Source organism: Danio rerio, chromosome 19, assembly GCF_052040795.2.
Source record: "Danio rerio strain M-AB ecotype USA chromosome 19, GRCz13ab, whole genome shotgun sequence".
Taxonomy (NCBI): domain Eukaryota; kingdom Metazoa; phylum Chordata; class Actinopteri; order Cypriniformes; family Danionidae; genus Danio; species Danio rerio.
Window position 1 is genome coordinate 11,605,001 of NC_141039.2, and position 257,500 is coordinate 11,862,500.

Consider the following 257,500-nt stretch of genomic DNA (forward strand, 5'->3'; position numbering starts at 1 on the left):
GTAAAACGCACTGCTGCTGTTCAGGTAAGCAATCACGGTTTCTATTATGGCTTGTAAGTAAACCCTATCAGTTTAATAACTTAGACCCTCTTGGTTGCCTGACAATCATGTTTATCTTATTGTGACGAAGACTGGTAACCACATGCTTATGATGCACAAAATGTATGGGCAGATTATAGATAATTGCTTAAATTTCCACCTGAAATCAAAATAAAAGGTTTTTAGGTGTTAATATTAAAATGTTATTGTATCTAAGAATGGCCAACTTTACAGCAGAAAAAAGGGTGTTTACATGCTGGTACAAGAAAAGATTTTGGTCCATACAGCTAATATTAACCTTCATGACAACTCGGGGGTGAATTTTTCTCATCAGTTTCCTTTATATTTAGGTAATGTTAAGTTTGCATAATTAAGGGCGTGGCCACTTGATTGACAGCTAGGTCTCGCTGGTCGCCATCACTTTACCTCAGCTGACTCCAGCAGATTAGCCACTGATTTCGGCATATTCATCCCATTTTTGTTTTGTTTTATGTGGCTTTACACAGTCAGTTGCCTTTTGGGATTATTTCCTACAATTATCAGATGATTTGGGATGCTGTGTGCACTTAATTGTGCTCACAAACCATTCCCATGGCCTCTGTTTCCCATGTGAGTAAAGTTATATACTTGTAAAACATCTCTATAAATGTATTTGTTTTATTTAAGATCATTTATCATTTTTAATGTTCTTTAGAACTGTAATGCACTCTAGAATCTGACAGATTGATTAGTTGTAGGCTCTAGATCAGTCATCTGAAGTGTTGTCATACAGTGTTATGCTGGATTTCATCAATAGTCCTGCATTTACTAACACAGACTATATCTGAAGTGTTTGAAAGTAATTTGTGTTTTCCTCCTGTTGGAAAACGTCATAAGAACAATACTTAGTGGCTCAATGTATTACTACAGTATTTTTAAAAGTCTAAACACTTTATTGATATAGTGTACAGCCAAGCACATGTGGTCAGAAAACAAACAAGTCGCAGGTGATAAAGTATTAAGCGTTTTCCCAAAGTAAATTGTGTCTAAGCCAGGTCCAAGCAAAATGCCAGCAGGTGTCTGTAGCTCCGCTCACTCTCCGCCTCTTTGCCCTTGTTTTGTATCCCACCGTGGGTGCGATGACGCACAAACAAAATGGCGACAGTTTGCCGCGCCTACTCATGGCTTCTTTTGCGCTCTTCAGGAATCTATGGGTGACGTCACGGACACTACGTCCAAATATTTTACAGTCTATGTATCTAAGTTGCTATAAACTAGTGTTCTCCAAAACAGTGACAAAATTTGTCTTGAGAAAATATAAGCATTTAAAACATGACATCACCGCACATTTCAGCTTCTCTCTGACTAATCAAATGACCAATACTGTCTTAAGGGTCTGCGGACTATAAGACATGACTGTAATTGGTTATAAATGCACATGAGCATTCATAGAGAAGTCACCTAAACACATGTACAATTAACATGGAAAAAAGGCAAGCGCCTCTTCATGTTTAATAACCATTAATGAGGTTCACATTTTTAATGTTTTATAATAATATTTTTAATGTTTAATAATGTGGGACCAAAAAACGGGGGAACCCATGGGTAAAGTCAGTATTTATATTTAATAGAGATATTCTTATCTGAATATAAACAAAATGTTTTAAATAACACAATTGAAAACAAAACAGGAGTTTGCTATCGTTTATTTTAAGAGTCCATGTGTCAGAATACTAACTTTATTAAAACCCCAAAATTTTAGCATTTACAATATTACTGCAGACCATTTGGGAAAGTGATTTTGATTTTGTGTTAATCTATGAAATAAAAAGTAATGATTTCTATTTAAACGTGTTTGCACATTACTAAACCCAGACACATCCTGAAGATGCTATATACATTTCTGGAGAATGGCAAATACGTCCCAGGAGCTATGTTTTTGTTTTCGTGAATCCACCAGCCGCTGTACACGCTTTTTTAGATCTCAAATTTCTCTCGCGATAGCCAATTACACCTGCTGTTCTCATGTAAATCCACAAGAGGCTGTTGTCGACTGACTGACAGCCCGATTGACTGACCCACCCTCCTCCTTCCTCACAGCAATGGGTGTTCGCATGGGTTTTCCCCAGGTACTCTTGTTTCCCCCACAGTCTAAAGACATGCGCTATAGGTGAATTCAATAAACTAAATTGGCCGTAGTGTATGAGTGTGAATGAGTGTGTATTATGTTTCCCAGTACTGGGTTGCAGCTGGAAAGGCATCCGCTGTGTAAAACATGTGCCGGATAAGTTGGCAGTTCATTCTGCTGTGGCGACCCCTGATGAATAAAGGGACTAAGCTGAAAGAAAACGGATGTACTCATTCTTGAGGTGCAGCTGATCACAGAGAGTTGGAACAGATCTTTTTAATCCCAGTTTCTTTGCAAGTCTTGCCTTGTGGACATGATTATACAGGTTACTATGGAGACATGTTAATATGCACTTGTCAATTAATTCAGTGGGCCGGGGAAAACACACTCCTAAGTCAAATTGAGGTGGGCCTCAAAGTTGCAGGGATTTGGACCCTATTTTAAGATCAGGAAATTATAAAAAAGAGACATGTTGTGTTTATTTCACTTCAATATGACTGTGGGCACACTACACCTACACACAGTTCTGTCCAAACAGCTTCAAAAGTTGATTTTGCATCAAAGATGCCCTTTAAAGTAGAGAAACAGTTAGACAGACTCAGCATTGCTAATATGGACTGGGAATGTCATCAGGTCAAATGTGATTTAGCTCACCAGCTCTGCTCTATTGGCCATTCATTTAAAGCACATATTAAAGATGAGCTTCATGATATATTCCACCCAGTCTTTATATTGTATATTTTATATATCTTAATATTATATATTTTAAGGCACTTCAGGGGACGTTTGAATGTATGAAAGTTGCTGTAAACATGTAGCAGAATAACTGAGAAAGCACCTTTTAAAGATTACCTGTCTTGCTTGTAGGATGACAAACAATACAACTTTTTCCTTCCTATCCAACTCTAAAATCTCAATCCACTATGAGAAAACCACAGTGGATATGGTCTTCTACACCATCGTCATTCTCCTCGGCACCACCGGGAACTCTGTGGTCATCTGGGTGGCTGGTTTCCACATGAAATCCAACGTCACTAAAGTATGGTTGGTCAACCTCGCAGTAGCAGATTTGATTTTCTGCTTGACACGAATTTCTTCACTCATCTCTAAAGTCTTCTTTGATTACTGGCCTTTTGGAGTCTTTCTCTGCAAGTTCAATGGTTTCATTAAATATGCCAACATGTTCTGCAGTGTTTTTCTTCTGGCTGTCATCAGTGTGGATCGAGCGCTTTGCATATGGCATCCATTTTTCACCAGGGAACGACGGACAGTATGTGCTGCTCGTGTGGTCAGTGTGGGAGTTTGGATCGTGGCTGTGATCTTTAGTTCTCCATACTTTGTTTACCGGCAGGTCTTTCCTGGCAAGAACAACTTAAGCCACTGCTCACTGAAGGTCAGAATGGCATTAAGAATCACTGTATGTTCACCTTGTATGAAAATGATATATGTATTTATAATTTATTTGATTTTACTTGCAGGTGAATGGGTCATCCGAGACTGGCATTTCAACAAAGTATGTCTACTACTTCATTCGTTTCATCTGTGGATTCCTGTTGCCCTTTCTGATCATCTTTATCTGCTACACACTGGCTGCTATTGGGATCCGCAGATCAAGGCTCTCCAGAAAAGCAAAGCCTCTTCGCATTCTTGCTGTTTTGGTCTGTGCCTTTTTCCTATGCTGGGCTCCATATCACTTTCTAGGGCTGGTCAAATTGGTGAATAAAGACAATGAGGTGGTAAAAATAGGATGGAATATGGCTTCAAACTTAGCCTATTTCAACAGCTGCATTAACCCAATATTGTACTTCTTCATGGGACTGGATGTTAGTCGACGATGCAACCAAAGTTTGTCTGGGATTTTTCGCAGAGCACTTATGGAGGAAGGCCAAAGTCTATCCCAGCAAGGTATTGGGGAAGATATCAGCAATTCATTTCTAAAGACCATAGGTGTTGAGTGTGAAACTAAAGTTTAGGAGTTTTTACTCTCTTTTTCTTGTTAATTTATCAGATCATGCAAACTGTAAACGTGTCTTACTATGTATTTCTTACAAAACAGGTCTTGGATATTACCTGAAAAAACAGTATATGTTAAGTCTCAACTCAAAAATACCTCATATATATATAAAATAATGCTTTTTTGGTGTTCTTTTTTAAAATGTAAATAAGCTACTGCTCACAGCCTTTCTAGAACTGGAATGTGCCTTAAGGCTGATTTATACTTCTGCGTCAAACACCGGCGTATGCTACGGCGCTGACGCATAGCCCTTCGCCGTGGCCGTCGCCGTCACTGACGTGCACCTCTCAAAAAATGTAACTACACGTCGCAACAACGCGTAGCGCAAGCTCTGTGATTGGTCGGCTTGGTAGCGCTGACGAGTCGGGGCGGGACCGAGACCCGGGCGAATGGTGCACACCCAATGTAGCGATTGTTTACAAGTGTGGAGTCCCGTGAAGGAGCTCCGGATGGAAAGTTTTGTTTTGTGTTTACCTCATAGTTAAGTTGCTGCACATCCGCCGGTTCCTGCCTCAAAATGAGCGAGTTTGAGCCACTTGTACATCCCGGAAGTGTTCAGGAAAAGCAAAAAAGCAGCGAAGAAACTCGACACAGAGGAACATTTACACCTCACTGCCAACTAGCGTTTCGTAAGTGTTAATGCAAACCAACAGAGACAGCGCGCAGAAGTATAAATGCACAGCCACACAGCCGTGGGTTACGCCGGTCACTTGACGCAGAAGTATAAATCAGGCTTTATACCTCAATGGTTCTGTTGAAAGATGGCTTTAAATACTTTTCTCTTATAAATTCAAAATGACCCCCTCCCCTCAACTTCATATGTAGCACCACACTAATGATTCACTGAGTGTCTTAAATAGGTCAAAGAGTGTTTGTGCTGGTGCAAGTTCACAAGTTCCCCTTCAGATTGGGAACTTCGACGTGTCTAGGAGAGACACTAATGGGAGTGCATAGAACGGCCAATCACTCTGAAGAGTAAGAAATCGGGTCAATTAATGCCTTTGAGATGGCAGAGCACAGTTTCGAAGTATATAACAAACCTTTGCAAAAGTGTGCTTAGACTTTCGCATCCGACAGCCTCAATGCGACTGAAGAGAGATTCAATGAAAACAAACTTGACTGCTGCATGTGTGTAGGATAGGGTTGGGCATCTAAGCTATAATGCCGATCCGATACGCATCTCGATACTAAGAATACGATCCGATATATTAGCGATACATTTGTGACATATTGCGATGCAACACGATACGATTCACACCCATATCACGATACGATGCGATATTTCAGCACTAACTAATTAGATCAAGTTTATGAGATGATGTGAAAGAGGATGCTGTGCCATTGAATGAGTTTGATTATTTATTAACCAAGCAAAACCAAGACTTTTTTTTACAAACTGGCTTTTCTCTCAGAGCCAGTGTCAGTTTACAGTAGAGGGCCATTTTAGAACATATAGCACATATTATTTAAGTATTTTCAAGATAAACAGAATGTATAAGTGCAATATATATTAAAAAAATATGTATATATTTGCACTCTTTCAACATAAATAAAATTAGCATTGCACAACAAGAATTGTGATTTAAATTTTCAACTATGAAAACAAGTTTTACAAAGATATATTTTGCCACTGATTATTCAAAACTTAAGGTGGTGAACTAGCAGTGTTATGCTGCGTTGAAACATCACTGTCACTGTAAACAACAGGCTAATAAAAATATAACAAACCAGCAATCTTCTTGCTGTGAGGTGGTCAAACTACCCACTGTGCCACTGTGACACCCAATTATTTTTATCATTATTATTATTAATATTATTATTATAATTAAATAAAAATTAACAGGAGGAGGTGTTTAAAACCTTCGTTCTCCGTGACACTAGGCTGAATATCTTTGCAGATGAACAATGCAATAGCATTCGTTATTGGCGTAGAGCGAGCAGAACTGTTGCGCATGGAAAAAAAAACTTTCAATGCTTTTCTCACCACTTTTGGAGCTGGTTGAAGCAGTGCGAAAGCCGGGGATGCAGAAACACTGGAAGATGCTTTCACAACAACACCGTGGCGCCGCTTCAAGTGAGATATCAGATTAGTCATACTGCCCGCGTATTTTACAGATGCGCGGCACATTTTGCAAATTGCATCTGTCCTGTCATGTCGTCCATCCTTAAATCCATATTGTTGCTTGCCATACTTTAGATTTAAAACTCAGTGGGGAATAAAATGTTTGTTTTGCTTCTCGCGCTTTCTGAGGGCGCTCCACTAGCTTCATCCGCACACCTGATACACTGAGTTGTAGTGTGTGCACATCCGCAAATCCGTTGCTAAGGCTTACTTTATGTAGGTCGATTAAATTATGCGCCAAAAACAGGTTGACAACACTTGTTAATAAATAAAAAATACATTCTATATTAAAAATATAAGCTGTATCTCGGAAAAATCAATGCATCTCGCAAAAACCGATGCATCTCGATTTGCTTCCAAAATTTCATTCATCCTCTGCTGCTCAACCGATGCACTCGCATCGTGAACGCGCATAACCGCGTATCGATACATATCGGTTAATCTTCCCATCCCTAGTGTAGGAACAGCTGACGGTGGCCATAGCAAGGACAAACGACAGTGGATCGCGAGCTCACAAACGCATTTACATCTGTAAACAAAGCGGCACACGTCATGTTTTTACCATGGTTTTAGATGCAATATGAGAATATAAAAAGTTAACCTGATACAGTAGTCGTTACAAAACACAATTAAATACACATTTTGCGAGCTAGAGAAAACATGGAGGCAATCAATTTAATCACATCGAACTGTGTACTGAAAACGTTCCTGTCAAGCTCTGACAAAGTCTCATACATCAATAGTCTTTTCTGATCCTTCCTTTAACAAACAGCTGACAAATCCCCCACTGTAAGCGTGTAGATTGCTGAAGCACTCTTTAGAAAAATGATGTCACGCCGACACGGCTCAAGATTTGTTACTTTGTTTGAACCACTCTGAGTCGACTCCTTAATAGATGAATCAATAGTTTTAAACACGGCACACTTTCAGATTTAAGCCTTAGCTGGATATTTAATTTCACTTAGAGCTGTGTAACAGATTGCATGGAAGGTCATTTTCAAAAACCCATAATAGGGGCTCTTTAATTCTCTGCACAGTTGTGCAATCAATTGTTAATTGATGAAGGGGAGTGGATAGTTCCTTCTTAAGTCATCAACACCTCTTCTACACAATGAAAGACACAACGTTTGTTTGCACACAACACCACTCAGTTGTGCCACTTCCTTTCTGTCAGATGTTTCTTTATGGCCGCTGATAAGGCCTGCAACAGTTGTATCACCTGAAAACTTGGAGATGTGGTTGGAGCTGAAGATTGCAGTGCATGAGCCAGCAAAATAAAGAGCTGCATGTTGACCACACAGCCTTGCAGGGTGTAAAGTTGTTGGGGACTTCTAGCTAAAGAGTCCAGGGAGGTTTTTTTAGAGCTTTCGTGAGACTGTTGGTTTGAAAGCTAGACGCTGAAATCTATAAACAGTCTTTGTGCTACAGAATGAGGTGAGAATGGAGGACATGTGCTTTTCCATGTAGCAGTTTGGATGGTGTGCAAACTAGAATGGGTCAAGTGTTTAAAGACCTACTCCACACGTGTTATCACACAACAGCCATACCCATGCCACATTTAAATTACACTTAGCCCCATATAATATTAAAAAAGGATAAGTGTAACACAAGCACAATATTACTGAGTGGACTCCTGTCTGAATTGTCCATGTAGACAGTTTGTTAAGATTTCCGTGGTCACTCTTGATGATGAAAACTGCATCAAAAGAGACAGTTTGCAGACTGTAGATGAACATTGATGCCAGTAAACATCCCAATTTGGGAAAAGTCATTTGCGAGTGGGATATCGGTGATTTGCAGGAACACAAATTTTGTTACGGGATTTGGACGGGGGCCTCAACGAATCTCAAAGGGGGGAAAGGCGGGAGTTTGCGTGACATATTTGAAGATGGAGAGGGGATAGGGGGTGGATGGAAGGGGTTGTGTGACATATTTGAAGAGCGGAGGTACAAAAGTGTTTCTCTAAAAAATTGTAGGTACTAATATATACTTTTATGGTAAAAATATGTACCCTTTAAGGACAAATGTGTAACTTTTTAAAAGGTACCAACCCAGTGACAGCTTGCATACCTTTATTTTTGAGAGTGCAGGGAGGGATGCATTGGAGAGGGGTGCCCGATGTATTTGAAGACAGGGGAGGAGACGCAAAATTTTCATGAGATTATAATTCGTTTGCGGCCATTCGGGAGTCCCTATGCATATGCGGGAGAATCCCAGAATTTCCAGGAGACCTGGAATGTCTGAGTATACTCTTAATGTCACCATGAAATGGAAGTTGGGATTGTTCTTTTTTCGTGACGTACATCCACTTAAAACAGTTCTTAAATGTGAACAAAACTAGGGCAGTGAAATGGATTGTTAGCAAGTTATTGTGTAACAATGGTTTCCTCTGTAGACAATATATATATATATATATATATATATATATATATATATATATATATATATATATATATATATATATAAATAAGATTTTTTTTATTTTTTAAAAACCATTTTAAGGTGAATATTAGCTTATTAAAGCATATATTAGCTTGTTTAATATATATATATATATATATATATATATATATATATATATATATATATATATATATATAATTTATATAATATAATATATCTTTTTCTTTTTTAAATATTTCCAAAATGATGTTTAACTACTTTTATTCAAGCTAAAATAAAGCAAATAAGACTTCATTCAGAAGAAAAAATATTATCAGACATACTGTGAAAGTTTCCTTGCTCTGTTAAATATAATTTGGGAAATATTTAAAAGAAAGAAAAAACTCAAAGGCGGTTTAATAATTCTGACTTCTGTATCTATGAAAATGTCTTCTAATGCTGTATTTTGCAGGTCTGGCGAAGGGTGGAGAATGTCAATGTTAAAAAGTCCACATAAAACTTACTTTGTCATCATGTAAACATGAACTGAAATCTTACAACAAAGAAAAGACAAAAATAAAGGTCATATTTCTCAACTTGCTCACTCACTTCCACAAACACTGCCTATTTCTGTCCTTTATATCTTGGAACAAGTGAACCCTACAAAGTATCATTTGCAAATATTAGTCATTGTTCTATCTTGAACTAGGAAACAAATATGTTCACATAGAGACACATATACAGCACTTACTACATGGTGTATCACACTTGTACAAGCTTGCGCTTATAAACTCCTAATTTAAATAAAAGCACAAAGCAGCATTGTGAAGTAAACACTGTTCTGAAACAGAATGGCCACAAGAGGGCCAACTTTAAAAACATTCATGTCACTCAATTGTTTTTCATTGTGAATTCTTGCATGTATTCTCATTTTAAGTGGTCACATTACATTCGGTTCAGCTTGACACTCAAGTTTTTCTAAACAAATGAGATAGTTGAATACCTTTAGAACCTAAATTAAGATAAGTGATTTGGTTACCTCCATTTGTTTGAATGATTGTTTTAGTTTTGGTTTCCATTAAGTCTGGATTAACTTTTGCTGTATGTTTAACATATTATGTTGCGTTTGAATACAACTGTCTATCACCTCTAATGTATGCCTTTTATTAAATATAGAATTTAGTTGTGAGGTTGGAACTGCTATGCTCAAACTTGGCAGATGTGTCTAGTTCTGCTCCCTTAGTAAGACCATGTTCTTACTAATGGAGGGTCTGTTGAGGCAAGCTAGAAGTAAATTATGCAGAACAGTGGACCTCCAGGACCAAATATGGAAACTCCTGTTTCATGAGATCTTAGGTTGACTTCAAATTATCATGTTAACTAGAAGCTAATGCTCATAACCACTACATCAGAATAATTAATATTTTGAGTACCACACTAAAGTCCTTCTTCAGATGGCTGTCCCTCCTGTGATGGAAATTGGCATCGTATTAATCTCAAAACTCATCTTGCTAAAATCACCACTTCTAGTTCTACATTAGGAAGCATAGTCCACTCTAAAATCTTTGCCCACAATCATAATCACAGGGGTCATGCCTGAAATATATCCGCTCTGACATAACAGAGGTCTCTCCTGAATGTGCCTGTACTAAAAAGGCTACAGAGGCAATCTTTGATCCCTCTGTTGTTTCTGATAAAACTACAGTATCTATGTTAACCTTCTGCCTATGATAGCCATGATGGTCATCCTCTGTTTCAGCTCCATTAGCTCTGCCTTGGTGACCTTCAACTCCATCAGCACTCCCCTGGTTGTCTCCAGTTCTGTCATAGTATCCTGTGCTCTTCCTGTGTTCTCTATCACAGCCCTGGTCCCTTGCTCTGCTCTGGCCTCCAGTTCCTCCGGCCCTGCCATAGATTCATGTGATTTACAACTCAATCATGGTTCAGCTCCAGTGGCCCCACATTGGTGGTCTTCTGAATCTTCCTGAACTGGTAGCTTGAATTTGCTTTCACAATCCCTGGCCCACAATTCTCCTCCTTCTCCTCATGAAGGCCAATTTATACTTTTGAGCTGAGTGTGTTCCAGAGGTCAGGCGTAACATTTGCATAGTTGCATACTCTTCACAATACCCTGACACACACCTCTCAAAAAATTTAACTACTCGTCATGGCAATGCAAAGAGCAAGAGTTGTGATTGGTCAGCATGGTAGCGGTGACGAGTGTGGGCGAAGTTAGGCTGAAGACACAAGTGTTGAACAATTGTCGAGTCCTGCAGAGGAGCTCCAGATTATTTAGTGTTTACTTTATGAATAAATTTGTTTGCAAGTTTGCCAGTTACCACCTCCTTTTTTCCTTAAATGAGTGTGATTTTAAGCTAGTGCTACTGTAGCATCATGCCATAGATATATACATTAGATGTCGCCTGGCCTATTGTTGTCTATTGGACGGAATGCGTCAATAGCGCTGCCATCTTGCTACAGGGTAGCGCTCCTTTGAAATGAATGACCAAGGTACAGTGGAGGACTGTGGCCATCCATAGCCAGAGATATACACATATACACATACATCTATGATCGGGAGTTTTTCTGGATGTTAGTATGTAATTTTTTTTTTATAATTACAAAATTTATAATTTTACATCACTTTTCTACATTGAAGGATCAGTGACCGCACGTGCATTCCTGACAAAAAGCGTGTGTTTGTGTGTACAGAAATGTACTATCCACCCTCCCTGTTAAATTTGATCTAATCATGTCCTGAAACACACCTCCTCTCCTGCTTTCACTTCTCATACTGACGGAGGGAGCGATTTGTTTGTGAATGAATCCCCCGAACGACTCTTTCACTAACGTTAGCTGACAATAATACAAGTTTCTGGCAGCGCAGCATCTCGTTGTCATATTTCTTTTGCATTGTTTGCTGATTTTATTCAACAAAACTAGCATAAGCCGAGTGTTTAGTGCGAGTTGGAGCTGCTTTGCCTTATGGTGAATGCAGACTGTTATCATCAATAACGTTACCTGATTAGCACAAAAGTTCAGAACATACAAAAACTGAAAAAAACGTAATATTACCTATGAAATGTTCTGCCTGTGTGCTTTGTTTTCTTTGTTTGCTCGTTACTACACCCGTAGACAGCGCTAAAGTCCCGTATCTTCACGTAATAACACTGTCTTGACTAGTGCGGTTGAATGACATTTGTCCTGGGAGCACTGTACCAATGTGGCGGCGCTATTGACGCATGCTCAGGGTCCCTATGCGATATCTAGTGTATATATCTACGGCATCATGCAACACCAGTGAAAAAACACAGTGGAACATAGAAACCCCACTGCCCACTAGTGTTTCAGAAGTGTTATTGCAGAACAATACAGACAGTATCCAAAAGTATAAATGCTCACAACAACATTGGCAAGGTGCAAGGGATGTGCCCTTAGGTAAGGTAATTAAATGACACAGTTTTTAATGTCATCTTTGCTGATTTCCATGTAGTTGTTTTTGACAATGGAACACTACAACAACATATTTAAATGTATTTAAAATTTGGAACAAAACCATCATAAGTAAATGATGGCAGAATTTTCAATTTGAGGTAAACCAACCTCTGCATACTTTGTACTGAATTCTGCTATTAAAAATATAAGCTAACCAAATCCATGGGTTTGCTAAATGCCCACATTTTTCCACAGCTCAAAGTTTTAAGTGTAGTACTGAATATATTATCTGTAGTCGGCAATCAAGCTCTGAGTAAAATTTGATGTGCTTGTAGAAAAAGATCTGCACACCCCTCCCTCTTCCTGTTGTCTTCCCATGTTGCCAAAGAGTAAACTTTAGAATGACAGGGCAAAAGATGCAGTGAAAAAAAGACCTGTTCAAAGTGACATCAAAGCAGCTGCAAGTGACTCCAGAAAAGAAGCTTGAATATTTTTCTAAACACTAGCGATACAAGGAATATTTAATACTCAAAGATAGTTTACGCTAACAATGTTTAGAAGGATTATGTAATGCTGTTAATCCTGAGACCAGTTTGGGCTGATTAGAGAAAAAAAAAAAAAAAACTGACAGATGCTGTCCAGGTAAGATCATGCTATTAATTCCCAGATTTATTTCACCTTTTTATTTTACCTCACAATTGAGTTTTACAATATACGATTATGGACAATCTTAAACCTATTTTAATATATATAACATCAATAATATATTCAAAAAATGTGTAAAATTCTAAATGTATAGCTGAAATCAATGTCCCTATTATGATATCCAAGTATAGGCTATCAGTTCAATCACCTAGAACCTCTTGGTTGCCAGACAACTGCAATAATGTTTATCGTACTGTGTGATGAAGCTCGTGAGACTAGCATGGTAACCACACGCTTATGATGTACAGAACATGTGGGCAGATCAAAGTTAAGTGCTTAAGTGTACGAAAGTTGCTGTTAACCAACAGAGAAAAATCTGAGAAAGCACATTTTAAGGATTCATCTTTCTTGCTTGCAGAATGACCGACAATACGACTCTTTCTCCTCCCTCCAACTCTAAAATCTCAACCGACTTTGAGAAAACGACAGTGGATATGGTCTTTTACGCTATCATCGTTCTCCTCGGCACCACCGGGAACTCTGTGGTCATCTGGGTGGCTGGTTTCTGCATGAAACCCAACGTCACCAATGTTTGGTTGGTCAACCTTGCAGTAGCAGATCTGATCTTCAGCATGACAAGAATCATTTCACTCATCAAAAATCTTTTCTTTGATTACTGGCCTTTTGGAATTTTTCTCTGCAAGTTCAATGGTTTCTTCAAGTACGCCAACATGTTCTGCAGTGTTTTTCTTCTGGCTGTCATTAGTGTGGATCGAGTGCTCTGCGTCTGGCGTCCGGTGTTCACCAGGAAACGACGGACAGTATGTGCTGCTCGTGTGGTCAGTGTGGGAGTTTGGATCGTGGCTGTGATCTTTAGTTCTCCATACTTTGTTTACCGGGAGGTCTTTGTGCGTTCGAACAACTTGAGTCATTGCTCACTGGGGGTCAGAATGGCTTTAAAACTTACTGCATATATTACAGTATATTGAGGTTAGTAAAAATGTATTTCTAATTTTATTTATAACTTCACTTGCAGGGTAAAGATGGTGCTGAGGGTGGCAATTTGCCAAAGTACGTCTACTACTTTGTTCGTTTCATCTGTGGATTCCTGTTGCCCTTTCTGGTCATCTTTATCTGCTACACACTGGCTGCTATTGGGATCCGCAGAACGAGATTCTCCGGCAAATCAAGACCTCTTCGCATTCTTGCTGTTTTGGTCTGTGCCTTTTTCCTATGCTGGGCTCCATATCACTTTCTAGGGCTGGTCAAATTGGTGAATAAAGACAATGAGGTGGTAAAAATAGGATGGAATATGGCTTCAAACTTAGCCTATTTCAACAGCTGCATTAACCCAATCTTGTACTTCTTCATGGGACTGGATGTTAGTCGACGATGCAACCAAAGTTTGTCTGGGATTTTTCATAGAGCACTTATGGAGGAAGGCCAAAGTCTATCCCAGCAAGGAACTGAAGAAAGCTGTAATTCTTTTCCAAAGACTGCAGGTGATGAGTGTGTCGCTAAAATTTAGGCGTTTTCACTCATTTTCCTTTATTTTCAGGGTGCGAATTACAGGGGGGTTTGGGGAGGATTGACGCCCTTAATTATTGCTTGATCCCCCCTGAAGGACATCAAAACAAGATGTATGGGGGGTCAGCCCTGAAATAGTAAGAAATAACTTTCTCCAATCTCTGATTTTTATCTGAAATATTAATAATTATAAATAGAAATATACATTTGACCCCCTAGAACTGAAACAGTTCTAGAGCACTGATAGACATCTTAAGTGTTCACAAAACATGTTTATTGTAAAATAGGTGTTTTTCAGTAACCTCTTAAATAGTCACTAATACCCTCAAAACACTGAAAATGTATACATTTTATTAATAAACGACATGTAATTTAAATACATTCAAACATTTATTTCACTGAAGCATGTAGCCTTTTAATTGCCTACTACCGAAAAAGTCGAGCCCCCTGATTGTCCATGTATAATTCGCACCCTGCTTATTTTGTCAGAAAAATGTAGGATTAATTTGTCGGGACAATGCAAAATACTATTAAATATTAATATCTTGAAAATAAAAGCATTTTTTGAAAGTAGGAAAGTGTAAATTAATTGTGGGTTTATCTGAATTCTGTTTTTATTTCTTCTTTTTTTCTTGGAATGTTTTTTAACACTGGAATAAATGTGAAAAAAAAACTCCTCATGCATTTTCTTTTTATAATTATCAGTAAAAAAGATGACACCATGTTTTTTTCAACTGATATTTTTTTGTTAAGATGAATCAGGAAACCATAAGACATTGCAGATCAAACTGAAATAAATCAACTTCACCGGTTGTTGAATAAACACTGTGAATAATCATGTAAACAAAAGATCCTCTGAGAAATGTAATTTAGCAATTCTAGCGTTGTGGATGTGACATTTGCAGTAAAAACTGAAATTATAATAAAAACAATTATATTGAAACATCTGTTTATATTGTCCGAAACAACTAACCACAGAAATATCAATCTCTAAACATGTTTTATACTTTATAAACACTATACTACTACTACTATAAAAAAAAAAACTTTCAACTTCTATATTTTGGTGAAAACTTTTTTTTCATGACAAGGTTCACATTTTGCATGGAATTGCTCAAATAACATTACGTTGGTAAGAAGAACGCTTTGTGCAATTTTGTCTGATCTGAAAATATTACTCGATGTAATAGTATCTCACCACTAGATGTCAGCACAATGAAGCATTTTAAAAACATATTTAAAGTCTCTAAGTCTTTCATTAACAGGTGCTTAAAACATGTTTTAAAAGCCAAAAGTTAAAACCTAAAAGTTAGTTAACTGGGCCAATACTCGTTGTGGAAACACAAATTACAAGTTAGTGCCCATACACTGTGCTTAATCTTGAGTTATTATATGATACAGCTAGCTAGTCAAATCTAGCAAGCCACGAACAGTGGCAAATGATGAAATGTTACATTACACATCGTTAAAGAGTTTAAATGTAAATACCAAATTGTGATGAAAACCTGCAACAATTGAAGAGAAGTATCATTCTTACCTTTGAAGACAAAAAGTCCATTAAAGAAAACGTCATTGCAGTCAACAGGTATAAGCAACGCGCTTTATGTAAATAGATCGTTTGTTGCCTTCGAATGCACTGAAACCAATGACTGGACGTGTTAAGACCTTAAGAATTTTTATTTGTGTGCAAATGTACTACATGGTTTCAGTGCCTTCGAAGGCAACAAACGATCTATTTACATAAATAGATCAATTCCAAATTTAGCAATTCCATGCAAAATGTCAACTTTGTCATGAAAAAAAGAAAAATATATATATATCATTATTATTATTATATATATATAAGAGCTCCTAAAAATTTTGGTTAAGTTATGTTTCATTATTTATTATTAAGGCATCTTCCTATGCTATTATTTGGTTTGATTTTTGAAAAACACTGCTTTGTACACTTGAGAAACCCACAATAAGTATCCTAATTACCAATTACCAGCTTTAGTATTTATATTTCTTTCATAGTGGTAACTTAGTCAGGATAACAAAACTAAATTGAAATTATTTGTATTAATATCTAGAAGTAATAATAATAACTATAAAAAGTGTACCAAGCTCTTCTGATATGGGAAAGAGTAAATTTAATCATTATTATTATTATTATTATTATTATTATTATTATTATTTTTTATTATTATTATTATTATTATTATTATTATTATTATTATTATTATTATTTCTGAAATATTTACCATTTGCAATAAATAGTAATTTACAAGTTTGTGTTGTACATTGTGCTTAATCCTGGGTTAACGAATGAATGAGTTAAATATGAATGAATTATCCATCATGATAATAACGAAATCTTACAAGTATATTTTTACTCCCCTTACTTCTCTACAGCAGGGACGATTATTAGAAATACAATTTAAAATTTAATAGAAATACAATTAAAAGTGTTTGTTTAATATGGGCTGTATTGCACTGTATTACATAGACAGGCATAACCATTTGAGTTCTGAATAAGCCAAATAAGCTCAACCCACCTGCTTACTGTAGTAAAAAACACTTTCTATATTCGAGTGCATTTTTTTTGTTTCCATGTATTAAATAAATAAACTGCCACTTTAATTTAATTAATTATATATATATATATATATATATATATATATATATATATATATATATATATATATATATATATATATATATATATATATATATATATATATATATATATGACGTCAGCTGCAGATGTGAATGAATGGCGGAAGTAAGTAGTTCCTAATAGAAAAAGACGTTTTAGACTCTCCATGTTTGATTTTCTTATTTTTATACAGGATTGTGATGTTGAACTGTTGTATAAACACAATATCACAGTAGTTTGATAGAAAAAGGCCTAGCAAAGCCCATGCCAACAGTCTAATACTATTCAATACATTTGTAAAATGGAGAGGGTTTTATTATCATCAGTCGGCCATATTGGATGCACACAATGCCTCTGAACTAGACAAAACTTGCATATTTTTCTGATTTTTGCTACTAAAAAGGATCTGTTATAATCATGTTTTAAACTACAATCAGACCATTTTATAGTAATAAACTGCCAAAAAAAAAAATGTTTGAGGAAAAAAGTTTGTGGATGGCCAATCTGAACCAAGATTTCAAGTACGTTAAATCAAGTAGGTGAAATATTAGGATAATTAAATAATTACAATATAATATAACTTAATTTATACATATCTTTTACATTTCAGCTTGTCAAATTATTGCATATTCCCACTTACTACAGTAAATCCTTCTATGTTTTAGCCACATCTACATGTGCCATACCAACCTTTATGTGTAAATAAAACATTTTACAACAACATTTTACTTATATATAGAATATATAGAAACTTGTTTGCATTCACACACTTTGTGCTTTCGGTTTGTAACAGGTTTTACTATATAACTCTCTGAGTTATAGGCTTGTTTTTTTAGCAGTTACAACCTGCCGTGTGTTTCAGAGGCTAGAGTAAATTCATTTTTGCTGAACGTCGCATAATCAGCACACACCATGCACTTATTCGGAAAAGTGTTAACAGTTAACCCTCAGGCAAGCCAGTGTTTGTTTTCAGTTTCTTTGCACTTGAATATTTCCCAGAGAGGGGTTGCGGCTGGAAGGGCATCCGCTGCATAAAAACGAGCTGGATAAGTTAGTGGTTCATTCCACTGTGGCGACCTCAGATTAATAAAGGAACTAAGCCGAAAAGAAAATGGATGAATGAATGCACTTGAATATATTCTTTTATTGATAAATTTATTATCCACATTTATATTGTAAAAAATTGTTACTCTGTAGCCGTAATAACATCAATGTACAGTCTGTTCTACACTTTGCCTGTAATAATGATGTTGATGTCAATTCTCTAACTTGATGTCAAAATGACATCAAATTGACGTCTAACACTGATTCACAAGATTCTTTCTGAGTTCATGTTGTTGTTTCATCTTGTGTCTTTGTGTAAGCTAAGTACCACATTAGAGTGTAGTTTAAATACATGAATAATGAATGTGTCAAAAACCACACACCTCACTTACTACTTTGTTTGTGTTAACGTTAACAAGTGTTTATATATTTATGCGTGCGTCTCCTCCCACTTCCCTGCTTTCTTCTATTTATCTGTTGAAGACATATTCTGTTTGAATGGACAGATCAATTACACTGAAAGGGAGAAGAGAGTAACTGCAAGTGATGTCAGTGAAACTAATTACTAATTTATTCTCCAGCAAATCGCAAAAAATGATATTTTAATAGTCATACACAGTTCATCTTGACTTATTTACAGAGGATTTTTCTATATTGTTTCCCTCAAGATTGATGATTTGGGCTGATTTGTGAAAGGTAAGGACATCAGCATTTAATAGCTTGATATATATGTTTTTACCTTTACTGTGAATAACTCTTAAAATAATATTAAGTGTAATAGTACTCAATAGAGTAAATTTGGTCAAATTTCCTATTTTAATAGAGCTAGTGTGTCTGTTTTGGTTTTTAAAAACAACTTTGAGATAATGTGATTCATGAAAATCTATGTTTGTATATGTACTATTTTTATGTCTAAAAATGACTTTATTTGTACAGTACACTGTAAAAGATGACAATTTAATGGTAGAAACTAAAAATGCTACAATAAAAATCCATAACCAGGTGAACAGTAAATTTCCTTAATCCAGTGGTTCTCAAACTTTTTTCACCAAGTACCAAATGTTCACTGGACCTTATAAATATAGGCTATATGTCATCATATTCATATATAACATCTTTTTGATAAATTTTGAAATATATGTTGCATGTATTTGTGTATCTTTGAAATCTAAACATTAACTTATATTTTAAATATATGATTTGGATTTACATATTTAAATTAGAAATAAGATCTGCTTACTGTGGATTAGAGTAAGCTTTGTGTGTCAGAAAAGCAAATAATTTAACCATACCTGTAAATATTGGGATATAAAAATACAGGATACGTCCCGTTATCGTTAGAAATGTGGGGAGAAGATGGCTCAAATGATAGAATACATAACAAACATAAGAAAATGAAAAATAAAATAAAAGGTTTAGCCTATTAAAATCAATTACTGATTACATCTGTGTTACTGTATGCATCAAAGGCTTAAAAATGTGTGATTTTTTTTTACTTTATTCAGCGATTGCTCTGCGAATCAATCAAAAGAAGCCTGCGTACCACTAGTGGTAAGCGTACTACATGAGAACCCCTGCCTTAATCTATACAGTAAATAACTGTTTATTGACTTTCCCAGAATTCACTGCAATACAGGTGTATAATTTTTGTGGACACTATTTGATTCTTTTTAGTTTTCGCCATCAGTGAGCTACATTAGAGTTTTACATTACATCTAATGTTGATAAATAATGCGTATTCCATTGATTTACCATGAATGTTTAGTAAGTTGTGTAAATGACACTGCTTGTAAGAAAAGTTCTTTGTGATTAACATTTGTTTATTATATGATTTTCTCTTCACCATATATTTATGGTTGTCACCACGTGGTGTAAAGTAACAAATTACAAAAAATCTAACTACTGTAAATTGAGTAGTTTTTGAGTAGGAATTTTAATTTACTAGTTTTAAAAATGTGTATGTTTACTTTACCTTGAGTTCATTTTAGTGCAGGATTGGTACTTTTACTCTTCTACTTTCCTTCAACCTTCAGTCACTACTTTAGTTTTTCTTGTCTAGTACAAAAATCAGTCCTGTGATTCCTGACCAATCATATCGCACATAGAAGGTAACTCTCCTCATAATGAACTACCTGAAGACATGGGCGCCATATAAATGCAGCAAACTGTTTTAAAAAGTGTTAAAAGTGTCCAAGAAGATGTCCAAAATCTTTACACATTGACCCAGAGCAGCAGGCACAAGACGTCAACATGACACCAGATTGACATTGCATTTTGTTTGGAAATGAAAATTGGATTTACATCAAAACCCAACATCAGGCAGACGTCAATGTTCAACGTCCATCCTGAAATCAACCTAATATCAATGTTTAATGAATGATAGCTTGATGTTGTGTTAATGTAACCACTAACGTCATGTTGGATTTTTGTTGCCATACCTGACAAATAAATGTCAGTATTGGACATCAATATGACGTTGGATTTTGGTCACTTTCTAACACAACCTAAAATCAACCAAATATCAACATCATTTGATGTCATTATTGGACATCAAAATAACATTGGCTAGACACTGAATTTTGGTAACCTGACATCACAAACTAAATTTAAACTAATATTAACATCGTATGATATTGTGTGCCTTTCTGGGCACTACAGAATGTTACGTTTACACACATCCACAAATTACATATAAATGCATCAGCTTTTTACAGCGTAATACTTTTGAGCACTTTTAAAAGGTCTAATTTTTACTTATACTTTGAGTATTATTTACAACAGGTTTTTTACTCTACTTGCACTACATTTTTTGGCAAGTAATGGTACTTATACTTAAGTATGATTTTTCAGTACTCTTTCTTCCACTAGTTGTCACATGTCTGTGTTACCATACATGTCTGTGTAACAAAAGATATTTTGTGTAAATTTTAAACAGTGGTCTATTATCTCTATAAATTACGGAAATATGGTAGTTTACCATAAAAGTTATAAATTACTTTTAAGTAACTTAAAGTACCGTATTTTTAACTGTGAAAAACTGGCAACCACAGGTGCCTTTTTTCTGTAAACTTTATAGATTTATTTTTATACTGTAGGGAAGCAATAGCCAACATGATTTAAATGTTATCATATTTACTATGACTGATAATGATATGAATAGATTTGATAGCCTTGTCTAAGACTGAATTTTATTCATGTCATGTATCACACTATTTTTAGGGATAAACTTATTCTTGTTAAGATAAAGCAGCATTTGCCTTTGCTTTCAGCTCCTGAATAGCTTATAGACCATTTTGAGGATAATAACAATGGTTCTAATGCATTTCCTATTTCACATTTTAATTTTCAAAGCTTTCAAGAAAAAAATTATGTTATGGTAGCTGTTTTAATGTGACAATATGATTGAATTGCCTCTTGTTGCAGTTATGATACAGTATGATAACAAGCAGGAAATGTTCAAGGGCCAGTGACATTACCACATTGAAGTGGTCTATAAAGCTTATAATTAGTAGTTCTGCTGTCATTAATGCAAAATAATTCAACAAAAGTCACAATATATTTTCTTCAAAAACATCATTTTAACATGATTTTCCACCCACATATGATGAACAGGTTACCACTGGTCTTGATCATTTACTATTTTTAAGCATCGGCTGATAACCAATTGTGGAAAATGACTTTTAGTGACTGAAACTCATGACTGGCTCATACATTAGGTCATCCCTTCTTTTTAGTGCTTTTAGTTAACCACAGATTCATTGTCTATACCAGATCAATGTGCACAGAATCACTAATTATTAATGAATTTCATTGTCTTTAGTCACGTTTTGCCAGGTGTGTCTGTTAAGGATGTGCTGTAGGAATGGAAGCAAATTAAATAAAGTGATTTGCTTTCTCCTGAAATACATTATTTTGGCATCTTTCAAAATTGTAGCCATTTTAGAAACTTGAGTCAAATTGACTTACAAATTAACTTGAACAGAAGTAGCATTTACTGATTTATCTGTCTTAATTGTAGAACGATGTCCAATACAACTCCTCTCTTCCACTTTGTGGACACAATCCAGCATGTGAACATGACGGTGGACATTGAAGCCATTATGAATAAGGTCAGCACTGTCTTCCTCACCATCATCATTCTCCTCGGCACCACCGGGAACTCTGTGGTCATCTGGGTGGCTGGTTTTCGTATGAAGCCCAACGTCACTAATGTATGGTTGGTCAACCTTGCAGCAGCAGATCTGATCTTCTGCCTGGCACGAATTTCTTCACTCATCTCCAAAATCTTCTTTGATTACTGGCCTTTTGGACTCTTTCTTTGCAAGTTCAATGGGTTCTTTAAGTATGCCAACATGTTCTGCAGTGTTTTTCTTCTGGCTGTCATCAGTGTGGATCGAGCGCTCTGCGTCTGGCGTCCGGTGTTCACCAGGAAACGACGGACAGTATGTGCTGCTCGTGTGGTCAGTGTGGGAGTTTGGATCATGGCTGTGATCTTAAGTTCTCCATACTTTGTTTACCGGCAAGTCTTTCCTGATAAGAACAATTTGAGCCAATGCTCATTAAAGGTTTGTTTTATGTACTTGTCTGCATAAATCTTTGATTTTAATATATTAAATATATATATATAGTAAGTATGTGAACTTGAATTTACATTTTTATTTGCAGGCGAAGGGTGCTGGCCATTTAGATAAGTATGTCTACCACTTTGTTCGTTTCATCTGTGGATTCCTGTTGCCCTTTCTGGTCATCTTTATCTGCTACACAATGGCTGCTATTGGGATCCGCAGAACGAGACTCTCTGGCAAATCAAGGCCTCTTCGCATTCTTGCTGTTTTGGTCTGTGCCTTTTTCCTATGCTGGGCTCCATATCACTTTCTAGGGCTGGTCAAGTTGGTGAATGAGGAAAGCTTGGCAGTGAAAATAGGATGGAGTATGACTTCAAACTTGGCATATTTTAACAGCTGCATTAACCCACTGCTGTACTTCTGCATGGGACTGGATGTTGGGCAGCTCTGTAAGCAAAGTTTGTCTGGGATTTTTCATAGAGCACTTACGGAGGAAGGCCAAAATTTGTACCAACAATCCATTAGGAAAGAAAGCTGCAGTTCCTTTCCAAAGACCGCAAGTGTTGAGTGTGTAAATAGAGTTTAAGAGTTTCTGCCGTCTCTATGGTCTGTCAAATGGCGCAATTAGGGTTTTAAAGCAAAAAATGTATATTTTTCAAGCTTATTTGCCTATTTTAAATGCAATTTAAAAAATCCAATTAAAATAAGTTTTCAAAATCAGTAACAATTCAATATTTAAATAGTAATTTATAATATTTGTTGTATTTTAAATCTAATTTGCCTTTGTAAAAGGTATAAAGTTGATAATGCTGATTTTCCAATTAGGGTTTCATTAGGTTAAAGTTAAATTAAACACTACCAAAACATCTTGATGGATAATTCAGCCAAAATAAACGGCTGAATTAGACTGTCAACATTTTATGCTAACATAATTACCTCTAAAATACAACAATACAACAATTACCAGACACAGATTTAACGCATACCTGCCAATATTTGTCTCTGAAAATCCAGGAGACCGGGACGAGGGAGTGGTGGGGATGTCTAGGTGTCGAGATGAGGTGTCTGAATAAAACAGTTAAGTAACTGTACTATGCTGGGCTTCGGGCAGTCGATGTGATCGGATACTAATCCAAATTCGGCGATCTGGGGGTGATATACACTGTACCAAAAAGCTGAGGTCCGGGAGGTGGGTGGGGTGGTTGGGGTGAAATTAAGAGAGTTTTCCGGTAGAGATTACAAAACGGGAGGGTGTAGGGAGATGGGTCTGAAATACAGGAGATTCCCAAGAAAAACGGGAGTGTTGGCAGGTATCTAACGGTTAATATCTTATAAGAACATCCACACCTATTCTATACTGTCTTTAAGTCAAAAAAGGTATGTATAAAGTGAGATGACATATTCCAGCGTTTCTCATCCATGCTTCCGGAGGACCACCAGCACTGCATGTGTTGATGTCTCCTTTCTCTATCACACTCATTACAGGTCTTTCAGTCTCTGCTAATGAGCTGATGATCTGAATCAGGTGTGTTTGGCTAAGGAGACATGGAAAATGTGCAGAGCTGGTGGTCCTCCTGGAACATGGTTGAAAAACAGTGCTTTAAAGTCCTTTCAAGAAATGTGGGAAGCCTGAAATATTTTCTTCATTGTGGTCACACTGCATTTAGGTTCCATTTGTTAATGTTATTTGTATGTATTTATTTACAAAAAAAACAAAAAAACAATGTACTGGATTTTATTAATCAGTACCTCATTTACTAATGCATTAATGAAGTCTAATGTTGTGCTTGTAGGCATTAGTTAACTTAAATAGGTGTTGTTTTATTCATTTTTTCGTTCTGTTTTTGACAATTGAGTACAATTGTTGAAAGAAAACCATAAACAAATTTTATTTCAAGCGCTTTTAAGGACCTGTGTTTGTTTTGACGTACTTTCCAGGCCTTGAATCCATATGTCTGAAACTCAAGTACTTTAAAGCAGTGTTTCTCAACCACGTTCCTGGAAGACCACCAGCACTGCATGTTTTAAATGTCTTCTTTGTCAGTCACGCCCATTACAGGCCTTCAGTCTCTGCTAATAAGCTGATGAGCTGAATCAGGTGTGTTTGGTTAAGAAGATATGAAATATGTGCAGAGCTGGTGGTCCTCCAGGAAAGTGGTTGAGAAACACTGACATACTAAATTAAAAATGAGTGACGTTCATTAATATGACTTTGCATTTGATTAAATAACTATTATGATAATATCACACACAACATATGTTGCACAACACTCCATAGTCTCCCTAAAAAGATGATGTGTACACTATTTTGTCGATTATATCACTACCAAAACTTTGCCAAAACTTTCGGTAGTCAGTTTTGGTGATGACATTTTTGTGTTCAACGGAAAAACAGTAAAGTAAACACTTAAAAATGTTTAGCATCTATAAATGCTAAAATGTGTTTTTTATGTGTCATTTGAATGTGGGACAGCGATTTGCAGCAATTCTGTAGAATGGCCCATTTATGCAACATTATTAATGTGTTCCTGCATTTATTCATTCATTCATTTTATTTTCGGCCTAGTCCCTTTATTAATCTAGGGTCGCCACAGCAGAATGAACCGACAACTTATCGTTGTATGCAGCGGATGCCCTTCTAGCTGCAACCCATCACTGGGAAACACTCAAACACACTCATTCACACATATACACTATGGACAATTTAGCTTACCCACTTCACTTATAGCGCATGTGTTTAGATTGTGGGGGAAATCAGACCACCCAAAGGAAACCCACGCGAAGACGGGGAGAGCTTGCAAACTCCACACAGAAATGCCAACTGACCCAGCTGAGGCTGGAACCAGCGACCTTCTTGCTGTGAGGCGTCAGTGCAAACCACTGCGCAACTGCGCCGCCCGTAACTGCATCCAACTATACTACATTTTGATGAATGTATGTCTGTCTCTGTTTGCTAGTTAGCATGATGATAGATGCTGTAAGTCCTGATCCAGAAAGAGAAAGTATTGGGTTAACATCTTGCATGATACACATGATTTAAAAAATTTTTCTGTAACTGCAATATTTACCAGAACAATAAATTCCTGCCTACGGGTGGAAAAAAAACTGAATCATGCAAACTACCTTAACAAAAAAAGCCACTACTTGTAACTATAGCAACAGTGGCCAGCTTTATCAAAATTAAATCTTTGGTATTTTACATCTTCCATAATTGATGTGAATGTTTGTCAGTAATTAAAAGTGCAGTAGGTGATTGTCTTCAGAAACATTTTTTTGATCACACATTATTTTCATGGTCCATTTGTTGAATTTAAGTTACATTGCATCTACATGCCAACTAATTCTCATTAGATTATACTGTAAGTAGACTGTTAGGTTTGAGGTTATGGTTAGGCTTAGTGTAAGTTGATATGTACTTGCAAAGTTTCTTATAGTCAGTTAAATGTCTGTTGAAGGAGCAGTATCAACAGATATTAAGTAGACTAATCTTCAAATAGACCATCAAAATACAGTGTTCCCATTTTTGTTGTTGTGCTAGTTGAAAGTCTCTTCACATTCCAATAGTAACAATTAAAGTAAATGATCTAAATGTATTTTTTTTTATATATATTTTTATTCCCATAATTCTCATAAGTAGCCCAAGCTGTCTGTCAACAAATGTGGATTTGTATATCTGCGCATCCCTGTTCACACATACTGATCCACCCCGTTTGCATTCACTTGCACATGAGAGAGTGACATCAGTTTCAAGCTTTCTTCAAAATATCTTATTTTGTGTACAATAGGAAAAAAGAAAATAATAAAGGTTTGGAACAAGTGAAAGGTGAGTAAATGATGAAAAAAAATCCTTTTGGGGGGTAACTATCACTTTAAGAAGGAGTAGACAGATCTGATAAGCAGGAAGCCGTGCATGACCACAGAATGTTCAAAGCTCATCAGAATGTGAAATGTGGGATATGTGGATTACAAAGACATCCAGTGCCACCCTGAAGAAGCATAAGGTTTGTTTAAATATATCCTTTATTAGTTTAACTTGTATATTGTGAAATTTGTCTCATATGTTAGAGGCAGCAGAAACGTATATGTTTATATTGAGGCAATAAGCACAATTGCTTAATATAAGTGTTTAATGCACTTTTGCATCATGTCATATCACTCAGCTCTTACTATGATTTTTTTGGATTCATACAATGCCAGTAAACTTCATAAGACTCACATGTTTATGTGGAGGTTGATAATAATTCCTGCTTGTCTTTCATATACATTAAAACCACAAAATTCTGCTCTAAATACATCTCTGTACACTGAAAAAAGTGTTGCATTTGTAAAAAGGAGGCATGGCATCCAAACCCACCCCCTAAACCCAATTGTCATTGGGGAATAATCAAATCGTACTAAATTTTCTGAATGAGATCGTACAAACTAAAACGAATCAGCTACTAAATAAAAAAAAATGACAAATTGCCATGAGATTGTGTTGGTCATTCGCATCTGTACTTAGTGTTGTCTACTTGTGATTGGATCGACAAAAACCTGAGAGAGCTATATTTATGTGGCAGCTGTATCCTAGTTTTTTCCTATAGGCTAAACTATAAATATACTCAAGATGATTCCTTGGATTTACTAAATTCTTTTTACATTAAGTGCTTGTAAACAATTTAATTGTGTTGAATTTAAACAAACAAACTAAGCTGAACATTAATCATTTTAATTTCTTTCTTTAAATTCAACACAAATAAATTTTTATTTAGTAACTGATTCGTTTTAGTTTGTACGATCTCATTCAGAAAATTTAGTACGATTTGCTTATTCCCCAATGACAACTGGGTTTAGGGGGTGGGGTTGGATGCCATGCCTCCTTTTTACAAATTCGTACAATTTAGCCACAAAACTGACCAAATCTAAAATACTTCTGTTTTCTTGTGAGATCAGGCTAGAATGTCAGTTTCTTTTAAAGTTTTTCTCCCCAGCCCTCCGCTTCATTTTCCCTCTCTTGTCAGATGGGATAGGCTGCCAAATCAAAGGGTCAACTTTGGCCCTTGTTTTAGGCATCTCTGGTTTTGAGCTTGTCCACTGTTGACCAGATCCAGAGGTGGTCGAAAATGCATTCGAAGCTAGTTGTGGCTGCTAAACATTGCATGTTCTTTCTCTATTGAGCTCATTTATAAACCCAGTAGCTGGAAATACTGGTTTAAACTGTCGTTGCTAATCTTAGGTTTTGTATTAGAGGCGAAGAAAAAATGTATAATGTAAAAAATCTCAACAGTACCAATATGTTTAATTTATTATCTTTCACAAAAATAAATATGGTTTCTGAAATAAAGCTTTTTCATTCTCTTCAAACAGCGGATAACATTCAATGCCAATGATCTAGTGTTTTTCATTAGATACATGTTTGTGAAAGTTTTTTATGTGTAAAGTTTTTAGTGTCCTTTGCGTTACACCACCGGAAGTGGTGTTAATGAGACCAGCAGGGGGATCTCAACCTGCAGTCTACGTGGGTACTGACACCCCAGTATATTGATTAATTGGTAACACTTTACAATAAGGTTCATTAGATAATGCATTTACTAACATGAACTAATCAAGAACAACACATGTACAGCATTTATTAATCATAATTGAAAATTTACTCATGCATTATTAACATCCAAGTCCATGCTTGTTAACATTAGTTGATGCACCATGAGTTAACATGAACTAACAATGAACTACTGTATTTACATTAACTAATGTTAACTAACATGAACAAATGTGGTAAATGTATGGTTTATTGTTTGTTTATGTTAGTAAATGCATTAATTAACATTAACTAATGAACCTTATTGTAAAGTGTGACCGATTAGTTGAGCAATTTTAACAATTATTGAACAACTTAACATACTTTTAATACTTATTTAATATTATATTTTCATCAGTCAAGAGTGATAATCGTGAACACTACAACTCTTTTAAAGCTTCAGTTAAAGCTGAACATCACTTTTATTTATACCGTAGGGTGGGAACAAATCGCAAAACAATGTTTGATTGTCAGATACGGTAAGTGCCACATGCAAATAGACCATGAATACATTTCCATAAATGTGTTTCTGTTTTACCTTCCGCTCGTGCTTAGAGAAGATATTTATTGATGATCATGTATCTAAAATACACCCATAAGCAGAAATGAGCTCACAGGCTCAGGCGTGATGTCAGTAAAATAGCCACTATTTCTGGCATTACATTATCCTTTTACTCATGCAAAGCTCCTGTTTAATTGTTCAAGAAGGATTACTGCAGCAGTGTATTGACACTAAAGATAATATTTGATGCAGTTTACAGGTAAGAAAAGCGTCCATCTCAAACTTAATCAAATCATTACATTCATTAGAATTCTCTGATGTTGTTCTTGTTGTTTTCAGTTGATGCATTGTTTTTCCTCCGATATTGTTGTATTCTGTAATTATCGATCACACTTTACAAAAAATGTTCATTAGTTAATGTTAATTAATGCATTTACTAACATTAACAAACAATAAATGATACATTTATTACTGTGTTTGTTCGCGTTAGTTAACGTTAGTTAATGAAAATACAGTAGTTCATTGTTAGTTCATGTTAACTCATGGTGCATTAACCAATATTACAAGCATGGACTTGAATGTTAATATTGCATTATTAAATGTTTAATTATGGTTAATAAATGCTGTACATGTGTTGTTCATGATTAGTTCATGTTAGTAAATGCATTAACTAATGAACCTTATTGTAAAGTGTTACCTAATTATCTACATCACTTTTAAAAGTGCTTTACAAAAACGTGCCTAATTTTCCCAAATTTAAAATGCTTTTATCTCTGATTTAAAAAAAAAAAAAAAAAAAGCTCAAAATCTAGAGGTGAATCCTTCCAATTTAAAAAAATAACTGTTGCAGGGGTGCCCAAACTCGGTTCTGTAGGGCTGATGTCCTGAAAAATTTAATTCCAACTCCAATCAGACGCACCTGGGCTAGCTAAATCAAGCCCTTACTAGTGCTGCATCTTAATTCGCATACTTATACTACGCCCCTAAAAGTATGTACATTTTTGTGGTCACACTTAACAATAAGATTCACTAGTTAATGTTAAGTAATGCATTTACTAACATGAACAAACAATGAACAATACATTTACTACAGTATTTATACATGTTAATAAACGAAAATACAGTTGTTCAATGTTAGTTCATGTTAACTCATAGTGCATTAACTAATAATAACAAGCATGGATTTGGATGTTAATAATACATTAGTAAATGTTCAATTTTGAAAAAAAAATGCTGTACAAGTGTTTTTCATGATTAGTTCATGTTAGTAAATGCATTATCTAATGAACCTTATTGTAAAGTGTTACCTTTTTTGTCAAGGAAAAGATATACTTTTGAGTGTGTTACAGAAGAGTATGCAAGCTTTGGAACATACTACTTCCTCCTTAACAGATCGTTGTGTAGCCTTGTCAATCATCCACATTTCTTTCATATTTAATTTCATACCTTATTGGAGAAGCAGCAGCAGGTTAATCTGCCATTCACTAATCTTTCCTGCAGAGAAATCTCCTGAGGTCTATGGATAAGTATGCATTGAGACGTTAATGTCCAAACACGTCTTTATATAAGTTCAGTGTTGTTGTTCCAGATGAAATATAACTCAGAAAACACTACTTAAATATTTTCTAGTCGGCTAGATATTGATTAACAGTACTACAAACATCTTAACTGAAGCGACTCTACTTGATGGTTGGTCTTGCGCGTCCATTATGTTTGTAGTTTATTCGCACTTTTCACCTGCGTTTGTAGTTCTAATTGAATTTACGTGTAACGCGCAATGTACTTTGGACAATATCAGCGGTTAGAGTATGGATGCTTCTACACTTAAAATTCTAACTTTTGGCATACTCTTTTCAACATACTATGATTTGGGACATACTAATTCTATTTTCAAATACTATTTAGGACTAATAGTATGCGAATTGAGACGCAGCATAGGCTTCCTAAAAACTGTAGGTGTGTTAAGGCAAGTTGGAGCTAAAATCTGCAAGACACCGGCCCTCCAGGACTGAGCTTGGGCAACCCTTTCGGATTTATTTTGTAGCAACAACACAAAATCTATAACAATTTACATAGGGATTTCGTTTGTCTGATAAAAAATGAATGCAGAAATTGAAAATGTTATTTGCTTGAGCATTTATGAAATTCCTGTGAGAGCCCTTGGCATATTAATATTCATAATTGGATTATACATTAACAGAATTAAGAAAGATCTATTGTTAAATAGAAAACCTGTCTTGATTGTAGAACGATGTCCAACGCAACTCCTCTCCTCCCCTTTGTGGACCCAAACCAGCATGTGAACATGACGGTGGACATTGAAGCCATTATGAATAAGGTCAGCACTGTTTTCCTCACCATCATCATTCTTTTCGGCACCACTGGGAACTCTGTGGTCATCTGGGTGGCTGGTTTTCGTATGAAGCCCAACGTCACCAATGTATTTTTGGTCAACCTCGCAGCAGCAGATCTGATCTTCTGTTTGACACAAATCTCTTGGCTAATCAAAGATATTTTCTTTGACCACTGGCCTTTTGGACTCTTTGTCTGCAAGTTTAATGGGTTCGTCAAGTATGCCAACATGTTCTGCAGTGTTTTTCTTCTGGCTGTCATCAGTGTGGATAGAGCGCTCTGCGTCTGGTGTCCGGTGTTCACCAGGAAACGACGGACAGTATGTGCTGCTCGTATGGTCAGTGTGGGAGTTTGGATCATGGCTGGGATCTTTAGTTTACCATACTTTGTGTACCGACAAGTCTTTCCTGATAAGAAGAACTTCAGCCAATGCTTTTTCAAGGTTTGTTTTACTTTCAGTCTTAAATACTAACATATTATCATTAAATACATTGGTGTGAAAAAGTGTTTGATTAGAAACACTAGAAATTTCAAGAATCTAAATTTCCCGCCACTTCTAAATAGCTGAAAGAAAACAAAATGAAGACTTTGGAGTGGCCTAGTCAAAGTCCTGAACTGAATCTAATTAAGATGCTGTGGTGCCGCATGACCTTAAAAAGGTTCTTGCTCAAAGACTCTCCAGTGTGGCTGAATTATAACAATTCTCCAAGGATGAGAAGGTTGAAATTCCTCCACAACACTGTAATAGACTCAATGGCAATTGTATAAAGCAATGGTATAAAGTAACAAATTACAAATACACAAATCACTGTAATTGAGTAGTTTTTCTCAGGAATTGTAATTTACTAAGTAGTTTCAAAAATGTGTACTTTTACTTTCCCTAAAAGTATCGGTACTTTTACTCCACTACTTTCCTTCAACCTGCAGTCACGACTTTATTTTTTCTTGTCTATGGGGATTAGAAAAATCAGTCTTGTGATTCCTGTCCAATGAAATCGCACACAGAAGGTAAATGACATCATAATGAACTACCTCAAGACATGGGCGCTTTGTAATTGCAACAAACTGTCTGCCGACATCCAACATCCAATCAACCAAATATCAACATCTAATAATGTTACAGCTTGATGTTGTGTGGACGTTACCACTCGGACGTCTATCAGATGTTGGATTTGAGTTGCCATACTTGATCAATAAATGTCAGTATTTGACATCAGTATGACATTGGATTAAGATGTTGGCTCAAATCAAATCAAATATGTGAATGTGTATTTACAGTACTTTTCATTTGCAGGTGAATGAAACAGCTGAGGGTAACAATTCAGCAAAGTATGTGTACTACTTCATTCGTTTCATCTGTGGATTCCTGTTGCCCTTTCTGGTCATCTTTATCTGCTACACACTGGCTGCTATTGGGATCCGCAGGACGAGACTCTCTGGCAAATCAAGGCCTCTTCGCATTCTTGCTGTTTTGGTCTGTGCCTTTTTCCTATGCTGGGCTCCATATCACTTTCTAAGGCTGGTCAGGTTTGTAAATGAAGACAATGAGGTGGTAAAATTAGGATGGAGAATGGTTTCAGACTTAACCTATTTTAACAGCTGCATTAACCCAGTGTTGTACCTCTTCATGGGACTGGATGTTAGGCAGCTCTGTAAGCAAAGTTTGTTTGGGATTTTTCATAGAGCACTTACGGAGGAAGGTCAAAATCGGTCCCAGCTGTCCACTAAAGAAGAAAGTTGTAATTCCTTTCCAAAGGCTGCAGTTGTTGAGTGTGTAAATAGATTTTAAGAGTTTTTACTTTGTTTTTCTCTCTTGTTTGTTTGTCTGGTCCATTAAATAGCACAAAGTGTTTAATGGGGAAAGGGGAAAAATCTATCACTGTGCCTGGTCTTCTGGTTAATTTCAGAGGACGTTCATATATTGCACCTTTTGTGCATGCAAGTTCATAAATTTTAATGCAAATGTGCAGCGCAATGCTTGTTTTTTCCTGGCATATCTAGAACATTATGAGTTAAAAACATCTCAACTTTTCAGAATGCCTTAAGCGAACCACAAGTCAAGTGACAAGAACCAATCAGCTTCACACATTGTATGGAATATACACATTTCAGTAATAACAGTAGACTATTTACCTCAGAAAAATACACTGCAAGGCTTTATACTTTTCACCTTAAGTAAGACTTGTATCAGAGCTACAGTAAGGGATTGTCAGTGGCGGAACCTCATAGAGCACTTATGATGGCAGCATAATAATCAATGCCACTGGTGCTCAAGCTCAAAAGTGCATTGAAATCGGTGGAGGAATTGGCATGGTTCGTGATTTATACACCAAACCCATCAATTTGAAATTAAATGAATAGAGGGGCTTTAACTGCAGTCTGTCAGCTTTAATGTGAGGCTATTTACTTCCAAATCAGGTGAACATTGTAGAAATTATATCAGTTTGGATAAGTGCCTCCCACTTGTTAACGGTCTAAAAATAATAGGACAGAATAATAATCTTAAATCAAACTTTCACTTTTTAATACTTAGTTGCCAATCCTGAAGTCTGGTACACATAGATAAGTACTAGACTCTGGGTTTCATCTCTGGTGATGCTCTGCCAGGCCCCTACAGCAATTGTTATCAGTTCCTGCTTATTCTTGGTGCATTTTCCCTTCAGTTTTGTCTTCAGCAAGTGAAATGCATGCTTAATCGCATTCAGTTCAGGTGATGGACTTGGCCATTGCATAACATTCCACTTCTTTCTCTTCAAAAACTCTTTGGTTGCTTAATATAAACAGAAAATATTGACTGAAACACTTCAAAATTCACCCTGCTGCTTTCATCAGCATTCATATCATCAATAAATACAAGAGATATATATAAGGTACTGTATATATAAGGGAGATAAATACAAGGTCCATTTACAGCCATACATGCCCATGCCATGTCACTACTACCACCATTCTTCACTGCTTAGGATCATGAGCAGTTTCTTTCCTTCTCCATACTCTTCTCTTCCCATCACTCTGTACCAATGTTGATCTTGATCTCATCTGTCCATAGGTTTACCAATGGTTTACATCTTGTGGTGATTCTCAAAAACAGGAAGGCCAGAATAGAGTTCTAAAAAGCCTTCACTCTGGTGTAGTCTTCTCTTGATAGTTGACTCTGACACACATACACATACCTCCCAGAGAGTGTTCTTGATCTGGTCAACTGTTATGAAGGGTGTTTTCTTTACCAGGGAAAGAATTCTTTCCACTGCAGTTGTTTTCGTGGTCTTCCGGTTCTTTTGGTGTAGCTGAGCTCACTGGTGCGCTCTTTCTTTTTTAAGAATGTTCAAAGCAGTTGTTTTGGCCACATCTAATGCTTTTGCTAGCTTTCTGATGGGTTTTTTTTTTTTTTTTAGCCTAATGATGGCTTGCTTGCAACCCAGACTCATTCTGAAAACATAGTCCCTTGGACATTTTTGGAGATCGCGAAATACGTCCTGAGGTAAACATATTCCTGTGTGCGCTTTTTCATATCTCAAATTTCTCTTGTGAGTGCCATTCGCGCACTATGTTCTAGCATAAACTCACCAGAGGCCGCTGTCGACTGATTTTCTGTCTGACTGACTGCCTGTCTGATTGACGGAATGACTTAATGGCTGGCAGACCAATCCAGTCAACTGGCCCACCCTCCTTCTTCCCTAAACCCAACCAATTTTATCGATTGACCCAGCTACCCAATTACTTCCCTAAACCCAACCGACGGTTTACAAAAGGCGTCCAGAAAAAGAAAAGCCCTCATTTGATTATCCCCACATTTTTAGATTTTACCACATTCTCACCAGTTATTCACTTGTTCTTTTTTATTTTTTGGATTCTGTTTTTGTCTTACCTGATTTGTGGAACCGCTCTTCCCTGGACTCGAACCCCATCGTCGTCGTCATTGTAGTCAACTTCTCTTTGCGTCTCAAGTCTGCCAATGTACACAACGAGCTAACTAGACAAAACTGGTTGCAACGGGAAAGCCCTACACACGGAGGTAAGCAGTCAGCTGGTTAGCGCGAAAAGGAACGCCGTCATACCGCCCTGTAGCATTCCCTTAAAAAAATTAATTGCAGCCAGCCATACACACCTGTGGCAGCATAGTCTCCAGAAACGTTCACAGGACTACGTTTTCAGAATGAGCCTGTGTTGCTTGCTTGAATGATAGCGACAGCTCTTTTCATCTCATCTTGAGAGTTGACAGTAACAGATTCCATATGCAAATAGAACACTTGAAATAAACTCTGGACCTTTTATCTGCTCATTGTAATTGGGATAATGAGGGGAATAACACACACCTGACCATAGAACGGCTGAGAAGCCAATTATCCGATTACTTTTGGACCCTTTACAAGAGGGATGCACATATGTAAACTGTTGTAATTCCTACAGCGCTCGCCAGGATGTAAACACACTCAAACTAAAGCTGACAGTCTTCAGCTAAAGCACATCTTGTTTGTTTTGTTTTAACTCGATAGTGTTGGTGTATAGAGCCAAAAATCTTAGACTTGTGTCAATATCCAAATAAATATGGACGTAACTGTATGTAATATGATTAATGTGTTTTACTACATTTCAATGACTGTGTATGACTGCCTGTCTCTGTTTGCTTGTTAACATGAAGATGTAGATATAAGCTCTGAAGCAAAAAAAGAAAGTAATGGCTTACTGTCTTGCATGAAAAAGTTTCACAGCAAATAATAACAAGTATACCACAGCTTTTATACTCTAGGATGGGTACACTGAATCACAAAACATTTTTGAGTGTGAGATAAGTTAAGTGTGAATGAATATTAAAATATGCTACATATGTGCGAACGAGCATTGAAATATGCTCATATGCAAATAAGCATTGAAACAGACCCATGAATGCATTCTCTGTAAATATGTTTCCGTTTTCCCTTCCCCTTTGTGCTTAGAGAAGATATTTAAAGAAAAGAAGACCATCTAAAATCCACTCCTATAAACAGAAATCAGCTCACCCTGGTGTGATGTCAGTGAAACAGTACTATATATTTACTGGCATAACAAGAATTACTGCAGCAGGGTATCGACACACAAACATACATGATGTAGTTTATAGGGTTAGAAAAAGAGAGACTAGTGATGTTTGTCTGTAAGAGACTAGCCATGACAAAAAAAAATTGCCCGTTGGACAAAAAATAATTCGTAAATCTACATTTTTAAGATTTAAAAGCACTGTGATGATGAAAATGAGCCACAATAAAGTAAATATCCGGCAAACAAATGAACAAAAAATAAAATACCAATGTTAATACACATTTACTGGTCTAAAAGTGCACCCTGTTTGAATCTGTAACTTTTTTCTTCTTGGTTATTTTTTCATCTTTCGTGTTTAACACAGGATGTGCAACGCTCGCTGATTATGTAATTAGCGTGACACTGCAAGTCTCATACTTGCGGGCGCATGGTGAAATAGATGCTTACAAGTTGTAAAGCATCTGCCAGACTGACATTTATAAACCACAACAGTTACATAACATTGCACTCTGCAGTCAATTTATCGCAGTGCCCCAAGACAGATTTTCACAGAAATCGGTTTGATTTGATGAAGAGTTTTATTGAAAAAAATTATGAAAAGTGAAATAGACATCTGTGAAGACTGGTATATTTATCTGTGCAGGATTATACAAATATATTTGCTTGTGTAAAAAAAAAAAATGTTAATGCTATTTTTGAAATGCTAGTGTGTTTTTGCAGTGCTTTAAAGGCATAATGTTATAAGGCATTCATCGTGTATCTGCTAAATTATGCTGCTCGCAGTTTTTCTTTCTTCAGATTAGCGACTTCCCACCACTCTCCTGGATTCATACATTCTGTGGGCACACATGTAGAATATGCCTGCAAAAGACACATTTCAAACTGTAAACATTCAATATTCAGTCATTTTCCTTTGACTTTTATTCATCAAGGGTCGCCACAGCGGAATGAACCGCCAAGCATTCAATATATGTAGTTGTTTTTTGTTTTTTAAAGTACAACCTAAAAATGAAACAAATGCATTGAATAATAAACTACCATATTTACTACAATTAATAAAGAGAGCTCCTCATCATTGGGATTTATTATTCCAAATATTCCAACAAGGATTATATGATGTTCACTTATGGTACATATTTAAATGGTAAAACCCAAAAAGTTAAGGTAACTCAATCCCTTTGAGGAGACCAATTGCAACAAACCATTCAAGTTCAAAAACTAATCCAAATGAGTACTGTTAACTTAACCTATTTGAGTAAAAGAAGCAATTTGAGCACAGTAAAACCTGATAAAGGGAACTCAAACCAACTGAGTACTGTAAAACCCAATAAGTTAAAGCAACTCAAACCATTTGAGGAAACCGATTGCAACAAACCATTTGAGTTATAAAAAATGAATCTATTACTTCAACTTACTCCATTTAAGTTGAAGTAATGAGGTATTTAATAAACTCATCTTCAACACTGAGTTCAAAACTCTTTTCAAATGAGTAGAATTAACTTTCAGTAAATTTTGAGTTAACTACACTCATTAAATTTGATAAAGTTGACTGTTGGGTTTTACAGTATATAGTAATGACAACAACTCAAATTATAATGACTGATGAATGTCTAACATCATACACTCTCAGAAATAAAAGTATGAGAGCTGTCACTGGGGTGGTACCTTTTTTAAATGGTACACAATTGTATTTCAAGGGTCCATATTGGTACCTCAAAACTATATATTAGTTCCTACAAATTTTAAGAGGAACACTTTTGTACTTTTTAGGTACTAATGTGTACTCTTGAGGTATTAATATAAACCTTTTAGGTGCTCCAATGACATATATTTCTGAGAGTGTTTTAACAAAACAAACCCCCTATTTTACTGATGTAAACGTCTCTGATTGGCTATTGTGTTCATAAGATTAGAAATGAGTGAGATTGGCTCTAAAAAAAGAAGAAATAGCAAGAAATAGCATGCATCATGCACCACATTTGACAATTGCATCAACAGCAGCATGACAAGTGTGAATACCACCAAATTTAGATAGAAAAATGTGCACATATTCACACATGTTGCAGTATACTAAAACAAGAAATATGATGCAACATGCTTGTCTAAAATTAATGCACATAATTCACACTTTTCATTCACTGTAACATTTCACTTTATTCATGATAGCCATAATAGATTTGGCTTAATCATGCAGCGGGATTTTTTTTCTTTGCACACCTATATTTGTATTGTTAGTAAGTGTAAAAGTGAACATGTGAGAGTGTAATTTAAGATAGGTCTTGCACACACTTCCCTGTTTCACTTTTGTGACAAAATAATATCATGAAGTCCATCGAAGTCATTTCAACCACATCCTAAGACACTCTATAGTCAGCACTAAAAGTCAAAGCTCTTAACACCCCGTATAAACTTTCCTTTGTTCTGAAATTTGAAGAACATCTTCAATGGGTCAATATTTTCGGTCACACTATTTTGATGGTCCAATTGTTGAATTTAAGTTACATTGCAGCTACATGCCAAGTCATTCTCATTAGATTAACAGTAGACTGTTAGGTTAGTGTTAGTGTGTACTTGCAAAGTTTCTTATAGTAAATTAAATGTCTGTTGAAGGAGAGGTATCAACAGAAATTAAGCAGACAGCCCACTAATACTCAAATGGACCATCAAAATTAAGTGTTCCCATATATTCCCGTAAAATAACTGTCTAAGTGTGTCACCTGCAAAGAAGGTCATGAGCATAGCCACCCATCCCAGTATGTAGGACCAGGAGAAGCGCCAGTCTCCGAATCGCTTGCCCAGGAAGCTTAAGGTTACTCCGGTGTAGATCGCCATGGCCAGAAGCACGAAGAAAGCTGTGTGTGAGCAAAACCATTGATTAAATATATAAACTGAAGAGAGTAGGAGCATCAATATCTGATTTTTGGCTATTATTGCATCAGATTCTCTTTCTATGACTCATTGTGCTTGTGTTTGTGACTTACTGGAGATGAAGAACATGATTCCCGCAGCGAAGGAACGACTGAATCTCTCAAAGGCAGAGAAGTGAGCAAACGAGAGGATGCCTGCCATGATGCCCGCAAAACACGCCATTCCTGATAAGATCATGAACGCACGTGTGGCATTCCAGTATGCTGGGGACAGAAACAAAAAATGATCACAAAACAGCAGTGAAGACTCTTGACACTGTTTGTCTGTTTTTTTTTCTTTCTTTTTTTTTTACATTTAAGGCCAGATTTACTTACAGCTTTTATCAGTACAAACCTCTAAAAAATAAAAAATATATATAGGCCTACTGTATTTTGTTGTTGTTGTTTGTGTTGTTTTGACTGACCAGAAGGATTTTTGTATTTTTTGGGAGGAGAGATTTTAATAATAAATCATGCAATATACGTTTTGCAATCTACTGGTCAACAAATATCTGAAATGTTTTTTACTGTGGTACACAAGTCTTAACCTATTTTATGGCAGACATTTATGGAAAAAAACAAGGTGATATTTTGAAATACTGTACTTAGTTTTGGTTTGTCTGTCAAGACATTCCATGGTATATTATTCCCAGATAACATCCGCTGAAACTAATAACACAAGCTCATTGGGGTAATACGAATTATCTTGAGCATTAATCAGTATATTCACATGCGTAATTATTTATCTGCTAGTCAGCTGTTCGTGTTTGGCGCCATCTTGTGACTGAATAACATGCAGGTTAGAGTAGATTGCATTTAGACGATTTTCGTTTTGCAAGTTTAACTTTTTAATGAACAAGTTAGTGAAGTACTGTAGCTCAGCGATGTTTTGTGTCTAATTGATTACTTTTGTGGTAAGTAACTGTGGAATAATCCAGCCTGCTCTCACGACAAAACGTAAGTATTTTACGCTAATTTATAAAAATTTGTACAAATCGTACGAAAATGAACGATTTTAAACCCCTAAACCTAAACATCTTTATGGAATAAGCAAATCGTACTAAATTGAATGAATGAGATATTACAGATTTATATGAATTAGCTACTAAATCAAAAAGTTCAGAATTGCCATGAGTTCAAGAGTTCACACTTAGCTGATAATTGATTATAAAGCTTGTTTGGCATGCTGTTCCAGGAGAGAGCCCTGAGCTCAAGATCCTCGAGCCTGGGGCTCCCTACCATTTGCAAGGCAAGAGGGGAGTTTGAGCTTAGGTAGATCTCGAGAACTCCCCCGCTGTAGTAGCTATTGAACAGATAGTGATTGCTCTTAAGAGATAACTACTTACTAGGTGCATGTATAGTGCCTATATGGATTAGTCAATTAACTTAAGTTATTATTATTATTATATTATAGAAACCCATGTGAGCACGGGGAGAATGTGTAAACTTCACACAGAAACATCGGCTGGCTTAGTAAGGACTAGAACCAGTGTTGTTCTTGCTGTGAGGCAACAGTGCTAAACACTGGGCAACCATGCCACCCATCTAGGAAAGGAGGAGGAGTAGGGGTGGAAGGGGGGATTCTTCAAAACGAAGAGGGCTGTTGTATGGAACCTAGGGTATTTATAATGGCTTAGTAATCGTTTGATCTGCGAACCATAAATTGAATAATGCGGGACCGGCTGCAAACAATCTTAAGCACGTCATCCTCTTGAAATTAGTTTATAAATAAACTTCACATTGTGTTGAGTAAGCGGGATTATGTACATTTAGGCGTTTTAGGCCGTACAAAAAAAAACAAAAACGCTTTTTGCCGAACTACTGATAAACCTTTTGAGCTTTAGTCAGTGAGACAAACCGCCTAGATGTTAAATATCCTTTGCAGATCGATATCTAAGCCACATTTTTTGTAATCTTGGTTTATTGGTCGTAGATGTGCCACATCATCCGCCATCTTGAAACAGTCAACTATCACAATAAAATAGATTTTTTTAAAGATGCCACAACGCTGCTCAGCACAACTTCTGGTTATAAAAACTAATGAGATACAGTATAAATTTTGAGAATTTATAAACTTTACAATAATTCATTGAAATAAAAATGAACAAATCATCACCTCTCTCGTATGGTTTCTGAGATTGTTTCTAAAGAGCAGCTGAAAACTAGGGATGGCCTAGATACCTTTTTTTCTCATTCAAAACAATATGGATACATTTTGCTACAATTTTACTTCACAATAATGTACATGACCCTTATTGGCATATATTGTAATAATGTACAGGTATGTGTTTGTATGAATTAGCCACTGATTCACCAAGCCAGTGTACTGTAGCTAATAAAGTTTTAATGGATGATCACATTAAAAAAATACTAAAGTAATTTCAGAGTAATTACTATATTGTTTTTGTACAATACTATATTAAAGTGTATTATACTGTATGTAATAGTAATGTCAATATGCTGGAAAAGGAAGTGTATGTTGGAGAACATTGTGAAGACGAGTGGTTTTTAAGTGGGCATTAGACGCTCTAAACATAGACTGATAATGGCTTTTTCACAGGAAGTATTTATTCATGATGTCAACCCAAACATAATTTTCACACATTTAGATTTAATATTTTGTTTGCTAGTTTTTTTTTTTCATATTTTTTTGTGTGTTTTGTAATTCCTAAGGATTTATAGCAATATGCAATGCCTTTCCATTCTTGTAGAACTCATATTTCATAGTTATTGTATAACTAAGCAAAGGAGATGGCTTTTTTTAAATTTATGTAGTTTTTAAAAATAACAAAGCAGAGGTGAAAAGTTAATTAATCTAGAACAAAAATGTTTTTGTAAATGAAAAAGGTTTTGAAGGGGGTGGATGGGGGCTTTGTTTTAATTTTTTTTTTTTTTTTATATCTGTTTAGAACAGGCCAATTTGCAGCACATTGAGCATTTATGTCCCAAAAATCCACAAGAATTTTAGTATGACCAAAACAACATTACAGATGTAGCACGCTGGTTTGCCTATAATGCCATTCAATCATGTCCAATTTAGTTATCACATGATCTGTTAAAACTAAATCACATGACTAAAGTTGTTTTTACTGGGGTATTGTTTTTGGAGGGGTGCACAAAAGTGTTCTTTGAGCATCACAGAGAATGTTTTTACATTGTCTTTTGCTTGTTCTGGACTTTGAACATCTCAGGAACGTTGCTGTCTATGGAGGATGAGGGAGCTCTCTGATTTCATCTAGAAAATCTTAACTTGTGTATTTGAGATGAATGAAGATCTCCGAGGATTGGAACGACATGGGGGTGAGAATTTAATAGCTTAAACTCGTTTTAAGGTGAACTAATTCTTTAAAACAACTTGAAATTTGGTAATGAATTAAATAAATATCTAAGTGTGCTCTGGCTGAATGCGAGTTGCAGAACTGCAAGCTTCTCTGAATTTTGCACCATTTCTTTGATTTTGATTTTGATAATCAACAGTAAAAACTACAATGTGTACTTCTTCCCAACAGGGAAAACCACAAATAATCAAAAATGCATGATTATATGGTGTAATGGTTTTGCAATAAAAACATGCGGTTATAATGGAATACAATGGGGCAAAAATAGCTATGAACAGTAAATTAGAGAGAAAAAAATGAAAATCATTGCACCATTTGCATGAATTATTATTATTATTATTTTTTTACTTTATGCATGTTTTGCTAGTTCCATTTAATAGTTGATAATTGTGCAAAAAAAATAGGTGAATGGTAACATAGCTATTGTCAAACAACGTTGTTTTTACTGGGTATTTATTGGGTGCAAAAAGTGTTCTTGAAGCTTCACATGGAATGCTTTGTCAATGTCTTTTTGCCTGTTCTGGACTAGGAGGATGAGGGAGCTCTCTGATTTAATCTGAAATATCTTAACTTGTGTTCTGGAGATGAATGAAAGTCTCAGGGGATTGGAACGAAATAAGGGTGAATAATTGATAACAGAATTTTCATTTTCAGATTAACTAATTCTTTAAAACACCTTGAAATTCTGTGATCATACCTACTTTGTCAGGGTTCTGCCACTCTGGTCTTGTAAATTCTTGCTTGGTGGCAGAGCTCGGACACTACCCATGTCTGGTCCTGTTTCTGTCTCTGTGTGCGCACGCGCCGTCGTGGGTGTACGCAGAGTGTGCGCGCTCCTGCTTGATGCGGCCGCGCGCACGCTCTGCGTTCCTCAGACGCGTGCGCTCTTGTACTCGTGTTTGTGTTTTCGTCTGTCAGCAGCGTGGTGTTTCATTCCCAGCGTCTCAGTCTTGTTGGTTTCGGTTTTGGTCGGTGCTGGGATGAAGCATGCACGCTGCGTGTGTGAGCGCACAGTGAGTGTTTTCATTCATCATGTGCTTGTGTCTTGCGTCTCTTGTCAAAGCACGTGGCTTGGTGTTAACATTGTGGTCACGTGCTTTTGTTGTGTGCTTCAGTGTTGTGTTTGTCTTGTCATGAACATGCGGTTAATGAGTTCTCTCATTGGCCGCATGTTCTTGTCCTGTGTTATGTGAGCGCATGGCTTGTGTTAGGTGCGTTCGACTTCATGCAGCGCTGCGCAGATCGATCGAAATCTGTCTTAAAGCGGTGCATGCTCGTTAGAAATATTGTCCGGATTGATGCTGAGCCGACGCCACGTGACTGTCACATGTGGCATCAAAGTACCGCGACAGCGCTCCGAGATCAGATGGCAAACTCAGACCGTGCAGCTTCTGAAGAGCGACTGCAGGAGCTCTGATGACGACACCAATATTACACGATTGGCCGAGTTCACCACATGACAACAAACACGTGTATTTCTGGTTTATAATTGGACAAATTCCGATTCAAAAGTTTCAAAACAAACAATTCACTTTTCACACCCTCTCTATCCTGTACACATCTTGCTTATTAAAAGGCTACAAATATTTTACTGCAGTAATCATCTTTTGTTAAATAATCTGGTTAAAAAGGTTAGCTTGTTTGCACAGGTTTATTTTTAACTTTTTTCTACAGACTATTTACTGCATTCATCTCCATGAACGATTTAAATGATATATTTTAGTGTATATTTTAGTGAATAACCTAAATATGAACTCAAATAAGTCTTACAGACTTGAAATAAAATAATCATCATCATTTATCCTGCCACCTTAAAGCTCTCTTAACAAATTAAGTTAAAGAACTATTTTATTAAATAATTATAAAATGGTTTTATTATTATAATATAAATATATATTTTATGTCCTGTCTAGCAGTTTAAAGGCTACCTGCTCTTTCTGGGAAACTTCTACATAGCTCACTTATTTTACCTTTTGTTCTTTTCAATACAATCTTTTTGGATTAAAATGCTTTTTTTTAAATGCTTTCAATATCCAAAATAATCTCATTTATTAAGACCTAATCAAAACACCTTGTTTTGCTTTTTACATTGGAAATTTTTATAGCCTGTCTATAAATGTACATATATGTAAACCCTTTTTTAGCATATTCAAATAAGAAGTATTAGCCTAGAGATTGATGTTTAACTCCAAGAATTTGTGCTTATTGCTTTATTTTATAGACCTGTTCATTTTTATGTTTATATTAACCTCTCATTTCCTCTTATTTCTCTTATGCATTTGTTCTATATTTTATTCATAATTCTCCCTTGTTGTTTAAAAAGGAACTATAGAGACTGTATTCTGTTTTATTTGTAAATGTTTTGTTGTTATAAATAAAATTAACTAAAAAATTATGATGACGCCATGTGATCGGTCATCATGACTGCAGCAACTTTGAGTCCCGAAGTGTCCAGCTGTCCGTCTTGACGCCTCCGTTTTCAACTCCGCCCCCGCCTGCGCTCTCGTTGATCACCGGCTGCAGCTGAGCTTCTTGTCGAACGCACCTATTGTCTCTCTGTGTCATGCGCTCTCCCGTCTTTTGTCTAGTCCCACCCTCCTTGTTAACTCCTTATCAGTTTGTCATGTTCACCTGTTTGTGTCAATTTACTTTTTGCTTTAAAATCCCCTCATGTTTTGAGTCCTGTGCCAGTTCGTTGTCTACACTCCCTCTGTGTTCCTGCTCCAGTCTTGTCTTGTCAGCCCAGCCAAGTTTGTGTGTTTTGTTAATGTTTTCCCCCTCGGGGTAGTTTTGTTTTGCCTTTTATTTTTATTTTATTATTAATAAATACCCATTATTTCTTTGCACTTGAGTCTTCGCTCCTTTTTCCCCTCACCGACCGTGACATACTTAAGGTGGGCTCTGGCTGAATGCGAGTTGCGAAACTGCAAGTTTACATAGCTATTTTCAAACAAAGTTGTTTTTACTGAGGTATTTTGGTGCACAAAAATGTTCTTGGAGCATCACAAAGAACGTTTTGACAATGTCTTTTGCCTGTTCTGGACTTTGAACATCTCAGGAACGTTGCTGTCTATGGAGGATGAGGGAGCTCTTTAAATTTCATCTAAAATATCGTAATTTGTGTTTTGAAGATGAATAAAGGTCTCAGGGGTTGGAACAACTTGAGGGTGAGCACTAATAACAAAACTTTAATTTTCAGATGAACTAATTCTTTAAAACACTTTGAAATTCTGTGATCAATTAAATACATATCTACTTTAAGTGGGCTCTTGCTGAATGTGAGAAGCGAAACTGCAAGCTTCACTAAATTTTGCACCATTTGCTTGATTTATATATATATATATATATATATATATATATATATATATATATATATATATATATATCAAGCAAATGGTGCAAAATTTAGTGAAGCTTGCAGTTATGTATATATATATATATATATATATATATATATATATATATATATATATATATATATATATATATATATATATATATATATATATATATATATATTTACATACATAATTACCATCTTACTCTACTTGCATATTTTACACATCATTTAGTAAATCTGGCCATTAATTTAAAAAAAAAAAAAAAAACAGTCCCTGCAGATTCACCTTGAACGAACCACAGTACAGCTCCTGTAATCTCAGATGCCATCTTATGAGACAAGGGGTACTTTGAAGCACCTGTTCAGAATACGACTGTGCAAGGCTCAGACAGCACAAACCAATGCATAGAGCTCTTTAAAAACAACAAACCACTGCCATCTATAGGCAACAAATGGTCTAAACGCTCAAATGCAGGTGCCGGTTATTTTAATAATGTTGTCAGTGGCACTAAATCTGACTTTAAATTGAACACTGATTTAAAATAAATTTACTTACCTATGCTTGCTGTCTGCATGTAACACTTGTTGGCCATGCAGTACCTCCACAGGCCCTGGTGGGCATAGCTGCCTGACAGGCGATATTGCATCCAGTAGTCTGTCGCCGTGGAGACCACTATGAGGATGTTGCCCACAATGGCACAGAACAGACCGCCGCCCATAAAGCTGTACATCCTGACACACGCTGAGACTTTGCAGCAAGGAAATATACACTAAACACATAAGAGAAATTAGATGTATTGTATGGCACGCTGTACATGTTTTCATACATGGCAAAATAATTATATTTCAAGTTTACGATCAATATTATTAGGTAATTGTTCTTTTATTTTTATGTTATATATATATTTTTTCTTTTTTAGAAATTCTAAATACATTTTGTATTTTCAATTTTTTGATTTTAATAATTTATTTTCGTTTCTTTTTATCTCTATTGTGGCAATTGTCGTTATTGTTACTGTTTAATGTTGAAAATGACTTTACAATGCATTAAAATGCATTAAAAAAGAATAGATTTCACAAAGAAATGATAAGCAACACATTGAATTGAAACTAGAATTTTGAAGTAGAAAAGTTGGTTATAATTTTTAATCTACATCTTGTACTTTTTTGTACTTTTTGTGTTTTACTTACAACCTCTAAATAAAAAAATGCATAAAGAAATGCACTGCTAAATAAAAAAGGCTAAATATTAGTATACACTTTACATTATTTTTTTCCAAATTCAGTTTGTTTACCATTATTGAACATTACTATTAATACATCAAAGATATTCAATTTAACCCTTATGTGCTGCTGGGGATGTTTTTCATCCACTCTAGGGTAATTTTGAATCTTAAAAACCTTCAACAATAGACTCTGGGCAAATATACTACCATTTGTTATGTTAGGGATGAAAACATCCACTAAACTAAACTGCTGTAAAAATGCATCAGATAAATAAATATATTTTTTGCATAAATCTGTTAATCAGTCTCAGCCCTGATCAAAACTTCTAAATTGCTTAGAAAATTACAAGATTTTAACTATTTAATTGCCAACTTCATAAATGATGTCACTGATTTGGTAAAAAAAAACACACACACAAAATTACATATTTTCAAAATAAAAAACAATTGTGGACTTGATTTTTTTTCTTACCTTTTTTCCCGGTCTTGGACATGTGAAACAACGCTGCCTTTGATGCAATGTTTTTTATTGATTTTCATTTTTCCTCTCTAATTGACTATCGGTTTCTGTTTTTACCCAATTGACTTCCGTTATGGCCACATTTTTTTGATTACAAAACCATCACACCATATAACCGAGCATTTTTGATTGTTGGTGGTTTACCCTATTGGTAAGAGGTACAATTTGTAGTTTTTAATGTTGATCATCAGTTGGCACCATTAAGCCTTTAAATAGGCCTGTGCAAAAAAAAAAAAAAAAAGAAAAAAAAGTGTAACAGAACTTTGGAGTGTAACAGAAAATAAAGTATGTGTCTGTGAGGAGAAAATCTAAATATGCATCTCAGCTCTCTGAACTACATGAAGTAACTAAAAACAAAAACTGAGCATTTATGCTCCACCAAATGTGGTTATAATGGAAGTCAATAGGGCAAAAACAGCCACCAACAGTAAATCAGGGAGAAAAAATGAGAATATAACAATGCATCAAAGTTGTTACTAATCCCTCACGTGTCCAAGACTGTGATAAAAGATTTTAAAAAAAAGAGTCCAGCCTACAATTACTTTTTATATTGAAAGTATGTCATTTTGTGTGTTTTTTCACCAAAACAATGATATCATTTGTGAATATGGCTATAAACGAGTTAAAATCCTGTAATTAAAAAAAAAAAAAAAAAGATAGTAGTTTTGATCAGGACTGAGGTTGATTAACAGATTTATGCAAAAACATTCGAAAAAAAATTATTTATCTGATGCTTTTTTACAGCAGCTTAATTCAGTGGATGTTTTCATCCCTAACATAACAAAAGCGTAATTAATTTGACCGTGCACAGGGATTAAAATTGTATATATATATATATATATATATATATATATATATATATATATATATATATATATATATATATATATATATATATAATTTTGTATTATTTATTGAAGATATTTCCTTGTCTGGGCCAATGGCATAGTGGTTAGTGCTTTGACACATGGCGACACGAGTTTGATTTCCTCCTCGAGGTGCTGATCCTTCCCCTCTCTATCTGCCACCATGCTTATGCTCTCTGCTGTTCTATCAATTAAAGGTAAAAACCCTAAAATAATACCAATTACAAAAGATATAAATTTCCTTGTATCCGATACATATTATCTGTTTTGTTATTATTTTTCTTTGTACAAGAAGCCTAAAAACACACTGTAAAAAGTAAAAAAATACAAAATTATTATCTTACATGACCTTATTTCCTGTATAATTACAATAGTCAGGATCTATATACATGAATAGCAAAGTTACATTCAAATGTTTTCTAATAAGTTATTAAATTTCAGTGAACTTGTGCTTAACACAAGACAGAATATGTATCAAAAGTGTAAGAAAACACATTTGTTTGTTTTTTCACAACAGTAAGAAAAGAAATATGTATGAATTCATATTGTGGAGTTACATTTTCTTTTTAACGAAACAAGATTCAAAAGCTAACAATAATCCTTATGATTTTCAAGTAAAATGTGTTTTAATTTAAAATAGTTTCGAGATTTGTACAGGAAAACACTACAAATACTCAAAGTTGCAAAATTTCCAGTGGATTTTTACTTGTCAAAACTGAGAAATCTCCTAAAAACTGAGACATCTAAACTATAAAATATAGAGTAAACATTTCTGTAATACGCATGCTTATCATCAAATAACTGCCAACTTTATTCTGCATTGGTGGATTAAATCGAATATATTAATAAATAAAGGAAACATACATAAAGTCATACAAGTTTTTAGGCTCACCTTGTTGCTTCTGAGGCAAATCCCTCTTTGCTTATCCTCTGGGGAAAGAGGGAGTGAGAGGGCAGAGAGAGAGGTTAAGAGGCAAAAGAGAAATGGACTGTTGGCCTTTTTTGTTGATGGTGGCAAAATCCTTTAAATGCCAGCTCCTCTGTCCCCGAAACAAATACACTTGAACTGGTTGGAGCAGGGGCCCTGGTGTGTGTCTGACTTTTCGCTGTGTGTATGCATGATGTCAATGGTCCTCCTTTTGTTTAAAGAGTAGACTGTTCTGTAGCCGCACTTATTCAAAGGATTGCTGTGGTGCATCGGTCAATGCAAAACGCTGAGTTGCGTACTTGCTTTGACAGGGGCCATAGTGTGGCTACTCATGCATACCTATAGTTTAACATCCAATAAACTCAATGTTTCCCTTTACTCAATTACAGAATTTCTTTTTAAAATACCCTACATGTCTTTAAAAAATGCGGTAACACTTTACAATAAGGTTCATTAGTTAATGCATTTACTAACATGAACTAATCATGAACAACACTTGTACAGCATTTATTAATCATAATTGAACATTTACTAATGCATTATTAACATCCAAGTCCATGCTTGTTAACATTAGTTAATGCACCATGAGTTAACATGAACTAACAATGAACTACTGTATTTTCATTAACTAACATTTACTCACATGAATAAATACAGTAGTAAATGTGTTGTTCATTGTTTGTTCATGTTAGTCAATGCATTTATTAACATTAACTAATGAACCTTATTTTAAAGTGTGACCAAAATGCTAAGGATCATTTAATGTTTCATAAGCTCACCAAGGCTAATTATCAAATCAAAAATAGAGTAAAAACTGTGAAATATTATGTTATGAATATAAATGTTGTCTTATTCAATGTTCACTGTAAAACCAAACAGTCAACTGTACCAAATGAAATGAGTGTAGTTAATTTAAACTTTTCTGAAAGTTAATTCTACTTAATTGAAAAGAGTTTTAAACTCTTTTAATTACATACCTCATTACTTTAACTTAAATGAAGTTTACAGAACCCAAACAGATTTGTTTTTTTAACTCAAATGGTTTGTAGCAATCGGTTTCCTCAAATGGTTTGAGTTGCCTTAACATACTGGATTTTACAGTACTCAGTTGGTTTGAGTTCTCTTCATTTATTGGGTTTTAAATTTGATTCCTGTGATGTAAAAATGAATTGTCAGCATTGTTCATCACAGGTCTTCAGTGTTATGTGATACTTATATATCAAAAAACATTTATTATTATTATTATTATTATTATTATTATTATTATTATTATTATTATTATTATTGTTGTTATTATTATCAGAGTGTTGAGCTGCTTCATATGCTTGTGAAAACTGTAGCATTCAAAATGTGTTATTCGTTAATATTTTGTTCTAGAGTTTAAAAAATTTTTAAAAATTTTTAAAAAGTAATTTGTCACAGCTTTCTCAAAACTATTAAGCAGGAAAAAAATATTTATTCTAAAAAATTTATTCTAAAAAAGAATTATATATATTAAATTATATATATTAAAATATATATATATTAATATTTCCCAGAAATGGGTTGCTGCGGCTGGAAGGGCATCCGCTGCATAAAAATATGCTGGATAAGTTGGCGGTTTATTCCGCTGTGGCGACCCCAGATTAATAAAGGGACTAAGCCCAAAAAAAAATGAATGAATGAAAATATTAATACTGAGTATCAATAATAAGTGACCAAGACTGAACAGAAAATAAGCATATTAGAATCACTTCTGAATGATAATGTGACCCTGAAGACTAGAGTAAATTGGTTTTATTAGTTAATACAGTGTTTACAGTATTTTTTATTAAATAAGTACTATTAATTGGCATAAAAAGCTTTTAAAACAATGTTTTAAAACATCTTATCACAAACATTTAAAGCATTGAGAATTAAAGAGACAGTTCCAAATTATTCATTTTCTTTTCGGCTTTGTCCCTTTATTAATTTGGGGTCACCACAGCGGAATGAACCACCAACTTATCCTGCATGTTTTAGGCAGCAGATGCCCTTCCAGCCACAACCCGTTACTGGGAAACATTCACACTCTTTCACACACACGATGGTCAATTTTAGCTAACCAAATTCACCTGTACCACATGTCTTTGGGCTGTGAGGAAAACCAGAGCACCCGAACTAGGGCTCGAACTAGCGACCTTCTTGCTGTGAGGTGAACGTGCTACCATTGTTTTGATGTTTGTTATGTGCAATCAAGGCAACCTTAAAAATGAATTCCTCGTACAGATATAATGAAAGTTAAAAAAATTCAACCTCAACATCCAATATCCATTTACTATATCCAATAATGCACATTTTGACTTTTAGGGTCACTAAGAGTGATGAAGTCCTTAAACACAAACACACACACACACACACACACACACAAACATATATATATATATATATTATATACATATATACATATTATATACATATATACATATATATATATATATATACATATATATATATATATATATATATATATATATATATATATATATATATATATATATATATATATACATATATATATATACATATACATATATATATATATATATATACACATATATATATATATATATATATATATATATACATATATACATATATATATATATATATATATATATATATATATATATATATATATATATATATATATATATATATATATATATATATATATATATTTGTGACCAATTTTGGTGCACACGTCAAAATAAATAAATCAAAGTGAGTCTATATAAAAAGGTCTAACATGTCGAAATATGCAAGAAAGAATGTTCCGTCATCATTTGTGGAGCTGCATGTATAACAGATATACTGTATTATAATGTGGTCAAACTAAATGTTATACTTAAAAATGTATTATATTATTTATTATGTAAAAATGTGTGATATTTAGAAATTAGTTTTATTTTATTAACAAAAAATGGTTCAAAGGAAAATTATATAAAAGATTTTGCTCACATACGCAAATTGATCTCAATGAGGAAAAATACTATTTGTGATGCTTTTCCTGCTTAAAAATTGAAACAATTTTAATACAAATGTTTATTTTCTTTTTTTTTCTCTCTTTTGTTTGCTGCCTCAAACACTGCCACAATGAAACAAACTAATGCAGAACATTAATATTGATTGAAGGCATAATTGTCTTTACAGTTGAACAAAAAGCCTCATTTTGACTTTTCATATTGAATAAAAAGTAACATTTTATATCTTGCGGTTGCTGCAGGGAACATTGTGGCAGAGTGGAACACGCGTAAAACCAAACCATTGCAGTTATCATATCTTAACATAAGAAGTGTCAGTATAATGTACTGAATGCTGAGACCAGCAAAACATGCTTAGGGGTCCCTAGTAGAGATGTGCTGAGCTAAACCAGTTCAGTTTTGCGTGAGAACAGCATAACTGGTCCACCAGCTCTAACCAGCATATTAACCAGGATTTCACATTGGTTAATGCTGTATGTTCACTCTCGGCTGTATCTTTAGAGCAACCAAGCCGTAACAATTGTCAGATCAAACATGTGAAAGACCACTTAATATATGCTGATAGTATCTGAATTACTATTCTTTGAAAATGGAGTATTAAAGCCTACAAAAATCAAACTAAATTTACATAATTCTAACACTTTTTCCTTATAAATACAATACACTTACAAACGAAAATTGTTTCATTAAAGAAAATATGGAGTTATGTGACATGATGTACTCTCAATACAATTATTGTTTGACCACAATCATCATGATAAAAGATGTGTATTAGGCGGACAAAAAGACTAATGGGTTTTATAATAGTGGCATAAAAGATTTTGCTTAACACACTTTTTTTGTTGTATTGTTTTGTCAATAGCTGTAAAAGTATTAAAAGACAATTAATCATCAGTTTAAAGTGTTGGGTGTGTAAAATATGAGAATGGATAACATTAACAACTTTCTCACAAGTCCTCTTAATTCTCAGAAGTGAAGATGGAGTTAATAGTGAGAGGACATGCTGGAACAACAGTTGATTGTTGGTGGTAAATTGATGAAGTTCTGGAATTTGAGTTGTTATTGCTGCACTTCGACTCTCAATAGCAGTTAGCCTAATTTATGGAATGTTTACTTACGTTACCTTAAATAATAACTGATCAAACTATAGCTACATAAAACACTGCAAAACTGAAAAAACCCTCAAACGAGACATTTAGTGTTGATGTCAAACAGCTCAAATTTGCCATGCAGCACAGCCTCGTGGCAACAGCACTGCAAGTTCAGGAAAACAAAGAACAGCGCTTTTACTACCGACAACAATCTTATATTTATTTGTGGACCCATCACACAAATGTATATCGACTCAATAAATATTTCAGATCTTTAATGGTGGTCCGTTTATTGATGTCAAATAAGAATAAACGTCTATTTCCTATCCGTTGCTCTTGCATTCGTGTCATGTGGTTTGACCGAAAACCAGGATTGGATCGCGGGGGTCACCTGAGAAAAATCACCACTCGTCATATTCACGATTCCTTGGCTTGTGCTGATGTGACAGAGGGGAAAATTAAATGTACATCTTTAATGTTATGTACATGACATGAAGTTTGACGTGGACAGGTTCTTAACCAAGGTGCAAATACAAGGTAAGTTCACGGACTTATTAAATGCGATTTAAAATTATCACGTCATTCGTCATGAAACTCACGAGGTTGCAATAGCAATAGGCTAGTAGTTAGATATAGTACTTGTAGCTTCCATAAACTTAAGTTTGAAGTTTCACCCGTTTAAAGTGCATGTCAATTTATATTAACGTTACTCGTTATTTGTTTCTACACACTGCCAACGAAATACAAACGGTTTTAGGATACATAAACAATCATTCACGTGTTGTCTCGTGTCTAAAATGTTTTACCGTTCTTTTAATTCAACATAACCCACACTTTGTTTGTAATAACGTATTCCACTCCATATCTTATTAACGGCAGCGCTAAAATGTGGCCGCATTGAGAACGTTTGCGGATGGATACGCGAGGACTTACAGCCATACAGCGCAGTTACGAAATAACCAGAAAATTAGATTTCAGAGTACCACAAGTCAAACAAAGCAATTTTAAACGGTAGTAGGGTTAAGCCGGGATTGTAAAAGTCAGAAAAGAATCTGCTAGCGACTCAACAGGTCGAGAGCTCGTCGGGAGAGAAGGGCGGGAGGGAGTAGTATACGCAACAAAGCCGCGCAGTGAACGCAGCAGTAACCGGTACACCTTCCGTCTTCCTCCACAGCGGTCTCCATTTTAACTCCTCGCCCAGCCTGCACCTCACGTGTCCTGGACTGTCTTTCTCACATGACCCGTGTGTTTGTCCCCGTGATCAGCGCTTCCATCTCCCGTATTTCAAGTGTCGCTGAATATCGCATTTTAAAATCCGTTCGCCTTCATGGATATGCTCGATCAGAGCTTGGACACCTCGACGAGGTGAGAGCGCGTCCTTTATGTACGGCCACCCTCAAGGCCCAAGTCAACCATTTTCTGCTCTGTATTTTATCGCGGGACAGTTAGCATCATCTTTTAAGTTTATTTTCGGACTTTTGTTAACTTTTGTGCATGCAGACAACACAGTAAGTCAAACGTAAGGTACGCATAACACTAAGGAAAACAACAAATCGCAGGCGGTTTTACAATGATAGTCGACATATTTATATGACTATTAGCCCGATTGCTAATTTGGTGTTTTTTGCCGATCTTTGGCCACTATAGATACAAAATGTCATGCCGGTGTGTGTTTATTTATCCGAAATGCATGAAAATGTACAGTTTCTTAATTGTAAAAGATGTTAACTGATATTTTATGGATAAATGTAGTTAGTGTTCGGTGCTCTCGGCACTAAAGCCTGTCTGCAGTTTAACGTTAATGCATCAAATTCCCTTCAGCCTACAATCCAACGCCAGTGTTTTCATCCAGAGGCTTTATATGAATTCAGAAGTTTTTTAAAATATATAATCATGTGGTGTTTATTTGGCAACAGTGCTTATTCGATAAAACGTTATTTATTAGTGTTGGTTTTTGTAAAGCACTTCAAAAATTAACAGTTGGTTGGTGATGTGAAGGGGGCGTTCACCTTTTAACGTATTCACCAAGTAGACCAATCTTGCTAATTTATATTAAATATTTGGAACATTTTACTTAATCCATTTATATTTTTAAATGATTTAAACTACACCTTACTTGCTAGTATTAAGACTGAAAACTGTACGAGTGTGATGTCTGAAGCATTATGAATCTTTATGTGAGTCGGATCTTTTCAGTGACTCACTTGAACCGGTTTTTGCGATGCTGCCTCAAGATTAGTCCTTTTTAATTGTTATTCCTCCGTCTATTGAGACAGAATGCTATGAATTTGAACATTCTTTCGAGTTTAAAATAAAATTCAATCGCAGTTTGGCAGAAAACCTTCTTCATATAAATTATAACCTTTAGATTTTGATGCAAAACAAAACCTTTTAGAGATAAATTGAAATAAATTTAGCTTTTGTTTTCTATAAATACATATTATATATTCAGATATCCGAGAACTAAAATTAATAGTATTACAATAAATACAAAACATTATTAAATCTTTTAAATCAGTGTTTCAAGCAAACTATATAACTATACTATATAAATTAATATATCACAAAACTGCCTCAATTCTATTTACTTGGATGTGGCAAAAGCCCATATGATTTTTTTTCTGTGTTTTCATTAAGATGAGAGAAGTTTCTTAATGTGACCTAAAACATTTGCTCTCTTCTTGCAGTCACGAGAAACAGGAAACTGAGGAGGTTGTTCAGCTACAGGACGGTTAGTAAAAACACGCAGCTCTAAATAGTGTACATATTCAGTAAATGTTTTACAAAAAAGATTCACATTTTTCATGAAGTAATTTCTGGTGTATTTCTCAGGAGAGGGGGTCGGGGCTGAGGAGCAGACAGCGGTTACTATAGCGAGTGTCCAGCAAGCAGCAGCAGCGTTTACAGACCACAATGTTCAGTACCAGTTCCGGACAGAGAACAGTGGAGGACAGGTCAGTGCGACCTTTGACCTTTTCAGGGTTCACATTCAGGTCACTCTGTAATAAAACATGTCTCGTAGTATAATGTCCCAGTAATTGGTCATATGGAAATGCTTTTATGTCCTTTTACCCATGTTTTAGCCTTTTGTAAATACTATTCGAGGTATTTATTAATATTTCTGTAAATAGCTTTTTGTTTTATGTCTTTTCAGTTTTAGGTTTTATTAGTAATTTTTAAATTGTATTCAGTCTTCTTTTCCAATAAAATTTTTGTTGTAGCAATAATATTTCATCTAAAGCCCAGCTCACACTGTGAGATTTCAGCCATGATTTTGTCATCTGAGACAAATTTGGGAAATCCTAAAAGATTCCTGAAATCCAGGGCTAAAATCGTGATCTTTGATTGTTGGTTTGACATGTTCACTGACAGCCGCTTAGTGCCTGTTGCGGTCAGATTTTTCCTCCGATGAAGTTCTGGCAGTGTCACAACAGTGTTACAACTGCTAGGATGAGCGTCAATCCCAGAACCAATAGGAGCTCCGAATTTGATGATGCGATTCATGCGACAATTTAAATGTTTATTTTTCTTCCTGAGTTTATTATTGAGACATGCCGTCTGCAAAATTGCTGCTACAGATTGTTTATATTTGCTGTGCTGAATCATTTTAAAACGCAGGATAGTGAAAGTGTCGCGGGTGGATGACGTTAAACTCCGGTAGTGTTTTTTTTTTTTGTGTCTTCATTGTCGTTCAGTCTGACCTTATAACAGCTGAGATCTTACAGTGTGACATGGGAGCCATATTTGTGCAGTCTGACATGCTACAATCTTTAAGGATTATAAAAAAAAATGCACAGTGTGAGCCGGCCTTTAGCTAAATAGTAGTCAACATTTGGAGTGGATCAAAAAAGTGGTTCAAAATTGTGCCAAGAATGGGTGTTGTTCAATTGTTTATTTTGAAAAGTATTACTCCACTTTAAACGTGAACTTTATTTACTCATTAGCACATAATCATTCACACCAGCATCGTAATTGAATGTGTACATGTATAAAATGCATTATTAAACAGCCTGTATTTATTTCATATCGTTCATTCCTAGTTTTATTGTAAATGAAGGATTAATCTGCACACGTTTACACATTTTGGCAGTAGGGAAAGTTATTACACTGTTATTACACTGAGATGTTACTGAGACTTTACTAGGACCTAGACTTTACTTAGACACTACTTAGATGTTCTAAAAGTGCATTATAGGGATTCTTATCAAAAAATGTTTTAGTATTTCACACCCCCTGTTCATTATGTAAACAGTATCTAATTTATAAAAATTTTACACGGTAATTTATACTAAAATCATGCTAATTCATACTAATTCATGCAAAATATATGTTGATAACATGCTAATTTACACTAATATCTATCTATTTATTTTCCAAAGTTTACCTCTCCCTACTTTTCAAGCTTTTTCAATCTATCCATACTTTTTCAAATTGTTTCAAAGTAAAAATGTTCTCTAGTCACCATAAAATTTGCCTTCAATATTTAATGTCTGGTTAATTATGCTCTTCAATAACAGTGGAACAAATTGTAGAAGTAAAATGCGTTACAAATGCCAATTAATGTTGACTGATTTCTTTGCAAATTTTGCTTGAAACATTGTTAACGTCATTAAACCTTTCTGTTATAGGTGACATATCGTGTGGTCCAGGTAACAGAGGACCACTTGGAGGCAGCAGGAGATGGAGGAGCAGTCAGTGTTGTGTCCACAGCCGCCTTTGCAGGCGCACAGCAAGCAGTAGCACAGGTGTGTATGGGACAAATTGGAAGGATCTATGGGGATAAATGCAATAAATGAAAGCGATCTGCGTGTCTCTAACACCACTATATGTCACTCTGTAGGCTGTCATTCAGAACCCTTTCAGTAATGGAGGCAGTCCAGCAGGGGAGACAGTGGGTGGAGAAACACGCTTCGCCTACTTCCCGGCAGCAACTGTCAGTGACGGTACAGCTACAGCCGTCTCAGTGCAGGCCACGTCTGATCCCACCCTCACTCAGGCTGGAGGTCAGTTTTACACGCTAAAGTCCAAAAACTGTCTGCCTTTGACACTGTTAATAAGTAATAATGATTCTAGAATGTCAATAGCCCAGCTTATCATGCAGATGCACTGTTTCTAGCATCTGGCATTGAGTACGCAGTGCATGATGTTATCAGGGGTTATAGCTGTTTAATTAACAGATGCAAGATGCAGATAACAGATGCAATACCTGCAAGTCCACCACTAATGTGTTGACATGACATATTGCATCTCATATCCACTGAGTGGTATGGTTCAGCATTGGCTCAGGGTTGCATTTTTATTGCCAGTACCCTTACTTGGTAGGCATGCTGTATCAACATCTTTTACTCGAGGTAGAAATACGCAAAGGTTGTTCATCGCATCTTTTGCAAAGTCTAAAGTCATTGCTTCAAATGTAGGTGCATGGCAAGCATCTGCAAATAGAAGGAGGAAGCAAAGTCCTTCATGCTTCATTTACATTTAGACATGACTCTGAAACGGCCTCATGAATAACAATGGATTACATACAGGAGAATCTTTTCTTGACTCTTGGAATGTGTCTGTTTGCCACAAGAAGACGACAAGCTTTGTTTGAGCATGGTTCATTGCTGCACACCATCATTGTATTATAACAGTGTTGTGTTCAAAAATGGCACTTCTAATGTTGTCATCCCTTGTTTGTTTAATGTGCTGGGGATGATTCTCTTGCTGCATCCCAATTCGCATACTTATACTATGCCCTAATAGTATGTACTTCTTTGTGAAGGAAAAATATATATTTTTGAGTGTGTAACAGAAGAGTATACAAGCTTTTGGGACATACTACTTCCTCGTTAACAGATAGTTATGTTGTTTATTTTACGAGCCCTGTCAATCAACCACACATCTTCCACACTTCTTTCATATTTAATTTCCTACCTTATTGGACAAGCAGCAGCAGGTTAATCTCTCATTCATGAGTCTTTCCTGCAGAGAAATGTGCTCGGGTGTGTGGATAAGTTTGCATTCAGACGTTAATGCCCAAACATGTCTTTATATAAGTTCAGTATTGTTGTCACAGATGAAATATAACACAGAAAACACAATTTAAATATTTTCCAGTTGGCTAGATATTCATTAACAGTCATACAAACATCTTTACCGAAGCCTCTCTACTTGACGGTTGGTCTCGTGTGTCCATCATGTTTGTAGTTTTTTTTTTTTTTACTTTTCACCAATGTTTGTAGTTCTAATCAAATTCACGCCTAATGCACACTGTATTGTGGGCAATATCAGCAGTTAGAGTATGGACGCTTCCAGGAAACATCCGGCAACCTTTGGTGTGCTCTTTCAACATACTACGATTTGGGACATACTAATTCTATTTTGAAATACTATTTAGGATTGATAGTATGCAAATTGCATCTGTAATTACTAGCATTTAGCAGAGAGTCTAGCTCCACCCTTTTGGTAAAGCACTGTTGTGCTAGTTATCCTTGTCAAAGAGGGTAAACCGCTATTTTGGTACCTTTGACAGTGGAAATGGAAGAAAATTAGTACTGCACTGTACTGAATCATACTACTTCGTAAAAACAGGCCATTTATTAAGTGTTTTTCCTGTGAACATTAATAATTATTTCAAATAAAGCTTGACTATGAAGTTATATTAATTACAATGTGTGAATTCATGAAAATGCTAATAAGGCATTTCATTTTTTTCTATTGTACCAACTAGTTGCTGCTCTAGTCAGCTAACTAATGTAACAAAGTACCTAATTAAAGTGGCAAGATGTTTAAATGAGAACCTCAGAAGAAGAGGAAGAACGAATTACAAACAGTTGTCTGCAAGTGTGGCTAAAGCCGGACAATATGGCCAAAATTCATCTTAACATATAGTTCCAATATTATTCGTTTATTTTCCTTCAGCTTAGTCTCTTTATTCATCAGGGGTCACCACAGCAGAATGAACCACCGCTCCAATATTAATCTAAGCCATTTAAAAAGTCTTTTAAAAACTGAAAAGATCATCTGAAAGGGATGTCTGTACCAAGTTTGTGAAACGTCCTATTAAACTATATGATATTTTAGAAAAACTTGGTACAAATAATTTACAATTCACCATTTGTTTGTATTGAGCATGATTATTCTTACAGATTGAAATAATAAATAGACCGCTTCAGTCAGGATGAAGAAGTGAGCAGTAAATAATGTAAAAAAAATGTTGTTTACCCTAGGTCAGTTTTACGTGATGATGAGTCCCCCAGATGTTTTACAAACTGGAACACCGCGGACCATTGCTCCTCGTACACACACCTATTCAACGTAAGTACTGATCATGGGTCAGCATGGCCCTCTTTTCCCAGTCTTCACAGTCCAGTCCACCTTTTGAACCCACTACCCCATGTACATAATGATTTGATTTCCTTAACGTCCCCCAAAATTAACTTTTAAATCAGATGCTGTTGAACTGTCTTTCAAAGCTTCTCAAATTGAGTGTGAAATACATTTTTGAAATTCATTCATTCATGACTTCAAATACAAATATGCCAAATATTGTCCAATTCGTTTGAGTGCGGTCAAAACCAAATCAAAAATTTGTCCCACTTGCCTGCCATCCCCAGAGACCTTGGTGAACGTGAGACTCTTCAGCACAGCAGATCAGACTGGTGAGGAAGACCTTTTACATCCCCACCCCTTTCATCTGCCAGCCTGTACTTCTGCTCTAGATACCACTGCACTAGTCCATTAATCAATACTGAGCAGCTGGCTTTTTAATTCAGTACTGTGTAAATACTGTAGGTGTGTGTGATTGTGTTTTGAATTTTCTTCACGTTCAGAAGATATCAGTTTAATCTACTCTAACCACTCCTAAATAACAAAATGAGGAAAATTCAAACGTGTTAATGTGTTTCTTTCTGGGTTGGTTAATAATTTTTCATCACACTTAATGGATTAGTTCATTTACTTAGCCTCATGTCATTACACGCTAATAAGATATTTGCTCAGAGCACTCTTTAAAAAAATATATTTATGTGATTCAATTCATCTGAGGATATATGATCACTTCATGTAACAAATGGATTTAATTTAGGGTATTAATAATAAATAACATGCATATTATGTTCGATAAATATAAACATATACTTAAAGGGGTCCTGTTATGCTCTTTTACAAAGTCTTGATTCTGCGCAAATCTGGATATCATGCTGGATAGTTCGAAAAGTACAACATTTTTCAGATAATTTACATTATTGCGATATCTTTCTTTCCAGCCCGCCTTCCAATAAGCAAAATCTGTAATTGGTTGGCTGTCCTGCTGTGATGTTTTTGGCAAACTGTTTAATCAGTGTTGCAGTACTGCTACGCACCTTATCAAATTTCCGTCAGTTCTGTGGAGGCTGGCGCTGAGTCAGAGAAAGTCAAGCGCATTACTTGTCAAAGATCAAAACGGTGTTTTTAATGATATAACATTGTTTTTGTTTTGGGTTGCAAGCATTTAAATGCATAACAAACCATTTATGTTTTTTTTTTTTTTAAATACACACTGATATATACCACGGCGACTGAAGCTCTGCACAAGACTTTTGGCCAGCGGAGAAATTAAAATGGTCTTGCCCAACTGAGTCTGGTTCTCTCAAGGTTTTTTTTCTTCACTCCCGTCAGGTGAAGTTTTTTTTTCCCTCTCCGCTGTCACCACTGCCTTGCATGGTTCAGGATTGGTAGAGCTACGCATCGATGAATTTGCTCTTCAGTGTTTGAACTCTCAGTAATGATTAAATCACACTGAACTGAGCTAAACTGAACTTAAACACTAAAAACTGAACTACACTGTTCCAGTTACTATGACCATTTATGTGAAGCTGCTTTGACACATTCTACATTGTAAAAGCGCTATACAAATAAAGCTGAATTGAATGTAATTGAATATCTAAAAAGACAGCAATGAACATCATTAGGAAACCAGAATGTTTAAGTTAAACAACCACTTTCATGTATTTTGGGAGATGCTGATGAGTTTACGTGTTGTATATCCAACAGCTCTCCACTGCAGTACAGACTAAAGGGTTATTCACACAAAATGCATTTTTCCTCTTCAATGCACGTCTTTTGATGCGCTGCACACAAGCAGTGGTTTTTTTTTTTTTTTTTTGGGGATTTTTTAAATTTATTTTTTGGTGAAATATTTAAAATGCAGTGACTTCAAGTTTCACATGCAGCTTAGCTCATCACAGTCAGATCTAAAAACAGTGCACCAATAAGAAGAGCTTAAGGGGGGCTGCTGTCGTGAGCTTCTGTTAATAGTAGAAAGTTGGCAGGACAGCCCGAGACCGGCTACTCACTGAAGCTAAGCAGGGCTGAGTCTGGTCAGTACATGGATAGGAGACCACATGGGAGAACTAGGTTGCTGTTTTAGGTGTTGTTAGTGAGGCCAGCAGGGGGCGCTCAACCTGCTTTCTGTGCGAGTCCTAATTCCCCAGTAAATTAAGGGAACACTATACTGTCAGTGGACACCATCTTTTGAATCAAAGGTTCAACTGAGGTCCTGACTCTCTGTGGTCAATAAAAAAAATCTCATGCTACTTCTCGTAAAGAGTAGGGGTGTAACCCTGGTGTCCTGGCCAAATTCCTTTCATTGGCCCTTACCCATCATGGCCTACTAATCATCCCCATCCACCAAATTGGCTGCATCACTATTTCTCCACTCCCCCCTATAGCTGATGTGTGGTGAGCGGACTGTCACATTACTTACTTATGTTGTGTACCAAAGATAAAAACGACACTCTTACTGCAATTTTTAAAAAGTAAAACCATAATAAGACCCCTTTAACAATGGGAAAAAAAATCTACAAAAAAAGTCACAAATTAATATATTTATCAAATCAACTGATCATATCTCATTCGAAGACTTTGATTAAACCTGATTCATGTGGATTTACTTTTTGTGATGCGCCAGTTTTGCATGAGCAACACAAATTTGATTAAAAATCCTGTGTGTTCAGAAGATGAATGGCCTTCTAATGGGTTTGGAACAACATGAGGGCGAGTAAATGGTCATAGAATTACGTTTTTAAAATGAGAACTCAGCAAATCTTTGGGTGAAATTAAATTGATCTGGATGGAGTTTGTGGTACTGAATGGTTGTGCTACTGGTGATAAATGGGTTTAAGAAATGTTTATTTCCGAATAGCTTGAGGTGTGTGATGTCTTGCAGATTCCTTTGGTGGTTTTTGGTACTTTGAGCAAGCTAACATGCATCTACTTTTTTCGGCTCTTTACTTGTGCAGGAAGATTGATGGCCCAAGGGCACCTCGTGACGAGAGAAGAAGAGCACAGCACAATGAAGGTGAACAAATGCATTCTATTTACAGCTCAAAACATGTTTCATTTCAACGGAAGCAAGAACAGCTGACCATCAGTAAATGGGAGCTACGTGACCAATGGCATAAATTGAATTAGTGGCATAAAAATATAAAAACATTTTTTTAATCTAACATAAAATATCATTCGCAACCAATTTTACGGATAGTCATCTTAAACATGTAGGATTAGATTTCCATCTAATAAGAATTAATTGATTGCATTATTTTTGTATTTATATATTTTTGTACATGCATTGATTTAATTATTTATATTTAAAGTCTGGAAACCTGCATTGGGAAGAAAGTAGACCATTCAAAGTTCCATGTAACACTTTGAGTTCTTGTATAAGAGTAGATCTGTTGCTAAATGTTTTTATAATTGTTTTCTGAAGTGGAACGGAGAAGAAGAGACAAAATCAACAACTGGATTGTCACGCTTTCTAAAATTATCCCAGACTGCAACATGGACAATACCAAAACAGGAGCAGTAAGTCACTCTTATAGCACTAAAGTTTTTCTCAATGCACCTGTTGAAAAAGTGCTAATGTTTCCGAGCATTTTTTTTCTCTCTAGAGTAAAGGAGGCATCCTGTCTAAAGCATGCGACTACATTAGAGAACTTCGACAGACCAACCAGAGGCTGCAGGAGAACTACAAGGAGGTGGAGAGAATACAAGTGGACAATGAGTTACTAAGACAACAGGTATGTATGTTGGCGATGCTAAATATGCAATGGGGTCTTATAGTTAAAAGGTCTTGTATTAAAGGGATCGTTCACCCAAAAGTGAAAAGGAGCTTTTATGTTACTCAACTAAAGGCCATTTAAGGTGTAGGGGATGAGTCAATGGCTACTGGCACTACAAAACTTATTAGATCAAATGCGTTTATTAATGTAGAATTAAGTTTTAAGAATAGTGGCTTGTTTTCACTGAGTGGTGTGGTTCGGTACAGTATAGGGTTGGGCGATGTCGACCAATTTGAGCTAATATAAAACATTGCGATGGATCAGGAGTTTTCAAAGTGTGAGGCGCGCCTCCCCTGGGGGGCGCCAGAGCATGTCAGGGGAGGCGCGGGAAAAAATCTAATTATTAAGTTTAATTATTATATGTATTTTTTTATTATTTTTAAATGTTTTAATTAAACAAAGCTAAAAAAAATAATAATACGTCAAAAATAAGAAAAACTTTTTTACCCAGAAGGCCATAGCTATGAATTCGCCAATACAGGTATATGCCTGCTAATTTACAGTCTATGCTGCTAATACAATGGATCGGTTTCTGAGACCCCCCGATTCAAAGCGCTCAAGTTCAGGGCTTTAACCCAAAAGACGACGATATGATGATCAGTATTTGAGTTTAGGATTTACGTAGACAGGACCAGCTGATGAACCACGACCTTTATGTGTGGTTTGTCAAGATATTTTGGCTAATGACAGCATGAGACCTGCTAAACTTCGGCGACACCCAACCAAGCATGATGAGGTAGCAGGAAAACCTCCAGAATTTTGTGTGTGTGTGCGTGCGCGTGTGTGCGTGCGTGCGTGTTTGGGAGGAGGGGGGCGCCAATGGATAAGTTGTGTCAAAAGGGAGGCCCACTGTCTTAGACTATGAAAAACCCTGCAATGGATGATGTCATCGTTGTCGTAGGTGAATTAAATATTTATGAATAGTTAATTAATTCAAAACAAATTATTTGTAGCTTACCATTTCAACTAACTGACCCGCATGGTGTTTGTTTTACCTATAAACAGATCATAAATAAATAAATTTAAGTTGCACACAAATTACCACCTGGTCACGTGATGTGCGTTTTCAGCGAATGGAGGGCTATTCAGAAATGCTAGCTAAAACACGGTGTGGATGTATATCATTTTCGTTCTAAAATGCCATTTTTATACTAAGATGGATGAGTGTAAACGGGGCCCGAGTGTGTTTGCAACAGGGGAAGGCAGAGAATCGGCGATGCCGGCTCAACATTGTGTTGTCTATTGGCTATCGGCGATTGGCGATGGTATCGTCTGACGGACCAACCCTAGTACAGTACACATTTGTGTTAGAAATACTTCTTAAAACACACGAACATTGTGAGGAGCACCGCTTCAACATATGAAATGATGAACTTGTGTTTGCAAAATGTGTAATATGTGAACTGCCCATACAACTGTATTTCTCAAGCGAAAATAATGTCGATCACATGATTTTTGCTACCAAGTAAGGGTTCAGTTTACATTTTAATGGCAAGTGACCTGTACTGACCCGAACTGTACCACGTTGTTTAGTAGAAACGAGGCCAATGAATTAAAATCATGAAAACATAACATAAATTCCAAAATCGAAACTAAAAGTTTAGTTTAGCAAGTCATGCAAGCTTTAATCCTGCATTGATAGTTATGGTCTCGTACAAATCAAATGGTAATCAAATGAAGGCATAAATCTCTGAATAATGGTAATCTTTTAAAAAAGTGATCAAATAAATTCAAACAGCTTAAACAGTCATTTATTGGCAAACAAGTCATTAAAATCCAGAGGTTTATCGGTTAAATAATCGATATCACATTGTGATCATTCGCAATAGTCACATCGCAGGATATATGCACTGTTAAGTTTGTATTATTATTTATCATTTGCTTGTGTTTTTGATGCTTGTGATTGTAGAAGGATTTCAAAAGCATTTAGGTATAAGAAATTCCACCATTTTTGACCTTAACTACGATTAATTTGATTAAACTATTTTTATCATTCAGTTACTGTACTTGAATACTGTTAAACTATAAAACACTGTTTAATTTGTATATTTTTCCCAATTGTATTTATAAATATGTTATGTATAAAAGTACTCACAACACATGCAAATACCGAAATGTACTGCAAATAGCACAGACCACAATGAAAATGTGTTGGGGAAGCCCAAAAGGTTTATAAAATGCTTATTAAATTTTATGGAGATGCTAATAGTAAACATTAAACCATCAATCTCTGACTGAGCACATGCATGAAAATAATCACAACACCATGCAAATGCAGAAATGCACAGCAAATTGCACACACAACAACAAAAATGTGTCAGGGGACCCCAAAAAATTGTATAGATTGTGTATTTGATTTTATGGAGATATATTCCCACTGCAGAATCATCCCAATTGATCTAACATTATAGATTATTTCCAAATATTAAGTCATCAGTGTATTCGTATGGCAATATACATCGCAAAATAAAAAAAATATTGCAATGTTACATTTTTCCAATATCGTGCAGCCATTGTTTAAATGAAAACATGGATGAAAAATTGGGGTTTCCTAAAAATAACACTACAGTAAAATGACTATTACTATAATTTTGATTTTATTTATTACATATAATTTTTAATCTGGTGCCAGATTTAAAAAATAGAGTTGTCCATATTGCAGTTGTACTTTTATTCAGTTAATTCCTTAACGTTTCATGCTGTGCAGTAAATAAAAGTTTTATGACTTGATTGTGCCTACATTTTCAACATTCCCAGGTCATATCCTGGAGCATGTTTCATTTTGTGCATTAACAGAAACAGTTGTGTCAGTGTAATTCTGTATTTAAAATGTTACATTATTCTTTTTTTCCACTGTACTGCCCCCATTGTGAGCCTAATAATGTGACTTTAGGCCTGTTCGGACAGCAATTGTTTCTCATAACATGCTGTAACTGGGGATGTCTGTGAATCTCCATAGCTCCTCTGGGATTTTAATGCATGCTTTGCTTTTAGTTAAAGATAATTTCATGGTGGACGTCTGAGTTTGTAATCCTATGAACCCGGAACTATGTGTCTCACATGATCGTTCATGTGCCTCAGTCAGATGCTAGTATTTATATGTGGGATCCTCAAATACAGCTCGTGATCCACTTTCCTGCAGATTTTAGCTCTATCCCTGATCAGTGCAGGTGCGATCGTCATGGAAACAGCACATTACATTGTATTGGACTGCAAGACAAGTCAAAAAAGGCAGCTTTTGACAGCTAGTCAATAATAAACTAAATGCATAAACATTTTGATAATGCAAGTATCACTTTTTTTAATGAATGAGCATATCTGGTGACTGAAAGAATTAAAAAACAACTTTGGATTGATCTCTATTTAAAAACCCAGAGATTGTTATTGGCCAAGGCTATTAAATCATCTCGTGACCTCTTGTGAAAGAAAAAAACTAACATTATAGATTCAGACAGCTTTAAAATCACCAACTCAACTAACTCTTGTAAATAGTAAAAATCCCTTGCATCATCTGGAAAAACAATTGCCAACCGAATGTGAAATTGCTGGTGTTGACTATTAGTGAGATTTGTGTTGTTTTGCTATGAAGCCAGATCCATGTCAAAAAGAGTACATTTACAAAATAAAATTAATACACAATTCACATTTACAAAATTGTATTTGTTAATTCAACCCGCAATTTGTAAATACACAAATCCAATTAGTATATTCAAAATGCCATACATAAATATGCAAATCTAATTCGTAACTTCAAAATACAATTCATAAATGCACAAAACTCTACTTGTAAAATTAAAACAATTTGTAAATACACAACAAAATTCGTAAATTGAAAACAGTTTATGAATACAAATCCAATTTATAAATACACCAAACACAATTAGTAAATTCAGATACCAATTTGTAATTCCACAAATCCAATCCATAAATTCAAAACGCGGTTCATGAAAACACAAATCCATTTCATAAATACACAAGACATAATTCATAAATGCACAAATTCAAGTCATAAAAACCCAAAACACAATTTGTATGTTTAGCACAATTTGAAAATGCACAAATCCAATTCGTAAATTCAACGCACAGTTCATAAATACACAAAACACAATTTGTAAGTTCAGAACACAATTCAAAAATACACATCCAATTCATTAATTCAGGACCCAATTCATAAATGCACAAAACACAAGTTGTAAATTCAGAACACATTTGGAAAATACGCAAAACACAATTTGCAGATACACAAATCCAAATCATAAATACACAACACAATTTGTAAGTTAAGAACGCCATTCATAAGTACACAAATCCAATTCATTAATTCAGAACAAAATTCGAAAATGCACAAAAACATAATTTGTGAATTCAGAACACAGTTTGTGAATTCAAAACACAATTTGTAAGCTAAGAACACAATTCACAAATGCACAAATCCAATTAGTAATTTAAAACACCATTCATAAACAAAACACAATTAATTCAAAACACAATTCATAAACACAAATTCAATTCATTAATTCAGAACACAATTCATAAATACACAACACAATTTGTAAATTTCAAACACAATTCGTGAATACACAAATCCAATTCGTAAATACACAACACCCAATTCGTAATTCAAAACACAATTCATAAATACACAAAACACAGTTTGTAAACTCAAAACACAATTTAAAAATACACAAATCCAATTATAAAAACACAAGGCAATTCATATGTTTAAGGGTGCTTTCACACCTGTGAATCGATTCAGTTGTTCCGAAACAGAGATTACAATTGTTACATTGTTGCTCTTTGCTCTTGGAGCGGTTCGCTTTCACATTGCAAAGTTTCTAATCGGACCAAAAGAGCTAAAACAAGTCACGTGCAAGTAAACTCACCTCACATTGGTCAGAGTGTCAGGGTTTATTTTGCAAAGTCCCGCTAAGCTGTCAGGAGAGGTGGTGGTTTGATGGGGATTGACAGGGTGCGCACGCGCGACGTGTCTGAGGAGAGACGCGGTGGGGAGGGGTGAGAAGGGTGCGCAACGATGCCTAGGACCGGGAGGGAGACGCGAGATTACCGGGAGATCATCACTCGTTTGCGGGCATCCGGAGACTCGCGAAACTTCCCGCTCTACTCATAATTCTCTCTTCTTATAGCCGTAAGCCTATTACATATCCATAAAACACTGTGATATAACCGCGCTCGGATCGGATCGCGTTCTCACTGCAGTCGAACCGCTCCAGGGTTTGTTTCAATCGAGCCGAGACCACCTCATTCAAGCGATCTCGGAGCGATTACTTTGGCGCGGAACAGAGCGCGATTGCCCTGTTCACATATGCCAATCGAACCGCGCTAACTGGGTTAACGAGACACGATCCGAAACAAAAGTGTAGGTGTGAAAGCACCCTTAAACACAAATCCAATTCACAAAATCAAAACACAATTCATTTGGGTTAGGGTTGGATTTTTGCTTGTGAAACACAAATTGTGTTGTGACTTTACCATTTGGATTTTGTAAATGTAAATTATCCTCTGCATATGAGTTTTATTTTTGCAAATGTATGAGTTTTAAAACTGATCTGACTCCATATTATGCTGACCAAGTCTGATTGGTATATATTTGTTCTGTGCTGCAGATTGAAGACCTGAAGAATGACAATGCACTGCTCAGAGCTCAACTACAACAGCACGGCCTGGAAATCAGTGAAACTGCATCACAGTGACACACACAAACCTTCTCACAAATAAACAGTCTCAAGCGGAGAACAATAACCCCTCAATGACTCACTCGCTCACGCCTCATCACAGACTCGTTCTGCAGCTCAAGTAGGGTATGAATGCTTGTTTGAAACCGACACACACACAAACACACTTCTGACGAGAGACTCTATGACCGTAGTGAAAATAATATCTGCTGTACAAGCACACTTGGTTTTTGTTTTTTCTTCACTCCCCACAAGAACTCTTCAACTCAGACTTGGCCGAAATGGAAAAAAGCTTCCTCTTCCAGACGTTTCCCGCTTGCCACAGGTCTTTGTCTTTAGTTCAAGTCTTGGAATTGTGAACCAGTTTTAATGCCTCCTCATACCTTATGGTCATCTTTTGTTCTGTTTATTTTATGCTACATCATGCAAATGTTACTACTGTCTCTGACATGACAGAAGGTCTTTTTCCCGAAGGGTTCGTCTGTTGTATTTATTAGCTCGAAAGAAATTGTGCAGCAGGTATTCAAATCTTTAAATTAGATTTCAAGTTTTTTTTTTGGTCCCGCAGTCTTTCCTTTATATTCATCAGGCTGCTCAGAGACTTGTCATCCTGGCACATCAAGGCTGATTTACAAAATGGATTTTCGTAGAATGTGAATGAAATCGCATTTAGGATGTTTTTCATTTGCGCACGATAAGCCCTAAAATAACATTACAGATCAATTTCAGTTTTTCAGAGTCCACCATATTTAATGCACTGTGATATTTAGTGAAGGATGAACGAGTAGCTCAGGGTTTTTGAGGTGCAGGAAAATAGCCGAGGCTCTGGAACTCCCCGCTAACCTTGTAACCCTGCACTTTTGTTTTTGCCTTTTGGCGTAACATACTAAATTCTAAACATTTACTGTATATCTCATGTGTTTCAAAACGTTGTTCGCGCATCATGGATACATTCAAAGAGGCGTACTTTTTAAGTCCTAATTCCCAGGCTCATTTATATACCGCAAATAAATTGGAAGATGCACAATAGAAATGGATAGAATTGCTACTACTTGTTGATTTTGTTGTAGCTAATGTGATTTTACTCCATCTATGTTTTGAACAGTTGAGGTAGAAAAGAAAACCACTATATTATGGGAATAGGAGTATTGGCAGTGGGAGTTATTGCGAATGAGCTATGCATAAGAAAACCAAACAAAGTTTAAAAGCGAACCGATTTATTTTCTTATACCTTCTTGATTAGTTTTAGTCTTTACCTCCTAGGTTGTTTTAAAGGGTTAGTTAACGCCAAAATGAAAACTTTCATCACCATATGTTGCTCCAAACTATTAGGAATTCTGCTCAGATCAGTAGTGAATCCAATTTATATCAACTCCCTAAAACTGATGCTTCAAGATGTTCATGAAGACATAAAAATCAATTGATAGGTTTAATCCAGATCTTTTAAAGCAGGGGTGTCCAAATTCGGTCCTGGAGGGCCGGTGTCCTGCATATTTTAGTTCCAAGCTAATCAAGCTTTTTGTAGATATACTAGAAACTTCTTAGAGGTGTGTTGAAAGACGTTGGAGCTAAACTATGCAGGACACCGGCCCTCCAGAGCTTGGACACCCCTGTTTTAAAGAGACATGCTTCATAAAATGATCATTTTTCACATATAAACACTGATTGGCAATGTTTGCAGTGTTCAGACTTCTCTTCGGAAGTTCTAGCATGCTTGCTTGATGTGTGAGAACTAATCATTTGGCTCTTTATAAGACTTTGTTAAACCACTTGACTCATTTGAATTGATTTATTTATCAAACTTGTTGCATATGTTTTTAAGTTTCAGCATTTTGGGTGAATAAATTGAATATGGAGCAACAGAAATGTATCATGTTTGATTAATAATCTAATCTTCAGAACATGAAGTGACATTATTTTTTTTATTATTTATTAATTTTGGAGTGAACTAACCCTTTATTGAAGGCCAATTCGGGCTTGTTTTCCCCCTATCTTGACAAATGCAAGGCTTGAATGGTTGAATATATGCTGGATTGTGTAAAATATTACTTTTGACTGTTTACTAGATCCCGTTAGTGTACTTCGTTTTAGTCTTTGGAAAAACAGAACGGCAAACAAAGGCATCAGGTTAATGCAGTCTAATCATAGCAAACCATGTGTTGAACCAGTGAAACATCAATATATGTCTATAATATTCCACGTAGCAATACAGAGAGTGCACGGATAACCCTCAATCACTCTTCTTTACAGTATTAATGCTGAACTTGAATGACTGTTGATGTAGAGTCCAGAATCCTAGTCTAATGCACTGCTGCTTTTAAATCAGAGGATATTTTTATTCATGTATGTCTGGTTGAACTGAGAAACCCTTAGCATGGCATTCTCACCACTGGTTTGATATCTATAAGCTATACAACACAGTTGCTTTGTTTATACCTAATGACTGTTGATGTTTATGTATGTACTTATATGAAAAAGAGTTACAATATGTAGGGGTTTGTTTTCTTTGAAAGGAGAAAATGTGTTGAAATAAATTTGAAAAACCTCTTGTGGATTTAATAATTTCTTCCGCATCACCACAATACCATGACAAGACACCTACTGTTTGTGTTTTCATTGTAACAAGCTTATTGGGTTTCACTGGTTCTCACAGTTTCATACATGGGGGTGTTTTCAAAAAGGGAGGTTAAGTTACCATCACATATACCATGAACTCTGGGTTTATTAACCTAAAACTCTGAGGTAAGCAGATTCTCAAAACACATCTTGCAGTAAGTTCAGTCAATTCATGAGCTAAAATGTAGTGTATAACAATTCTGCATTACCTTTATTTATTTTACACATTACTTTTATAGAAATATATAATATATAAATATATATAATTATTGTAATTAACTAGTTTAAACATTTATTAGTTATTTATATATATATATATGTGTGTGTGTATATGTGTGTATATATATATATATATATGTGTGTGTGTCTATATATATATGTGTGTGTGTGTACATATATAACAAGTTTAAACATTTATTAGTTATATATATATATATATATATATATATATATATATATATATATATATATATATATATATATATATATATGTGTGTATGTGTGATGCTGGTGGAAGAAAACGATTCCTGACCTCTCCTCTGAAACACCCTAAAGTGACTTTATATTATTTAAGTGTGGTGACTGTGCAGGCCATGGAAGATGTTCAACTTCAAACACTAAATTGGCCTGTGTTTTAGTTTTATTATCTAACTTATACACACACACATATTTTAAGACAATTTTATAAAGCTTAATAGGACATTTATAGGCTTAGCTAGGTTAATTAGGTTAGGCAGGTTAGGGTAATTAGGCAAGTTATTGTATAGCGATGGTTTGTTCTGTAGACTATCAAAATAAATATATAGCTTATAGCAATAATATTGACCTTAAAATCGTTTTTAAAAAAAAAATCAAAACTACTTTTATTCTAACCGAAATTAAACAAATAAGACTTTCTCCAGAAGAAAAATATTATCAGACATACTGTGAAAATTTCCTTGCTCTGTTAAAGATAATTTGTAAAATATTACAAAAAGACAATAAATTTAATGGGAGGCTAATAATTCTGACATTAACTGTTATATATATATATATATATATATACATACATATACACACACACACACACATTTAGTGGGGTCCTAGCACTAGTCTGGTCATATTTTAGGGCTCTTGCTGTCTGGCCTCCAAGTTCTCGAATACCCTGGTGTAGAGGAAGTTGAGGAACTCTAAATATGGTGTATTCGAGTAGGCAGATCATCACATCAAAGAGAAGAAATGCAAAGCATCACAAACAGGAAACGCAAGGCTTGTCTTGTGTTTTTGTGCCGAGTACTCAGGTCGGGTAAAAACACTTGGTAAGTGTTTGTGAGAATTGTAAAGAAACAGATTTTTTTCATGATAAGATGCTTATTTCATTTCGAATCAGAGGAAGTTGCACTGTTTATAATTTATTTTTACTGATGACTTCTAGTGAGTTGGCTGTTGATCATTGATGAATACCGGTGACGTGTTGGGCTAGCCTACTGTGCAAAATCATTTTCATGATAAAAATTAAGCATTAATGAAGGACGCACGATACTACATTGAGCATATATCATATACTATTTTTTTATGTATTTTGTTATTATTTGTTTGCTAGTAAAGTTTTAAGTTTACAATTGTCGTACAGGGTATATCTGTGATTATCATGTAGGTTAAAGCGTTTGGTCATCAAATCAGATAAGACTCGAGATTTTTTTACATTAATAATAAAACGAAGTAACTTTTTTTTACTTTCTTTTTTTACTTTCGTTTTGTTAATTATAAGTACATCTCCCCCTGGCGGACATCAGGAGCTGCTGCACGCGTTCTGTCTGCTCTGATTTATGTCGTTTTCAAGTTCATCCCAGCTAACGTTCGAGGTTACAGAAGTAACCCTTCGTTCCCCGAGGAGGGGAACGGAAGTGCCATGAATGGGAGGATTCGGATCAGAAGCCGCTTATCTGGAGAGTATTGAACGGGCCAATGAATGAAATTAATTGGCAGCGTAAGCTTGCGCAGGTGTGCGACATCTGCAATTATCTCAGCATATAAGCACACCTGAAGCCAGCAGACGCCATCCTTTTAAGCTGAAGAGACTTTCAAACAGCTAAGGGACAGTCATTATGGCGACGGAATATGGCACTTCCGTTCCCCTCCTCGGGGAACGAAGGGTTACTTCTGTAACCTCGAACGTTCCCCTTCGGTTGGGGAACTTCAGTGCCATGAATGGGAGAATATGGAAAGCGCCATAATGACTGCACCTTACCAACACCCCCGATGAGGAGATAGTCAAGCAAGCGTGACGCACCCACATCATGGGGGGCGCGGTCCTCCAACGTGTCCCTGGCCCTAATTTATCCTACTTCAACAGAAGTTTTACGGATTTAGATATATTTTTTGGGAAGTCGTGAGCATCTAGATAATTCTAGGAAATACGACAGTACGTTGGGAAGCGTGCAATCCCGATAGGGAGGACGCTGCGGAGGCCATCCGTTACCCAAGGGGGGGGATAGATGGCAGAATTTACCTATGGACTAGCCCTAAAAAGGGGGAGTACGCATAGCAAAAGAGTGGTTAGCGGAGAGGGAAGACACGGGTCCACCCAGGGGGGGGACTTAACCGTGGCGGAATAAGCATATGGGATCGCCTAGTGGGGATCACGCATAGCAGGCACCTATACCCAAAACGCGGGCTGACCAGCGGGCAGACCTACAACGTAGTGGGCCAGCAAGTGACTCCTCCGCTGAGTCAGTGCTGGGGGCCACGGAGGAATCTGCAGGGCTCACCTGACGGGGAACTTTACTGACAGATAAAAAAGGCGCACGTACCTCCGTGTTAGGGAGAATGGCGCCGCAAGCGTGTTTCAACACCCTACCGAGTTGTCTCCTCAATCACCAAAGGGTTACCTAATACCCTTGAGGAAACCGGCTCCACTCGCAGATTGTAAAACCTTGCAAATGTGTTGGGTGTCGCCCAGCCCGCAGCTCTACAGATGTCTGTTAGAGAGGCGCCGCGTGCACGCGCCCAAGAGGATGCAACGCTCCGAGTGGAGTGTGCACGAACTCCCGGGGGACACGGCTGACCTCGACTCGAATAAGCGAGTGAAATGGCATCCACAATCCAGTGGGATAATCTTTGTTTTGATACGGCACTTCCCTGCTGCCGACCGCCATAACAGACAAAGAGCTGCTCAGATGATCTAAAATTCTGAGTACGGTCCACATAAATGCGCAGAGCACGAACTGGACAAATTAAAGAAAGGGCTGGGTCTGCCTCCTCCGGGGGCAGCGCTTGCAGGTTCACTACCTGATCTCTAAAGGGGGTGGTAGGAACCTTGGGCACATAACCGGGGCGGGGTCTCAGGATGACGTGAGAGTAATCCGGCCCGAATTCCAGGCACGAGTCACTGACCGAAAATGCCTCCAGGTCCCCGACCCTCTTGATGGAGGCCAACGCAACCAGCAGAGCTGTCTTCAGGGACAGAAATCTTAGAGATACTGATTCGAGTGGCTCAAAGGGATCGGATCGCAGACTCGTGAGAACGAGGGCGAGATCCCAAGAGGGCATGAGAGGGGGGCGAGATGGATTAATTCGCCTAGCACCCCTAAGGAACTGGATGACCAGGTTATGCTTTCCCACGGTGCCGCCAGCTACCGCGCTATGATAAGCAGAGATGGCGGCCACGTAAACCTTGAGAGTGGAGGGCGACAGCCTGCTGTCCAACTTCTCTTGAAGGAAAGAGAGCACAACACTAATCTGGCAATTTCGGGGGTCTTCTCTGCGAGAGACGCACCATTCAGTGAATAGACTCCACTTCAGGGCGTAGGCGCGCCTCGTGGAGGGGGCTCTAGCCTGAGTGATGGTATTAACCACCGCAGTCGGTAGGTTACCTAAGTCTTCCTCGCGTCTAGGGACCACACGTGGAGGTTCCAAAGATCGGGGCGAGGGTGCCAGATGGTGCCCTGTCCCTGAGAGAGTAGGTCCTCTCTCAAAGGGATCCGCCAGGGGAGGGCCGTCGCGAGGAGTGAGAGCTCTGATATCCAGGTCCGGTTGGGCCAAAGGGGCGCAACTAGCAGAACCTGTTCCTCGTCCTCCCTGACCTTGCACAGAAACTGCGCGAGCAGGCTCACTGGGGGAAACGCATACTTGCGCATGCCCCGAGGCCAGCTGTGGGCCAGTGCATCCGTGCCGAGAGAGCCCTCGGTCAGGGAAAAAAACAACTGGCAGTGAGCGTTCTCGGGGGAAGCAAACAGATCGATCTGGGCCTCCCCGAATCGCGCCCATATCAGCTGAACAGACTCGGGGTGGAGTCTCCATTCTCCAGGGCGTAACAGCTGTCGTGAGAGCGCATCGGCTGCACGATTGAGCGTGCCTGGGACGTGAATGGCGCGCAGCGATTTCAGCCGCGGGTGACTCCAGAGGAGCAGACGGCGGGCGAGCTGAGACATGCGGCGAGAGCGCATACCCCCCATGCGGTTGATATACGCCGCCGCCGCCATACTGTCCGTCCTGACCAGCACGTGTTGCTGCTCCAGCACCGGTAAAAAGCGGTGGAGAGCGAGGAACACTGCCAACAGCTCTAGGCGATTGATATGCCAATGCAGCTGGGCACCCTTCCAGAGGCCCGCAGCCGCATGCCCGCGACACACGGCCCCCCAACCCGTGTTGGAAGCGTCTGTTGAAACAACAACATGGCTGGACGCCTGTCCTAGAGGCACACCGGCCTGTAGGAACGAGGGGTCGTTCCAAGGGCTGAGGGCGCGGCGACACAGCGCAGTAACCGAGACCCGGTGTGTGCCCGCGTGCCATGCGCGTCTGGGGACCCGATCGTGAAGCCAGTGCTGAAGTGGTCTCATATGGAGCAACCCGAGCGGCGTGACGGCGGCTGCGGATGCCATATGCCCCAGGAGCCTCTGAAAGAACTTCAGTGGGACCACTAGTTTGCTGTCGAGCTCCCTCAGACAGTTCAGCAACAGGCGAGCGCGTTCCTCGGAGAGGTGCGCTACCATGGTGATCGAGTCCAGCTCCATCCCGAGAAAAGAAATCCTCTGCACGGGGGCGAGTTTGCTCTTTTCTCGGTTGACCTGAAGCCCCAGTAGGCGGAGATGCCGAAGCACCTTGTCCCTGTGCATAATCAATTGCTCCCGCGAGTGGGCTAAAATCAGCCAGTCGTCGAGATAATTGAGTATGCGAATGCCCGCGAGCCGAAGGGGCGCTAGGGCACCCTCCGCGAGTTTGGTGAAGACCCGCGGAGACAGAGAGAGCCCGAAGGGGAGGACCTTGTACTGCCACGCTCGACCCTCGAACGCAAACCGCAGAAATTGGCGGTGGCGTGGAAGAATGGAGACATGGAAATACGCGTCCTTCAGGTCTATGGCTGCAAACCAATCCCGAGGACGAACGCATTGGAGAATGCGCCTCTGCGTGAGCATTCTGAACGGCAGCTTGTGCAGACAGCGGTTCAAAACGCGCAGATCTAGGATTGGCCGTGACCCACCGCTCTTTTTGGGTACGATGAAGTATGGGCTGTAAAACCCACTCTCCATCTCGGCTGGAGGAACCGGCTCGATTGCACCCTTCGCCAGGAGGGCAGCAATCTCCTCTCGCAAGACAGGGGCGGACAGGGGGTTGACCCTGGAGAAATACACGCCCGTAAACTTGGGGGGCCGTTTCGCGAACTGAATCGCGTAACCGAGTCTGATTGTGCGTATGAGCCACCGCGAGGGGCTGGCCCGCGCTAACCAGGCAGGCAGAGCCCTCGCTAATGGAGTCATCGCTACAATCGCTGACGTACCAGCGGTGGGGCAGCGCGGAGTGGGTGTGCTGATCCGGGAAGCACGAGGGTCCCGCGGAAGAGCTGGAGGAGAGCGATTCGCTCTGGCTCCGCACCCTGACTCCGGAGAGGGGGCTGGAGGGCTGAGGAAAGGGAGACCGTCCCCCCAGCGCTCGTGAGCCACTGGCGAAGCACGTAGAGTCTGCGAGCCGGAAGGCAGCGCGTCCCGGACTGGCAGAACTCGTGCAGTCACATCCGGGGAAGGGAAAAAGTGCTCTTTTACTGATGTTTTGGTGGCACTGAAAAGTACCGTTGTTATCGGGGCCCCGCCCTCCAGCGGGGAAAGAGCAAGTTTCCTCTTCTCCGGATGGCCTGTCTCAGGGACGCTTCGCGGTCCGTTTACCGGACTTAACGGCGCCCTGGGCAGGAGGGGCTGCCTGCTTTCGAGGTGAACGCCGCGCCCGCTTGGCCGGAGGCGCAGGCGGGGGCGGGGCAGCACTCGTTGGCGGGCGCCCTCGGCGAGGAACAGCGGAAGTGGATGGCTCGGCGGGCGGAGCGGGCTTACGGCCACGCCGATAGATGACATTGCCCATCGCATCCGACTGCTCTTTCACCGCCTTGAATTCCTGGGTGAATTCACCGACGGTGTCGCCGAACAGGCCAGCCTGGGATATGGGCGAGTCAAGAAAGCGAACTTTGTCAACGTCGCGCATATCGGCCAGGTTTAGCCAGAGGTGGCGTTCCTGAACCACAAGTGTGGACATCGTCCTCCCCAGCGCACACGCGGCGGACTTAGTAGTCCGAAGAGCATAGTCGGTCGCGGTGCGCAGCTCATGTAATAAGCTTGGGTTGGACCCGCCCTCGTGCAGCTCGGCCAGCGCCTGCGCTTGGTAGCGCTGGTAGGTGGCCATCGCGTGCAAAGCAGAAGCAGCCTGGCCCGCAGCCTTATAAGCTCTGGCTCCGAGGGAGGCAGACAACCTACAGGCTTTGGACGGGAGGCGGGGCAAACCCCGCCACGTAGAGGCGCCGCGCGGACAAAGATTGACCGCGATAGCGCGCTCCACTGACGGGATCGCCTCATACCCCCTGGCAGCTCCGCCGTCAAGGGCGGTGAGGGCGGAGGCACTCGCTGCACGGGCAGAGAAAGGTGCCCTCCAGGACTGCGTGAGCCTACTGTGCACTTCCGGGAAGAAGGGGACGAGAGGCTTCGAAGGCTTCGCCTTCTGGTCCTCTACGTAGCACCCATCTAGTCGGTCCGGCCGCGGAGCTGGGTGATAAACCATCTCCAACCCCACGGCCGAAGCAGCCCGGGAAAGCACGGCTAACATGTCCGCTTCAGGATCCGATTTGACAGCGCTCACCTGCCCGGAGGGGGCGAGCGGGTCCGGATCTTCGTCGGACAGTGAAAGCCCACCCTCCGATGCCGCGGAGGACATCTGATCTCCGGTGTCAGCGAGTGTGAGAGCTACCATCTGGTTAGACGGATCACTCTCACCACCCGAAGCTTGGATGGAGCGCCGTGAGGAGCGAGAGGTCCGCGAGCCCGTGGGCGGCGGATTAGCTCCCGCTGAAACCCTCAGATCTGCCCGAGCGCCCGCTGCTTTTTTAGAGCAGGAGGCAACTGGGGTGGCTCGCTCTCTTGCGAAAGTTAGCCGCGATCTTAGCTGTGCAACGGTCATGGCATCGCAATGACGACATGAACCGCCCGCGAGCACCGCATTAACATGCTGGACCCCCAAACATGCAATGCAGTGATCGTGTCCATCATCCGGAGACAGGAAACCCCCGCATCCAGAAACGCACAGTCGGAGCGCCATCCTGAAAAGGACGTGCTGCACGACTGTGTTGCTCTTTTAGGAAAGTTGCAACTATACGCACCGCTCTGGAGGACCGGACCCAAAGAACCGCAGGCAAGGGAGTAACCCAGCTCGACCGTCTGCCACCGCGAAGACCCACTCTGGACCGGGAGACACACTCGTTCGCTCTGAAGTGCTGATCAGCAAGAGGAACCCTCATCGACTCACTCAGAAAGGATCTGAAGCGAAAAGGATGGCGTCTGCTGGCTTCAGGTGTGCTTATATGCTGAGATAATTGCAGATGTCGCACACCTGCGCAAGCTTACGCTGCCAATTAATTTCATTCATTGGCCCGTTCAATACTCTCCAGATAAGCGGCTTCTGATCCGAATCCTCCCATTCATGGCACTGAAGTTCCCCAACCGAAGGGGAACAATTCTAGGTCCTGTTATCTTAAAGTTCTTATTAGGCTGCATAAATTTATTTTTATGTTCTTAGAACGTCCAAAACATATTTTAGATGTTGTAATGTTATTGTTTGGTTATAATAACGTTATTCAAAATGTTCTCATGTTATAAATTCTCAGAACACTATTAAAAATGTTATTAGAACATTCCTGCCACATTACAATAATTCTGGTTATTTATTAAATGCATTGATAAGCCTATACTAATTTTAATCTTATTCTAGCGTTAATTTAGTCTGACTACTTCCAGTTTATTTTATTTATTAATTAGACACCTGTACCTAAAAAGGCACTAGTACTTATTTATTAGGTTAGTACACTGTAAAACCTGATAAGTTAACTCGAACAGTTTGAGGAAACAGATTGCGGCAAACCATTTAAGTTTTGAAACAAAATGGTTTGAGTAATGTAAACATATTATTTGTGTTGATATCATTAAACATTTAGAATATAGTAACGTAAACATCAAATTGAGTTCAGTAAATAGAACAAATTAAGTCCAAAGAACTATACTCAATTGGCTTTGCATTGCTTCTATAGTTAAGTTAGCACAAAAATATAATTCATTCATTCATAACTCATTCGGTTCTGCTCAATATAATCAGTTTATGAATTACCATAACTCTTTTTCATTAAGTTAAAGTAACTTTGTTTTAAATTATAATTTAAGCTAACGTATTTAATTTAGTGATTTTCACTGTTAGGTTTTACCGTGTACTTATTGAACATATGCTAGTACATTTTTTATTCATTAGATCTCAGTATTTACTCTTATTGTTACATTTTTAATTGAACTCCCCTGTGGCCATTCTGACTACACATAATGTAAGACTAGTAAACATTTATTGTGACTTGCAAAAAAAGAATTGTTATTAATACACTGTAAAACCCAACAGTCAGCTATATCAAAAGAAATGAGTGTACTCTGATAAAATAGTTGGGTTAAAAATACCCCAACATATGACCCAACTATAGGTAATTATAGCCCCTTCCCAACTATGTTTTTTTTAACCCAATGCATTGGGTTATATAATTTAACCCAATGCATTGGGTTATTTTGATTAGATGTTACTTTTTCCATTCTGGTATTACTATTGAAGTACTACTATTATTTCAGAATTATGGCAGTGTAAGTAAATGATTGTCTTCGCTGGGTCCTAAAGGCGAGAATGACAGCCGAATATCCTAAATGTGTATTATCCCCCCCCCCTACAAAAAAAACTGTAGAGATGAACACGGGAGGTAGAGAAAGTGTTTTATCAGCCATGAAGCATACGTTTGTATCATCAATAATTAAGAGTGCTGGTGAAACGAATAGAAAAAAAAACGACACGAGAGGTAATTTGATAAAAAAAAATAACAACAATAATATTACGCTAGAGCTTAAATAAACATTACAACGCAAAAACAACATTTGTACGCATAATAATACAGCTGTTCAGTGTCAGTTAAATCAGTTGACTGTTGAAATTCCAAATTTTAACCCAACTGGTTGAGTTATAAATTAAATAACCAAATAAAGGTTAAAAATAACCCAACAAGCCACCTAATATGTTTATCTCAGCCATTGGGTTAAAGAAAAAAATCAACGTTTTTTAGAGTGTAGTTAACTTAAAATTGACTAAAAGTTAATTCTACTTATTTGAAAAGAGTTTTAAACTCTTTTAAATACCTCATTACTGAGTTAAATACCTGATTACTTCAACTTAAATGGAGTTCAGTATAGATTCGTTTTTTTTTAACTCAAATGGTTTGTAGTAATCAGTTTCCTCAAATGGTCTGAGTTGTCTTAACTTATTGGGTTTTTTCTGCCTAGACTGAGTTTCCATCAAATGTTGCTGTCGATCCACAATGACGACGTCCCAGAAACACAGACGATTCTGCTGTGAGCCGATGGGGGACAAACTCGTGTATGATCTTCCTGGAATAGGACCTGTGCTGGGTGGACGACTGCAGAACAAGGGTCTAATAAGAGCGCGGGATGTCCTGGGACGATTTCTAATTTTGAACAAGGATGAGTGGAAGTTTAAGAGCTGGCTAAGAGACTCGTGTGGAGCAAACGCAAAGCAGCAGAGAGACTGTTACAACTGTCTGAGAGAATGGACTAGCAATAATCTGTGAAGAGGTTTATCTAATAATTAATACTGCATGTTTCATCTTCCTGTTCACGTTCATTATACTGTTAACTAACATACCCTCATTATTTTATCTAGTATTTTACTCATTTTTTTATTGTTGTTGATTGCTTGATTCTGATTTTCTGATGAAAACTAGTTTTTTTATCAGGGTAAACCCAGTGATAAAGTAGTTCCGGAAAGGTCTTGTATGGAGCTAGATTAGTCTCAAAAATAACGCATTTACAAAATAAAATTCATACATTCACAGCACATTTCACATAATCCAGTTAATAAATTCAAATCACAAATTGTGTATTTATGAATTGTGTATTGACTTTCAAAATTGGATGTGTGTATTTATCATACCTGTCAACATTGGGATGTAAAAATGCGGGATTCCCCAAATTGACTAAATAAATGTAAAATGTAATGTAATGTGTATTTATATAGCGCATTTATTGTGTATGGCCATACACCCAAAGCGCTTCACAATCATGAGGGGGGGTCTCTCCACACCACCACCAGTGTGCAGCATCCACTTGGATGATGCGACGGCTGCCACAGGACAACGGCGCCAGTGCGCTCACCACACACCAGCTATTGGTGGAGTGGAGAGACAGTGATAGAGCCAATTCGGTGGAAGGGGATGATTGGGAGGCCATGATCGTAAGGGCCGATAGAGGGACTTTGGCCAGGACACCGGGGTTACACCCCTGCTCTTTCACGAGAAGTGCCATGGGATTTTTAATGACCACAGAGAGTCAGGACCTCGGTTTAACGTCTCACTTGAAAGACGGCGCCCACTGACAGTATAGTGTCCCCTTCACTATACTGGGGCATTAGGACTCACAAAGACCACAGGTTGAGCCCCCCCCTGCTGGCCTCACTAACACCACTTCCAACAGCAACCTAGTGTTCCCTAGTGGTCTCCCATCCAGGTACTGACCAGGCTCAGCCCTGTTTAGCTTCAGTGAGTACCCGATCTTGGGCTGCAGGGTGACATGGCTGTGGCCATAGTGTTTATCTGAAGCTGTTTCATGTAAATAAACAGTTGAAATCTTCAGTAATATGTTTTTATTATCATTAATATTATTTACTAAGGATAGAATAAATAGTATACAGTACATGAGAATATGCTGCAAATAAATTAGCAAACAGTTTAGCCTATTTAAATTAATAGCTATTATAAAACAATTGAATCAAGTTCTCAAATCTCACTGTATATTTTAAACATTCTGATTAAAGAGCAGCGAATGAATCCTTCATTTATATTTTTTGTTTAATTGCATTAAACAACAGAGGTGTCATTTTAAAAATGCACAGATCTATAATAAAAGCTTTCGATTGCTTTTCTAACTTTTTATGCTCATTTAAGACAAAATTTGTTTTGAGGCCACAAAATATATCCCAGGAGGTATGTATTTTTGCAGCTTGTTTTGCCGCTGTGTACGCTTTTTGAGATCTCAAATTTCTCTTGCGAGTGCCATTCACTCCTGCTGTTCTCGCATAAACCCACCAGAGGCTGCTGTTGAATTACTGTTTGACTGACTGACTGACCCACCCGCCCACTTCCCTAAACCCAAAAAGAAAAGCACTGTTTTTGTCTTACTTTCTGGAACCGGTCTTCATCGGACTCGAACCCCATCATCGTAGTCAACTCCTCTCTGCGTCTCATGTCTGCTGACTTACATGACGAGCTGACGGGACAAACTGGTTTCAGCGGGAAAGCCATCCACACGGAGGTAAGTGGTCAGCTGGTAACCGTGAAAAGGAAGGGCGTCATACCACCCCGTAGTGTTCTTTTAAAAAATAAATTCAGCCATACATACCTCTGACTACATAATTCGCGGTCTCCAGAAACTGCTTTAGGACTACGTTTTCAGAATGAGCCTATGTTGGTATATGTCTATTCAAACACGCACCCAAAACCCAGTGTCCACTTTCACTCCACTTCAAATCACATGTACAGAATCCATTTGGGAAACACGTCTATTTATCACTATGGAGCACGTCTGACAGTCACTCACTGCTACATGAACTGACTGTTTGAGGGTTGCATAAGAGGGGCGACTGTAATGGAAAGGAAGGAAATTCTGCCATCTTTATATTTTTATTTTAAAGTGTTTTCATGCCTAATTAAAATGAAAGCACAGAACAGATTCACATTTAAGAGCAAGTGGTGTCCCCTGGTGGTTCGGCGGTATGGGTTGTGTATAGGGAAGATTGACTCTTTAATGTTTATGGCCACCCTTCATAGAAAGATTAAAAATACTGGAGAAATACGAGAAAATATCTTTAAGGTATTATAGCAGGATAGAACTGTAAAATACAGGAGAGTCTCTGGAAAAACGGGAGGGTTGACAGGTATGGCATTTATTAATTGTTTTAAATTTAAGACTTGGATTTGTGTATTTATAAATTGTGTTTTGAATTTACAAATTTTATTTTCTAAACATTATTTTTGAGACTGATCTGGCTCCATAGGTCTTAAACCACATTATATATCACTACTAAATCACATGTCACAATAATTTCAGAACATTTCTAATTCAAATCATAAATTAAATAATTTGGTAAAAAAAAAATATATGAATATTGTATGTATAACTCCCAAAGTGATGGTTTATAAATGTGACAGTAAGCTAATAATCTGAAAATGTTATACCAAAATAAAAAGGAAGCAGAGTGACTTGTACTTTATTATAATTACATAATGAGTAGTGGGCAACATGGTGGCTCAGTGGCTAGTACTGTTGCCTTACAGCAAGAAGGTCGCTGGTTCGAGCCTTGGCTGGCTCAGTTGGCGTATCTGTGTGGAGTTTGCATATTCTCCTGGTGTTCACATAGGTTTCCTCCAGGTGCTCTGGTTTCCCACCACAGTCCAAAGACATGTGGTACAGGTGAATTGGGTATGCTAAAATTGACCATAGTGTATGAATGTGAATGAGAGTGAGTGGGTGCTTCTCAATAATGGGTTGCAGCTGGAAGGGCATCCACTGCATAAAACATATGCTAGATAAGTTGGCAGTTCATGGCTGTGGTGACCCCAGATTAATAAAGGGACTATGCCCCGCCCCCCCCCCCCCCCCCCCCCCCCCCATAAAGAATGAATATGTTATGTATAACTCCCTAAGTGATGGTTTATAAATATGACAGTAAGCTAAAAATCTGAAAATGTTCCAACGAAATAAAAAAGGCAGGGTGACTTGTGCTTGATTATCATTATATAATTAGCAATTAATATTTCAGAAATACAAAATTACAGTACAGCAGCTTGTAAATGGCACAATAATACTGACGCAATGCTGTCAAAGTTGTATCTTTATAGATACCTTTATAGATATTGGTATAGGCTAGACTTTAAAATTTGAAATCACCACTGAAAAGTGCAAAAGAGATGGATGGCAGCATTGATCATTGACTGGAATTATGACACTTTCACTTGTAAAAAAAATAAAAAGATAAAATGATCAATAACCATTATAATAAATCATATAATGTGATAAAGAAAAACCTTATAATCATAATAAATGATTATAAGGTTTTTCTTTATCACTGCTTTCCAAGAAATTATGAAATTATTCCACTGCACAGTGAACATTTCAATGTATTTTGTCATCATATGGTGTTTGTATAGTCTATTGTTTTATAATATGTGGTCCACATTTGCTGTTTTGGGTCAGCTGCTTTCTCCTTATTAATGCAATAGGCCTGCAGTCAGCATAAATCTCTAATAGGCATATTTAATACTTTATTAGGAACACCTGTCAAACTCAGCCAATCACATGCCAGCAGGTATGCAGAAAAACATCTCTGAATGCGCAACACGTTTAAGCTTGAGGCGAATGGGCTATAGCAGCAGAAGACCACACCGGGTGCCACTCCTGTCAGCTAAGAACAGGAAACTGAGGCTACAGTTCGCACAGGCTCACCAAAATTGGACATAAGAAGATTGGGAAAAACGTAGCCTGGTCTGATGAGTCTTGATTTCTGCTGCAACATTTGGATGGTAGGGTGAGAATTTGGTATCAACAACATGAAAGCATGAATCCATCCTACCTTGTATCAACGGTTCAGGCTGCTGGTGGTGGTGTAATGGTGTGGAGGATATTTTCTTGGCACACTTTGCGCTCATTAGTACCAATTAAGCATCGTGGCAATGGCACAGCCTACCTGCTGACCATGTCCATCCCTTTATTACCACAGTGTACCCATCTTTTGATCTTCATGGATGTGCATCTGACAAATCTCCAGCAACTGCTTGATATTATCATGTCAATATGAACCAAAATCTCTGAGGAATATTTCGAGTACCTTGTTGAATCTATGCCACAAAGGATTAAGGCAGTTTTGAAGGAAAAACAGGGTCCAACCCTGTACTAGTAAGGTGTACCTAATAAAGTGGCCAGTGAGTGTATATTATATATTTATACACTGTAAAAAATTCAGGGTTCCACAATTATTTCACGTTGTCCTGACACAAACTGATTAAGTTAATTTCATAAGTTTTGCAAATTTAAGTGGATTGGACATAAAACAATTAAGTTGTCCCCCAAAAAATCTTAAGAATTGTGCAGTTTTAGCTAATAAGTTGTTTGAACAAGCAGCAAAAGTTAGTTCTTGACTATATTCCTGATCAATACAACGGCCTGTTCTTCATTTGGTTTTAATAAAGGGTATTTAGACCATATTATAAACATCATCTTCTACACACATACACCAAATGAATAAATAAATCCAAATGAATAAATTAATTACTTCAAAATATTAGCCTAGAAATTTGAGTTATGGAAGTGTTTGAATATGAGTACTTCATTAAAGAGAAAGTCAAATGTGACAGCTAAAGACAAGCTGATTTGACAATAAAGCCTTTCATATACACCTATATAGCCTAAACAACAAAGGAAAGTAACTTTAATTTGAGATCCGGACGCATTGCCCATATATAGAAAGCCAGAATTTCCGTCATTTCCACACTTCCACTCTCATTCCTCTGGGCAAAGTTTCTTTTATCGAGAAATAAAACTTATGCATTGTATGTAATTCTGAAGGCTTACTTTCGTTTCAGCATCGCTATCAAGAAGTGACGAAAGCATTCATTTTGTCAGGATGTGACGTGGAGAGCGTATTGATAGGTCCAAACAGTATGTAAATCACTTACGACAGACAGTAAAGATTTCTTAAAGGCGGGGTTTCAGCGCTCATAATACAGAACAAGCGATGAACAGGTAAGTCGTCGGCTGCTATTGGCATTATCTAAATATTATGCTGATTTACAATATATGTACAAAATTGTTAACTAGCATATCTTTGGTAATTGGTAAACATAGTAAAACATTTTTAAAAATTCTCAAGGGGAAATACCATATTCGAGTCAAGAAATGGCCAAATGGGCCAAAGCTAAGTCAAATTGTGAACATTTCATAAAGGAGATTAACTACACTATGTAACAGAAACAACATGAAGCATGTGTAAATTTCATTTAAATAAATAAATGTTTTTATTATTATTTATTTATTTATTTTACCCCTGGCATCTGTTTAAACTTTGACTGTATGAATAAAATAATTTCTCTCATTTTTTACTTTGTTCATAATTGTTGTGAGATGTATTCTCTTGTACTAAGTTTGTACATATTTACAATTAAAAATAAAATAACAGTATAAATACAAAAAATAAAAATAAAAATCCCAAGGAATGTAGTAGCTTGATTTTCTTTGCAGGAAGTAGCGGAGACAAAGAGTTTTTTTTTTTTTTTGTCGTTGACATCTTCAGATTTTTGACCTAGCTGTTATACATTAATTTACAGAAGACTTATTTATAAGTCTTATATATATATATATATATATATATATATATATATATATATATATATATATATATATATATATATATATATATATATGGAACTGGTAGGTTTTGAAGGAGTGGACTAGAGACAGAAGTAATTTAAGCCTAGAATATGAGAATTTTTCTGTCACATATATTAGAAATCAGTCATTTTTTAAAAGAATTTTACAGTTTCTTTTACGAGTGCTAAGGTTAAACACAGCCATCAGGTGTGCATACACACTGCTGTAAAATTGTAGACACACCAATTAGCTGTAACCACAATAAAAAAGCAATAGGTAAAAACTATTAGTCTTCAATAAATGTTGTACAGGAGCTATAAATATTAATCTTCAATAAATATGGAAGGCAATGTCGCAGTATGGAAGATGAAGTACGAAAAGGAGGAAGATTGGTAAACTGGAAAAAGGGAATGGGAATAAACACGCTTTACATTTGTTGTATGGTTTAGTTTGGTTTAGGATAGGGCAATATTTAGCTATCAGTCTATCACTGTTTGGTGAATACAGTATGTTCATGTACTTCATAGCAATGCCTATCAAACTCTGATTAAATCAGTTCTGGTCAGTTAGAAATGATACGAGTGTTTAAGATTGAGATCAGCATTGTGTAAATGAAGCAAACAGATTTATATTGAATGAAGCGAGTGTGTGTTCCGTACGGTGTTAAAAATGTGGTTTGTTATATGGTTGTAAGGTTTTGAATGAAGTGTTTCATTTGAGAAAAGATCTGATGTGTTCTGCTGTTTGTGTGTCGATGTGTAAATTGTGTGTAGTGTTTTGACAAAATGGGCCTTAATTTCAAAATTGTGCTTAGGCAATCGTAAAAAACTGTAAATATTATTGGCATCTTTTATATATTTTTTGATTGGTTTTGAAAAAGCCATTGTTTACAACTTGCCTATTTACTCTAACTTGCCTGGTTATAATAATAGCCTAGTAAAGCATTAAAATAGCTCTTTAAACTGACCAGCTTGACCTCTTTTTACAGACACAGTAAACGACGATATTTTCCAAAGGCTGAAAAGATGGTAGGCTTTTAAACTTTTTGTAACACACACACACACACACATGCATGCACGCACGCACGCACACACACACACACACACACACACACACACACACACACACACATATAAATTAAATAAAGTATTTTGTAGAAGTATATGTGTTTTATGAAAAAGAATAATTGCATTCTTACCTGAATTACAACATTTCCTTTCTAAATTAAGTTGATTTCTCTCTTGAAAAAAAGAATTAATGCTTGTAATAAATGCTGTGTACATATTCTTATATCTTATCCTAAACACATGATGAGGAATTAGAACAAAGTAGTTTTATTAAACAGGGAACACACTATCAAAAATTAACACAAGACAACAAACTGAAATAGACATATAGAGGCTGTTTACACCCATTTTTTTCCTGACTGGATCGCTACAGCTAAAAGGACAGTTGTAAATGCCCCCCGAAACACATTCAAGATGGATCTCACTTGGATTGTTGAAGGTGGTCTGGGACGCGTTCCTGATGAAACAAAAAATGTCAAAATGCTGCTGGTTGTTACAATCACATGTGTAGAATTTCCTCTTCCCAAAACAATAAAAATAAATAAATGTCAGAGCGTGTTTGGTATGTTTGATTGATTTTAGTTAATCCTTATTTTATTTTAAATTGTTGTATTTTGATGTCGTTGAGAGTGTGGAACAGGAGTCCTGCAGAAATCATTTTCACTGATGAGCTAAAATTGTTAAAGAGCCCATATTATACATGAAATAGGGTCATATCTTGGTTGTAAGGGTCTCCAACAACAGTCTAATATGCATGCAAAGTCAAAAAACACTTTCATGGTCTTATAATCTGCATTTATTTTTACCTAATTATCCCAGCGACTCCTGTATGAATCGTCCAGTGATTCATTTGTTCCCAAACCCCTCCTTAGCGCGAAGCTAATCTGCGCTGATTGGACCGATGACAGTCTGTCACGATTGGTTGACTGCCTTCAGTCAGAGAATGAAATGCCCAATAGCTAATCAGCAATATAAAAGTAATCACAGTTCATACGCGCTCCATAGTGTAGGCGTGGATTTTAGCTGCCACACACACACACACACAAACACACACACACCTCTGGACGACAACGCTCCCGCTTCCGCCCGCACCCTCCAGGTTTTAGCCTGAACCCGACCGCTCCCGCTTATATTTAGAATTTCTTGTCCCGGTGCCCGAACCGCCCCGTTTTCTGCCCGCCGCGCCCGATCCCGCTAAAGAGCGGGGGAGAACATAACCGAAAATCACCCAGCTAAACAGTCCAGAGACAGCCAGACAGAGCTCTCTCTCTCTCTCATACGCGCGCACTAACACATACACACAAGCGCCAAGCAGACACACAGGCAGGCAAAGCTCTGTCTCATTCGCATAGCAATATCCACGATATTGCTAGAAAGCCCGCTCCCGTCCCAAATTAAACCTGTTACCGACCGCTCCCGCGATTGATTCGGAAATTTATTCCCGCGCAGAAATCTGGTGCGGGGACAGCCGCGGGAATGCAGACCTCTGCCACGGAACTCCGTAAACAAACAGCACGCGTCGCGTTTTTAACGTGACTTTGCACGCGATAAGAGAATATAGCCAGTTAACCTGATACAGTACACGCGGTTACAAGTAACAAATCACAACTAAATACATTTGCAAGCTAGAGTCAACGAGGCAACTTTAATCGCACATACTTACACTTGAGAAATGGAGGAAGAAACTCATCCTGACGTCTTTAGTAAGTTACTCTTTACTGATCCTTCCTTTAACAAACTCAGATGAAGTATTCTTTGTAGCCTGTAGTTTCCAGAAGTTTCCAACTGCTTGGTTATAATGCTGAGGTTTCATCTCTGGGTAGAGAATCGATAATGTCCATCTGCAGTGTGACTTCAATCGACCGGCATGTTTGTGTGCGTGTGTGTGTGTGTGTGTGTCTGGGTTTCTGCGTCAGAGGGCGGGGCCTCAGGTTTGAAATATTCCGGGTTTGCGCGTGCACGTGAATAACTTGGTTTCGTTCATACGTCATGGCGAAACACCTAATGAATCGGTATCAAGGCGACTCGTTTGAAGCACTATGAGTCGACTCTTTTATAGATGAATCAACCGTTTTAAACACTGTATTCTTACAGATTTAAGCCTTAGCTGGATACTTCACTTCACTTAGAGCTGTGTTACACACTACATGGAGGGGAATTTTCAAAAACCCATAATATGGGCTCTTTAATGCTTATTATTATGGTAGTATGAGTCAGAGTAAAGCTGAAAGCCATCAAAGCAAACAGCAAAAGCACCCAATGAGTTTTTGAAGGTAAGGTAAAGAAGTGGAATTTTTTACAATGGCTAAGTTAGTCACCTGACCTGAATCCATTTGAGCATGTATTTCACTTGCTGAAAACAAAACTGAAGGGAAAATGCCCCAAGAACAAGCAGGAGCTGAAGACAGTTGCAGTAGAGGCCTGGCACAGCATCATCAGGAATGAAACCCAGCGTCTGGTGACGTCTATGCGTTTCAGACTTTAGGCTGTAATTGACTGCAAAGGATTTGCAACCAAGAATTAAGAAGTGAAATTTTGATATAAGATTATTTTTCTGCCTAATTACATTTGGACCCTTAACAAGTGGGAGGTACATATGCAAACTGTTGTAATTCCAATAGCGTTCACCTGATTAGGATGTAAAAACCCTCAAATTAAAGTTGACAGTCTGCAGTTAAAGCACATCTTTGTTTCATTTTAAATCCATTGTGTTACTGTATAGAGCCAAAAATGTTACAATTATGTTGATGTCCAAATATTTATGGATCTAACTGTTTAACTGTTCTAGTTGTTTTTTTATATTTTAATGAAAAAATCTACATAATGTAAATCTCTTCAAATTCAAACTTAACTTTTAAAAATTGTAACAGAACTTGAATGTATAAATTTAGTTATTAAATTAAATAAAAACCGAAATCGAATTAATTCCAGAAACAGCTCAAATGTATTTTTGTGCTAATTTAGGTGTTTAGATAAAAAATAAAATAAAATTCCTGCTATCTTGACTCAATCCTGTGTGTGCAGCAACCTCGAAGAGGCAAGAAATCTTTCATCAGGGATGAAAGAAAGAGCAAGGCATGCCGGACCACTGAATCAGTCACACCATCAGGACTGCCAGGTAAAAATGTTCCCTTACAGGCTGCTCAATAAAAGCTACAATAGCTAAGAAGACATCTTAATAAAGCAGAAAAACATACACTGCTTATATTAAGCGTTTTTTTAACAGAAGAACATTTGGATATGAACACTACTTATGAAATCCAGTGTTCGTCTAAGGATGGGCACAAGAGACGTAGAAGTGCAGAGAGCAAAGCAATGGGTTTGTTTTTCATTAGATTCTCATCTGTTTGAATGCTATATTTGCACTTTATGTGTTGTACTGTGTAAGAGTGGTTTCAAGGGTGGTTCCACATTGGCTCTCTAGAAATGGTGGTCTTAAATATCCAGATTAATTGAGATCAAAATTTGGGTTACTTCAATACAACAGTTTATTGTTTTTGTTGCAATACAATTAAAGAATAACTATATATATATAGTTGTCCACATTTAAGTGGATCGAACCATTTTATCAGCATTGTCCTTAACTATTCAACAACACCCATTCTTCATTATGAGTCAATCATTATATATGTGGAAATATAAATTTCTATCATCTAATTTCAAATTAACAATAATCTACATATAACTAAAAAGTTATATTCTTTGGTTTTTAATTATATAATTTCATTAACATCCCAGCTAGGAGGGACATTTAACCTTTATCTTTCTGATTACAGGCTAAGCCAAAGTAATGCAAATTGTCAGTTTCACAGCATGGGGTGTCTATTGTTTTCTCTTTTCGATCAAATGGTCAGGCGGTTTCTGTCTCCAGAACATGATGAGATTAGACCTGAGAAGCAGTTTACCCTGCCGACCACAACCCTTAATTTGCATGCTTTGTTTAGCCATATCCCCTCCTCCTAAGAACACAATATAGCCATGAAATCTTTGTCTTAATTCAGACTAATTCAGACTTGTGTGAGACTTGTGAGAGACTTGTGAAAGAACTTGCAGACTGCGGACCTCTAGTAGGCTCTTGCAGACACATTTGGACATCTTGAAGACGCTGTATGACTGCAGATTAACCAACACGTCTCAATAAAGGAATTCTGCTTGTTTCGAGTCTCCTGGACTGGGTTCTTCTCTTCTTTTCACTCATTTATTTTTTTTTACAACATATACATATTAATGTCAAGAGAAAAATAGCCATTTTCTGTAGCCTGAAATAACCCACAGGCTAGTATTCCCAATGAGTTAAAAAAAAAAGACCAAGCCATTTCTAGTGAATTTTTTTCATGTAGGTGATGTCTTTTTGGCTGCTGAATGTGAAACAGTGTGTGTGTGTGTGTGTGTATGTATGTATACATGTTTTAAAAAAAAGTTTTACAATTTTGGCAGTCAAATGCATTATGATAAAATGACAAGTGCCCCCAAAGAGTCATCATTCTTTAAAACATACATTTAATTTTCTATTTACCTGTTGTAACATGCATGTATTGCAATGCTAATTACTAATTAATAATTTCATTAATATAAAATAAAAAGAAATGTAAAATAAAATACAAAAAAAGAGTTTTGAAATACAAATTGAAATGGTTTGATTGGTATTCATAGCCAGGTAAACTTGGCACCTGACATTTCAAAGCCACATTTCACCAGTCAGAAGACTGGAACACAGTCAAGGCTACCACTTATGTCAAAACCTTCTTCACGTCACTACTGTCCCAGAGGTTCCTAAGGGATTTAAAGATGCGCAAAAACACCCTCAAAGATCCGGATGTGAGAATGTGAGAATCAAAGCAAAAGCATTCAATGCAGTTCGTGGAGGTGTCATCGCTATAACTCAGACCTTCAAACAGTTTGTCAGAATTGTCAGGCTAAATGGTTAAAGAATACTTATCGAACCATGTTAAGATTTGCAGTGCTTGAAGTGGGATGGTACTTACCTGTATGCTGTATTGGAAATTACTGTTTTCAATTATGTAGGAATATTAGGATCTGTCCTGTCAAAAGGAAGTCTGTCAATAAACCAGTAGGTTCACACGTAAACATGTCTCTACTTTGAGCACTTAATGTATTTAAAGTGAACTTTCTGGTGGCACTTTGTTCAAACCTTAACTTGTATTCTTTAGGCCAGCGATTGTAATGGAACCACCTTTTAAACTAAAAAGCAATAAAAAAACTCCAACAAAATGACCTGAGTATTTTTTTTAACAAAAAAGCTTTTTTTCCTTTCACCATATGAACTGTAGCGGACGCATCGGTTTTACTGCGCAATCAAAAAAAGCAGTCCGAAGATGCGTCTACACATCGGAAAAAGTCTGCAGCAAAGTAAGTGTGACCACCATTTCAGAGATTGATGAAAGCTGAATTTGGAGGACAATGCTTTCATATGGTGTTTTAGTAGCCCATGCTGCAATGGAACTTCAAAAATTGAGCCACATCATCAAAAACACCACTGAAATAAGCCATTTTTATTCTCTAATAACAAGAGCTTAGGGAATCATGAACATTGGAGGATTTTTAGTAATTTGCAAACAGCATTAGGTCAGCGGATACCCCCAGTATGCTTTATACTATGGGTATAAAGCATAGTCTTCATTCCTTAACCTTAAAAACAGGTTCACCAATTAGTCAGATGCTTGGTTCAGGAAGCACTGGCAGTTCAGCTAATGACAATGGGTCAAGGAGCACTGGCAGTTCAGCTAACCCCAATGGATCAGGAGCCATGGGTTCAGGAGACACTGGCAGTTCCTTTAACCCCAGCGGGTCAGGAGGCTTTGGTTCAGGAGGCACTGGCAGTTCATTTAACCCCAGTGGGTCAGGAGGCTTTCGCTCAGGAGGCACTGGCAGTTCATAAAACCCCAGTGGGTCAGGAAACTTTTTCTGGCTGCCATACGTAGGACTTAGGTGGAGGCTCTGGCCTTTCATGAAATTTGGTAGGATCTGGCTCCCCTGGAGAATCTGGTAGCTCTGGAGAACCTGGCAGCTCTAAAGGATCTGGCAGCTCTGACAGCTTTGGAAGATCTGGCAGGTTTGGAGGATCTGGCAGCTCTGACAGTGATGGAGGACCTGGCAGCTCTAGAGGATCTGGCAGTTTCAAATGATTTGGCAGCTCTGACAGTGATGGAGGATCTGGCAGCTCTGGAGGTTCTGGCAGCTCTAAAGGATCTGACAGATCTGACAGTGACAGAAGATCTGGCAGTTCTTAAGGATCTGGCAGCTCTGACAGTGACTGAAGATCTTGCAGCTCTGGAGGATCTGGCAGTTCTAAAGGATCTGGCAGCTCTGACAGTAACGGAGGATCTGGCAGCTCATTTAACCCAAGTGGTTCAGGAGGCTTTGGCTCAGTAGGCACTAGCAGTTCATTTAACCCCATTAGGTCAGGAGGCTTTGGCTCACAATGCATCAGCAGTTCATATAACCCCAGTGGGTCTGGAGGCCCTGCTTCAGAAGGTACTTGCAGTTCTGGGAAGTCAAACAGCTCTAGCTGCCATTCGTGGGACTTAGGTGGAGGCTCTGGCCTTTCGTGGAACTCAGGTGGCAGCTCTGGCCTTTCATGAAATTCGGTAGGATCTGGCTCCCCTGGAGAATCTGTCAGCTCTGGCAACTCTGGAGAACCTGGCAGCTCTAAAGGATCTGGCAGCTCTGACAGCTCTAGAGGATCTGGTAGATCTGGAGGATCTGGCAGCTCTAGATGATCTGGCAGTTTCAAAGGATCTGGCAGCTCTGACAGTGATGGAGGATCTGGCAGCTCTAAAGGATCTGACAGCTCTGGAGGATCTGGCAGCTCTTAAGGATCTGGCAGCTCTGACAGTGACGGAAGATCTGGCAGCTCTGGAGGATCCGGCAGTTCTAAAGGATCTGGTAGCTCTGACAGTGATGGAGGATCTGGCAGCTCTTTTATCCCAAGTGGTTCAGGAGGCTTTGGCTCAGTAGGCACTGGCAGTTCATTTAACCCCATTAGGTCAGGAGGCTTTGGTTCACAACGCACCAGCAGTTCATATAACCCCAGTGGGTCTGGAGGCCCTGGTTCAGAAGGTACTTGCAGTTCTGGGAAGTCAGAACAGCTCTAGCTGCCATTCGTGGGACTTAGATAAAAGCTTTGGCCTTTCGTGGAACTCAGGTCGCGGCTCTGGCCTTTCATGAAATTCGGTAGGATGTGGCTCCCCTGGAGAATCTGTCAGCTCTGGCAACTCTGGAGGACCTGGCAGCTCTAAAGGATCTGGCAGCTCTGACATCTCTGGAGGATCTGGCAGGTCTGGAGGATCTGGCAGCTCTGACAGTGATGGAGGATCTGGCAGCTCTAGAGGATCTGGCAGCTTTAAAGGATCTGGCAGCTCTGGAGGTTCTGGCAGCTCTAAAGGATCTGACAGCTCTGACATTCGTGGGACTTAGATAAAAGCTTTGGCCTTTCGTGGAACTCAGGTCGCGGCTCTGGCCTTTCATGAAATTCGGTAGGATGTGGCTCCCCTGGAGAATCTGTCAGCTCTGGCAACTCTGGAGGACCTGGCAGCTCTAAAGGATCTGGCAGCTCTGACATCTCTGGAGGATCTGGCAGGTCTGGAGGATCTGGCAGCTCTGACAGTGATGGAGGATCTGGCAGCTCTAGAGGATCTGGCAGCTTTAAAGGATCTGGCAGCTCTGGAGGTTCTGGCAGCTCTAAAGGATCTGACAGCTCTGACATTCGTGGGACTTAGATAAAAGCTTTGGCCTTTCGTGGAACTCAGGTCGCGGCTCTGGCCTTTCATGAAATTCGGTAGGATGTGGCTCCCCTGGAGAATCTGTCAGCTCTGGCAACTCTGGAGGACCTGGCAGCTCTAAAGGATCTGGCAGCTCTGACATCTCTGGAGGATCTGGCAGGTCTGGAGGATCTGGCAGCTCTGACAGTGATGGAGGATCTGACAGCTCTAGAGGATCTGGCAGCTTTAAAGGATCTGGCAGCTCTGGAGGTTCTGGCAGCTCTAAAGGATCTGACAGCTCTGACAGCTCTGGAGGATCTGGCAGCTCTTAAGGATCTGGCAGCTCTGACAGTGATGGAAGATCTGGCAGCTCTGACAGTGATGGAAGATCTGGCAGCTCTGAAGGATCTGGCAGTTCTAAAATATCTAGCAGCTCTGACAGCGACAGAGGATCTGGCAGCTCTTAAGAATTCGACAGTGACAGAGGATCTGGCAGCTCTGGTGGTAATGGTAATGGCAGCTCTGGCAGTAACAGCTCTGGTGGTGGCAGCAGCTCTGGCAACTTAGGTGGTGGAGGCCATTCTTGTGGGTCAGGTAATGGTGATTCAGGAACAGGAAACTGGGCAGAAACTGTGACACGGCAAGACTCAGAACAAGAAACCATTTACTGAACCAATGGTAGATTGTTGCTTACCATCTTGTGAGCAGGTAAACTAAGCCGTTTTGTGAGCGGATGGACTGGTGGCCACCATCTCGTGAGCTGAAGAACTGTAGGCAGCTATTCTATGCCGTAACTGTGTTGTAGTGCACTGATGAACTGAAGACAGGAGTATTGGTGATGCCAGCATAACAGTGGAGTGAGAAGGAAGCCCTGTTGCCAGGTCTTGCTGTCCTTTAAAGGCAGGCAGCAAACATGAGTAGGATTTTGATCACGTTCCGACACAACCTATAATCAACCAAATATCAACATCATTTGACATTATGACGTTATTGGACCCTGGCTAGTTAGTGAATTTTGGACATTGAATTTTAAATTCTGGACATGTGAATTTCGACATCACGACCTAAATCTAACCTAATATTGACTTCAAATGACGTGCCTGCTGGGTGCATTGTTGTCACAACATGGCATATTTTCTTTTTCAAGATCTGTCAAGATCTGTCTTCTTTGGCAAAAGTATGGTTACATGTAACCCAAAGCTTCCATTCAAAAAAATTTAGGAAATTTCTCCTGATTTAAAAAGAAGGAAGTAAAGCCTTATGAAATAAGCATCGTCATTCAGATTCTTTACTTGATAGATTCCTTCAGCATCTTAAGTTAAACTGGAGATCGTGTCAGCATGGGCTCTGAACAGTTTTCTCCTTGTTCTTAAGAACATGCAGTGAAGTGACCTCGACGCAAAGCACACCTGCCAAAGCCTCCACATCATCCTCAGCGTTTTGCATGCCAAACCAAAAAGACCAAACAAAAGCCTCCATTTCTGAGTAAGTACAGCGTGCAATTGTGACTTCGAGCATTTAAAAAAAAAAGACAATTTTCAGATATTCGTTACCATGAATTATTTACCAGCATCATCAGGGAAGTGAAGACTCCTCCTGAAAATGGGGTGCCAGTTGATAGCTCCTCTGCTGAAAGCCTACAAGTAAGTTTGTTTTTAATTGAATTGGAATATTAACTTTTCTCTAGAATTTACGTTTGTCTCATCTCTACTCCAAATCTCAGGTGTGTCAAAAACACAAGTGCTGTAATTCAGAAGAAGTGTTTGCTTCTGAGAACAACCTGAATGAGCATTACACCACAGGACAGAACAAAAGAGGTATATTGTTATTTTTTAAAAATATCAGTTTCACTACTCTAAATGTCAATTCCATCTGGACATTAATTACTTGTTCACTTGTTCAACAGATGTTGGTGATATCAGGTTGCTTTCTGGCAAAGAAGAGTCAGATTTGTCATCTTTCAAGTCACCAAAGTAGGTTTATTTTACATCACTCTGTTTGTTTAAACAGCAATCAGTTAGACTACAAAAGTTACAAAACAGTTCAATATTGCCTTCCCACGAGATTAATATAACAATATCAGCTGCATTTCTCTCTTATTTTGAAATTAAGGCAGTGATTTTGAAAACCTTTGAAAACAAGGGAGGAGTGATGGTATTCACATGGGGGCGGGGGTGGGGGAAAGGGGGTAGGTGGTATTCTGCATATTTTTTGCTAAATACATGTCTACAGGTCCAGTGCACAAGTTCTATCTCTGTATTGAGGCATTTGACTAACCGACTGTATGTAAACCTGCATTTTCAGAACTTGATGCATCCGAGACAAGATTTGAAAAGTAAGGTTGTAGCAAGCCTACCTACAAGTTAAGAGTTTGTCGGTTGCTTAAAACCCACATAAAAGATTGCTATAGTTCGCAGCACTCCAGCAAAATATATAGATATTTAAAAAATATTTATAAACACAAATAAATTGGTATTTATCTAACTCACAGAACCAACAAGGGTACATTTTATGGCCCTTTCACTTGAGAAGCAAGAGATGAACAACTACATTTGGGCTAATCCCCGAATGTCTGGACCCTGGTTGGAACTGATGTTTCCTATCCCCATCATATTATAGTATTTTGTGCTGGTAAACTTTCTGTTGGCTAAAAGCTGATTTATACTTCTGTGTCAAGTGATCGGCATGACCCACATCGCTTGCCTTGCGCGTAGCCATGCATACACTTATGTGTGCGGTTCTGACGCTGAATCCCTGTGTGAATGGGGCATAACAAGTTTGTGCAACTCTCGGTCCCGCGAACACTTGTCAGGGATACCAAGCCGACCAATCACAGAGCTTGCACTTTGTGTTGTTGTGACGTGCAGTTGCATCAGCGTCGGCAACAGCCACGAAGAGGGCTATGTGACCACGCAAAGGCTGCACCAGAGCATATGTGTGAACTTGATGCAGAAGTATAAATCAGCCTTAAATTAGCCTTTAGTCCTCATGCATCAATGAGCCTTTGGTGCATTAAGAGATACTATTTTCGCAGAGGGAGACCCCCAGAACTAAATATGGAATCTTAACCAAGAAGGCCCAGAGCAGTAACCTGTGCACAGGGCCTTTTCAAAGAAACTCTGAACCAGTCCCCTTGACATAACATCTTTTCCCTTATCACTGAATATCTTTCTTCAATTCATTCATTCATTCATGGTTCTTTAGCTTAGGGAGCACTTACACTAGGCTATCCAAACAATGGACGGGCTTGTTTCCCGGTTCGTTTGACAAGTGTGAGTGCTCTGAATCAGGCCCAGGCACGATCCAGTTGGCTGGCTCTGGCCCGGTTGGAAGAGGTGTGGCAAAACGCTTGTAGTTCGAAAGCAGAATGATAGGGAACAGGGGAGGGAAGACCAGCTTGCTCGAGCACGGTTCAAGCCAACTGTACCTAGTGTGAGTCTTTTATTTATCAGGGGTTTCCACAGCAGATTGAACCAACACTCAAGATCTTTATTCCTGTCTATTGCTTCTGCATCAAACATGCTAGTTGTTTGTTTACTGTCTATCGTCCTGAATGATTTTTTAGATGATCAGTGTTATACACTTTACCTGTGACTGGTCATAATGTTTTGGCTCATATTGTATGTTCTAAATGACTTATTTACGTAGTTATTATTTCAAGCACAATAAGTTTATACCTAAACTTTTGAATATATTTGTAAATATATAAAATTATTTGGTTAATTCCACATTTGTTTGTAATTATGCATATTTTGAACTGCATGGTGTAGATTTTTGCCTGTTTTGTAAAACTGAACCAATTTGGTTTGGCTTTTTTTCAATCAGGAGGCAGTTATGTACCTGCTCACCTAAAGATGAAACATTGACTCTGAGAACTGGGAAAAGACTGAGAAAAAGGTTGGCTATATCAAAACATTTCTGAATTCAGAAGTAGTGCATGTCAAAATAAAAGTCATTCTACAGTACCCAAATACAAATCTCACTTTCATATGCATGAAAACTAAGTAGAGTTTGCTTACATTTTAGTGACTTCAGATTGCCCGATGACCACAAAGAGCCTGATATCAGCTCAAGTGAGAAGGAAAGATGGAACAGTGTAAGTTAGATCTGCATTTAGCCCTACTATTTACATTAAATCAACATGATTGTCAAAAATGACTGTGCAACTCTTTTTGAATTTCTAGCAATGCGATTGTGGGGCGAATGCAAGGAATCCACAGGTCCTTCTGTCATTTGAGCCAGAGCACATGAAGGAGAAGAGGTTTTTGTATGATGGAAGATCCAATAATAAGAACGTCACCACAAACATGCCTGATCAACCTTTTGAAGTGCATGCTTCTTGGGAAGGGTGTGCTGTTGAGATAATTATAAACATTGCTAAGCATAGCACAGATGTCTTGGACTTCAGCAACAGTGCAGCAACCAGACCAAGCTGTTTTGACCATTATGTCCAAATAATTTCTTTTCTTATTGGATTTTGGCTAAAACATTCAAAGCAGGATATCATCTTGTCAGTTGGTAGATTCTCCGTACGGCTGCAAGCAAGTGATCTGTACTGTTGCCCAATCAAAGAAGACGACAAAGAGTTACGTCTTCAAGACAAAAAGCTTTCTTATGCAACATTGAGTCCATCAGAAAAATTTGCTAAAAAATATTCAGAAACAATTTGGAACTACATGGTGGGGAACCATGACAAAGTTAATTCTCTTGTACAAACCCCTCAGGATGCCATTGCAGTATGTGCCATTTTGTTCTCGGAGGTCATCAGGTATCCTAACATGCTTTTCCACAACATCCTCATGATGCTGTATTACAAATCATGGGATGACTTTTGTGACCATCATCCCATGGTAAGAGGAGGATCATGGAAACATCAGAACAATGATGTCCCTGCAAAGGTTAAAAGGATCGAAAAAAACAACCTTTTATTTTTTGCCAAGGAAATGATGAGAGGTGGAGGAGTTTTATTCCACGTTTCTGTTTCAATGCAATTAAAAATGCAAAATTATGAAACAGAAATTTAAGGAGGCTCTTTTAAGGAGAGGCTTCTGGGGTATGGGAGCTGAACACGCAGCAACCCTTGAAGTTTCACCCAAAGAGAGACTTTATAATAATAATAATAATAATAATAATGTTATTTTTATATTGCATTGTTTTTACTATGGGCGACGCGGTGGCGCAGTAGGTAGTGCTGTCGCCTCACAGCAAGAAGGTCGCTGTTTCAAGCCTTGGCTGGGTCAGTTGGCATTTCTGTGTGGAGTTTGCATGTTCTCCCCGCGTTCGCGTGGGTTTCCTCCGGGTGCTCCGGTTTCCCCCACAAATCCAAAGACATGCATTGTATTTGTATATATTTATTGATTTATTTTTATAATATTTATATATAATATTTATATAATATATATAATATAATATGTATATAATTTTGTATTAAATAAGTTTTTATATTTAAATAAATTTTATTTATTGACTATACTGAGTCTGTCATTTTGTGAGTTGTCACTGGAAGGCATGAGAGGACTAATAATATTTTGATATGACAAATAAAATGTATTGTCATGACTGTTAATTAAACAGTTGGGTAACACATTAGGTCACAATTCACAGTATTAACAAACCCTTAAATATCACTACTAGCTTTAAAAAAAGCTAATAATTTGCTGTTTATTAGTTAGTAAGGTAAAAACTGGGTAGGGCTAGGGATGCAGAATAAGATAATACGTTATAGCTACTAATGAGCGGTTAATTTATTAATAATAGGCAGGTAATAGTAGTTACTACCATGAGTTGTGACTAAAACTGAAGTGTTACCGACATTTGTTATCATGTGTATGGGTGTTTCCCAGTGATGGATTGCAGCTGGAAGGGCATTCGCTGCATAAAACATATGCTGGATAAGTTGGCGGTTCATTCTGCTGTGGCTACCCCAGATTATTAAAAGGACTAAGCCGAAAAGAAAATGAATGAAGGAATGAATAATGATATATCACGAAATCTGTATGAACCATGAAGGAAAAAAGTATCAGTACACTGTTTTTCAACTTTATTTGGTAATTCTTTCTTACTTAATATTAGGATACTGCTAAGCATACATATACAGTTTTTGCATCTTTCATTAGGATGGAAATAAACTTGCAAAGAGTTCAAGACCAATGAAATAGTGTTGTGATCACACATTGCAATGTTATTTCTGTTATATAAATGCATACCACATTTGCATTACAGAATAAAAGACTTCTCCCTGCAGTAGAGGAGGATGGAAACGGATAAATGGATCAAACATGAAATCAATAAACAAATGTTCTTCAAGCCATTTCATTGAAAATAAAGTATTTCAATAAGCTTATTTATAATGTAAAAATCATTTTTACAACACTGTTTACTTGTTAGTCAGGTCAACCAGGTACTGGTGCTGAAGTATTTGTATTTAAGAAAACCCGATGCATTAATAATTAAAGTCAATGCACTAAAGTCTGTGGCTGCGTCCGAAACCGCCTACTACTCAGTAGGTACTGCATTTGAATTTAAACATACTACTTGGCCGTTAGAAAAGTACGTTCTATGCAGTGTGAATGTGAAAAGTATGAATGGAATTCGGACGTACTACATCCGCCATTTTGTCATGGTCACATGACCTATCTGCGTCAGTTGCGTCGCTTCACTCCCATTCATGAGTTCTATCGCAGGGCATTATGGGATAGCGCAGCGTGCATGGAATGCGCACTCCAGAATCTCGCCGGAAATAGTAAGTCATCTGGGAACTTCTCGCATACTGATTGTCGAATTCTGTGAATTCGGACATTCTACTCGGCTCGCATACTGATTTTAGTGTACTATATAGTATGAAAATATGCGGTTTCGGACGCAGCCTGTGTAAACTTTTTGTCAGTGATCCTGTGTTTTTTAGCAACCTTATTTTTTTTCAAATATTTCCCAATTTAGAGAAATTTTAGATCTGAAAAAGCATACACAGCGGCCTCTGGTGGATTCATGAAAACAAAAACTGCAAAAAAAAAACATGGCTCCTGCGAAGTATTTGCAGCTCCACAAAAATGTATATAGGGCTACGTTTTTGAAAATATCTAGTAAAATATTATTTACTGTCATCATGGATCAAGGATAAAATAAAGTATTTAGAAAATATTGTTAGAAAATTGTTGTTAAAACTATTGTATTAATAAATGTGTTGAAAAAAAATCGTATTTCCATTAGACATGAATTGGGGAATAAAGATAAATGGGGGGGGGGGGGGGACTTCAACTGTATATATGTATATATATATATATATATATATGTATATATATATATATATATATATATATATATATATATATATATATATATATATATATACATACATACATACACACACACATATTGGTCAACATTTAAGGTGGATCAAAAAAGTTTGATAGTTTTAGAGATTTAGTTTTAGGACAATGTTTCTGAAAAGTTTTAATATTGAAACACCTCATCAAATTGTATCAAAGCCTTTCATCAATGTTGTCCTAAAACTGTTCAGCAACCCCCATTTTTGTCCATTTTTGATTTGAAAAACTTTTTTGGTCCACTTACACCCATGGTTTTACTCTAAAAAGCATTGTACAGTGTGTACAGTTGAAGTTAGAATTATTAGCCACCCTTTGAATTTTTTTCTTTTTTAAATATTTCCTAAATTATGTTTAACAGAGCAAGGAAATTTCCACAGTATGTCTGATAAAATTTTTTCTTCTGGAGAAAGTCTTATTTGTTTTGTTTCCGCTAGAATTAAAGCAGTTTTAAATTTTTTAAATATCATTTCAAGGTTAAAATTATTATCCAGTTTAAGCAATTTTTGTCAACAGTCTACAGAACAAACCATCGTTATTTAATGACTTGCCTAATTACCCTATCCTGCCTAATAAACCTCATTAAACCTACCTACTTAAGCCTTTAAATGTCATTTTAAGCTGTATAGAAGTGTCTTGAAAAACATCTAGTCAAATATTATTTACTGTCATCATGGCAAAGATAAAATAAATCAGTTATTAGAAGTGAGTCATTAAAACTATTATGTTTAGAAATGTGTTGAAGAAAATCTTCTCTTCGTTAAACAGAAATTGGGGGAAAAATAAACGGGGGCTAATAATTCTGACTTCAACTGTATAGTGTGCCCACAGTCATATTGAAGTGAAAGAAACACAATAAGTGTTGACGTTAAAAATAGGTCCCAAATCCCAGTGATTTGGTGATGTAGGAGTGCAGTTTCCCCGCCCACCAAATTGATTGAATGTCTCTATAACATGTATACGCAGAGCATGTTCATTTTTTTTTGCAAAGAAACTGGGATTAAAACATGTTACAAGTCTCTGTGATCAGCTGCACACTATAATTAGTTTTATAAGTTTTAAACATTTTTAAAACAGAGCATGTTTGTAATAAAGACAGTAATATCACCATGTAATTCTTAACCGCTCTTATTACCATTGCCACATGGTGTCAGTAAATGTTAGTACTGCACTAAGCACTTTGTGCAGCCTTGTTGCAGTTGGAAACATGCTATATAAATAAATTGAACTTGAACTTGAACTATCACTGACTGCTGTTTAACTGACCAAACGCATGAGATGCAGACAACTTATCCAGCTTGCACGTTGGAGCAGTGGGTGGGGAGAAGCAGCTCGTTTGGATTTAAAGCCACAGGCTACAAAAACAGCTTCTCTGAAGCCGGACACCAAAAATGGGCAGATTCGATATAATATAATAAATTATCTGATGGATATTTTGAGCTGAAACTTTACAGGCAAATTCTGGAGACACCAAAGGCTTACAACTTCACTGTAAGAGCCAACAGTCAACTTTGTCAACTGAAATGAGTGTAGTTAACTCAAAGTTGACTGAAAGTTAATTCTACTCATTTGAACTTAGTGTTAAAGGTAATGAGTTAATTAAAAACCTCATTACTTCAACTTAAATAAAGTTCACAATACTTATATAAATTAGTTTTTTAACTCAAATTGTTTGTAGCACTGGGTTTCCTCAAATGATTTGAGTTGCCTTATTGGGTTTTACAGTACTCAGTTGGTTTGAGTTCTCTTCATTTATTAGGTTTTACTGTGCTCAAATTGCTTCATTTACTTAAATGGATTAAGTTCACAGTACTCATTAGGATTGTTTTTTTAACTTAAATGGTTTGTCGCAATTGATTTCCTCAAACGGTTTGAGTTACCCTAACTTTTGGGGTATTACAGTGTTGTAAAATGGGTAAAATAGGTGCCCTTTAAACAAGGCAGTGTGAAGACTAAATAAACCAGTACATCATGAAAACTCTTCAGAAATGTTAAATTATTGAATTAATTTGTTTAATGTTTGCATCAGCATCAGAGTTTTGGATGAACAGCCATTAAATAAAGAGACAGAAACCGCTCACATTCGGTTGTAAACTATTTAAAAATATATTTATTTGTGTTTCAGAGATGAACAAACTTCTCATGGGTTTGAAATTCCATTACAATGAAAATTTTCATTTACAATCTGGGGTTTAAATAAAACACTGTTTCTTGATGCTCACCCCAGGTCAACCGGTGGATTAGTCTCCTTGTAAGCCTCAGTTTTGGAAGTTTGAGCAGGACAGCATGTTCTGCATCTAACAATGTGCATCTTCTCTTTGAGACCATCAACACATGCTTTGATGGCACTGCGAACCGCTGCCGAGGAAAAGTAAAAAATGATGGGGTCCAAACAGGCATTCAGAGTGCTGAATAGCAGAGCAAAGTGTCGCCAACCTTCGCTATTCCGATGGATGAAACCAACCACGTGTGAGATGTTATAAGGGCTGAAGCAGATGGTGAAAACCAAGAGTGTCCCAACCGCCAACCCAATGGCTCTGAGTCTGCGACGCCGTCCCAGATGGGGCAGGTTGGAGAGGATTCGGATGAAGTTGATGTAGCAGAAGCAGCAGATGAGGAGGGGTATACAGAAAAGCAGGAGGAAAAGCTCCAGGCGAACAGGAAGCAGAATGGTCATCTGCTCTAAGGTGAAGTTATCGTAGCAGTTTCTCACATGGGGATTGAGCTGTAGCTTGCTGTAGGTGGAGTTATCGCTCGAGTCTATGTATGGGACGATGTAAACAATGCTGAGGTTTAGAGATCCCAGAAGCCAGAGGAAGCAGCAGGCGATCACAGCATTTCGTGGTCGGCGGCCCAAAGCATATCGGATTGGAAATGCGACGCCTAGATAGCGCTCTATGCTAATCGCGGTCAGAAATAAGGTGCTGGTGTAGATGGTGGAGAAGAACAGAAAACTGCTGATGGAGCACAGGTAAAAGGGAAGTCTCCAGATCATTTGGTCAACGGCCTCCTTCATCTTGAAGGGCAGGACTGCGAGGAAGATGAGGTCGGATATTGTCAGGTTTAGCAGGAGGATGTCGATGGGGGTGGGCTTGCGGTGAACTTTCCGACAGAAGGTGATGAAGGCTAGGATGTTGGCAGGGAGGCCGATCAAGAAGGTAAGGATGTAGAATGACAAGAGGAGCTGGTAGTCCAAACTGGCCATTGGTCTGAAGCTCACAGATGATCAACAGGTGGTTGAAACACTGTGTAGAGAGTTCAAAAAGGTAGTGTTATATAAAGTTAACAGGTCATGTCAATGAAGTATGAGGGCGTGTGATGATAATGGTCACCTTAAAGAGATAGTTCACCCAAAAATGAATTCATGAATGAATTATTTACTCATCCTGCATTTATTCAGAATCTATTTGTTTTTTTTGCTCTGTTAAACACAACTGAAGATATTTTAAGGAATGCTGTGTGATGGCACCCATTGACCTACATAGTTATTTTTACCTTGCTATCGACGCCAATGGATGCCATCAGTCAGAATTCCCCAAAATATCTTCTTTTGTGTTCAACTCAAGAAAGAAACTCATAAAGGTTTAAATAATAATTGCTTAATAATTCCTTAAATTTATATAGCGCTTTACTAGACACTCAAAGCGCTTTACACATTGGGGGGAATATCTCCTCATCCACCACCAGGATGATGCGATGGCAGCCATTACGCCAGATCGCACTGACCAGCTGATTGGTGGAATGATGAAGCCAATTATGATATGGGGATGGTTAGGAGGCCATAATGGACAGAGGCCAGTGGGCAAATTTGGCCAGGATCCCGGGATTAAACCCCTTCTCTTTTTTTCGAAGGACATCCTGGGATTTTTAATGACTAGAGAGTCAGAACCTTGGTTTAGCGTCTCATCCAAAATACGGCGCTCACTGTGCAGTATAGAGTTCTCAATACTGGGGCGTTAGGACCCACATGGACCGCAGGTTGACCGCCCCCTGTTGGCCTCATTAACATCACTTCCAGCAGCAAGCTAGCTTTCCCATGTGGTCTCTCATCCAGGTACTGACCAGGTGCAGCCCTGCTTTGCTTCAGTGGGCAACCATGTGAGAGTTGCAGAGAGCGAGCTACCGGTAAAACCACATGAGGGGGGCTAAATAATGAGGTATTTTTGTAGTTTTGGGAGGGCTATCCTTTTAAAAATAAAAACAGATTTTGTAACAATGTTTTTGTCCACTATTTTTCCACATTTTTAAAACTTCGGAATATAAATGGGTCAAACATGATTTTTTTCATAGTAAATAAAGTGAATTACAAAAGTGACCATTGATCTGAACCTCATAGATGGTCAACAGGTGGTAGAAACCCTGTGTAGAGAATCAAAGTTGGTGTTATAAAGGTAACGAGTCACGTCCATGAAGCCGTGTGGTTATAATGGTCAACTTAAAGGGAGAGTTCACCCAAAAATTTATTTATGAATGAATTATTTACTCATCTGCACTGTAATCCCGAATAAGTTGACAAAACTCAAAAAATTTGAGGTAATCAGTTACGTCAAATTTTTTAAGTTATGAAATTATCTATTTTAAGTAAACAGAAACATTAAGTTTTGAGTTTGTTGTACTCATGCAAGACACTTCACCTAACTTAAAATACCCAAGTTACTCAGCTTATACGTTTTAATTGCAATTAACTTAATTGTTTTAATTTTTCCAAACTTTAAATACTTAAGTTACCCAGCTCATACATTTTAATACCAATTAACTTAATTGTTTTAATTTTTCCAAACTTTAAATACTTAAGTCACCCAGCTCATACATTTTAATACCAATTAACTTAATTGTTTTAATTTTTCCAAACTTTAAATACTTAGTCACCCAGCTCATACATTTTAATACCAATTAACTTAATTGTTTTAATTTTTCCAAACTTTAAATACTTAGTCACCCAGCTCATACATTTTAATACCAATTAACTTAATTGCTTTAATTTCTTTCAACTTTAAATACTTAAATCACCCAGCTCATACATTTTGATAGCATTTTTTAAAATTAACTTCTCCATCGTCAGTTTCACAAATAAAATAAGGCATTCGTTAAAAAAATAATAAGTGCACATTCTGTGAAGTGACTCGTTTAGTGTAAACTACACAGAAACTGTATATATATATATATATATATATATATATATATATATATATATATATATATATATATATATATCGTTGAAGTCAGAATTATTCGCCCCCATTTATTTTTCCCCCCAATTTCTGTTTGACGGAGAGCATATATATATATATATATATATATATATATATATATATATATATATATATATATATATATATATATATTCAGTCTTGGTTGAACTATGATTCTGTCATTTACTTATTCCAAACCTGTTTAAGTTTCTTTCTTCTGTTGAACACTTAAAAGGTTATTTTTGACCAAAAAAAAAAAAAGCTGAGACCTGTAACCACCGATTTCCACAGTATTTGTTTTCCTATTAGAAAGTCAGTGGTTACAGGTTGTCAGCTTTACTTAACTTTTGTGTTCAACAGAAACAAGAAATTCAAGCAGGTTTGGGACAAGTGAAGAGTTAGTAAATGACAGAATTTTACATTTGGACAAACTATCCCTATATATAATAAAATGCACCCTTACGAATTAAAGGTAAATAAATGTTTTAAAGTTACTACCCCAGAGACAGTCTTTATTAAGTAAAAAAAAAAAAAAACAATCAACTCATTCTTTAAGGTTTCCATGCTACGAGACTTTTTATTTTCCATCATCCATGCCAAGCAAAACTTTTTGCACAAGTTCAAAGTCCTTTACTATATATTATGTGAAGAACATACATTAATCCATACAAGACAAGAAAGGTCTGGAAGTGTGCTGTGGGTGGTGTCCAATTCATTCTTCAGGACAACAGAGACCCTCAGTGAATGCAGGGCCAATAAAGCATCTTCAGTCAGCAGGATTATCAATCTAAAAATATAATTCAAGGATATTAATGTAAGGACAGTATCAAAATGACTGAGCCAATATTATATGATTCATCAACTATCTGTGATTACAAATATGTTAAGTAAAAGTTTTCAAAACTTTCATCTTTTTATTAAACATGCCTAATTGTGAAAAGAATGAATGAAGTCTTACCAGGGTGTTCCTAAAGAATCTTAAGTCACGCTCACGCAGCAAGACCAAAAGACCTCTGATAAGAGTAGTCCGTCATGAACTGACATCATGCAGTTCCTGGAAATCAAGTATAATAAATGATGAATAAATGATTTTAAATCAATTAAAAAAAAAAAAAAAAATTCAAATTATATTTTAATGTATACTTTAACACGTGACCCCAAACATACCTGCTCATCATAAGCCTTTAAAAGATTAGCCAGGGTATCTGCTGTCTTGCCAGTTTTGGATGCTGTTTGCCTTGAAATTGTCATCAAATGAAATAGGTGGTGGTCCAGTTGTGCAAAGAATTTGTGGGGAAAATTCTCATTTGTAACATGTTGGTACTCTGCAAACAGCAAAAAGAAACAAGAGAGAATTTCATAAAACAAACCCACACCACAAAATATACAATTCTAGAAAAAAATTTATTAATATTATTATTATGTTTCATTTACTTATCTATTTTTTACCTCAGATAAAAAATCAGGTGTTGATCAGATGTTGAAAGCAGGATCTTCATGTTGTAAACTGAACTCAAGGTCTAGCTGAAGTTTCACTTTCCTTGTAGTTCCTATCTGTAGTCAGCAACACCCGACCTTCAATTCTGTAAGTACACAAAGTCACAGTGTCATTTAGCTGAGAGTGGAAGTAGTACAATTGCATGATGTCTAACGTTAACCTCCAAAACGGTTAGCAATAGAGCTGATTATCATGTTAGTTGCTTTGATTTGATGAACACAGATTTAATTTAAACAGTATTGAAATTTCTAAAACTGAATAGGACGACAAAGAAATTTAAGGCCTGATTTTAAAAGCTAGAAATAACAAAACTTACCTTATTGTCTAATGATGTAAAAATATATAGACTAAAATATTTATATTTTTAAGATATAAATATATTTTAAGCTACAAAATTTGCACATCAGAAAACTATGTCTTGTTTACCACGTCTTGAATATTTTGTTTTGTTATTATTTTATTTAATAACATAATTTTGTATTAATGTGTTATAGATATGCATACTTTGTTTTTTAGGCTGTTTATATTCTCTCCAGAGTAAACATTTTAAAAAATAGATTGAAAAAAAAAAAAAAAAAACTTTTATCATACCTTTAAAATACATTTGACCTAAATGACATTTAAACTCATTTAACTGATCGCATTAATCAGGTAATCATTGATATGCAGAGATGTCGTCTTAAGCGCGAGGAAATATTAAGTGTTGATCAGTGCTGGTGATTGAGGTAAAGTTAGTTTTATATTTACACATTCAGACTTTCTCCTTAATAATATAATTTCAGAAAGGTAATTTTTGCATATTCTTAATGGTGAAATCATATTAGCAGCCAATGACTTTCAAAGTACAACATTGTTCAGTCAAAAAAAATAGTGCATTTAGTGTAATGTTGTTTTCATGTCATACTTGCATGTGATTTCAGAACGAATAGACAAAGTACCATGGTAAACAATTTATGGAGCGAGTCACAAGTTGTTACTAAATGAATGTATGAATATAAAACCAACTTTATCTCAATGTGGTAGTGTAAATTGAAGCTCTGCTCTGTACCTGCTTAGGTGAGGAGCGCAGCTTAAATGTTCTCCGTCAGGCTATCCTCATACATGGATCAGCAAGCAACAAGCTGCGTGTGACAGAGTTAAGTTTTGAGACTACGTTTTTGCGCGTCATCAGAAAATACCGTTAAGTGTTTAGGCGGAGATCATTTGAGTTATGATTAACGTTACGTTTCTTGCGCCTTTCGTTTCCGAAGTGCCTACAGATTGCAAAGATAATACCACATTCACACACTGGATGGAGTTCAGCGCAGCGCCATGACATGCGGTTGTGAGAGCGCGCGTCTCCATGACAACTTCAGCACAGGCTGAGAAATGGCATACTCGCGCCAAGATTTAAATTTTTTTGAAAAATGTAATCTGCCGATTTTAAATATTTTTGTCTTTATCACACTCTGTTAAAATTCAGAGTTAACACGTAACAACTAACGCTAACGTTGCACTGATTCTAACTTTTTAAACAGCAATATTAACGTTAGTTAGCAACAAGTGAGGCTAAACATGTTTTCTGTAATGTACGACATGTAAACGCACCCTGATTAACTCTACATTACATTGAACTGTTACTGTGATTATATTAATTAAAACATACATTTAATATTTCTTGGATTTGTAAATATTTTACTTACTGTAGTGTGAAGCGAGGCCGATCCGCCATCTTGAAAAAAACGAATGAAGCATGAGCACGTACGTGAACCTGGATGACGTCAGACGCAAAATCACTGGGCTGACAGATTTTGAGTTAATGAAACTTTAAAGAGACATTTTGTATAAATTAAACCCAGCAGAATTGTTCACCTTACTTGAAAGATTAAATTTTTTCAAACTCAAAAATAAGAAAAAGTTCTAAATACTCATCAAGGTTAATTAAGATAAACGAATTTTAATGATTTAAGTTAATAGTACTCAATTCAAATAATTAGTTACAGCATTAGGGTTTACAGTGTGGCATTAGTTTAGAACCTGGTTTATTTCTTCTGTTGAACACAATAGAAGATATTTTGAGGGATGCTGTTTGATGGAAATAATTGACCTCCATAATTATTTTTTTTCCTGCTCTCGACATCAATGGATGCCATCAACCAGAATTCTTCAAAATATTTACTTTTGTGTTCAACTGAAGAGAGAAACTCATAAAGGTTTAAAACCACACGAGGGAGGGTTAATAATGACATATTTTTAAAAATTTCTGCTTAGGCTATCCCTTTAAATATGAACCCTCAGCTTTGCTCATGCATTGTCAGAAATCTAACATTGATGGGTTTAAAAAAAAGTAACAAACTATTGTTTAAGCAAATGCAGTGAGAAATGTATTGTGAATATTTGAAAACAGATAATTATTTTATAACAGAATGTTTTTTCCTTTATATTTACACATTTAGTTTTCTGGGTTACAAAAATATAAATGGGTCACATTTATTTTTATAGAGAATAAAGTTTACAGAAGTGAATTTATATACGTGGAAAGCAAATTAAATGTTAAAAAATAGTAAAGTGTCTGCTTTAATGTTTTAAAAAACTCAAAATATGGCTTCAGCATAACAAATATAGGCTATTCAATTGAAAAAAATTAAACAACTTAATCACGACCTGTTGCTCATGTTCTTCACATTTCCTTCTTTTAAACTCTTAAAAATCTTTACAGTGGTAAAATATGTTTAATACAACAACTATTATAGTCATATTATTTAAATATTATAAAAAACATTGAATAATACTGAAATATATAAATGAAAATTGAAAATAAAACTCTGTTTAATAAAAAAATGTTTAGATTATTTTTTATATTTTACTTCATATTTTATATTGATTTCTATCTTATATCTTATGTTATCATGCAGTAATTTTGTTTCATACTTAAAAAGCACTAAAAGTGTCTTATTGTATTGTTCAAATGTCTTATTTTTCAGCAACTATTAACACATTTGTTTAACCAGCAAAAGACAAAACAACATTCCAGAAAGCTGTGAAATGCAATGTACAAAAATATGTATTGAACATTGTTATTGTTAATTTATTTTTTATGTATTGCTATTATTTGAATTTATTTATATATTTATTTATTTTGATTCCTGATATTTCAAAATTTCATAATAAGTTTTTATATAAAAAATAATAAATTTAATTTAATTTATGTATTTATTTTTAGTTTTTTGTTCTATAGTTTAAACAAAACCCAATAAATATATTTTGAAACAAATAAAAATAAAATGCACTAAAAGTTCATAAGAAAATCATAAAAAGTTCATAAAAAAGTCAAAAAAGTGCAACAAGCTGAACAAATAATTTCATTTTAAAAAGCATTACTGACCTTTACAATGCAGGAAAATTATGATCCGCAGCATTTTGCGTCTCCGGTTTCAGAAAAAGTATCTGCAAAGTCCCTTCACCTCCTCTCTAGATATTCTGAATGCATAATTAAAGTATGTGAAGGGTGCAGTGCCTCGAAACAGCGGAAATTTAATCAATTCAGAGCATAATCTGCAGCGCTGAGGCTCATCAAACAATGTCTCTTGGCAACAGCGGCTGAGAAGAGCACAGGATGTTGTCATACAGGAGTATATGATGCCCCCTAAGAACACTATCTTGTCGTATGGAAAACATAGTGCAAGATAAAAAGCAAGTGTTTGTTTTGTGTGTCTGTCTGTGGACACTTAGATGATCAGACAACTTAGATGCTGTGTTTATCTTTGTGTCTTATTAAATTAAGTTTTCAATAATAAAGTGAGCATTGACATCCATTCGGGCTAATCATTTGATAAATTTATGTGGGAGCTTTTCATTTTGTCAGGTGAAAAATTATATTGATTATATTAAATTATTATCGAAATGAAACTGTATTAATTGTAAAACAGTATAAGTATGTTATTTAAAAAGTTCATCAGTATGAGACTATTAAAACTCCGTTTTACAGCCATTTTCCTCTAGCTCATGGCTACTCATTTCTATTCCTGGAAAGTCAACTTCCTGCAAAATTTATTTTTACACCTGGCAGTAATTTTCAGGTAAACCTTGTTACCTTGGTAATTTGATTTACGTACATTTAATTACAGTCAGAAATAAACTGCAGGAAAATGAGCTCCCCGTGTACAGGAAAAAGTTGATTGCTTTATCACTATGGTTCATCAAAAATCAAAAATAAAGAAAAAAGCTCTTAACTTACTAACCTTAATGTTGTTCCACTGTTATTTTAGACAATATTGTAAGGGAAAATCTTGTTTTCTAGCATTAGCATTTTTCTATAGTCATGCAGGTTTGCAATAGTGTAAGGTATTATTTTTTTTTTTTTGCAAGTTTATTTATATAGCACATTTCATACACAGTGGCAATTCAAAGTGCTTTACATAAACAGGAATAAAAAAGACAAGTTTAGGAAAATAAAATGCAGACAATAAAAATTATTAAAAACAGATAAAAACAAATTAAAATGAGTTAAAATAGGTTATAAAAGAATGAAAAAGAAAACGAAAAACATAATAGTGCGATCTGTCGGACGCAGCACAGTGCTCATTCAGTAAAGGCACAGCTAAACAGATGTGTTTTCAGTCTTGATTTGAATGTGCCTAATGTTAGAGCACATCTGATCATTTCTGGAAGCTGATTCCAGCAGCAAGGGGCATAGTGGCTGAAGGCAGATTCACCCTGCTTAGACTGAACTCTTGGAACTTCTAGTTTATATGATCCTAAAGATCTGAGTGATCTGTTAGGTTTGTATTCAGTGAGCATATCTGTAATGTATTGAGGTCCTAGACCATTTAGTGATTTATAGACCAGTAATAATACTTTAAAATCTATTCTGAATGTAACTGGCAGCCAGTGTAGAGACCTGAGGACAGGTGTGATGTGCTCTGATTTCCTGCTTCTGGTCAGAATTCTGGCTGCAGCATTCTGGATGAGCTGCAAGTGTCTGACTGTCTTTTTGGGAAGGCCAGTGAGGAGTCCATTACAGTAATCCACCCTGCTACTGATAAAAGCATGAACAAGTTTCTCTAAATATTCACTAGAAACAAAGCATCTGATTCTTGCTATGTTTTTTGAGATGATAGTATGCTGATTTACTGACTGCTTTGACATGACTGTTGAAACTCAGATCTGACTCCAGCGTCACACCAAGATTCTTGACCTTAATTTTTGTCGTTTGACCTTTAGAGCCTAGGTACGCATTCACCTTGAGAACCTCATCTCTGTTCCCAAATGCAATGACTTCAGTTTTCTCTTTGTTTAACTGAAGAAAGTTTTGGCACATCCAATTTTTAATTTCATCAATACATTGGCAGAGGGTGTCAATGGGGCTGTAGTCATTAGGCAGTAAGGCTAGGTAGATCTGAGTGTCATCAGCATAGCTGTGGTAGGAGATTTGATTCTTTCTCATTATTTGGCTCAGAGGGAGCATGTAAAGGTTGAACAGGAGAGGTGCCAGAATCTAGCCTTGTGGGACTCCACATGTCATGGGTGTCCACCTCGACCTATGATCACCTATACTGACATAGTAACCTCTCCCTTCAAGGTAAGATCTGAACCATTTGAGGACTGTCCCAGACAGCCCAACCCAGTTTTCCAGCCTATCCAGAAGTATGCTGTGATCGACAGTGTCAAATGCAGCACTGAGATCGAGCAATACCAACACTGTTATTTTACCTGAATCTGTGTTTAGACGTATATCATTGATTATCTTTATAAGAGCGCTCTCTGTACTGTGATGTGCTCTGAAACCAGATTGAAAATTGTCTAAACACCCCTTGAAGTTTAAGAACTTGTTAACCTGGTTGAAAACAACTTTTTCAATGATTTTGCTAATGAAAGGGAGATTTGAGATTGGCCTGTAATTGCTCAATAGGGTGTTATCCAGGTTGCTCTTCTTCAAGAGGGGTTTAACAACTGCAGTTTTAAGTGAGTTTGGAAAAATCCCTGAGAGAAGTGAATCATTTACCACTTTTAGAAGATCCATTTCTAAACAGGTAAACACCGTTTTGAAGAATGATGTGGGGAGCGTGTCAAGACTGCAGGTTGATGTTTTTATCATTTGCACCATCTCTTCTAAGATTTTACCGTTAATTGCCATGAAATCAGACATAATGTCTGACTTCTCAAGTTGTGGTTGAGCTTGTTTGATATCGACACAACTTGGCTGATTGGATGAGCTGATTGCCTTTTTGATATTATTGATCTTATCAGTAAAGAAATGAGCAAATTCATTACATTTGCTTACAGAGAGTAGCTCACTGGGAATCCGACTGGGGGGGGTTTGTGAGCCTCTCTACTGTTGCAAAGAGTGTGCGAGCATTATTTACATTGTTGTTTATAAGGTTTGAAAAGAAAGTCTGTCTAGCAGTTTTTAGTTCCACATTAAAAGCCTGAAGACTGTCTTTATAGATATTATAATGGACTACTAGTTTCGTCTTTCTCCACATACGCTCAGCTTTCCTGCATTGTCTTTTCATCATTTGGACTGCTCTTGAGTTTCTCCAAGGGACTCTCTCTTTGCCAGTTCTCTTCCTAACTTTAACAGGAGCGATGTCATTTATTACATTTTCAATTTTAGAATTAAACAAATCAAGGAGAGAATCAACAGAGTCTGCAGATATACTTGGTGCCAGCGATATGGCCTTCATAAACTGCTCACTAGTGTTCTCATTTATGCATCTCTTTCTGACAGAGACAGATCTGTCTGATTTTTAAAAACTTTGCGCGGCTATAGGCTCATTCTGATTACGTACCCCTATATACACTTCTGGAGAGCACCAAAACACCCCAGGAGCTACGTTTTTTTGCAGTTTTTGTTTTCACAAATTAGCCAGAGGGTGCTGTGTATGCTTTTGGGGATCTCAAATTTCTCTCGCGAGTGCCATTCGCATTTGCTATTCTCACGTAAATCCACCAGAGGCTGCTGTTGACTGACTGACTTAATCATTGACGGGTTGACTCCTTCTTCCCTAAACCCAACCGATAGTGTTTTAAAATGCACCGATCAACCAGCGTCCAACCACTACCTGACTAAGAAAAGTCCTCGCCCCGATTTTGAACACATTTTCAGATTTTACCGCATTCTCAGATTGGCAAAACAAATTGGCTTCTTTTTTAACCTGCTTTCTGGAACTGTTCTTTGTGGGACCCAAATCCCATTGTCGTGGTCAACTCCTCTCTACATCTCAAGTCTGCTGATGTACATGGCAAGCTACTGGACAAACTGGTAACAGCGCGAAAGCTGGTAAGCGAGAAAAGGAACGGCGTCATACTGCCCCGTAGTGTTTGTTTTAAAGACAAAATGCAGCCATACATACTTCTGGCTTCATAATTTGTGATCTCCAGAAATGTATATAGGGCTGCGTTTTCAGAATGAGCCTGTTGCAAATTTCTCAGGCGAGTGCCATTCATGCCTGCTTTTCAATCTAGAATCCACCAGAGGCCGCTGTTGACTGACTTACTGACTGATTGCCCTGCCAACCAATCCCCACCCACTCCCTTTCCTAAACCCAACCAATAGTGTTTTAAAAAGCACTGATTAACCAGCGCCCACCCCCTTCCCTGAACCCAACCGACAGAGTTTTAATAAGCAATCAAGAAAAAAAAACAGCCTGATTTCCACCACGTATTTTAGATTTTACCACATTCATACCCTGTTATTTACTTGTTTGTTTTATTTTTTGGCTTTAGTTTTTATCCTGCTTGCTGAAACCATTCTTTGCCGGTCTCAAACCCCGTCATCATGGTCAACTCCGCACTGCGTCTCAAATCATGCGCGGCAAGCCACTGGACAATGAGCAGAAAAGACATTCAAACAGAGGTAAGTGGTCAGCTTGTAAATGCAAAAAGGAAAGGCATTATACCACCATGTAGCATTCGTTTAAAAGACAAAATGCAGCCATACGTTCCTCTGGCTACATAATTCGCGATCTCCAGAAATGTATATAGGGCTACGTTTTTAGCATAAGCCTATGTTGCAAATTTGTAAACACTTTAGGATTGCTTTAAAGGTGGGCCATAGAAAAAAATATCAGAGTCCAAATAATAATTAATATTACAAATATAAATCAAATATGTATTCATAAGGAGTTTGCATATTCTCCCTGCATTCGCATGGATTTCCTCCAGGTGCTCCAGTTTCCCCCACAGTCCAAAGACATGCAGTAAAGGTGAATTGGGTAGGCTAAATTGTCCGTAGTGTATGAGTGTGTGTGTGTGTGAATGTGTGTGTGGATGTTTCCCAAAGATGGGTTGCGGCTGGAAGGGCATCCGCTGCGTAAAAATGTGCTGGATAAATTGGCGGTTCATTCCGCTGTGGCAACCCCGGATTAATAACGAGACTAAGCAGACAAGAAAATAAGTGTCATAAAAGTGTCATAATTTATTATATATGTTTTTTACAATTGACCTGGCATAGATTTTGTCACCAGCATCGCTCCTGACAATAACAACCACACAAAAATTATTAATTTGAATCATGATATAACCCTGTAAAAAATAACTTATTTACATAATGACACAGTAAAACTACAATCAAATGTATTGATTTCTTAAACATAAGGTGAATTTAGCTGATATTAGCTGAAATAAATATTTCTAAAAACAGTATATTACAGTCAGTTTCTACACAGTTCAGCTTTTGTACAATATATACAAGAATAAAAACAACTCAGAACAAATGAGAATGGATAATATATAAACTATGCAGGGGGTAAAAATTTCTTTGATTTAATCAAACAAATCAAAGAGACGACTACAACTTTCAGCATTTTAATATTATGTAGTGAGTTGTTTTATATCTTTAATAAATTGTTTACAACTTGCCTTCCTGGAACTTGCTTTTTACATAACATAATTGGTGTATAGTCCCCCTTCCTATATTGTTTTATCCTGTTCTCAGGTCACTAATGTACAGTAGGTTGAATTTTAATTAAATTAGTATATAGGAAGAAACAAAACATTAGAATAAACGATTAATAAACTTAATTAGAAGTCATTTTGGTCAAGCCATTTTTCAAGTTTACAGCAGTAACAACACACTGCTTCAAATAGACACAAAACTGAAAAACGCTCTTTGCACAAACCTTGATCGCCTTTCTCATTTCCCTAGAGATACAGAAAAATATAATCTGGTCATAACATACGTTTAAAGTGCTCAGCATTAAAGTTTTCATTCGCCAAGCAGGACTTTCTTTTTTGATAAAGCCCACTAAATGGGAAACATTGTAGGGTGCGAAACAAGTGGTGAAAACAAGAAGCGTCCCCACAACCAGTCCAATAGCTCTGAGTTTACGTTGCCGTTTGATTAGATGCAAATTTGTCAGAATACGAATGAAACTGACATAAAAGAAGCAGCAAATAAGCAGGGGAAGAAAGAAAAACAACACTGCTATACTCAGCCGAATTGGGAGCAATTCCTTGAGCTGCTCTTTTGTAAATTTACTGTAACATCTCTGAGGTTCCGCCACCAGAGTGCGCTGATTAGTAGTGTTGTCCGCTACAAGAGAATCTGTAAATGACACCTTAGTAGTGTTGTCCGCTACATGAGAATCTGTAAATGTCACCTTGTACGGAAGTATTGAATATCCCACAACAGTCACCCAAATGGCAACACATGTGATTATTGTATAAATTATTCTTTTTGGATTTTTATACTTGGTTGGAAATGCTACACACACATAGCGCTCAATGCTAATCGCTGTCAGGAATAGGACGCTAGAATAGAAAGGAAGAAAGAACATGAAGAGACTGAGTTGGCAGAGGATTTGAGGCATGTTCCAGATCATCTGATCTGCAGCCTCTTTCATTTTGAAGGGCAGGAAGGAGAGGAAGATGAGGTCAGAAATGGCGAGATTCAACATGAATAAGTCAATGGGGATTGGTTTGCTGGCAATTTTGCGAATGCATGAGCACAATGCAAGCACAGTACCAGGAAAACCAATTAAGAACGTGATGATGTATATTGTGAGAAACGCCTCACAAACACAGTCTTCTGACATTCCGTCCTGCAGGTTCTTCCCAAGACACCAACTGCAATACACACATTTTTTATTGTCATTATCAGAAGTGTTTCAGTATTTGCCAGCAGAATTTGAATTTGGAACTCACCAAATACTATTTCTTTGTTATCAGTCTTGATAAAATCAATGGCTTTGCAGTTCTGTAAGACAGTCCGGCCTCCGCTTGGGTGCAGCAAACTAGTATGATTTGCATTCTGTCATGTTATGAAAATATGTTTTGGAGTGAGCCACTGTTTGTTTCTATTTTTTTCATGATGTTTCAACACTCAAGTCTACTAATTTGCTTATAGCTAATGTTACAAAAACATAGACATGCACAGAGAGAGCATAATACCATTGTTAGCTCATCTAAGACTAGTGTAAATCACTTAAATCAAGAGGAGCGACAGTACATTAGAAACAAAAGGTTTATAAAGTTACTTAATATTAGTTCACTTACTGTTAATATTAGTTAGTTGCTGTTACTTTTTTAACTGAAACCATACAGGTTTTAAAGCAGCAGCATTTGTTTGATCATCTGGGGTTAAACTACTGAGAGCAATTAAAGAACATACTGTTTAAAATACACAAAACTATTGAATTGGCCTATATCTAAAATATAAAAGAAACTGGATGAATTTTAATGATAACGTGCATGGATATTTATAATCAGGTTTATGTATCTTATTTAGGATGAGATAAAGGAAAAAAAAAAAGCATCCTTAAATATATATTTCGATGAATATTTAAATATATATATATATATATATATATATATATATATATATATATATATATATATATATATATATATATATATATATATACATATTTAAATATATATATATATAAGGTGTATGCCAACAACTTTAACAATACAACTTTAGGGTGTATTCCAACACATTTTCAAACAAGAAAACAAGACAGCAAGACAGGCTGCTAGTACTTACCAAAACTCTTCAGGCTATGTCTGAGCCTTCCATCTTATTTTAAACATGATTGTATTACATGTGTGTGTATATAATATTATATATATATATATATATATATATATATATATATATATATATATATATATATATATATATATATATTCAGTGAAATAATGGTAAATGTTGTCAATCAGGCTGAACTCACTGAAAAATAATGATTCATTACATTTACAAAAAAAAAAGGATGGTAACTGGTTGCAAACAATTTAAAACAGAGTTTAATCAAACACATTTAGTAATTTTTTAGCAAGTTGTTTGTTTAAATTTAGCCCATATATATTGTATGCAACCACTTACCTTAAAAAAATGTAGTAATTCCAATGAGCATTTCTTCCAGTGCATGTACATTACGAGCGAGGTAGCCTACATAACGAGCTTTAAACAGGTGTATTCCAACACATTTTCAAACAAGACAGCAAGACAGGCTGCTACTACTTACCAAAACTCTTCAGGCTACGTCTGAGCCTTCCATCTTATTTTAAACATGATTGTATTACATGTGTGTTTATCAGCTCTCGCATCGTTCATTCAAAGTGCCTTTACCAACCAGAAACTTCCCGATCGCACGAGGAAACCTATTTTTATCTATTTTCAGAAAAGTGGCCTATTCGTACGAATGCATACGACTTTATTTGTTTGAAATAGTACGATTTTAAATTAAGTGTGCCCTCAAACCCCACCCCAAAGCCGCCTACCCCTCATTTGCGGGATGTGTGTAGCCTAATGAAATTGTATATGAATGAAATCGTACTAAATTCTCTTACCCACTAAATATAAAACAGTGACGAATTGCCGTCAGCGCTATGTTGGTTTTTGTTGGGGTAATTTGTAATGTGAAAACAGAGCACCATTTATTTATTTGTTTATTTAATTTGCTGGTCTAGGAATAAAGCCTGGAAATTTATGAAAGTAGATAAATGACATTAAGGATATCGAGAAATTCTGGACATGGTCTTCGAATTGATCTTGTGTGAATCTGCAAACAAAATCCCTTGATATATTTTACATAAATATATTTAATAATATTACATTTTCATGTTGCAACAATTAGCAATTAATTAACCATTTAAATAATTCCATACACAAAAAGAAAGCAAAATAATCCCAGAGAATGTGAGAGCAATTTAATAATATTTACAACACAATGCCCCTGTTAAATGGGCATGCACATTCACAACACATTATAGCAGAATCAACAGTATTACAGTATAAGAACAGTTACAAATTAAGTACATGGTTAAAAAGTATTAGTCTTCATACAACCTCGTCACATGAAAATCTTCCTTTGTTTAAAAGAACCACTAGATGTTGCTATTTTACATTTTTACTATAGCTTATTCATTCATTCACTGCTTTATTTTTTTCTTGGCTTAGACCCTTTATTAATCAGGGGTCACCACAGCAGTATGAACCGACAACTAATCCAGCATATGTTTTACATAGTGGATGCTCTTCCATCTGCAATCCAATCCTGGGAAACACCCATAAACTCTTATTCACACACAAACACTAACAAACAATTTAGCCTAACCAATTCACCTACACCACATGTCTTTGGACTGTGGGGGGAACCGGAGCACCAGGAGGAAATTCACACAAACACAGGGAGAACATACAAACTCCACCCAGAAAATGCCAACTGACCCAGCTGGGGCTCGAACCAGTGACCTTCTTGCTGTGAGGCGATTGTGCTACCCACTGCGCCACCGTGACGCCCACTATAGCTTATATTTTGGTTAAAATCAAACAGACGCACACACACAAAGCAAGCATATAATACAGAAGCAAAGAAGCAGTTAGAGAAAAGTTTAATGTGCAACCCAAATTTATTAAACGAGTAGTTCACCAATGGTGCATTAGAGTGCATGTGCAAGTCTGCAACCAGACACTATTGAACCTGTTTATTTCCTCTGTTGAAGACAAATGAGGCTATTTTGGAAAATTTGGAAAACCCGTAACTTCCATGGTATTTGTTTTTCCTATCATGGATGTCATTAGTTTCAGGTTTTGAACATTCTTTAAAATATCTTCTTTTGTGTTCTTGAAAATTGTTTTTTAAAAGGTAGAACCTCTTAAAGAAGAGTAAATAGTGAGTACATGTTAATCTTTGACGTCACTAACTTCGTTTGAGTGCATTGTGTCTGACATTGCATCACTGAGTGATGCAATCTCAGCTTGCATTATAAAGGCTGCATCCAGATACTATTGAAAAACCTGGGGTAGAGAGCGGACTGGGATCACAAAGTACTGCAAGTCGAACTCGTTTCGCCATGAGCGCAGTTGCGCTATATGTATGTTTAACCTATATGTATGTTTATATGTATGTTTGACTAGATTTAAATTAAAAGCTGAATAAATATATTTATAATAAAGTCGTCACCTTGAAATTCTAAGATTCTGTCTGCGTTCTGAATATTTTTGAGATAATGAGCTTTGAGATAATGATAAAGTTTTTGCAATCCATATAGTAAACAGTATGTGTAACATTTGTTTTTTAAATAAAAAGTCTTAAAATGTAAACAACTTATAAAAAAAAACATCCCATAATGTAAATAAGTTGTCATTTAATAAGAATATGTCAATAAAGTAAAGTAAAGTAAAGTTTTGACAAAAATGTCAGATAGGACCTTATAATTCTAAGGGGACGAAGTGTTTAGGTGTAAAAAGTTAGTTACAAGTAAATCAGCTACCATTTTTTCAGTAACTTGACTGTAGCTCAGCTACGATACAATGTAGCTTTTCCATAGCTACTTTTTCCAGCAAGTAGCAGAATAACTCAACAATAGCTTCATTTTATTTAGTGAATCTGCTATGGTCTGAAGCAGCATGTTGCCGTCTTACAAGATCACATTCTACAATAACATATTATAGCGATTGTGAGGCAACCATGCTAACCCCTTTAGCCACCAGGTCGTAGAGTAGCATCAGTGTAGCTTCACCAATACTGGTAATTAGTTTAAGTTTTTACTTTTTACAGTGTCAACAGTAACATCTGTTACCCTAAAATGTCCAAGTTCTTAAAGGAACATAAAGTTATAAGAGCTTTTTCATCCAATATCTTTAATGATGACCACAAATTCTCAACACTCAAAAGGTTTCTTCGAAGAAAGGGAAACAAATCTCTGTTCTCTCAGTTAGAAAATACAATAAAAATCCATGTTCAAAGTCTTTGTTCCATTAGTGTCTTGCTGTACCCTAATCAGGTCACAATTATTGACTAGTCTGTTGTGTTTGCTCTCGCTTTTTCAGATTCTCTATGGCTTATTATTGACGCCACCTGTGTGGTTGTTGTTTGCGGGTTCCTGGAAACCCTGTAATTCTGATCCCACCACTTGCGTGAAGCGTCTCTTCGCCTGTGACACAATCTGTCCAGCAGATCCCTTGGCGTCCACGGAGAAAGCATCAGCATGACCACAGGTTCAAGAAAGATATTGCAGGAGCTGGTAAGCATGGCTTCACTTCTCCACTCAACATTAGTGTACAACACAAAACCCACTATGTGGGAGACATTGTAGGGTCCATAGCAAACCACAAACACTATTAAAGTGGAGAGGGCAATGGCTAACACTCTTTTTTTCCCACAAGAGGGCAAAGACGAGTGTCTAACAAGGACAAGGCAACGCAGCGTGCAAAATGCTGACAAAACAAGCGGCAGCAGGAAAAGCAGCAGCGCCATCTCCAGGCGCAATGGCACCAACACATCCAACTGCTCCTTGGTGAAGTTTTCATAGCAAGCAGACACATTCTGCTCTGATAAAGACACAAAATGTCCTCCTCCTTCAGCAAGAACAGCAAAACCCAAGTGCAAAAACACTAGAGCCCACAAGACGGCGCTGACCAGGCAAGAAGTCCGTGCCCTGCGGTAGATCTTGTAAGTGATGGGAAATGCAATGCTCAGGTAGCGGCCCACAACGACTGCAGTGAGGATCAAACTGCTCCCGTAGACTGACGAAAACAGAAAGAAACTGTAAACGGGACAAACCAAAGCTGGAAGCTCCCAACCTTGGAGCACCGTCTCAGCCACTTTGACCGGCATCCACAACACTAGAGCGAGATTTGCCACGCACAGGTTAAGAGCGTAGACTACATTTGGAGTTGCGCCATGTTTTCGAGCCTTCCGGATGTACACGAAGAGAACCAGGAGGTTGCCGGGAAGTCCAAGCAAGAAGGTGAAGATGTAGACCAACATTGATACATAGCTGGATGCAGACAGCTCCATTTTGTAGATTTGTAGTCAACTAATAAACATCAGATATTCCCTTTTTTACAGGATCCCAATGTTATTTCGCCTGGAAGAGTAGCAGAATCAAAGTCAAGTGTTGAACACTCACCAATCTGCATGAGGAAAGATACACCAAGATGATGAAGAAGTTTGTGTTTGGATGGTAGTTATATTTTATTTGGTAGGCGGGGAAAAAAGGGGGCGTGTGAGGGGTGTTACATGGGTGTTTAGTGTATCTAAGAGCTTGAATTGGTCTGATATGAGGTAAGGGGATGGGTACTTAATGCACCAAGATGTCATTTATATGGTCTCATGTTGCCTTATTTGCCCTTAGCGCAAACGGCAAGATCAGGACCCTTTAGTGAAATGATTCAGAATAATTGGGCTTTGCAGGAAGCGGAGCCCATCCAGCCATGATTGTGTCACTTCAAATGAACTATACACAGGTAAACCATTAAGCTGTAAACTCACATGGAGACTGTTTGGGGATGTCGTTTGGTAATGGCATACATTACAGTGAATTAACTCAATGTTTGTTTATTAACCACGATCTGGTTAACTACATATCTATTAAACAGCTAGTTCACCCAAAAATTCTACCATATTTTACACATCCTCCACTTGTTCCAAACTTGTTGACTTTCTGTTGATGAACACAAAGGAAGATATTCTGTAGCATGTTGGAAAGCAGCTGCTATTGATTTGCATTAGTGTTTTGGTTCCGATGGATGCTTTTTTCTAACATTCTTCAGAGTATATTATTTTGTTTTCAACGGAAAAAAGAAATGTATACAAATGTAGAACCATATGAGTGTTAGTAAATTGGGAAATTAAATTTTTGGCTCTTTTATAGGCTTATTTTTAGGCTTTATTTTTAGCTCTTATATATATATATATATATATATATATATATATATATATATATATATATATATATATATATATATATATATATATGTATATATATATATATATATATATTCTCTAGATTTAACCCTAATAAATGTAAAATCTTTCTGTTATTTAAGTGAAATCTAAATTATAGAGTACATCAGATTTAAAAGAAAAGAAAATCCCAAGGAATGTATTAAAAAGAAATGTATGAAACAAACAACACCTGACAAAAGTCTTGCCGTCAATCCCAGTTGTAAGAGCAGCAAATAATAATTTGACTTTTAGTTGATTATTTGGAAAAGTAGCAGAAGGTCGATTTTTCAGATGAATCATCTGTCGAACTGCATTCCAATCATCACAAATACTGCAGAAGACCTGTTGGAACCTGCATGGACCCAAGATTCTCAGAGAAATCAGTCAAGTTTGGTGAAGGAAAAATGATGGTTTGGGGTTACATTCAGTATAGGAGGGTATGCAAGAGATCTGCAGAGTGGATGGCAGAGTGGATTACTAGATGACCATCGAGCGTTTTCTCAGAGGATGACAAGGTGACAAAACATGCTGTAATTCTGATACAAGTTTTATTTATCGAGAAAATGACAAAGCACTGGGTGTTTGGGTGTTCTGTGTTTGTCTGAGATAATTAGTCTACCGAAATGTGTATATTCCATACAAAGTATGAAGCTGATCGGTCAGTTCTTATTATGTGACTTGTGATGCGCTCATTGGATTCTTTCAACTGTGCTTCTGGTGCTTCACGCCGCTCATGCGCACACCTTCATTGGAAGCAACAAACTTATGCAAACTCTAGAAAAGAAAAGAAAAGAAAAGAAAAGAAAAGAAAAGAAAAGAAAAGAAAAGAAAAGATAAAATATGCTAACGGCCCCTAAAAGCCCGTCGTCATTTGTGATCTCCATCAGTTTATCTTCTTGCACAGACATGGTGGATTCACCTGATTTGTTGACAAATGGGTTTTAGATCTATTCCTTTGCAGTTCACGGATCCTTGGCTGGGCCTTTTATCCTTAGCAAAGAACTTTCCGAAGATGTCTGTTCGTTACTCATTTTGCTGCTTGTTAGTTAAACTTGGGTGCTCAAGTGACCGAGATGTAAGTGAGAGAAAACTGTCCCTTTTCAAAATAAAAGACTTTTCAAAATAATAGATTGTTCAGACTTGATAATAAATAAAACGGAAATAATTAATGATTTCTTGTGCAGCCCGGTACCAATTAATTGATTGAGGACCACTGATCTAGAGGCCTTTGCTTTTGTTATGTGCCACTTCTGGTACCACATGACCAACTAGAAGTCAAGTTATTGCTTATTGTTCCATAAACTTGGATAGGCGACAAGACTTTTGTCAGGTAGTTTATTAAAACAGTGAATTCAGTAGGTTGTAAATACCTTTATTAAATATCTGCCAAACATATCAGCTCAAATCAAGAACTTTAAACCACACAAGATTCATTTTAAATACACAGATTACTAAAACAAGAACAGAAACTTCAGCAACCAATTTCAGGATAACAAAATAACAAAAAGCCTAGCAAAACATCAAAAAATTACTAAATCAAGTCTTTATACAATGGCATTAAATGGAATCTGACTGTACTGTTTAACAAAATTTGACTAACCATATTGTGAATTGACTCCTGTAACATTTGCCATGCATTTAACCTCATCGGGAAGCACCTTTCTTGTTATTTCCCATAGACGCAAATAGTTCCATTTAGAAGCATTAGTGTAGCTGTATAAACCCTCTCCAATGAATGGATGTGCGTATTTTTGTGTTCCCTATTCTTTTATCTTGTGCATCAGAGAGTCAAAGTCCAGCCTAAATAGAGCGGTTCATATGACATTAGCTTCCTCTCCTACACATAACTGAAGAATATGTTGACCGATGGATTAACATTGTTGTTGGAAAAGACTGAGAAAACAAACAAAACAAAAAAGTAACAATAGAACACTCGCAAGCGAAATACGCCATAAACAAAGACAACACTCATTATAGAACTATTTAAACCTGCAAATGTGTCTTTATATTTGAGATGTTTGCTTAAATACAGTTTGGAAAATCAAATCAATGTTTAACTTATTTTTTAAAATATACGATTTTGAAAATTGCATATTTATGTCGATACCAGCCTCAAGATAAAACTGAAATTAGCAAAATACTGGAATCAGGAAAATACTTATGTAATTTAAAGAAGAACTAGATTTATTTATATTAAATTAATGATCAAGGAACAAATTTATTTGCTTTCTTTTAGTAATAAATCTTACCGATTAAACTGCCCATTTTTGTAGCTCAAATTGAAAATTCTGGTGCTGGCAACTCCAATTCCCAGGGAACTCAAATACTGTAAACGTGCTGTAAGCTGCATTGGATAAGTGTCTGGCAAATGTAATCTTATTTTACCTACTTCCTCATTAACTCACCTGACCAAGCTGATAAATACCAAGTTGCCGTCATTAACTGTCCTGTGTAAATATGATCATCTGTCTGACGTCAAAATGTTGTGAAAATTTGTAACAAGCCATTGGACCAGGGTTGCCAAGTCTTTCATTTCCACAGAATCTAGATGTTTTTAAACTATTAGGGAGGGTTGTTTTCACCCCTCATACATTAAAGATTTTGTCCATTCTGTATCATATTTACCCAGCAGGCACACAACATCATAAGGCGTTAATATTAGGTTAGATTTAGTTCATGACGTCAGGTGACCAGCCAGTGTCTAAGGACAATGTTATTTTGACGTCCAATAAGGCATTTGAGCATCATATTTTATTTGCACATTTATTGAATGGAAATGTTTCTGATTCACGTATGCAAATTTGTCTTCAGATGGTGCCTTTATAGCAACGTGCGTGCAGTCGATCGCTCTGATTAAATGGGAAAACCGGCGATCGCAGCAAATTGCGCTTTAATGTTTGGCTGGTCAACTGCATGGTGTGGAAACCTTATATACCTGCTAGACATGCGGATGATCCTGTCCCATACATCTGCCATTGCAAGGCTCAAAGATACTTTGTAGTGTGCAATTTAACACAATTGCTTCAAGGAGTCGCCAATGGAAATAAAACAAACACACACAAGAAATGCACGTACACCATACATGAAGTTGGCGTGCACCAACGCACATTCACACGTTCATTTCATCGTTAGTAAATCCAAACGTGAGCGTGAAATCTGGCGTGCGCAAAGTTTTTGTGCGTATGCAGCATTGATACATGAGACCCCAGAAATGTATTTAGCTGTAGGTATTGTGCCTGGGTTGGATTCCTTTGAATGATTGGATCTCACGCGCTAAACTGTATCGAACCATAGTAAATATTAGGGGTGTGATGAGATTTTGGGCTATGATACTAAATTACATCAAGATTGCTCGTTGAGGTGAAAAGAGTTGTGAGTTGTGATGTTATGATGAAGCATGAGGGTAGGGTGAAATTAGCACTGACTATTGGAGGCAGGATTGGATTGGATTTGAACCCCATTGGGTGTGACGTAACCAATTTTTTCACTGGAGTTCAAAAATTGCCATGTCCAAAAATCAAGGCTGCTACAACAAGTATAAGGGTATATGCCGAAGCATGCTAATAGGACTTTTAATTTGCCAGTAACCTGAGTTAAGCACTTCCGGCGAATTGAACGCCAATGCAAAAACCGGCGCGTTTAAAGTCTGTTTTCTTAAAAAATTAGAGTGATATCCGATATAAAGTGGGTCTCAGACTGTACAAGAAGCACTGCATTAAATTACATTTCCCCCTGTCATGTCTTTTAATTTGAGCATTTATTTTACCCCAGTATATTCAATGGAGCTTCTGCGCTAGCCTGCCGATTCTGACGGGCGCGTTAACCACTTTTTGTCTCGTTTTACGCTTGAGCAACTAAATAAATGGCAACGTTTTTTTAACTGAATGTATTTTAATTACATTACAACATCGATGCTGTAAAAGGAACCGTATAAAATGGAAAAAAGTTCACAATAACAGGTCACCGGAAGTTTATCAGTATGGGAAAAACACTAGCTTGGCATAAACCCTATTTTGTTACATATAAATACTATTTTCCATTCATATGTAAGCAAAATAGTTTGCAGTGTTTGCATGCCCTTTACAGCATAGAATTTAATAAAATTGAAGTAAAATCATTACAAGTTGATTTTAAAAAACACCTAAATAGTTTAGCATTTTGTGATTTTTTTTTTCAGTTAAATAAAATATATTTCATGGAGGATTGCAAAAAAATTGTATAAAAAATCTCGTCTAGTTCTCGTGAACCCAATCTCGTGTCTCGTCTCGTCTTGTGGAGTAAGCGTCTCGTCACACCCCTTGTAAATATAACCTCAGAAGTAAGAATCAGGGAATCAACTCAAGCAAGGACCAGCTTGTGTCTGCCACTAGAGTTGGCAAGGGGCACAACAGCTGAAGGCAGACCCTCAGTCGTGCCCCCCAGAGTCAAGCGCTGCCGGGTCTGGTTGCTGCGCTGCTCCAGCGACAAGGCATCCTGTTTACGAGACAGTTCTTCCATCATCTGAGCTTCATGCTGCTTCAGAGACTGCAGAGAGTGCCTGGTCATGGTAGCAAATTGTGTTCCCATGTCAGATTGCCTTTGCAATATATATAGAGGAGGAATTGAGATAAAACAGTTGACTCACTGGGCCTGTGCTAGCTTCTGTTTCAGTGCCAGAATAGTGGCTTCCAGGTGCTTGGCTTCATCCACCAATCCAAACTGTACCTGGGTGAAATATGTTGAGATAGCCAGTCAAAACACAGCAGATTAAGATGGATTATGTTTGCTTTTCAGTGAGTGATATGAGTAAACTAGAACAAAGGTCATGCCATTATTGCTAATATGTGTATCGTAGGCCATGTCCACAATAATTCAAAACAATTTTTTGAGATGGCATTTTTAGGCAACAAATATATATATATATTTTTAAAATGCTATCAAAGGAAAGTCACATCTCAAAGTGTCTTACATCTTAACACATACACAGTACAGGGACAATAGCATATCATTGTGAATGAACTTGGGAGATGAGTGTATGTAGAATATTTTATATATATATTACTTACTTGCTTACTCCCAGGGCCATTTTATATCAAAAGTTATATATACTGTATGTATATATATATATATATATATATATATATATATATATATATATATATATATATATATATATATATATATATATATATATATATATATATTTAACACCATATTGGTGTTTCGTACATCTAGCTTTTATGAGGTGGTTTGTTAGCCCAACGCTAAACCCCCAACCTGGAGGACCAGGAGATACACACATATACTATGGACAGTTTAGCTTAACCCAATCTACTTATAGCCATGTCTTAAGACTGTGTGGGAAACCGGAGCACCCGGAGAAAACCCATGAGAACACAGGGAGAACATGCAAACTCCACACAGACGGTCGAACCAGCTACCTTCTTACTGTGAGGCGATAGCGCTACCCACTGCGTCACGTGTTGTCCATTATATATATATATATTTATTTATTCAGAATTCAAATGTGGAATGGATTAAATTTTTCAGGCCATCTAAACTGTTACATCAGATATTTATCAGAGCCTCAGATACTGAATACTGTACAATAATTCTGAGTTATGGCAACATCTGTACTGCAACCCCTGTTACCGCTGTTTTTATGCATACCAAATCAACATTATTGTGAATAAGAACTTTTGTAGATATTTTATATAATGAAAGACAAACTGCATATTGACAGTCAATCATTTACATGATTAACATGAAGCATTACAAACCTAAATACATGTACAGTCCAATCACACAATTAACTGGATTTAACAAGTTGAGCACAGTTAAAAGATGGTTCAGAAGCCATTCAATCAGGAATCTCATGTGAGGCTGAAAGATTATCTGTTTGGTTTGAAAGTAGTTTGTGTGTATTTAGTTTATATCATACATCGCAACACTGTTGTCAATAGACATTGCCTTTTTTTGCATGCCAAATTTCCAGAATTTGACCAAACCACTGTGTAAGGTACTGTAACCAACCAACTGGTTGTGATGTTACCTCATCTCGGCACAAGTCCATGCCAGGTCTCTTTATCCTGTTCTCCAGACGGGTGTGGACCAGCTTTAGAGGCGCTGTCTTAGCCTGCAGGTCCTCCTCCAGGCCAATGATATCCTTCTCCAGCTCAGCAATCTCATCTTGAGTCTGAAACATATGAGCCCACATATCGAAATATCAACAAATAAATAAACATTCTATTAATCCATTATCTCACAACGCACTGGAATTCTTGATTCTGATTGGCAGATATTTTGAACAATGACCTACACTGCATTATAATGAACACCACTCTTATTAAAAACAACTTTCATTGCTTATTAATGGAAATATCTAATCAGCCAATCACATTGGCGCTAGATATTGGGTGACAAATCCTACTTTGCAGGTCCACTGTTCTCTAAATTCATCTTACAATTAGTTGAAGCATAGGCCCTCCAAGCACATGTTTCTACACCCATGCTCAAGACTATAAAACTGACCATTGCAATGTGGTAGAAAAGTGATGTAAATGACTTAGAAAGTTACCATGGTTGTTGGTACCAGATTGGCTGGTCTTGTTTACGTCAGAAACTACTGATCTACTGGGATTTTCACACACAATGATCTCTAGATTTACCATAGAATGGACAGAACAAGGGAAAATATCCAATGAGCAGTAGTTCCAGCCTCATCTCATGAGGAAACTAATGTATTTTGCGTTTCATCAGTTTAGTTTAGTGGCTAATTCGTACAAATTCTTACAAGTTCAGTCATACGAAAATGTACGATTTTAAAAAAGTAGGCGTGGCAGCCAACCCCACCTCTAAATCCAACCATCATTGGAGGGTAAGCAAATTGTACTAAACTGTACAAATGAGATTGTACGAATTCATTCGAATTAGCCACTGAATCAAAAAGTTATGACTTGCTGTGAGATAACATTGGTAGTTCTCTGGGTTGATAGTTCTCTTGTTGATGCCAAAGGAGAGAGGAGAATTGCTAAAGTGTTAGGATTGGTAAAAAAAAAAAGGTTAAGAGTAACACAAATAACTATTTGTTGCACCAATATAAGCAGAAGAGCATTCCTGAATAGACATCATGAGATTCATGAGCAACAGCAGCAGAAGAACACACCAGGAGCTACTCTATTGGAAAACTGTAACTGGACAAAGGTTGTCTGGACAGGTGGAGAGTCAGAATTTTTACATCACAGTTCATATGGATGAGTCAGAATTTCCATAAACAACATAAAAGCATGAACCCTTCCTGTCTTATATCACTGCTTCAGGCTGCTGATGCTGGTGTAATGGTGTGGGGGTGTTTATGTCACACTTTTGGCCTCTTAGATTTAACTGAGCAAAGTTTAAAGGTCCTGTGAAATTAAAATCATTTTTTTTTTCTTTAGATTCGGTCTGACAGTTTTAAGGACATCTATTAGCTAGTGTGCTCCAAAACAGTCACAAAATTTGCGTTTAGAAAATGTAAAAAAAAAAAAAAAAAATATATATATATATATATATATATATATATATATATATATATATATATATATATATATATATATATATATATATATATATATATATATATATATATATATATGCAAAGCTTGCAGTTTGTTACTTCCACCTAAATTGATAAATGATTGTTTTCACATCACCTCATACGTTAACTTTTCATTAATTCTTAACCAATCAGATGCTTTCTAGTAGCCTCTTTCAAGACACTTCTCATTTACTTTTCATTTGAGGCACTTGATCTCAGCCACTCTCACTGGCAGAACTTTAATAAAAGAAACACAATTGGCTGTTTTTTTAAAAGGGAGGAGCTACATATGTCCCATAATCTCTTCATTTTTCAGCTGAGATTACATCAAACACTGAAAAAAAGCACTTCATGGGACCTTAAAATGTTACAGCCAACCTGAGTATTGTTGCTGACCATGTCCTTCTCTTTATGACTACAATGTACCCATTATATTGCACAGTCAAAAATAACCAGTTGTTTCAAACTTGCTATACTTGAACGAAACAATGAGTTCACTATAGGCATACAGTATGGCCTCCACAGTCACCAGATCTCAATCCAAATAAATCTGCACCTACTGGATGAACAAGACAGCATTGATTAGAAGATGATAAATCTACAGTAACTGTGTGATATCATGGTAATATGGACCAATATCTCTGAGAAATGTTTCCAGCATCTTGTGGAATCCATGCCATAAATAGTTATGGCAGTTTTGAAGGCAAAAGTGGATCAATTTCAGTGTTAGTAAGTTGTACCTAATAAAGTGGCCAGTTACTGTTTATGATCCCAAACAACAAATTTGTAAGCTCATGTCTGTCTATCAAATAGTGTGCACTCAAACAAATGTCTATGTATTGATTTATTATTATTATTATTTTATTATTTTGTGGGAAGTCATAATAGGGATTATTTAGCTGTAACCTGGTCATCATTCCAAATTAACCCCTTTCAGTCTAATATTAAATTATTATGCCTCACTTGATCACCCCGTTTGGGTTTATTTGGGAATAATGACAAGTTAACCCATATTTATTTCATTTTACTTGTGTATGAACATTTTTTATACTTTATTATTATAGGGATTGTGCACCCCAAAATACATACAAATCCTCATTTACTCACACTCAAGTGGTTCTAAACATTTATGAATTTCTTCAGTTGGATAAAAAAATGTCAAGATGTTGTGAAAAATGATTAAAAAAAGAATTTTTTTTTCGAAATCATTTTCGAAACCAAAGATTCTTCAGTATATCTCAATGTGTTCAGGAGAAGAAGGAAGGATGAGTAAATGAACTATATTTTGTCAGGCACTTTGTTTGAGTTTGTACACTTTTACAAGATGTCCTATGCTTCACTGCACATTCAGGACCACCAAAAAAATCTAAAAATGAGGAACAGAATTAGGATGAAACCTTACCGTTTTCAGCTGCCATTGCATATCATGATGGGCTTGTTCCTCGTGGTGAGTTCGCTTACGGAGCGCAAACTCCACCGACATTCGTTGGGCTTCCAGTTCATTCTGCACCTAAGAACGAAAAAGCATAGTGGATGAACACCACATAGTTTATATACCCTGTTACAGTCTTTCAACCATAATTACATCATTAAAGTTGTATTTAAATTACTATGTCTGCTAAGCACTTTAATTACTCAAAAAGGATTTTAATTATTTGACTCAAAACTACTTAAAATCCCTGTAAGTCTCAATGTTTGACATTTGAGTCATGCTTTTTAATAACAATCGTGACAGTTAACAAACAGGATTACATTGCAAAAAAGAAAAGTAAACTATATGTATCAAAACGAAAAAATCATATTCCATATAAAGCATATACTCTCACTGAATAATCAGTTTAATGTTTCCTAAGCAGGGTCAAATGACAAATGTAAAACAATTGTTAAAAAAAATTGTGCAAAATACACAAACAACAAAGAAAAATAACAAAAGCAACTAAATTATTGGCTTCTCTAATTTTACAGAACCATTGATTTTATTTATAGCAATTAAAAGGCAAGTATATAAGTAACTTCAACTCACTGACCCTAAAAATGACCACTGCTTATATTTTTCAATGGATGAGTAATTTAATTACAGTGACTAGTAACTACTTTGTAACTAATAACACCCAACACTGGTTCTAACCTAAAAGTTCCTTCAAACTGAGCTTTAAAATGCGTAAACATGTTGAATTTAAATCTGTAGGCCAGGTCTTGCACCTGTGCTCTTGTGATGCTGTTATTTTCTCTTATCTGCACTGAGACCTGCATCTCTTCCCTTGCCCGGCTAATATTGTACCGGCTGAACTGCTCCCACTGCTGGGGATTGGTGGAACTGCAAAAAAAGACGACAAAATCCCAGATAAATAACTTGTTTATTGTTGTTGTTTTTTTTTAAACAATATTAAGCAAAGATAGCATGTTTGCTTATAGTTTACTCATAAACTCACCCAGGGGGCACTCTTGTAGGGTTAGGCTTCAGTGAGATCTCAGGTGATTGTATAGTAAGAGATAAGCATGACATATCCACATCGAGGGCCTCTATTTTATCCTGAAGGTCAATGGTCAGCTGTTGCCGAGCTTCCTGTAGACGACTGAGAAGATCTGCTGAGATTAGCAACAAGCTTATTTTCATCATATTTCAACAGTCAAAGGTCAAGTACACTGTAAAAAATGCTGGGTTTCACATAAATCCTTTATATTGTCTCAACACAAATTAATTAAATTGCTAAAATTTTGTTAAAGCAAAATTGTTAAAACAAAGTTAACTTAATCATTCATTCATTCATTCATTCATTCATTCATTCATTCATTCATTCATTTTCAACCGCTTTACCAGGGCCGCGTCGTGAAGGCAGCAGTCTCAGGAGAGAACCCCAGACTTCCCTCTCCCCAGACACTTCGTCCAGCTTCTCCAGGGGTGTTCCCGAGGCATTGCCAGGCCAGCCGAGAAACATAGTCCCTTCAGCGTGTTCTGGCTCTTCCCTGAGGAAGGGACATGCCTGGGACACCTACCTAGGCATTCTAAACAGATGCCTGAGCCACCTCAGCTGACTTCTCTCAATGTGGAGGAGCAGCGGCTCTACTCGAACTCCTCCCGGGTGACAGAGCTCCTCACCCTATCTATAAGGGTGCTCCCTGCCACCCTGCGAAGGAAACTAAATTTGGCCGCTTGTATCCGAGATCTTGTCCTTTCGGTCATGACCCAAAACTGATGACCATAGGTGAGAGTAGGAATGTAGATTGAAAGGTAAATTGAGAGCTTTGCCATTCGGCTCAGCTCCTTCTTTACCACAACGAACCGGTACATTGACCGCATCACTACTGCCGCTGCACCAATCCGCCTCTCAATCTCACATTCCATCCTTCCCTTACTCGTGAAGAAAACCCCAAGATACTTGAACTCCACCTGGGGTACGGACTTTCCTCCTACCTGGAGATGGCAAAACACCTTTTTCCAATGGAGTACCATGGCCTCGAACTTGGAGGTGCTGATTTTCATCCCAGCCGAGTCACACTCTGCAGCAAACCGCCCCAGTGCATGCTGAAGCTCCATTTTCAATGAAGCCAACAGAACAACATAGTCTGCGAATAACAGAGATGAAATACTGTGGTCCCCAAACCAGACCCCTTCTAGCCCAAGGCTGCACTTTGAAATTCTGTCCATAAAAATTATAAACAGAATTGGTGATAAAGGGCAGCCCTGCCGGAGTTCAACATGCACTGGAAACAGGTTTGACTTATTGCCGGCAATGTGAACCAAACTAGTCTGTTCATACAGGGACGAGACAGCCGGTAACAGAGTGCCTTTGACCCCAGAGTCCCTTCCACAGAATGCCACGAGGGACACAATTGAATGCCTTCTCCAAGTCCACAAGACACATGTGGACTGGTTGGGCATACTCCCAAGAACCCTCGAGCTCCCTGGTGAGAGCTTAGTCCAAAGAAGAGACGTGGGACCATTTTCCTGCAGGCCCACCACCTGAAGGGGTAGCAGGGGTTTAAAGTACCGTACCTTAAAGTAGTTTTTGAGTGTACACTGTATAAAATTCTGGGTTCCACACCAATTCTTCATGTTGTCTGAACACAAACCATTGTCCTAACACTTCATGTTGTCCCAAAAGTTAACTTAATCATTTTACAAATTAAATTAAGTTGTTCACCTCAAAAAAACTAAGAATTGTGTTGTTTCAACTCATTTTAAACAAGCTGTTTTTAAGTTTAATATTGGGTTTATAATTGAGCTAATCTTCAAACTAGTGAGGGCTTCCAACCTGAAATCTGAATGTTCTTACCACAGCTGTTCAAAGGCCTGATCGATGCACTGTTGAAGGACACGTTGTGCTCCATCAATCACCTCAACTTCTTTCTTAAGTTCAGCTTCTACTGGGTCACTGACCAGCTCCTTCCCACGACGGCCTTCCCTCAGGTTCAAGCACTCGGCGGTCACTTCAAGAGGCAGAACTGTGGCTGCAAGGGCTCGTTCCATCTCCTCCTTGGACTTAACAATTTTGTGAAATGAGGAGGAGGTATTATCTTTCTCTTTGAGTGAAAATTGTTATTAATTACTCACCTCATGTCTTTCCAAACCCCTGAGACATTCGTTCATATTCAGAACACAAATTAAGATATTTTAAATGATATCTGAGAGCTCCCTCATCCTCCATAAACAACAATGTTCCTGACTCATTCAAATTCAAGAACAATACCAAAAAACATTCTGAATATAGACCATAAGTCGTCAGTGGTTCAATTAGAATATTATCATTCAACAAAAAGTCTTTTGTGCGCACATAAATCAAACAAATAAAGACTTGATTCTTCAGTTTCCTTTCCCTCAGTTTCAGTATAGAGCACGCGTTCATGTGTCACACTTGGTCACATTTCTGACATTTTACCTCTGATGCGTCTGTGCTTTGTTTCAAATGCAGGAAGTCTTTTGTGGGTATTCAGGGTGAACAGTGCTCATGAATGTGCGCAATATACTGACACTGAGGAGAAACTGTTGAATAAAGTCCTTATGTTTGTTTATGAGTTTATGAGTGTACAAAAGTATTCTTGTAGCTTGATAATATTTCGATTGAACCATTGAAGGCATAGGGTCTGTTTTGAGGATGTTTTCTTTTTCTTTTTTCTTTTTTTGTCAGGAACCCTATTGTCTGGATGAGGAAGCTCTATGGTGGCCGAAAAACTAATTAAAAGAAAAAATCTTAAAAAGCAAATTAAGAATGATCTTCATCAGTTTGACAGCATACAGGTTGCAAATCCTGACAACACATTAAGGAAATGCGATACAAATTCTCACAACACATGCAAATAGCATGGAACACAACTGAAATGTTTCAAGGGGACCCAAAAATGTGACGGACCAACCTTGGATTTACTTAGGCTGCGTCCGAAACCGCATACTTCCATACTATATAGCACGCTAAAATCAGTATGCGAGCTGAGTAGTATGTCCGAATTCATAGAATTCGAAAATCAGTAGGCGAGAAGCACCCGGATGACTTACTACTTCCGTCGAGATTCTGAAGTGTGCATCCCATGCACGCTGCGCTATCCCATAATGCCCCGTGAGAGAATTCATGAATGGAAGTGAGGCGACGAAACTGACACAGGTAGGTCACGTGACCATGACAAAATGACGGATGAAGTGCGTCCGAATTCCATTCATACTTTTCACATTTATACTGCATAGAACGTACTGTTCTAACGGCCGAGTAGTATGTTTAAATTCAAATGCAGTACCTACTGAGTAGTAGGCGGTTTCGGACGCAGCCTTATTGTGCGTTGGCTCGTGACTATATAGTCACGAGCCAACGCACAACTAATATTAATTAATATTAATAGTAATTAATATTCCTCAGTGAAGTTGTAAGTGATCTTTAAAATATGAGTTTTTTTTTCCTTATTTTAACATCCTGCTTTTACCATTCCCTTGTCTTTTGTATATTATTAGCCTAAATAACCATAAGTAGCTGGGTCTGTCACGTTTTTTGGTCCCCTTGAAACATTCATACATTGTGCTATTTGCTTGTGTTGTGATAAATTGACGTGCGTTTTCTTAATTTGTTTGTATTTTGCATGTGTTTTCTTCAATTGCAGCACATTAAGCTCTCTCAGCCACCATAAAGCTCTGAATTTTAATCCAATATCTCTTAATTTGCGCTCCAAAGATTAAAGAAGTTCTGAGAGTTTTTTGAGCTGCTTTTTATTTGCTAATCAATGTTTTTTAATGCATAACTAACTTTCTTTGGGTTTAGAATGACTTGAAGTGTGAATAAATAAGGGCAAATGTTTGATTACAGAGTGAACTAGGATATCTTCAAGATAAAGAAAAAAGAGAGTCATATAAATAGGCTACTTGATATATGTTTTTATAATCACCAGAGTGAGAGCGTCCATTTCTTCATCCACTTCCTGCGCACAGGCTTTCAGATTCTCCTTCCAGCGTGTGATGTCATTAATTCTGTCTCTAAGTTTCCGGGTGCTGTCATACTCATTCCAGCTTGTCTGTCATGCAAAAAATTTGTTTGATACATCCTTTTTTATTCTGCCAAACAACTTCCCACCCTCATCCTAAAGGGATAGTTCAGCCAAAAGGAACATTCTACAATAATTTATTCATCCTCCACTTGTTCAAATCCTGTTTAAGTTTCTTTCTAATGTTGAACACAAAGGAATATATCCTGAAGAATAATGGAAATTGACTTCTGTAGTATTATTGGATGTATTTTGTGTTTAAAAGAAGACTATTATAAAATACGCTATATTTATAAAACTATATAGCGTAAATTTTGAGAACCAATTGACTGCGAGTAAATGGTGAGTAAATTTTAATTTTGGGGTGAACTATCCCTTTAATAACATTACCTTATTGGTCGTTTCGTTACGCAGAGCTCTTCCTTCCTGTCGTATCTCGTGTGAAACATTGCGTTTGTGTTCAGCAGTATCTGACATTTGCTTATTGTTAGTTGCCCAGTCAGAAACACTGTAGCGTGAGGCTGGCTTCGAGCTTAAGGTGGCCATGTTTGCTGACACAGTATCTGATGCCATAGAAACAAGACAACATGAAGAAAAAAAAATAGTTCTGGTAAACAAAAACAAGGTTAGCTTTCTGATTCTATGTGCTTTACTATTCAGTTATTTTTCACTCATATTATTATTATTGATCAAACTGTCAGTAATGCTTATTCGGTTAATTATTCTGATGTCTACACTATAGTCTCCAGTATTTTAGAAAATAATGTGAACAGTTGTATTTGAACAGACACAGAGAGACACTAGGTGAACAAATTTGACAAGGCAGAATTAAAGATTACCAGAATCCATTACCTCCAGTTTATTTACACTAAATGTTTAATGCTACAATGAATAATGTCCAAACTTGTGTGCTTCGTGCTCTGGAAAGCATTTTGATTTTATATTAATGGCTACAGACATATAGCAGCCAAGTCTTCCATAGAAATCCACTCTATTTCACACAGAATGTTTTGTAAAATTATAGGTAATCAGAATTTTTTACTTAAAACAAAAGCAGCCATTTAAACATAGCCCCAGTATACTTGCTGATTGGTCAATATATCTACCATTTTATTTATAAGAACAGCTTTAATTATGAATATGTCATCTCCACATTCCACCATTCCAAACATGGCAACTTATTGGCATTCTTGAAACAATGCATCATCCCTCACAGTAAAAATGCATGGGTTTTTGATGATGTAACAACATTGTTTTAAAAATGTGAGCATGATTGTGTTTCTAATGTATTTCAACCAGAGATTTTAGTAGATACAATTTACTAGATACAAAACTATTTTTCTTTTTACTACTTTATCTAATTCTTCCACATTCTAAAAAGTGATTAGTTACTTTTAATTAAAAAACTGCTTAAAAACTCTTGCCTAAAAAAGGGACAACTTTACTTTATAATAGTGAGTACACCCATTGTAAATTCGACATGCCAAGTGAACTTAACTGAATTGTTATTATTATGCATTGCAGTTAATTTAATTAATAATTTTAAAGCATCTGATTAAAGTCAACTAATATCTATTTACAATGCATCTTTTGTCATTGTGTTGTTAAATTAGTAATATCATGGATGTGAAGTTGAAGTGCAGTGTGATGTCATCAAATTTGTTGAAGTGTGACATGCTTTAAAATGTATACATCTACCGGTGAATTTCGACTAGCTAGTTTATAGTTATTATTAAGGCTGACATATTCATAATTAAAGAAAAAATAAAAGCTGTTTCGTGTACAAACAGTGGAGCAGCCTATAACAGATTAAAACGTAATTAGCATAATGCAAAGTTTCATTAATGCTGCTAATCAGAATTATATAAACACAAACATTATATCATTATGTTTATATATATATATAGTGTGTGTGTGTGTGTGTGTGTGTGTGTGTATATATATATATATATATATATATATATATATATATATATATATATATATATATATATATATATATATATATATCAGAATCTTTTCTTAACAATATATTGAAAATATATATTTAAAATGATTGTAGTTTTAAAGATTTGTTCCAAAGCAGTGCTATTAAAAAAAGGTGGAGAACGTATTCAGCGCCAACATATATAATCATATTTAAGATTTAAAAATTCATGTTAAAAAAAAGTTAACATGACGTTAGTCTACGTGCTATATCTAAACCATCAAAAACATTTATCTGACTTACCGGGAAGACTGATCTTTTAGTGTTGTCTTTTGCTGTTGGGAGTCCAGCAGTAAACAGTTAGCGGGTCTCTTGGTAACGGGGCGACGCAACCGTAGCTTGTTCAATAATTTAAATAGCATAGCAACCCTCAACAATTACTCATAGACGGTTTAATCGCCTGTGACATACTGTGTCCGTTACCGATCCTCTCTATCCCAGACATGTAATTATTTGTACTTGTTAAACTAAAGTGAATATCATTTAGTACATGCATTTTTGAATATTAACTGGAAGGTAAAATTTTGACTTAAAATAAACACCCAAACCAGAACATTCCAACAAAAAGTATAGCAACACATTGGCAACATTATAGGATCACATTTAGGAATTATTAAGAATTTTTACTTGTTTTTTCAAAAAACAATCAGATAATTGTAAAGTCACTGCAAAAAAAAAAAAAAAAAAAAAAAAAAAACTTCTTACCTGGATTTTTTGTCTTGGTTAGTTGAAATACCTAAAAAATCTTAAATCAAGAATTTTGTAGACAAGCAAAACTTATTGTCTTGTTTTAAGAAATAATATGCCAAAATGAATTGAGTTTTCTTCTTTAAACAAGCAAAATAATCTGCCAAGGGGGTAAGAAAAATAATCTTTTGTCAAAAGGAAAACAAATTTATTTTTCTTACCCCATTGGCAGATTATTGGCAGATTATTTAACTTGTTTTAAGGAAAAACTCACTTAATATTGGCATATTATTCCTGAAAAAGACATTATGTTTCGCTAGCCTAGAAAATGCTTCTTGATATAAGAATTGTTAGATATTTGGACTAAAAAACAAGACAAAAAATCTAAAAAAAAAAAAATGTGCAGTGTTGGTCAGTGATAATATTTGTATATTATTTTGCCTCTATATGGCTACAGACTGGGAAAAAAGACAAGACGAGAAGAGAAAATGATGTGGAACAATTTTAATCAAATCAGTATAAAAACATTTTTAAATATCTATAGTTTAATAATTGCTTTCATATTGCAGATTTATATTAATCCTCTCAGATTGCTTTACCTATTTACATTGAGGTTTATATTTAACTATTATTTATATTCATTCATATTTGTTTCAGAGCCTTAAAATAAATAGAATGATTATTGCAGGTGTTTATTGGTTACAGTCTGTGTCAGATAGATATATGTCATATATATATTTATTTTCTTCACAATAACAAGAAACTAAATTTGTAATACGGATGCAGTCAGATCAGTTCTAAAGATAGTCCATCTCCGCTGTCTCAATATGTTTTGTGATTATGTCCAGTATATATTTTTCATTTGCTGCTTCTTTCAGGTAGAAATGAGACCCAGGAAGCATCTGCACAGTGAAGTCACCGCTAGTCATGATCTTCCAAGCTGTAAAGCAAAAGAGACAAATGAAAGGGATAGCCTCAAAAATAAATATTAGCTATTTACTTATCCTCAAGTGGTTATGAACCTTTATAAGAAACTGCCTATGTTATTCTCACCTTGTAAGTCATGAGGTGAATCCTCTTTTCCATCAAAACATGATACTGGACATGACAGAAAGGGTTTTGATGGTCTGCTACACCTGTTGAACATACAGTATTCCACGTAATCTATACATTTTATTTAATACAGCATACAATTACTGGCTAATTCATTAGGTAAACCTTGCTTGTACTGGGTTGCAGCCTTAATGCCACAATATGCATGATTTTTTTTATCATTATATATATTATCGTTACATATTTTACTGACTTACTGAACATGATTCCTATGTGAGTCCCCTAAGACAGTGGATCTCTATCTCAAACTCTCCAAGAAGAAACTGTGTTGAGATCGACATGTTCCCTACATAGTGGTCACTAAATAATAATAATATAAATTATATAAAAACACATATATATATGTGAATATAGAAAACACTTTTTAAAACTGGAATCATGGCAGAATATCCTGTGATGTCCACTCCGCAGTTTAAAGTAAAGTGTGTCAAAAAAGTCAAAGAAAGATGGAGGAAGTGAGTTGCTACTATTTGATTGGCTGATTAGATGCTTCCATCAAAAAGCAACCTAATTACATAACTGTAGCGGTATTGCATAAATATAATGAAAACATTTTGAATATCTGAATAAGGTGCATTGAGTTTAAGGGGACATTATATCATTCATGGGAGATAGGAGTGTGGCAAAATTAAAAATTAATTTTGGAAATAACTGAAAAGGATGATAGAGAAGATACTATGGGCCCTATCATACACCCGGCGCAGTGTGGCGCAAGGCGCGGCGCAATAGTCTTTTGGTAGTTTAAGCTTGGCGCAAGAGTGGTTTTGAGGCGTTGCGCTACGCTGTTTAAATAGCAAATGCATTAGCGCTCATTTGTGCGCCCATAGGCGTTCTGGTCTAAAAAGGAAGGCGTTCTGAGGCGGACCGCTGGCGCGTTGCTATTTTGAGAAACTATAGTAGATTTTTCATTAGACCAAAACTAACCCGGTCTAAACTCAGGCGCAGAGTTGAGCCTTGCTTACACACTGCTTAATACGCACAAGAGAGCAATAGGCAAATATCTTTACATATGAAAAAATTTTAATATTAAGGATATACATAAGATATAATGAGGATAGATATAGAGTATAAATATAAAGGATTAAAATATTACAAAACATTATTTTCTAGCCTACATAAATATAAAAAAATCACTGCTTTTATGTCTTCTTCATCTCGGGAGGCTTTTTCAGTTCATTCATAACAATTTGCTTTTGTATACTGTTATTATTATTAACAGTATTATTTATTATATCCATATTTATATTTGTTTTATTAAAAACAAGCTTAGATTTGCCCACCTGTCAGGTTTTAGACCATTAGGGCACAGCATGTGTTTTAGGATATAACTCAGGTTTTTGAGCACATTTTGTCATTATTGTTTATTTATTCGTTTGCTGGAAATTATAACTGAATTTAGAAACAGTTTTGAAACGAATATTTGCGCTTAACAAACAAAATTATTTATTTATAGACTAATTGATGTCTGTGCGTAAAGGTTTCCCTATCCAGAAGCGAAAGTGAAAGTAGATCACTTATCTCTCATTCTCATGCAGTAGATGCTGTTTAACAGTTTTCTGTTAAAAAACTGTCAACTGTTTGCTTGTGAAATGCTCATTTTTTCCACTTAGACTTACTTTGCGTCCTGTAAACAGCGAATGCGCTCTTGGCGCGACGCAGATGGCTCTTAAAGGGAATGGGAGATGAGACTCTAATTGTTTTATTCTCAAAACACACCTATAACTCATTAAGAAAATAAACTCAACCCTTTTAGACCATACACCTTGGCGCAAAGCGGATTTTCCCGTCCTTAAATTAGCAAAAACGCGTTCTGACACGCCCTGAAAGCGTTTGCGCCCTGCGTTTTGCGCTCTGCGCATGGACCGTCAAAATAGAGCCCTTTGTGTCAATATTCAACTATCACCTCTGATTTTTTAAAAAAATGTTATTTATTCCCTAAGCAAATCAAGGTTAAAAAGACTAAATGTATATTTATAAACATGTATTCTTCAAGCTAAATGAATTATTTCTTTAAATTTTAAAAATGTGTGTACATGGGATGAATGGGAAGCATGAGATGAAAAGATAACGTACATATTAAGAGATGAATACAACTATATATTAAGAGATAAATACGTCAATCTTTGAGGGAGTTTGGGGACCTTTCAAATTGTTCCTAAATGTGGTGGAGCTGGAAATGTGTTGATTGATGAATAAGAAGAGAGGTCGTAAATATTCATTTATTTATTTTTATTTCGACTTAGTCCCTTTATTAATCAGGGGTCACCACAGTGGAATGAACTGCCAACTTATCCAGCATGTTTTAATCTCCGGATGCCCTTCTAGTTGCAGCCTAACACTGGGAAACACCCATACACTCTCAATTAATCTCTCTCATTCACACACAAATACACTACGGCCAATTTAGTTTATTCAATTCAACTGTACCTTTGGACTGTGGGGGGAAACCGGAAAACCCAAAGGAAACTCAAGCCAACATAGGGAGAACATGCAAACTCTACACAAAAATGCAGGCTGACCCAACCAGGGCTCGAACCAGCGACCTTCTTGCTGTGAGGCGATCGTGCTACCCACTGCGCCACCAGGACGCTAGGTCATAGATATGATGTAAAATACTGAGATTTTTATTTGTTCTCTTTTTTTGTTTTGTTGTTGTTTTTACTTGTTGTTGTTTTATACTGTATTATCTGAGTGTAAAGTTAAAATGCAATAAAGATATTAAAAAAGCAACCTAATGAAGTGGCTGTTGGGTCAGTGAATTTTTTGGTCATTGGATTTTTATTTTAAAAACAGATATTGAAAAACAGGGGCGAGGCAGTGGCGCAGTAGGTAGTGCTGTCGCCTCACAGCAAGAAGGTCGCTGGGTCGCTGATTCGAACCTCGGCTCTGTGTGGAGTTTGCATATTCTCCCTGCCTTCTTATGGGTTTCCTCCGGGTGCTCCGGTTTCCCCCACATTCTAAAGACATGCGGTACAGGTACAATTGTCCATAGTGTATGAGTGTGTGTGTGGATGTTTCCCAGAGATGGGTTGTGGCTGGAAGGGCATCCGCTGCATAAAAACTTGCTGGATAAGTTGGCGGTTCATTCTGCTGTGCCGACCCCGGATTAATAAAGGGACTAAGCCGACAAACAAATGAAAATGATTTTTGTTTTTGAATTTTAAAACGATTATCAAAAAACGTCTCGTTTTTCTTTTTCATGGTGAAAAACGAAAAAACTAAATTCAAAAATTATTTCATTTTCATTTTTTATTTCAAATAACAAAAAATAAAATCACCAGAAACAAAAATGAAGGCTTCTTTTTTATATTTCAAAACCAAAAAGGCCAACACCAATTTTTCACCATGAAATATTCAAAAACGAAAATCAAAGAACGGCTTGTTTTTGTTTTTTTAATATCTGCTTTTAAAATGAAAATCCAATGACCAAAAGATACACTGACCCTGTTGAGTGTATGTTTGTAATTTTTAATTCCATGGGATTATAGTACTGTGCTCTCTGTGTCTGTTGTGTCTATACCCACCTATAGCTGTCTGCTACATAGAGGTCTGCTTTCAGCGCAGGCAAGAAGAGTTTGGCGAGCTCAGCATTGGCCAGTATCTCTGGTGGTGTGCCGCCAATAGAAGTTACCCATATAAGAAACTCATCATCTGACAGATGACTTCTTCTTGGTGCCTGCAGTCTTGCCTCAGACTGAAAAGTATAATTCAATCATAGTAAGCATAGTTCAACCAAAAACGAAAATTTCTCACCATTAACTCTCACCCAAGTGATGCTTTATGAATTGATTTTTTTCTGTTCAACACAAAACAAGATATTATAAAGACAGCAATTAACATCCATAGTAGGAAAAAATTAAATGGAAGTAAATAGCTGTTTTTTCCAGCTTTCTTCAGTATGTATTCCTTTGTATTCAAGAGACAGGTTTGGAACAAGTGAAGGATGAATAAATAATTTCAGAATGATAAATATGGAGTGAACTATCCCTCTAATAGGCATTTAAATCTATATAGTATAAGTATATATAAGTATAATATACATTTTTAAAGCATAATAAATATTATGTAAGTATTATAATAATAAGTATTACAAAATAAAATATTTAAAAAGTTAATATAACACTTAATGTTGTTACCTTCTTATGAATTTCGATAATTTTTTATTTTTGAGTATGTGTTTCCATGAAATGATTCTGTCTTTTTTCTATAATATTCAAATCCATTGACAGCTGCCAGATGTGAAAGTGACCACACTCACATATGGTGCAGAGGCTCCAGAGAGAAACATGTGGATCGGCTCAAGGTTGTGGACCTTCTTGACATGCTCAGCAAAGGCGAAGCAGATCATAGCTCCAAAACTATAGATAGAAGTTGCACAGAACATGTGCTTACTTAAGAAGGTACATATTACGATAGCATACCTACACCTAGACCAGAATAATAGGTCCCAACCTATGCCCGAAGAGTGCAAATGGCTTTTCTTTAAGTTGTGGAAGAAGGACACCGATGACCTCATCAAGGATCTCCTGCATATTTTGAAAAAATGGTTCCTTGGTTCGCCCTTCTCTGCCTGGCAGTCTAACGGAGTACACTGAAAATAAATGAAGAGTTAAAATAATATAAATATAATTATACAACAGTTCTGTCTGGTTGTCAAATCTGATTGGCTGATAGCCGTGCAATATTCAGCAATATCAGAACTCCTACAGCCTCTTTACCCTTTGAGTATTACTCCGCCCACATACAGCCAGCAAAAAGCAGACACCACAGATCTAAAGTTTAAAAGATGCACGCCTAACTGTTTAACTGTCAGCTTATGATTTGAATCCGGAAGAAAGTAGTTCCTCATACAAAAGGGTTTTTGAAACTCTCCATGTTTGATTTTGTTTTTATATACACAATTATGCCGTCAAACTGTTGTATAAACACAATATCACACTCGCAGCAGTGCGATATGGCTGTATATCGGCACTGGTGGGGGCACTACGGCACGGGGCTGCAACGCACGCCTCCCACCAGTGCCGATATACAGCCATATCGCACTGCTACTCGTGTGATGTTGCTTATTGCATTTAGTATATATATATATATATATATATATATATATATATATATATATATATATATATATATATATATATATATATATATACTAAATGCAAGTTCACTGCATGCTTTCATGTTTTAAATAACTTATAAAAAAATGTTCAATCATGTTTAATCATAACAGATACATTTATGCTAAAAACAGCATTCTTATTCTGACCTGTACATCTAATGAACCTAGTGATTTGAAGAATAAGGGCACACACAATTTTGATTAATAAGCACTTTGGGGCTGCACTGTGATCCACAAATAAGGTCTCGTAATATGTCTACAAATTATTCATTTTCTAAATATCCCTGGACACATTCCAAAAAAAAAAATTAAAGGCTTTATTGCTCTTTTATTTTTTTTATATTGTAAACTATATTATTTTTTTACATTAAACTATATTGTTTTTTTTGGTCTTCGATAACGATTAAACCCCTTAAAAATCTATCTTTTAAGTTCCTGAGCTTATCTAACAAAATAACTTATGATAACGATCCAAAAACTCAAATTCATATGTTATAGAAAAATATTAAATACTAATTTGAAAAGGATGAAAAAGCAAGAGAAGGAAAAGAAAAGAAAAAAGAAAAATTGAGTTAAAATTTCATAGGTTGTAATTTTTATTTATTTATTTTTATTTTTTTGCAATATTTTGCTTGAGTTTAATTTTATTATCTTTCCATTTCTAAATGTTTGGTGACAAAAATATTATTTTTATAAATATATCCTTTAATAAATCTGTTTTGTTTAAATGCACCAAAATACATTGCCTATTTTAACTGAGAAATGGATACAAGTATTCATTTTCAAAATGGGGTGTACTCAATTACGCTGAGCACTGTATAGGAATCAGTTATTATTTAATTTACCTTACTAACAATAAATTATGACATTAAAATGAACAAATATAAAACGTAATTACCTATAATTATAGGTAAATTTAATTATTTATCCTTAATAGTTAATATAAAAAAGGTATACTGCCATTTTAAATAGGGAGCTTACCTTCAATAGAGCTGGGGAGAGTTTTGGCCCAGCGAGCATAGTGGATAGAGCCTCCACCTGCCCATGGAAAACAGATGAGACGGACAGAAGCATCCGGACACTTGTTGAAACAGGTTATGACTTTATCCATCCCTCTGAAACGTTATTCAGAACGTTAGATTCAGAACAATAAACCACAGACAAAACTGTAATACAAAATACCAATAGGAAATATGCATGTTGCCAATTAAGGAGATATGAAAAAAGGTCGATCAAAAACTGTGGTCCACTTGTTTACCTGGAGAGAATATTCCACATGATAGTGAGCTACACAAAGTTACTGATCTCTCATTCAAGCCTAATCAATCACATTCAAGAGAGAATCGACTCTTTAAACCATTTTATTATGTTGTGATCATTCCGTCGTTGCTCAATATTAATATTTCTGCTATTGTATTAAGTAAATGAATATTTAATTTATGATTATTTGAGACGGGAATTTATTTAAATGGCTGAATCCTATATAAATTATGTCGAGACTGCAAAATAACTACTTAAAAAACTATTAGTTACTGTTCTCACGTTTATGGTGCAGAAAATATTTCCTGTACAGTCTTCTTCTCTGGTTATTACAGTCACACTAAGCGCTGCTGCCATCTGTAGACCACAGTTTGCTTTCTCAGCTGATGATGTTAAAACCTTAAAACAAACACACGTGTATATATTTTTCTACAGGCCTGTAGCCAGCCTGGTAAAAGGGGTGGTTCTTTTCTGGACTTTTTTGCAGCTGTTCGCCTCATTTTGTATGTAATTATTTAACTTGTTATTAAACAAATTATTAAAAATTAAACACTTAATTTAGTAACATTTTAAGCACTATTTTTTAGCTGGATTAGCTTGTCGGATGGTCATCAAAACCACAATTTCTGATGTAACAAAATATTTCTTAGAGATTTAGAATAAAGAAAAAAAACATCATCAAAAAAAAAATCATATATCATTAGAAAAAAATAGGAATCTGTTAAAGCTTTAAATTAAAAACTGTAGCCTATTGTCATTTACCAGACAGATAATAAACTGGCTAGCACATTCAACTTTCCTCAGTCAGAAATTGGCTTAAAAAACATAATAATAATCATAATTAATAATGTAGCGCTTCACATTTTTTTTCTATCCTCTCCTGTAAAAAAAAAAAAAAAAAGTAAATTTGAAAATTCATGGTTAACAACAAAAGCCAAATTAGTATTCAAATTAATTTTGATATATGGTGCGTTTTTGATGCTTCACATCTTTTTATAGGTCTTTTTTTTTGTTTCAATATATAGCATCCAAGATTTAGAATAAAAGTTACTTTTAAAGTGTTTTCTCTACTTAAAAACAATACAGTAGCGAAAGATGACTTCTCTTTTGTCAAATCATGTGTTTTCTTGCACAGCTGGATGTTGAACTCGTGAAAAATATCAGTAACACTTTATAATAACTATACACTATGAATCATTTACTAAGCATTAGCATCTAGTGAAATCATTATTTGTTAAGCATTAACTCCACATTAATAAACATTAGTAAGCAGTTTATAACTGAAGCTAAATGCTTTATTCTTCACGTATAACCGCATTGATAATGTGCTTAATGATTGTATTTTCATACTTTGTTTATGATTTATATTTCATTACTAAATTTAGTATTGCATTATTTACAAACCATTTGTATTTAAAAGTACCTGGAGGTTTTTAGGATCTTTCAGAATGAGTTAATAGATTATTAATAAACTATTCAAATTAACATTTAGAAATCTTATTATTCAGGCATATAGTAATGATTACTAAGCATGTTAATAAATGCTTTATTAACAGAACTTCAGTTTGCAGTTTTGTGACCTAATTTAAAGTGAGGACTATTCATGCTTTATAAATCCCTTATAAATGACAATTAAAGGCTCATTATCAAATGAACAATAATCTTTGCAATCTCATCTAAAAAGTAAAATTACTTAAAAGTGTAAACATTGCTGAATAACAGGAGAGTCAAAATATGACATAAAATTGGATAAAACAACAACAGCATAATAATTTAACAATATAATAAGATACAATGTTTAAACTCTACAGTGATTTTATTTTAGATAAGGTTGCAAAGATTTATTTTTCATGTGAAGTACAGTTTTATTTGTGCATCTTTAATTGAGTGAATAATTTGTCATTTTTCCTGTTTAGAATAAAACTGAGTCTTTAATTGTCATTTATAAGGGATTTATAAAGCATAAATAGTCCTCACTTTAAATTAGGTCACAAAACTGCATGAAAGTGAGTTAATAAAGCATTTATTAACATATATAGTAACCATTAATATATGCCCGAATAATAAGAATTGTAAATATTGATTTCAACAGTTTATGAATCATTTACGTACTCATTCTGAATTATCTTTAAAAAAAAAACACCAACTATGCTTAAATAAATGGTTGGTAAATGATGCAATACTTAATTTAGTAATGAAAAATAAATCATTAAAATATGAAAGTTCAATTATTAAGCACATTATAAATGTGTTTATAAGTCAGGAACACAGCATTTGTAGCTTCAGTTATAAACTGCTTACTAATGTTTATTAATGTAGAGTTAATGCTTAACAGGTAATGAATTCACTATTTACTAATGCTTAATAAACGATTCATAGTGTGTTGTTATTATAAAGTGTTACCAAAATATCTGTAAGCATTGAACTAAACTGATTAGCTGAAGTCACACAGAAGCGACAGCCAACAGAGGATTTGGCTTGGTCTTAAAGCCTTATCATATGGGCTATTTTCACTATTTATGATGGCATAGCAGTCAAAATATGACAAATGAGCTCATTTATGGGACACATTCTGGACTTTTGTCAATGAGGGGTGGGTCTTCTGAACCAGGCTATGGGCCTGTTTTATATCTGCTGTGTTTGTTTTTATATTTGCTGTTTAAATATAGGCTAAATGTAAAACAGCCACAAAGATCCACTAAAGAACACTAAATGTGATTTGCAGAGTAAAAGACAAAAAGGACAAAGAACAAGGTATATTTAAAAAGGATCAAAATAGACAACATAATACTGTATCGATGACATGGCGGCTCAGTTATCACCTCACAGCAAGAAGTTCGCTGGTTCGAGTCCTGGCTGAACCAGTTGGCATTTCTGTGTAGAGTTTACATGTTCTCCCTGTGTTCACGTGGGTTTCCTCCGAGTGCTCCGGTTCCCCGACAGTCCAAAGACATGTGTTATTGGAGAATTGAATACACTGTGTGTACATGTGTGGAAATGAGTGTGTATGGGTGTTTCCCAATACTGGGTTGCAGCTGGAAGGGCATCCCCTGTGTAAAACATATGCTGGATAAGTTGGCGTTTCATTCCGCTGTGGTGACCCCTGATGAATAAAGGGACTTAGCCTATAAGGAAAATTAATGAATGATATACTGTATGACTTAGTAACATACTGTATAAGGTGAGAGTTAGAAAAGGTGTTCAACACTACTGTAAATCTTCCCATGTTGTTTTTATGTTACTATATATCTTTTATGATTTTCTTTTGTAAGAAAAGGGGATAAATATTGTGACTTGATTAAATTAATTATAAGAAAAACACTAAAATAAGGTTTCTTTTATTAACATCAGCGAACAACCTAAAACAATACAATATTTAAGTCTCAGCATTATTAAAATCCATTTTTGAGATCCTTTTATTGAGGACGAAACCTGCATTAACAATAAGTAAATATGCAAATATATAAATAAATGAGTAAATAAATCCACAAATCCCTGCATAAATAAAACAGTAAAAAAATAATTAAATAAATATGCAAATATATAAATAAATGAGTAAATAAATCCATAAATCCCTGCATAAATAAAACAGTAAAAATAAAAAAAAATAAATATGCAAATATATAAATAAATGTTTTTTTTTTAAATACACAAATTTCTGCATAAATAAATATATAAATATTCCCAGTATTGGGTTGCAGCTGGAAGGGCATCCGCTGTGTAAAACATATGCTGGAATAGTTGGTGGTTCATTCTGCTGTGGCAATACCAGATTAATAAATGGATTAAGCTAAAAGACAATGAATGAATGTATATAAAAATAATTGATAGTGCGGGCAGGTAAATAATTAAATTACACGAATGTTGCGGGAATAAAAAAAAAAATGCTAAACTGAAAGTCTATTTCCCCCACTTTCAAACGTTTATTCATTCCTGAACGCAGTTCCATACTTACTTTTCCTCAGCTTTACATGCTAATGAGAGGCGGTGTGTCAATCATCAGAAGCCAGTCAAAAAAAATCCAATGCAAAATTTTTCTAACAATTAATCAGTGATGGCATAAAGACTGCTTTCTGATGATTGCTAGACACCCTCCCATTGGTTCATACGTCTTAAACTCAATTCCGGGAGGGCCACAGCTCTGCACAGTTTTGCTCCAACCTTACTCTAACACAGCTGATCTAAATAATCAAGGTGTTCCAGAGTAGTCTTGAACACCTTGATTAGTTGGATGAGCTGTGTCTGATTAAGGCTGGAGCAAAAGCTGCGGCCCTCCAGGAATTGAGTTTGAGACCACTGCATTAGCATGTTGAGCTGGCAAAAGTAAATAACTGTTCAAAGAGGGGTTCTTAAACTGTTCTTATCCCTCCAACATCTGTGTAATTTATTTATTTACTTGCACACACTATTAATTATTTATATATTCATTAATGCAGGAATTTGTGGATTTTTACTTATCCATTTATTTATTTATTTGCATATGTATTTATTTATTATTTTATTTATGCCGGGATGTATGGATTTACTTACTCATTTAAATATATATTTATTTATTTATTGTTTTTGCAGGTTTCATCCTCCATATCCTTCATCCTACTGAGTTTACAAACAATAGTCAAGCTAAACTAAACCAAGTTAAACTAAAATGAACAAATAATTTCATATTAGTTACGTTAAAGAAGGAATAATATAACTAAACAAACATATTTTCCTTATAAGTTCATGTCAGTGTTACCCAAAGGGAAAAAAACAATTACATTCTAAACATTGTAAAGTCTTACCAAATTATAGAGCTTTCTTCTTAATATACAACATTTTATAGGCAGTTCATCTGTGTTCCCAAATTACACGTTAATTAACAATCAAAGGCGGATCAAATAGATGACATTACTAGGAAGTGACGGTGTTTCCTGCGTTTGGTATTTCCTGTGGGTCTCCCTTACTTATTGTTGCCAGGTCCGCGTAGTATACGCGACGTCATGCTTGTTGCTTCACAAACTCTCTTTTAGATACGGCGACTAACAATTTTGGGATTTAATCCCACAACATATGTAAACAAAACATGAAAAATATTCTATTATGTTTTTAGAGTAGGTTTTAGAAATAAAATTCGCTTTTCCAAATAAATGTAATTGTACCAATTTTCTTGTTTATTACAAATCTGGCAACACCCCTGACTGTAAAGAGATGGTAAACCCAAGGCAAACCGGTAACACACCGATACTTGATCAGACGTCAACGGCCGCAAGCGAACTCGACAGGAATAAAAGACACACGTTTTGACTCGGCGAGGGATGTGAAGATATAAACTTCAAATCTGAGCGCATGTCTTTAAAATATAAGAGCTTGTCACTTTAAAAGACACACCGCGAACGCTTCGAGGCTCCTGACAAACTCTGTTTCGCGATGGCTGTTAGAAATATTTCCTTCGGAGTCTTTTGGCTTGTCAGCTGGTAGCAATTACGGCTCTACGGCATACGGCGGGAGCCACGGCTGAAGGTCGGTGCTTTTTGCTTGACTGATTCGCTACGGGCTGTGTGAAGCTCAGAACCTCCGAGCGGCCCGTTTCAATACCCGCGGTAGAAGCCGGTGTGTGTGTCGGTCGTTCGGTTTACAGTGGACATTCAGCGGCTTTACACGAACACCGCTCATCTGGTATTTGATCCCCCGAAGCCGGCTAGAATCCGGACAGAGACCTCATGAATGGAAATCGGAACTACAGGTAAGTTACGTCACTCTTTGATGCTTTCACTCCAGTTTATTAGGATTTTATCCCGAACTGTGACGTATTGAGTTGGTGTAACTTTGTTGCGTCCACCGTCAGCTCAACCCCCCATTCATTGCTCAGCAAACGTCCTTGGTGAACTGCTGCAGCTTTTCAGATAAGAACGAGCTTTCACAGTGAGCCATTTTACTACTCGTGAACGTTTGGGCGTAGCAACCAAATTCGTGTGAGGGTTTGGTTAGGGTTTTGGCTTTTTTTTTTTTGGTTTATGGAAGATCCTGACTCATTTGGTCTGCTGACGTCACGCGTTGTGGCGCAGCTGTCACGCACAGGTGTTGCGTGCGTCAGGTGCGGCGATGCTGGTGGGTGCTTGTTTGATGCGGGGGAGGGGCGGGTTTCTGGTTGTCTGTTGTTGCCATGACGACTGACCTTGAATCACTGCTTTATCAATCTGAACGATCATGTTTTTTGGAATTTATTGTGTATTTTACTAGGTTCATTTTTATAAAGTTTCTTATTTAGTGATTCCTCAGAATTGATGAGCCGTTTTTAGGGGCGTCTGTCCCCCAGAGGAATTCCCCAGGAAGGAAAAGATTGAGATCTTTAACTCTGATAATGTTTTGCAAATATTTAAGCAAATTTACCTGAACAGCCGAATGACTGTTAAAACAGTATTGTATCTGATTAGCAGGTATTTAATAAAGATAAATTATACAATTTAAATTTTATAATTAATGACTTTCTAACTTTTGATTCATTACCATTTAGCCTACTTTCGGATTTTTTGTTTTATTTTATTTATTTATTTTATCTATTTTGGTATGTCCCAAATTATGTGTTTTATTTTGGCTAGTATAAAAGCAGTTTTTAATTGTTTAAAAAACATTTTAGGGACAAAATTATTAACCCCTTTAAGCTAATTTTTTGATTATCTACAGAAAAAACAATCATTATACAATAACTTGCCTAATTACCCCAACCTGCCTAGATAACCTAATTAACCTAGTTAAGGCTTTAAATGTCACTTTAAGATGTATAGAAGTGTCTTGACAAATATCTAGTCAAATATTATTTACTGTCATCATGGCAAAGATAAAATAAATCAGTTATTAGAAATTAGTTATTAAAACTATTGTTTAGAAATGTGTTGAAATTATCTTTTCTCTGTTAAACAGTAATTGGGGAAAAATTTAACGGGGCTAAGAATTCAGGGGGGCTAATAATTCTGACGTCAACGGTAGATCTAAAATAACTCGTGTAACAAATGTTTACCTCGTTTTTAGATCATTCAAAAACAAATAACAACAATGGCCCTTTAACTGGCTGCTCTACCAAATGGTTGACCATATTTCGACTGTTTTAAATGATGACTGTTAAAGTCATCTAAAGAATGACTGTTTTCAATACTGGTTTAGACACACAGCATTGTTGGTTTACAAGAAAATCAATCAAACTCAATCCGGTTGCACTACTACTACACTTATTTTTTTTTTCTTTTAGTAAAAATATATTAAATGAGAATCTGAAATATTTTATGGCTTACTTCAAAATAAATAAATGATTTAGTTTTAAAAAATATTTTATTTAGATTGTTTTAAATAAATTGGTCATACACTTCTTCATATTTTCAGATTTTTTTTATAGTAGATGTAGTATTAAGTCTGTTACTTTTACCATAAACCAACATATCGACCTCTACTAAATAGTAGAAGAATACTTGACGTTTTAGAAATTATAGGATGTGTTAGGGAAAAAATGCATTGCATGTGTTAACTAGCAGCATTAGGAGTTAAGAAGTGCAATCCTTTTTTTTCTTTTCTTTTTTTTGGTGGGGTAGTAAAATAAATTATAATTGAGGGATAACACTAAATTTTGGTACTTAATTTTGTTCCCATACTAGAAACTCGGATAAAAAAGCACAGATCCTACTTTAAGGGTGTTTTATTATGTGTAGTTTAAGCAAAATGTTAAGGAAAATCAATAAATGAAATAAGAAATTCGTCACAATAAAACAGTTTGTCTCGCTCAAGATAGATCTGAATCAGCAGATCTTATTTGTGTGCATGCGTGCGTGTGCGTGGGCGTGTGTGTGTGTTCGTGCGTGTGTGTGTGTGGTTTTGTGATGGAAGAGTTCCTAAGCTGTTTTAAAGAATTCCTGTTACTCATTTTCACATTCTCGAACAGACAAAAACCTATTTTTTTGGTTTCAATCAAACAAGCCAAGAGAAGCTAGAAGTGTGAAAACAGTAAAATTACACACTTTATGAAATATAAATTTTCATTCATTCATTCATTTATTTTCGGCTTAGTCCCTTAATTAATCTGGGGTCGCCACAGCGGAATGAACCGCCAACTTATCCAGCATATGTTTTACGCAGCGTATGCCCATCCAGCCACAACCCATTACTGGGAAACTCATTCAGTCAATTTTAGCATACCCAATTCACCTGTACCACATATCTTTGGAATCTAGAGAAAACCCACGCAAACGCTGGGAGAACATGCAAACTCCACACAAAAACGCCAACTGACCCAGCCGAGGCTCGAACCAGCAACCTTCTTGCTGTGAGGCGAACGTGCTACCCACTGCACCATCGCAATATGGATTTTTCATGGATTTTAAATTCAGTTTGAATCCAAACGCCTTTACACATCTTGACCTAAATTTTTAAAAAGCAAAAATATTATGAACTGAGTTTATCTTTTTAGTAACCTATCAGTTTGTAGCTATGACAGTAAAAATAATGACTACTTCTGATAATCAGCAAGTGTTATTAGTGCCACCAATCTAACAAAAAACGAATTTGGCAAAAATGTAACCAGATTTGAGAATACATTGGTCCGTTATTACTAGAAGCCAATTGCGGCTTAAAGTCTGTTTAAACACTCTCTGACAACTTTAAATTCTTCCGCTTGACTAGCTTTAAATAATTAAACGAGATGCGTCTCATTCCCTGGATGAGCTGAAGCCTTGTAAATGTGCCAGTCACCTATTTGCCAGTTAAGTGAGCATTACAATTGAAGCAAGAGCTCAACAATAGGCTTTCAAACTGATCGGAGTGTCTGTTACCTCATCTCTGCCAAACATGCCCTTCTTTCTTAGTCTATGATGTCACAAAACATCATAGACATCATGTCTATAATTAGAACAGATTTCAGATAAAGTGAGAAAAATGGATGAATTTATGGTGTAATAGTCTGATTCGTGCTTGAATGCTCTTGAGTAAACGCACATGTGTGACTTGGATGATCAGCTGTACCTGTGCCTATATATAGAAACCGCAGTTTCTCCTTTAATTGGTTGTTGGTGTAGTTCTGGTTGCCATGGCAAGAAGAAGCCACTTGAGTGCCACTAGCATAGCAACAGCACACTGGGAAGTGTAAGAAAGCAGCTCAGACGAATTCCCCTCACACACCTCTCAGTAACAGTTTCATTCTGTAAACCCCCCTTTGAAGTGTCTTTAAAAGAGCAGAAACGCTTTCACCCAGTGTTACACTGATGTAATAATGCAATGTGATGTAAGGGATGATATTCAAAGTGAAAAGGCATCAACTGAAGCAGGTCTAAATAGCAGTGCAGAAAGTTTGTTTACATATTAACAATATGCATGCTGTGTGTAAGTGAAGTCAAGTCATATTAATGGCAATTATTTTTGGTCTAATCATGTCATCTGCAAATGCTTATCTTACCAAAATAATATTAATCTTATTATGTGTGGATATGACAGTTTTGGATTTTGCTTTCAGACCTTTTATGATTGTAGTCTAGACATTTGTAGTAGTCTAAGGATTGTAGTCTTTGTACTTTTAATATTATAAAATGATTATGAATTAGGGGTTGTTTACATTTTTGTTTTATCCAGGACAAAAGCAAACAAAAAATAGAAATAAATTAAGCTAAATAGTCCTGGTTTGCTTAGGGGTGTCTGTAATTTCTAAGACTCAACTCTAGCTTAAAAAAAGGATTTTATGACATGCATTTTGTGACGTGACATTCTAAACATTCAAAACATTGCATTGGGTTTGTTTTGCTTTATTTTAATTTCCCCAATTTCTCTTAATTTTATATATATATATATATATATATATATATATATATATATATATATATATATATATATATATATATATATATATATATATATATATATATATGTGTGTGTGTGTATATGTTGTGTGCCTTTGTCATACTTTAAGGCACATTGTAATGCAATTTTAGCCACTAGAGGGCGTGTATTCATAACAAACAAAAGTGTATTTTGATGACATCATGACTGAAATCATGAGCGACGTGGTCTTCATATTTATGGTTGAGTTAAAGTATTCAAAACGTATTATCATGGTAGCATTAAGCAGAGTAAGACTGAAAGTGTTAGGGTGAAACAAGGTCGCTGGAGCAATTGCTGATGAGAGACAGGAATGCCACCGTCCACCTCTTCTGGTTCTGCCACTTGTGATCATGAGGAAAAGAAACAGAAAACAATAATAAAAATATTGGTATGGTTTGGGTATTTTAATTTAAAAAATCTTACATATTTGCCTATATATTCTTAAAAAACATCCATAGTTTTTATTTTATTTTCTTATTTATATTTGTTTTAGTTTATGTTAATTTTATGTTAAACTACATGAAAATAAGTAATATTCTTTTGGTACCTAGTTGAAATAAAATAATAATGAAATGTTTGTTAAATATAAGGTTTTTAAACAAAGTCACAGTGTTTCTTTAAATATTTTCGCTGACTGTCATTTGTTTTATTTCTTTCTCATGTATAGTGTGTAAGAAGGATGTGGGTTGTCTGTCGTGTTTGTGTTGTTTCCAGTGAGTGGGCATTTAGAGGAAATTTCCTGATAACACAGATAACACCCACTGTTTATATGTCAGTGTCAAGAAACAAGCGGGTGATTGCTGCGCTGTTATTAATTCAGGCATTAATCAGTTTTCACTAAATGTCAATGTTGACAATGAGAAATACCACTCGTATGTCTGTATGAAGGTAGTTTTTGATCATGACACATTGGCTGCACACTTTTACACATTTCTTCTCTTGTGGGGGCTTGTTTAGATTTTTACTTTCAGTTCTCTGGTAATAACTGATGTGTAAAGTCGAATATATTAAGTGTCGAGAAGTCGTACTAATGGAAATCCCCTCTAATTTTCCTGACAGGAGCCGTTGGGGCTGCGCCCCAGTTCTCCGTACCTCGGAGGCCTGGCTATGGCACCATGGGGAAGCCCATCAAGCTGCTGGCCAACTGCTTTCAGGTGGACATCCCCAAGATGGATGTCTACCTGTACGATGTGGACATCAAGCCAGAAAAGTGCCCACGACGTGTTAACAGGTGCAAAACATTCAGCCTTTACAATAATTGATATAGTTTGCAACACTTGATTTGTTTTAAATCTTTCATTCTCAAGAGACTTCTCCATTATTGAGTCTTTATAGTCAAGCTGAGCAGCTTTGAGCCCATGATAATGGTCATAACATTTTCTTTGATGGCTTTCAGGGAAGTGGTGGATTCTATGGTGCAGCACTTTAAAGTGACAATCTTTGGGGACAGAAGACCAGTTTATGATGGCAAGAAGAGCCTTTACACTGCTCAGCCTTTACCAGTGGCCTCAGCGGGGGTAAGATACAGTAACGGGCACCAGGGCGGCTGGGAAGCACCTAACAGTAAAAGTAGAACTTGATACATGCCATGATTAAATGTGTTCATTATGATAGTCCTTTTATGATGCATACTGTAGTTTTTACAAATATTTATTGAAAACATTAAAGGCGTACAAAACTGTCAAGACCGTTTAAGAGCAGCATCATGATTAACTGGCATTTAGATATGATTTTATTTATATTACAGTTTGCACCAAAGCGAATTATTATTATTATTATTATTATTATTATTATTATTATTATTATTATTATTGCCTAAAATTTTAACTATAATATTGATAGTAGAGGTCAAAGTTTTGAAAGAAATCAGATAAACAAAATTTTCTCAACACAAGAAAACAGAAAAATGTTAAAGAAAAAGTTAATTTAATTAACCTTTATAATGTTTAGCATCCAGTAAAACATTTTATGACAATGTTCAGGAACTGTGTTGCATTAACATGTTCTTGTTCTTTTTATTTGTGCTGCATTAACAGGAATTCTGTTTAATTAACTAAAATATGTAGCAATAAAACCTTGTTTTTTTACTATAAACAAGTTGTGGTGAAATGATAGTACTGACAGATCTTTTTTCACACAATGTACAAGTTTTAACTTCATGTGGTTTAATAAACTCTGGAAGTAACTTTTTTTATTTGGAGAGCTGGTTTGCACTGGGATAAAGTGTTAGTAAACTGATCCTGCAGTTTTCATTTATTCATACGGCAGATGCCTTTATCCTACGCAACTTACAAATGTTGAATGCAACCTAATTTAACAAAGGCAAGAAATGCTTTTATTGCACCATTTTAGACATTGTTTAGATGTGTACAAGCTAGAGCAAGGCAAGATTTAGGAAAGGTGAAAGCGTTGAAGGTCTTTTTTTAGTTTGGTGCCTTTAAAGGTATGGTTTGTCCAAAATACTTGTTTCATAATGAGGGTTACCTGCATTTTAGAGTCAAAAAACACCTTTGGCTACTGGTGAAACAATCAGTCAGTGCAAGACTCCCCATAAGTAATGAAGAACCTAGCTGGATGGCTAGCTTTATCATTGAAAAACAGACTTTCATTGTGTTTAATATCTGTAGGTGGACCTGGACGTGACCTTGCCAGGTGAAGGTGGGAAGGACAGGATTTTCAAGGTAACCATTAAATTTGTGTCGCTGGTCAGTTGGCACATGCTGCATGAGGTCCTCACTGGACGGAGCACTCCTGATCCTCTGGAGCTTGACAAGCCAATCAGCACCAATCCCGTACACGCCGTAGATGTTGTCCTGCGCCATCTGCCATCAATGAGGTAAGAGTTACCTTATCGTAACTGCCATTTAATGCAAATACAAAACATTTAAGTGCTTGTTACGTCTTCAATGATTCTCTCATAACTATTAAAATGAGTGTTTTTTTTCTTGTAGATACCTGTAAAGAACAAAAACCATAAGCAGTTAGATAGGAATTGTTTAGAAGTTTACATGTAAGTTCTGGAGGTTACAGCTGTGTTATTTACTCCTCTCACTCAGGTACACCCCTGTGGGAAGGTCGTTTTTCTCCTCCCCTGAGGGCTATGATCACCCACTGGGCGGGGGGAGGGAGGTGTGGTTTGGCTTCCACCAATCAGTGCGACCGGCTATGTGGAAGATGATGCTCAACATTGATGGTAAGCTAGAGTAGATTGTTGAAAGAAATAAATGATCTGATTTCTTCAGTTAGAGGATCTTTATGTTATTCAGTGGCTATTAGAAAAAAAAAGATCAAATAATGTCTGCTGTATGTTGCACAAGAGAGCTACAATGCACTGTGAGTAAAAAAAAACATGCAAACGGGAAAACAAACACACATTGAGAAAACATCTTGATCAGTTAAGGTTGTCATGATACTGGAATTCGACACTAATTGGTACTAAAATTTTAAAAGCATCCATTTCCTGCAAACATTTAAGCTATTGTGTTTATGTGCTTAATAGAAGTGACTGGGATTGGCCGTGAAGGTCATCGCTTAACTGAACTCACTGCTGTTTACTGCGTGTAACCACAGATATAGGGACACTGGAGCGTTTTAAAGCTGTGAATCATCAGCGGATTCCTCTAATGTCAGCTTATTGACAAACCAGTTGATTGACATGTCTTTGAAATGCTCCAGTGTCCCTGTATCTGTGTTTGCACTCAGTTAACAGCGGTAAGTTTGGTAAGCCAATGACCTTCACGGCTAATCACAGTCATTTTGTTTAAACACATGAACAGAATGGCAAATTAGCGTTGTTTAAGAACGTGCTCCACATCGCTTAAATGTTCGTGGGAAATGGACATTTTAAAGATTCAGTACCGATTAGTATCGAATTCCATTATTGTTACATCTGTTTGACAATACACATGCAAATAGAGAAATATACTGCAAATAGTATAGACAAGAAAAACTGATAAACTCTGTTGCTTCTCATTTAGAAATCGGAGACTGTTTTTTTGGTTTATTTTAATGCCTTAGACAAACGGTTCCTTGTAGTTTGTGCATTTTTAGCTAAATAATAAAAAATATTGCCCTTCAGATATCTGACAACAGTAAACATGAAGTATCCATGTTTCTCACTTTTTGGGGTCACAAATTTCTGTAGTGGTCTGTGGTCTTTGTAGCATGTTTCTGTATTTGCATGCTTTAAAAATGCTTGTGTGCATAATGTCAAACTGATGACTATTTTAAAATATGTGACTGTTTTTCTATTTTATCCAATGTACTTCTATAATTCAATAGAGCTACATGATTCCGGACACAGAATTGGTTAAAATTATACCAATTGCCTTTCTATTCTGTGTTTAAAACTAAACAATATTTTAATACAAAATTGAATGTTTTAGCATGATTGCAAATATTATAAAAAATGTATTACAAAGACTTTTTATTACTAAATGAATCATCATTTTAATACTCTTGGAAGAATAAATGCATACATTCAGATGATTCTATAACAAATACATTTGAAACGGTTAAATGTCACCACCTGTTGGCCTAAGCTACTTTTTAAAGGGTCATTTACTCTGTTTTGATCACTTCTGCAGACATAGGGTGTCTCCCAATCAGCTCCCTAGCTCCTGAATCAGTAGGTTATGTACACTAATTTGGGCACTGCTTAGGAAAACAAGCAATGTTCACTACAGGTTGGGACACTAATAGTGACATGAGAACATCAAAACTGGAACTTCTCAACAACAGCAGAACTGATATTTGTTACATTAGTAATTTATTACATTTTTTAAAAAATACATTACAGACAAATTAGCTTGTCAGCAACATTTCAGCCATTACTCATTTATATTGTTCAATTATATTGTTGTCTACTTGTGCTAGTGTATGTTAGTTTATGCTCAAATCTAAATAACTATTTTTCGTTTATCTTTATGTTTATTGGTTGGTTAAAGTCTTTGTTTCATTCTTTTTTACTTTTTTTAAGGGTTTTCACCTTTATATTGAATAAGACAGTGGAGGTTACAGACAGAAAAGTATTGGGAGCAGAGAGGGGAAGGGTCGCCGTGAGCACAGAGGTGCTATATGTTGGCGCATTCAACCAGTAGGCTATTGGAACTGTCATGTTTCATTCTTCATAACTTATATTAATAGAGCATGTATGCTCCCTGATTATCATGGTGCGTTGTGGGACTTTTCGGAAGGCATACGTTTCAGCACACTGGAAGAATTTTGGAATTGAGAGCCCTTAAAATACCTGACTCCTTTATCAGTGCCCTAACTAGTGAACAAGGCACTGCTTGAGACAAACCAATTGTTTTTATGCAAACTGTAAACTTTGTTTCCAGTTCTTGTATAGTAATTTGAATTTAAGCTCATTTATTTTGCATTAACGTTGACCGGATATTATAATTATTTTCCTTAGTGTCTGCCACTGCTTTCTACAAAGCTCAGCCTGTGATTCAGTTCATGTGTGAGGTTCTTGATATCCACAACATCGATGAGCAGCCCCGTCCTCTCACCGATTCCCACAGAGTCAAATTCACCAAAGAGATCAAAGGTTAGTGTCAATGGGCAAAAGTGGCTATAAAGATTGTTCAAACTCTGCATTTGAGCTGCATTTCATTAAACCATCCTGAAAAAAGGTATAATTAGGTGGCCTTAACTACTGTGTACTTGCATCAGAAAATAGATACAGTGTACTTACTAAGGTCATAATGTATGGCAGAACACTTCTGGTGCACTTGAGGTGGAATACGGGTAGGGTTAGGGACAGGTTTGGTGGTATGGGTAGGTTTAAGAGTGGGTTGAGTTGTAAGGAATGGTCAACAGTGTAATTACACTGGTATTTAATCAGTCATAACTACAATGTAAAAACACGCATTTACACAATAACAATACATTGTAACAAATGAATAATTTCTGTACAAGGTAAGGCCACCTAATATAAAGTGGGATTGAAATTTCTTGGGCTTTAGTTTAACAGAATGATCCGTGAAAGATACTGCAACTGATGCTTTTTTTTTTCTTATGTATTATTGCATTATTTACACAATTTATTCAATTATATGCTATTTAATTTCTTTAACAATGCAAAAATCAAAAATGTTGGATATTACATTTTGTTATTATTTAGTAACAATCATAAAATACTCAGTAAACAATCATAAAATGCTCAGTCAAGTGTATTTTTGGCATGTCTGTTCTCTTGAAAACACTGGAAGGAAATATTGGTCTATTTGCAAGTTAAATTCACTGCTTGGATTGAATCCTGATTTCTACAGTAGTGGAAATACTCTTAAACCTCCATTAGTCTTACTCTGAGCTGTAAACTGACCAGTGGTGGGAATTTGATCTTCTTCTCTTTATCAGGTTTAAAGGTGGAGGTCACCCACTGTGGCACCATGAGGAGGAAGTACAGGGTGTGTAATGTTACTCGTCGACCAGCTAGCCATCAGACGTAAGTGGATGAGCAGCTTTTTTTAAGACCATTTGAGGATTAATTATCTTATCAGTTAGAAAAAAGGTCAATAAATCTGCACTGTGGTACAATAATACATATTTTATTGTCATGTTTATTATATTAAGAGAAAAAGAAACTGGAAGAACCTTCTTAGAATTTTCAAAGGGATAGTTCACCCAGAAATTAACATTTTTCTCACCGTGTTTCTAAACTTTCATGAATTGTGTTGAACACGTAGGAACTTACCCTGAAGAATGTTGGAAACCAGCAGCTATTGACATCCATAGTAGAAACAAAAATTGTATGGAAGTCAATGGTTGCTGCTTTCCATCATTCATCAGTATATCTTTCTTTGTGTTAAACAGAAGCAATAAACAGTAGGGTGAGTAAATACTGACAGAATATTCATTTTTTGGGTGGACTATCACATTAAAATCCCAGCTCCCTGTTCATTTTTAATAATTATATAGTTTTTGTATTCATTTGCCAGGTTTCCTCTACAGCTAGAAAATGGACAGACTGTGGAGAGAACAGTGGCACAATATTTCAGGGAAAAGTACAACTTACAGCTCAAGTACCCCCATTTGCCCTGCCTGCAAGTGGGACAGGAGCAGAAACACACATACCTACCTTTAGAGGTGAGGCGTCTGATAACTTATGTTAACAGGAAACGTGATGCTGTTTCTTTGCACTGAAGCACAATCTAGCCATCGTTTGTTTTTCCCTGATTAGTGGAATTCATCATTTCTAGATACCTAACAACAGCTTTTTTGAAGCTTATTTTTTTCCACCACAAAAATACAGCTTAGAATTCACACAGTTTTGATTTTATATCTCACAATTTTGAGTTATAAACGTGCAATTGTGGGTTTGTGTCTTGCAATACTGAAACAAAACTCAGAATTGCAAGAAATAATGTTAATTTTAAAGTCTGAAAAAAGTATATTTAAATACATAAATTATTTTTAAATTGTTTATTTATTGCTATTTGGACTATTTTTCTCAGATTTCCAACATGATTTAACCTAATTCTGACTTTCTTTGTCAGAAATGGTCAGTTTTGTGTAATATAAACAATGCAAATGCTTACATCTGATTTTTTCATTAGGATTTCATCATTCTCAGATTTGAAGTTTTTAATCACAGTTTAGTTTTTCCCACATCCAATGCACGCATATCTGTGTATTTATATATGTAAACATAACTATTATTTAGCTGCGTTTCTTTTGTATGCTAGCGACAACAATGTTTTTCTCCTTCTATAGTTCAGTATTTGGTTTATTTCTGGCATAAAAGCAGCTGCATTAATGAGAAAGTTTGTAATAAAAAGTTGAACCCGCAAAAAGTCTCACCCATTCATGTTTACAAATACAAATGCAGCTGTTTAGAGGTCATTTCTGATTTATGATGTAAGAATTTACTGCTTTTTTATGATTAAATTTACCGGTGAAGTCTTTTCAGTAATTTTACAGATGTTTACTATTATAACTGTGTGAAAAGGGCTATTAGCACTAGCTCTGATCTAGTGTCTTGTAGTACTTGCTTTAGTTAAAGCTTATTGGATTTTTTTGTTCCTTTTTAATGCTGTCATTATCAACTGTCCTTTTCCCTCAGGTGTGCAACATAGTGGCAGGTCAACGCTGCATAAAAAAACTGACCGACAACCAAACCTCCACCATGATCAAAGCCACGGCCCGCTCCGCACCGGACAGACAAGAGGAGATCAGCAGACTGGTGAGTCCTAAAAGATACTCAGAAACATCCCTGCTAGTGTTTATGACTGAAGATGCCTTTCTTAAGTGTCCTAACTCTGAAGCCTCAATCTTTTGCTTATTTCTCAGGTGCGCAGTGCCAACTATAATTCAGACCCATTTGTGCAAGAGTTCCAGTTCCGTGTGCGGGACGAGATGGCGGAGGTGACGGGTCGAGTTCTGCCCGCCCCCATGCTGCAGTACGGCGGCAGGGTGAGCTCTGAACACTTTATGGTACCCGCCCCCTTTCACTCATGCACCGTGTGTGTTTGTGTTTGAGTAGAAGACTAGAGATTTTGCTGGCTTTATGTCTAGATTTAACATCTAAATGGGTAGCTAAACCCAAAATAAACCCAAAATAAATAATAAAATAATAATAATTGTCATTTACTTACTTAATTGTTTTGCACACTTGAAACACCACATTTCTGCCCCATCACAGAAAATCCAGTGCTTTAAAATGTACCTAAAGAGTTTAAAAAATATATTAAATTATATGAATTTAGCAGTAGACTTCATTCACATATAATTATTGGTTGCTTGCAATGTTTAGAAGTATTCAGTTTTGGTCACAAAGCATGCTTGTGTGTGACACAACATGTTTGAGAGCTTCAGCAAGAGCCAATAATTTTTTTTTCTCATGCCTCAAACAGGCATGGGTTAAAGTCCAAATGAAGTCAAAATTTACAATGCTTGATTTGATAGCACACATTAGCCCCTTTCACACAGTGATACCGGTAAATTTCTGGAAAATTTCCGGAACGACTTTACCGGTATATTCAAAAAAGCGCTGTTCACACAGGCGAGGACGTTACGGAAATTTTCCGGAAAAGAGCATTCACACATCCATTCCAAAATACCGGTAAATTCTGACATCATTCACCACAAATGAGCTTTAAACGGCTGCGCTTGTATTTGTACACATTTGACTAAATTACAAACTCTGTGGATGATCAATATTGTGAACAACTTTCGCAGGATCACTTTCGCATGTCGAGATGTTCATAATATGTGCGTGTGCAGGCGCTCATAGGCGCACGCAAAGCTTGAAGGTAAACAAACAACGGCTTATCATAAGCATCTCATCGATGATTATTTACACAGTTGGCATTAAGAAGAACATATAAACGTGACCTGACTAACTTCTAGCAGCTAAATGTGTCTGGAAAAATATTCAAAGGCTTTTATCCTCACAAACCGTGTGGACGAAAATGCGTCTGACTGTTGTGATTGGCTAAAGCAGACGTCTCACTTCAGCACATTCTAGACGTGCACGCGCTTATTACGGGAATCTTCCTTCTGCATTTACACAGCGCAGCATTCCGGCAAATTGCCGGTAATGTTACAACTTCTCTTTCCGGAAAATAGCCAGAACGAATTTACCGGTATTTTCAAAAAGGACCTGTTCACACATACAACCTTTCCGGAAAATTGCCGGTAATTTTCCGGAAAGGTCTGTATGTGTGAAAGGGGCTATTGTTAGTCTGGTCCAACTTTACAATAAGGTTATATTAGTTGATGTATTTACTAACATGAGCTAATAATGAGCAATCGTTGTTCCGCATTAATTAATCAACAATTACTAATTCATTTATTAAATCCAAATTCATGCTTGTTAACATTAGTTAATGCATTGTGAGTTAAACAAAAATGTACACTGCATTTTCATTAACTTTAACAAAGATTAATAAATGCTGTAATGTGGCGTTCATTATTTGTCAATGTTAATACATACATTAACTAGCATTAACTAATTCAACCGTATTGTAAAGTGTTACTATTAGTCTTAATTCTGCTTTCGAATAGCAGTCCTTCTATGATGATGTCAGTTTGACTGCTTGGGTGTAATAAGCTTAGCCACACCCCTTCGATCATTAGTTTGCTGCAAGTGAAAGATGAGAGGAGGAGCAAAAATTGTTTACTCCGCCTCCTACTCAATATTCTGTTTTAGTTGGAAATACATAATCATAACTAAATAAAAGTCTGCAGAAAATCCTGATTCACACAGACTTTAAGATTATTTTAAGGTTTATTTTCACTGCATGTGTTTATATGTGAATAAAAGCCTACATTTAAATCTGTTAAATTAGAGTTTTGGGTAAACAGACTTTCCATACAGCGATGAAAAAGATTGCATAAAAAATAACTTAATTTCTCTGAAGATTAACAAATTACATATAGGTTTGGACAGACGTTAGGGTGAGTAAATGACTATTTTAATTAGTTGTTTAATATAAGTGCTAATTGTATTGTGTTTACATGTGTGGAGGGTTAATCAGTTGCTGTGTGGGTTGCTTTAAATGAAGTGAGGTTTGTTGCATGTATTTAAATGGCTTGTTCTCTGTTTTTAAATCTCTTTTGCATTTGGAAAATGAAATTACATTTTCTCCTTATGTATTTAGTATTTTTATTTTTGAATGTGTCCGAATATATACATTTATCTTTTCAGATATCCATAAAATATATCTTTATTTTGATTAGAAAACTAGTAAAGTAGTACCAATATTTACTAGTACTTTCCAAATTTAGTAAGAGTTTGACAAATGACTGCTGTGTAAAAAAAATAAAAATAATATATATATATATATATATATATATATATATATATATATATATATATATATATATATATATATATATATATATATATATATATATATACACACAATGATTAAAATGCAGTCAAACATATAGTATTTGACAAACTTATTCTTGAAATTACAATTATATTTCTCCTTGTGTTACAGAATCGTACTGTAGCCACCCCTAGTCATGGAGTGTGGGACATGAGAGGCAAGCAGTTTCACACTGGAGTGGAGATCAAGATGTGGGCCATCGCTTGCTTTGCCACTCAGAGACAATGTAGAGAGGAAGTTCTCAAGTAAAGCTTCCTCCATCTTTTTTTTTTGGTCATTAACAAAGCTTCAATTATCAGTAGAAGTGAAATACTCGGCTATCTCTTTTGTAGGGGCTTTACAGACCAGCTGCGGAAGATCTCCAAGGATGCAGGGATGCCTATTCAGGGGCAGCCGTGCTTCTGCAAGTATGCTCAGGGAGCAGATAATGTGGAGCCCATGTTCCGGCACCTGAAGAACACTTATGCTGGTCTTCAACTCATCATCGTCATTCTGCCTGGAAAAACTCCAGTCTACGGTAACTATACATGGACAGAGGTGCCATTTATGTTGGTCAAGTTTACTAAAGAGCTCCGTATTGAAGCTTCCCAGTACATTTATTTGCATTGTTTTAGCCTGTTGTTGTTATTTTTTTAATTTTTTATTTTTTTTGATGAATCAATATTCCTGAGAGTGGCTTAAAAGTTGAAGTGCATTGGTATTTGTAAAAATCTTGATGTTTCTGTGGGTTTCGTCTATCAAATCTGATCTTAATATTGTATTTTCTATCGGATTCAAGTCAGGGGATTGGCTGGGCCATTCTACAGCTTTATTTTCTTTCTCTGAAAGCATTTAAGTGTTTCATTGGCTGTGTTTTGGATCATTGCCTTGCTGAAATGTCCACCTTGGTTTCATCTTCATCATCCTGTTAATGTAGATGTTGGACTGAAACAGCTGATATTAATTGACAGTGACGAAGGGCAGAGGGTTGCTGAAGAACTACTGAGCAATTTCAGCTGCAGTCTTGGTGTCTTGAATTAATTATGGCATCAATTCTTGCAACCGTTTTTGAGCTCTTGTGTGCTCTGTCTCCAGCCGAAGTGAAACGTGTTGGAGACACTCTTCTGGGAATGGCCACTCAGTGCGTTCAGGTGAAGAATGTGGTAAAGACGTCTCCTCAGACCCTTTCCAACCTCTGTTTGAAGATCAACGTCAAACTGGGCGGCATTAACAACATCCTAGTGCCCCATCAGCGGTACGACAACCAAGTTCATTCTACATGCGTGTTGCACACTATGTTCCCTGATGTCCTTAATTCTACTAAACATCTTATGTATTTTCATTTTTAGGCCTTCTGTTTTCCAGCAGCCAGTCATATTTCTGGGAGCTGATGTCACTCATCCGCCTGCAGGAGATGGCAAGAAACCCTCCATTGCAGCTGTAAGAATGACCGCCCACACACACACACTTTTCATGTTGAACACAATATTATTTTTTGATTGAGATTCATGTTAAAGCAATTAATTCTTAATCTTAAAAGATATTTATTCAGCGAATAGGTTGCAATGGTTACAACCGTGGCACATAGAGAAAGCAGTTGAAATCTATCATTATGAAACTGCTTCACAATATTAATAATAAACATACTATAAATCAGATTATCACAGAAATACTAGGATAAAAGTTTCTAGTTTGAATATAACATAACTGATGTCTATAATTCTACAATAATTTTAAAGCAAATGACATGCTAATCAGCTCACTCATTGTTTAAACAACCATTAAAGGCACAATATGTACGATTCTTTCATTAAAATATTTGTTTAAAAAAATGATATATATATATACTGTATTTATATACTGTATTTAGCAGATGTATTTACATTATCTAAAATGTTTTGAAGAATGTTCAAATCTGGAGAAATTAGCGATTTTAACAAGTGACACTTACCGGTTTTGGTTTTATAGAAAACAAGGGAACACCAAAGACACTTTAATACGATGTGTGTTTTATTAGACTAGACAGAGCAGCATTGTTAGAGAGACAAAAATGTTTTTAGTATGATAAAACAGGGCTGCTTCCTCACATAATCACGACTGGAAGTGATGTATTGTGTAATAAAGCCTCTGATGTTTTTGTGTTGTGTTGCTCTAGTCTCTCATCAGCCATTTTTTTAGTTCTCTCATTTAGCTTCGACAGCTGTAATCTGCTTCATACTACCAGGATATGTTTTGAAAAAATTTCCTTGTTTGTTGTGAACAAACTAGTTAACCTCTAGTGGCAAAATGATATGCTGCACCTTTAAGATATTATCATAGACCAGGGGTTTTCAAAGTGTGAGGCGCGCCTCCCCTGGGGGGGGCCAGAGCATGTCAGGGAAGCCGCGGGAAAAAATATAATATAATAAAAATATAATTATTAAGTTTAATTATTATATGTATTTTTTATTATATTTAAACGTTTTAATTAAACAAAGCAAAAAAAAAAAAAAAAGTCAAATATAAGAAAACCTTTTTTACCCAGAAGGCCATAGCTGTGAATACGCTTCTTTTTGGCAAGCCCGCCAATACAGGTATATGCCTGCTAATACAATGGGTCGGTTTCTGAGACCCCCCGATTCAAAGCTGTAATGAAGTTCACGGCCCTTTGGCCGCCGGGAAGAAGGAGGCGGAGAACCGACGCAGTTTTAAAATGATTTATTAATAACAGTGACGGCAGCTCCTCACGGAGGCTGCCGTCTAAACCAGAACAAACGGACGGCAGCTCCTCACGGAGACTGCCGTCAAACTAAAAGCAAAAGTAAAATATGTCCGGGTTCGGTCCTCTCTCGGCTTCCTCTGCCCTCGTTCCTCATTTTATGATCCAGTGCTCCTTCCGTGGGATCTGAGGCAGGTGCGCACCGCAGGTGTATCCACTTACGCGGTGGCCTCACTCCGTTCCCACGGCTCTCGGCCACGCCCCCTCGCCACAAAATCCTTCAAGTTCAGGGCTTAAACCCAAAAGACGACGATATGATGATCAGTATTTGAGTTTAGGATTTACGTGGACAGGGCCAGCTGATGAACCATGACCTTTATGTGTGGTTTGTCAAAATATTTTGGCTAATGACAGCATGAGACCCGCTAAACTTCGACTGTTTTGATGAGGATGGACAGTTCTTGGATCTGTTCTATTCATATTGAACCATCATCCTTGTTTTAAAAACATTATATTAAAATACTTGTTATTACTCTGTAAATAATTGCACTTTCATGCAAATGATGATAAAAGTGAGTTAACAGTCTGACATCTGTCTGTGTCTTTATATATATATATATATATATATATATATATATATATATATATATAATGTGTTTGTGTGTGCGTGTGTGCGTGCGTGCGTGCATGCGTGCGTGTTTGGGAGGAGGGGGGCGCCAATGGATGAGTTGTGTCAAAAGGGAGGCCCACTGTCTTAGACTTTGAAAAACCCTGTCATAGACCAATACTTTGGACAGTACTTGGATCTGTCCTTGAATTGTCCAAAATACACTTTTCTTACTTGGATTTTTTGTCTTGTTTCTAGTCCAAATATCTAAAAGTTCTTAAATCAAGAACAATTTTCAAGACAAGTAAAACATGTTGTCTTGTTTTAAAAATTAATATGTCAAAATTAAATGAGTTTTCCATAAAACAAGCAAAATAATCTGCCAATGGGGTAAGCAAAATAATTTTATGTCAAAAGAGAAAACTAGATTATTTTGCTTAACCATTCACTGATTATTTTGCTTAACCATTCACTGATTATTTTGCTTAACCCATTCACTGATTATTTTGCTTAACCCATTCACTGATTATTTTGCTTAACCCATTCACTGATTATTTTGCTTAACCCATTCACTGATTATTTTGCTTGTTTTAAGGAAAAACGTACGTAATATTGGCGTATTATTTATGAAAACAAGACAATATGTTGTGCTTTCCTAGAAAATGCTTCTTGATATAAGAATTTTTAGATATTTGGACTAGAAATAAGACAAAAAAAATCTAAGTAAGAAAAGCATTTTTTGCAGTGCATTAATCTATGATAAATCCTAAAGGCACAGTATGTCATTTTGTTTTTCAGTAGTTGGACAAAATGAAAGACTAAATAAAAATAATGTACATCATTTATAACAAATACTGCAGTGTATCATTTTTAAAATGCTTGATTTTATTTTATTAAATTTTTTTTTTGTATGATTTTAAGGGAATTTTTTTTTACAATGTGTTTTTCTTTTTTTTTCCACTTACCTCTCTTCTTCAGGTGGTGGGTAGCATGGATGCTCACCCCAGCAGATACTGCGCTACCGTCCGTGTCCAGAGGCCCAGACAGGAGGTGATTCAGGACCTGGCATCCATGGTGCGAGAGCTGCTCATCCAGTTCTACAAGTCTACTCACTACAAACCCACCAGAATCATCTTCTATAGGGATGGAGTGTCTGAGGGGCAGTTCAGACAGGTGAGGAACTACAGAATATATCGCTTTAAAGCACTACACATAGTCAAAACTCTCTCACTTCTCAGTTCCCTTTGAAATAGTCTCTCCAGTGATGCGCATCATGAAACATTTGCGTGTGTATTGCGAGAATTAGTGCCACAGTTTCGTCATGTGTGAAGATTTTCAGGTGTTTTCAGGGTCTGCAGTCTCACTATATGACAACATGAACAAGCTGTTCTCTTTTTCATTTGAGAAAACTCTTGTTAGATACAAATAGAAACTTGCAGGTCTTCATTTTAACCTGGGAATAAAGTGATTTAACTTGAAATGAGGACAAATGCGTTACTCTTATATAATAAAATTTACTTCAAAAATAATAATAAAAATAATAATAATTAATCATAAGTTATAAACATAATTTTTTAATTGTTAAAAAACAATAATTAATAGATTGATGGGTTTTATTTGGAATTTATTTGGAATTATTTCAAATGTATGAAATTATTTTTTTAATTATTACTATTATTAAAATTGATTTAAAATAATTTAAGATTCACTTAAATTCATTGCTATGTATTTCTATGTACATAATAATAATAATGATATTTTTTTAATTAGATTTTTGGTAAGTCAGTTTAAGATCATCACTATCTGAAACCATCTACAATTATGTTATGTTCTTGGGAAGTTTCACATACACAGGGCATAAGTAATGTCTATCACTCCCTCCTTTGATTTTTTTTCTGTAAAGATTTAAAAATATTTTATAATTCTTTGACCTCAGTTACAAGAAGCAAGAAGGCCATAAATAATAAATGATTTCTTATTTTATTTCAATATTTTATTATCTAATAATAAAAAAAAACGATCTGTACAATCTAATCATTTAAATATGATGGATCCCCTCATATATATATATATATATATATATATATATATATATATATATATATATATATATATATATATATAATGTATTTTTTTTTGCTAAATGTATGTTCTGCATCACCTAAGTTTTGTATGACTGTTATATGTTATCATATAATCCTGTTTGTTTGTCAGTTATATGCTTCAATAAAAAATATTAAAATAAATAAATAATAAAAAATATGTTATGTTCTTCTTCCTAGGTGCTGTATTATGAGCTCCTGGCCATACGTGAAGCTTGTATCAGCCTTGAGAAGGAATATCAGCCTGGAATCACCTACATCGTTGTGCAGAAACGTCACCACACTCGCCTTTTCTGTGCTGACCGTGCTGAGAGGGTGAGGATTTAGTGTTTTCCTGAAAACAGCTAATCTGTTTTATTATTTTTCATTCTTTTCTAAAATCCTCAATTCTCTTTTTGTAAAGGTTGGCCGCAGTGGGAACATTCCAGCAGGAACCACAGTGGACACCGACATCACCCATCCATACGAATTTGACTTTTATCTGTGCAGTCATGCTGGAATACAGGTATGAACTCACAGCGACTTGAGCACAAAGGCTTTTTCTCAACCATGTTCCTGGTGGACCACCAAAACGGCAAGTTTTGAACCTATTCCTTGTCAGTCACACCCATTACAGGTCTTTCAGTCTCTGCTAATGAGCTGATGATCTGAATCAGGTGTGTTTGGTTAAGGAGACATGAAAAATGTGTAGAGCTGGTGATCCTCCAGGAATGTGGTTGAGAAACACTGTATTAAGCTCACACTATAGTTTGAGCAAGCAAAATTTTGTTGTACGGTGCTGCGAAAAGGGGCAGGATTAAACAAGATGATTAGACATTAAAAAGTTAGTCGATTGCTCCATATTTTACATTTCTGTACAGAGAGGTCATGTTTTGATCTTCGATTGGTCTCACGCAATCACATGATGTGATTTCGCAGGTTAGAGTTTACCAAGATTGAACATTGCTACGCAGCGACATGCAAAACTTGTCGCACAAGCTTGCGTTTCTGGTTTGCTGCATTTGCATGCGTATGAATGGATGTCTATGGGTGAAAAGTGCAGTGTGACTAGAGCTTTAGTCTATGTTTATGCCATCTGTCCTGCATTATATTAACTAAGTGACGATTTAAATGGTTCGGAGCAATTGAGTCTAATGCATGTCACCAAAATGCTCACTTCACCCTATTTTCACAAGGGTACAAGCCGACCTTCACACTACTACGTGCTATGGGACGACAACTGCTTCACAGCTGATGAGTTCCAGCTCTTGACGTACCAGCTGTGCCACACATACGTGCGCTGCACTCGCTCCGTCTCCATCCCTGCACCAGCCTACTATGCTCATCTGGTGGCCTTCAGAGCCCGTTATCATTTAGTGGATAAAGAGCATGACAGGTGAGAGATTTACTGGCCCCGATGTTGCTTTCTTGATTTCTATTCAAAATGCAGGGTTTGATTTAAATCAACACTGCAACTTTTATTTTAATTAGCTTTTGGATTTTCTTTGTTGCCACAAGTAGTCAAAAGAGACCCTTTATTTCAGATAGTTGCTTTTTTGAAAACTTTGATTGTTTCTGCAATCTAATAATAAATTAAATTTGATTACTTTTATTAAATTACGTTGCATTTCAGAACACTGAAGTGTATCTTCACATTGTCACTACTTGTATTCTTGTCGTTTTTTTCCCCGTCTGTTTCACCAAAACTTTTGATCAGCTCTCAGATCTGATCTGTATCATTTTTATTTATTTGATCTGAAATTGACTCATGCACACCCAGGTTGCATTTGTATTTAATCAGAAATACAATAAAACAGTACATTTCTGATTTTTATTCAGACAATATAAATATTTATTTTATATTTTAATTATTGTTATTTATATTTTTTTTAAATATTGATTTAGGTTTTTGCATTTACAATTTAAACCAGTACATTACCTTCCCCTACAAAAACCACATATAATACAATTAAATTTATTTTTTTTTTATAAAATTGCATCAATACATTTAGACATTTATTGAAACTGTTGTCATAGTATTTTTTTAAAGGCAATTTCTCTTGAAAATTGCGATTACTTTTCTCTGAATTTTTGAACACTTCAGACTGTTGGACTTTTTATTTTGAAATCGTCTTTTAAACTTTTAAACATTCCTTTAAACGGTTGAACACTTCAGACTTGGGCTGCGTCTGAAACCGTCTACTACTCAGTAGGTACTGCACTTGAATTTAAACGCACTACTGGAACGTTAGAAATGTTTGTTCTATAAAGTATGAATTCTTTTATTTTCAAATTGTCTTTTGAACTTTCAAAACGTTTGAACATTTCAGACTGTTGGACTTTTATTTTTAAATTTATTATTATTATTATTTATTATTAATTTAAATTTATTTTATTTTTGCCTTTTAAACTGTCAAACATTATTTTAAACAGTTGGACTTTAATTTTGATTTGATCTGATTTTGTTACAGTATTTTCGATATTTATTATTCTGGAGAAAGTCTTATTTGTTTTATTTCGGCAAGAAGAAAAGCAGCTTCTTTAATCATTTTAAGGTCACTATTATTAACCCCCTTAAGCTATATATTTTCGAATTGTCTACAGAACCAACCATCATTATACAACGACTTGCCTAATTACCCTAACCTGCTAGTTATGCCGTTAAATGTCACTTTAAGCTGAATAAAAGCACCACGAATACTATCTAGTAAAATATTGGGAACTGTTATTATGACAAAGATAAAATAAATCAGTGATTAGAAATGAGTTATTAACTATTATGTTTAGAAATGGGTTGAGAATTTTCATTCCATTAAAAACAAACTGGGGAAAAAATTAGGGGGGTTAAAAATTCAGGAAGGCTAATAAATCTGACTTTAATTATGTTTATTAAAATTATTCATTGTTTAAGTAATTTGCTAATTTCTCTCTCCTCTTTTCACACAGTGCGGAAGGCAGCCATGTGTCGGGTCAGAGTAACGGTCGAGACCCTCAAGCCCTGGCCAAAGCTGTGCAGATCCATCACGACACTCTGAGGACCATGTACTTTGCCTAGCACCGCCTCCACAGACCTGTCAATCACCAGTCATTGTGCACTTAGAGGAGGAGGGAGAGGAGCTTCTCCCAATCACAGGCTGCTAAAGAGAACCAAATGTAATAGAACTTACAGGCGGAACTAGCACAGTTATGCAATAGAAAAACAGCCAATCTTTCCAAGCTTACTAATTGTTTTTAATATCTAGATTGCAGCTATAATGTTATTTATTAGATTTCTAGATCTGTTTAACTATTCATTTTGCAGCCTTGGGTCACAAAACCAAGTTTAAAGATGAGGCAGATCAGCGAATGAGGCAGTGTTATTTCCCTGTTTGTGTAGGTTTCTCTCATCCTGTAGAGTTTCACGACTCATCGGACACGCAAAAAGCTGAACAGTTTTAAAAAACGTCTGCTTAGGATTAGTGTTTTAATAACTTCGAAAACGGATGTTGAAGAAATGCCACTAGAGGGCAGTGCAAATTTTGCTAACAGTTTGCAATTGTACTGTAGGTCCTCCATTGTTCCTCCGGATAGTTGATCAAGTCTTGATCTTTTACTTTTTAAAAAAATTATTTTTACCATCAAAATCCAATATTTCAGTTTATATATATATATATATATATAGTAGACAACTGAAATAGCATTCCATTTTCACACTTCACAAACATGCTTCCTGGTTTAGGAAATTGTAGATATTTGGACTAAAACAAGTAGGGAAGAAAGGAACTTACTTTTTTTAGTCCAACTATCTACAAATTCTTAAACATAGAAGCATTATCTAGATGTGTAAAAAGTATCAGAAATAATGTCAAAATTAAGTGAGATTTTCAAAATTAAGCGAAAAGTAAAATAATTTGCTAATGGGGTAAGAAAAATAATCTTACTTTAAACCAAAAACTAAATTAGTTTACTTTGAGACATTTTTGGGGCAAAAACCCACTTATTTTGACTAATTTCTGCAAACAAATTATTTTTACTTGTCTAGAAAATGCTTCTTGATTTAAAAAATGTTTAGATATTATGTCACACTGCACAAAAATGTTTTTTTTTTCACGTTTTTCGTATAAATATCTACTAATTCTTAAACCAAGAAGCATTTTCTAGACGTATAAAAAGTATCTGAAATAATGTCAAAATTAAGTGAGATTTTCAAAATTAAGTATAAAGTAAAATAATCTGCTAATGGGTTTAGTAAAGTAATCTTATTTCAAACCGTAAACAAAATTATTTTACTTTGAGACATTTTTTTGGGCAAAAAAAAAAAAACAGATTTTTGACTAATTTCTGCGAACAAATAATTTTTACTTTTCTAGAAAATGCTTCTTGAGTTAAGGATCTTTATATATTTAGACTAGAACCAAAACAAAGAAAAGCATTTTTCCTCATATTTACTCACTGCGACCATGCTTATTCCGCTTTTTGAACATTTGGAGACCCTGCTTTTCTTCTAATTCCAGTCTTTTAAATGCTTCTGAATACCTCTATGATGCATTAAGTTTCTAATCCAATTGCGCCCATCATAGTACCGTCGGTTTCTTACAGTTCCGGTCACATTAAGCAGACATGACAGGTTAGCTAAGGGCTGCAGAATTTGCAGAGGAGAGACCATGCAAAATTTCCATGTAGACGACTATGTTTATGTATGTGCGTTAAACGCATTGTGCCTCATTCAGTTTGCGTGTGCCCACAACATAAGTGCTCGAGTGAGTGTCAGATTGACCGTAACACCCTCAACGGAAGTGTGCACACACACAATTCCACCCAAGGCTACTCAGAGTCTCGAGTTTTCATTCAATTGACATCAATTGACATTTCATTGACCTTTATGTACTTTGAGCTTATTTATAATACTGCTTTTAACTTGCGTTGTCATTAGTGCATCTGTAAATTATCTATTTACCTTATCGATTTCTTAATTTCATGTTTTAGCCCTGTGAACTTTGACAAACACTGTCCCATAAGCCTTTTAGTGCAATAAGCCAATTATTAACGGCTCTGTCGTAGACTTTCACGACACAATACAAAGCATACCTGCTTTAATTTAAAACAGAACATTTTGTTGAATGTGGCATTGTTTTGGAGAACTTGAACGCCATTTTTTGGCTGGTTTTATTGAAACGGATGATGTGTTTTATGGCTGGAATGATGGGTTAAGTTTACAGAGGACGTGGTTTGTAGTAAATGCTATCAAGACAAAACTTTCATTTAAAAAGTCAAATGATGAAGTGCCTGTTTTATAGGAGATATCTATTGGCGTACATTTTAAATGTGTATTTAAGGCGAATGGCGTGTACATATGGTTGGACAGATATTTTAGCTATTAAAACTGTTATTCTTTTTAGGTCTTTTTGTTGTCAAGGGCAATTTGATTAGTTGAACTAATGTAGTCCTGGGCCATTTTCTTTTCAACTTTCATTCAGACTTCTAGATTTCTTTTGAACTTTTACATTTTCTTTTCAACTTTGGAACATTCAGTTTTGTTTTATTTTTTATTTTGAAGATTTTGTCAAACGTTCCTTTATTCTTTTTTCAAAATTTCCAACTGTTTTCATCATTCAAATGTTTATTTGACGTTTCAAACATTCTTTTGAACTAAGTTTTCATAAGATCCTGTGAGTGTTCTAACATTCTGTTTTTACACACGTTCCTTAGAACTTTAAATAGTCAGTTGATCCTTTGAGCTTTCAAACATCGTTTTTGCAAACAAAATTTACAAACATTTTGAACTTTTGACTTTTCACATTATTTTTGGAAACTTTAAATGTTGTTCTTAACTTTTTAAACCCCCCTCAAAACCCTTCCCTTTTCATAGCCCCTGCATATTCAACTTGCATTCCACACAGACCAAACCAATGTGCCTAGGAAAACAGGGGTAGTAGAGAGTACTGAGTAAAAGCATATGAAGTGTAGTGCTAAAGATGGAGGGCTTTTACTTTCACATAGCCCTTAATGTGAATGGCACTGAGGTCTTTATGACATAAAGCCACAAATATTGATCAGTGTAGCTGCTGCTTTACATGATAAAAAAAAACTACATCTGCTTTCATCTCTGAAGAGAGCGAGAAAATAGTTTTTTTCTGAAAAATGACTGACGAATATATTGCTGCACTTAAACAAAACGCTGTACAGTCTCAGATCTGGTGAAATATGCCTAAGGTGCTAAGATGGTGTGGTGCTGTAATACGGGGGATGTTAACCACGCTAATCTGCTGCGAATTTACTGCAAAGCTTTCAGATTGTACGAGTTTTTATTGAATTGAGTGTTTCGCCTGGTGAAAAACGTTTTCTTTTTTTCAGAGTGTTAGCTTGCTAACCGAACAAACATGCTGAACATATTCGAGCAGTTTAAATAAACGAAATAGCAGTTTTATCGAGTTAACCAGAACTTCACTCTGTAAAAAGTGCGCTAATGTTTGGTGCTCTAATTGTTTTCCTCTCTATTTTGTTTGGATGCGTTTTGAACTGTTACTTCTCTGCCGCTACCAGCATTTGAATTTACTTGAATATGGGGAGGGATCAGTAGAACCTGCGCGCATATGCATTTTTGACTTTTAGATGACCGCTGAAATACAGCCTCCTGAAATCGCCACGGAATAAAAAGCTAGCTATAAAACTCCTATAGGAGGAGCACTGCATGAGGGGGAGGGGCTATTCTGGTTAGTGGGTGTGTTTTAAATGGCTCCTCCCACTAAAACTGTGACACTCTCTTCACCCCTTTGGCTTCAAGCTGGTATGCGGTTTACCTTAAAGCGTGTTTAATTCAACGAGAAGTATATTTGTATATTTATAGGTAACTGCGTAATGCACGTCGATTATTTTTGCTAACAAAGTCTATGAGAGTTTAAGCGACAAATTAACGTTAATCATGATTAATATAAATCGGGCTAATATTATGCAATAGACTGTTGAGTAGTAGATTCGTCTCGTCTTGTGTTTTTCTGTGGTATTGATGAGAAGTTATTCAGTCGTCGTCTAATTCGATTGTTTGATTGCCTTAAAGGGATAGCAACTACAAAAATGAAGCCCAAATTAAACACGAAGGTACCTCCTCGAATATTTCAATTTCTTTTATTATTGGTTGTCTAATTTTTTTTTTTTTTGAGAGGCGAAGATTCATCCAGTGCCTTTTCGGATGGTGCTGTTCTTAGACCGATAAAATAAAACGTTAACGAAATATGAAGTTTATTAACACGATATACTGTATAATATGTGTTCAAGAGTGTTAAAACTGTGTGTGTGGGTGTGATTGTGCCTCTTTATTCGCCAAGAACACATTAATTCACAGAGCTTGCCAGTTACAGGGTCTCTGGACCAAACTTTCTACAAGGGATATTTGGCACTAATAGATCAAGCACTGTTTTCCTTTTATTATTCTCACTCATTTTTAACAGCCAGTGTCAAATCAAATCCCATATACTCTATAAAATAGCAATAATATAATCCGTAATGTCACTAATATTTGAGCTGGATTCCAGTTTGAGTCTTGGTTTTTTTTCATGGATCCTTCTGTTACATTTTTAACCTGTGATTTTTACGAATCTGTGATTAAACCCAGTACCAGCTTTTGTAAAACTATGCAAGTTTCTTCTCGTCTTGAAGGAGCTTCATGGAATTGTTCACAGTCGGCACTCTTTCCATTGTGACGCAACACATGTTCAGCGCTCTGATGTAATTCTTTAGTTGATGGCGTGATGAAATCTTAATGAATTAATAACAGAACTGTCTATAGGCGTGTATGTATACATATTTGTCCCTTTTATTTTATCTGAACCTGATTGTGGTCTTTCATTTGGGGCTTTTTATTTGGTCGTTCTATTAAATTGTCGATATTTTCATTAAAACTGTATGTCTGCAGACTTGTATGACGGTTATGTCTATTGAACTGTTTGTCTTGGACAGAAACATTACACGTGAAATAAATATTGAATGTGCGTGAAGTTTTGTGTTTACTGTGTAAGAAAGAAGTGTAACGCTTGGTGTCAAAGATGAAAAATATAAAGAAAAACACATGAATAATTATTTTATATGCATATAAATTAAATAAAAACAAACGTAAAATGCTTAATTTTTATTTAGTAACATTTGATTTAAAAAAAATAAGGAAAATGACAAAAGCTGACCAATTTTATCAAAATAGTAATAGTTGACTAGAAAAGTAGTTCTAGACAAACTTTATGGTGGCTTAAGAACGCTTAGTCTGAAAGTTTTAAGATGTTTGAAACAGTTGGCATAGGCAAGTACATGTATATTAGCATTGCTAGGGTGTTCTGAGTGGTTACTAAGGCGTTGCTAGGTGGTTGCTAAGATGTTGCAACGGTGTTCTGGGTGGTTGCTAAGGCCTTGCTAGGAGGTTGCTAGGGTGTTCTAGGTGGTTACTAAGGTGTTCCTAGGTTGTTGCTAAGGTGTTCTGAATGGTTGCTTGGTGGTTTTTAAGGTGTTCTAGGCCATAGTTAAGGTGTTCTGAGTAGTTGCTAAGGCGTTGTTAGGTGGTTGATAAGGTGTTGCTTGGGTGTTCTGAGTGGTTGCTAGGCAGTTGCTAAGGTGTTGCTAGGTGGTTGCTAAAATGTTTTTAGGCTGTTGCTAGGGTTTTTGCTAGGCAGTTGCTAAGGTGTTCTGAGTTGCTAGGCAGCTGCTAACATAAATAAACATGTTGCTAACAAGTTTCTAGTATAAACTAGCATGTTGTTAGCATGAATTATCATGTTGCTAGTATGATTAGTATGAATTAGCATTGGTAGTATGATTAGTATGTTGTTAGCATGTTTCTAGTATGAATTAGAATGTTTTCAGTATGTTTCTAGTATGAATTAGCATGTTGCTAGTATATTTCTAGTATAAATTAGCATGTTACTAGTATTATTAGTGGGAATTAGCATGTTGCTAGTATGATTAGCATCTTGCTAGCAAGTTTCTAGTATAAACTAGCATGTTGTTATGAATGAATGATGTCATGAATTTAATATGAATTGGCATGTTGCTAGTATAATTAGTGTTGTAAGTATGTTTCTAGTTTGAATTTGCATGTTGCTAGTATGATTAGTATGAATTAGCATTTTGCTAGTATGAGTAATATAAATTAGCATGTTGCTAGTATGATTGGTATGTTTGTTAGTGTGTTTTAGTATGGATTGGTATGTCATTAGTATGTCCAATGTAAAGTCAATGGCAGTTTTTTTTACAATGGAAGTCTATGGAACAGTTGCTAGGGTGCCGTAAGTGGTTGCTAGGGTGTGGCTAAAAATTTTAAAGCTCATCATTGGTTGGCAGATCGGTAGTCTGAGTTAAATGAGCCCAACCTTAAGTCTGCATGACTGTCTGGCGCAAAATTCTGAGGGCACAAATTTGGTCCAAAGTTAAGTCAGTGAGACTTTTATAAATTTTCTGGGTCCCTTTTGGAAAACCGAAAGTCGGATCAGTTAGAAAAGATATTACAACCCGAGTCAGACCAGTTTGGAGGTTTGATGATTTCTTAAAATAGTTTAAGAAGAAGAAGACTGAAGAGTAATGAGTTTATGTAGAATAACAGCATGTCTGCTTTCTCAAGCCACTATAATTAAAAAAAGCTATCAAAATATTAATAAAAACTGGAATATTACTAGAAGGTCATATAAAACAATCCTGAAACAGCACTGCTGTGATTGAGTTGTGTCTCAGTGATTTGTACAGATGTAAACAAGTGAAGCAAGAATGACTAGTACAGCAACATTAGTTAAATAGAAATGTTCATAAATACTTTATTAATCCCTCAAAAAAAAGTAAAATACCCCAAGAACCATTACTTGATTAGCTAGATGCATCCCATTGCTCAAACATACTTGGTAACAGTTCAGTCATACAGAATAAAATCCTGACATTACAGATTTCTACCACATTCTATGAGCATGAAATGTTTACTTTAAATATTGACTTGATACTGGTGTAAAGTGCCATTTGAAATGAAACTGCAAGGTGCATCTTCAGAATAACTTAATGGCTTTGTTCTCAGTATAATATAAGCACTATTGCACAGACTCAAACTATCCCCCTCACACCATTCTTAAAGAGACTATAACACAAAATCAGTTCTGTGGCTTCTAGTTCATGTCAATGAGCTTTTAAACCATCTAGTGTACAAAAATACTAGGTTGTCTCAACACGGGTGTCAAACTCAATTCCTGGAGGGCCCTTCACAGTTTAATTCCAGCTCTGTTTCTTCAACTCCCCTAACTTAAGGTATCAAACAAGCCTAAGCACTTAATTAGTTTGATTGGGTGTGTTTAATTAGGGTTGGAACTAAACTGTGCAGAGCTGCTGCCCTCCAGGAACTGTTTGACACCTGTATCTGAACCCAATTTTAACCTAACAATTGGCACAAACCAAAATGTTGGGTGAAAAAGTGTCATTTAAATTGAATTGAAAAAACAGCAATGGGGTTGAGCACATGTGACCCCACATTGAGTTATGACTACCTAGCATTTCTTAAAGCGTCCTCCTGCTGTCTAATAGCAAATGATGGCCATCGCTGTGACGTAAACTACAGACTACTTTATAGGTTGAAGTCCGCACTTCCTCTTCAGTGGGAATAAACCATTTGTTGGGTGTTTAAAAAAGAATACAAAATTTGGATGAGCTGAGAAGCATTGAAGTGTTTTATCTTGTTTTGCTACAAAATAACTAGAAATATGTCCCACTGAATGGATTAAGTGCTGTTGTCTGCTCCAGTTTTTGGCAGTTCCAATGGGTTTTCGGCAGTGAATCTCCAGTTCCATTTTGTAGATGGTAAAAACAGTGTCACGTCATCCTCAGGTGTCTATTCAAAGACTCTGAAACAGCAACAGAACAGTTACTGGTCTCTGATCATAGATATATACACTAGATATCGCATAGGGACCCTGAGCATGCGTCAATAGCGCCGCCACATTGGTACAGTGCTCCCAGGACAAATGTCATTCAACCGCACTAGTCAAGACAGTGTTATTACGTGAAGACGCGGGACTTTAGCGCTGTCTACGGGTGTAGTAACGAGCAAACAAAGAAAACAAAGCACACAGGCAGAACATTTCATAGGTAATATTAAGTTTTTTTTCTGTTTTTGTATGTTCTGAATTTTTGTGCTAATCAGGTAACGTTATTGATGATAACAGTCACTTACCGCATTCACCATACAGCAAAGCAGCTCCAACTCGCACTAAACACTCGACTTATGCTAGTTTTGTTTAATAAAATCAGCAAACAATGCAAAAGAAATATGACAACGAGATGCTGCGCTGCCAGAACCTTGTATTATTGTCGGCTAACGTTAGTGAAAGAGTCGTTCGGGGGATTCATTCACAAACGAATCGCTCCCTCAGTCAGTATGAGAAGTGAAAGCAGGAGAGGACGGAGCTGTGTTTCAGGACATGATTAGATCAAATTTAACAGGGAGGGTGGATAGTACATTTCCGTACACACAAACACACGCTTTTTGTCAGGAATGCCCGTGCGGTCACTGATCCATCAATGTAGAAAAGTGATGTAAAATTATAATTTTCGTAATTAGAAAAAAAAATTACATACTAACATCCAGGAAAACTCCCGATCATAGATATATGTGTTTATGTGTATATCTCTGGCTTTGGATGGCCACAGTCCACCACTGTACCTTGGTCCCGCATTCATTTCAAAGGAGCGCTACCCTGTACCAAGATGGCGGCGCTATTGACGCATTTCGTCCAATAGACAACAATAGGCCAGGCGACATCTAGTGTATATATCTATGGTCTCTGACGAAGTAAGTAGCAGTGTGTAATCATGCTAACAGCTAATCTTTAAGCACTAGTATTTAATGTCATCTTATGGCAAGCCATTTTCACATTTAATATATATTTTTCCAGATAATACAAATTTTTATATGTCGTAAAAATGCTTTGGCTACTCATAAGCTACCACAGGGTAACTTTGCTATGTGGTGGGATTTTTTTCATTTGAATTCCATTTTCACCATTTAGATGCACCTATGGCCCGTTTCCACTGAGTAGTATGGTACGGTACGCTTTTATGGCCCTTTCCGCTGTCAAAATCTACCAAAAATCAATCTGTACCGTAGCACTTTTTGGGGAGCCTTTGCAAAAGGTACCTAGCAAAACAAAAGGGTACCAAAAGGTAGAGTGAGATGCGCATCGGTTTACAAAAAAGCGAAAACACAGGAGGGGCCATTTTTAAATTCACAGCTGAGACATTACACCGTAATAATATACACGTATAAAAACGAGCCATGGTCGAGCCGAGCTCAAACAAGCCTTGTCGTCGTCTTGATGAAGAGCCACAAAGCCAAGAAGAAGAACAGAATCTGCGCTGTCCTGTTGTTGTTGACAAGGCGAGTGGTTACACTTTTTAAAGCGAGCTCTTTGCTGCGCTTGCTGTGTGTCTATATTTAAAATAACGAACTTGAGCTTATGATACTAACGTCCGCGTGATTATTGAAGTGATTCTGATATCCTTTCAGAATCCGACAAATGCAAAGGGAAAGTGCAAAAAAACAAAGGAGAAATGATTCTTTTAGCAACCTAAAACATAAACAAACTTGCCATGTTTAACTATTATCATCGCCTTTTGACTATTATGAACTCGGAATGACGGAATTACTTTCTAACAAGATGTTAACGTTACATGTGCTGGAGAAGAATAGAAATGACAGGTTTGTACTGACTGTAAATCAGGGGTGCTCAATCCTGTTCCTGAAGATCTACCTTCCTGTACAGTTCACCTCCTACCCTGATCAAACCCACCTGAACCAATTAATTAGGACCTGAAATCCACTTGATAATTAGACAGGTGTGTTTGATAAGGGTTGCAACTGAAATCTGCAGGAAGGTAGATCTCCAGGAACAGGATTGGCCACCTCTGCTGTAAATGTTTCGTATTGTTTATGAACCCAAATGATGCCTAGATGTATGTTTTGGGTAACATTTCAGAGATTGTAAGGCTCTGTATGTGTTCATAAATGTTGTATTTATTTATTTTATATAATCACAGCCATTACAGTAGGCTATTTTGTATTATCATTGACTTCCAGCAATAATCAAATCCAGTTCATAAAAGGGTTAGAAATTAACATTACACACACACACACACACACACACACACACACACACACACACACACACACACACACACACCAAAAGGGTACCATTTGACAGTGGAAACACAAGTCTGATAAAGGTGACCCATACTGGACTGTACTGTACCACTCAGTGGATCCCAGGCAATAGGCAATATGGTGATATAAAATCCAGAAAATAATTTGGTTGATTAAACAAATTTTAGCTTCAAACTAAACAGTGTGTGCCGCTGAATCACTGTTTTTTCAATTGCAGATAGACAGCAGAAAATTTAAATGTAGGCTAATATATGAAAATGCTGATAATTTTATTAATAATTGTCTTTCATGCATAAATAACCACAGGACAAATGTACAGTCCTGGTTCCTATTTTTCTGTGCAGCCCAAAATTCTAAATATTTGACTAACATCAGTAAGTGTAGACACATTCTGCCTGACAGAAAATATGATTATTCTGACCTGAGTTCAAATACTGAATCAAACAACTCATATTTTTTTTCATCCACATTGACATTAAATGAACACTCTGTCCCAATCCCAATTCTACCTCTTAGCCCTTCCCCTTACCCCTCGTTTTGTGTATGCACGCCAAGCGGTAGGGGTGTCCCAAATCTCTGTAGCTTAAAGGCGTAGGGCTGGGGAAGGGGTACACGCCCTTTTGAACGAAATTTTTTCAGGACCACACTCCAAACCAAGGGGTAAGAAAATTTCCCAGAAGACACCAGCCTCATGTATATATTCATAACCGCGTTTATGTTTTACCATTATGCTGAAAAAAAAAAGCTAAAATTCGCAATCTATAATCCCTGTTACGACTGAAGTTTATTTATTTGTTTATTATTGCGGTTTGTACTCTTTTTCTTTTGTCCCGCCTCCTTGCTGTTTTTCTGTTGTCTTATAGGCTCCCACGCCGGCGTGACTCCCTGCTCTGATTGGCTGCTGGTCTACGAGGCCTGTATAAAAAGGAGCTTCCGGCAGGAATCGGGGAGCTCATTTCTGCTGCGTTCGGTGTTTGGAGTGGAGCTCCTGGGTTTCCTTCACCCCTTCGGCCGACGACCAACAATAATCACCTTTGTATTGATGACCATCCTATGCTTGAATATTTATTGAGAGTTTGAGCGTGTAGGGGTGACCTGCCTATTTATTTGATTACTTTTGACTTTGTTTATATTAGGGAGTCAGGTAAGATTCTTGTATGTTTCTTTAAATAGTAATAGGTAATTTAGTGGATTTATTTGATAGATTCTTTTGTTTGTTATTTTGGCCTGTGGTCACCCTGACGAAATGCTCGTTTATATAAACCCTATTTTTCTATAATAAATATCTTCATATATACTCTCAATTGAGTGTGTTAATTTGGTTGTCGACCGAAGGGAATCTTTTGCTTTAAGTTTTGTTTAGTTTGGGAAATCCACCACCCCAACACATTTGTTTGTTCTTTGTTTTTTATGCCCTTTTTGTTTCCCCTAGACTTGGGGCGTAAGAATCCCTAATAATAACTCCTGTATAGCATTCCCACAACATTCTGACACTCGATGACACTGGAATACCCTGTCAGTATTGTCTAGTAGCTGAGAGTGGGCTTTTTACAGTGTCTGCTATAATGTTAATGTTGTTTTTGTGAGTTTACATTGATTAATATGGCCACTGTGTATGATCTTATTGCCACATTAGATCGTTAACTGGAATTAGAACAGCAGTTGCGATCGTCTAATCTCATATGAAGCAAGAGATCGCGATGACATATGATGACGTGTGCAGGTGCTGTAGTGCTGTCCCAATTCTTAGGGGTAAGTTTTGAAGCCCTTCCCCTTAACCCTCAGTTGTAAGGGCCCAGGGGAACGGGAATTGCAAGGGGTACAAAAGTAGAATTGGGATTGGGCCTCCATGTTTTTGCAAATATGCTCATTTTATAGCTCCTCTAACTTTAAACTTTTGAGCTTTACCATTTTTTTAGTCATTCAGCTGTTCTGAGTCTGGCAAGAGAACTTTTAGCTTAGCTTAGCATACATCATTGAATCGGATTAGACCATTAGCATCTCACTCAAAAACTTTAAAAAAAAATGATTTAGCTAATTTTACAAAAGAGTGTAAAAGGAAATTAGAGTGAGATACTAGGAACCACTGGTAACTACAGCACTTAATAAAGCTACTATATTTTTATGTATTATTATCATGTATTATTCTCAATGTAAGTCGCTTTGTACAAAAGTGTCTGCCAAATGACAATGTAAATGTATTGTGTATATTAATATAAACAAGAAAACTTTCCACATCCATTAGCTGTTGTGGGATTATGCTGTCATGCTTCTGGCACCAAAAGTTAAACTGGCTTGCCATATTCTCTATTTCACATTGAAGCGTGTGGTGTTTGCTTACGATTCTCCATTGTCGCTCTGGGGCTGTTCCTCGTGCACCTCCAGTGTTGAAGAGACGTCCGCCATCAGGAAGGAGTCTGTGGAGCAGGTGCTGATCCTCATGGGTGCGAGACGGCGGTTTGGTGTCCAGGGCAGACGCCGCTGAGCCCTCTGGGAAGGAGCGACGCTCATCTCAGTCTCCAGCAGCCATGGTGGACTATGAACTGGACTGTGAACTGGGCTGTCCATGTCTGGCATAAATACTGGATTCTCTATGCCTGCTTCAGTGAAATATGGAAACATACAGCACTTTTAAACTGTTTGTGTAACTGCAATTTCAATAGACGTTATTGCTTATTTACAAAGAAGCATCTGATCAGGCTGCTTCTTACCTCCCATTTTATACGTGTCTCTCATGAAAGTGCTAGATATAGCACCATCAGCACCAACCCCACTGTCAGCTAAAACCAAAAAAAACATATCTACTTCAGATTATTACTATAAATATGTGTCATTTAATAAATAATGCATATTTAGTTCATTAAATAAAATAAATAAAAACAAAAAGTATCTATCTACACTCACTGGCCACTTTATTAGGTACACCTTACTAGTACTGTGTTGGACACCCTTTTGCCTTTAGAACTGCCTAAATCCTTTATGGCATAGATTCAACAAGGCACTGGAAATATTTCTCAGAGATTTTGGTCCATGTTGAGATAATAGCATCACGAAGTTGCTGCAGATTTGTCGGCTGCACATCCATGATGTGAATCTCCCGTTCCACCACATCCCAAAGGTGCTCTATTGGATTGAGAACTGGTGACTGTTGAGGCCATTTGAGTACAGTGAACTCATTGTTCAAGAAACCAGTCTGAGATGATTCGCGCTTTATCACATGGTGAGTTATCCTGCTGGAAGTAGCCATCAAAAGATAAGTGCACTGTGGTCATAAAGGGATGGACATGGTCAGCAACATTACTCAGGTAGGTTGTGGCGTTGACACGATGCTCAGTTGGTACTAATGGGCCCAAAGTGTGCCAAGAAAATATCCCCCACACTATTACACTACCAGCAGCCTAAACCATTGATACAAGGCAGGATGGATTCATGCTTTCATGTTGTTGACTCCAAATTCTGACCCTATCATCTAAATGTCACAGCAGAAATTGAGACTCATCAGACCAGGCAACGTTTTTCCAATCTTCTACTGTCCAATTTTGGTGAGCCTGTGCGAACTGTAGCTTTAGTTTCCTGTTCTTATCTGACAGGAGTGGCACCCGGTGTGGTCTTCTGCTGCTGTAGCCCATCTGCCTCAAGTTTCAACATCTTGTGTGTTCAGAGATGCTCTTCTGCATACCTTGATTGTAACGAGTGGTTATTTGAGTTACTGTTACCTTTTTATTAGCTGAAACCAGTCTGGCCATTCTCCTCTGACCTCTGGCATCAACAAGGCATTTGGGCCCACAGAACTGCCACTCACTGGATATTTTCCTCTTTTTCAGACCATTCTCTATAAACCCCAGAGATGGTTGTGCATGAATATCCCAGTAGAGCAGCAGTTTCTGAAACACTCAGATCAGCCTATCTGGCACCAACAACCAAGCCACGTTCAAAGTCCTTTAGATCACCTTTCTTCCTCATTTTGATGCTTGGTTTGACAGGTGTACCTAATAAAGTGGCCAGTGAGTGTATAATGTAATTTATATAGTTTGTTTTATATATTGTTAAAATACTATTCATTCGTTCATTTTCTTTTCGGCTTAGTGCCTTTATTAATTTGGGGTCCCCACAGCGGAATGAACCGCCAAGGTATCCAGCACATGTATTATGCAGCAGATGCCCTTCTAACTGCAACCCATCTCTGGGAAACATCCATACATACTCATTCACACTCATATACTATGGACAATTTAGCCTACCCAATTCACCTGTACTGCATGTCTTTGGACTGTGGGGGAAATCGGAGCACCCGGAGGAAACCCACGTAAACACGGGGAGAACATGCAAACTCCACACAGAAACGCCAACTGACCCAGCCAAGGCTTGAACAAGCGACCTTCTTGCTGTGAGGCAACAGCACTACCTACTGCGTCACAGCATTTGTTTTATATATCGTTAAAATACTATATACTTTATTATTTTATTATATATTATATAGTTAAAAATACTATGTTTATATATATATATATATATATATTTTTTTTTTTAAACATTAACATAGCTATATCTTTTTGTGTAATATAATGTAACTTTGGAAACACTATACATTTAAAGTCTCTTTATACATTTTACAGACGATTTCTCAGTGCCATAAATCCTAAAATAAATAATACCAATAAAACAGTTTTACCTTCATCTCCATACAGATAGCCATTGCCCTCTGTGTGTCCATTCATCTGAAATACACATCAATTTAGAGGCACGATCCTATTATATACTAAATAAAAAGGAAAGAAGGTGTGCTATACCTTATCTGTAGGATCCTTCTTATGGAACTTAGTGATCTTTTTGGTAGGGTTGACACCCATCTTAGCAGATTTGAAGGACTCCAGGCGGCTCCTCATGGTCCTCTGAAAAATCTCCTGCACCTCCTCTTCACTCTGGTTGATGCTGAAGTGACTGCGACTGTATTTGTGATGGTGCTGCTCGGAAAGAGAGGAAATGGAGGAAAAGATGGACCAAATGAGATGCATGTGTGTGAAATAACAGGGGCTTAGGACAAGATGATCGATTCATTCATTAATTTTCCTTCAGCTTAGTTCCTTTATTCATCAGGGGTTGCCACTGCAAAATGAACCGCCAACATATCCAGCATATGTTTTACACAGCGGATGCCCTTCTATCTGCAACCCAGTACTGGGAAACATGATCAATTATATTAAAGTCTATTATGTCTTTCAATATCAAAGGGATAGTTCACACAAAAATTAATTCTCTTATCATTTATTCAACCTTCAATTATTCAAAACCTTTATTTTCTTCTGTGAAATACTAAAGAAGATACTTCAAAAAATGCAAGTCAATGGTTGCCCACAACATTCTACGAAATATCTTCTTTTGTGTTCTCAAAAAGTTTTAAATCAACATGAGGAAATGTAAACGAGGAGGTCATTTTCATTATTGGGTGAATTATTCATTTGAATTGAAATGTGAAAATTACTATGTCATTGTTGTCAGTAATGTTCAGTTTCCTGCACAGGCCAATCGTTTCACTTCATTGGACCTCAGAGTATTACCAGGAGCCTTGGGTAATAATTTAGTTTTGCCCGTATATTTTTCAGTCAAAAATTTGGCTTGAACATCAAAGAGCTTATAAATATAATCAATAATATCCCCCTAAATACAGATCAGGCAAACTAACAGTGCTGGTATTGCTTGATCTCAGTGCTGCATTTGACACTGTCGATCACAACATACTTCTGGATAGGCTGAAAAACTGGGTTGGGCTGTCTGGCACGGTCCTCAAATGGTTCAGATCTTACCTTGAAGGGAGATTTTACTATGTCAGTATAGGTGACCATAGGTCGAGGTGGACACCCATGACATGTGGAGTACCACAAGGTTTAACTCTGGCACCTGTTCAACCTTTATATGCTCCCACTGAGCCAAATAATGAGAAAGAACCAAATCTCCTACCACAGCTATGCTGATGACACTCAGATCTACTTAGCCTTACTGCCTAATGACTACAGCTCCATTGACACTCTCTGCCAATGCATTGATGAAATGAACAGTTGGATGTGCCAAAACTTTCTTCAGTTAAACTAGGAGAAAATTGAAGTCACTGCGTTTGGGAACAGAGATGAGGTTCTCAAGGTAAATGCATACCTTGGCTCTACGGGTCAAACAACAAAAAATAAGGTCAAGAATCGTGGTGTGACTCTGGAGTCAGATCTGAGTTTTAAAATCAAAGCAGTTAGTAAATCAACATACTATCATCTCATAAACCCTGCAAGAGTTAGATGCTTAGAGAAACTTGTTTATGGTTTTATCAGCAGCAGGGTGGATTACTGTAAAGGCCCCCTCACTGGCCTTCCCAAAAAGACAGTCAGACAGTTGCAACTCATCCAGAATACTGCGGCCAGGATTCTGACCAGAACCAGAAAATCAGAGCACATCACACCTGTCCTCAGGTCCTTACACTGATTCCCAGTCACATGTAGGAGAGATTTTAAAGTATTATTACTTGTCTATAAATCACTAAATGGCCTAGGACCTCAATACATTACATATGCTCATTCAATACCAACCCAACAGATCACTCAGATCATAAGGATCAAGTAAATTAGAACTTTTAAGAGCTCAGTCAAAGCAGGGTGAATTCGCCTTCAGCTACTGCTCCCATTACTGCTGGATTCAGCTTCCAGAAATGATCAGACATGCTCCAACATTAGGTACATTCAAATCAAGACCTGTTTTGCTGTGCCTTTACTGAATGAGCACTGTGCTACGTCCGAAAGATGGCACTGTTATGTCTTTCTTTTATTTTTCATTTTTATAAGCTGTTTTTACACATTCTGTTTTTATTTATTATTTGTTTTTATACTTGTCTCTTTTATTTCTGCTTATGTAAAGCGCATTGAATTGTCACTGTGCATAAAATGTGCTATATAAATAAACTTGCCTTGCCTTGATTTAGGCTAAACAAAATGTTTTATGTTCTACTGAAGAAATAGTCAGCTATATCTTGAGTTGTCTGAGAATAAGTAAATTAACATGCAATTTTCATTTTCGCACATCTGAAGATAAAAAAATGTAAAAAGGTTCATTTCAGCAGGCAAATGTTGTCCTTAAACGAACACTCCATTTTTTATTTTATTTTTTGGAAAATAGGTTAATTTTAGTACAATAAAGTTAGAAAATAGCAACTTTTCATGATGTAACAACAGAATACTCAAGCTTTAAATTACAAAATTATCAAAAATCTTTTTTTTCTCTCTTTTTGAGTGAGATGCTAATGGTCTAATCGGATTCAATGATTTTTGCTAAGCTAAGCTAAAAGTGCTCGCTCCAGACTGGGAGATCAGCTGGTAAAATGGTAAAACTCAACTGTTTAGAGGACTTGTAAACTGAACTTATTTCCAAAAAAGTGGAGTGTTCCTTAAATGGAAAGGTTTCAAAATGACTCTTACATGTTTTCTGCTCCTGTACAGGTGCTGCTGTAGAAGGCGATGGGCATTGATGTCGTCGACCACATTCTTCCCGTCTTGCCCATGAATGTCCAGAGATACAGAGGGAATAGTGTCTTTCCTGTTGGACAAGAGACAAAACAATGCTAATTATTTACATTTACATTTAGTCATTTAGCAGACGCTTTTATCCAAAGCGACTTACAAATGAGGACAAGGAAGCAATTTACACAACTATAAGAGCAACGATGAATGAGTGCTGTAGGCAAGTTTCAGGTATGTAAAGTGTAAGAAGCAAAACATTAGTAATTTTTTTTTTTTTTGTAGTACAGTTAGCGGTAGAGCCAGAGAGGCAATTGCAGATTAGGACGGGAAGTGGAGACTAAATAGTTGAGTTTTTAGTTGTTTCTTGAAGACAGCGAGTGACTCTGCCGTTCTGATGCAGTTACGGAGTTCATTCCAACTACTGGGCAGATTAAATGCGAGAGTTCGGGAAAGTGATTTCTTCCCTCTTTGGGATGGAACCACGAGGCGATGCTCATTCACAGAATTATTGCCACAACTCATCATCTAGGAGTTTGTCAAATTTCAATGATGCAACTGAAGCAAATATATTTTGTCTCGTAAGAACTTGATAGTTCAGCCAAAAATGAAAAAAATCCTATTAAAGGTGCAGTAGATGATTGTCTTTTTTTGTTGTTGGCCAAGCACTAAGCGTACAGTAGTTGCTTTAGGACAAAGCGAGTGAGACAGTGAGACTAGCGATCCTTGAATTCATGAAATATTGCACATTATGACAAGTTTTGCTTGCTAACTACATAACTGAAAACCTGCTAGATATAACAGTTTTTCATTCAGAGTTGTTGTATTATAAAATTTTCAAACAGGTCAATGACATGATCTAGTGGGTTGTCTACTGTCATCGGTGCACGTTAGCTAATTATGCTAACGGTTAGCATTTTGGCAGATCACCTACTGCACTTTTAACTTTTTTACCCTTGGGTTATCAAAATAGGTGATGTTTTGGTCACATTTTATTTTAATGGTCCGTGTGTTAAATTTAAGTTAAATTGCATCTACATGCCAACTAATTCTCATTAGGTTATAAGTAGACTGTTGAGGTTATGGTTAGGCTTAGTGTAAGTTGACATGTACTTGCAAAGTTTCTTATAGCCAGCTAAATGTCTGTTGAAGGAGCAGTATCAACAGATATTAAGCAGACAGTCTACTAATACTCAAATGGACCATCAAAATAAAGCGTTACTGCTGTTTTTTCTTTAGCAGAAATTATATACATTTACTGAATCCTTGGTGATTCATATAATGGAAGTCAATAGTTACCAGTTATTTATATTCAAAATAAACACATACAAACAAGTCAAACTCAATAGACACCTCTCCTGGTGACACACTAACCATCATTTCCATCCAAAGACGCAAATTAAACTTATGCGCAAAACTGAAACATCCCAAAAAAACATCTGCAAATGAATGGGTAAATAAATCGTAAATGTTCATTCTTGGGTGAACTATCCCTTTAACCTTAATTCCTTACAATAGCCGTTTACGATCAACATTTGTCAGGAAGTTGTATTTAAATATGTACTTACACAATGGTGGCTACTGAAATATTTTCAATTCCAAAATCGTAGTTTGACATATCAACCATTATATCGGGCATCACATCTGCAAATTCTGAGTCGAACTGTTTTTTGAAATCAACGTTGGCAGCTTCGTCATTACGAATAAAGGCCAGAGAGCCTTGCCGTTCACCCTGCACGGAGAAAAAAAAGGGTGAAACGTGGTTTTTACAATGTTTATCGCTGACCGAAGCAACAGGAAGCAACTATATTTATATATAAATATAAAGCAATTTGGGGTGACGCGGTGGCGCAGTGGGTAGCAGGATTGCCTCACAGCAAGAAAGTCACTGGTTCGAGTTCCGGCTGAATCATTGGCATTTGTGTGTGGAGTTTGCATGTTCTCCCGTGTACGTGTTTCCTCCGGGTGCTCCGGTTTCCCTCACAGTCCAAAGACATGCGCTATAGGTGAATTGGGGAAACAGAATCTGCTGTAGTGTATGTGTTAATGTGTGTATGGATGTTTCCCAGTACTTTGTTGCAGCTAACCACAGAGCCACCGTGTTGCCCCAGATTTATTTATCTATATATTATTTCATACCCCTGAAATGTCAATAAAAGTCACTTTGTTAAACCATGAATCAAAGTCGACAGAACAGAAAACAACATCCCATAATGCAGTTTACATCTGTAGATTTAATTGATTTAAAGAAATAATCATCGTTAATCCACATCTCAAGTTGAAATCAACATGAAAATTTTATATAATTATAATATAATACATCCAGCCTATTAAAACGACACATACAACAATCTGAATATTCCTAAAAGGCATTTCTAATACGTTAAATATGAAAATAACTGTTCGTGGTATTCTCATAATAACAACAAGATCCTGCATATGAATTATCTCTGTGTATATAAGATTATCCATATTCTCACCTCACTGACGTAGTTCATGGCGTCCTCCAGATTGAGTTTGTGGAAGATGTTGAACAGGTAATCTCTGTTCTTTCTGGCCTTTGGTTTCATCAATAGCCAGCTAATATACTTCTCCTCAAACCTGTTCCAGCTGAAAGAGATGTGTGTTTCTTTAGTTTTTTATTAACATAGATTTAATTTATTGTGAATTTGTAGACAGCAGTAAGGAAATATACCCTCTGGTCCACCAGTTATCTCCTATACGTCCGCAAATGTCCTCCACTGCGGCTAGTATGTGATCAAATGCCTGAAAAGACAAATGTGTATTTGCATTAATCTTAAAATAAAGTAATAAATACAGAATGAATTATTATATTATATTATATTATATTATATTATATTATATTATATTATATTATATTATATTATATTATATTATATTATATCATATTATATTATATCATATTATATTTTATTATATTATATTATGGGCGAGGCAGTGGCGCAGTGGGTAGCACGTTCGCCTCACAGCAAGAAGGTCGCTGGTTCAAACCTCGGCTCAGTGGGTGTTTCTGTGTGGAGTTTGCATGTTCTCCCTGCCTTCGCGTGGGTTTCCTCCGGGTGCTCCGGTTTCCCCCAAAGACATGTGGTACAGGTGAATTGGGTAAGCTAAATTGTCCGTAGTGTATGAGTGTGTGTGTGTGTGTGAATGTTTCCCAGATGGATTGCGGCTGGATAAGTTGGCGGTTCATTCCGCTGTGGCGACCCCGGATTAATAAAGGGACTAAGCCGACAAGAAAATGAATGAATATTATATTATATTATATTATATTATATTATATTATATTATATTATATTATATTATATTATATTATATTATATTATATTCCAAATATTAAATAGGTATTATACAAATTATACTGCTATTATATAAATGTACAATATTTCATTCACTAATTTACATTATATAAAAACTACAAAATATCTAGTGTTTAATATTATATAATGACTAATTAATAGCAATTATACATACAATTATGTCATATAATAATTATTATAAAAAACATAATCAAAATCAAAAATATAATATAAATAATAATGTAAATTATTTTATTATATTAATAATTAATTAAACTATATACTACATATAATATATAACAGTTACATATAATTTTTTTATACAGCCCCAAATCAGAAAAAGTTGGGACAATATGGAAACCCAAACAAAAAAAAACAAAAAAGAAAGAAGTGATTTCTAAATTTACTTTGACTTATACAACAAACATTATTTAATGTGTTTCTTGTGATTTTTATTCTTTTTGTTTCTTTAAAATAAACACAAATTCAAATTTTAGTTCTTGCTTTGTAATGTTGCCATTCCTTTTCACAACACTGAAGGACTGAAGACACCAAGTGATGAAGAGTTTCAGGTGTAATTTTGTTGCATTTTTGCCAACAAGTCTTAATGTGGGCAACAGTACGGGGTTTTGGTTGTCAGATTTTTTCTCTTTAGAATGTGCCTGTCACGGTCACACAAGGATGACAAGGAGGGTTATCTCTTCTCATCAATTTATTCAAAACTATGTGGTAGGTTCAGTCGGATAAGCTGGTAAGCGATAGTCTTGGATGGAGAGCAGGGTTGTAACCAGTTCACAATGTAAACAAGGATCTTCATGCAACCACCAGAATATATAGTCACTTTCCTTAATCACAGCTTTTGCATCCACAGGTTTAGGAGAAACAACTGTAAAAGGGAAACATCCACGGAAGAAGGCAAGACAGGGAGAAGGTGAGGTGAACCATCTGACTTTGATTCCAGCCGACTGGAATCGAGAAGGCTTTATAGTGAAAAATACCTAAAATACCTATTCATCTGACCACAGTACACGTTTTCACTGTGTGATGCTCCATCCCAGATGCCCCCGAGCCCAGAGAAGTCGATGGCACTTGACATAGGGCTTCTTTTTGGCACAATACAGTTTTAACTGGCATTTGTGGCTGTAACTATTGTGGTACTTAACAAAGATTTGCCAAAGTAGTCCTGAGCCCATGTGGTAATATCGCTTATAGATGAATGACGATTCTTGATGTAGATTCATTATCTGAGATCATGACCCTGGTCCAGATTCCTTCAATAGTATCTGGATGCAGCCTTTATGATGCAAGCTGAGACTGCATCACTCAACGATGCAATGTCAGACACAATGCACTCAAATGGAGCGAGTGACGTCACTGTGACGGGTAGGGTTAGGGGTGGGGTTAGGTGAACCCATTAAAAAGCATTGGATGCAGCCCAGATTGCACTGCACCAGGTCTGCAGCTAGACCCCTCTCAATTCCTTGAATCTTTTATGTAATGCATTGTTGAAGTTGAAATATCCAAATGTCTTCCAACTGTATCTTTCTTTGAGGAACATTGTTATTAAACATTTGTTAGTTTTCTCATGTAGTTGTGGGCAAACTGGCAATCCTCGGCCCATCTTTGCTCCTAAAAGCCTAACCTTTCTTGAGTGCTGCTTTTGTACCAAATCATAATAACAATCACCTGTTGACATCACCTGTTTGAAATCACATCAATATTTACCCAGTTTACTTGATTACTTGCCCTAAATTGCTCCTGTCCCAACTTGTGTGTAATGTGTTGCAGGTCTGAATAACAGGAAAGGATGTATATATACAGATAAAATGAAGTTCACCAGACAAAACATAAAATATTTGGTGTTCATATTGTCTGCAAGAAACACAAGTCAAAGTAAATCTGGAATTCACTACTTTCTTTTTTTTATTTGCGTTTTTCATACTGTCCTAAATGATTTGAGGTTGAATGATACATATATATACTTATATGTAGTGAAGAATTAATGACTAACTAATAGTAATTATACAGTATATAATACATAATACACTTATTATATTAATAAACATTATCAAAAGTAAACAAATAAATAATGATGTATTACATTATTATATTAACAATCAATTTTTATAATACGTAAACCTTAAACTACATATACATATTTAGAATGTATAATAATTATATATAGAATTATTTGTATTAAGTTGAGCTATGAAAGTTATATAAAGTGTAACAATAATTACCCTGTTGTTCAGTTTCTCAACAAGTTTCAAGTCAGAATGAGCTGCTCTTTTGACCTTGAGCCACTGTACCAACGGCTTCATTGTGATTCCCTGGAAAAAAAAATGTTTAGCTTAGGTTAAAAAGGATCTATCCAATCAGTTTCTTAATAACAATATGACTGATTTGGTTTTAACCTGAAGGATGACAGTGAAATACACCACAATGAGTGTGGTGCTGATCATCAACTTTTTCTCCGGGATCCTGCTTTCGTCCAGCATTGCTGCCAGACCGTACGCCACTGCCCCCCGCAGGCCACCGTAGCTCATCACCACCTGGTCAATCAGCTCCACGGGGACCAATCGGAACTTATTTAACATCCAGGTGAACATGAAAACACCTGCAAACACATCACAAACGTATCCTTAAAACACACCCACAAGACATTTGAGAGTCACTCTTTGAATCAAATCGCCTTCACTGTTTCAGAAAGATGTCTACGTGGGTAATTCTAGAATTGCAGCTACATTTGCGTCTGCAAGATAAACTTTCTATGATTTTTCAAAAACAAAAACTCTAAATGTTTTGAACAATATCACACACACACACACTATTATATCAAGCTATTTCTAAAAAGATTAATGTTTGTGTTCATTAGGAAATATTAACTTAAGGTCTTCCACTATACAGTACACTCACTGCTGTTTTTTCAAACTACTTATTTTAAATGAGCTGAAACAACACAATTCTTGACATTATACTTGGTTCCACACAATTCCACAGGTTGGCAAACCAAAAGTGCAGCTGAAACCGGATTAACTTACTAAATTAAGTTAAAGAAACATAAAAAAACTTTTGTTGTTAACTTTTTGTCATCTTGCTTTTATTCACTGTAGCTGCACTCACCTATGATCCTGTAGATGAAGATGAAGAGGAGGGTGAGGAGGATGAAACCAGTATTCCAGACCCAGATCTCCGTGTCAATGGCTGTAACGCCCAAAAACAGGAAGATCATGGTTTCTGAGCCATTCGCAAGCATCTTCATGGCGTGACGAACTGTTGTGACTGATCTCTCATCCATGTTGGCGTTGATGTATTTCTGACAGCACACACCGCAGAAAGTGATTCTGTAAAACAAAAACACAGTCAATGGACTGAAAACATTCAAAACACTCCACGTAAATTGCTGCTGCACAAATGTTTATTGCTGTAAATTCTTTATTCACTTTTTTATGTGTTCCATTATTATGGGATGCTTTGCATAAATGTTAAGACTAATTTAGATTAAATTTTACACCATCTGTAAAATATTTTTCATTTATTAAAAAAATCGGAATACAACAATAATAGAATAATAGAATAATAGAATAATAGAATAGTAATAATAGAAAGCTCATTGGAATAAATAGTCACTGAAACTCAAAACTGAAAATTCTGTCATCTTTTAAAGAGTTCAGTTGCAAAAACCTGTAAGTGACGTCTGAAAATTTATTCTAAAATTTGTATTTTTTCATGATCGCAATAGGTATTGCTGTCGCCTCACAGCAAGAAGGTTGCTGGTTCAAGCCTTGTTCAAGACATGTGGTTCAGGTGAATTGGGTAAGCTAAAATTGTCCATAGTGTATGAGAGAGAGTGTGAATGAGAGTGTATGTGTTTCCTAGTGATGAGTTGCAGCAGGAAGGGCATCCGCTGTATAAAACATGGATAAGTTGGTGGTTTATTTCGCCTTGGCGACCCCAGATTAATAAAGGGATTAAGCCGAAAAGCAAATGAATGATTGAATTTTGTTGTTATTATTAGCAGTATTATTTATTTTGTGCATAATCACATTTATATTTGTTTTAATAAAAAACAAGTTTAGATTTGTCCACCTGTCGGGTTTTGGAGACGTCTGCATCACCATATGGAGCATAAGAATGGGACGTGCGTTTGGATTTAACTTTAACCACATGTTATTATTGCTCATTTATTAGTTTGCTGGAAATTTGAACTGAATTTAGAAAAAGTTTTGAAACAAATATTTGAGCTCAACAAACAAAATTAAATATATAGACTTATGGATGTCTTCAGTGGAGAGCGCACAACACTGATTCCTTATCCACGAAAGTAAAGAAGTAAAGAGAAAGTAACGAGGAGGCTTGTTCTTTATCCTCTCACAGATGGTCTGCTCAACTGTTTTCTCGCAAGTGAAGTGCTCAGTTTTTCCATTCAGTTTTTCCACTTACAAAATCCGCTATGTTAGTAGCAAATGCACCATGGCGCGACGCAACTAACTTTTAATGGGAATGGCAGATGAGACTCTGATTGGTTTAATGCATTTTAAGCTCAAAACCCACCCATAACTCATTAGGAGAATAAGCACAACCCTGTTAGACCATGCGCCAAAGCGCAGACTGTATTTTCCATCCTTCAAATAGCAAAATTGGATTCGGACAAGACCTTAATGCTTTTGTGCCATTTGCTTCAGACTTCCCGTCTAGATCATTAATATAGAGCCCTGAATGTCTCAACCAAAACATGCAAAAGAAGATATGTTGAAGAATGCTAGAAACTGGTAACCACTGACATCCATAGTAGGAAAAACTAAATATTATGGATGTGAATGATTGCCAGTTTCTAACGTTTTTCAAAATAAATTATTTTGTGTTCAAAATAAATAAATAACTTAAACAGATGAAGAAGTGAAAAGTGAGTAAACAGTTACAGACTGTTAATGTCTGGGTGAACTAACTCTTTAATAATGCATCAGTAAATGTACTAGGACTATAAACTTTGATTAATAGATGCTGTAAAATTATTGTTCGTGCTTAGTTCCTGTTTCAATTCAGCAAACACATTTACTAAAATCACAAAAAATGTATTGTAAAGTGTGACGGTTAATCATAGGCATTTCACTAATCATGCCACAACCACTCAGATAAAACTTGGATAAATCGATGAGTTGGGCAGAAGAGAAGGGTAGGAACAAGAAACTGAGACAAACAGTTCAGAAAGGTTTAGTTTTTCATACATGGCTAACAGGGAATAAAATGATTGCTTGAGGTGTGTCCCCCACCCTTTCCTTTCCTTAACTTTAACTCATTACCTCCATATTAATAAGTAACTATTTAATGGCGAGAACTGGTCTCAAAAGTGAACTGTTACAAAATTAAGACATTACTTTCAACAGAGTTTAAAAAACGTTAAACTAGTCTTTTCACCGCAATATTATGGATGTTTTTTTGAATGTAACTATTATATAGGCAATACAAATCTAAAGCATTCTTAGGAAACAAGCTTTAAAATAGCTTTAATTCACACACTGTGACAACAATTCTTGCTAGTTTAATTTTTTAAGTGGATCAAATGATCGTTTCTAGTTATCTCAATTACAGTATATCAATCAGACTGACTAAAAATATTAAGGTAAACTTTGTTCAACCTTCTTTTATTTGTTGTTGAAACCTGAATAGCTTATTAAAATGAGTTAAACGATTATACACATATTTGTTGTCTTGATCTTTTGTCATTTTACAGTGCAGATGCAATAAGCTTGTACTCATTTTATGATAAAATAACAAGCCTGACACTATTTTCATGATGAATAAACAAAGGGTAAAGTCACACATACACTCAAAAATGATATTTGAGGTTTGTTCAGACTTGTTAAAAAAAATAAGCTGAAACAACTAAATTCTTGAATGTTTTTAGGGACAACTAAATTTTTAATGTTCAACCCATTTCAATTGGCAAAAACTATTAAGTTAACTTAATTCCTTCATATTTTCCTAACACAAAACAATTGTGTGGAACCCAATATTTTATTTTACAGTTTACATCTAACTCAGTTTTTACTACCCACCAAGCAGTTTTGTGTTTAAAAGATTATTAGACATCTAATGGACATCCAACCACAGACCTCTTCGCTAAAACAAGACAAAACTTGTCCTGTCAGTGAAAATGTATCATTAGACAAATCTTAAACCAGACAAATTAGACAGACTTCACATGTGTAGTCAATCATTAATGTCTATTTGATGCCTAGTCTAATTTTAGACTACTGTTGTTAGACATCTATTAGATGTTCACTGACGGCCCAAGTTTAGCCTTGGTTTGGCCAAGACATCTACGTTTAGATTTCTTTTAAGCACAAAATGCTTGATGGGTATGTATGTGGATGATTTACTTGTAGCAGAGCCCTATTATTTTAAATTTCAGAACACAGAAATGTTGGATGGGGAAAAGGTTGCACTGTGTTACACTAGCTATGTTTTGATCCAAAGATGCGAATTAAACAAGCACAAAACTGAAATATTGCATAAATCATTTGTGAATAACGCAGCGTTCCTATCCAATGAGTCAAAGAGAACAACAAAATTGTCCCTTACTGATGAACTGGCGGCAAATATCAAGCAGAAAAATGAAATGTGCAATACATATACAGTATATAAACTACTTGTGCTTTGATTAAACACAATGGCCAATAATTATGAACGCAGCCACTTAAGAGATTTCTAGGAGGTGACGAATTCAAATCCCTTTGATGAAAGACTTTGGTTGAAGGATTTTAAAATGAGCAAAACGACATTTCAGATGTTTAAACTATAATCGGTTTTCTGTTTTGTCCATTAATGGCGTCTCATCATGCCTAAGTTTGTTATTAAAATCATTGCTGATTGCTGAAACAAAATCACAGGACTTTTATTGCATCAAGCATTTTTATATTTCAAAATATGCACACAAGCATAGCTGTTGTCCAAGGAGAAGGTTCTTACGAAAGTATAGCAGAGAGTGAGAGCATCTCTGCTGTCAGGTAGGACAGGTATCCCACCAAAAACACGAAGCCGGCTTCGATGATCTGAACGTGTTTGGTGCATCTGGTCAGCAGGGACAGCAGGATGGCAAATGCAACACCAACAAACGAGCCTCCGAATGCCACCACGACAAACGAACCTATAGGAACACAACAGCGAATTGATAGGAAACATCAATTAAGTTAAAAAAACACTGTTTCGAGAATAGTCATCTTTAATATTTATCAAATGTTTGGAATTTTTTAAAAATGTTACCAAAACTGCATTTGTGAATTTATGATTGCTGATTCATATTTTTGTGAAAACTACACCAAATGCTAGGGACATTTAGTCATTTTAAACTTATTTAATCTATACAACTTTTTATTAGTGCTCATTCTTGATCTACTAGTACCTTTTTTAGTTATTTGTTCTATAATTACACATATTTAAAGGTGCAGTATGTATGTTGACACCCAGTGGTTGAAGGTATTGCTTTTACTGGATCAAAACAAATGCAAAGCAAGCGCAAGGTTGCCAGATTTAGGACCAACAGCAGGAGCGAGTCTAACGATCGAGCCAAAAGACTGATTTAAACCTTGTTCTAAAAAATGCGCCATGCGACAGAAATAATATTTTCCATATTAAAAGGAGTTTTTGTCCTAACCAACACCTCAAAATGATATATTAGAAATGGCTTCTATTTCTCACAGCTGAAGAACAAAAAACTATGACACTGATCACCTCAGGTACACATCATGTGCTTTATTCAGTGTTAAATGCTAACAATGTGAGTTTAAATGTCATTTCACATGACATTTATTGCCATATACAAAAAGCAGCAGCAGACAGTTCACCTCAGATCTTACAAATAAAATAAACCGTTTGAAAACCAACACATCAGCGATTTAGCATCTACATTTAATAATGTTAAAGAGGTTTAATATGTGTTAATTAGATTAATTAGAAACCTTACCCCTTTGTGAGTGAGGGCATTTTATGTGCTTCTGAATGGCTGTATTTAAATTTCTGTCATGCTTCAGCTGGTGCAAATAGCCAGATTGTTTATCACTGCAAATCTTGTCACGAAGTGTGTTGTTAGGACACAGGGTTACAATGTAACCTGCTCACCTAATGCTTACGTTCGTAATATTTATAATATTTGCTAATTAATAACCTCATGTGGAACTCTGAATCTGCGTCTCATTTCGGAGTCTGCTACTGTCCACCAGAGGTCGCATTTCGGTCACAGACGCATGCTTTGAAAGCCTTCATGACTGAATGAATGAAATTTGCTGTTTTCCAAGAAGGCAACCCGGGGTACTGAAATATAATCGACTAAACTGGCAGTAGGCGGGTTAAAAGAACCAAAACAAAGACATCCATTCCAGCACGTAGCAGACATTTTCAAAGCAGAATATCTGACTTCAGCATTGTTTTTCAGATAAACAAGAATGCTCACTTTGCATGTTTCTTAAATATCTGCAAACATATTATGGTATTTTATGCTTTAGAAGAGTCAAACATACATACAGCTCCTGTATGTTGGTGTAGTTATTTAAGTTTTTTATTACACACTAGTATCTTTTCAAGTTTTTCCTATAAAATAGTCGCAACAGCTTTTTAGTTGTTTTATATTATGACAAGTCGAGTTCATTTGCAAATCTTACTAGTAACATGTTTGATAAGTTCTAGCATGTAAGGCCCAATCCCAATTCTACCCCTTAGCCCTTCCCCTTACCCCTCGTTTTGCATGTTCACATGAAGGAGTAGGGGTGTCCCAATTCTTTTTAGCTTGAAGGCGTAGGGCTAAGAGGAAAGGTTAGATACCCCTTTGAACAGAGATTTCTCAGAATTACACTCAAAACCAAGGGGTAAGAAAATTTCCCAGAATACACCAGCCACAACTGCAGCACGGCTGCACCCGGAAGTAAGGAGATCCACAAATTAGTATTTTTTGTCATTATTACAAATTTTTACAACAAACAAGCACATGTTTTACTACATTCATAATGACGCTCATGGTTTACCATCATGCTTTAAAAAAAAAATGCTTTAATAAAAACCGCAAAATTTCGCTATCTATAATCGCTAATAATTACTCATGTATAGCAGTCCCACAACATTCTGAAACTCGATGACACTCAAAATCAAGTGTAAAGTCTAGTGTCTGGGAATGAGCTTTTTACAGTGTCTGCTATAATGTTAACGTTGTTTTCGTGCGTTTACATTGATGAACATGGCCACGGTGTAAATACACAGTACAGTTATGATCTTATTGCCACATTAGATCATTATGATAAAATGATATATGCCTTCAGTGATTTCCTGAAAATGACTACCCAAAAATAACACAACTGGAATTACAACAGCACTCGCCATCGTCAATCTCATATGAAGCAAGAGATCGTGAGGACATATGATGACGTGTGCAGGTGCTGTAGTGCTGTCCCATTTTTTAGGGGTAAATTTTTAAGCCCTTCCCCTTCACACTTCCCCTTCAGCCAAGGGGATGAGGTAGGGGTACAAAAATTAAATTGTGGTATTGGGCTTAATAATCCTGTGCTAGTATCAATTCAATTGTATTAGTAATTATTTGTAACTAATAAAAAAAATAGTCATTTGTAATAAATCTCAAATTAATTTAATAAGCAACAGTTTCAATTCATGAGGTTGTAATGGTCTATAATAATATATAATACTTGTGTATAGCTCATTAAGACATCTACAAGTAACAAATGAAATCAATTCCAAAAAAATGTTTATGTGTTAACTATAGAATAATTACTAGTCGTTATTGAAATACGTAATAGTTTCTCATGAATCACTAGTGTAATAAGTACTAGTATCAAATTAAGCACAATAATATAAGGTATTATACAATAAGGTACATATAATCATAAAAGGTACTAGTATGTTTTATAGATTAAATTGTATATGCCAAAGCATATAAGAGACTTATTTTAGAAACATACAACATTTTAATCATTCCAAACTTTTGACTGGTTGTATGACCTGGAGTTTAGTATTCATACATATGCCCTTAAAAATCTCTGCGGCGTCAATCATTGGGCCTCCAAGAGAAACGAAACCATCAAACACATTGTAAAGCACCTACAAAAGACAAAAACAAGATCACATGAGACGTCAAATGAGCTTAATGGCATTCAGAGCTCTTTAGGAAACTAATACTCACCACTGTGACGCCATCATTGAGCAGTGACTCTCCAAACACCAGGATAAAGAGCACCTCGTTCACATGCACTTCTTCAAAGACGGCGATCACAGCCACAGGGTCCACAGCAGCGATTAAACTGCCAAACAACAGGAACTGCAGGAGGCCGATGTTCAAGTCACCTGATGAGTACAGAAATATCACATAAATTATTCATTCATTTTCATTCATCTTAGTCCCTTATTTATTAGGGGTTGCCACAGCGGAATGAACCGCCAACTATTCCAGCATATATTTTATGCAGCGAATGCCCTTCTAGCCAGTACTGGAAAACACCCATACACTCTCACATTGACCACAGCCACTTTAGTTTATTCAATTAACTTATAGTATATGTCTTTGTGGGGGGAAAGCGGAGCACCTGAAAGAAACTCATTTTGAACACGAGGAAAACATGCAAATTCCACACAGAAATGCCAACTGACCCAGTCAGGACTCGAACCAGTAACCTTCTTTCTGTGAGGCGACAGTGCTGATTACTGAGCCACCGTGTTACCCCTGGCTATTGTTTTAAACAGAAATCATTAAATTCCATGGAAAACTTGGAGGACCCCATTCAAGATCATGTGACTGAAGGACCCTGTGAAGCCGAATGTTGTGCACCTGTTAAATGTTTGTCTCAGAATTTTTTGCTTATTTAATTTTTTTGCATCCCCTATAAAATTGAGACACAACATCCATATTTATTGAAAATGTCCAACAAGTCCTGGAATTAACAGGTTATTCATAGGTGGCAATATATGAAGATATAGTGCATCCAGAAAGTATTCATAGCGCTTCACTTTTTCTACAATTTTTATGTTACAGCCTTAATCCAAAATGAAATGGATAATTTCCTCAAAATTCTACACACAATTCCCCTATAATGACAACGTCAAAAAAGAGTTTTTGAAATTGTTGCAAATTTATTAAAAATAAAAAACCTGAAAAATCACATGTACATCAGTATTCACAGCCTTTGCTCAATTCTTTGTTGATGCACCTCTTTGCAGTAATTAGAGCCTCAAGTCATTTTGACTTTGCACACTTGTCTTTGGACATTTTTGCCCATTCCTCTTTGCAGTACCTCTCAAGCTCTATTAGGTTGGATGGGAAGCGACGGTGTTCAGCCATTTTCAGATCTCTCCAGAGATGTTCAATAGGATTTAGGTCTGAGCTCTGGCTGGGCCACTCAAAGACATTCACCGAGTTATTGTGAAGCCACTCCATTTAAATTTTGGTGGTGTTTTTTAGGTCATTGTCCTGCTTGAAGATAAACTGTCACCCCAGTCTGAGGTCAAGAGCATTCTGAAGCAGGTTTTCATTCAGGATGTCTCTGTACATTGCTGCGTTCATCTTTCCCTCTATCCTGACTAGTCTTCCAGTTCCTACTGCTGAATAACATCCCCACAGCATGATGCTGCCACCACCATGCTTCACTGTAGAGATGGTATTAGCCAGGCTGATGAGCGGTGCCTGGTTTTCTCCAAACGTAACGGCTGGCATTCACTCCAAAGAGTTTAATTTTAGTCTCATCAGACCAGAGAATTTTGTTTCTTACTATCTGAGAGTCCTTCAGATGCCTTTTGGCAAATTCCAGGCGTGGAGTGGCTTCCGTCTGGCCACTCTTACCATACAGGCCTGATTGGTGGATTGCTGCACAGATGGTTGTCCTTCTGTAAGGTTCTCCTGTCTCCACAGACAAACGCTGGAGCTCAGACAGAGTGACCATCGGGTTACTGATCACCTTCCAGACTAAGGCTCTTCTCCCCCGATCACTCAGCTTAGATGGCCAGCCAGCTCTAGGAAGAGTCCTGGTGGTTCCAAATATCTTCCACTTACAGATGACGGAGGTAACTGATTTTCTATAACCTTCCCCAGCCTTGTGCCTCGAGACAATCCTGTCTCGGAGGTCTACAGACAATTCCTTCATCTTTATGCTTGGTTTGTGCTTTCAAATCATGTCCAAACAACTGAATTTACAACAGGTGAACTCCAGTTGAACTGCTGAAACATCTTAAGAATGATCAGTGGAAACAGAATGTACAGGAGCTCAATTTAGAGCTTCACAACAAAAGCTGTCAATACTTTTGACATGTGATTTCAGGATTTTTATTTTTAATAAATCAGCAAAAATCTTTCACATTGTCTTTATGGGGCATTGTGTGTGGAGTTTTGAGTAAAATAAATAAATGTAATCTATTTTGCAATAAGGCTGTAACATAAAAAAAAGTGGAAAAAGTGAAGCTCTATGAATACTTTCCGGATGCACTGTAAGTGTCCATCAAATAGGATATATCCCTCTAGTGCTACTTGTGTATTATTAATAAGAGTTGTTTTACTTGTATATGTTGCTCTCTAAATATTTGTAGCTAGTGACCCCTTACCTTTTGTCAAACATCAGACTTCATAAATTTCATAACCAAACTACATAAATATGACAATTTTCTCAACAAAAAAAGCTTTTTATTAAAGTGCTGAGCAGGTATAACCTCACTCTTCTGATCTTTTTAACCTCCTTGTTAGAGCAACCAACTCCCATGCAGAGAGTCGCCTATTCAATCCTTGCTTGAATCGGGTTGGATAATATAGGACTGACGAGGTTACACACACTTGAAAAATCTGTCTTGTTTAAACTACTTATTTAAAATGAGCTAAAACAACATAATTCTTGAGATTTGTTTTAGGGACAACTTAATAGTTTTTTTTTGTTGTTGTTGTTGTTTAATCAACCTAAATTTGTTAGTGAACCTAATTGATTTGTGCTGAATTGTGTGGAAACCTGCTTATTGTGTTACAGTGCATGTATATTTATCAGAATAGCGGGAATGCAGAAAATAACAGAACTGAATTTACCCATTGCTCCCGCTTCATGGCAGCCCCACAGAGAGAGTCCTACAGCAGCTGCGTTCCAGCACGTCCCAAAGATGGCATAAATAAGAATAGCACCCAAGTTTCTGAAGAAGAGCTTGTTGGGCATAAAATAGCTGGCGTCCAGGATGATCTGAGGCAGCAGGTAATAGAAGAAAGTGGAAGGAAGCAGTTTGAAAGTCTGCGCTTTGTCTGCGCCCACAACGATTCCTCCCAAAATAAAGCCCAGAATAATGAGAAGACCGCTTTCCGGAAACACACCGGTGATGCTGTGGTTCAGCTGAATCACTGGATAGAGAGGAAAGACAAGGAGAGTTAATGGATAAAGAATCAAGCTTGTAATTATATATTATGCATTTAAAAAAGGTGTGCACTTCCCATAAACCCAAAGATTCCAGTGCAGGACAAAGGGTAAAAAAAATAAATAAATGTTTTTATTACAAGGGCAACATTTTGACCATCTGATCTTCATATATTTTATTTATTTATTTATTTGGAGCTCATATTTTGGAGCTCAGCGGATATTTTTGTTTTTTAATAATAAACTGTGCAACAGGAAGCTCATGTTAGAGACATCTATGAATGTGCTAAGAAACAATTGCTTTCAATTAAAGGTAACAACGATGCAAATAATTTGTAGTTTCTTGCACAGTTGGAACATTTACCTTTATATTACCTACATAAATAATCATTTTATTTTGCCTAAATATGTTTCTTTTTTTAACTCTCAACTTTTTGAATCAACAATGATCACAATTTCAGCTTAATATCTTTAATGTTTTACTAAAGGAAAAGTTATCTTTTAGATGAACTAAGGATAAACTTATAGTCATATGTTAAACTATCTCTATAGTCTTATCCCTCAAATGAATGCTTGATTTGAAAAGTTTTTTTAGAGCCAACTATGTTTTAAATGTGCATGAAATTATTAAGATTGATGTAAATGCTCAAAGCTAAATTTACATTTATATATATATATATATATATATATATATATATATATATATATATATATATATATATATATATATATATATATATATATATATATTTATTTATTTATTTATTTATATTTAGATATTTCTGTGACCATTTAATATTTTAGTCGTTATTAGTCGTTATAAGGCATGTCCAAGCATTCAGCAAAATGCTTATGCAATTTAAAGGATGTAAAATGTACAGCTTGCATATATATTTAACTTTTTTTGTAAAGCTGCTTTGAAAATCTAAAATATAAAAGTGCTATAGAAATAAAGGTGAATTAAATGGAAATGATTTACATGTGAAGAGTTCAGATGCATTACAAATTTCCCTCGAAGATGAACATGTTTTCTCAGGCTCCTGCATCTACGCTCATTCAAACTACTTATTAAAAATGAGCTGAAGCAACACAATTCTTGATTTTTCATTGGAAGATCTTTTGCTCAATCCACATAAATTTGTTAAAAGTGTTAAGTTAACTTAATCGATTTGTGTTGGGACAACATGAATGAATTGTGTGGAACCCTGCATTTTTTACAGTGTGGGTTCAATAATTTCACTTTTAAGGCGATGAACTAATTCATTTTATTATCTTTAAATTTAAATAACTCATATATGCATTGAAGCCTAAGAAAAAAAGTTTATTTTAGGATCTTTAGATGGCATCTTCACTATTCACTATATATTACGTACAATGGTGGAAAGAGAACTGAAAAATCATACTCAAGTACCATTACTTGCCTATAAATGTAGTGTACGTAGAGTAAAAGTATCTGTTGTAAATATTACTCAAAGTCTAAGTATAAAGTAGCCATTTCAAAAGTACTCAAGAGTTGTGAGTAGTATTACGCTTTAAAAGTTGATACGTTTACATGTAATTTGTGCATGTGTGTGTAAACGTAACATTCTGTAGTGCATTGAGTTATTGCCCAGCATGCACACAACATCATAAGACATTAACATTAGGTTAGATTGTCTAGCCAGCATCTAAGGACAATGTTATTTGTTCAATAACAACATCAAATGACGTTGATATTTGGTTGACTTTAGGTTGTGTTGGAAAGTGACCAAAATCAAATGTTGAGCCAACATCCAACGTCATTTTGGCATCACATGCTGACACTTCCATGATTTTCATGGTAAAAGAAAACGCAACATCCCCATGACACTGGGGTACAACTTCATTCTGACATCATGTTGACATCTTGTGCCTGCTGGATGTTTAAGGCCATTTCAATCATTATACAGTAAACATCTGTCATGTTCTTCTCATCATTTACATGCATCTTAACAGTCTCTGGGTCAATGCATGTAAAGATTTTTTTTTTTAGTAAAGACAGTTTGCTGCAATTATAAAGCGCACATGTTTTAAGGTAGGGTTGGGTATCGTTTGGGGTTTTTTCAATACCGGTGCTAAATCAATACTTTTAAAACGGTACCGTGCCAAAACGCTGCCTGAACTGATACTTTTTAGCCACAAAATTATTTGACAAAAAAATATTTTAATTATTATAATTGAACAATGTAATTATATGTTTATAATAAGTTTAAAGTAAACATCAATTCATATATTATATATTTGCATTGCATTAATATATTTCTTTTGATTACCCTATTTTGATGTAGTTTATTATGAGGCGATATACCTTCTGTGAGATTTGATTGGACAGGAATCACAGGACTGATTTTTTAATCCCCATAGACAAGAAAAAATAACTGAAGGTTGAAGAAAAGTAGTGGAGTAAAAGTACTGATTACTGCACTAAAAATGTCCTCAAATGAAAGTAAAAGTACACATTTTTAAAACTACTCACTAAATTACAATTCCTAAGAAAAACTACTCAAGTAGTTGTGATTAGTTACTTTATACCACTGATTACGTGTTTGTTCTCTGAAAATATCATGTGTAATTAAACGCAAAATAGGCTAACTAAATCTAACTGAATTAATCTAAATGAACAATTCTCATTCTGGATTGGGTAGTCAGATTGGAAAGTCTTGATTCTTTCTTTTTCTTTTTTCTTTTTTTGTATTTACTAAACATTTCCAATCAAATGCATAACAAATGGTACAATAGGATATTCACATTTTAGCAAAACCTCTGTAAGCAAAATAACAAAAAGAAAAAAAATAATGAGAAAAAATAAAAACAAATAAAGAACAAGAGCGGGTATACGTAACAATAAGCAGAGAAGAAGAGTTTAGTTTCTGGTCACTTTATGAGTCCTTTAAAAGTTCCAAAATAAACGTTTAAATCAGCCTTGAAGTGGAAGATGTAAGGCTTCCTCTCCGACCATTTACAAAAGATTTAACATAAACAAGAGATTCTTATCAATATCTCTTTTATCTACGTAAAACATGACATCTCTTTTCTTTATAATAATTCTATGACCACGCAGTATATTAAATAGACATTCAACATCAAACCAATAATATTTATCATACATACAATCAAAAAATAAATGCATAACAGTCTCAACATCCATCCATTTAGCAAAAAAAAAAAAACCACAAGATTCAGAAACATCAACTTTACATCTGTTGAGAAACTGGCAGGTTGGATAGATTTTATGTATAATTTTAACTGACTTTATTAGTGACACAACGTTTGTTTTTATAAGTCCACATCAAGTTCCAATTGATATTCTCAAATTGGTTATTTCAAAAGTACTTGCGTCTCAAAGTTCCAGGATAATGAATCGATCTTCTAAGAAATGTATTATTACATTTTCTATCTATAGTTGATTCTTCCCAGTTTTCTACATTTGTGAAACAATAAAGTAGCCTAATTTCCATGTGTAATTAATCACACGTGTTACTTACTAGTTTAGTGATGCGAATGTAATAACTGTTGAGCTTCCACAGTTCTGATATTGTGCTTAATCTTCAGTTGTTACGTTATTGTTTATGCATCTATTAATAGTGTTGTTACGAATGCAAGAGATTCCTTTGTCTCTGAACTCAATTCAGCTGAGATGAAATCTAACCAGGGTGCGAATCACAGGTGGTTTTTGACCCTTTAATTAATGCTTGAACCCCCTGGGGGGCGTAAAATCTAGATGTGTGTGTGTGCATGTGTGCACTAATTTTTATCTAATATAATCATAATATTTCTAATAATAATAATGTAGCAGACTGAAGAAGGTCAGGAAGCGTTTAGCAGTCAAAACTTGTCTTTTATTGAACTTTTGCACGTTGCAGACAGAGTAATCCTTTTAGCTCTTCACATAAAACAACTCTCTCTCTTGTGAACCAAAGAACAACCCCAGATACCTGTCAATCTCTCGAAAACCCGCCCCCTCCCTCTCAAGTGCGCAGACTCCTTTTTCCCGTAATCCAGCCCCTTAAAGCCCTACATTACCCAACATAAATACACGCCAAACTACAACAACCAGGAACTGTATTTAAACCTTTTCTAGCATGCTACACTGCCCCCTCCTCACAAAGTTCCTCGACCTCGAGGGAACAAACATAGTCCTGGAGACGTCTTGGTGGCCTCTTGACTCTCTGAGACCGAGGTGAGCCCCTATCTGCAACAGGGCCACCAGAATGTGAACTTTGTAGCTCAGGAACTGGTGTAGTTTCACGGAGGACATCTATAGTATTAGAACTACCCAACCCGTGTCCCGCCTCATTCTCCAGAACAGGCATAACTGTAGGAGAGGCCAGCACTGTATCTGCTGAAGCACACCCTCTGTACGGAGCCAGTCTATCCCTGTGCACCGCTACTTTCCTGCCTCTTGGTGGCATCTGAACACGGTAAACAACTTCCCCAATTCTCTCCAGTACAATGCAAGGCCCCACCCACTGTGCATCAAGTTTAGGGCACCTGCCCTTCTTCCTCTGTGGGCTGTACACCCACACCCTCTCTCCCGCTGTGAAGTGTCGCCCTTTCGTTTTCAAGTCATAATTCCGCTTCTGTCGGATCCCCGCTTTCAGCAAGTGTTGCCTTGCAAAACTATGAGCGGTTTCCAAAGAGGCCTGAAGCCTACTTGCATACTCAGGGCCCGGTGGCACAGCAGGTGCATCAGGAGGCCTTCCATAAGCCATTTCCCCGGGCGTTCTGATTTCTCTGCCCAACATTAAAAGGGCGGGAGTGCATAAAGTTGAGTCTTGCACAGCTGATCGGTATGCCATTAAAATAAAAGGCAAGTGCCTGTCCCAATCTTGCTGATTGGTTTCAGTTACAATGGCTAATTGTTCTGCCAGAGTCCTATTAAATCTCTCGACAAGACCGTCACTTTGTGGGTGTAAAGGGGTAGTCCTTGTCTTGTGGATCCCCAGTTTTTCACACATAACTGCAAATACACGTGACTCAAAGTTCCGGCCCTGATCACTGTGGATGGACTCAGGGACCCCAAAACGGCTAAACATCCCATCCACTAATGCATCTACCACTGTCTCAGCTTCTTGGTCAGGCAGTGCGTACGCCTCTGGCCATTTTGTAAAATAATCCATAGACGTCAACACAAACCTGTTACCCCTCTCTGAGCGTGGGAATGGGCCCATTACATCTACCCCCACCCTCTCCATTGGCCCTCCTACAGGGAACTGCTGAAGAGGAGCAATGGACCGACCAGGGGGACCCTTACGGGCAGTGCAAGCATCACAACGCCGACAAAAATCCTCTACATCTCTCCTTACCCGCCCCCAGTAAAAACATTGCCTCACTCGATTAAGTGTTTTTGAAACACCAAAGTGTCCAGCCCCACTGTACCATGAGAAGCCCCAATAACCCCCTCACGCAACACTTTTGGTACCACCACCTGCCACCTTTCCTCTCCAGTGGTGGGGTCTTTCCACCCTCTCTCCAACACACCATCCCGCAGACGCAAGCCCTTAAATTTGGCCCATAAAGTTTTTGTTGACAGTGACATAATAGCCACTTCCTCCCACGGAGGTCGTTGTTGGGCTTGAACCCACTGAATTACTGGCTGCAGGTCTACATCTTGCTCTTGCAGCCGCTTCCAGTCCTCTATGCCCACAACCTCCATTGCTGCACACACCAGTGTATCCCCACACTTACAATCAGCAGAATTCTCCCCTGCATCAACATTCCCCAGCTCTCGGTCCCTGGCTTCCTTCTTGTCGCAGTAGCGACACCCAGCTATCGCACACGGCCGGCGAGACAGAGCATCTGCGTTTGCATGGCTCAACCCTGTACGGTGAACTACCTTCATGTTGTACGCCTGAAGTTCTTCAATCCAGCGTGCCAGTTGGCCTTCTGGGTCTTTAAATGACATAAGCCACTGGAGAGCAGAATGGTCAGTGCGTACTGTGAAATGTAACCCACACAGGTAATACTTAAAATGTCGCACAGCAAAAAGCATTGCAACGAGTTCCCGCCTGGTAACGCAGTACCTGCGTTCAGCCTTACTGAATGCTTTGCTATAGTAGGCAATGACTCTCTCCCCACTAGCCCCCACCTGAGAGAGAACTGCCCCCATACCCACATTGCTGGCATCTGTGTCTAAAATGAAAGGAAGTGCCGGATCAGGGGGGGCCAAGATTGGGGCTGTAACCAGAGACAGTTTCAGGGCAGCAAAAGAATCCTGACACTCCTCCGTCCACCTAAAGGATTTATCCTTCTTCAGCAGACGGAAAAGTGGGTCTGCAATGCTGGCAAAACCCTCCACAAACCTCCTGTAATATGACGCTAAGCCAAGAAAACTTTTAAGCTGCTGTGCTGTTGTGGGAGCAGGCCAGTTGCTCACAGCCTGCACCTTCTCTTCCACTGTGCCAATTCCCTGTCCTCCCAATTTGTGCCCTAGAAATGTCACCTCCTTCCTAAAGAATTTACATTTTTCTGGGTGCAGCTTCAAGCCAGACTCACTCACACGAACCAGCACATGACTGAGGGATTCCAGTGAGGTTTGAAAAGAGCTACCATGAACCAGTATGTCATCTAGGTACACCAGACACTCAGACCTTGGAATACCCGACAACACCTTGTCCATTAACCTTGCAAACGTGGCAGGTGCATTGCAGAGACCGAAACAGAGCACCCGGAACTGCCACAGCCCTCGACTGGTGCAAAATGCTGTTTTAGGCCTTGCATCAGGCGCAAGCGGTACCTGCCAATAGCCAGAACGAAGGTCCAAGGAAGTGAACCATGAGGACCCCACCACCAGGTCCAGTGATTCGTCGACACGGGGAATGGGGTAGGAGTCCTTTCTGGTCACTTCATTAAGGCGTCTGTAGTCAACACAAAATCTCCACTGGCCCCCCTTCTTAGGCACTAAGACTACCGGTGCAGCCCATGCACTCTCGGAGGGCTCAATTATCCCTGCTTGTGCCATTTCTGTCAAGGCCTTATCAGCAGCATCCTGTCGTGCAAAGGGGAGCCTCCGTGGCCGCAGCCTAACAGGTGTGGCATCTCCAGTCTCTATTTCATGTTGTACTAGGTGTGTTTGCCCCACATCTCCCTCCCTAAATGCAAAACAGTGTTTGAATTTAAACAGCAAATCCCAAAACTGCTTCTGCTGACACTCATCCAAGCCCTCACAATTCTTACACCATAACTCCCTCAAATCCCCCAACCCTGTCTCCTCCCCAAGAGGGGAAATCAGAGTGCTGGTTCCCTGCCCTTGCATGTCATGGAATTGTGGGGCCACCCTGGGATAGACCACAGGCGGAGCAAGGGCTAAGGAAGTAGGAGAGTTCTTTACCCCTTGAGGACTGTTGTCAGCTTTGTTGTGGTTTTGCAAGTGTGGTATATGTTCCCCCCCATTAGGCTTCCCATGAGAAGATTTTGCCTCTAGAAGGCCTGTAAAAGACATATCCCTGTCATTTCCAGTGGACATGACAACCTCAGGACCCCCTTCGAAACAAAGCATACCATTTTTCAAGTCTAACTTACAGCCTGCACTTCTTAGGAAGTCTAGACCGAGAATACAGGGGTCCTGGACAGTAGCCACCCACACTGAATGTTGTAATGTCTTCCCTCCGACAGTGAGCTCCACCTCCCCTTTACCCTTCATTGGTGCAAGTTCCCCTGTCACTGTGCGTAACAGAACAGTGGTGGGATCCAGTCTGGCATTGGTTGGTACCAAATCTGGTCTCAAGACCGTTACAGTAGAGCCTGTATCCACCAATGCCACACATGGAACTCCTTCTACTAAAATTGGTACATGACAAAAATCACTAACACATGTTCGACCCACCACAACTACAGACTCTTTGGGCCCATATTTCCCCTCCCCCAACAAAACATGTTTTCTCTTCGTTTGCCCCACTCCTTTGACCCCTGATGGAAAAGTCTCATGGTCGGGATGAGAGTTGAGGGTCCGCACATCCCCGCTCATGCGGACCCCAGGCCGTTTCCCTGGTTCCCCGCTACATTAGGACACTGTCTGACTAAATGTCCAGTCTGACCACAACCCCAACAAACCCTTGGTCTCGTGCGAGGACGTTGCTCGGCTTGAAGTGTCACAGATCTAATTAACTCAGTTATCTCTGAGACCCAGGCTGGTCTTTCACTTAACCCCTCCCCCACATCAGCAGACCTTACTGGAACAATATTGTGATGACTCTCTTCCAATTTAGGGGTTCCACAAACAATTTCTCTCTCCAAAGCCATTTCCAAAGCATCCTGTAGGGTATGTGGGTGGGCCAGTTGAGTTTGTCTGCGGAGCTCCACAGGGGCCAGGGCCTGGACGAACTGGTCTCTTGCAAGCTCCCCTTGAACAGAGGGAGGCATGTGGGCATATGCACGTCGAGTCAGATTCTCAATGTCGTTTGCTAAAACTCTCAGCTGCTCTCCAGGAAGCCTGCGTCTATTATTCAGTTCAGAACGCAGGAGGCCTGACTGTTCAAATTGGCCAAAACGTCGTTTCAGAGCACCGACAAGTGCATTATAGTCATGTCTGTGTTCAGGGCTTAGAAGTAACAAGCAGGACAGGGCATCGTCAGTTAGGCACATAGCCAATTCAAGAGCTTTGCGGTCCTCTGACCAGCCTCCAGCTCGAGCCAGCAATTCAAATTGAGCATGAAAAGCTTCCCAATCAGCTTTGCCTGAAAATTTGGGTGTTTTAACAGTCACTATAGCTGTAGCGCCGCGGCCGCCACTGCATTCATATGCGTCGGCAGACAGCGCGGATCCGTGGGCGCCGCCATGTTTATTTACATCGTCAGGCAGCGCAGCTCCGTGGGCGCCGTCATGTCCATTTTTATCCGCACCCGGCGGGGTTCCAAAGGTGCCGCGGCGTATATTTACATCAGCCGACAGCGCCAACCCTTGGGGGCTGCTATGTTTGTTTTCATCAGTACCTCGCGTTGTAACATGGGCGCCGCCATGTTTGTTTGTTTCTCTCGTGACTGTTCGGTAACTCTCGGCGGCACTCGGCTCTGGTAACGAAAGCCCGGCATCTGCTGCCATCCGCCTCGTGGCATCAATCACACGAGCTCTGTGAGATTCCCATCGATCTTCCTGCTTAATCAAGTGCTCAGGAGGCGACATTGATCCATCCAGAGCCCCACGAAACCTTTGACTTTGGTCCTTAGATTCGGACTTTATTTTTCCTTGGGTCTTCTTCCACATCGCGTTGGTTGCAGGACGAAAAATAAGTAAATGCGGCTATCCAGTTCACTTCTGACACCAGTGTAGCAGACTGAAGAAGGTCAGGAAGCGTTTAGCAGTCAAAACTTGTCTTTTATTGAACTTTTGCACGTTGCAGACAGAGTAATCCTTTTAGCTCTTCACATAAAACAACTCTCTCTCTTGTGAACCAAAGAACAACCCCAGATACCTGTCAATCTCTCGAAAACCCGCCCCCTCCCTCTCAAGTGCGCAGACTCCTTTTTCCCGTAATCCAGCCCCTTAAAGCCCTACATTACCCAACATAAATACACGCCAAACTACAACAACCAGGAACTGTATTTAAACCTTTTCTAGCATGCTACAATAAGTTAATATAAATTCGCCCCCCGCCCCTCACTATAATGGTTTATACTATTGCCAATTCATGATCGCTCCCATGCGGCGGGAAAACATTATGAAACAACCGGATCTATCCCACCGAAAGGTACTGTGTACTTCTTCAAACGACATTTTTCTTATAAATTAAGTCTTTGTATATACAAATATAGCCGAAATGTGGTCAAATTATTGTAATAAACCCATATGCCCTGCACATGGAAATTATACAGTAAGCAGTGTTATATTTACTATCATCTATTTATTGGTGTACAGTAGGTATGTAAACTTGTCCATATTCAGCAAAATCCACCATTTTATTTCGAAAACAGGTCATCTTTGATAATCGTTTGTTGAAATAGCCTATCACTATATGTCAAAATCTGATTATTAAAACATTAAAAAACCTTTTATTTTGAAATTAAATGTAGCCTACTTTAAATGAATATATGAATTTAGTTTACTGATGCATGCATGTGGATTACACAAACGTATAGTCAATAATTCACACTCTGAATTCAACCCCTCATTGAAAATTCTCATTCATGAGGAAAGGACAGTTCATTTAAAAATTAACAAAAAATAACACACTTCAGAATTGTTACGCAGGCAGCAAAGGTTTATATTTCTTACTTGCTAACTGCCAAAAAATTTAGCTTCATGTTTCAGTATTCATACCTGATAGTTTAGCCAATCCAGCCACAAACACCCAAAGGGCCACCAAGTACGGGGTCTCAACGTGATGCCACTTAAATGTGACTATTGGAAGTCCTGTGAGATTCTCTGTCTGGTGATGATGAGGATCCGACACCTCAACTGAATTTCCTTTGACTAAAGGGTAAACCAAACAAACCAGGAAAGCTGCCCTCAGCAGGCAGATGTAAGTAGAGCTCGCCATTACGACTGATAACGATGCACTTACAGTATCCTTCTCATCTCCAAACTTTGTGTGCTATAGCAGTCCTTCAGAAAAATCTCACAATTTGGGATCCCAGTGTGCTCTTTCTGCTTGCTTTTCCTGAAGGGCAAAGTCCTCGGAGAGACAAAGTACTTCAGTTTCCCTCAAAGCTAGTTTTTCTTTAAATCTCTAAAGGTTAAGTCACTTGGCGGTCTGTCCATCAGCCGTCTTTCTGTGTTCGTGGTCCACTGGTTGAATAGGTTGTAATAAGAGTCGTCCTAAAACCTCTAGTCAGCCTTCAATTTGTTACATATAAAGGGGGCTGAGATTTGCGTCACTGCACGGTTACTCTGTCACATTTTCGCTTCCGTGGAAAAGTTTTCCTTGCACTTCACACTGGTTAGTGTTCAGCCAGCTTTAACAGGCTGTGCATCCGCATTGTTATTTCAAATACCTTTAGTACAGCTATTTTGTACAGCTTTACACTTTGTTCTTGCTGTACTGGATTGTGACATTTTCTGTACCTGTTATGATATTTAAAGGGAAGGTTGTTGAGTCTAATTTGCTGGTTACGCTTAGAAGAAGGTTTTATTTATTTAAAGTAGTATTTAGTAGGTCCATACGACAAATAGATTTCAAATCTGGAAGAAATGTAATTATTAAATTTAAGAATAACTTAAGAAAGTTTAGGAAGAACTTAAACACGGATAATTCATAAATACTTTTTACGATTTTTTCAACACAATCTCCCGGCAATTCGTAACTTTTTGATATAGTGGCTATTTCAAAAGAATTGGTACGATCTAATTCTCACAATTTAGTACAACTTGCTCATCCCCCAATGACGGTTGGGTTTAGGGGTGGGGTTAGGTGCCACGCCTCCTTTTTAAAATCGTACAATTTCGTACGACAGAATTCATACGAATTAGCCACTAAACTGGCAAAACGTAAAATACTTACGTTTTCTCGTGAGATCAAGCTGGATTTTTTTCAAGTGTTTTCAAATTATATCTATTGCAAGCTGGCAAAACAACATTTCTAAAATGTAAAAAACAACATGTACTCACAATAAAACCCACAACAAATCACAAATTATTATTATTTCAAATTTAATAACCATTATTACACGGCTCTCTGTAATACATGATTCTGATTGGTCTGTCATCCCAAGGTATGTTATTCCCAGATAACAACCGCTGAAACGAAGGGTGTTTTCACACTCTGTTCAATTACCTGGACCAAACCCAAGTTTGATTCTCTCCCCTTGCCATCTTCTTTTTTTCTTCTGAACACAACAGCAGCTTGTGTCATCATGCTGCTGTTGTGTGTACATCTGTTGTAAGGTGACGGCCACAAAAGCAATTTGCCAAAATGAAAAGACATACGCACATCGCGGTCGCTCTGCTTTTACTGAACCTTTTGGTTTTGGACATTCGTGAGTGACTCTTGTCTATCTGCTGCAAAAATGTTATAAACTTTCAGAACAAAGTGCGATGTCTGCAGAACAAAATGGGATGTCCGCAGAAGCTATTTTTGGAGGAGACAACCAGACGTTATCACTGTGCTTGCCCTGGCTCAGTCCCGCTAGACACCAAGATACAGTACGTGACACACAGACATACACACACGACTGAACATTATGAAAATGATAGTTTGTTGTACAGTTGGCAATTCACTTTTGTTATTTGGTATGACTGCATTCATAACAGAAGTAAACTAGACCAGAGTTCACGTGAACTGTACCCCAGACCACCTCTTTCGTCGGACTCTAATACGGTTCACAGGTTCAGAAGACATCGTTCACACTAGCTAAATGTACCGAACTCTGACATCAAACGAACTCGGGTGGGGATTAAAAGCGTTATCCGCTTGTTACACGTCACGCGAAGCGGCTTCCGGGTCCAAGAGCTCTATTCAATTGAATGGGGAGACTTGTGAAGTGGTAATTATAAACGTTTACAAAGCGATTTATTACTTTTGAAAATCACGATCGCAGTATATATGACCATGCCTGATATCCGATGGCCAGAAAGTCTTTCATTTTTTATAAATTGTTAAAATTGTGGTATTTGTGATGCAGCAAGCCCAGAGATTGTTGTTTACACTACAACTTTATATAAAATTAACTTTAATGTGTGATATGAATAAAAAGTGATCATAAACGAATGATTTCTCAACTTAAATGAGTGGCGGCTTGGACCCGGAAACAGTATTACATACGTCACCAACACGTCACCACTTAACAAGCGGATAGTGTGAAAGCACCCAGACACACTCAAGCTCAACTGGGTACTTAATCTAGTATCGTTACATAACACAAAGAAAAATTCAAATACCAGGTCTATTCAGAAATGCAGAATAGTGTTCTGCACTACCAATGAAAGGGTGAAGTTTATAATCTAATTCATACTAATCCTCTTTAACAGTATTTAAAATACATGTTGAGTGACTGATATTTGTTGGTTTGCGTTGAGTCACAGTTCTAACATTCATTTCCAAACTATATTCATCTTTTTCCTTCGGTTTTATTTATCAGGGGTTGCCACAGTGTAATGAACTGCCAACTATTCCAGCATATGTTTTACGCAACGGATGCTCTTCCAGTCACAACCCAGTACTGGCAAACACCCATACTGTACACACATTCACACACACACACACACACACACACACACACACACACACACACACACACGCACACGCACACGCACACGCACACGCACACACACACACACACACACACACACACACACTACGGCCAATTTAGTTTATCTGATTCACTTATAGTCCATGTCTTTTACTCAAAAAAAATGTTTTTGCTTGTTCAAACTACTTATTTAAAATGAGCTGAATAAACACAATTCTTGAGATTTCATGGGGACAACTTAATTTTTTTTTATGTTTAATCCACATAAATTTGTTAAAAGTGTTAAGTTAACTTAATCAGTTTGTGTTAGGACAACATGAATGAATTGTGTGGAACCCTGCATTTTTACAGTGTAGGACTTGTTAGGGGAAACAAGAGCACTCGGAGGAAACCCACGCCAGCACAGGAGGAACATGCAAACTCCACACAGAAATGCCATCAAACTATATGTTTGCCAGTTATGTTTATGGCAATAAATGTCACATATTCAAATTCAAATATTCAAACTCACATTAAAAGTATTTAACACCGAATAAAGCACATAATCAGCATCTGAGGCGATCACTACTATAGATGTTGTTCTCCCGTGACATCATGGAAATAGAAACTGTTTCTTAAGTGGTAGTTTTTATGGGTCTGAGAGTAAATTTGACGTTGTTCTGTCCTCTGGCTGTCGTCATCAATCTCATACTATTTTTCCCCTTTTTCTGAATATCTTGATAACACCATCATCAAGTTTTTCTTTTATTATTTCAGCAAATAGGAATGTAAAACATTTTTTGTTGTACTCTCCCATTCACTGTGATCTTTTTTTCCCCAACTATGATGATTTCTGCCGCAGAGAAACCCAGAAATGTGAAAAAGTTCTATTGTTTTGCAGCAAATTAACGCAGAACTCCTTTCACAGGATACAGGGATTTATACCATTGCCAATGTTTATTAATGTTGATTAATGATATTTAATAATGTTGAATCAAATTAACTTTATAATTCATTTCAACTTACATTACATTGAATTTCAACTTTACATTGCAACTTGAAGTTTTGTAAAACTTCAATGAAGATAAAGGTGAAACATTCATTCATTCATTTTCTTGTCGGCTTAGTCCCTTAATAATCCGGGGTCGCCACAGCAGAATGAACCACCAACTTATCCAGCAAGTTTTTACGCAGCGGATGCCCTTCCAGCCGCAACCCATTTCTGGGAATCATCCACACACACATTCACACACACACACACACTTATACACTACGGACAATTTAGCCTACCCAATTCACCTGTGCCACATGTCTTTGGACTGTGGGGGAAACCGGAGCACCCGGAGGAAACCCACACGAAGGCAGGGAGAACATGCAAACTCCACACAGATACACCAACTGAGCCGAGGTTCGAACCAGCGACCTTCTTGGTGTGAGGCGACAGCACTACCTACTGCGCCACTGCCAGGTGAAACATTGTTAACTTATTTTAATATGTTAAAGTAACATTAAAACACAAGCAGACATGACCTTTTAACAGTGCAAACATGATGTTTTTAGGGCTATAAAATAATACGTTGTAAGAGGCTAAATTATCGTATGCATTTGTTTATATGACAAAACATGTCTTTTTGACTCAAGAAGGTCCATACTGACTCCAAATGCAGAAACTAATAAGATCAGAGCCTGGTGTGTGGACTTTGGGGGTTTTATGATGTGGTCACATGTCGACTGGTCAGTTTGAATGTCTCACCATTTGGGCTTTAGTCACAGGTCAAGCAAGATACAAAATAGGTGTAAAACTCTGCTCTGTCTCTTTTCCTGGCCTGTCTATTCCTGCTCTGCTCCTCTCCTCCTCTGGAGTCTATCTTCTCTGACTCTACTGCAATCAGGCTAACTTCTGGGCCTGCTCTCTTTGTCTCTCTCTCCACCCCCCTGTGTCTCTCCTTCTACCTCTGGTAACTTTAATTTTACATTTAAGCTGGGTACAATTTATATAATATGTTTTATCATTTCATATTTTATCATTTTATACAGTTATTTTGTGATTAATAAAGTTGTAACCTTAGAAAACCCTTGTCATTAAATTATCTCATTTTCAAGTATTTGTGAATTACTTTTGATTTAACATCAACACTTAATTGTTCCATATTGCATTACAATACAACCACATAATATCAACGCTCTCCCACATTTATAGATATTAATTCTGCCCTTATTTCCGTTTTTGGTATGAGATTGCAGAAGAATGGTTTGACTAGAAATGTAGTTTTTTACCATCATGCTGATTACTTTTTAGTCACTCGGCAGAACTACAGTTCGAACCGCTGTGGTTAAAACCCATTCTTACAACGTCATGACGGCTGATGGCCTTGACATGCAGCAGTTTAAAAAAAGAAGGGAAAAAGTTTCCACGCTTTTGAGTTAAAGTGTTACTTTATCTGGCCCTGTCTGAATGTGACGTAAAAAAGAAAGTGATCTGAACAGCCTGTACCCGCACGTGTGTGTGTGTGTGTGTGTATGTATGTGTGTGTGCTGCTTTAATCATAGATCCTGAAATGACAGCCTTGCTGCCCACTGAACTGAACAATAAGTAGAAAAGCTTATGGCAAAACAGCAAAACTCCCCAGCACTGAGGTTAAAAAGTGTATTATTAATTTTTATTATTACAATTTTTAATCCGCAAAGGTCATTGCACAATAACTGTTGACTTTTATGACAACTTTAAATAGATTAAATACTGTAATTGTATTGCTTGGGTTATCTGTTCATTGATCTTGTGCTTTGTTGTGTGTTAATAATTCAGGATTTAATGGGAAATTGTACAGTTTAAGGATTTATGGGTGTTTTGTGTGTTTGTTCAAATCCTGCTCTGTGATTTTTACAATTGTTCTGTGTAATGATTTACACATCAGTCCTTCCGCAGTGTACACATAATAATGATTGGCGCTTTATTGTTTAAAAATACTTCACCGGACATTTTTCGCTTGTAGGCTTTTAATTCCGTCCTTTAATTCAGTTGAATAGCCTGTTGTAATATTTAATTGAGATTAGTTTAAAAAGGGTTAAGAATCAATTTTTCTTGTACTCTTTTCCCATTTTTATTTGCTCATTTCTTTCAATTTATTAAACTGTATTACACAAACTTCTTAAACAATATATGTCTATTCTTCGAATAAGTTGAAGAGTTCTCATAAAGCATTATATTCTTGAAAAAGTAACTCTTAAACTAGAACCTCTTAAACCTTTAATGATGTACATTTTAATGGTCTTCATTCTACTAATGAAACATTAATAGCTTTGAGGAAAAAACATTGTAAGGTTACAGAAATATAGAAACAGATATTTTGATTATATTATCACCCACAGAATGACCATAAAATAATAAATATACAACTTGCAGATTTCAAAATTGTATAGAACTTGTCAAAAGAAAAAAAGATTAATGTAGGATTGATAGACAACTGCTTATTAATTCTGTTTCGGCACATAGTTTGCAAAGACAAATTAAGTAAAAAAGTGTAATCTACATATATGCGAGTAAACTCTATAAATATATATATATATATATACTGTCGTTAACTCTGAACATGAGCGGGCGGTCTAACATAGCGCTCTCTGGTCCCAACGTTATTTCAGAACAGCATATCTGTGATTTTCTCATCCTATTGAGCACTGGTACAGCCAACTGTTAAACATGCTGAATGCATGGACCAGTGCTTTCTGCACATACAATTTATTAACACAGTCTGAGCGCGCATTATCTGCATAACAGTCCTCAGAGCGGGTTTGACCATAGCAGAGCTAAGTGAAGATGCACTGTCCTTAAAGGAGGTTCAGCTTGCATTATAAAATGGTCAGTTTACTGTTAGGAAACCCACAGCAGGCACGTCTGATGTATCAGAGTCTTTTTCATGTGTCATAGACGCAAATGGAAAAAAAAAAATTGCGCGATGTGACAAATAATAGCATTTGTTTGGTGTATGTTTTAAACTAAAGCTTGGTAAATTATTACAGAACAGGTAAGTAACATTCTCAGTCGATCTCTCTCTTTTTTAATTTTGTAGCGCTGTATTTATACCATAGTAATCTGGTAGTGTTTGTTTGGCCATTTAGGGTTAATTATTGTGATCTCCCGATTGCAACAGAAATACTAAGAAATCTCTGCAGACTGATGTCATTTCTTGCTGTTCAGCCTTATAATCTGAAAATATGAACAAAATCAGCAGTTTTGTCATCACTTTAGACATTATGCTGGAGAATCATTCAAATACTAGCGCTAAAGTGGCGTTAGTAAATTAGCAACGGTTTCTGCTGTTCTGACGTCAGCTGCAGATGTGAATGAATGGTGGAAGAAAGTAGTTCCTCAGGGTTTTTGAGACTCTCCATGTTTGATTTTGTTTTCAAATATATGATTACACTGTTGTATAAACGCAATATCACACTCGTAGTGCGATGTGGCTGTATGTCGTCACTGGTGGGACACTAAGGCACTTAGCCTGAGGCATCGAGCCTACGCACGCCTCCCACCAGTGTCAATATACAGCCATACCACTGCTACTACATACTACTGCTACTCGTGTGATATTGCTCATATATATCACATATATAAAAGAAATCTAGCTAGAATAGTTGACACTATGCCTGTGTAAAAATTATATGTAAAAAGCACATATGAATGTTTTAATTGATGAGACATGAAGAGAAATAAGACAATTTCAGTGGTAAATGTCTGTGTTCTTTAATTGCAAAGCTAATTTACATAGCTTTTATCACTACAGATTAAGATAAATGTCCATAAGCGGAGAATTTTGTTAAATGTTTATTAAATTACATAAATATAAATATTATATTCTTACATATTTAATATTATTTTAATATACTGTCTCTTGGATTGTTAAATACAACCTTTTTAAATGTAGTTTTTTCCTTGTTTTTTTTCTTTGAAAAAAAAAGACAAGATAGTTAAAAACACATTTTTTGCTTTTTGCTTTGGCAGAAAAAATGGCTAAATTAATGTAAAACACACACACACACACACGCATACACACACGCACGCACGCGCACACACATACACACACACACACACAAAACAAGAATTCATCCAAGAATTTTGATTCCAGTGCATCGCTAAATCTGGGGTAAAATATGGTGTTATTTTCATAAATCGCTGTACTTTGATGTTGTGCTAAGCTAAAAACCATTTTTAGTGTTAAGTGCTTTTAAATATAGTGTGAAGCAATTGATCTAAATCATTATTTTTTTTTAACCCCCTCATGACTGTCTTACCACTATGATTCCCTATGATCTCTATGAGTTTGTCATAATAACAGCTTACTTGCAACAGTGTCGGTTTTAAAGGATTAACCCTATCACATGTTCAGCAAGTGAATGTTGGTGGATGGAAAGATATCAGTTTACAGTCTAGTATGATGTGTTGCAGGTTTTTCCTCAGGCGTCTCCTCGTCAGCTGCAGGTTCAGGCATGGCGAAGGAGTCTGTGGAGCGACTGCTCACTCTCAGCGGCGCCAGACGTCTCAGGTTAGTGGGCGTCCAGGGCAGTCGGCCCTGAGCTCTCTGAGAAGGTGCTACAGCTGTGTTGTGGCCTGTCTCTGTTTGCCAGGGTGGGTTTCGCATGGATGGAGAGGTGTCCAGTTCAGGGATATATGCTGGATTATCCACACCAGCTGCAGGAAATAGAGTGATGATGATAATGATGACATCAATGTACATGATACATAATGTACATCACACAACTGTCACATAAATTTGGTATGCAGCCACAAAAGATTATTACCTCCAGTCGTGTTTATGACTCTTCTGGGGAACTGACCGGTATTTTCACTGCTAGAGGCGCTGTCTGCAGAAAACTCAAAGTCTAGAGGGAAAATTGAATGACCATAAACAGAACCCGCAATTATTTTTCAAATTTTATCTTACAAAGTCTTTGAAGCAAGAAAATAGCTGTTCAAATATGTGGTGTATTTATAAAGTTTTTATATTACTTCAATGCTGCCTTTGTACGTAGGACCTAATTGTAACTAAGTTTTAAACTAAAGTGATGTTTACAGGCAGAGATAGATAGATGGATAGATAGATGGGTAGGTAGGTAGGTTGGTAGATAGGTAGATAGGTAGGTAGGTAAGGTAGGTAGGTAGATGACAGACAGACAGACAGACAGACAGACAGACAGACAGACAGACAGACAGACAGACAGACAGACAGATAGATAGATAGATAGATAGATAGATAGATAGATAGATAGATAGATAGATAGATAGATAGATAGATAGATAGAACATGTATCAAATGTACCTTCATCGCCATAAAGATGGTCTCTGTTTGGGTCTGCTGGCTTTCCATTAGGCTAAAAATACACATTGGAAATGCTAAATAAAACACTTTATAATATACAAAAACACATTTTTTTGAAAAAAAAAACACTGAATTTTTTAACACATTTGTTTTTTAATAATTTATTTTTTAAAGTTTTCATAGTTGTCTAGTCTTCTTTTGTGGCAGGAAATAATGTACTGTTAATGAAAGGGTTAGTTGACTCAAAAAAATGAAAATTGCCCTCATAATTGGAGTCTCAAACACCCTGAGACCTTTGTTTATCGTCAGAATAAAAAGTAAGATAATACTGAGGAAAAGAAGGTGACATATGGTCACATTTACAGACATATGGTCTGTTTTGAGGGTTTTGGTAATTTTCTAGACTGAATGCTCTATTTTAATGATCTAAGGGCAAAGTCTAAAGCACATGGTGTAAAAGCATTAAGAGTGTGTCTGAATTCACTTTTCCTCGTTTAAGGATGTAAAAATAAGGTATGCGCCCCAGCGCATGGTATAACAGGGTTGTGCTTATTCACTTAATGAGTTCTGGGTGTGTTTTGAGCATAACATGCATTGAACCAATCAGAGTCTCATCTCCCATTCCCTTTAAGAGTCAGTTGCGTCACACCATGGCACATTTTCTATTAACATGGTGGACTTTTCAAGTGCAAAAAATGTAAATTAAATAGACCATCTGCAGCAATAGGATAAAGAATGAGCCTCCTCCATTCAGCTTTTTTTACTTTCTCTTTACTTTGCTTTTACTCTTCACTCCTTTACTTTTGTAGATAAGGAAACAGTGTTGTGCGCACTCCACTGAAGATCCATTAGCCTACATAGTTTATTAAATTTGTTAAGCGCAAAGATTTGTTTTAAAACTATTTCTAAATTCTAAACTATTTCTGCGGCCAGGATTCTGACTAGAACCAGGAAATCAGAGCACATCACACCTGTCCTCGGGACTTTACACTGGCTCCCAGTTACATTCAGAATAGAGTTTAAAGTATTATTACTGGTCTATAAATCACTAAATGGCCTAGGACCTCAATACATTACAGATATGCTGACTGAACACAAACCTAACAGATCTCTCAGATCTTTAGGATCATCTAAACTAGAAGTTCTAAGAGTTCAGTCAAAGCAGAGTGAATCAGCTTTCAGCAACTATGCCCCTCACTGCTGGAATCAGCTTTCAGAAATGATCAGATGTGCTCTAACATTAGGCACATTCAAATCCAAACTGAAAACACATCTGTTTAGCTGTGCCTTTACTGAATGAGCACTGTGCTGCGTCCAACAGATCGCACTATTATATTTGCACCATACAGTACTTGCGCCGGGTGTATTATAAGGCCCTTTGGATCATTGTTGCCTATAGAGTATATGAGAGAGCTCTGATTTCTTCTAAAATATCTTAATTTATGTTCTGAAGATGAATGAAGGAAGGTTTTAAACAACATGATGTTGAGTAAATAATAACAATTTTTATTTGTAGGTAAACTAACCATTTAAGATCTTTAGGAAGTTTCTGTACACTTCAAAGGAAAGGACTACTTGAAATGACATCATTTCGTACAAAATTCAATTCGAAATTGCCCACTAAATCAAACTTTTGGGGGAGTTTGTTTTGGCTCCTAAACACCTTTTAGGAACCATTGGTCTGTGGTGATTACACAATCAGTGCCTGTGTGCCAACTACAGTACGGGGGTGTCAGTGTGTTTAATAACAATATACTGTCACTCAGCCTTATTAAACTTCTTTTTATCTTCAAATGAAGAACAAAATAAGACTTTATTTGAAATATACCGGGGCAATTACTTTTACTAAAGCAGGGAATGAACACTTAATTTGGTATACCTTATGTGGTGCATCCTTCTTGGGATGTTTAGAGACTTTTTTGGCAGGGTTGACTCCCATCTTAGCTGACTTAAAGGACTCCAGACGGTTCCTCATGGTTCTCTGGAAGATCTCCTGCATTTCGTCTGGATTCTCTGAGGTGTTGTAGTGACTGCGGCTGTAAGTGGCACGGTTCTGTTGATTTGGATGGAATGAGATTATGATTAGACCAACGCAATCTCGTGGCAATTCCTAACTTTTTGATTTGATGTCTAATTCGTATTATTTGTACACTGTAAAAATTTACAGTCTTACTGGCCATTTTGTTTGCTAGTAACACTCTAAAATAGACCAGTGCACTGTAAATTAACAAATATAATTGTGCTGTAGCTTTAGAGCACAATTGTAATTGTAAATGTATAGTGCGCTTATAAATTTGACGGTATTAGTGGCAATTTTTACAGTATTACTAGCAAAATTTATAAGAGCACTGTAAATTAAGAATTACAACTATGCTGAAGTTTTACAGCACAATTGTAATTGTTAATTTACAGAGCACTTGTGAGTTTTACGGTATTACTAGCAAGCAAAATTGCCAGTATTACTGTGCAATTCCTTATAGTACACAATTTCATCCTCACATTTTAGTATGATTTGCTTATCCTCCAATGAGGGGTAGGGTTAGGAGTGGGGTTTGGATACATGCAACCCGGGCTCATTGTGGAAACGTAGCCCCGCGGACGTTTCTGCGGACCGCGATTTACGTCCCGGGAGGTACGTATTCGAGCGGTTTTTGTTTTTGCGGATCCGCAAGAGGCCGCTGTGCTCGCTTTTTCGTGTCTCGGGCGCCTCTCGGGAGCGCGCGCCTTTCGCGCCCGCGCCGTTCTCGCGCGAAAAGCCGCCGACTCGGCCACCCTCCTCTTCCTCCTCCTCTTTCCCTAAACCCGAGCGACGGTTCGCAAAAGCCGTCCAGAAAAAAAAAAAAAGCAAAAGCCCTCGTCTTCGATTTCGACCGCGTTTTCGGATCCCGCTGCGTTCTCGCCCTTATTTTTTTGGATTCCGTTTTTCGTCTTACCTGATTTCCGGAACCTGCTGTTCCCTGGACTCGATCCCGGTCGTCATCCACCGCGGCCGGCTCCGGCTCCTCCTTCTCCTCCTCCGGGGCCTCCGCTCCGCCGACGCAACGCTGTGAGCTAAGCGGACAAACTGATTGCATCGGGAAAGCCCTTCACTCGGAGGCGAGCCGTCGGCCGGCGAGCGCGAAAAGGAGGGGCGGAGCGGCGCCACACCGCCCCGCAGCGTTCGCTCAAAAAAAAACGTAACGCGGCCTTTACGTATCTCCGGCCACGTAAATCGCGGTCTCCAGAAACGTCCGCGGGGCTTCGTTTTCAGAATGAGCTTGGGTTGCATACATGTCTCCTTTTAAAAACCATATGAATTGACCTCTTTTTGGAGAATATCTAAAATAGTTAATTTCCTCATGGGATCGGGCAGGATTAAACAGACAAAAATTGATCGAGAAACAATGTAAAAGTGGAAATCCTATTGTTTTAGCAGGACAATACTTACATTTCTCCTGCTCTTGTACAAGTGCTGCTCTAGTAGATGATGGGCGTTGAGGTCGTTTGACATGCCCCTCCGCTCCTGCTCATGGATATCCAGAGATACAGATGGAATCGGGTTCTTCCTGGATTTGAAAAATTCAAACGATTGTAGTCAAAACATTTAGCCATCTTTATTTGTGTATGATGATTTTAGCGTCACATCTTTTTTTACATGGAGAAACTGTATTCAAGTATTGAAAACATAAACAGTGTGAAATATCTGTGAGTGTGGAATCTTCGAACACACTTACATGACAGAGGTCACGGGAACACTGTCAATGTCAAAGTCATATTCGGACATGTCAGCCATGATATCGGGAATGATGTCTGCGTACTCCAAAGCAAGCTTCTTCTTAAAGTCTACAGAGGCACTGTCGTAACTACGAATGAACGCCAGAGAACCTTTGCTTTCACCCTAAAAAAGGACACAAATTCATAAAAATGCAATACATATAGTTGTTGATAAAATAATATTATGCATCCTTAAAGGGAAACCCAAAAAAAGATAAATCTGTCATCAATCACTCGCCTTCCAGTTGCAGTTTTGTTCTTCTGTTGAATGCAAAAGAAGATATTTGGATTTCTTCAAAAATATCTCGTTTTTTGTTCAACAGAAGAATAAAATTTATAAAAGTATCAAACTACTTGAGGGTTCAGCAGAAACAACATTTATTAAGTTTTTAAACCACTTAAGTGTGAGTAAATGGTGAGGAAATGTTCATTTTTGGGTGAACGATCCCTTTAAAACACGGGCAAGCACTTCAATATACAAAGACAATTCAAATACTAGAAAAGTTGGGACATTTTGTTGCAGCATCAAAGTGTCTGAAACACAATGTAAACATTTATGTGTTATGTGTAAACAATAATGTGTTATCAAAACACAGCATTTATGTGTCTGAAAGCAGCTTGTGATTTCCTTATATTGCAATTACTATTAAGTAACGTTTAAATACTTACTGATATATGAATATCAAACTATAGATGTTTAATTTTTATAATCATGTTAAACAATAGTAATATAGCAGTGTTTTCATTGTCCAAGAGCAAATAAACATTAAACATGTATAGCACATACATATACAGTATGTATAAAAAAACATGTAATGTTTTTTCTAGGGAATAATATTTTTAAAGAAGCTGTTGACATAGAATTTAACCAGATTTTGATTTAAATCCAAACAATACAAACATAAAAATTAATAAAACAAAAAAATCTGAAAAATAAGTAATGTGTAATAACAAAGTACTACTAAAATGTATTTAATACTTTATATAAAATGATTTTCTGATGAAGGCAGCTTAAAGATGCCTCTCATATGGAGAATGAAGTCACATGAATTGCTCAGGTGTGATTATTTTACAGACTTTAACAGAGTGTAAAAATCTTGATGGTTCTGTGAGGCTCGCCTATCAAATCTGATCTTAATTTTGTATTTTCTATTAGATTCTATTGAAGTCAGGGGATTGGCTGGGCCATTCTACAGCTTGATTTTCCTTCTCTGAAAGCATTTGAGTGTTTCATTGGCTGTTTTTTGGATCATTGTCTTGCTGAAATGTCCACCCTGGTTTCATCTTCATCATCCTGCTAATGTAGATGTTGGACTGTAGCAGCGAATTTTAATTTACAATAATGAAGGGCAGAGGGTTGCTGAAGAACTACTGAGAGATTTCAGTTGCTGTCTGGGCTTTCACTGCCTATCTACACCTTCCTTTCTTCATGTGTTCAGTACTTTTTCCAGTCATTTCATTTTATTACACATAACTTAATTTGTAAAGTAATTAGATTTGTTTTCTTTGAAATTTTATAGACTTTTTTGGTTGTTACTACGATCCGGTAAGATTTTAAGTCAACAACACCTTTAGAAAGGTTTTCTGAGAAAAAAAGTTTCAATATTTATTTTCCCCTAATAAGCCATAATTGTCATTTTAATTTAGATATTTAATAATAAAAACTTCATCAAAAATCATAATAAGATTAATAAGACTTTTAAATAAAATACAAATTTATAATCACTAATCATAAATATTTTTATTAATCTGTCATTTAGTATATTCTAAATAATAATAATGATAATAATAATTGGTTATAAAAATGTATATTTGTATATAGTTATACTTATTAAGTCAGCAGCCATTGGCCGTATTGGTAAAAGAAACAATAATAAAGCAAGTGAATGAAATATTACAACAGATTTGATGATACTGTTTCACTCTTACCTCATTGACATATTTGGTGGCGTCCTCAACATTTAGTTTGTGGAAGGCATCCAAGATTTTGTCATTGCGCTTTCTGGCCTCACTCGTCATTAGAAGCCAGCAGACATATTTCTCTTCAAAATGGTTCCAACTGAGAAGGAGTAAAAATATGAAACAACTTTCTCAAACAATAACTCTGTTTACATTTTCTTCAAGAGTGAAATGCTTACTGTCTCGTCCACCAGTTATCTCCCATTCGGCCACAGATGTCCTCCATTCCTGTCAATGTGTGTTCAAAAACCTGCAGATATGCACACACAGGAGTGAAATAGTTTTTAGTCTTTTTAAATGTACTACATATCCAAAGCAATCTCTCAGATTAAATATCTTAATCTGGGTTCCCAAGATTATCTAAAGTCTGGGCAAAGGTATCAAGCTCAGTTCCTGGAGTTCCTTTGGATTTAACCATAATTAAACACACCTGATCAAACAAAATAAGCCTTTTAGGCTTGTTTGAAATATACAGGTAAGTGTTATGAAGCAGGATTGGAACCAAACTCCCTCCAGGAAATGGTTTAAGGGGATTGGATCGACATGAGGATGAGTAATAACAGAATAAATTTTTTGGGGTGAATCCTTATTTTTATCTGATTGGCAGTGTCTGACTTATCTACAGTATGTTGGTACTCTATGCTGATGTTAATATGAGACTTAAAGGGGTGATCCACATGGTCAAAGTCCGCAATGCACTTTTCTCTTCTTGGTTGCTTATGAAAACATTATTGGTTGGGTTTAAGGATTGGGTGGGTCAGTCGATGGCATGTATGAGAAAACATAGCCCAGAACTGTATTTGAGATTCACAGAAATGTACACAGCAGCCTCTAGTGGATTTGTAAACACAAGCTGCAAAAAAACATGGCTGGAGCAATTTATTTCATAGTTCACAAAAACGTAGCCCTGGGCATGTATTTCCAATGAGCCTGGGTTGCGTTTAGCATAGTTTTTGTAAAATAAAAGTAAGTTATTGATATGTAGGCCTTCACAGGCAACAAAAATAATAAAAACAGAAGTGATACAGTAAGTATGACTGCTGTTACCCTGTTGTTCAGTTTTCCGTTAAGTGTCAGATCGGACTGCGTTGCCTTTTTAACTTTTAGCCAATTAACCAATGGCTTCATTGTGATACCCTACAAAAAGAACACACATTGACTTTAAATTAGTTAAACCATGTTCATCATCACGTTTAGACAATTGGAAATTCACAAAAGGCCCATTTTAAAAACCACATGTGATCACACTGAGAAAACAAGCATTTTCTACACAGAAATAAAGGTAGAAAACCTGTCACTGGGGTGGTATGTTTTCCAAAAGTACTTTTGTACCTACCAGGTCCACATTTGGCATTAAAGGTACAAACTACCTAAAAAGTACAAATGTGTACCCCAATTGTACCTTATAGATACAAAAGTGTACTCTTAAGGTACTAATGTACACCTGTTAGGTTACAAAAGTGTACCTTTTGAAAAAATAGCACCCCAGTGACAGGTTTTGTACCTTTATTTCTGAAAGTATATTTATAATCAGAGCCAATAGTCGAAGTGTCGCACCTGCAGAATGACAGTGAAATACACTACAATGAGTGTAGTGCCAAGCATTAGATTCTTCTCCGGGATCTTGTTCTCATCTAAAGAGGCTGCGAGTCCGTACGCCACTGCTCCTCGCAGCCCACCGTAGCCCATTACCAACTGATCAGTGAGGTCTATAGGGATCAGTCTAGACTGATTGAGGATCCAGTTGAGGAAGAAAACACCTGTAAATAAATAGATTTGCCAGTTTAGGTCAGTTATTATGCAGGCCATTTAAGCATTTCATCTATAAAGCACATTTTTTTTTCATTTTACTAATTATCATTTTGATTATATTTTTTATTAAGTACTTGGACTTATTTATTAGTGCTTATTATTTAAATAGTATAAAAGATACAAGATTTTATTCTTGTTGTTACTTAGATCTCATTTATTACTACTTATTTCAATAGTGATTATTCTATTGTTAGGTACTACTTAAATATATACATTTATATTTCTTTTTTTGCAGTTGACTTTTACGAGAAACTTTTTTTATGCAGCGATGAATTCCTGGCTTAAACTCACCCATCATCCTGAATACAACGATGAAGAGGAGGGTGAGGAGGATGAATCCTGTGTTCCAAACCCAGATGGTTTGATCAATGGCCGAAACTCCCAAGAAAACGAAGATCATGGTCTCGGAGCCGTTGGCCAACACTTTTAGAGAGTAACGCAGGCATGTGACGGATTTCTCATCCATGTTGGCATTGATGTATTTCTGACAGCACACACCGCAGAAAGTCAGTCTGTCAGACACAAAACAGACAGTCTGTGATTTATCGCAAACCCTACAGTGCACTAATGTCTACATCTTGATTTTACAGGAGTTTACTGAGCAGATCTTACGAAAGGATGGCAGAAAGTGAGAGCATCTCAGCCGTCAGGTAAGACAGATAGCCCAGCACGATGATGAAACCGGCTTCAATGATCTGGACGTTTTTGGTGACCCGAGTCAGCATGGATGTCAGGACGGCAAACACAACACCGAGAAATGAACCTCCAAAAGCCACCACAGCGAATGAAACTATAGGAGAAGGAATTGAAATGCTTTGAATTTAAAATATTTGATGTAGAATATATGATGGTGATTTAACCTATATGTGTAGTCGGGGATGTTTTCATCCACTCTGGGGTGATTTTGATTCTTAGTTTGACCACGACTGTCTCTGATTTCCAGCAAATTAAAGGATTTTTGGTGTTAAAATAAAATTTGTCACCAAATATCCTATATTTTGGGAAAATGCTGACACTTTTCAAATACTCAACAATACAATCTGGGCAACTTACATTTACTAATGTTTTGTTATGTTCGAGGAAGTTTTTTCCCCATTGACATTCATTATAATGACATTTTTTGATTGCAAAGTAATGACAGCATTTAACTATGTATTCTTTATTGTTGGTGGTTTTCCCTGTTGGGAATTTTTTTCTGTTGATCATTTCATTTTCCTTCCGCTTAGTTCCTTATTTATCAGGGGTCACCACATTGGATTGAACCACCAACTATTCCAGAATATGTTTTACGCAGTGGATGCTCTTTCAGCCACAAATCAGTACTGGAAAACACCCATACACTCTCAGATACACACACACTCATACACTACGGGCAATTTAGTTTATTCAGTTCATCTAAATAGCACATGTCTTTGGAGTGTGGGGGAAACAGAAACACTCCAAGTGAACATAGGGAGACCTTACAAACGCCACACAGAAACACCAAATAGCCCAGCCAGGACTCAAACCAGCAACCTTATTGCTGTGCGGCAACAGTGCTAACCACTGAGCCATCGTGCTGCCTTGTTGATCATCAGTCGCACTGCAAAAAAGATGAGCTTTTGGCTTTGGAGTTATATAGAGTACAATGTGTGTGTTTGTGTGAGAGAGAGACCTTTGTGCACTTGATACATCTGAGAATATTCAAAATAAGCAGGTCAGCTCTCAGAACATAGTAAACATAGTAAGTGTATTTATGCAAACACACTATAATTTTACTCAATAGAACTCCATATAAAAGCCAGAAACCTTTTTGCCTAGGCCTATCTAACAGGGGCGCCCCCAGAAAATTTTCTTAGGGGTGGCCAGAAGAGGTCACACCAAATCTTGGGGCGGCACACAAAAAAATAACGAATTGAGTGTAATGGTATATTTTTTGTTTTTCGTAAATGAAATAATATGGTTTTAATTCATTTAATTACTTACTTGAAATATTGCAATTTATTCCGTGAAATAATTCAGCAAGTACATGTGCAAACCAAATAAAAATCTATATTTAGTTTACAAACACTTTTCATATATATACAAATAACTTTTCACATGCTTTTATTGTACAGCATACTATATATGACATGTCTAAAATTAATTAAGATTAATAAGTTAATTAATAAAACAAGTGAACAAACTGAACAAAAGTCATTACACACACTTACAGACCCTAATTATCATTTATCCATATCCCTTTTTGAGCCACAATATTACTAATGCAGCTTCTTCTATTGATGTACCTTAAGGTAAATATTAAATACTCCGGTTTCACTGCGTATGAGTGGTGCATATTTTATCGGCATGAATGCAAACAACCAGGATTCAGACAGGAGTGCGTGAGGTGCACGAGAATGGATTTCTACGCATATGCCTCAGTTTGCTTTTACCAGCATTGAACTAGCGCTGAGGGGAGAGGCAGTGAATCAGCTACGTCAGTGGCACCAACAATAATTTGGTGCATTTTATTTATTTATTTATTGAAATATTGGGAATTTACATAAGTACATCTAAATGAATAATATCAACAGAAAAAGTCATATTGGGGTGGCCACTTTTTTTACTGACTAATTTTACCTCTTACCAAGCGGGAAAATTACCAACAATCAAGAATGCATGCACAGTCAAGGCTTTACAATCAAAATATGTGGTGACAATGGAAGTCAATGGGACAAAAACAGTCCCGAACATAATGAAAGGGCGGTCAGTTTGAACAATACACAAGGTTTAAAATAATAAATTCTCTTTTAGCTTTTCAGCATTTCTCATTTTCATTTGGGTTCTAAAATGTTATAATAACTTAAAAACATGACTAAAAACAGCTGTAGAAATGACAAAACACGTGACTAAATTACTAAAGGTCTCATTAAAATTCTAATAAAAACAATACATATATATAATAAAAAGCAACAGTATCATAGTATTTCATTGGTTCTAAAATAATATTAGTGTGTTATTTGGGGGAGATTTTCAAACTGTTAGATGTAAAATAATTGAATTATTTGGACCCACTGCACAGTAAGTTGTCAGATGAAGCTCTATATTCGTACCGATTCCTTTAATGATCTCTGCAGCATTGATCTTTGGGCCTCCCAGAGACACAAATGCATCAAACACATTATAAAGCACCTGAGACAGAAAAGCATAATATCAGATAAACAAACTGTGACATTTAGCGATGTTCAGAAAAACTAATACTCACCACTGTGACTCCATCATTGAGCAGTGACTCTCCAAACACCAGGATGTAAAGCACTTCATTCACATGCACTTCTTCAAACACAGCGATCACAGCCACAGGGTCCACAGCAGACATCAGGGCTCCAAACAGCAGGAACTGCAGACAGCCGATGTTCAAGGTCCCTGAGGGTCAGACAAACTGTTGGTTTTACTCTAGAATTAATGTGTTGCTTGCTTCAAATTTGAAGTCAATTCCAATTAACTTTATGTAGTTCAACTTACCTTTAAGTTATATCCTATATACAGTAGCTTAAAAAATAAGCTGAAACGTGATTCCTTTATTTGAATGAGTTAAAGTAACATAAAAAAAGTTGTCATGGTTTTTCTGAGCTTTAACTTGATGTTTTAAAAGGATTGTACACACAAAAATCCTCCACTTGTTCTAAACCTGTTTGAGTTTCTTCTGCTGAACACAAAGAAAGATATACTGAAGAATCAAACAGTCATTGACTTTTATAGCATTTTTATTTTGTTTCTGTACTATGGATGTCAATGGAAAACATTCTTAGTTTTGTGTTCCACAGAAGGAAAAAAAACATAAAAGTTTATATCCACTTGAGTATATGTATATGAGGAAATATTTGGGTGAACTATTCCTTTAAATATACTGATAGACATAATATCTAATGGTCTTGCTGTAAATGTACGGTGACAGTTTAGATATTATAAATATTCTAAGTAAAATCAAATGTATAAAAAATCAAACACTCAAGAAGTACCTGAAGTTGGTGTAAAATTCATGCGAAAACCCAATTGTCTTATTCCATTTCATTTTCAACTCAAATTTGTTGACAAATAAAATCATGTTGTTTTGGATCGCCATATTTTTATGAAAGAGAAAATGTAATTTTCTTTTAATGTTAAACTGTTCTTACCATGATAATACTACAAATATTTTTTTCAGAATTACAGTAAAAGTACCAAAACTACTGATGTACAGTATTATATTATATTATATTATATTATATTATATTATATTATATTATATTATATTATATTATATTATATTATATTAGTATACTACACACAGTATTAAAGGGTTAGTTCAAACAAAAATTAAAATTACGTTCTTAATTAGTCACTCTAATGTCATTCCGAATCACCTTTCTTTGTGTTTAGAACACAAATGAAGACAATTTAGGTGAAATCTGAGAGCTCTGATCCTTTATAGACAGCAATGCTACCAACAGAAAAACACCACAAAACATCTTCAAAATAGACCATATGTCTTCAGTGCTTCAAACTATATTATCAAGCTACGAGAATCATTTTGTGTGCACATAATAAAATAATAGATAGTAATTATAAATAATAGACAATTAATAATAATTTTTTTTTGTTCAGCATCAGCATAGGACACGAAGATAAGCGTGATTTGAAACACACAGGCCCTTTCGAGGTTTACGTCAGCAGCACAACTGAGCTTTACATTCATGAAGTGAACGCGCCCTATACTGACACTGAGTAGGAACTGTTAAATAAAGTTATTTTTGTTACATGTAGACACAAACTTACTCTCATATTTGGTTGAACCACTGAAGGCTGTTTGGAAGATGTTTTTTGGGCATTTTTCTAGAATTTTAAGGAGTCGGGAACCTTGAGAGAGCTTTTGGATTTCAGCTAAAATATGTTAATTTATGTTCTGAAGACGGCCAAAGGTCCCACTGGGTTTGGAATGACATAATTGTGAGTATTTATTGACAGAACTTTTTATTTTTGGGTGAACTAACACTTTAAGTTTGTTAAATAAGTTGAAATGACCTGTAAATTTTATAACTTGTTGTTACAACTTCAAATTTCAGGCAGCAACTAACTGACTTAAAAAAAACATTTATTGTTAATTTTTTGATTTATATACTGCAGAAGTCTGCATTTTTAATGGACTCGACCAGGTTTCTTGCAACGCAGGATTAATTTTCAGCATAGAATGTGGTGGTGGTCAGAACTGTAATTTTAAAGGGAGCAAGCAGTCAGACAATACAGTAGATCTAGATCCAGACGTCCCAAAAAAGCATATCTGAGCTTTAAACTGGATCAATATCTGATAAAGGAACTGATAACCAATATGAAAGGCTCCTCCATATTGTTCATACAGCCTGTACTACATGGATGATCTAAGCCAGGGGTGCCCAAATTCTATCCTGGAGGGCTGGTGTCTTACATATTTTAGTTCCAACCCCAATTAAACCAGCCTGATCTCACGAGGAAACAAGTAACCAGCCACTTAAGCTCTTTCTAGGTATACTAGAAACTTCCAGGCAGGTGTGTTGAAGTAAGCTGGAGCTAAACTATGCAGGACACCAGCCCTCCAGGACTGAGTATGGACACCCCTGGTGTAGGCCTGTCTGCTTCATGCATTTCATTTGCGGGTCAGTGCACGCAGCTGGTGCATAACTGCCCTCAGAACAGGCAGGTTGTCGATGAGTGACAGAATAATTATGACAGAGCAAAGTGTGGATGTGCTGTCCTTAAATGATGTTCAACAAGGAATTTTAAATTCATTTTACATTAAATTATTATTTTTTTCTACCTGTGACACCTTTCCTTTTGAGCTGACAGAAAAGTGTTAAAAGTATCTTGATGACAGGAGATGTATATTTAAAGAGCCCATATTATGGGTTTTTGAAAATTCCCCTCCATGTAGTGTGTAACACAGCTCTAAGTGAAGTGAAGTATCCAGCTAAGGCTTAAATCTGTAAGAATACAGTGTTTAAAACTGTTGATTCATCTATAAAAGAGTCGACTCATAGTGCTTCAAACGAGTCGCCTTGATACTGATTCATTAGGTGTTTCGCCATGACGTACGAACGAAACCAAGTTATTCACGTGCACGCGCAAACCCGGGAGATTTCAAACCTGAGGCCCCGCCCTCTGACGCAGAAACCCAGACACACACACACCCACAAACACACACACACAAACATGCCGGTCGATTGAAGTCACACTGCAGATGGATATATTGAGTCTCTACCCAAAGATGAAACCTCAGCATTATAGCCAAGCAGTTGGAAACTACTGGAAACTTCTGGAAACTACATGCTACAAAGAATACTTCATCAGCGTTTGTTAAAGGAAGGATCAGTAAAGAGTAACTTAATGCTGGACGTCAGGATGGAATTTTCTTCCTCCATTTCTCAAATGTAAGTACGTGCGATTAAAGTTGCCTCGTTGACTCTAGCTTGCAAATGTATTTAGTTGTGATTTGTTACTTGTAACCGAGTGTACTGTATCAGGTTAACTGGCTATATTCTCTTATCGCGTGCAAAGTCACGTTAAAAACGCGACGCGTGCTGCTTTGTTAACGGAGCTCCGTGGACGAGAAGTGTGTGTGTCTGTGTGTGCGTGTGCGCGCGCTGTCGTTCGGAGGTGTGTGTGTTTGTGTGTGTGTGTGTGTGCGCGCACGCGTTGTCGTCCGGAGCAGGGTTAAGTGCGTGTGTGTGTGTGCAATATGTGTGTGTGTGTCTGTGAAAAGTGCAGAGTGAGAAGCTAGGAGATCTCCTCAACTGTTTTTGGAGTTTTTGCTCAATAAAATTGTTAGTCGTCTGAATTTTCAAGTCCATGGTCTGTATTTACATTGACCCACTGGCAGCTAAAATCCACGCCTACACTATCGAGCGTGTATGAACTGTTATTACTTTTATATTGCTGATTAGCTGTTTGGCTTTTCACTCTCTGACTGAAGGCAGTCGACCAATCGCAACAGGCTGTCATTGGTCCAATCAGCGCAGATTAGCTTCGCGCTAAGGAGGGGTTTGGGAACAAATGAATCACTGGACGATTCATACAGGAGTCGCTGGGATAATTAGGTAAAAATAAATGCAGATTATAAGACCATGAAAGTGTTTTTTTGACCTTGCATGCATATTAAACTGTTGTTGGAGACCCTTACAACCAAGATATGACCCTATTTCATGTATAATATGGGCTCTTTAAATTTAGCAGGAACAGTCAAATCAGGGAAAAAAACTGCGGGTGAACAAAGAGTGAAAAACAGCAGGAGCGGTCGGGTACAATCATACGCAGACCTCTAATATATGTTATCTTTGGTGAATACACTTATTATTTAAAATCATATTTAAACAGCAATAGAATAGATTTACCCATTGCGCCCCCTTCATAGCAAGCCCATAAAGCAATGCCAACTGTGCCCGCATTCCAACACGTCCCAATAATGGCATGGACAAGAATGGCTCCCAGGTTGCCGAAGAATAGTTTGTTTGGCATGCAGTAACTGGCATCCAGGATGATCTGGGGCAGCAGGTAATAGAAGAAGTTAACAGGGATGAGTTTAAAAGTCTGCGCTTTGTCTGCTCCCCAGACGATTCCTCCCAAAATAAAGCCCAGGATGATGAGAAGACCACTTTCCGGAATCACACTGGTGATGTTGTGGTTCAGCTCAGTGACTGGAAAGAGAAATAAGAGACAAAGAGTAATATATAAATGACATTTTTAAATAACAATATCACAGTAATTCTGCTTTGCCTGTTTGTGATCAAGAATCATTTATGTTGTAAGCCTAATCATTTTTGTGAGAACTTTGCTACTGTTTTTCAGGATTGATATCAATATTAACTTAACATTTATATGCGGCATGGTGGCTCAGTGGTTAACCCTATTTCCTCACAGCAAGAAGGTTGCTGGAATGAGTCCCGGCTGGCCTAGTTCTGTGTGGAGTTTGCATGTTCTACCCGTGTTGGTGTGGGTTTCCTCTGGGTGCTCCGGTTTCCCCCACAGTCCAAAGAGGTAAATTGGATGAAGTAAATTGGCGAATTAGATTAACCTTATTGGCCATAGTGTATGAGTGTGTCTGTCAGGCACGTGCACACATAGGGCTCAACCTGTGAAGTGCACATGCCCTTTTTAGTCTTGGATAGAAAGTGCCCTTCCAAAATGATCAAAAGTTCCCCTTGGACACATGCCGCCCTTCAGTAGGCGCGCGACAACACCACTCTTGAGTATGCGTGCACCAACCCCAACGACGACGACAACGACGACGACGACGACAACAAACCCCCCCCCCCCCCCCCCCCCTACCCACACACACACACACACACACTAGGTTAACTAGGCACGTTAGAGTAATAAAGCAAGGTATTGTATAATGATGGTTTGTTCTGTAGACTTTTGAAAACAAAAAATACAGCTTAAAGGGGCTCATAATGTGTCCTTAAAATTTTGTTAAAAATTTAAAACTGCTTTTATTCTAGCCGAAATACAACAAATAAGACTTTCTTCAGAAGAAAAAAATTGTATCAGACATACTGTGAAAATTTCATTGCTCTGTTAAACATCAGAAAACATTTAAAAAAGAAAAAAAAAACTCAAAGGGGGGATAATAATATAATTATGGAGGTCAATAATAGTCACAATAATTTAGATCCTACTTTTTTTCTCTTTTTGTGAAAATGTACAATGATATTTTAAAATGTGTGTTATTTGTACATTTTTGAAAATTTCTAGAAATAAAATTGGGAAAAAATATTAGATTACACTTTATTTTTTAAAGGTGTCATTACAGTATAACTCTTCATTAAACTAATGAATGTTATTAATTACATGTGTTAACTAGATGTTGGCGTGGGTTTGCTCCAGATGTTTTTATTTCCCCCACAATCCAAAGACATGCGCTAGAGGTGAAATGGATGTACTAAATTGTCCATAATATATGTGTGTGTGGAAGGCTGGAAGGGCATCCTCTGTGTAAAACATTTGCTGGAATAGTTGGTGGTTCATTCTGCTGTGGTGACCCCTGATAAATAAGGGACTAAGCCAAAGGAAAATGAATAAAAGAAAAAGGAAAGTGTATAACAAGGACGACATAAAATGAAGTGTTAGGTAAATGATTCATTGTATACAGTATTATCCATAACCCACACTTTAAGCCTTAAAGGTGCTGAGAAAAATGACTTAATTGAGTGTATTTAGGATAAAACGAGTTACACTTAACCTTACCCTATACAGCATACTGTAGTATTAAGTGATCAACTGTAATAAGTAATGTGGTATGCTGTGTGTATTGTAGCATAATATATCACATAGTTGTAGGAAAAGTATTGGATGATTACAGCCTGATCTCACGAGAAAACGTAAGTATTTTACGTTTTGGCAGTTTAGTGGCAAATTCGTACGAATTCGTATGAGTTAAGACGTACAAAATTGTATGATTTTAAAAAGGAGGCATGGCACCTGTGACCTAACCTAACCGAACCCCACCCCTAAACCCAAACCGTCATTGGGGGATGAGCAAATCGTACTAAAATGTACGAGTGAGATCAAACAAATTCGCCACTAAATGAAAAAGTTACGAATTGCCGTGAGATTGTGTTGGATGATTACTATAGTTGTCGTATTACCAAAGAATTTCTATGAAAGATTACATCAAGTACTTTACTATAGTATGTTTCAAAAACACTGTAGTGTTTAGTATGTTACTATGGCTTTTGTTTTTCATGTGAGAACAGAGATAACACTAGGGGAGAGAGTGAAAGGTGTCCTGTAATAATGCAATAGTCAATCTACTTTTAAATAGAGTAATTTGGAGTTAAGTTGACTTACCTAAATGTTTATAATTATGCACATAGTTCATTTACAAGTTAAAAGTAGGGTTCCACACAATTCCTTCATGTTCTCCCAACACAAATCCATAAAGTTAACTTCATAGTTTTTAGAAATTTAAATGGATTAAACATAAAACAATTAAGTTGTCCAAAGAAAAATTAGGAATTGTGTTTATTCATTCATTCGTTCATTCGTTCATTCATTCATTCATTCATTCATTCATTCATTCACAGACTCATTTTCAATAAAAAGTCATTTTTGTGCGCACTTAATTATTTTAATTCAATAGTTTCTCTCACTTTTTAAGTAAAGTCAATTGCTTTGAAAATCAATGATTTACTCACTTTTTTAACAGTAACTAATCCCTTTCTACAGAACACCAAAAGAAAGGAGAGCCCTGAACTATTTTAAGCTCACTTTGTGAAAGAGCTGATTTATGCAAACCCTTTAAGTTTGCAGAATCTTTGCAGTTTCATGTCATTCATTCAACACCATTGACTCAGAATAGGCTAAAAATTAAGCTGTCCCACTGACTGGTGCTTCATTCTCTTCCGCAGGAGAGGAAGTCGGAGGTGGATGGACAGCTCATCCTGCTCAATGTTTAAGGCAGGTTAGTTAATATAAACAAGACTATATCTTGTGAAACAACCTGCCATTCTTATAAGGTTTGTTCCTTTATTTTCATCTCAACGTTAAACTGCAACTGTATTGTTAATTGAAATCAAAATAATTAACCCACATGCTAAATTTGAAGTTATGTTTAACAGACAGCTTATATTAAACAATATAAGCAAAATATTAAACAATATTAGAGGGGGGATAATAATTTTGTCTTGAACTATCTTATTTTGGGGGTTTTAATAAGTGTTTAAATTCATTTTTAACTTTTTTTGCATACACAAGCTGTAAAAAAAAAGTCTTGTCGCTTATCCAAGTTTTAGAAACAACAAATAATAACTTGACTTCTAGTTGATAAACAGAGGTGGCTTATATAAAAGGCAAAGGCCTCTGGATTATGCTTATTTTACCTGAATAAAATAAGATCATGCTTTGATTTTTAATGATAAAATTAGGACAGTAAGCTCTGACTTTGCTCAGACAAAAGTCTTGTCACTTAACAGATATAATGTACAGTATAGAATATAAAGTCATGGTGCAGTGGAAAAGGAATTAATATTGTGTATGACTCCCATGAGCTTGGAGGATCCATACATCTCTGCATGACTCAAATAACTTATTAATAATGTCCTCTGGAATGGCGAAGGATCCATCTTCAATGCTTCCTCCTTTATTATACCCCAGACATGCTTAAAAATGTTCATGTCTGGTGATTGGGCTGGCCAGTCCTGAAGCATCCTGACCTTCTTTGCTTTCAGGAACTTTGAAGTGGAGGTTTGCCCTCTCCTGTGGTTTGTAATGTAATGGGCAGCACAAATGTCTTGATACCTCAGGCTGTTGAAATTGTCATCCACTCTGCAGATCTCTCGCACGCCTCCATATTGAAATGTAACCCCAAACCATGATTTTTCCTTCACCAAACTTGACTGATTTCTGTGAGAATCTTGGGTCCATTTAGTTTCCAAAAGGTCTTCTGCAGTATTTGTGATGATTGGGATGCAGTTCAAAAGATGATTCATCAGAAAAATTCTACCTTCTGCCACTTTTCCAAATGATCAACTAGAAGTCAAATTTGGAGATCGACGACAAGACTTTTATCAGTTAGTGTATGTGTGGTTTATAAGTAAACACAGGGACTTTTATTATGGCTCAAACTTGCTAAAAGGTTAAGAAAACACATACAAATAGAAAAACACTAACACACTGTAAAACATCTTCAGTTTGACAACACAAGCACACAAATTGGTATTGGTATGCCTACAGTGTATCTTGATAAATCTGTACAGTTTGAGACATTTATACTTTTGCTATTCTCTAATTATTTCCCAGTGATGGGTTGCAGCTGGAAGGGCATCCGCAGCGTAAAACATATGCTGGATAAGTTGCCGGATAATTCTGCTGTGGCGACCCCAGATTAATAAAGGGACTAAGCCGAAAAGAAAATGAATGAATGAATATTCTCCAATTTAGGGACCAAACAAATATGTAAAGTAAAAGGAATAATATATTAATCATAAAATAATAATCCCATAATCCATTTATTTGCGTGTCATATTTAATTTAATAGCATTTACAGACTTTATTATAAAGTTTTTATGTGGTTTTACTCTTTGGTCTAATAAATCATTTAAATACTGGCAACTGTGTGGTTAAGCAATAAAAGCTGTAATGTTTAATAAACAGAGGTGGTTGGTTAGCTGTACATGAATGCTGACCCCTTTCATTTATATGTTTCTGTAAGTACTAACTACACGCCCATTGTTAAAAAAACAAAAAAAAAAAAGCTGCAGGAGAGTTCATATCCATTATGCTGCGGGTGACCTTGACTAAATGTTTTTACAAGTGGAGCTGAAATGATTTAACTATCGGGAATGCTAAAATAGCAACATGCATATTTTATGGAAGCTTTAAGGAATGATTGATAGATCTTTTTTCAATTAAAATGTTTAATTTGCTCTGTGCTTAAGAATCAGTGGTTTAACATTTGAGAGTACTGGTGATACATGATATTCTGGATCGTGAATATATTTACACCCTCTCTGTGACGTTTCATGCTGCACTGCAGAAAGGTAACTTTTAATGACTTTAGGGTCTTTTTTAAAGGGCGCCTATGATGAAAATTAACTTTTTTGTAAGCTGTTTGTACAGAACTGTGTGTAGGTATAGTGTGTCCACTGTCATAATGGAGTAATAAAAACCCAACAAATCTCTTTTGTTTTTAAATTTACTGACGGTTAAATAGGACCCAAATCCCAGTGATTTTGAGGCCCACCGCAACTTGATGTAGGAGTGCGGTTTACCCCGGCCACCGAATTAATTGACAGATGCCATGTTTCTATAATAACATGTAAACTCTTGTTCACAGAACTTTTTTTGCAACTTTTTTGCAAATAAACTGAGATTAAAATATTTGTTGCAACAAATATTTGATTTTTATAAGTTTAAAACATTTTTAAAACAGAGCATGTTTGTAATAAAGGCAGTAAAATTGATGTCATTCTTAACCGCTATAATCACCGCAGGCGCATGGTGTCAGTAACTGCTAATATGTGTGTGTACAGCAAATGGCATCTGTGTGTGACTCATCATTTCAGAAAGGCTTGAATAAACTCCACCAAATAAATAAATCAAATAAATCAATCAAATAAATCAAATAAACTTACTTGGTATTTTTGACTAATGAGTAGGGTCAGGCGGAGTCTGCTGACATTTTTTGCTATTTCTGTGCAGAATTGTGTTCTAAATCTGCAGATTTATGCTAATTATTTTGTAAGTATCATAACTAAAAACTTAATATATGAAATAAAAAGTAATACCTTTTTAACTTTTATTTATTGTTTACAATGCAAATCCAATTAGATCCACTTTATTTGGCAATCAAAGCAAATCTCTCATATAACATATCTACTAAAAGACAGAAAATATTACTTTACATACTGTACTGTAAATAAATCATATGAATATTTTCACATTACTCAATAATATTACAGTGATAAATTTTAAAAACTGAATAAATATACATTTACGCACATTTACACAAGTAAATAAACAGAATCCATGATGGCCTAAAAATCTGCGAGCGCAGATTCCGTGTGGGCCTACTTATGAGCTGTATTTCAGCTTCATCCGAGTCTGTCTCCATCACTGACTGCTGTTTATCCGGCATATCGCATGATGAGAAGCAGACACGCACATGGGAATGGTGGGGCGTGAGAAGCAGCTCATTTGCATTTAACGCCACAGGCTACAATGTACTCAGACACCAAAATGAACACATTCTGGAGGCTATAATTAATAATCAGATTGGTATTTTGAGCTGAAACTTTACAGACACATTCTGGAGACACTAAAGGCTTATCTTAGATCTTGTTAAAGGGGTAAAAAAAATAGGTGCCCTTTAAATGTTTCAGAATTGTATGGATTTATTAATTGTAAACTAGGGTTAACTAGGTTGTAATCTTTAAATTAGACACTGTTATCAAAGTTACTGTAAATTCTCTGAATGTGATCTGTATTTTATTTTATAAACTAGTACAAAAACAATGGTAATGTGTCTTTAAAATGTGGAATAAGAATATTATCATTTTGAGCTATTATTTGCAAAAAAAAAAACAAAACATTTCAACCCTAAATAATGGAAAACATACAGTTGAAGTAAGAATTATTAGCCACCCTGAATTATTAGCCCCCCTGTTTATTTTTTCCTCAACTTCTGTTTAACGGAGAGAAGATTTTTTCAACACATTCTAAACATAATAGTTTTAATAACTCATCTCTAATAACTAATTTATTTCATCTTTGCCATGATGACAGTAAATAATATTTGACTAGATATTTTCAAGACACTTCTATACAGATTAAAGTGACATTTAAATGCTTAACTAGGTTTATTAGATTAACTAGGCAGTTTAGTGTAATAAGGCAAGTTATTGTATAACGATGGCTTGTTCTCTAGACTATAGGAAAAATATATAGCTTAAAGGGGCTAACAATTTTGACCTGAAAATGTTTTTAAAAAAATAAAAAACTGCTTTTATTCTAGCCGAAATAAAACAAATAAGACTTTCTCAAGAAGAAAAAATATTATCAGTTATACTGTGAAAATGTCCTTGCTCTGTTAAACATCATTTAGGAGATATTTAAAAAAGAATAAAATCTAAGGGGGATTAATAATTCTTACTTCAACTGTATTTATGCATAAGAATACAAATATGAAATGTATCACTGTAATAACAGTAATTTATGTGTGATTTCTGTTTATTTGAGCTCTTGAATTGCAATAATGGACCTCAACGTTCTGCTCTGACTAATTTTGATGTTGAAAAGTGTAAAAAAGTGACATTTATTTAAAAAATGTAATGTTTGAAACAACTTTCCTCTGCCATAGTTATGTAAATTGACAGTAATGAGCTGCCACTCTACTTGTATTGTATTGACTTATTTTATAGGTATTTGCTCTACAATAAATTGCTTTAAAATATACTAAAAATTAAAAAAATCAATGAAAAGTCACTTTGTTAAACTGTACAGTTAAATCAACATCATAAGTTATCAGAGCAGAGACCAATGTGCCATATTACAACCCAAAATAATAAATAAATGAAAAACAAACCTGAGAATCACTGTTAATTAATATGGTACTTCAGTTTGCATGATAATCTAATAATTTATAAAGATTATATGCAAAATATTGATCTAAGTGTGCATTGCTTTTATTGGTGTTACCAGTTTGGACTACTGCTATTATTGCAGTATGAAAAGCTACAATCTATTTTAGACTATCATTGTAATAACAGAAACAAACATATTGTGTTCGTGTTACTATCAAACGCTAAAGCTGACCTAATGCTGTGCCTTTGAGGAAAGTCAAAGATTCAGATGGGTCATTGATTATTTAATGGAGTACATTATTAACCAGTGGTAAGGGTTTGTTTCGTCACTGTACATTATCAGAGAGTAGATCACTGCGGCTCTGCCCACCGTTACAGAGCTGGAGCTCAAGCTGAATGATATACCTCATTTGCTTCTTGCCAACAGGCAGATAATGATCTCT

The 257,500-nt window shown here is 36.7% G+C and overlaps 15 protein-coding genes, 1 long non-coding RNA gene and 1 pseudogene across 52 annotated transcripts in view; 9 read left to right on the plus strand and 8 right to left on the minus strand.

Annotated features, from left to right (window-relative positions):
• si:ch73-160i9.1 overlaps positions 1 to 4,280 on the plus strand; it is a 4,456-nt gene extending 176 nt beyond the window's left edge. The window contains exons 1-3 of the mRNA XM_087295478.1: positions 1 to 24; positions 3,014 to 3,539; positions 3,625 to 4,280. The exon at positions 1 to 24 is cut by the window's left edge and continues 176 nt beyond it. Coding sequence (XP_087151604.1) covers positions 3,015 to 3,539; positions 3,625 to 4,119 — 1,020 coding nt within the window. The 5' untranslated portion in view covers positions 1 to 24; position 3,014 and the 3' untranslated portion in view covers positions 4,120 to 4,280. The remainder of the gene's footprint in view (positions 25 to 3,013; positions 3,540 to 3,624) is intronic.
• An 8,237-nt stretch (positions 4,281 to 12,517) lies between these two features.
• si:ch73-160i9.2 lies at positions 12,518 to 15,485 on the plus strand. The gene is made up of 3 exons (NM_001442535.1): positions 12,518 to 12,741; positions 13,163 to 13,688; positions 13,781 to 15,485. Exons 1-3 carry the CDS (start codon positions 12,731 to 12,733, stop codon positions 14,270 to 14,272), a joined length of 1,029 nt encoding a protein of 342 aa, NP_001429464.1. The 5' UTR covers positions 12,518 to 12,730; the 3' UTR covers positions 14,273 to 15,485.
• Positions 15,486 to 18,432: 2,947 nt separating this feature from the next.
• On the plus strand, positions 18,433 to 25,615 carry si:ch73-160i9.3. Of its 2 annotated transcripts, XM_087296166.1 has the most exons (3): positions 18,433 to 18,649; positions 21,972 to 22,518; positions 22,619 to 25,615. In XM_087296166.1, exons 2-3 carry the CDS (start codon positions 21,976 to 21,978, stop codon positions 23,102 to 23,104), a joined length of 1,029 nt encoding a protein of 342 aa, XP_087152292.1. In that variant the 5' UTR covers positions 18,433 to 18,649; positions 21,972 to 21,975; the 3' UTR covers positions 23,105 to 25,615. The 2 variants fall into 2 exon arrangements, with proteins under 2 accessions (XP_087152292.1, XP_087152293.1); XM_087296167.1 differs by lacking the exon at positions 18,433 to 18,649 and having other exon boundaries at positions 18,728 to 22,518; positions 22,619 to 23,924.
• Positions 25,616 to 26,384: 769 nt separating this feature from the next.
• Positions 26,385 to 36,697, plus strand: si:dkey-211g8.1. 2 transcript variants are annotated; one of them, XM_087295067.1, is made up of 3 exons: positions 26,385 to 26,519; positions 30,828 to 31,374; positions 32,227 to 36,697. In XM_087295067.1, the coding sequence occupies exons 2-3, from the start codon at positions 30,832 to 30,834 to the stop codon at positions 32,719 to 32,721; spliced, it is 1,038 nt and encodes a 345-aa protein (XP_087151193.1). In that variant the 5' UTR covers positions 26,385 to 26,519; positions 30,828 to 30,831; the 3' UTR covers positions 32,722 to 36,697. The 2 variants fall into 2 exon arrangements, with proteins under 2 accessions (XP_087151193.1, NP_001076360.1); NM_001082891.1 differs by lacking the exon at positions 26,385 to 26,519 and having other exon boundaries at positions 30,832 to 31,374; positions 32,227 to 32,721.
• lim2.4 (lens intrinsic membrane protein 2.4) lies at positions 36,511 to 49,151 on the minus strand. 2 transcript variants are annotated; one of them, XM_087294314.1, is made up of 6 exons: positions 49,040 to 49,089; positions 46,092 to 46,305; positions 45,822 to 45,893; positions 38,933 to 39,082; positions 38,669 to 38,803; positions 36,511 to 36,812 (listed from the first exon to the last, which is right to left on the minus strand). In XM_087294314.1, the coding sequence occupies exons 2-6, from the start codon at positions 46,264 to 46,266 to the stop codon at positions 36,751 to 36,753; spliced, it is 594 nt and encodes a 197-aa protein (XP_087150440.1). In that variant the 5' UTR covers positions 46,267 to 46,305; positions 49,040 to 49,089; the 3' UTR covers positions 36,511 to 36,750. The 2 variants fall into 2 exon arrangements, with proteins under 2 accessions (XP_087150440.1, NP_001002407.1); NM_001002407.1 differs by lacking the exon at positions 45,822 to 45,893 and having other exon boundaries at positions 49,040 to 49,151.
• Positions 49,152 to 54,064: 4,913 nt separating this feature from the next.
• usf2 (upstream transcription factor 2, c-fos interacting) lies at positions 54,065 to 72,491 on the plus strand. 12 transcript variants are annotated; one of them, XR_015516072.1, is made up of 12 exons: positions 54,351 to 54,676; positions 55,856 to 55,899; positions 56,001 to 56,122; positions 57,797 to 57,913; positions 58,009 to 58,171; positions 60,380 to 60,467; positions 60,767 to 60,811; positions 63,431 to 63,489; positions 63,898 to 63,992; positions 64,079 to 64,207; positions 69,874 to 71,409; positions 71,524 to 72,489. XR_015516072.1 is itself a non-coding variant. In NM_001122785.1 (11 exons), the coding sequence occupies exons 1-11, from the start codon at positions 54,496 to 54,498 to the stop codon at positions 69,958 to 69,960; spliced, it is 987 nt and encodes a 328-aa protein (NP_001116257.1). In that variant the 5' UTR covers positions 54,065 to 54,495; the 3' UTR covers positions 69,961 to 72,491. The 12 variants fall into 12 exon arrangements, 5 of the variants coding, with proteins under 5 accessions (NP_001116257.1, XP_087150873.1, XP_087150875.1 ...); XR_015516073.1 differs by having other exon boundaries at positions 69,874 to 71,374; positions 71,549 to 72,489; XR_015516069.1 differs by having other exon boundaries at positions 54,351 to 54,533.
• Positions 72,492 to 73,778: 1,287 nt separating this feature from the next.
• On the plus strand, positions 73,779 to 84,027 carry LOC147832476 (barrier-to-autointegration factor pseudogene; annotated as a pseudogene). Its single transcript, XR_015517339.1, has 2 exons — positions 73,779 to 73,856; positions 82,374 to 84,027. The product of XR_015517339.1 is annotated as a barrier-to-autointegration factor pseudogene (transcript).
• Positions 84,028 to 87,785: 3,758 nt separating this feature from the next.
• Positions 87,786 to 93,750, plus strand: si:dkey-211g8.5. The gene is made up of 4 exons (XR_015516574.1): positions 87,786 to 87,902; positions 89,515 to 89,554; positions 92,618 to 92,711; positions 92,820 to 93,750. It is a non-coding gene; the product is annotated as a si:dkey-211g8.5 (long non-coding RNA).
• A 4,724-nt stretch (positions 93,751 to 98,474) lies between these two features.
• On the plus strand, positions 98,475 to 102,498 carry si:dkey-211g8.8. Its single transcript, NM_001328257.1, has 5 exons — positions 98,475 to 99,131; positions 99,221 to 99,287; positions 101,140 to 101,211; positions 101,341 to 101,410; positions 101,499 to 102,498. Exon 5 carries the CDS (start codon positions 101,562 to 101,564, stop codon positions 102,336 to 102,338), a length of 777 nt encoding a protein of 258 aa, NP_001315186.1. The 5' UTR covers positions 98,475 to 99,131; positions 99,221 to 99,287; positions 101,140 to 101,211; positions 101,341 to 101,410; positions 101,499 to 101,561; the 3' UTR covers positions 102,339 to 102,498.
• Positions 102,499 to 106,721: 4,223 nt separating this feature from the next.
• Positions 106,722 to 114,903, minus strand: si:dkey-211g8.6. 2 transcript variants are annotated; one of them, XM_087295069.1, is made up of 2 exons: positions 114,694 to 114,903; positions 106,722 to 107,884 (listed from the first exon to the last, which is right to left on the minus strand). In XM_087295069.1, the coding sequence occupies exon 2, from the start codon at positions 107,842 to 107,844 to the stop codon at positions 106,858 to 106,860; it is 987 nt and encodes a 328-aa protein (XP_087151195.1). In that variant the 5' UTR covers positions 107,845 to 107,884; positions 114,694 to 114,903; the 3' UTR covers positions 106,722 to 106,857. The 2 variants fall into 2 exon arrangements, with proteins under 2 accessions (XP_087151195.1, NP_001076364.1); NM_001082895.1 differs by lacking the exon at positions 114,694 to 114,903 and having other exon boundaries at positions 106,858 to 107,844.
• A 782-nt stretch (positions 114,904 to 115,685) lies between these two features.
• Positions 115,686 to 225,831, minus strand: slc9a3.1 (solute carrier family 9 member A3, tandem duplicate 1). 6 transcript variants are annotated; one of them, XR_015516099.1, is made up of 18 exons: positions 225,324 to 225,831; positions 214,736 to 215,038; positions 211,862 to 212,022; positions 211,701 to 211,779; positions 208,648 to 208,825; positions 204,799 to 205,019; positions 204,090 to 204,292; positions 203,916 to 204,005; positions 201,054 to 201,124; positions 200,839 to 200,968; positions 199,927 to 200,090; positions 198,320 to 198,437; positions 195,656 to 195,829; positions 195,538 to 195,583; positions 193,577 to 193,645; positions 193,207 to 193,462; positions 188,064 to 188,550; positions 187,458 to 187,902 (listed from the first exon to the last, which is right to left on the minus strand). XR_015516099.1 is itself a non-coding variant. In XM_087294825.1 (17 exons), exons 1-17 carry the CDS (start codon positions 225,541 to 225,543, stop codon positions 188,538 to 188,540), a joined length of 2,496 nt encoding a protein of 831 aa, XP_087150951.1. In that variant the 5' UTR covers positions 225,544 to 225,831; the 3' UTR covers positions 187,458 to 188,537. The 6 variants fall into 6 exon arrangements, 2 of the variants coding, with proteins under 2 accessions (XP_087150951.1, NP_001106944.2); XR_015516098.1 differs by having other exon boundaries at positions 193,207 to 193,465; XR_015516100.1 differs by having other exon boundaries at positions 187,458 to 188,599; positions 189,543 to 193,465.
• si:dkey-211g8.7 lies at positions 119,708 to 122,821 on the minus strand. The gene is made up of 3 exons (NM_001114451.1): positions 122,777 to 122,821; positions 121,455 to 121,560; positions 119,708 to 121,376 (listed from the first exon to the last, which is right to left on the minus strand). Exon 3 carries the CDS (start codon positions 121,343 to 121,345, stop codon positions 120,329 to 120,331), a length of 1,017 nt encoding a protein of 338 aa, NP_001107923.1. The 5' UTR covers positions 121,346 to 121,376; positions 121,455 to 121,560; positions 122,777 to 122,821; the 3' UTR covers positions 119,708 to 120,328.
• Positions 125,415 to 126,664, minus strand: si:dkey-211g8.9. Its single transcript, XM_087295502.1, has one exon. The coding sequence runs from the start codon at positions 126,554 to 126,556 to the stop codon at positions 125,555 to 125,557; it is 1,002 nt and encodes a 333-aa protein (XP_087151628.1). The 5' UTR covers positions 126,557 to 126,664; the 3' UTR covers positions 125,415 to 125,554.
• On the minus strand, positions 128,838 to 143,993 carry tekt2 (tektin 2). 3 transcript variants are annotated; one of them, XM_087294399.1, is made up of 10 exons: positions 143,737 to 143,993; positions 141,897 to 142,069; positions 141,411 to 141,536; positions 139,319 to 139,524; positions 137,474 to 137,627; positions 137,244 to 137,358; positions 136,444 to 136,551; positions 133,518 to 133,661; positions 132,111 to 132,190; positions 128,838 to 132,023 (listed from the first exon to the last, which is right to left on the minus strand). In XM_087294399.1, exons 4-10 carry the CDS (start codon positions 139,371 to 139,373, stop codon positions 131,825 to 131,827), a joined length of 855 nt encoding a protein of 284 aa, XP_087150525.1. In that variant the 5' UTR covers positions 139,374 to 139,524; positions 141,411 to 141,536; positions 141,897 to 142,069; positions 143,737 to 143,993; the 3' UTR covers positions 128,838 to 131,824.
• On the minus strand, positions 144,670 to 156,593 carry olah (oleoyl-ACP hydrolase). Of its 8 annotated transcripts, none has more exons than XM_087294802.1 (8): positions 156,454 to 156,593; positions 154,495 to 154,722; positions 151,394 to 151,527; positions 149,746 to 149,884; positions 149,552 to 149,651; positions 148,818 to 148,987; positions 145,234 to 145,316; positions 144,670 to 145,120 (listed from the first exon to the last, which is right to left on the minus strand). In XM_087294802.1, the coding sequence occupies exons 2-8, from the start codon at positions 154,659 to 154,661 to the stop codon at positions 144,978 to 144,980; spliced, it is 936 nt and encodes a 311-aa protein (XP_087150928.1). In that variant the 5' UTR covers positions 154,662 to 154,722; positions 156,454 to 156,593; the 3' UTR covers positions 144,670 to 144,977. The 8 variants fall into 8 exon arrangements, 6 of the variants coding, with proteins under 6 accessions (XP_087150928.1, XP_087150927.1, XP_087150929.1 ...); XM_087294801.1 differs by having other exon boundaries at positions 154,495 to 154,797; XM_087294803.1 differs by lacking the exon at positions 154,495 to 154,722.
• ago3b (argonaute RISC catalytic component 3b) lies at positions 156,881 to 185,685 on the plus strand. 3 transcript variants are annotated; one of them, XM_087294818.1, is made up of 19 exons: positions 156,881 to 157,394; positions 162,566 to 162,737; positions 162,903 to 163,023; positions 164,134 to 164,342; positions 164,563 to 164,699; positions 166,923 to 167,057; positions 167,870 to 167,957; positions 168,451 to 168,598; positions 169,575 to 169,694; positions 169,802 to 169,945; positions 172,459 to 172,592; positions 172,680 to 172,864; positions 173,422 to 173,581; positions 173,676 to 173,766; positions 176,610 to 176,804; positions 177,914 to 178,048; positions 178,137 to 178,238; positions 178,909 to 179,108; positions 180,659 to 185,685. In XM_087294818.1, the coding sequence occupies exons 1-19, from the start codon at positions 157,376 to 157,378 to the stop codon at positions 180,765 to 180,767; spliced, it is 2,604 nt and encodes an 867-aa protein (XP_087150944.1). In that variant the 5' UTR covers positions 156,881 to 157,375; the 3' UTR covers positions 180,768 to 185,685. The 3 variants fall into 3 exon arrangements, with proteins under 3 accessions (XP_087150944.1, XP_087150945.1, NP_001153500.1); NM_001160028.1 differs by having other exon boundaries at positions 156,897 to 157,394; positions 169,802 to 169,924; positions 180,659 to 180,767; XM_087294819.1 differs by lacking the exons at positions 172,680 to 172,864; positions 173,422 to 173,581; positions 173,676 to 173,766; ... (3 more) ...; positions 178,909 to 179,108; positions 180,659 to 185,685 and having other exon boundaries at positions 172,459 to 172,596.
• Positions 225,832 to 232,838: 7,007 nt separating the features above from the next.
• Positions 232,839 to 257,500, minus strand: part of slc9a3.2 (solute carrier family 9 member A3, tandem duplicate 2) — a 105,036-nt gene continuing 80,374 nt past the window's right edge. For 4 of the 5 annotated variants that reach the window (XM_087294827.1, XM_087294828.1, XM_087294826.1 and 1 more), the window contains 15 exons: positions 249,372 to 249,674; positions 245,234 to 245,394; positions 245,082 to 245,160; positions 242,620 to 242,797; positions 242,299 to 242,519; positions 241,753 to 241,955; positions 241,243 to 241,332; positions 240,375 to 240,445; positions 240,166 to 240,295; positions 238,197 to 238,360; positions 237,911 to 238,028; positions 236,363 to 236,536; positions 234,484 to 234,535; positions 233,966 to 234,046; positions 232,839 to 233,855 (listed from right to left, as the gene is read on the minus strand). In XM_087294827.1, coding sequence (XP_087150953.1) covers positions 233,587 to 233,855; positions 233,966 to 234,046; positions 234,484 to 234,535; positions 236,363 to 236,536; positions 237,911 to 238,028; positions 238,197 to 238,360; positions 240,166 to 240,295; positions 240,375 to 240,445; positions 241,243 to 241,332; positions 241,753 to 241,955; positions 242,299 to 242,519; positions 242,620 to 242,797; positions 245,082 to 245,160; positions 245,234 to 245,394; positions 249,372 to 249,674 — 2,294 coding nt within the window. In that variant the 3' untranslated portion in view covers positions 232,839 to 233,586. 5 annotated transcript variants of the gene reach the window in all.

What these genes read in the sequence shown, in the direction of transcription:
- lim2.4 (XM_087294314.1), bottom strand. Translation starts at nt 46,266, where the DNA reads ATGTACAGCTTTATGGGCGGCGGTCTGTTCTGTGCCATTGTGGGCAAC. An exon ending in AATCATGTTCTTCATCTCCA is followed by an intron (nt 38,804 to 38,932) that starts GTAAGTCACAAA and finishes GCTCACACACAG; the next exon opens with CTTTCTTCGTGCTTCTGGCC. An exon ending in GCTCATGACCTTCTTTGCAG is followed by an intron (nt 36,813 to 38,668) that starts GTGACACACTTA and finishes TGTCTTTTGCAG; the next exon opens with GCATATTCTACATGTGTGCC.
- si:dkey-211g8.6 (XM_087295069.1), bottom strand. Translation starts at nt 107,844, where the DNA reads ATGGCCAGTTTGGACTACCAGCTCCTCTTGTCATTCTACATCCTTACC.
- si:dkey-211g8.8 (NM_001328257.1), top strand. Translation starts at nt 101,562, where the DNA reads ATGAAGGAGAAGAGGTTTTTGTATGATGGAAGATCCAATAATAAGAAC.
- ago3b (XM_087294818.1), top strand. An exon ending in TGCCCACGACGTGTTAACAG is followed by an intron (nt 162,738 to 162,902) that starts GTGCAAAACATT and finishes GATGGCTTTCAG; the next exon opens with GGAAGTGGTGGATTCTATGG. An exon ending in ATCCTAGTGCCCCATCAGCG is followed by an intron (nt 173,582 to 173,675) that starts GTACGACAACCA and finishes TTTCATTTTTAG; the next exon opens with GCCTTCTGTTTTCCAGCAGC.
- si:dkey-211g8.7 (NM_001114451.1), bottom strand. Translation starts at nt 121,345, where the DNA reads ATGTCAGAAGACTGTGTTTGTGAGGCGTTTCTCACAATATACATCATC.
- usf2 (NM_001122785.1), top strand. Translation starts at nt 54,496, where the DNA reads ATGGATATGCTCGATCAGAGCTTGGACACCTCGACGAG. An exon ending in CACAGCAAGCAGTAGCACAG is followed by an intron (nt 57,914 to 58,008) that starts GTGTGTATGGGA and finishes GTCACTCTGTAG; the next exon opens with GCTGTCATTCAGAACCCTTT. An exon ending in CAGCACAGCAGATCAGACTG is followed by an intron (nt 60,812 to 63,430) that starts GTGAGGAAGACC and finishes TTACTTGTGCAG; the next exon opens with GAAGATTGATGGCCCAAGGG.
- si:dkey-211g8.1 (XM_087295067.1), top strand. Translation starts at nt 30,832, where the DNA reads ATGTCCAACGCAACTCCTCTCCTCCCCTTTGTGGACCCAAACCAGCAT. An exon ending in TCAGCCAATGCTTTTTCAAG is followed by an intron (nt 31,375 to 32,226) that starts GTTTGTTTTACT and finishes TTTCATTTGCAG; the next exon opens with GTGAATGAAACAGCTGAGGG.
- olah (XM_087294802.1), bottom strand. Translation starts at nt 154,661, where the DNA reads ATGTACACACAGTGTATTCAATTCTCCAATAACACATGTCTTTGGACT. An exon ending in AGCGAACTTCTTGCTGTGAG is followed by an intron (nt 151,528 to 154,494) that starts GTGATAACTGAG and finishes ATAACGTTTCAG; the next exon opens with AGGGATGGATAAAGTCATAA. An exon ending in TATGTAGCAGACAGCTATAG is followed by an intron (nt 145,317 to 148,817) that starts GTGGGTATAGAC and finishes TATGTTCAACAG; the next exon opens with GTGTAGCAGACCATCAAAAC.
- tekt2 (XM_087294398.1), bottom strand. Translation starts at nt 139,373, where the DNA reads ATGGAGCACAACGTGTCCTTCAACAGTGCATCGATCAGGCCTTTGAAC. An exon ending in CAGGCCTTTGAACAGCTGTG is followed by an intron (nt 137,631 to 139,318) that starts GTAAGAACATTC and finishes TGCTAATCTCAG; the next exon opens with CAGATCTTCTCAGTCGTCTA. An exon ending in TGCAATGGCAGCTGAAAACG is followed by an intron (nt 133,662 to 136,443) that starts GTAAGGTTTCAT and finishes CATATGTTTCAG; the next exon opens with ACTCAAGATGAGATTGCTGA.
- si:ch73-160i9.3 (XM_087296166.1), top strand. Translation starts at nt 21,976, where the DNA reads ATGTCCAATACAACTCCTCTCTTCCACTTTGTGGACACAATCCAGCAT. An exon ending in TGAGCCAATGCTCATTAAAG is followed by an intron (nt 22,519 to 22,618) that starts GTTTGTTTTATG and finishes TTTTATTTGCAG; the next exon opens with GCGAAGGGTGCTGGCCATTT.
- slc9a3.1 (NM_001113473.3), bottom strand. Translation starts at nt 225,543, where the DNA reads ATGGCGAGCTCTACTTACATCTGCCTGCTGAGGGCAGCTTTCCTGGTT. An exon ending in TTGAGAAACTGAACAACAGG is followed by an intron (nt 201,125 to 203,915) that starts GTAATTATTGTT and finishes TTGTCTTTTCAG; the next exon opens with GCATTTGATCACATACTAGC. An exon ending in AGACACGTATAAAATGGGAG is followed by an intron (nt 193,466 to 193,576) that starts GTAAGAAGCAGC and finishes ATTTCACTGAAG; the next exon opens with CAGGCATAGAGAATCCAGTA.
- si:dkey-211g8.9 (XM_087295502.1), bottom strand. Translation starts at nt 126,556, where the DNA reads ATGGAGCTGTCTGCATCCAGCTATGTATCAATGTTGGTCTACATCTTC.
- si:ch73-160i9.2 (NM_001442535.1), top strand. An exon ending in TGAGTCATTGCTCACTGGGG is followed by an intron (nt 13,689 to 13,780) that starts GTCAGAATGGCT and finishes CTTCACTTGCAG; the next exon opens with GGTAAAGATGGTGCTGAGGG.